The sequence below is a fragment of the Vipera berus genome (genome assembly GCF_964194415.1).
Source record: "Vipera berus genome assembly, chromosome: 2".
In the NCBI taxonomy this organism is placed as follows: Eukaryota; Metazoa; Chordata; class Lepidosauria; order Squamata; family Viperidae; genus Vipera; species Vipera berus.
The window spans coordinates 54,576,300-54,817,610 of NC_138203.1; the positions used below are offsets into that span (position 1 = coordinate 54,576,300).

Here is a 241,311-nt window from a genome sequence, read left to right on the forward strand (position 1 = left end):
GCACTTCAACTATTTTTTTTCTTACATTTGACTCTGTTTCTTTACTGTCTCAAATCTCTTCTCTCTATACCCTACATCATTTTGATATTTTTTTTTTGCAGTGTTTCTTCTTGCACTCTCCTCTAACCCTCCTAAGACGGACTCCAACCATACTTTTGGAACTTCAGCATTTGGAACAACCACACAGTAAACTAGAAAATAATAGAGAATAAAATATATTAATGAGCAGTGGGGGAGGCGCTTTCAGAGAATTCAGAATCAGAATGTTAACCATTTCAATTAGTCACTTATAGGCTGTGTCCTTATGTTACAGCTGTTACTTTGGCATGTCTCATAGGGTTTATTGATGCCAGTTTTGTAGCTGTTATTTTTATGGGTAGGCTGTCTGCTGTGATGCTTTTTGTTTAGTAATCCTAAGCACAAAATACCTGGCAATTATGAATTGCATCTAAGCTTCTGTGATCCTCGGCTGCTCTCAGTAGGTAGAACCCTATTAAAAGAAACCTATTAACTAAACTAGGCCACATCCAGCTGGCAGTTTCCAGGCTACTAATTCACCCCTGCATCATCATGGGAAGTTTAAACTTTCCAAATGTACAATTTTTCAGCAGCAGCTTTTGAATATTCCTACTGAGCCCGTCCAAAAGTAGACAAGCATGTCACATCTTCCAAAGCAGTAGTGCTTGCTCAGCAACGTGAGAGCCAAGGAAATGTGGTCCAGAAATCTCCCTTAAACTCTCCCTGGAAACTGGGAGAAATTCTCAGGGAATTTAGATTTGAGATATAAGGCTGTGAGAGATAATGCACATAAGTGCAAGGTCTGTTTTCCAAATTAATCTCTCTACTTCTGCTTCAGATTCCAATCATAACACCTCTTGTCTCCTGTTTCAAGGCTTGACTATAGGATCTGGTTGCTCAGTTATCAGGCAACCATTTAAGAAAGATAGAAAGGGGTGATGTCTCTTTGTTACTCCCCTATACATCATCAGAATGATCCTGAGATATGTTTTTCTGCTCCAGTCTCAGATTAAATGTGGAGTCCTTGGTGTTCTCAGAGCTTGCTTGGTTGCTTGCTTTTAGATGTTTCATTATCCTATTAGCTAACATCATCAGTGATAGTGAGTGTGGGGTTTGCTCCCTGGTTATATATAGTAGCTTCCCTGCTACTGTTGGTAGAGGTGAAATTTTCTTTTCTTTCAAGGAACTACCTTGAAGGTACCTGTTTCAAGATAGCTACTTCAAGGTACACCTTCAAGAAGGTACCCAGGAGAAAATCACAGTCCCACCAGCATTGGTAGGGCAGCTACTAGATAAGACAAGATGAGATGAGATGAGATGAGATGAGCTTTATTGTCATTTTTTACTGTGGGCACAACAACACACATCAAAAATGAAATTTTGTTGCCTGATCTCAAAGTGAACACATATCTCTGTGAAGATGTTACCTGGAAAGTCAATACAACCCAGGTGGCCAGAAAGGCCCAACAGAGACTCCACTTCCTCAGGGTCTTGCGGAAGAACAGGGTAGAACAACAGCTAATGATCTTCTTTTACCGGTCTACTATAGACAGCGTCCTCTCGCACTGTATTGTGGTTTGGTATGCTGGTCTAACAGCCGCGGATAGGAAGATATTACAGAGGGTGGTGAACACAGCACAAAATATTGTGGGCTGTCCCCTGACACCACTGGATGACATTGCCAGGGCTCGTTGCCTTGGAAAAGTGAGGAAAATTCTCAGGGACGACTCACACCCTGGTCAGTACCTCTTTACTCTCCTACCATCGGGTAAGAGATACAGAAGTATAGCCAGCCATACCAACAGGCTGAAGAACAGCTTCTATCCATGGGCTGTCAGGCTCTTGAACGGGAAATAACTTTATGTATGATTGACTTGTGAGGCCGGTGTGTTGTGCAATTAGCTCACATGGTGTAACAAGATGTCACTGTGAGTTGTGGGGGGGGGGCATGAAGGGAGGCTCAGCCAATCTCAATGTATACATGTTGTACTTTGATAATAAAGGTTCATTCATTAATTCATTCATTCATACATTACACACACCTATACAACATATGTATAGACCTACACCTCTACATATACATAACATATGAATATTAAGCACTGTCCATCTTGAATATATAATGGAAGAAGAAAGCTTATGCTATATATAAACAGAGAGCAAACCCCACCACTCACGGTTCACCAGCACTAATAATGTTACCTAGTCGGGTAATGAAACGTTTGCAAGCAAAGATCCAAATTCAGAGAGCACCACAGACTCGATAATTCAAGTACCATCCTGAGCTACATATATTATTTTCTATTGGAACCAAATTACCTATTTAGATGGTACTTGTGCCTTAAGTGTCCCTGCCCATTTTAGATAGCGCCCTTTGTTGCAGGATTCTTCCAGTGGATTAGCTGCTTTGCAAAGAAAAAAATGCCTTTTTAAATAAGCCACTGCTTACCTTGTTCTCTAATAACTTTTAAAGCTTTATTTTACCATTAACCATATAAAAGCACTGGTTTAAACCCTTACCTTGCAAATGCTAGGTTGGTACAGTAGTTTAAAACTGGACTGACTTTTAAATTACTATCTATATTTTATTGACTTTTTCTTTTACTTTTCCCTGTGCTTTTTTCTTTCTTAAACAAACTACAGTGCTGCCCTATTTCAGCATTTGTCCTGTCATCTGACATTCCACCCCCAGCTCTCAAATTGGGAAAACTGTGTCACCTCAGGGGAAAGTAGAAAATGCAAGTAAGGATTGTCCCTATGCTGAAGGGCTTCTGAAAACCAAACAAAGAACTTTGCCATTCTGAAAGACTTATGAGGATTGACTTGAATCATCAATGCTAAGTTTAGTTTTAATGATTAATGTAATTTACATATATATTATTCTTGTTTTATATATACTATTATCCATAACTGCCCTTACTCTATGAAAGTTGGATTCAGGATAAATCTCATAAAAATAAAATAAAAATCAATCATACCCATTTCTTGTGTTACTACTTTTTGGTCCTTTTTATTTCTGAAAATGCAATAAAGGTTTTAGCAAACAAAACTGCAAAAAAAAAAAAAGAAAATTAGGCCATTCTAAGACCATTAAATTGTAATTATGGTTTTCTACCACATAATAGGATGCTATTATCATCACAGAACAGTCATTCTTATGGCTGAAATGATGGATTAGGAGATCAGGGAAGCGAGGCTTAAATCCACTGTGAGCCTTGGAAGCTTACTGCATGACTTTTGGCCAATCACTGGAGAAAAACATTGGGACACAACATGTTACATTGCTTTGAGTTCTTGACGAAATATCAAGATATGAAGGTTCAAAGGTTTAAACCTTTCATTGCCAGCAGGAAAATAGGGAATGCAGTAACGTTCCTGCTAAAATGGTATCTATTTATCTACTCACATTTGCATGTTTTCATACTGCTAGGTTGGCAGGAGCCGGGGCTAGTAATGGGAGCTCAACCCACTGTGCAGTGCTTGGGTCTGGAAACCAGGCTGTCAGCTTTCCAGCTGATAAACTTAGCATCTTAACTGCTGAGCATTATACCACTCTTTATCAGGATATGAAATGTAGTTATTTAATAAATGGGAATAATTTTAGTATGTGGATTATATAAATATAATTATTGTCAATCAATAGGTTGAATCAATGAATTAACCATCTTTCCCCAGAAGCAACTATAAATCTTGACCGTGTAGAAAAATTTTCTTCAAAGTGGTATTTACTTCCAAATCAACTCTTTCTGCATAAACTAAGAGTTGGCCATGCAAAAATGCATAGAAATCAGACCTGGAAATCAATAGGAAATAAAGTTCCACTAAAATTAATGAGTCTTAGTTCTGGATAAAAACATATACAACTTTACTGTATAATCATGATTTTATTGAACACATGTACAAACAACAAATATTGACGTAAACAGAATGCAACGTCTTAAAGGATGGAGAATAAAATTTGTTACAAACAGAATGCAGGCTGAATGAATGTCCCTCCTCTTTCCTAATCTATGAACAAAGACGGGAAGGAAAACATCCTGAGGAATAGTTGGAAAATATCCTTCAAAGGAGGAATAGTTTGGCATCAATCTCTGCCAAATATTTGGATGCCCCCTGGCTATTCCGACAAACTAAGTTGTGCTGAATTATAGGCACAACAGAGTGAATAACAACTAAAATTGTTTCTAATTTCATCCAGACCCTCAACATTATTTTAATGTGTTTTTCCTTCCTTACAATGCACACACACACACACACACACACACACACACACAATGTTATTGACATTGTACCATTTCCAAAAATCAAGTAGATGAGATGGGTTCTTTGAAAATGCAATTGTGTTTTAGAGATTGCTTGTTGTTAGGAGTACCAGATCTGACAGGCTAATATTGTAGACCAATCTAACATACTCACAAAAATTTCTCTGATATTCAGACTCTTTCAATCAAGTATTAGTGAATATGATACTCTCTGTAACATTTTACTGATATTATTTTTCAATTTTAAGTGCATTTCAACATGTCACCAGAATTACTGTACAGTGATGGTACAAACATTATGTTTTTCATTTAAAAGAAAGAAGAGCCAACCCACATGAAGAAGATGGAAACATACTTCACATTTCTCTCGTTGTTGCCAATAGTAATTTCATGTATGCACTAGGCTACAGTACGCTATTTAAGTGCTGCTGGAATGTGTGGTTTATTAGGAATAAGCCCCTAATTATAACAGCGCTACTGGGCATAGCACTAGGAATTTATTTTGTAAGCTCTAGAAGTGCTGACTGCTTCATTCCTTTGGAAGAACTGAAGCTTTTCAAGCAGAAAAAAACTTCTTCTCCTTTACAAAGTGGTGTTCTTGTTTTTATGTCATTTTGCATTATTGTATTCTGCTCCCCCCTCCTCCAACTTTCCTCATTTATATTTTCCTAAATCAGAAACCCAATGTTTAGGTCAAAGAACAGTCTTTTCCAAAATGAATTTTGGAAAATTATTTTCCAGATGACCAGTGCTGTAGAAATCCAGCCCTACTCTTATTTTTTCCAAAGGAGCTCCCCAATGGATTTCTTGTGTGATGGACTGCTTCATCTCCAGCTCTACCTCTTGCTCTACCCCTGGGATGTCTTGCTTCATGTTTGAGAAAGACATTCAACAAGCAATAGCAATAGCACTTAGACTTATATATACAACTTCATAGTGCTTTGCAGCTCTCTCTAAATGGTTTACACAGTCAGCCTGTTGCCCCCAACAATCTGGGTCTTCATTTTGCTGACCTCGGAAGGATGAAAGGCTGAGTCAACTGTGAGCTGGTGAGAATTGAACTGCTGGCAATCAGTGGAATTAGCTTGCAATATTGCATCCTAACCACTGTACCACCACAGCCTTTTTAGGCTAATATTAGGCTGAGAGTTCTCTGCAGTTGGTTTCTCAAGTTATTAAGTTACATCTGTTACTGAAGAATTTCATGTACATTGCTCATTAGCATGCTTGATTATAGATATATTCACAAGAAAACAAGTAAAACACAACATAAATTTTACTTGAAAGATTATCACAAACAATAGAGAAGCCAATGAACACTAGAGCAGTTCCTGCAAACAAATAAAACAAGTGTCTGAAACATAGCAAACATTTCTCTCTAAGCACATGAGGGTAACGAATAATATGTATTTTACCAAAATGATGAAAGAAATTCAAGAGGATAAATGCATTCTAAATTTACTTGGCAAATTTTCTGGGCAGTCTTAAGGAATTTAGTTAAGAAGATTATGGATATGTTAAATGTATAAAAATAGATATATAAGAAAAAGTTCCTTCATGAATATTCCTTACCTATTTTTAAAGTTGTCTTAAATTGTCATATTAGTTTTGTGCTGTTTTGCTTTTTATATACATACGTAATATGATAGGTTTTGTCATGGAGAAAATCTACAGTATATGGTCGCTAGGAGTCAAAAATGACGATGGCACATAATCAATCAATATGGCAGGTTATTGGACAGTGTGACAGTATAGCAAACAAATAGTACAAAGTATATCAAACATCATATTTCAACAATTTAGTTTGATATACTTTTTAAAAATAAAAAGTAAGCTGAATAAAAAAAATCACCTAGGTTTTCAAGTCAAGTCATTTTTTATTTAATATAAAACAGTTGAGATTTTCAGTGTCAAATTGTACCTTGTTTCATTGTTGTAAGTAAATTAGTGACCAAGTCCAAATTCTCTTCTACCACATGATTTTTCTGTTATCTCCAAAGCTGGTTTCAAGCACTTAACAAGTGTCATATTCCATAACTTTTCCGTAACCCATTCAGAGTCTATTGGAGTGTTCAGCCATAATTAATTAAATAAATAAAATTACTTCCATCACATTCTATGATTATTTTTAATAGAATGTGATGGAAGTAATTTTAAACCTAGTTCAGTAGTCTGACACAATCACAAATTTCTTTCCTGAACCTTTGTAGAGATTGGATGTAGGCAAAGGAATGGCAGAATCTGGGGGTGGAGTGAAAACAGGTATCAGACTAGAATCCCTACATAGCCACAAGTAAACTAAGTTCAACCATCCTTCAGTCATGTTGATCCTCATTTGATTCTATCCAGGTGCTGACTGTTAGATGAGAAGATTTCTATTCATAGACCTTTAGTAATAAAATAGCTCAACTGAACCCTCACATGTGGATCTGGTCTTTTGTGTCTGACATTGTAAAAAGACATGTCTGTTTCAGATGACTTACTCCCAATCTTGTTGACTTGGAATTGGAGATGTATGAGATGCTTAGCATCTTCACTTGGGCAAGAAATGTTATATATGCAGACATTAAACTCCAATTATTCAAAATAATGCTTCTCCTATCCCACTGTTGATTTTGGAGAGCAATCAATTTCATCAATGACATCATGGAAGTAAAGAAATTATTTTACAGTTTGTGACTGCACTCTAAATGATGTCATAGCACTATCAATCTATGCACATGCTAAATGACACTTTGGAAAACCTATTTGTTACTTGCATGTACAGTACATTGTAGAAAAAGTTAGTTGTCTCAGTGAAAAACGTTTAGAAAGATTTTCGGCCAGGCATTTACAAATAAACTAGGAAATGTATCTGAATGCATTTTTTACATTTTACATTTAATTTACTATGTTAAGGTTATTTTTTGGCAAAAGTCAGGATAGTATGCCCCATCAAAAAATACAAGATGACAATAGGAACCTAATCCTTCCTGTGCAATCACTGTCCTCCAGAAAATAAACAACTGAGAAAAACTAGTTTAAAACTCCCTTCCTCATTCATAGCAGTCCAGAATTGGATTGGAAAGCCCTGTGCTTATTTCTGAGTAAATACAAGCATTCAAACCTTATATGGATGTCATATGTCAAAAAGTAGTTTTCCTTTCAAGATACAACAAATTGAGCTCTAGGAAAGTCAAACTAAAGAAGAAACTGCACATCAGGAAGAAAACCTACAATGGATTCTCCCAAGTTTTCTCATACAACAATGTTTCTCAACCTCAACAACTTTAAGGCATGTGAACTTCAACTCCCAGAATTCCACAGCCAGCATTGCTGGCTGTGGAATTCTGGGAGTTGAAGTCCACATGCCTTAAAGTTGTCAAGGTTGAGAAACACTGTCATAAAACACAAGAATTGGAAGTGCATCTCCTTTAGTTGCGCCTGCTTTGAAATGCGATGCCTATCTCCTCCCCACCATTCCACTCTGTCCTGTGTATGACCCTTACCTAGCAATGAAACACCCACAATAATTTCATATTCATTAAAGGAGTCCAGGGTCTTTTTTTGGCAAGAAGTCAAAAAGCTGAGTCCAAAGTCAGGGATTGGAGGCCAAGAAAGTAGTTAGATTCAGTCTTCAGACCAAGGGATTATAAGAGTTATAGGCAGAACAAAACAAACCAATCTAGTCAGAAAATTCTAAAAAAAAATAGGAAATAGGAGAGAGAAGCTGAATAAAAGAACTGGTCATTTTGAATACTTGAAAGCTACAGATTGATTGCTTAAATGCCAAGATTCACATGGCTCTCTGATTGGTCCAGAAATCTTTAATCCTGACTAGCCTGTCCCAAATGGCTATTTTCTTGTACAGCCTGCCTACTAGTCAAGAGCTAGGGAAGCTCAACCAGTTTTTCTGACTTTTTGATTGAATTTTCTATGGCACAATTTGGCCTGGTTTCCTTGCTGTTTGAAAATTGAGACCCTTGATTTCCTCCCCACAGAATCATCCATTGGCACGCATGTCACTTCCTGTTGGGCAAGCCATTCCCTCTCCCTTTTCACAAAGGAAAATTTTCTCTAACCTTGGGGAAATGGTAGAGAGTAATAGGCAGAAAAATATTGGCCAAAGCCTGCATTTTCTGCCATGGTTAATGGGTTTTTTTACTAGCAATCCCATATCCCAATAGGACATTATGCCTGGAGCATGAGATTTACAGCCAAGGAAATGCCCTGCAGGCACTTTCTCAAGCTGAATTTGGCAGCCTGTTTGATGTGATTTTCCAGTAGTTGGCTCCTTAATCCAGGAAACTGCATATATTCTTCCTATGTGCCAGCAAAAAAGAAAGAGATTATAGAAGTGTATTTCATATGTTGGAGAATCAATTTGTATTTCATATGTTGGAGAATCAATTTGTATATCTAGAGGGAAGAGTGTGGCATATCACTCTGCCCCTTATCTATATGTGCTTGCATTTCAGGATCAGAAATGCCTTTAGTTTACTCACACAATCCAGCTGAATGAGATGGGTAATATTTAACCTCTGTCTGCTGAATGACAGTAGAACAACATAGGGCCAGTGTAGATCACTATAAAATTGCAGACTCCACTCTTGGAAATCTGCTCACCTGGATTTCAAGTGTGGCACCAGCAATGATTCCAGAGCAAAGGTGATGGAGTAACTATAGTTATTTATTTGAGAGATTTTGATGGCCTTCAGAGCCACTGCTTTGCAGATAACTTTGCGTGTTAACCTTATGAAACTCTCCTGGTAAGTATAGGGTCCCTTGAAAATAACTAGGTTATTGTCTAGCTCTGTGATGGCAAACCTATGGCACGCTTGCCACAGGTGGCACACAGAGCCCTCTCTGTGGGCACGTGTGCCATCGCCCCAGTCCTAGGCCTTCAGCTGGCTTTTATAAAACCTTTTCACTTTAGGCTTCTGCCGCCGTGTGCAAAAAAAAAAAAAGGTTCAATCAATCAATTTCAACTTCTCAGGGAAAAAAATGATCTCACAAAATTGGAATTGATTGATTGAACTTTTTAGTCCCACCCAGTCTGCCGTTACCATCACAACCACGGCCACCCAATGGGCCACACCCACCCAATGGGCCATGCCCACCCAGCACCCAATGATACATAAGTGGGGTTTGGGTTGCAGTTTGGGCACTCAGTCTCTAAAAGGTCCACCATCACTGGTCTAGCTCAATTATCTAGGAACAGTTTGAACCTGTTGTTCCTGCAGAATTAGTTTCTAATTCTCTGACTTCGACTACCTATGTATTAAATCCTTGTCCTTCCTGGTCAGCCAAGGCCCTGGAAAACATATTTGGATCCATAGTAAATGCTTCCTTGTGGAAAGGAATTGCACCTTCACCTCTTAAAGAGATATGGTAGTAGTTCATTTCCTCTTCAGGGAGCCTTCCTTGGATCCATTGATAGTAGATAATTTTTTGTCCAGTCCCCAACTTTCCAAGAGGAAATAGATTATCTAAATCTCTTTCAGTTGGGTTTCACATCAAGATATAGTATTGAGATGGCACTGATCACATTTGATGCTCAATGGCAGGAGTATAACCATCTAGCCTTCCTTAATCTCCAGATCATTTTCAATACCTTCAGTCATGGTATCTCTGTAGACAAGCTTTGAAGTTATAAGAGTAGGAAATATAGTATAACAATAGTTCTCCTTCCTTCCAGGGCCAGTTCCAGTTCAATTTGGCATTGGTGAGTGTTCCTCAGTATTCTACTCTCTCTTTCTTATCGGTTTAACACTTACATGAAACTACTGGGTCATCCATTTGTAGGCTGTCAGGTATTATTGATATACTGATGACTCCTAGATATATATCTCCATATTAGGTTGACCAAATATTAGGTTCTTTCCCAGTGTCTGAAGGCTGTGGATTTCTGTATAGGAAAGAATAGGTTTCAGCCCAACCCATATGGATAGTTTTGTTATGATTTTCTTTAATCCCCTGATTCTGGGAACTTTCTAACTTTTGTTCTATATGGGGCTATTGTCCTCCAGACAGAACTACTTGGACACTTGAACTATTAGCTGCTGTTGGAAGAGCAAGTAGTAGTCATGGCTAGGAGATTGTTTGAAAAAAACCCTACCATATACCAGTTGCACCCAGTCTTGGATTGAGAAACCCTTTTCAGAGTTATTCATGGCTTACTCATTTTCTCTTTGGAATATTGCAATGAACTTTACTATGAGATGCCCTTGAAAACCAACAGGACTTGGTTCAGCTGGTGTAAAAAGATGCCGTAATAGGTCCAGGTAATGACACCATTTCTTGAGCTGATTTGCTCCTCATAAATTTCTGAGTGCAATTCTCTTATCCTATATAAGCTAGAGAGTAATGGATTTTAGATTTTATAGTGGGTAGTATATGGTTGTTTATGATTGCCTTTTTATAGATATATACCTTGTATTTAGCTCTGGGAAGTCGGGGGGGAGGGGGGGATGGAGGGAGGGGAGGAGGGAGGGAGGTTGGGGGGAGGTAGGGGGGGGAGCAGGGAGGGGGAAGGGGGGTTTTTTAAAGGAAAACTGTATTTTAAAACTTTTCAATAAAAAAAAAAAATTTCTGAGTGCAATTCAAGGTCCTAGTTATCATTTGTAAAGCCTTCCATAGCACAGACTCAGTGGGTTAGCACGCTGAGCTTGTCGATCAGAAGGTCGGCAGTTTGGCGGGTCGAATCCCGAGTGCCGCGTAGCAGAGTGAGCACCTGTTACTCGTCCCAGCTTCTGCCAACCTAGCAGTTCGAAAGCACGTCAAAATGCAAGTAGAAAAATAGGGACCACTACGGTGGGAAGGTAACAGCGTTCCGTGCGCCTTTGGCGTCTAGTCATGCCGGCCACATGACCACGGAGATGTCCTCGGACAAGCGCTGGCTCTTCGGCTTTGAAACGGAGATGAGCACCGGCCCCTAGAGTCGGAAACGACTAGCACGCACATGCGGGGGAACCTTCACCTTCACCTTCACCTTCACCTTCAACTATTTCTGTTTGTTTCTTGACACCTGGCTACCTAGACATGGTTTGAGTCCCTTCTACAAAACAATGTCATTGTAACATTGGACTCAGGAGGTATTCCTTCTTTGTAAGAGATAAAGGGGGGGAGGAGAGAAAGGGGTTGAGATAACCAAGTAATGTTGGCTTTTAAACAACGTCCTTTATATATTTACCAAGACTTCCTTATCTGACATGCTTCAGAATTAGGGAAGTGTGGATCAGTATAATGTGTTTCATTAACTACTTTATGGGCCAGAGATTCAGTTCAGCAGTTTTGCCTCTGAACATTTAATTAAAAATCCAGACATAGATTTACCAGTCCAAAGGGGGATAATGTTCAGGGCTGAAAATTTACAATAGGGTTGTTGGATTTTTCTTTCCATTTAATAAAAAAATGTTCTATATGCTGGCAGCAGCACAGGGGTCTCTGCAAAAATGTCTTTTTTCAGTGCTTTCTATAATGACCAGACAAATATGAGATATCACTTACATATTCTACCTTGTAAATATTTTAGGAATTAAAAACCAAAAAGCTCCTTGAAAACCCAATGGCAAATTAATTATACATCCCTAATTTATACTTCAGGATCAACAGAAGCCCTATCACAAATTGTATCTGACCTAGATTTGGTAGAACATATTTTTTTATCTATTTACCCTCTTTTTCAAATAAAAGTTGTTTTACAGATGAGATAATTTGATGTGATAATAATGGATTATTATGATGGTTTCAATATTCTGCACAGAGAATGATCAAAATTCAAGTGTATCCACAGTTTTTGACCCTTACATCTATAATTAGCTTGAACTGGATTTAGCATATAACATATTTTTGTAATTCAAACCATAATTGAACATGTTCATTTAGAGAGCTAGTACATATCTGTAGTTCTCTAAATATAAGTGCAAAGAAATTGTTTCTCTTCCTTATCCAAAGCATTTACAAATTAGCAGGTGTATTTTGGAAGTCCAGTCTAAAATCCATTTATAGCCTTAAACATCTTAGCTCTCAAAATAGATTTAAGTACAGTGAAAAGGTTACTGCAGGCTTCCTTTTCTCTCAATTAATTCTACTTACCAAGTAAAAACCAAGGGCTACTCTGTTACAGAACAAAAATTGTTAGGATTTAGAACTCAATTAACATTTCAGCATTGAATTATATTCAACAGATCATAATCAATCTGTTATCAACAGAAAATGCCTAATTTAAATAACAAGTAATTTAATTTAATTTAAAATTAAACTAATGTATCAGTTCAATAAAAGTTATATTGTATGTTTCCTGACATGTCCCTTATTATTTATTTATTTATTTATTTTATTGCATTTATATACCGCCCTTTCCCTGAGGACTCAGGGCGGTTTACAGGGAGTTAAAAATCAACCATACAAAAGTTAAAACCCAATTTAAAAAAAATATTAAATCAACCCTGTACTATTAAAAACCCCAATTAAAATGAATGTCTCCTCAGCCTGGGCCCGAGAGCTCAAAGAGCCAGGTCTTCAGGCCCCGGCGGAATGATCGGAGGTCGGGAGCAGTCCTCAGCTCCACCGGCAGCTGGTTCCAGAGGGCAGGCGCCCCCACTGAGAAGGCCCTATCCCTGGGTGTCACCCGCCGGCAATCTCTTACCGTCGGGACCCTGAGCAGACCCTCCCTGTGGGAGCGCACTGGGCGAAGGGCGTTTGATGCCGGCAGCAGGTGTTCCCTCAAATACCCCGGACCCAGGCCATGTAGGGCTTTATAGGTGATAACCAGCACCTTGAATTTCACCCGGAGGGCAACCAGAAGCCAATGCAGCTCGCGGAGTAGAGGTGTTACATGGGAGTATCGGGAAACCCCCATTACAACTCGCGCGGCTGCATTCTGCACCAGTTGAAGCCTCCGAGTGGTCTTCAAGGGCAGCCCCATGTAGAGAGCGTTGCAGTAGTCCAAACGGGAGGTCACAAGCGCATGAGTAACTGTGCGTAGGGCGTCTCGGTATTATATCATGCAATTGATGTACGTTCCCCATCTTCTCAATACTAGCAGTGTTTGGACTCATTTTGATTCACAAAATATAAAATTAAACACATTATACATAATTTGTGTCAAGTCAAAAAACAACTACTGTATTCATCAAAATTCTGGTATAGATCCCTGATAAAGAATAGGCAAATCTGTTGCATTGATTTCTTCATGTTTCCACTTTTAGGTTTGTTGCATTTTCTGTAAATTGGCATTTTTAAAAAAACAACATTACACTGTTTTCATATTTTGGGGAGGTGCATTTCCCTGTAATGGTGCATTTTCAGGGCCTTGTATATTTTTGTAACTAATTTACCCAATATTCGTGGGCACATATTTCTCTAAAATGCCAGTACTGTATATTATTTTCTAAATAATAAACTATATTGTAAAATTCAGAAATTAAATGTTCAAGCTGTGAATGAGTTAAGAATGAGTAAAATATGAATGAATACCATAGGCTTCTTATGTAAACACAATGATATTGCATGTATCATGATAGTCTGAAAGTTACATAATTTACATCATTGGCAGGATAATGTCAAGATGCACATTATTGTGTAGTGGGTTCTGGGACACATGGATGATGCCAGGCGCAGGAGTACAGCATAACCGTCTTTATTAGGAGGTAGATTGTACTGGGGAAATGGGGGTTACCAGTGCCCTATTTGTACCTGTCCAGGTACACTTCCAGCCAATAGATTTAAACCTGGTTTTCCCTCCGAGAGTCCAGGTACAGTTCCAGCCAATAGATTTAAACCTGGCTTTCCTGCCGAAACGCTGCTCCCCGGCTGCAGCAGTTTTGGCCCAGCGCCACCTGGTGGTATCAGTAGAGCCATTACTTGCAGTGTTATTAAACCCCATACATAACACACATGATGTCATCTGCCTACACATACACACACACCCCAGACACCCATTTGAAGATATAACAGACTCGGCAGGGAAGGGGGTCAAAACAGACAACATGACTGTCACAGTAATACAATTGAATCCCTGTCCCTAGTGTTGCTGCTTTGATATCCCATTTTGTACAAAGGACAGGTGTTTCATTGCCCAGCTGTGACTATAAATATTTTTTTACCACTACTATTCACAGCTCCTAGTGACCCAACTGGGGAATTTTACAATTGCAAATTCATCTGTTATGAAAGTTAATTGGTGTAGATAATATAGATCTTCCAGGTGAAGCTAGAAGTGTTTGTACATTTGACCAGAAAATGGGAAATCCCAAACTTTAGATCAGATGGAATAGTTCCCTTTGGGAAATGGATATTAGTATGAGTTTCTACTACCTTTGCCTACATCTGCTACATCCATTTTGTCATTAGCAGAAGCTGGATCTGTAAAAATAAAAAAGATAGAATTTTCCATGATATGGTAATAAGCTTTTTTACCTACTAATGCCTCCAGTTATGGTACTGTCAAAATATTAGGAGTAGTCAACAATAGATGATGTAGATATTCAATCTGAGGAGGAATACAGCTGCTTTGGCAACAGCATAGCCCACATCTATGTCTGTTTGCTTCCTACCACCTATCCTGGTTGTTGTTGTTGTTTGAGCAAACAGATGGATACTCTCTCAAATATTATTTGGCTTCTTTGTAAAGCTAGCTGGAATTTCTAACTGCTTGGGAAATCAAACTATACAATCACATATGAAATTACTTCAGGGAAATATCTTCTTTTGGCTACAAAACTTAATAGTTAAGAGGATCAAAGATTAAACACATACTGTAAATCAGACAGAAGTTATAGGCTGCTTTAAAAAGTTTTCATGCAAGGACTAAGAAGCAAAACTCAAATCATCAGAAAGTTGTCTCTGCTGTACAATGCCAGGATTAAGAGATCTTACTATAGGTGCACATTATGCTTGGCTGTTGAATATAGTTGATGCCCCTGCTTTAGCAGACTGGGATGAATATTTGTTATTGTGAGTTTGGGCACAAATACACTGACTACTGTTAATATGATGGGATACAGAGTATCACTCTGAAATATTAGATAATACTTAGATAATTATTCCTGAGGGAATGTTTATACAGCACACCTATCCATGGTTTAAGCTAACAATTATTTCCTTTTGGGTTCTCAGCAGATAACCAGGTAAATTGTTGACAGGATCTCAACCATCTACAGTATGTGATAGATTCCAACACAACTTCTCATTTTTTAAAAAAACAACAACAAGAAGAAATAGATGTGAGCCTGATTGGGACCAGAGCTAGGGCAAATGGGATGGAGGAAGGTTAATACCATTTGTAGCCCCGTTTATATGTTAACTTCTCACATGTCTGCAGAGATATAACCAAGCTGGAAGCCACAGACACACTGTGCTAGGTTTAGTTCTGATTGTGGCATTTCCTGCCATTTTGTTCGGAAAGACGTGACTTTTGATCATGTATTTTGCATGTACAGAAATCACTCTGCTGGCTGCAATACCACAGTCATTCTTGTCTGTGGATTAGAAATGCAATGCTTTCTAAAGGTGCTTGAACGGATATTGTTGTGAACCTTCAATTCTTTAAAATTTGAACAAATGTAGTTCTGCCCTTGCTGATATTCATGCAGGACTGCTCTGAACAGTCCTGATGTGAATAGATGGTGGCCATATCAAGGACAAAGTGTGGGGAGGAGGCGGCAGAGACTGCACAAAAGTGCTATTTTTTAAAAAAAATGCCATTAACAGGAAAACAGACAATATTATTTAGGAGATCAGAGACATGAAAGATCTGCCTAAAGCAATCCTTATTTAAAACAGAACAGCAAGCAAATTTATAAACAACTTGCATAACAAACAAAGTTAGCCAGTTGTTTTGGTATTACAGACAAAATAAGTATTCTTTCAACCTTGGCTACAAAATTGCAATGAGAATAAATTAAACTGTATTTTCACTAAAACCAGCTACCTGAAGTGACTATGCCATTCTGTATACTGTAACGTCCCCTTCATGGATTACTGCCTTGTCGTGGCGAAGGGGCTTGCGTAATTCAATGAAGCTATGAGCTATGCCGTGCAGGGCCACCCAAGATGGAAAGGTCATAGCAGAGAGTTCTGACAAAACGTGATCCACTGGAGAAGGAAACGGCAACCCACTCCAGTATCTTTGCCATGAAAACCCTATGGACAGTAACAAAAGGCAAAACGATATGATGCTGGAAGATGAGCCCCTCAGGTCGGAAGGCATCCAATATGCTACTGGGGAAGAGCAGAGGGCTAGTACTAGTAGCGCCAGAAAGAATGAAGCGACTGGGCCAAAGCCGAAAGGACGCTCAGCTGTGGATGTGCATGGTGGTGAAAGGAAAGTCTGATGCTGTAAAGATTTTTTCTCCATAGAAACCTGGAATGTAAGATCCATGAATCAAGGCAAGCTGGACGTGGTCAAACAAGAGATGACAAGACTGAACATCGACATCGTAGGAATCAGCGAACTAAAATGGACAGGAATGGGTGAATTTAATTCAGATGACCATCAGGTATACTACTGCGGGCAAGAATCCCTCAGAAGAAATGGAGTAGCCTTCATAGTCAATAAAAGAGTAGGAAAAGCAATACTGGGGTACAATCGTCAAAATGACAGAATGATCTCAGTTCGAATCCAAGGCAAACCATTCAATATCACAGTAGTCCAAGTCTATGCCCCAACCACCAGTGCTGAAGAGGATGAAATTGACCGGTTCTATGAAGCCCTACAGCAACTTATAGAACTAACACCAAAAAATGATGTTCTTATTATCATGGGGGATTGGAATGCTAAAGTAGGAAGCCAAAAGATAAGTGGAATAACAGGCAAGTTTGGCCTTGGAGTACAAACTGAAGCAATGCACAGGCTGATAGAATTTTGTCAAGAGAATACAATGGTGATAGCAAACACTCTTTTCCAACAACCCAAGAGACGGCTCTACACATGGACATCACCAGACAGTCAACACAGAAATCATTAACTATGCTAAAGCCTTTGATTGTGTGGATCATAACAAACTGTGGCAAGTTCTTAAAGAGATGGGCGTACCAGACCATCTTATTTGTCTCTTGAGAAACCTATATGCGGGCCAAGAAGCAACAGTGAGAACTGGACACGGAACCACTGATTGGTTCAAAATTGGGAAAGGAGTCCGGCAAGGCTGTATACTGTCGCCCTGCCTGTTTAACTTATATGCAGAGCACATCATGAGAAAGGCAGGGCTAGATGAATCAAAAATTGGAATTAAGATTGCCAGAAGAAATATCAACAACCTAAGATATGCAGATGATACCACTCTAATGGCAGAAAGTGAAGAAGAACTAAAGAGCCTCTTCTTGCGAGTGAAGAAGGAGAGTGCAAAACATGGGTTGAAACTTAACATTAAGAAAACCAAGATCATGGCATCTGACCCTCTCAATTCCTGGCAAATAGATGGGAAAGAAATGGAGGTAGTGACAGATTTTATTTTCCTGGGCTCCAAGATCACTGCAGATGGGGACTGTAGCCAAGAAATTAAAAGACGCTTGCTCCTTGGCAAATCTAGACAGCACACTAAAAAGCAGAGACATCACCCTGTCAACAAAAGTGCATATAGTCAAGGCTATGGTCTTCCCAGTTGCAATGTATGGCAGTGAAAGTTGGACCATAAAAAAGGCTGAGCTCCAAAGAATTTAAGCCTTTGAACTATGGTGCTGGAGAAGACTCCTGCAAGTCCCTTGGACTGCAAGGCGATCAAACCGGTCAGTCCTAGAGGAGATCAACCCTGACTGCTCTTTAGAAGGCCAGATCCTGAAGCTAAAACTCAAATACTTTGGCCACCTAATGAGAAGGAAGGACTCACTGGAGAAGAGCCTAATGCTGGGAAAGATTGAGGGCAATAGAAGAAGGGGATGACAGAGAATGAGGTGGCTGGATGGAGTGACTGAAGCAGTAGGCGTGAGCTTAAATGGACTTCAGAAGATGGTAGAGGACAGGAAGGCCTGGAGGAACGTTGTCCAAAGGGTCGCAATGGGTCGGACACGACTTTGCAGCTAACAACAACAACAAATACTGTAACGTAGTTATCACTGTAACAGGATTGATTCACTGTCCAGATGCTTGATTCCTTTTTACTTTAATCATGTGTGATGTTTTAATTTTATAACACATCCACCAAAACACTTTCCTAAAACCCTTTTCAGCACTAAGACCAGTTTGTTTCCAAATATTGAAAATGTGTGTTTTAGGAACTAATATGCATCACCATGTATTGAAAATATTATATCACAGAAGTTAAGTTGTAATTTGTGATGAGAAAAAAATTATATTTACATTAGTCACAAATACTGGATGGATTAGTTTCTTTTCTAAATTTCATGATCACAGTGAATATGAGCACAACCCAAGAACATATTGAATGAACTCCTTTGGTTCACCTTTTGGTTATGGAAAACGGAAATAGTTTGAATGAAGAATTATTTAAGTACATATTGCAGTAACTACTATGATTGCTATTAAAATGCATCTGTAATTTAATTAATTATGATGAATTTTTAAATGCACAGTTTGCAATTCAAACAACTACAAATAAACATTTTTCTTTGAACATTTTATTAATGTCTGGAGAAAGGAAGATGAGAAATGATGTACTCCAGATTTCCAGATGTTTTTTAAAAAATTTGATATTTGATTCACATTGGAAAGCAGGATTTGTAGAATGTGATTGTTTGCAGTTATTTGGGAATCTAGGGATTAAATAAATTGTCTTTGGCATCATATAGCCAGAGTTTATTCCTACTACATAAAGCAGATTTACAGAGCAATCCTATTATTCATGCAGTCAGAGTGTTTTGACATTACTAACCCTGCCCAGAAAAGAATACAAAAGGAGAGACAGAAACATTTACACTTCTTCCCTTCTCTTCCCTTCCCCTGCTTTCAGATAATTAGAAATCCCACCATCAAGAAAAAACAAAGGAAAAAAATAGGGAGAAAAATAGGAACTCAGCCCTGGTTTTCTCTGTCTAAACTGGTTCCTGATTTCAAACATCAGTAAGGAAAACAGAAAAGCCAAAGTCCTTGAAATATCTTTAACTGAGTACTTAAAAGATTTCTCTGATTTATTAATTCCTGATTTCCTTTTTTCTCCTTTTCTTGAAAAGTCAATCAAATAATATAATCAAATAATAGCTTTATATGTTCTGCCTATGTGCATTGAAAGGTTGATTGATGTACATACTTGATCTTACTCAGTTCCAGTTTTGATTTCATTCCTTTGTTCTTTTAGCTTCAAGTGTTTTCCATATTGTGGAGACAGAATTTATGTCAGCCCTAGAGCATCAATAGTTTGTCCTAGGTATGTCTTTCTGAGGATGTGGTAAGCTGGGAGAAACAGAGGAGGTATAACAAAACTAGCAGAAGCAGATGTCAGGTCATAGATTATCTTGCTTATCCTTTCCCTTAGTGGCTTTTTTCTCTTGATAGCCACTATATGTTTTCACTCCAAACCCAATTGAGTTGCCATTAATGTATTATCCTAAAGCCTGGAAGCTGTTAAGGTCTAGACAGGACAAAACAAGCTACAGTTAAACCAAGAAAGATAATTTGTTCATGACAGCTTTCTGCTGGCTATAAGGAGTTTAGGGAACTTCCTGAACTCATAGTTACATGGACAAGTGGACGTTGTGGCCAGAGTGGCCTTTATCCCACCTTGGCCAATGCATCAGCTGTAGATCTTCCTGGCACCAGAGAACCTGGCTTTAATGACTTGTATACTTACCAATCCTTGTTGATTTTCTACAATGAGCTCTACCTACATCTGCTTTCTAAGACTGCTTGGAACCTGATGTTGATTCAAAATGCAGCCATCTACTTGCAGTTTGTGCTCATTACTATTATCATATTCAGTAGGATTATAGGTACGGTTCAAAATGCTTGTTTTGACTTCTTCTACAGTATGTCTTGGCAACAACGTACCTGCATTACCACTGCTGTAACCTTAATTAACGCATACAATGGGATCTTCCTGGGAGAAACTGCTATTAGTGTCTCAACTTTGCAAGATAGAAGAATGAAGGTCAGAAAGTGCTGATTTTCCATCGCAGGACCAATTCTCTGGGATCGCTTGGAAGCAAGATTGGCCCTCTTGATGACAGCCTTTCAAAAAAGAACAACCCTTGGAGAAGCTTTCACTGATTGATTGCTCACCACTTATATTTTTGGACCTTATGTAATTTGAGATTGGGGTCTGTTTTTTTGTTTTTGTTTGCTTTTATTTTGTTTCTGTTAATATTGCAAGTTTGGAGAGGCATTATTCTTATTGTCACAGAGTGTATATTTTTGCACTGTTCCCATTGGGAGTACAAAAGATTCGGCAACAGGCAAATGCATGTTTATTGCATAGGCCTACCATATCTGGACTGCAAGAATCTAAATAGTCAATAGAGGCAAAGCAGGATCACCTTCTGCCGGCGTCAACTTCCCTCCGCCCTGTGCGCTCCCACAGAGAGGGCCTCCTCAGGGTGCCTCCGGTCAGAGAATGTCGGCTGGTGGCCCCCAGGGGGAGAGCCTTCTCTGTGGGTGCTCCGGCTTTATGGAATCAGTTGCCGGTCGAGCTCCGGATGGCACCTGACCTTCCCTCCTTCTGACGCGGTCTGAAGACCCATTTATTTGAACAAGCTGGCCTGGCCTGATGGGGGATGTGTTGGGGTTTTAATGGGGATTTTTATATTATTATTGATTGTTTTAGCTGGGCTACTATTTAATTCTTTTTAATTTTTGTATTTTGTATTTTTATATATGCCCTGTTCACCACCCTGAGTCCTTCGGGAGAAGGGCGGTATACAAAAATAATAATAATAATAATAATAATAATAATAATAATAATAATAATAATAATAGTTTTGTCTGTCTCTCTATCTGTCTGTGCATCATTCCATCAATCTATCAACCCATCCCTCTCTCACTCTATCTATCTATCTATCTATCTATCTATCTATCTATCTATCTATCTATCTATCTATCTATCTATCTATCTATCCATCATCCATCCATGATCTATCATCATACTGATTAGTACAACTGCCTAGTTTTTAATTGGATTTTTGCAGCTTAAATATGTTAGGCTTAATATTGCAGAAAAATATAATAGGACATAAGCATGCATCCTTTTTATGTCGTACCATTGGAAATGAACACTTGCCCTGTTTTTCTTAATTGCAAATTTCAAACCATACCATCATAAAATTTTCATGGATTGTGCTTCAAGGATTAAAAGGAAAAGGAAACAGAAAATAACAAGAAACCAAATATATTGTGAAGGTATATTTCATGCATTAGGAGAAAAGTTTATCCAGCCTGATCCTAGTAAAGACTCTATTATCCCAATGTCTAGTATTGCTCAGGCTGTTCAGCCTAATACTCTTGCAGTTAAAAATGTCATCACTGTTTTTTTTTAAGTTTAAAAAGAATAAATTAATTTAAAAGTAGCATGAAAGTATACCCTAATGGAGTGAACCCTAAAGTTCAAACTAATACTGTTACAGTTAAAAATATGTCATCACTGGCCTTTTATTAAGGTATAAAAACAATATATTAATTTAAATGCAAGAAAGGATATGCATATTTTCTCTGAACAATACCTTAAGGCTAAAGAAAGCACAAATTATAAATGCTACTATATACAGTATGTTTGGAAGCTGCAATTTTTGCCCTGAAAAAAGCAGCACAATCAAAAATATACACTGTGGGGAGGAGGTAAAATGTCCATAAATCTATGTCTATGTTTGTGCCAAGGGCACAATGAGAGCATTTATTTGGCCCATATTTATTTCTGCCTTGCCACCTTATATTTTAGAAGGGGGCTTCTCAAACGTGGCAATTTTAAGGCATGTGGACTTTTAACTCTCAGAATTTCGCAGTCAGTATCTGTATATGCTGGTAGGGGAGTTGTGGGAATTGAAGTCCACAAGTCTTAAAGTTGAGAAACCCTGTTCTATAAGCATTACAGAATGTAAATGGGTGTGAATAGGAGCCTCTAAAGGAAAACTGTTCTTGAAATGCAATTTATTCAGGATGAAGAATTGCACACTAAATAAGGGGAAAAATGAATAGTTGTCAGCCCTTCAAGGTAGCCGAGACCAGAAAACCAAGTCATGAGTACTTATATTACCTATTTTGTAAGGTTACAGTAACATAATCTGAAGTCTGAAAGTGCCTTGCCTTTGCACACACACACACACACACACACACACACACACACACAATAGCTTTGGATTCAGATTTCGGCCATCAAACCATTGTCCAGGCTGCAGTTCTTCTTCCTGAAGGATATTCTGACAGCCCATTACAGTAATACACCAAAGTCTATAGACATCTTCACTATGCCTACCTTCATTTGCAGGGAAGGGGAGCATCAAAGAAGTCAAGCAAGAGGTCATAACTGTGCAGTCAAAGCCCCAGTACTTTATGAGTGTGTCACTCACTAAAAAGCATGGAGCATCAATTACATATCTTGATGGCAGTCATGTAGTCTTTTTAAAAATCTCCTCCCCCAAAACACATCCCCATCTTGACATTTTTTAATATCTTCCCCCCACATGCCTTTATCATCATTGTTGCCCTTCTTTTTCTTAAACTGCATAAAGATACACAACTATTAAAGACATCAAATCCAACTTATGATTTGTATATAATTATCTGAATGCACATTTTTGACAGCTGCAATATAACTGAGATTCGTTATAATACCACCAAGACAAAATAATATACACACTAAAATTCCTGTCTATTTAGACATAGATTTCAACCAAATAAATTTGTCAAGTATTTGTTTTATTTTGCTATTCACATTAGAAGAGTAGTATTTTAAAATTGCATATATATTTTTTTCAAGACTGACAAAGTATTGCCGAAGCTTCACAGGTGAGAAGTGGGTGTTGTTTTTTTTTTTGGTTAAAAAAAAATCTAGGACTGCTGTGAATGCACAAGGCTTTTTAAAGGTTAAAGAAAGTTTGAAAAGACCCCTGGGCTATGTTGTAGATTTTAAACAGTAAGCATAATCTCCCAGTGGATTGTTTTAAAAGAGAAAGATGAATGCTATCTAAACTTTACTCCTGCTAGTGTGTTCCTGCCACAATGCATTAGCAAGGGAGTGAAAGGCCAACATTTGCTCCCAGAAGAGAGAGAGAAAAAAGACTTTTTCATCCCAGATTCAGCTATGTTAAATTGAGCTGGGTCATAGAGCAATGTTTAATGATGCAAATAAAATCAACACTATTCAGCTTTAAATTTACAAGGCATACCTGTAACTGAGATTCAGGTCACTGTTTCACCTATTCATAGAATAGATTTACAAAAAACTTATTCTCATGAGTTTTAAAACCCAAAACAAATGACTAGAAGAAAGCAGATTCTTACACCCTGAAACTTAATGACTTTACTGCTGCTAGTGAGAATGTACACATTTTGTAAATTAATATTTGCAATGCAAAGTTTCATTTTATTTGTAAAGCAGGATGTTTGAAAGTGCCACCATGTCTGATCTTGGGTGACTTGAATATACACTCACCTAGTACAGAAGGACAGCTACTGTTAAAATCACAAAATTGGTACCAATCAAAAACAGCATTTTAATTGAAGGCCATATTTAGATTTTAGCAATAGAAGTTCCTGTGGAAATAAGATGACAATATGTAAAAAAAAGAGAGAGAGAAATGAAATGTCTTGTTTCCAGTTCTAAAAGAAAAGAATCCACAAGCTCAAACCCATGACACAATTTAAATCTTTACCTGCAAGCATTTATCAAGAGATATGAAACAAAGATCCAAAACAGCTTTTACTGATGACAGTAGTGCTATTACTAAATGCAGGCTAGCTAACATGTGAGATCTGAACATATACTGTAGATTGTTAAAATAGTCCCAATCTATTTTCCCAAATGTGAAAAGATATGAAACTTCAGATGTAATACAAAAAGCCTTCTTGCATCTGAGAAAAGGCAATGGAAATTTACTTTACTTTCTGAATTAGATAGCAAAATCCTGGAGAATTGTACATTGCATGTGCTTTTATGTGGAAATTACAAAATAAACTCAGAAAAAGGGATACTTTTTTTCAACAGAGAAGGAATGAATGTTCAGAGAGGGCTGAAGAAAGTAGAATTCTAACCACAGACTCCATAAGAGAATGCATCAATAGATGAATCATAACTCAGAACGTGGGACGTTAAATAGCAGGGCATATGACTCCACTTTTGTGGTTTATATGTTGTATATCCTTATCCACTATCTTACTTTCTTTTTTAAATTGTGACTTTAATGTGCTTTAAGCTGTTATGGGAAAGCAGTTTTTAAGGGTGGCCTATTATTTTGTCAAATAAATGGATATTTGTATAAGTAATTGAATGAAATGGACTAAATACAGGCAAATTCAACCTTCCCCAACCAACTTGCTTTCCTGATGGGTTAAGCAGAATCACCCAGCCATTTGCAAAATAATATGTTTTACCAACTAATATGTTCTAAAGAACTAATTGAAGAAGCTAGACTTAAATAAAGCTTTCATTTGATAGAAGCGTCATTAGCAATGCAACATGGATTTGTTAAAAAAAAACAAGGTCATTTTTTAAAAATTGGGCTAGCCTAGCTAGGAATGTGTGATTCATAAACATGATAAACAAATAGCTCTCTTAATGAATGTTGGGAATGCTGAGGACATAATATACTGTATTTGGCTTTCAATAAAGGCTTTGACAAGAGCCCTCGTGATATTCTGATTAGGAAATGTGTTAGATAGTTTATCTATTCATGTTTATTTACATCTGGCCTTTGAACCATAGTCAGTGGTTCTTCATTAAACTGGATTGAGTAATTGGCCATGTACTTTTCAACACTGTTACTAATGTTTTAGATAAAGAGGTAAAAGGAATGGTCTTCAAATTTGCAGATGACTGGCCAGGATAATTAATGTTCTAGAAGACAGAATTAATATTCACAATGGTCTGGATTTTAAATAATAATGCAATTTAATAGAGATAAATGCAAAATTATTGAATTAGTAATAAAGAAATCAGATGCATAGTATTGTCTAGGATATGGAAAACCTAGTTTGGTGATGAGAGCCAGTTTGGTGTAGTGATTAAGGCCTCAGACTAGAAACTGGTGAACTGTGAATTCTAGTCCTTTTTAGGTGTTGAACCAGCTAGGTGAACTTGGACCAGTCACTCTCTCTCACCCCTAGGAAGGAACTAAGGGCAAACCACTTCTGAAATATTTCCAAGAAAACTGTGGGAAATTGTCCAACACTGACTTGAAAGCTTTAAAAAATGTTGCACTATAAGAGCTGAAGGAGTGAAACACATCAAGGTCAGCTTTTTATTTCATATCTTTTTTCATCAAACATCCTAATCCAGGACAGTTCTTTTTCTGAGATCTGCCTCTTAATTCAGTCATAGCAGGAGTAGATCCAAAAATTATTTTGTTAAGTAGAGTCCTTCCCTTCTGTTTTACAGACAACAAATGAACACAACTCTCTGTAGTTCTCTCTGTATTCCGCATCTGGTAAGGGTCTCTCTTTGTTTCTACATCTTCTACATGTCACTCAGTTGTGTTAGCACTGAAAATGTTCTGTAATTAAGTAGCCATTTTCCACAAAATAATTGATTACTTTTCCTAGTAGAACCAAACAAAGGAAGTCAGAAATATGTGGAAATCTCCATTCAAGAGTTCTGCCAGATGTATCTAGAAAACTTGAGTATCACATTCTATTTTCCTCATTCACATGCTTACCCATTCCAGAGAAACTTGTTTATTTTCTCCCACTGTATTCTTCGGAAGAATTCTTCAGAAATCCAAGAAAATCTTTCTAAACCGATATAATATTGGGTCCCAGAAAAGAAATTGGCAGAGTTAATTATTGCTGCTCAACACCACCATTGAGTTGGCCACCAGTGACATAGTTACTGCAAAGTCGCGTGGTCGCACAGAGAGACGGACACTTGAGCTGGGTAGTATTTCTTTTATTCGGATCAGGAATGAATCTGAGGCAAAGGGGTTTACCTGGTGTTTCTTATACCTGCCCAGGTGAATGATGGCCAATAGAATTGAACCTGGGCTTCCCGCCAGTGCATGTGGCCAATAGGTTTAAACCCTGGCTTCCCGCCAGAGCTGACCATGCCGGGGGCTGTCAAACTTGCTCCGTCCGGCTTTTCCCGCCTCAGCGGTTATCGCCTGGAGCTGACCAGCCCCCTGCTGCGCTGGCATTTCCTGTGTATGCTAGCAGCATACACTACACCCCTTCCCCCATAGTGAGGATTTTCCTCTGTCATACCATCTCCAACTATATACACATATTTACAAAACACGGTTACAATGGATACACTTGTTGATCTGTTGCCCCCTTATGAACATACATAGTCATCGAGGTAGCTTGGCGCTTTGTGTGACCTACTTGACCTTCTTGGTACATGTTCTTCCGGAGGTATGGTGGCGTGGCTATTCATTCCTTCCTGCAGCTCCTGTTGAGGAAGGTTGCTGTGTGTCTGTGTGTGTGATTTGCTGATTCCTGGTGACTGCCTGGTTTCTCTATCAGACTCCTGCCTGTACAGGGGTTGCCATTGCTCCCCCCCAACCATCCTCCTTGGTGAATGTGTTTGTATTGGCTTTTGTGTTGGATCTTCCTCCTCACCCCCCAGTGTGTCCTCTGCCCCCCTTTCAGGAGTCCTTTTCCTCAGTTGATCCAGATGCCTTTTCCACAGGAGTCCCCCCCTCCACCCTTACTCTGTAGGAAAGGGGCCCTGTTTGCTCTATGATTTCCCCTGGCACCCATGGATAACCCGTACTGTAGTTCCTGGCCCAAATGAGGTCCCCTGAGGTAAAATGTGTCTTGATGTTGGGGTTCCCCGTGTCTGCGGCTACTCTGTCTGGATGGAGCCTGTCTAAAGTTGTAATGAGGCGTCTCCCCCATCTGAGTTCCGCTGGGCTTTTGCCTGTGGCAGTGCAAGGTGTTGCGTGTTGGTGAAGAAGGGATGTGGCTTGACTTTGCTTCCAATCTCCCTGTACTATGCGCTTGAGTGCATCTTTTGTTGTTCTCACGAATCGTTCTGCCAATCCATTACTGGCAGGGTGGAAGGGGGCCGAGGTGACGTGTCTAATCCCCAAGGTCCTCAGGAACACCTGGAAATCCGAGGAAGTAAATTGCGTTCCATTATCTGACACGATTACATCAGGCAACCCATGTGTAGCGAATATCCCCCTCAATGCTTGGATGGTCCCTGCTGATGTCATGCTGCTTACAGGTACAACCTCAAGCCATTTTGAATGACTATCCACAACTACCAGAAATGTGTGACCTTGGAATGGGCCAGTGTAGTCTATGTGCACCCTGGACCAGGGTGAGTGTGTTTCCTCCCACTTATGGACTGGTGCGTGTGGTTGTTCTGGCCGTGTCCTCTGGCATGTGTAACACCCCGCTACCTGTGCTTCTATCTCCTTGTCCAACCCTGGCCACCACAGGTAACTCCTTGCTAAAGCCTTCATTCTTACTATCCCTGGGTGTCCTTCATGTAGTGATTGGAGAACTCTTTCCCTGAGCCTTGTGGGAATGATGACTCTGTTTCCCCACAAAAGGCACCCTTTGTGTGTGGACAGTTCAAACCTTCTTGAGAAGTAAGCAGTGAACTCTTGCCCAGGTGATTTGTCTTGCCACCCACTACTCACCCACGAATGAACCCTGCTCAGAACCTTGTCTTTTGGTGTCTCTGTGGCTATGTCCTTCGCGTTGAGGGGGCATTCTGGCAGGTCTTGGATTGCCAGGATTTGGGCAGCCGGTGCTGGGTCCGGCTCCCTGTCCATTAGGGGCAGTCTGCTGAGACCATCAGCATGCCCCATCTCCTTCCCTGGTCTGTGTATCAATTTACAAGAATATGCAGAGAGAAATATTGACCATCTTAGCATTCTAGGTGACAAAATCTGTGGTGTTTGTTTCTCAGTTGTGAATAGTCCTAATAAAGGTTTATGGTCTGTGAAGATTATGAAATCTCTGCCATACAGGTAATCATGAAATTTCTTTACTCCAGCAACCACTGCCAGTGCCTCCTTGTCTATCTGGGTGTAGTTCCGCTCTGCAGCTGACAGGGTTCTGGAGTAGTAGGCGATGGGAGCCTGAGTTCCATCCTCCTTGAGATGGCTGAGCACTGCCCCAATCCCATAAGGGGATGCATCGCACGCAAGACAGATTGGCTGATCCTCCCTGAAATGGGTGACAGTGGCATCGCTTGCTAACATGTTTTTTAGTGTTTGGAATGCTTTTGCATGTTTGTCAGTCCATTCCCAAGGCGCTTGCTTGTCAAGTAGCCTATGTAGGGGTTCTGCAATTGAGGCTTTGTGAGGCAGGAATGTGTGGTAGAAATTGAGGAGCCCCAAGAACGCCTGCAATTCAGGCTTGTTTTTGGGAGCAGGGGCTTCTTTGATTGCCCTCACCTTTGATGCAGATGGGTGGATGCCTTGAGCATCTATCCTGAACCCCAGGAATTCTGTCTCTGGGACCCCAATCCTGCACTTCTCCCTCTTGAGTTTGAGACCTGCCCCCCTGAACCTCTCAAGGACCGTCCTTAAATGGGTCGCCAGCACGTCCGGGGAGCTGGCTGCGATCAGGACGTCATCAAAATAAGGGCAAACCCCTGGTATTCCCTTAAGCGTCCTTTCCATCACCTCCTGAAATATCCCCGGCGCTACGCTAACCCCAAACTGCAACCGGTCTACCCGGAACGCTCCCTTGTGAGTGATGATCGTTTGTGCTCTAGCAGCCCCTGGGTCTACTGGCAATTGCTGATAAGCTTGGGCGAGGTCCAATTTAGCGAACACCGACCCGCCTTGTAGGGACGCTAAGATGCTGCTGACTGCAGGGACCGGATAGGAATGGGCACTTAAAGCTCGGTTTATAGTCCCTTTATAATCAGCGCAGATACGAATTTCCCCATTTGCTTTAATTGGCGTTACGATGGGAGTTTCCCAATCTGCTCTATCCACTGGTGTTAACACCCCCTGGTCTACCAGCTTATCCAATTCCCGCTCTATCTTTTGCTTTAACGCGAATGGAACACGCCTCGCCTTCATCCTTATGGGTTGTACCTGGGGATCTAGTCTAAATGAGATTGGGGGATCCGTGTACTTTCCCAACTGCCCATCGAACACGTCCGCGAATTCCTCGCAGACTGCTTCTAGGGACACATGGCTCCGTGTTTGATTAATCCCTGTGATTTTGATGCCCAAGGCGTTAAACCACCCTAACCCCACAAGGCTAGTCCGCTGGCCCTTGACGACCAACACACTTAATTTACCCTTGAATCCCTTGTACTGCACCCACAACGCCTCCCCCCGGATTTTGATCGGTGAATTTTGAAAGTCAGAGAGGGTCAGTCTGGATGTTCTCAAGGGAACCCGTTGGCCGCTCCGCTTGCAAATGTCTAAAAACGTTCTGGCGGAGATGATGGATACGGCTGACCCTGAGTCCAGCTCCATCAAGCAGGGGACCCCTTGCAGCTTCACCCTCAGTTTTATTTTTCGGGCTAGCGCCGCAGGAGCCCCTGTTTTAAAAACGCCCGGCCGTCCCGACGTGTGACTCACAGTCAGACCCAACGACCGCTTCCCAGTACCTGTGGCATACTGGAACTCAGCTTCCACCTCGTGTAGGCTGTCCCGCTGCTTGCCTCTGCAGACCGCCGCGATGTGCCCCGTTTTTCCGCACGACCGACACTTCGCCGACTTGAAACGGCAGGTAGACCGGGGATGCTGTCCTCCGCAGCTTGCACAGCGGGTAGACCGGGAGTTGCAGCTGCAATGCTGGGTAGACCGGGGGCGATTCGCGCTGTGACCGTGAGGCTGGGTAGACCGGGGTCCGCTTGCTCCGCATCTGCACTCCTGGTCTCTCTCGCCTGCCGTGGTTGGTCTCGATTCTTTTCTGTTGTCTCGGTCGGGGTTGAAGGATCGCTGAGGTCGGTTGATGGCATCCACCTCCAGCTCTGCCCCGTCTGCGTCGGTGCTTCTTCTCACCTGGTGGATGGATCCGCCTTCCCTCGTCTCGGGCTCCTCGGCTGCATCCCAGGCTAAGAGTTCGTCTTGGACATCCCTCAGGGTCAGTTTCTGCTTAGCAAAAAGTTTCTGGCGCAGCTTCCTGTCCCTCACCCCACAAACGAGCCAATCCCGCAGCCTAATTTCTAGATTTTCGAAATTGCAGAGGTGAGCTGCCAGCCTCAGAGCTGCCATATACTGTTTGGCAGACTCACCTGGTCGCTGATCCCGTTTTTCAAAACGATACCGCCAGGCGATCTCGGACGTCTCAGGCTTGAAGTGTTCAGACAGCTTCGCCAGCAATTCGTTGTAGCCGACGGAGTGGATGTCATCGGGTGCGCAGAGACCAACCGCCAGCTGGTAGGTTTCTGTGCCGCAGCTGCAGAGCAGTACCGCCGCTCTCTGCCGGTCCTCCTTCACCCCGTTCGCCCTCAGGTAGCATTCTATCTGCCCCACGAAGGCTTCCCACTCCTCGGGGCGGCCGCTATTGAAAAGGGGATACTGACCCAGTTGTGTCATCTTGTCGTCTCGGCTGTCCTGCGTCTGGATCCGGGGCTGCCGATTGGATTCCGTCCGCGGCTAGCGTTGTCCGATGTAGGATCCCATCCTCGTCGCCAGTGCAAAGTCGCGTGGTCGCACAGAGAGACGGACACTTGAGCTGGGTAGTATTTCTTTTATTCGGATCAGGAATGAATCTGAGGCAAAGGGGTTTACCTGGTGTTTCTTATACCTGCCCAGGTGAATGATGGCCAATAGAATTGAACCTGGGCTTCCCGCCAGTGCATGTGGCCAATAGGTTTAAACCCTGGCTTCCCGCCAGAGCTGACCATGCCGGGGGCTGTCAAACTTGCTCCGTCCGGCTTTTCCCGCCTCAGCGGTTATCGCCTGGAGCTGACCAGCCCCCTGCTGCGCTGGCATTTCCTGTGTATGCTAGCAGCATACACTACAGTTACTTTCCTGGATTTTCGATTTTTAGTGCAAAGCACTTTTTAAGCTATTGTTCGATGATAAAAGGAAAGACCATATTCTAATCTTTGAGAGTTTGAAATGTGGCATTAATTCTCTTATGTTAATGATGCAAGCAGATACATGCTTTCCCCAAAGGAGAGATATGTGAAAATTATTCCATTGTTGTTTCCCTAATTGAGTTGGAACCTCCAAATAGCATAAAGCAGGCAAGCACACACTGTAGACTGAATGGCAATGTACAATAGATCCTTCCGACTGACCAGCTGCTGCCTCAGCAGCTGCTGTATTGAACCCTAGTAGCAGAAAACTAACAAGAGGTTGCTTACATCTCCCTCAAGGCATTGCCCACTCATAAACCATGACATGAGCAATCATGGCTGTGTTAAGATTATTTTTTGATGCTCCATTTGCTATAGTTTCTAGTATCTGAAGGATATGCTTCCTGGAAGATATTATCTAGTTGGTACTTGCCGGATATTGCCTGAGTATTCTGACACTGTAGCTTACCTCATCTAAATGCAGAGACAATTGGCTAAACTTATAGACTTTCGAACTAGGAAACCAGTGTCACGAATGCTAATACTACTTTTATTATAAGGTTACAGACACAGAATCTTGCAAGTCTGAATGTACTCCCCCTCCCCCTTTATCTTTGTGAGAACTAGAGGGTTAGGGTTAGGGTTAGGGTTAGAGACAGCTGGAGATAGTTTGGTGCCTTATTTGGGTACCCTCTGTGGTTTGCCTCATTCTCCATTTTGTTAAGAATTTTCAAAAGACCCCTTCTTTCTTTCTTTCTTTCTTTCTTTCTTTCTTTCTTTCTTTCTTTCTTTCTTTCTTTCTTTCTTTCTTTCTTTCTTCTTTGAGTTTTTGAGCTTTACATGTATGATTTTCAGCCCCCCTTTTCTCAGACATTTTCACTGTATTTACACAGTAAGTAATTTTAATGACATCAACACCCTTTGTTGTCATATGGCAATAATTCTTCAAAATTATACTTAACCCCCAAAACGGGCATGCTGGCTCACAGAATGCCGTGTTACTGCTTTTTGCTTTTTATTGTGTGTTTCAGAAGTATTTTCAATTTGCTGTCCCTAAAATCGGGCACTCTTAAGCTGGTGCCTACTTGTCCTCAACCTAAAACCAGCCCTTGAAATTGTCTGGTACACCTTCTCAGATTACAGTACATTTCTGCCCAGAGTCAGATTTCTTTTATTTGACCATTGTCTTGATTGTGGCGCTTCTTCCTGGCTCTCAAGTTTATTCCTACTGCCCATTACACCAGTTTACATAAAGTATGCCAAGAAATCAACAACTGCCACAAAGCATCACATTAGAGGCATGACATGTGAATATTATTGAAAAGATAGACATTATGGCACCACTGGAAACATCCTTTGCAGCGACAGGGAAGCCAATTTTTGTGGAAGGTTATTTCATTGCTGTGCACTATAGCAAATTCTCCTGGGAGTATTTCCTGTGAAAACATATTCTAAAGTCAGATGCTAAAACACATTTCATGTAACATGCAATTTGTCCTTTGGTCTCTGCAAAATAATAAATGAGGAGGTATGCTAGGAGAGAAGTAAATATTCCATTGAGTGACACAAATTCATTGACTGAGTTCTTGGAAAGTAAGTCAATACCTGACGAAAGGAAGGAAAGAGATCCAAAGTGCCTCAAACTAAAAATAAAGTTTGGTCTTTATAGATTGCTGGGTAATAACTCTATGTTTTTACGACTATTTTAGTGTAAAGCAGCACTGAGGAAAGGCTTCGAGAAAAAATATCTAATTGTAAATTATTGGTAGTGAGACAAAAGCATGTAGCAATGCATACAAATGACCAAGCTATGACCATGGATGATTGTCTGCAAAAGCTAACATATCTATTAACTATATTGTGTAAAATACATCCTGACTGAAAATTACTATAAAATTGGGAGGTTTACTTTATAAATGTAACAATGTAACATTCTTTTCTGCAATTCCATTGAAAGCAAAGACCATACAATAAAATTTGATGGTATTTCTGTCTTTTTCCTCCCTCAGGTCTAATAGACTTTGGCAATTGGAGAAGGCGAAATCCCTTAACAAAGGATCATAAAAATGAAGCTTCTGCATGTTTGATTTCTGTAAACAATTTTTTTTAACAAAATCATGTGTCCAGCAAATGTATTGATAACATGCTGTTGAGATTCATGGGTGAAGACCAAGCTTTATTTTTAGGTTGATGCAAGTGCCTACCCAGCTGCTAGAAGCAATCTCAATATGATGAAAGTTAACAACCCGGAAATACCATGTCTTCTAATATGAGAGGTATATGTAGTTTATTTAAGAAAGATTGAGAAGTAGCATGATATCTTATATTACTTTGGAATAGATGTAAGGAATGGTTGGCTGCTTTGGATATAATCTTCAGCCAGTGTAAAGTTAAATGAAATAAAGATTCATACTTATACTTTTGTGCTCCTCAATGCAAACATTTCTGAGTCTCTCTTTAAAATGTACCAGAAGTAAACTTGGATTTATGCACATAATCCTAATCCCAATAAATGTGTTTTCCTGAGCCATAATGAATAAACTGCACATAATCTTTTCAGCTTCTAGAGTTTCCATTACCTATTTCCTCTTGCTTAGGAGTAACTATGCTATAGGCCCACACTAAGAAATCTTCCTCAGAGCTGAATATTAATAATTTATGTTGCTAGCACTCACCCATCCCAATGAATAATAAAGGTGTAGCAGAAAAATAAATCAAAGATACTTTATTGCAATCATTGAGAAATGTTGAAGTAGTAAGATAAAATATAACACATTGATATGTACACGGAGACAGCTTACAGTAAGATGAATTGCCAAAGACATTATACTGAAGTTACTACTGTCTTATATTAGATCAGCAACATAAGATCTTCTACCATCTCACACATTGTTATTAATAAGGGGTGGATCCTGTAGGCTTCTGATGTGGATTTTGCCTCAACAACCATCGTTCTAGAAACTTTGTCTCCTACTTCTGTCTGACAACAGGGAATTCAGTCTGACCAGGGAATTCTTTAAAAGCAGGTGCAAGGAGAGTTTTGTGCTAGTCTACACAGAAGGACGCAGTGGCTCAGTGGGTTAGGACGCTGAGCTTGTCGATCAGAAGGTCGGCAGTTTGGTGGGTCGAATCCTGAGTGCCATGTAACAGAGTGAGTGCCTGTTACTCATCCCAGCTTCTGCCAACCTAGCAGCTCGAAAGCACGTAAAAATGCAAGTAGAAAAATAGGGACCACTACGGTGGGAAGGTAACAGCATTCTGTGCGCCTTTGGCGTCTAGTCATGCCAGCCACATGACCACGGAGACGTCCTCGGACAAGCGCTGGCTCTTTGGCTTTGAAATGGAGATGAGCACTGGCCCCTAGAGTCAAAAACGACTAGCACGCATGTGCAGGGGAACCTTTACCTTTACACAGAAGTCATCATAGGAAAGAACTTTATCCAATGACTCAGTACATCCAGACAGCAAAAGTTGGTTCATTCTTAATCTTCCCTTGTGGTTTGTTAATGGTTAGATGTCAAACCATCCCAATGTGAAAAACCTACAATATTTGTAAACCATAAATTGGTCAGAGTATCTTCCTGGTTTCCAAAGTCAACCCTAATAGAAATTCTATTAGGTTCAGTTTGGGATTCATTGTCCAGAATCCTTTGTTTGAGCTTTACCATGATCTGCTAATAACCAAGACTACTAACATTTTAACAAAATATCCACACCATTGCAGTTACCTATAATGCTACATTTCCAAGAGGGTCAGTAGCTATTAACCAAACGTTGTGGCAGACAATTTAAGTCTAGTCAGTAATTGAAAATATACATCTTTGTTCAGACTGCACCATAATCCATCCTGCTTCTATGTGTAGGGTAAATATGTGCCGAGTTTGAAACAACACATTTCTAAAAACATGAATGTAAACAGCCTTAACTTTGACTAGAGTGATACACAGGCTTAGTGGTGCCCTGTAGATTTATGGTAATATTGCCTTATTTTCAAATAATTTTAATACTGCTTGAAGGTATCCTGCTGAGTTCTCTTACATGTTTTAGAAAGTATGAGCAATATGGGGATTTACTTTTCATGGGATCAAAATCCAAATCCCTCAATTTTCCAGGCCAGTGTTGCGGCTGTTGTTATTTTTTTTTCTGTTCCAGCTTTTCACATAATTGTGATTTTCTCAATGTTGCTTAGAATAGAACAGGGGTAGGCAACCTTGGCTCTTTTATGACTCATGGACTTCAACTCCCAGAATTCCTGAGTCAGCTATGCTGACTCAGGAATTCTGGGAGTTAAAGTCCATGAGTCATAAAAGAGCCGAGGTTGCCTACCTGTGGTATAGAATAATCACTATGTAAACTGAAGCTTTCATTGGTCTCCTTAAACCAAGGAGGGACCAGATGAGAGCATCATCAAGTACAGATTTGGTGCTATACTTTAGATTTGTTGATTGACTCCAAGAGAAGGAGTTCCTGTTCAGTTAGATTCTCTCTAACTGCGTTGATTACAGGGTGCATCCTTGTTTGAGTCTTGTTTAACTCTTGATGCAACTGCTTCTGAAACATGTCCTACTACATTACACCTTCCCCGAGACTAGTGTTACATGTAATGTGCATTTGAAGGAAAGAGGCAATGGACCATCTGAGGCAGAGTTTCTGCCAGAGTATTTCTCTAGATTTTAAATTAAAAGCCTGCTTAAAGTCTACAAAGACAGCACAGAAAGCGGCTTTAGGTAATTGAGTTTATTTTTCAATCAGATGGTAAAGCACTAAGCCTCCATCCAGAGTGGATTGGCCTGCTCGAAAGCTTTCTGTCTCGACTGCCAAGATATTCTTCCCCCTCCAGGCAGTCTAGCAGCTTCCAGCACAAGCGTCTGGCATACAGCTTGCTAATAATACTTAGCGGGATGACAAGATGGTACTCGACTGGCTCATCTTTCTTGCACTTCATGAAAATTGTGGTGATTATGATTAAATCTTTCTTTTTTGGGTATACAAGCTGGTTTATAAATACAAGTGAAGAGTGAGACTAGGACTGGTGCCCACTGGTCAGAAGGAGTATTTGTAAATTTGGGTGGGACTAAACTTCCTACATTTTCTGGTTTTCACTTGCTTACTTAGCCTGTATATTTCTGAAACTATGAGCGGGGACTAATCAAACAGCTGTTTATCAGTTAATACCAGCCCCAAGGAAAAGGCAATCTAAATTAAAACTGAAATTTAACACTGCTTTTCTTAGTAAGTGTTTCTCATTCAGAAGTCTCATTTTAAAAAAGCAAAAACAGCAGCAGTCACACAGCAGTAGCAACATAAACATGGGAGATATCTGGATCTCTTTAGGTTTTTTCTCTGATGTCAAAGTGGTCATGTAATGATTTCACCATATACACTACTTGTAATTTTATCAACATCTACTATGGCACTGTATGCATTTTATTGGCATGCTGGTTAAGGGCTGCAGAATAGAATGAGCCACCAAGAATGGAAATCAGGTTGCTCATTTCTTAAAGGTCTCCTTCAAGCCAATTATGAGTTGTCAATACAGAAAAAAGAGCAAAGTTCATCTGGATCAGAGACTGCTGAAGATCTTGTTTTCTGTAACTGTTCTTCGCTTAATAAACTGGGCTTGGTTGACAAAAGGAGATTTCATCTACTTTACATTAAGAAGACTTACTTATTTGTCAGAATTTATAACTTGCTCCAATCCCAAAGAACTTTAGGCAACAAACAACAAAGAAGGCCATCACAAATAACGCCTGTCATCTGGCAATTCTATATGCACATCTTTGTGTGTGGGGAAAGGGATTCTCAATAGATCTTCCCTGAAAGACTAGCTTGCACATTCTGGCAAGATGGTGCCTGACGTATCCCAGTGCCTTCTGCACTGGCTCGGTCCAGAAAGAGGGGTGGATGGGTAGCCATTTTAGAGATATGCCCAGTTGAGTTTCAGATGTGCCATCAGCCAAGGCTCCACCAAGGGGTAGAGGGGTGATTATTGTCATCTGGGAATCTCTTATTGCTTTCAGGGACACTGCACCATAGGTCATTGGACCCTATTCATTAAGTTGGGCTCTAGGGACCAGTTGGGATTGTTGCTGTTGTACCATCCTCCCCTGCTGCAAAGCATCCTCCCTACCTGAGCTCCTTGACTTCAGTTCTGGGTTGCAGTAGAGTTTTCCTGACTTGTGGTCTTGGGGGCTTCAATATGCCTTCTCTAAAAATGGGGCCTGAGACAGCTCAGGAATTTATGGCTACCATGACAGTCATAGATAGACCTGTCCCAATTTATCCAGAGCCTAATATAGGACAATGGTTATATCTGATCTGGTGTTCCTGTTAGAGCAGTGGCTGTAACCTGAGATTGGATGAACTGTTCATATCTCCCATGTCATGGTCAGATCCCATTCTGATTATCATGGGATTCTATAGCATCATTAGATTGGTCCAGCCTTGGCAACTGATGGACCTGGATAGTTTCAGAGGGAGCTGGGGGTTTCTTCCTTCTGGTCTGTTGCAAAGTCCATCCAAAGCCTGTTTTGGGTGATGTGGGCCCTCCTGGATGGGGGGGCACTCAGGGAGCCTTTTGCAGGGGCATGTGGAGGAATTTGTTTAGTGTCTTGGATGCCATCCTTGTTGCAGGTCCAAGGGAGATGCATGGGGAAGATTCTTGCCTAGTTAAGAGGGAAGAGATTGGACCTGTTGGATCTGAGGGAGTGGACAGGGTGCTTAGGACTATGAGCTCAGCCACCTGCTCTTTAGATCCATGCCAATCCTGACTTGTTAAAGCAGATGAGGGGGTATCACATAGGTAGGTACTAGCAGTGATCAATTCTTATCTGAGTTAGAGGGCTGTTCCTTTACCTATTAAAGAGACTTTGATTTGCCTCCTCCTCGAGAAGCCATTGCCAAACCTCACTATACTGGACAATTTTCATCAGTATCCAAACCTCTCTTCTGGGGAAACATGTTTAAGATAGTGGTTGTGTGGCAGCTTCACAGGACCTTGTTTGAAGCTGATTGTCTGGATCATTTTCAGTTGGGATTCTGGACTGGGTATGGGACAGAAACAGCATTTGTCACACTTTTGGATGACCTTTGGCAAGGATGGGATGGGAACTGTACATTCATCCTTGTCCTACTTGATCTCTCTTCAGTTTTCAATACCATCAAACAAAATATCATTCTGAATTAGCACAGAGAATTAGAGGTGGGTGGCACAGTTTTATGGCTGCAATTCAGCTTGGAAATCTCTCTTGAAGCTTCAGAAAAAAAGCTTCCTGCCTTCCTTTAAATGTTTTCTATGTTTATTCTTAATTGAGTTTTTACTCTACTACAATTCCTGGTGACTTCATGTGGTTGACATTATGACAAAAGGCAGGGGTATAAAAGAAATTAAAAACAAATACAACAACAACCTCAATAACAACACCAAACATAACAGTGACCACAACATTCCCCAAATAACCTCTTGAATAACCCAGCCTTAAATCATTTACAGAAGGCTCTCAGTGATATTGCTCACCAAACCTCAAAAGAAGGCTATTCCAGAGAGCAAGGGCCACAGCTAAAAAACAACCCATAGCCATCCTGGTTCAGAGTGAGTGGTCTGGTTTCACAAAAACAGACAGATTAATTTCTGTGGGTCAAAGGTGCCTAATAAATATTGGTATCAGCCCAAATCACTATTTCTCAATCTATGTAACTTTAACATGTGTAGGCTTCTGGGGAATTCTGGGAATTGAAGTCCACACATCTCAAAGTGACCAAAGTCTAGATTCTTTCACCCATGTTCCATATCAATGAAAGCCTATGAGATTTAGTGATGTGCTTGCATCCAGTGGTATCATTAAAAGAAGCTTATCATAGATAGCTTATAATAACTTGTCTCGTTTTACCTTGTCCACATAACATCTTTCTTTTCCTGACCACTCTCTTAAACCATGTCATTTCATTCTTCCTTTTTGGATCTATATCTGTCTGCCTCAAAGGTGAACACAAGTTCACTTCAACCACAGCATCTATCCCTGGCCCTTTTGTCTTTGGTCTCCTTATGGTCGAACTGGATTTGTAATTGGAGCTCTCAACTGCTTCATATCATAGTTCGTGATACTAGGCTATCTATTTATTTGTTTACAAGGCTTATAGGTCATTGCAATATGCAGATTCTGCTCATATGTAATTCCCCAATACATACTTACAATTAAAATAATATAGTCAGTTGATTGAGGACTGGGACCATTTGTTCTGTAAATTTACACCCATTCTTGGCAGCAAGGGTGCTTTTGGTGATACTGCTTTTCGTAGCAGCTTTCATGCTGAAAATTGTTGGCTAAAAAGATTTCTGTTCAGCATTGACCTATACAATGAATTCATCACCTGTGACTAACACATGAAGAAGTGGAATTCTGGCCAGGCACTCATTTCTATTTTCATGAAGCGTGTAAAAAGTGCCCTCTAGATCAATTAAATTCCCATCTTGCTTGGTACTAAATTTTCTTTTCAACAGGAGCCTGACAATCATAAAAGCAATATTTATCCCCTATTTTGTTCCCAGTAGGGAGGTTCGGGTATTCGGAAGCAGGGAAGGTGCTTCAAATTTGACCAGAGAAGTTGCAGACAGTGAATGTGCCCACCTCAAATCCAAAGCACCTTTCTCACTACAGATTCAAACAATACATGCCACTTGTTTCTGGCACACAGCTTACAGAGTTATGCCACCTTTAAACAAGCAAGTTTCATTTAACATTCATATTGATTAGATTTCTTAATATCTGTACTTATGGCATATCAATTAAATCTCTTAATACCTATATTGATGACAGGGAATTATGAAAGCTGAAGTCTAATACCAATGGATTAATATTGGTCTAAGCCATGTTAAACTACTTAAGCTTTTACTGAAGCTGTCTGAAGATGGCCTTAATGAAAAGCAAGCACTTGAAGATCTGTTTAAAGGTTGTTAAGCTACTCTGACTTCATGACATACAAGCATACATGAAAACAGTCAGTAGATCTATGCTGCCCACAAGCTCATGTCAATAAACACTTTTCTCTTGCTCCAGACATTAGGCACCGGTTTTTGATCAGGTGGGTAATAACAGAACTCACATTAATTATCCTTGTTTTACTAATCTCATCTTCCATACTCCTGAGCCTCACCTTGGCAGTTTGAATGAGACAACTCCCCCATCCCCGGAGTTGTCAATGATTAGTGATTGCTTAAATGATGAATGCATTCAAATTCCTTGTTTATCACACCAATTGAAAATTCTGCAACACTGAAATCTGTGTGGCCAAGGCAAACCATGGTATGGCATATAATTCATTTTTATTGCAGTCCCAGGAGTTTAATCTCCTAGCTCTCTTCAGATGCAGCAGTTTCATTACTCTAGAATGGTAGATTTATTTTTTTCAGCGCTTTCTACTGTTTGCTGTAATGTAAAGGAAAAAAGAATGACTCCTTGCTGAAACATCCAGTGGTTTTACAGTAACAGTCTTTTTCAAACAAAAGTGTCATCTTGGTTCTCTTAATCTAATGGCAAAGACAACAGGGAATCTGTAAATATACTCTCCCTCTAGATCTGCATGCAATTTTCAAAATGATGTTACCATTTTGAAATGGGCAAAACCTGCATTTGTTCCAATAAGCTTTGATGCTCTTCTCTAAACCAGGCAACATATTTCACTTACAGGGCAAAAAATGCTGAGCAAAGTAAAAGATGGAGGAGACTGTGGAAAATCTCGATTAATGTGAAGTACAATATTTTACTTTTCAGCATAAAACACAAGTGCACAAAGGTGTGTGTTTTTAGTGTCAGAATAGAAAATCTGCATAGAATTTATAAGAATATAGATGCCACATCTGCTGCCACTTAAGTTCATTGACCAGTCATGCAAATGGCAGGGAGATATTGACATCCAAGCAATTACCAGTTTTTCTCTGGCAGATAGAAACAGGCAATGTAAAATCAGTAAAATCAATCCTGCTTTCCAAGGCTTGTCTTTTTCCTTCCCAAATAGAGATGCAGAATCTGAAACTCTGGAATTCATTGTAGATTTCACCTCCCAACTTTATAATTTTTAATGAATTGCAAAAATTGTTACTAAATTATAATGTTTAAAACAATAAGGGGAAAGTGATTAAATATGTGAGCAGCTATTATGTAAAATCGCATTTAATCCAATTTGATTTTAGTCAAATGGAATTAGGCCTTGGTGCTGTCCATTCTTTTGTCTTGGACCCAACTCCTCATTTAAATCAAGTATGTTGTGGACTTTAGGCCAGTCACTCTCTCCCAGCCAAACCTGCAACACAGGATTGTTGTTGTGGAAAATAGGAAGAAGGAGTAATAGGTATATTTACGGTCATGAGTTATTTATAAAAATCCTAAAGGTAGGATATAAATAAAAATAAATGGCCGAGTGTGCTCCTGAACTATAACAAAATTGAACATTCCTTCCCTTGAATATTGTGTGACATGCCACAACTTGGAAAGAATATGTCTAGGGGGTAAATAATGTATATTCTTCTCTTCAAGGTCATTCTTCCTTAAAAGAAAAAAAATCAGAATGCTCTTTTTTCCATAATTCAGTATGTCAAATCTGTTTCAAGTTACAAATGGAAGAAAAGAGAAAAAAATATTGCAGCATCCTCAAAAATGCCACTGTAAAACAATAAATAATGCTACAGAAATTAAATAAAGCTTTGGATTCATTGCATATAAATTTTATTGGAGCCAAAAAATAATGTGCAATATAAACATTAAGGGAAAATACAACAATGAAGATTCCTGAAATTATAAAACTTCACAAGATTTATTATAGCATAACTTTTTATAGACTATTGCAATGAGATGCAATATTAATTGATTTGTCATACAAATCACTTTTAAGTGCCAAATCTATATAGGATTGTATCCAACATTTCTCAGATTACAGCTTTTCTTATTTTATAGATTAAAAATGTAATTCATATGCTTAATTTCATTTATTGTTTTCTCTCTGTTATTGTCTAAACTGTTGACTTAACAATTTATAAAGTGTGCACACTGGAAGACTAATTTCTAGGGTGGATCTATATTTGCTTTCTCAGTGTAATGGTTTGTTCTGACTTTAGTGTTGGGTCAGTAAAATAAAGTTACACCGTCCTCAAAATGTCTGTAGTACACAATCTTGCAAGGATTCTCTTTTCAGGCTAATATAATGAAGACTGGACATGCAGTCATAAACTGTTACTCTTAACATTAGCCAACCTTCTAATTTTCCTCTCTTCATTGAATCTGCAGCATCACCATTGAAACTGAAATACCATTTGTTTGTGTCTGTATTTGGCTGTTTGATCTTGCCAAACAGCTCTTGTATCCAAATGACTTGAGTGATATCCAAAATATTTAAGTAATCAGATGTTTGGATAAGGAGGAATTATAGTTAATGAGGTTAGTATAACATGGAAAGCAGATAATATATTCAAATAGATAAAAATTCTGAATAATGGATATATAATGGATGGCAAAGTTCAGTAAATTAGGGGAAAAGAAATTTTGTCTTAAATTGTGCATGTCAAAAAAAAGACATATCTGACTATATGTGATATGAGATGTTACTCATATTCCAATAAGCAGGTTTAAGCAGGTCAGAAATTTGCAGCATGTCTTGCACAATACAGTTGCTTCTACAATTCAGATGAAAATTTGACAGCAATAAATTGCTATTGACCATATGAGTAGTAGTATCATCTTCTGAAGCAAGCCTGGCTGAAGCCATCTTTGTCATCCTAAGTTGCTGCATAGATGGTAGGGGGAAGGGGAAGGGGGAAGGAAAATGAAAGTACTGTATTGCTAGATAAAACACAGAGCGGCCCCATGGGAACCAAGTTCATTCCTGCAGGTGCTGGAAGGAGGAGTGAAGACGAATTGAGGAGCCCGCCAATTAATTTCATTGGGTTGTATGATCTATAACATAATTGAGGAGAGAGAAATGTTACTTTTAGTTACATTGAATCTCTAGGGAAATTTCAGAGTTGGTTTCACTTTTGACTATGCCAATATTATGTATCCAATAAACACATGCTTTAAGGAAACTTCAAGCCTCGGAGTTCTGATTTATTTGGTTTCATTAGTCGGAACCTTGACAAATAGTTCTGCAACTGTCACTGAAAGATGAAACCATGACTACTAGATCCTACTGAAATTTAGCAAGGTAGCATAGGCTTTAAAATAGTTAGCATGTGCTCTGGGACTTGAAGTCTACACACTTTAAAACTGCCAAGTTTTAAAAACATGGTTTTATTGTTTTATTTTTTTATAAAACCTCAGTGCAAATTTGCATAAATGGCACCATTTAAACTCTAATTGCATTTATAGTTCTACACTTCTTTTCAACCTCCCTGGATTCTTAGAGCAGGCCTCCCTATTTGTAACATGGTGTTTTGTAGTTGACCTGCATTCCTTTCAAAACCAGTTAATCACATACAGCTGACCAGCATTCCTCCCCCTCCCCCCCAAAAAAATCCTTTCCAACCCACCTAATCAAATGCATTTAAAATACCCCAAACAGTTATTTAGACTTTATATATGTACAAGTGTGAAAGTGTGTTGTCCAGTTATTCCTGTCAAGGAGTGCAGCATTAGTTGGACGTTTCCAAAAGAAACCTTGCAGAATGTTTCTGTACTCTCCACATATAATATTTTCATGAATTTTAGCTAACCATTTTTTTTCTTTCTCCCTGAAAATGCAGCTTTAGCTAATTCCCAGCACTTGGGTTTTTGAAAATGTAGGCAAATGTATAATAGTATGATTGTACATTAAATGCAATGGGTAGTTAAAAGACAGTTGCTTTTACTTCTCATGTTACTAATACAGAACATATTTCTATGATCAAACGTGGTTGAAGGTTCAGTTTAGTGATGTTCAAAAAACAGTGTGAAATGAATTAGCTGCCAGGCTCACTTATGCAGCATGATTTACCATTGCCTTTATGGTCTTAATTGTATTCTTCAATAGGAAGGCCAAGAAATGAATTGCTAAGGCATTAAATATGGAGAACAAATGAAGCAAAAAGATTATTCCTAGTTATGCTATATGCAATCTATGTATGGGGGTCACCTCATCTACACGTATTGCCAGATCAAAATTATACATGATATTAACTTTTGCTCATCTCTCTTTGTGTAGAATTTCAGCAGCATTTGCTGGTCAGAATAGCTGATTTTTGTTTTAAAATTAAAACAAACAATAACAAAGAACAAGAAAATTTAAGAAAGGATTGAAAAAAGCACAAGGCTTACAGGAAAAAAAAATCTGGCCTCTACATAGGAAAACATGTTAAATCAGAGTGTAATTAAAGTATAAATCATGAGAGCATAGTTTAATACATTTTAAAAATCCATTCAAGCCAGCCAAAATGCTTATTAACACAGTATTTTCCCTTTTCCATATGATTTTAGTTTGAAATGATATCAGTTACTAAGTTAACTCCACTATGAATTCTTTTGTTACTACAAACCAAAGAGTGCAAGATGTAAGCACAAAAGCTACTTGGCTTACATTTGACAGTGCACAATGTGTGTGTGTGTGTGTGTGTGTGTGTGTGTGTGTGTAAAAATTTGGGATATAAAGTAATGGTTTCTAATTGTTGGTAATCCTGGAAATACTGTTCTCTAACGAAAGAGAGTTAAAGATAGGTGAATGGAAGCTATATTTGAATGGTGCCCCCAATTCCATTTGTATCTTCTGGAAGGAAGCAAGATGTACACTTTCCAAGGTTTTAACAAAGCCAAGAAACATGATTTTATTTTAAACAGATGTGCATGAATTCTGTTGGGCATTTTAGGTATTTTTAGTCTAATGCTTATTGCAGAGTAGTTCATGTTTTATAATTTTCATTACAATACAAGAATATTCTTATAATATAAAATTTGCCTTGCTGAATTAGACCACATGCCTTCTTTTTAGCATTTGTTTCTGAGACTCTGCCAGCCTGATGCCTGTGAGAAAGTCATCTGAGGCATCACAAAACTTCACTGTTGGTTCCCATTTTATTTTTTCTATAAAAATCACTCACACTTAATAGCTTCTATTGCACTTGCATGTTACCTCTTCTCCAACCAATTATTGGAGATTATAGATTACCATAGTCAAGTATTTGTGCTGTAAAACACTGGATTTTGTTCCAAACCTCCTGTAGAAGTAATGGTGACCTATTAATTGCTGAGAACCACACTTAACATTTTTCGGTGTGGAGGCTGTAGTGGTGGTGGTTATATAAAGTAACTGAGACCAGGATATTTTGGAAGGGAGTTCTTGGATCAGAGGAAAGCTGGGGTTTCTTTCTATTTTAATTGTAGCAGCCTATTTTACCACTGACAAAAACAAGTACTTACCATCTCAGGAAGTACCAGGAAAGAATCACTGATTTTCACTAACTAGGATCAGAAGCAGCTTCACAGGTTGCAAAAAAGAGAAATTCATGGGCCAAATGAAGCCTTCAAGGCCCATTGCCCATACTTGTCTTAGGGCTTGATCAAAATTTGTTATTGTTTTTCCTGAGCTGAGTAATCTCATTTAAAAGATCGTTGGTTCCATTTAACTTGATTTTAAAGCATGTTTTTTTTAGTTTCTGAATATCTCATAAGATTTTAATGGTATGGCAGTTTTTTAAAGAAAATAAATAAATAAAAATCAATGTCACTCTTGATCAGTGCAATGTGATCTAATAGTGGAGGACATTAACATCAGTCCATTGTCATGGACAGACTACTCTCTGATTGCCTTCTGGCTCAGAAGTGTCACTGTCTTTCATGCAGAGATAGGACCCCTTCAATCAGCTCATCCTAAATAACTGATGGATCCAGTAGACTTTCAGAGGCAGCCTGGAGTTTCTCCCAAAAATCTGGTGGGTCTTTTGGCTAAGGCCCTAATATCTTCCTGGATATGGGTAGATAGCCAGTCTGCATTATCCCATGTGGCCTTTCTGTGTCGTGGGACATACTATGGTTTACTGAGAAGTTCTGAGAGATGAAGTATGAGAAGAGATGCCTGGAGTGATTTTGGATCGAGTCTGACTGAACACAGGTAAAGGCCTCTACTAGGAATTTCTTCACTGCAATAAGGACAGTAAAATGTCAATATTTCATCACCCTTATTGCATGTATTGATAGCCATTCATTCTTCCTGTTTCAGGTGACCCAATGCCTACTAGGCAGGAATGGGCCACAGAATCATTGCAGAGCCATCATGAGGAATATTCTGGCCTCTTAACAGAAAAAAAAAATCACTCAGATTCACTCCAAGATGGACTTCAATTGGGTAGGTCCAGCCAATGTATTCATTTGGAGTGAATTCCAACAATAACTCCTCTGAGGAAATAGACAGTATTCTCTGCACTGTGAGTTTGATCATCTATTTACCCGACACAGGCCCTTACTGGGACATGAAGGCAACCCATGCTGTGGTGGCAGCCTTTTTGAGGGAGGCATGGTAATTCTGTCCTTGAAAAAAGTGGTGATAGGTCCCCTTCTCAAGAGACCAGTTTTGGACTGTCCTGTCCTGATTAATTCTCATCCCATCTCCATCCTCCCTTTGCTTGTTGATGACTTCTGGGAAATCAGGGTTGGAGGTGTGCATTCTTCTTGATTTCTTAATGGTTTCAGTATTGTTAACCATAATATCCTTCTGGATAGGCTGTAGGGGATTTCTGCTGTCATTCTTCCTTCCCTCCTTTGGGGCCAGTTTCATTAGTGTTGGTAGGCGGAGGAGAGGCCCCTCCCTAGGCCCCTCTTTGTACTTAGTGATCTCTCCCCTCCTATTCAACATCAAACTACTGGGTGCAGTCATCTGCTGGTTTAAGATTTGGTATTATTGATATGCTGATGGTATCCAATTATATATTTTGATTCTAGACTGAATTTATGTATTTAAAATATTTATATAGCCACCCATCTTATACAAAACTCTGGATGGCTCACAATTGAATGAATGAATTGAATGAATTAAGCTGCCAGTGCCTTGTCCCATTGCCTACAGGCTGTTTAGGCCTGGATTGGGAGAACTGTATTCAGCATAATCCCACCAAAACTAAGTAATTGTGATTTTTAGGACTCCTTAGATCCTGGGAGATTCTAACTTTGATTTTAGGTGGAGTTACACTTCCCCTCCTTAAGGGTGGTATGCTGTCTGAGGTATTCCTCCTGAGCAGGAGACACCTGTGGCCAAGAAGGCTTTGGCACAGTTTCATTTGGTGCACCAGTTGTGCCCTTTTCTGGATTAGGTTGCTCTTCAGACACTCATTCATGCTTTAGTCACCCAAGGGCTTGACTATGTGACTATTGTAATGTGCTCTGTGTGGGGCTGTCCTTTAAAAGGTTCAGAAACTTCAATTGGTCCAGAATATAGTGGTGCAAGCTGTAACGGAATGCCTTGGTTTGCACATGTGATATCTATGCTTTGCAAGGACAGATTAGCTGCCAGTTTCCTTCCAGGTGTGATTCTAGATGCTGGTCATGACTTATAATAAAGCTCTCCACTGCAGAGGGCTTGTTATTTGAGTGACCATCTATCTCCTTTGGTGTCCTCCAGATTGGTATGGACTAACAAAATGGGTGTATTTCAGGCTCCTTCAATTAAATAGTGTCATCTTTTGTGATGCAGGGAATGTACCTTCTCTGTCAAGATGCCTGCCTTCTAGTAGGAAGTTCTCCTTGTAACTCAAATGGCTCCCAACCTAATAGCATTTCAGAAGAATTGGAGATCTGGCTTTTTTCCCAGGCCTTTGGCTAAGATAGCTGGATACTCTTGTGAGTTCCATTTTTGGCCAGATTTGCCAACTTGTTTTTTAACTACTTTTACTTATTTGTGTATGGAGATGTATGGGGGTATGTTTTTAAAACTGTATTAAATTTTATTTTCTTTGTAATACTTACAGTAGATGTCCTCAGGGTTGTTTGGACTCAAGCACCACTTTAATGAATTGAACTGAACTGAATTGATTGTTATTGTCAATATTTGCATGCAGTAGATATCCTTTATATTTTAGTGCTTCTTTTGTAAGGGTTTCAGATATCATGTTCTGCACCAAAGCTGAGTAAAAAGGCAGAGAATGATCGTATGTTTTTCATATCTACTTTCCCCTTTTTCATTTATTTGCAATACTTATTTATTTATTTTATTAGATTTATATACCGCCCCTCTCCAAGGACTCGGGGCGGTGTAAAGGGCAATTAAAACGCTAACAACACACAAGGTATAAAAATTAAAATAAGATTAAATCAATAGCCCTAAGTAATAAATACATTCTAAAATTTAAATTTTTTTAAAATTTAAACTCTAAAATCCAATCCCTCAGTCCAGGCCGGCCTGTTCAAATAACCAAGTCTTCAGGTCGCGGCGAAATGAGCGAAGGTCGGGAGCCATCCGGAGCTCAACTGGAAGCTGATTCCAGAGGGCAGGCGCACCCACAGAGAATGTTCTCCCCCTGGGAGCCGCCAGTCGACATTCCCTGACTGACGGCACCCTGAGGAGGCCCTCTCTGTGGGAGCGCACAGGGCGATGGGAAGTTAACGCCGGCAAGAGGTGCTCCCGTAAATAGCCCGGACCCATGCCATTTAGGGCTTTATAGGTCATCACCAGCACCTTGAATCTCACTCGGAAGACAACTGGAAGCCAATGCAGCTCGCGGAGCAGAGGTGTTACATGGGAGTATCGGGAGACCCCCATCACAACTCGCGCGGCTGCATTCTGCACCAGCTGGAGCCTCCAAGTGGTATTCAAGGGCAGCCCCATGTAGAGAGCGTTGCAGTAGTCTATCCGAGAAGTCACGAGCGCATGAGTGACTGTGCGTAGGGCGTCCCGGTGCAAATAGGGCCGCAACTGGTGCACCAGGCGAACCTCGGCAAAAGCCCCCCTAGTCACAGCTCCTATATGATCTTCAAAATTGAGCTGTGAATCAAGGACACACAAGTTGCGAGCCCTATCTACAGGGGGTAACACCTCACCCCCTATAGATAGACAACCCAAGATGCTGATACGCACAGCCACTCGGACTTGTCGGGATTTAGACGAAGCCTTATATTATTATACAGGTTCTATAAAGATTTTCTACAGATTCTTGTTTATCATTTTATTGGATACAGTGGACAAAAACAATAGATGCAGTGAAAAGATGGGTTTTTTTAATATTCAGTAGGGGCAGGGGAGACAAACAATGATTATTATGGCCAGTGGTGGGATTCAAATATGTGAACAACCAGTTCTCTGTGTGGATGCTGCTTCCGGAAGTCCATTCTGGGCCTGGACAACAAAAAATTACCTACCGGTTCTGCCGAAGTGGTGCGAACCTGCTGAATCCCACCCTGATTATGGCTATTAGAAATACTCTGGCCATACATGATCAGCTGATGCAAAATCATTAGAGATAGAAAGTAATAATTATTTTTACTAATTACATCATATTTACCTAATAATAGTCAATATGTTTGTAGTTGCATATTTAGTGCAAAGGAAAGGTACAAATCTACATGGTACGACTTACAGTTATCTATCTTAAAATAGTGTAATATAACATCAAAATAGGCATTGCTGATTTCCCATAATCATTTATTGCATGCACATCTGAAAATAGTTTAAAAAGTCAAATTTTTAATTTCTATACTAAGAAACGTTTAGGCTTAGGCATGCCCCCAAAATAAGCTCTGTATATGAGCTTACTTGTGGTTTTTGAAATAAAAAACACTTGGCATGCAACAAAAGTAATCATGTTATTATCAATTCACATGTTATAGGACTAGGTTATGCCCTTGCATTTTTGGAATTGGTTCCTCAAATTGAGCTTTGCAAGATCCTTATCTGCACAGTTTTTGTCAACAAGTATTGTCCATATACAGTATGTTAGATTTTATCTGTGATAATGCCCAGAAGAAAGTTGTTTAAACATATCCATATGTTCTAATACTAATACTATTGGACAAATATATCTACCAGCTGTTTTTTAATGAATTTCAAAATATTTTGTAAGATTATACTACATTAGTCTATTCTTTGCACCTTTTCCTATCTTATTCCCAAACTGTAGAAAAAGTCATTTCAGAATCTTATTCTCTGTGTGTTTTTAAAAGAATTATTTTGGTATGTAATTCCAGTTGAGCATTTTGAATAGTTCCATTTTTAAAATTCTTGTTCTTTAATTAGATGTCAAAGAAGGTTTAATTTGGTTTTGTATTTTACTTTCTTATTACTTTTTTTTATTGGAGAGGTATAGGTTATAAATCCAACAAATAAATAAAACTGGCTAGAATAGCTCAGGAAAATATTATAAAATAATGATGGTGAAATTTAGATAAAATTAAACTTAGGGTCTATTGAAATCCCGTGGTTTTCAACGTCTACTCTAAATGGGGTTACATTAAGGCCACCTTCTCCAAAATGATTATGCCCATAGCACTTAGCAATAGCACTTACTACTATATACTGCTCCATAGTGCTTTACAGCACTCTCTGAGCAGTTTACAATGTCAGCATATTACCCCCCCCCAACAATCTGGGTGGAAGGCTGAGTCAACCTTGAGTCAGTCAGAATCGAACTCTAGGCTGTGAGCACTGTTAGCCTGTAATACTGCATTCTAACCGCCGCACCACCACAGTTCTTTATATCAGCTGTCATAACTTTTGTGGTTTGGTGGCCCAGCTGGGGGAGGGGGAAGAGGGAAACCAAGCTGCACGAGCAGTGGGCTGATGTGCATGCAGCCCAACTCATGAGAGCAGCGGGTCGGCATGCACGCACATGCACATGCAACTTGACTGCAAGTTGTATGTGCATGCGTGTACATGCCAGCCTGCCACTCATGTGAGTCGAGCTGCACTTGCATATGTGCACTGCCCTGTGGCCCGGTTGCAAATAGGCCATGGCCCGGTCTCGGGCCACAGCTTGGGGGTCAGGGACCAACCCCTGGCTTATATTGATCCATCCTATCAGATCTTCTCAAGAGAGGGTGGTCACATTCCATCCTTCAAAAGAGAGACCTCTATGATGGCCCCAATATATTTGGACACCTGTGCCTTTTGTTACTGGCAGTTGGCAAGCCTGGAAAATCTTTATTTGGGTAGGTTTTTGAAGGGTAATGGTCCCTGAGCTGTTGCTGTTTCTTCTTTTTTATTTATTTATTAAACCAATTTATATAGCCACCCATCTCATAAACAAGCAACTCTGGGCAGCATACAAGAGAGCTAAGAGTTAATAAATAGTAAATAAAGCATGAAAACCAAACTAAAACATTGAATAATAGATGAAGGGATGTTAAATAAAGTGGAGCCACCTCACTAGTTCACACATCCCCTGGGGTTCCTGCAGGCTTAACCAAGTATTGAGGGACCTCCAAAAGCTCAACAGCAACAAAGCCAACTACACCTTGGGGAGGAGAAGATTCCACAGGATAGGCATCACAGCAAAGGCCCACCGATGAGGGCCTGCCAAATGGAGCTTTATATTTTTTTAAATTGGAGAGGGATTGTTTTACACTGTGGTGAGAGAGATGATATTTTACTATATGGATTGTTTTCATGCTTCATCCTTTTCCAAAATTCATTATTTTTCTAAAGTGCCATGTAATTTATTAATCCAAAGTAAACTTGTAAGAATTCTCTTTTTCCTATCACTGTTTTTCTTGTTTTGTGAAGTGGATGGATTATTTTCTTTGAGAACCAAATGGAGCCAAGAAGAAGAAAATTACTTACATTTCCTATTGTCTCACTAATAGACGGAACAATACAATGTACATGTACAGTATATACTTTATACCAGAGGGAACTGACAAATTACAATCTTTAGACCGGTTTAGATTCCCTAATACCTAGCATGCATAGCATACGTAGCATGCATAGCGCTCAGAGACTTTACTCATTTTTTATTCTGCATCTAATGTCAACAGAACTGGAGTTCTAACCCTCTCTGGGAATTTAAGTGCCCCTTATAATTGAACTGCCTGTTTCTCTTGCCTGCTGATTCCTTCTATCCCTGCATAGGAAAAGACTGTTAAAGCTAAGGAACACAGGAACTAATGCATAGAATAACATACTCTTCTTGCTTTTTTTGTTGCTATTTTCATCTGTGAGTCCCATTGGTATCTTTCTTTCTTTCTTTCTTTCTTTCTTTCTTTCTTTCTTTCTTTCTTTCTTTCTTTCTTTCTTTCTTTCTTTCTCTTTCTTTCTCTCTCTCTTTTCTTGAAGACTATCAAATGATCTGTTTGCACTGACTCCCTATATTTTGCAAAAATGCAACACTATTTAGAAACACCAGACAAAAGCAAAATAAGTCAACAGATGACCTCAATCTGAGATGAAAAACTAGCCCCATCAGATACACCTGAATCACAGCCTCCTTCACTATTGATCATTCTGGCTGAGGCTGCTGGATACAGTTGCTCAGCAATATTAAGGTGACACCACTGCCATTCCCATGATCTACGTTTTATTTTCACCCCATTAACTGGGCTCTGCTGAGAACTGAACTCATGCAGATTAGAGTTAAAGAAAAAAAGGTTGTTCTTGCAGTTAGTTGAAACAGATATGGCACCAGCTAATTTCTGGTGACTAAATGCCTTTGGCAAAAATTTGTAGCTTTTCCAAGGACAATCCTACAATCTCTTCAATCCATTTTATCATCTATTCCATTGTCTTTCCTTCTTTTACTATTCCTGCTTTCTTCTGGGACTTTATTTTTTCTGGTCCATCATCTGTTCAGATCACATGGGCCTTAACAGCAAGCATTTTCATAATAAAGTACAGCACACTTACCAGGATCATTTCCCTGCTATCCCTCTGAAGAGGGACCCCAAAGTTAGTTTATCATTAACTATAATGAGGAGGAGAGATGATTTATCTGCATATATTTATGCTGTCCACCCTCACCTTAAATGACTGCATTAAAGCAACAAGAGATGTTCCAGAGAAATCGTATTAATAAACAAAAAAGTCAATATATTTATTTAGAAACAAACAACACAGTATCATTTTCATCTACTCTTGAGCCTGAAAATAAACTCCTTTTATCATCTGAACTGGCACAGAAAACACATTTTGTTCTGCATAAAAGTTTATTAACCCTCTAGGTTCTCAGAGATGGCAAAGGCGCCGAGGCTACCATTGTTCAGGATAGGTGGAGGCAGGAGCAGCTCTGGAAAAAACAGGAGAATATTTCGAAAAACGTCTACGGAAAGTAATACACGCACACCCACATACACAAACACGCAGGACTAAAGCCGGAGAGGATGAGGAAGAGAAGCCACCGAGAAAGGAGGAGGAGGAGGAGGAGGAGGTGAGATGCCAGATGGGAGGACGGGCAAAATGTGGCAGGAAGAATTGGGACTGGGCGAGAAACGAAGCCGGGAGGCGGCAGCGAGGAAGGCGGGAGAGCCAAGGAACGCTCGCCAAAGGAAAGGCGAGGAAGAGGCAAGGGGAGAGCAGAGGCACCACAGGACCTGTGGCGAGGAAGGGAAAAAAAAAAGAGCGGCAGGGTGGCGAAGGGGGAGAAGAGCGAAAAGAAGTGAGAGTGAGGCGAACGAGTAGAGTAGGGGAGACGGGAACGCGGGGTCGGTGAGGAGCGGCCGGAGAGGAGGGGTGGGTGGGTGGGCTTGAAGGGGGCTATTTCAGCATCAGGAGCTAGGTGGGTGGGGAAGCTCCAGCCGTTCAGCCACAGCTCGGGAGAGGAGCAGGAGCGAGCCGCCTCTGCTTGACCACCGCCGTCCCCTCGCCGCCTGCTCTTCTTCCTTTTCCCTCAGGGCCTCCCTTTGAAGTCACGTGGCAGCCAGCCCCCCCCCTCCCTTCTCGGCAGCCCCCCGAATTCCCGGCGTGGGGAATGGCCTCGGCTTTATTGTGACGCAAGCAGCCGAGAAGCCGGCGCTCGCGTCCCCAAGCCCTCCCGTGCTGCGTTCTGCTGGAGCCAGACGGCAGCAGCCGCGGCGGCAGCGGCAGCAGCAGCAGGAAGCCCGGAGCTTGTAGAGCCGCGGCGAGGAATCCCCCCCCCCCCCGAAGGTGGCGGAGGAGCAGAGAGCCTTGGCGGGGTGAGTGCGACCAAGTTCCACCTGAGGGAAGACGAGGAGGCGCGGGGAAAGGCTGCCACAAGTTTGCTGCGAGGACTCTCCTCTCGTTTCGGCTGCCTGGATTTTTTTTTGCGGGGGGGGGGACGGGCGAGGGGGAGGCGGAGAAGGCGCCGAGCTCGTCTGGGACTCCCCACTGCCCGGTCTCGAGGGCTGCCCTAGCGGGAAAAAAGGCTTGGCGGTGGTGTCTCTATAGTAACGCCGCAGCTGCGGGGCTCTTTGAACGGGAAAGCTCACGCCGGCAGCAACAGCTCTCAGCAGCCGCTGGTCCCTCTTGTTGCTCGCGACTCGGCGCGCTTTGGCTTCCTCTTTTGTAGCCTACCTTTTTTTTTTTCCCCTTTTCCCTCAAGCTTTCTGTTCAAGGGGCAGTTTCTTGCCAAGCGGGCGGCTCTGGATAACAAAAATGGGACAAACGCTGCCTGTAGTAGCGGGGAAACCTCTTAAACGTATCTCTCTCTCTCTCTCTCTCTCTGTGTGTGTGTGTGTGTTTGTGTGTGCGCGCGAGAGAGAGACGGAGTGAGAGAGAGTGAGAGGTGTTCCTATAGCCAACTACGGAAAGACCACAGCTTATCCACGGGAAAAGAAAAAGAAAAAGGTTCTTAGACAAGCACTACGGCAGCGTTTCCCAACCTTAGGAACTTGAAGATGCGTGGACTTCAACTCCCAGAATTCCCCAGCCAGCTATGCTGGCTGGGGAATTCTGGGAGTTGAAGTCCACGCATCTTCAAGTTCCTAAGGTTGGGAAACGCTGCACTACGGTACTTTGCATGGGTGGCTATCAAACAACGTCCAGAAACCAGCAACGTATGTAGTAGTAGTGCTGTACTGAGGGTGAGAAATGGAGAGAGAGGAAAGCATGCGAGCCAGCGAAGGAGATCAGTGAGGATTTAAAAAAAAATAAAAAAAAGGCAACGGACTTGAAAGTCCCATTTGTAATTTGATTCGGAGATTTGCAAGCCACTTTTATGGACGGTGAAGAGGCTAACTCGCTTCTGACTTGCCTCTGCTGATCTTGTAAACCCCCCCCCCTTTTTTTTTGTTTCCTTGACTCCTGATGCTTTTCTGAAACAAATCAGCAAGGTGGTGAATTCTGCAAACATTTCGTTGCGGTTACTGTCAGAATGCCACGGTGTATCTATTTTGTGTTGTTAAAGACGTAAAAAAAAAAAGCAAAATTGGTGGGATGTTACTGGCCCCAAAAAAGTTTCCACAGGAAATGCTAGCATTCTTTGCTGAAGTCCGTGTAATGAAGAAATAGTCCTCAGAAATGATCATTGTTGACAATTCTCAGTGTTACTTTGAGCAAACCCCTCAGATGTAATTAGTTTTTCCTGTTGCATGTTATGCTTGCGTAGAATAACTGGTGAGCAGGATGCCATTGTCCTGCTGTTAGTTTATGCTTCCTGATCTTCCTTCTAAAGTGAACAAGAAGGATCTAATCAACTTGCAGTTGACAGGTATCCATCAAAGAACAAGAGGGTTCAGGCCTCTAAATAATAATAATAATAAGAAGAACACCAGAACTAGTCTGCTAGAAATCAATGGATTTATTACTATTTTAACCATATACATATCAGATCTCTGAAAGGTCACCATTATCTTAATTTCAGCGATTCTTCTAAATAAATTATGATGTCAGTGCAAATTGTTCACTTCTGAGCCAGGTACCTGTTATGCTGAAAATATTTTTAAAGGACACAAATATTCAAATTACACATAACAACATTTTAAAGCAGGGGTGTCAAATTCTCAACATCACGTGGCGTGGCGTGACATATTGTGACTTTTTTCCCCATTGCCACCAATGGGGTGGGCGCGGTTTTGGCATGACACATCTGGTCCTTGGGCTAGCAGTTTGACACCCTTGTTTTAAAGGAATTGGAAATAAATTGGGTTGTGTCTTCTGTTTTTTAAAAGATTTTGGAGGAAAACTTTTAACTGAACTTTGTTGTCCAGCAAAATGCTCTACAAACTCTTTGTCTTTTGCATATCTGGTGTAAGTGCTTTTTTGAGATTTCTGTTAAATACATGATAAGGAATCTAAGGAATAAGACTTAGAGATTAATACTGCAGTTTGCTCATAAAACTATTCTGGTAAAAAAAAATCTGATACTTTAAACATTCAGTTGCATTTGGTTGATTCAAGAACCAGGATGATACCTTTATGCCATATTTCATGTGGAGGAGAAATTGGGTGTGAAAAGCACTTTACTTTGGAGATGGGCTCAAGGCCAATTACAGTAGATTAGTTGCCATTCAGTACATTTTTCATCATTATGTTCAACTTGGAACATAAGGCCAGTGGCCTGCAATTCAGCATTTAACTTCCATAGTTAGCAAGCAGAAGTCTGCAAACAGGTCATGAAGGCCACAGTATCCTTCCAGTAGTATTCAAGAACAAATGATTTTCAGAGGATAGGCATACTGTCTTGGATATTGGAAGTAATGTATACTGTAATAAAGTTGAGCTGCTTGTTTTGCTTTGCTTTTCTGAGAATATTTGCAAAAAAAAAGATATCTACCCTTTCTCTTGCACAAGCATTAAATGCATATTACATAAAAAAATGAGAATGACAAGACAGTTTATTTTTGGAGGTTAAATGTAATCCAGTTGGAGAAGAATACAGAGACTCTGTCCTGTTGATGTTTCCTTTAAGAGAATAATCATCTCACCACGCAATGGTGTATGGTGATTGAATGGCTTGCCTTCAGAAGTTGGGGGTGCTCCATCACTGGAGATTTTTAATAAGAGATTGGACAACCTTTGTCTGAAATGATATAAGGAGTTCCTGCTTGAGTAGGGGGTTGGACTAGAAGACCTCCAAGATCCCTTCCAACTTTGTTATTCTGTACAGTCAGGGATTAATTCCTTCAAAAGAAATAAAGGAGAGCTCTCATAGGAATGTTTTAAAAGAGAAAGAAGAAATAAACTTTCAAACATTTAAATTTTGAAGGATTTTTCATCCAGATAGATTCCAGAAGGAATTCACATCCCCTTTATTCTCTTTTCTCCCAACCTCCAAGAATAGGATTAATTAAAGGGATTGAACAATCTGAAAGTGCACTAATTTATAATCACTAATTAGTAGTAGCTTTATATTTCATGAATTTGCCTATCCTTTTAAAGTTTGCAAAGTGGCTGCCATCATTGCATCTTTGGTATCATTCAGATTGGAGCTTCAGCTGACTGAAATGCTGTCTTTTTTTTCCCAAAGGAACAACTGAAAACCTAACTATTCTCTCATATACTAGTCCAAGACTTGTCACTGTTTGATTTCCTGTGATAAATATATATTTTTTTAAAATTTAAGGATGACTGATTCATATATATTTGTTTTTATTTTGCTCTAGGCTCTTTTGAGCGGAAGATATCTTCAGAAATAAATTAGGATTCTCCTAATCTTGCAATAGCAAATTTCAGTTTACCTGAACACTGTGTGAGAAAGGATTTCCATTTGTTTGTCTTGTATTTCTCATTATTTAGCATAATTTAATAACCTCTCATTCTAGTATTATAAGAGGGAAATAATCCTATCATTATTTTTCAGTTCCATTCAGTTTTGTGCAATGGTCATAACTGCACACAGCATTCCAAGTAGGATCATAGCACAGATTTTATAAAAGCAACTTTATTTTTTTTTGCCCCAATCAACCTCAGCATAGTTCTTACCTTTTTATTGTAGCTCTGCACTAAATCAAGGATTTTAAAAAATAACCACAACTGATATTAGAATTTTTATTTTGCTCCAATATAAATAATTTTATTTGTTCCCTTGTTGAACTGCATTTGCCATTTTCATTTCAGTCCCCCTGTTTTGACAGATCCTCTTAGCATTCTTTGGTGTTCTATTTTGTGTTAGGTTTTCTAAATATTTTAAGTGTCATCAGCAAGCATGACCTGTTCAGTAGTCACCCTTGATTCCAAATAATTTATAAACAAGTTTAAAGTACTGGTCCCAATTTAGGATGAGCAGAAAGCATTTGTTCTGACAGATTTCCAGTCTAATGGGAAAAGGTTGTCACATTGATTAGAGGGTAAAGGATGTTCTTTGCAAATAAACTTCTCCTGCAGTATTTTTGGGGATAAACACTGGTGTCACTGGGCAGTCTAAGAATCATGGGAGAACCAGCCTTTCTGCAAAGAGCCTTGTGATGCAGGGAGAAAAAAAAAGAAAAATCTCCCTGGACCTTAATTGGAAAAAAAAGTGTAGTCTCTTGTCCTGATTCTCCTTCATGCATTTTTATATGTGAAATCCAATGACAACCAAAGTTCACTTGTAGCTAATGTTTGTGCTATAATGGATTTAAAGTGCACTGGCAGAAATCATTTGCATTCCCAACCTCAGTACAAATTACTGGAAAAATACCACATTTTTACTAACCCCCTTCCCATTTTATAAACTGTTGTCTGTCTACCTACCTACCTATCTAATTTCTAGGCCATCAAACTCCAAAATGCTTCTGAATGTCTTCACAGGGTTTATTAGATTCATAGGCCTGTTGATGTGTACTTAACTCTGCAAAATTAGAAACCATTCTGATTTTCTGGCAAGATTTCTCATTCTACAGTATTAGTCATTTTATCTTTAATGCTTTGTCCTGGCAAGGGTATGGATGAGTAGTAACCTGGTCTGAGATATCATAGTCAGCAACAAAGTTGGCAACCAGTCCAAGGTTCAAGCAAGAAGCAAATAGCAAGCAGTTCCAAAAAACAAAATCCAATGTCAATCCGAGAGTTAAGTGACAGTAAATCAACATCAAGGATAAATGTAGGCATACTAACAGAACCTAATAGAACATTATTTCCAGCATAATGGAAACAATGAGGCTTAGAATCAAGGTCTTATCAAACTACAATCATTGTATATATCCAGTATTCAATTATGACATTGTATCCTTCTGAAAAATTCTCACTTATGAGGTAGAATTCTGTTCCCAAGTAAACATGCTTTATCCTTGGCTCTGAACCAACAAAATCTAAGCTTTCTATATGCTTGGTGGGTTTCATCGTATCCAACTTTGAATCCTCACTATGAGGCTGAACCAGTTGTGACCTTGACGTTCTTTCCTGCCTCTGGATTTAAGGAAAGCAAAAAATGGAATTGTTCAATGGCTCCTCTGTGGTATTTTACAAATAACACACGACTATTTCCCATGAATCTATCCAGAACTGATGTTCACCTAATCAAGAATAATATCTGTCAATATCCTGAATCTTTCTTGATGTTTTAGTGTAAAAGGATAAAGTGGGGGGGCAATATTGCCTAAGAACACTGGCTTTAGAAAATGTTACATATTTCTGAGCATTTTCACAGTTGAGTTCCTTAAGAACTTTGAATGGTTTCCATTTGATCTCAATAATTTGTTTCATAATATAGCAAAAAAGGCGAGTACTCTAAGCTGTTTAAGATAGTCAGTTTGAGCCAGAGAAACAAAATTATTCTCAAGTAATCAAGATGATATATTCCTGCAGATTATTCTTTTGAATTATAACTTAAATCATGCAATCCTAACCTATATCACTTCTCTTGTAACAATCCCCTGATTTGATTTGTGGTGTAATAATTTGGTTTGAATAGTGGAGTTCATGATACAAAGGCCTGCTCAGTTTTGCAGCTTGGTTAGTAATTTAAGTCTGTCCAGGGTGCAAAAATTCAGATGGCCACAGCAGCAAAGTACCTGAGAAAAGCTCTCTTTGCTGATATCTAGTCACTATGGTATTTTTCTAGCCCTACCTAACTGACATGATTACAGTGGATATAGAAAAGCTATACATCCCTGTTAAAATGCCAGGTTTTTCAGATGTAAAAAAAAATCTGACCAAGACAAATCACTTCAGAATTTCATCTAGATGTTGCCCAAATTGTGGCTAGACCAGGGTTGGGGCAAATACAGTCATTCAGTGTGCCTTACCGCCCAGTGAGACTTCAGTTTGCTGAATAAGAGCATTAGGTTTATATCTTAATTTTATCTCTTACAGATGGCACTGGGTTTTTTGGAAGAAAGCTGAGAACCAAAATAATTGTACAATAAATATTGAACAAATTTTCCTTACACATTTCTTCTGTTTTCCACCAGCCAAATGGCGATGGGGAAAACAGACATAGGACAACTTTTACAGCCCATATTTTTGCAACCAAGGGCTACAGGTCTGCTATTCTTGCCTAACAGCTCTTCTATATAGTTACTTATAACTTTCATATGACATTTTTGCCCACCATACCAATGGCATAAACCATTGTTTACCAAGTGCAGTGGCTGGTTTCACATAGTGTACTAAACCACGTGTAAACTAATATCCATAATCTCAGTCTCTCACAGAACATTTGTTATAATAGGTCATATTGTACAGGGTACTTTTTCTTTTGTCCCATTATTTAGGTAGTAGTATCTCCATGGAGCCTTGGTGGTGCGGTGGTTAGAATGCAGTATTGCAGGCTAATTCTGCTGACTGCTGATTGCCAGCAGTTTGGCAGTTCGAGTTTCACCAGCTGAAGGTTGACTCAGCCTTTTATTCTTCTGAGGTCATTAAAATGAGGACCCAGATTGTTGGGGCCATAGGCTGACTGTGAACCACTTAGAAAGGGCTGTAAAGCACTGTGAAGTGGTATATAAGTCTAAGTGCTATTGCTACGATGCATTACATCTCCATATTTATATTGCTTCCTTGATTAATGTATATTTCTTCAAGTATTAGACATAGTGTATTGTTTATCCAGAATATACAATAATACATAGCAAGATCAACCAAAACATTATTATCAGATTATCACAACTGTTTGCCAGTTCATGTGAGTATGTCTTTTATTTACTCAAATATCCCTATTTTTCCCCACACTTTTAGTAATATTCAAGTTGCATTGTTAGTTTTTAAAGCTTGCTTTTCAGCACAATGGAATCGGCTCACGTGCAAGAGTATGATTTGTAGTTGTTTTGCCTTCCATCTTTTTCTTTTTCAGGAGGAAAAAATTTGGTAGGAACTTTTATATAGCTACAAGGGCCCACTAACATTATTGTGCCCTTCAATAGCATGTAAATGTGCCAACTACGTACAATATTTTATTTTAAGTTTTGATATCATCCAACATTTTCCAACATTGGAAAATCCCTTGAAATCATAGTAGGGTAAATTTTCCTGGAGAAATACTGAGGTTTTCTATCTTATTGAGTAGCTACTTGTTGATTAGTTAGTTAAGCACTCACATTTAGCTGAAATCAGATTTTCCCTTTTATATTCTTACTGAAGTTAGGCAATGTAGCCAGTTGTCCATTAATCTGAATTCAGTTGTTAATGACTGAGCCTCATCAAAGTTTTGGGAAGATTGAATAACAAACAGCTTATCTTTTAGTAGTTTGCTTTTATGCTTATTAAACAATGGTCTCATATTTCTTATACCTTTCATGTCACCTAACTTGTGCATATATTGTAACATTAAATATGAAAATACAAAACTCAGAAGCAGTAATTTGAGGATAGAAAGGCATATTAGGATTTCTCTCATCAAGAAAATGACTGCGGCTAAATTGTTAACAAACGTGACCTTAATTATTAGCTTGATAGTATCAGAAAAAAATGTTTGACCAAGAAGAGAAAAAAAGATGTAGGTGACTGTAATGGATGATTCCATCCATAATTGGAAACAACATTAACCTAAATAAGAGTAGAGGGTCTGGAATATACACCTAAGAAATATTTGAATTTCCTTGTACTGGCTTATTCAGCTCAGTATCATCATATTTAATTTAAATTCATTGTTGACTTTCATTTTATATATAACTTTTTTCTCTCCAGAGTTGTAAGCTTTGGCCTTCTTCCAGCAAATCCTATAATTGTACGTACAGTCTCCAAATGCAAAAAAATTAAATTAGATCCATTTTGTTAAAAAGAAAGTCAAAAAGGAGGATGGGAAGACCTTGAGAATCCAAGTAGTTAAGCATTGGTATAATATAATAATTTTATGAGACATGTCTGTGTGTATAAATGAAGAACAGCCAGAAGGAGAAAAGTGTTAATGCTTTTGAAAACTGCTGTGTTTAATGACATACAGATTTTTTACATTAAAAAACATCAGGAAATGGATTCAAAGAGCTGCATATATTATTTGTACAACTTCTTTACAAATACTTGTAGCAGGTTGCATGAAAGGAGGCTTGTCTAGGTATACCCTTAAGCTTGAATACATTTATATCCTTTCATAAGATATGGCATTTGTTCTCTCCTCTTGCACAGAACTCTTCTTCTGTTTCATTAAGAAGGATAGTTATCCAGTCATCCATGACTGTGCTTGCAGTTTATCTTCCGTGACCAATTGTTCCCAGAAGGAAATTAATGCCCATCAAATAACAGACCAAAAAAAAAGCTGCTTGGAAAGTTATTGGGGATATTATTTTATAAGGGTTATACGTATATGTTTTGGTAGGGTTTTTAAAATTTTTTGTCTTGTTTTAATCATGCTTAGACAGTAGCTTTTTGAAGTCATATTAGTTTTAAAAGTTTATTAGTCATTTTAATAATGTTTTAAAAGAGTTACTCCTGCAACTTTTGCAATTATATTTTATATGAAATAATAATATGAGGTACATGTGTTTCAATTATTTTTTCATAAAAATGCAAGACAATAGTATTGTTAAGCTTATTACAATCCCATTGACCCTAGTGAGAAAAAGGTAAGTAACTGTATTGTAGTATATTCTGCTATAGAAATTACTGTTCAATTCAGATGCTTTAAGTTCTTCCACATAAAACAGCCTGTGAAAGGATATACACAACTAATGATGCATGTTTATAATAACTGGCATTGTTTATTGGCGGAAATAATGTAAATATGATTGCTATAAAATATTTTGCTTTACTGGCACAAATAATAAATTGAAGGAATGTCAATGTTACAAAGTGAAAATAGGCAAATTTGTAAAGTTCCCTATTTATTCCAAACATGATATTGTTGTTCTTTGGAAATCAATTAGCAATTTTTAAATTATATATTTTGTAACAAAACCTTATTTAATCCTAAAAAAGGAAATTGTATAGTACAAACTTACAGAAGATAGAAAACAAATCTATTTTTAATACTTATCAATATTCACTGGTTTATCAATGAATTCATTACTGTATCCTGCCTTTATTATTTTTACAAATAACTCAAGGTGGTGAACATATCCAGCACACCTTCTTCCTCCTATTTCCCCACAACAACCCTGTGAAGTGAGTTGGGCTGAGAGAAAGTGACTGGCCCAAGGACACCCAGCTGGCCTTCATGGCCAAGGCAGGACTAGAATTCATGGTCTCCTACTTTCTAGCCTGGCGACTTAACCACTAGACCAAACTGGCTCTATATATGAACAATATAAAGTATTTTGTGATATCACAGAATCTCTGCCATAGTAACACATATTGCTGCATTCTTTGATTAGTAGAAAATATTTACTTTTCTAAACAGTTAGATCACATATTTTCAAAAATCATTCCTTGACATCTTGAATAATATCACTTTTTAAATTTCTTAATATAATTCTTTTTGCCACTCCCCACCATCTGCTATATACAACCACAATTACTGATAAATTGTCACATTACAAAACTTTGTTATATAACTCCACATTATAGTAACTTCTTTAACATTTAAAATTTCCCCATAAATCTATTAGTATATGTTAATATGATATCCGCAAAATACTAAATGATCATATTATACCATGCCACATGGGTATGAATCCTCATATTTCTTACATCTCCAGCATTAAAAATCTGATGTCCATCTTTCTAATATGGATTTTGGGGAGTCCAAAATATCCTAAATACAATTTTTGATGAATCAAAATGTTAAAATGGTATCTCAAATCTGTAGATACCATTTTAACATTTTTAAGGACCTAAAGACATTACTATGGCTTTCTCAGAAATTCTACTCTTAAAAATATTCTTGAGCTTTTGATAGAAATAGGTGATAGGTTTTATTTATGTAATGGTTCCATCAGGCAACAAAGTAACAGTTTCCTATGAGAAAGTCAAAGCACATGATGTGTATTGCATCACGTTTAGCTGAAGACAACACCACTGTTGTGAATTGAGAAGACCAAATTCCATTTGAAATTGGGAAAAATCCTTGAAAGTCATTACATAGTAGTTGGATTAAAGTGATAGCCCCAGCTTCTGCTCAAGCATTCCAATGAAATGATTTACCACTAATTTTCAATTTAATTTTTTTCCAAAATATTAGATATTCAAGAGTCTTATTATCAAAATTCCATTTATGTCCCATTATGGTCCAAAGATTTCTTATTGCTCAAATTCCTCGAAATGAGATACCTTTTCTGCTATGTTGTCCCATGCCATGGTCACGAAGGAAATAGATAATAACTTTCCAACTTAGGCCATAAAGGACAATATTCCATTATATTTTTATTCCACCAACAGGTGGCTGGTAAAATATTAGTCCAACAATATCTTTGCAGATAAAGACCACCTTCCTCAAATGGGTCTTGGTCCAGTTTCCCAATTAAATCTGAATATAATCAGTCCAAATGAAATATTTATTAGATATTGACATAGGAATGCCTCTAAGAACATAAATCAAATAAGGGACAATGTTCATTTTAATAACATTAAGTTTGCCCCACAGACATAAAGACATTTTAAACCCTCTGTTAACATCTATTTTAACCTTTCTAGAAGTTTCAACATCTGCAATGCATGTACTTAGAAATATCTTTGGGTAGCACCAGATATTTAATATAATCAGTAGAAATCACAAATCCCATCTCTTTGCAAAACTTTACTTTCCTTACTAGCTTTTCCAGCAAGTGAAGGGTCTGCTTCTCTCCCCTCCCCAACAGGAATTGACTGACCTGCTTGTCACCCAAAGCTTATATGAGCTGAAAGAAGGTGACGAGCCCAAAGTCACCAAGCTGACTTTCATGCCTAAGGCAAGACTAAAGCCCTTAGTCTCCTGGTTTCTAGCTCAGCGCCTTAACTACTAGACCAGGGGTAGGCAACCTCAGCTCTTTTATGAGTCATGGACTTCAACTTCCAGAATTCCTGAGTCAGCTATGCTGGGAGTTGAAGTCCATGAGTCATAAAAGAGCCGAGGTTGCCTACTCTGTACTAGACCATACTGGCTCACTATCTCTTTACATAATTGTATTCAGGGCTTTTTTTTGTCATAGAACGCTCAGAACAGAGTTCTCACACCTTTTTTGGATGGAACCTTGTAGGGTAGGCAAGGCGGGTTATATGACGTGTGAGTTCCAGCACCTTTTTCTTTTACAAAAAAAGCACTGATTGTATTGATATATTAGAAACCAGGAGAAGCAAACTAGATTTGTCCCAACTTTCTGGTAGTGCAAATACATTCCAAAATACTGCACAATCTTTATAAAATTAGGAAAGGAGAACATTGATCCAAAATTCCCAAAGTATCATCAGCATACAGAAATAACAGACTCTGCTAATATATCTAAAGGGTGCCTTATTGTGATGGCCAGAACCTTAAGAAACAAATTAAATAGCAAGGATGAAAGTGAACAGCCCTGCCATGTACTACATTGTAATGGAAAGGACTCTAAAATAATTCAATTTATTATAACTCTGGCACAAGGCTGCACACATTGTTTTTCTCTCAGTGTAAAAAATTGTGGAAGAGATGACTGGAAATTTTCAAAAGATCAAAACAGTGATATTTAAAAGAAGGGGAGAGGGTAAGAGCGGTAGACAAGCCGTACAGAGGTACCTCTTTACTCAGCTGCTTCAAAACTCATCGAATTTGGTACTCAAAGCATATTGATGCAAAAATGTTGTCCCAGGACTCATGGTTTGTTTGGTACTTGATGCGCTGAGATGGGAAAAGGGGAATGGCCAGGGGGAATGGAAAGAAGTCAGCCTTGCCGGGAAGGTTGCTGCAAAAGGAAAAGGGAAACGGCCACAGAAGGCAGAGAGGAAGTCCACCATGCTAGGAAGGTCATTGAAATAGGAAAAGGGACAGACAGAAAGTCCTTTCCAGCCAAAATAAAGGGTCACCTGGTAAGTCATTTAGTTTGTTTGGCATTTGTGGTTTTTAGTACTTGTGCCTCCCGGAATCAATTAACGACAAGTACTGAGGTAACACTGTACTACAAAAGCTACAGTAGTTCATCCTGGGGCCATCGAGGGAGTAAAATCTCCAATCCTTTCGCCGTGGCCTCAAAACACTCCTATTCCACCAGGCTGACCTGGACTGACAGGCATTTTAATTAATCATATTTACAATTTTTAATTTATTTTTAGTTTTTAATTTTAATTTATTGCACAGATGATTTTAATTTTATTTTTATCTTAATTTCTGTACTTATTATATGTTTTGTTGTTAGCCGCCCTGAGTCCTTCGGGAGATAGGGCGGGATATAAATCCCATTAATAAATAAATAAATAAATAAATATTTCTGGAATGAGATCCAGTGTTTCTTTCTTTTTACTACACTTGATTTTAGCCAAATAGTGATAAGTGAGTCAATTTTTGGCACAAATCTGATTATTTCATGATATTGATGCAGAGTCATTTTGAGAAAATAAAACAGCTTTGGACAAGATCACTTCAAATGTGTCCCTATTGAAAACCAGTCAGGCAACAACAAAGCCAGCAACAGAAATTTTCCATTGTAATGAGCATCACACTTGCCTAATGGAAGATGTCTTGAAGGGTGTGATATAGGAGAATATTTCCAGATCATTCTTATCTTGCTTACTTTTCCATTCAAATAAGAAAGAGATGTGGCTTCTAAATGCTCTTAAACACAAGCTATTTTACTGATTTCTGATTTTTAAAAAGTCTTATTTAATAGAGAATACAAATAGTAAAACATTTGCTAGTAAATCATTCATCTCAACTACAGTATTACAATTTGATTTGCATACAGTGCTACATTTCTGAAAGCACACGGCTAAAATTACTAAAAGCCAATCAATTTGCCCTTATGATAGCTATCTTGGATTTACTTCAGATATTCTTGTGGTCCACAGAAATACAGTTTTGGCGATAATATTAGCACATTGTTTGGAATACTCCTTTGTGTATAGTGTGAGGTCTATGATGACAAGTTTTTATATTGCTCTTGACAGTTTTTAATTTCAAACTATGAAAAAATAAATGTAAGCTTACTAATTGTATCCTCTATTACATGCATCCAAGTGTGATATTTCTGATTGCATTCAGGGCTGCTGGAATTTCTTAAACAATACAGGCTATACTATTTTATAAATGAAACATGAGTGAATTACTATGGCATCTCAATGTCATTAAACACAGGTCTACTATTTCAAAAAATCATGAAAGATTTTTGAAGTCTATTGTAATATATTTGTATTGTTGCTATTTGGGAATCATATATTGCTTTTGACATTAAAATGGAATCTGACTTTTGGGGTGATGCCTATTTTAGCTACTGACTTAGGTTCTTGTTCACTCTGAGGAGAATCTGAATCCTTTTGAAACCTGAAATATTTGATAAAGTAGGATTTGTAAACTTTAGGAACAAACCATCATTACCAAAGGTTATTAACCTCAATTCTACTGCTCATTCAGGATGGTACAATTTTGCATATGGGATAAATTTGTTAAAATAGCTATTATTCTGCATGTTTTTTTCTTAATATATTATTCTCCCACTGTGTACATACCATTGTATCTATTTCTCTCAACAATTCTGTGAGGTAGGTTGGACTGAGAGATAATAACTGGGCCAGTCACCAAGTGAACTTTTATTTCTAAAAATGAATCTGTACATGGGTGTCTTTAGTCCTGGTCCAATATCTTAAATGCTATGCCAGCCATGGTCTCTGTCCAGCAATCCAATTTAGTGGTAAATTAATGGCTTTTTGATTGTTTTGTAGTTAATTTTTCTTTGTCACTATTATTTCAGTTGTATGTCCTATAAACAGCTTTCACCCTTAGTGGTATGAAATTCATTCAAAGATTCATTCAGAGAGATACTTAATAGTATTCTTCTGTAACATGTATTAAATGAAAATTATTTGGAAGAACCCCTTCAGACTGCGTGAGTAGATTAGCTCTATAGTGATCATCAAAGCAGACATACCCTTTTTGTGGCTTCTGTGTAATCTTGAAAATTGATAATGGTGCTTTAAGGAGTTGAATTTACAGAGCACTTTTTTCAAATTATTTTCAAAGTGTCTGTAACTCTTTTCCAGTTCAACCTCTGTATTTTTATTTCAGAGATTTTATAGTACTCCAGAATGGATTACATAACCCATCCTGATGTTAAGTTCAAATACTGTGTGTATTCCAAAATGATGCAGAAAGATTTTGTTTTATCTCCCCTGCATGTCATCACATACTTATACTTGATTCTGCAACATTGTGTTATTTTGCAAAACAGTACATGCTTTGATGTTGGCAGGGTTTTTTGGACAGTGCAGCCCAGCACTAATTTACTTAATTGTTTTTATTCCTGGTTTTAAAGCTTTGCTGGTAGAAAGATAATGGAATTGGCATGAATGTCATATTGTATTCAAATGGTGTTATGTTCTTCATTAGCTGAGGGATTCAATTGTTCCTGAATATGTTCTTTTTGTTCCTACAGAATGTTCCATGTATTATATAAATTTTATTCTCCTATTTTCAGAAAAGATATGGATGGGTAGTAGTTATCCAATTGTAAATATGGTTTGTATGTTGATTATCCCATTACATTTTGGCTTCTGGCTGCAATATGATACCAAGAACACTTAAATGGATAATCTATCCCAGAAAAAAGGATCGGCAGAATATGATCCTATTTTTTCTGATTATTCATATAATTTTGATAAAATTAATCATGACATCATTCTGTCATTTGAACTGCAAATTGATCAATTGTTTTGATCATTTAAATGTCAATGGGTTGAATTGTCCACTCCATGGAGTGAGTTTATTCTTGTTGCCAGAGTGAAGATGAGAGTAAGGATTTGTTGGGCTCATATCCTACTTAAATGTGCTTCCCATGTGGATCTACTATAGTTGACCATTGTTTGGAAGGAATGCTGGGATAGGTAGGCCTTTGATCTCAGCCAGAAGATCTTTTCTCTCTATATAATACTGGTACTTTTCTATATGAAGGAAGAGAATAATTACAAGTATTAAACAAATGGGAAATATAGGACTGGGAGATGGCTGTTTTGCATTTTCTGTTGATTAAGAAAAGGACACTGGACTCAGCATTTACATTGCTTGCTTTATTGAAACTCCCAGAAAAACTAACTCCAGTCAATCTGAAAGAACTATAGTACAGTATATACCAGCAACCCAAGGTAACAAGTAATTGCATAAGGTCACTGGCATGTTTAAACAGCCAATGAAGCTGATATACTACAGTGATAACATGTGTCTCAGTAAAGGCAAAGGTGCTTCTGGACAGGGAAATTTGTTCTAAAGGTAGTTGAATTTGCAGTTCACCTTTAATCTGGATAGTGTTGTGGAAAACATAGAAAACCATATACATAGCTCTACCTCAGGACTGCTATTCCTGATACTACAAGAAGTACAAAACATTTGTAGTTGGTTGTTCCTCATTTGTATGAGATTCCATGGAGTTTTGGGTTCTGCGTAACTGTGTAACTATTACAATAGGAGATACGTAAAGTAAGGAATATTTTTAATATTATCTTGGTAAAGTAAAATCCTAATAAAATACTTCTGAAGTGTGTCAAGATGATATCAGAGTAATGAAAATGTTAATGGGATGTTTAAAAAAACTTTTGGCTGAGTCATTTGTAAAACCTTTAAATTTTTCAGAAAATAAACCTAATAGTGCGGTCAAAATTAGGGGAGAAAGTTAAAGGTAGATTAAAAAAAATTGTATGAATTCATAAGCATATTTAGGTCACACAGTTAAAACTGAAGAATAACTTCAATTTCAGTAGAAAAAGTAGACATACATGCCTTAAAATCACCACTGAATTAGTTTCTGAGAATGTAAAACAAACAAAAGTGTCTGAGGTGATAGCACCTCAGGATTACCTGTATTGCCAATCCACCACTATCTTTTCTGCTGAAAATTCATTTCTCAAAGGTCTTATCCTTTGGAACAAAACATGTTGATTTTATGAGAGAGGCTGGTAGCACCTTTACTGACAAACAGATTCTGTTAAAAGGCATGCTTTTTAATGCCATTCTACTTAACTCTCCTTAACTAATGTCTGTTTTTAAGATAAAATGGTGTCTGGGAGTTTCAAATCTAGTGCCTTAATTACATTTTTAATTAATGTAGAAAGCTGTATATGGGACTTATCTTTAAAGAGTGCTTATCATAGTATGTTTTATATGTATATTATTTCATGGAAGCTTATCAATTTAAAAGGTAAGAGAGAAGGAGGATCTTCAGGTTCTGTAGTTCCATGTTCCATTCCATTTTCTTTCTATTGAACTACTTCTGGTTCTGGAAGACTAGTATAATAGTCTTATCTAAACTGGTGCCTTGTCTAAGGATGTAATTCCCCAATGCATGTTCAGTTCCTCTTTGTGCCTGGAGTATGGCTAATCTCCATAGATGTATTTATAAGATTTTTCTAACTAAGTTTTGACTAAAATTGATTTTATATGAGAAATAGGAGTTCAGTCTTGGATGGTAGAGCAGAAGGGGGAATGACTGTGCCCTCCAGTCCCTTAAGGAGCTTCCTACCATCTTCAGGTTAGATTATCTTGCTATTGGTCATCTGGGCATCCTTATGAACAAAATGAGCTGCAACCACCTTTTTTTAACTTTAGGAAGACTTATGAGGCTTATATGGGGACAAGAAAGATGATACCAATTGCTTTGCACAGTGCCCAGCTCCCTCTGTTGTTCTCAGAAAAGTATAATGAAAACACTTTTGAGGCAGTCTGCATGCCAGAATGCACAGCTAATCCCTAGCCTGATTGTAGAAGGCACGGTGGGAAAATTATATTCTTAACTCAAAGCCATAGTGCAGAATATGAAGCTGCATACTAGTAAAGTAGACAGTCAGCTCTCAATATAATTGTTGTCAGTGACTTGGCAGTTGCCTTTGGTATTGTATGGTAGGCATGTGCTTTTCTCCTTTCTTGTTGTGTTATTTGGGAATTCTTTGTTGAAGACAGCATGAAAATTAGCATGCTTTTATCACTGCAGGCTTTTCATTCTTTTTTAGTGTTCACTCCAGAGAAATAGCTTTAGATTACATATTTTATCTACAGTTTTTAAAAGGCATCTTGGTCCAATATTCATATCCTTTTTTATTTCCAAGATATATATTTTTTCCTGGATATTCAAGAAGCCTTCTTGACAATGTAAAAATCTCTGCCTTATCTGTGGGTAGTCCTTTTTATTGCTGTGTTGGCTGATTTCAGACTAACATTTCCCATTAGAGTAGACATGTCAAACACAAGGCCCAGGGGCCGGATCCGGCCCGCAAAGTGGTTTTATGTGGCCCATGAACCCATCCTGGAAACAGTGAGGGAATGGCCCCTGCTGCCTTGGCCCCAGCCCAGGCCAGCCGGGGGCCAATGTACAATTTTGTGGTGGTCATCTATGCTGAAATACATTCAGTCTTAGCTCCACAAGGCCGTCTGGAAACAGTGAGGGACCAGCCCCTGCCGCATTGGCACTGCCCCTGGGTGACGCTGGGAAGGTATCACCCTTTGTGAGGAATGAAGAAATGCACCATTGCCTGGAAGTGGCCAGCATATGGCCCTTCCTACTTTGGGCAGGCTAGGACCTGGACAGCATTACATTTCTCTTCAGATCCATGCCACCTGGCTCAGCCTCTCGGCACTGTGTGGAGAGCGCCCCGCTGCCTGCCAAACTCGGGCAGGCTGGGGGCTGGGCAGCATTGAGCAGGTAACATCGACTCTCATGCTGTTCATGGCATCCCCTCCCAAAGAGCCCACCAAGCCGGATATGTGAAGTAGGCGAGGGCCATGTGCTGGCCGCTTCCAGGCGATGGTGCATTTCTTCATTCCTCACTAAGGATGACACTTCCCCAGCTGTGTTTCTTGCCTGTTGTTCTCCCTCCCTCATCTCAAATATTTTCCCACCACTCTAGGAAGGAAGGAAGGAAGGAAGGAAGGAAGGAAGGAAGGAAGGAAGGAAGGAAGGAAGGAAGGAAGGAAGGAAGGAAGGAAGGAAGGAGAGGGAGGGTCTGAGAGAAGTCCTGCCTTAGACCTTCCCTGCTGCCCTTTCACCATCCCCTTGCCCCCTCCTCCTGGCCTATCTTGGGGGGTCTCCCATCCTATTGCTAAGGAAGCTTTGGATACAAAGCCAGGTCTCCTCACATGGAGAGGGAGTGGGCTTCCCTCTTGACTTTGCCCTTGTACCCATCATGAGCAACCTGGCTAAGGAGAGCAAGCACAGCAACAGCAGCCTTGAGGAGGTAAATGCAGGTGAGCACCCCCTTGGGAAAGTGGTGCTGGGCTTAGTGACGCGGGTGCTTGAGGGCTGGGCTGGGCATTTGACCTCCGTGCCACCATCCAGCCCCCCTCACCATGGCCTGAGAGGAACAGTGAGGCTCCTCCAGTGGACCATGCCTTGGCACTTGTCCCGGTCCCATCTCCTTCTGCCAGAGACCCTCAGATCTGTCCCACTCCTGCCCAGGCCCCCACAGGCACCCTTGACATGAACGATGTAGAGCTGGCCATGTCCACCCAGTAGGCCACACCCACTCAAGTCACACCCACCCAGTAGGCCATGCCCACCTTCGCCACACCCACCCGGCCCCCCAAGGGCAACCGCAATGCTGATGTGGCCCTCAATGAAATTGAGTTTGACACCCCTGCATTAGAGAGAACATGATTGCATAATAATCCAACCTATGCACTAACAGAGACACACACAGAAGAGTATGTGTCAGAGATTTAGAGGATTTTCTAACTAGTGTAATTTTTATTCAGAATCAATATATATAGATGTAATATTTCCATAAATAAATTTTGAACAGAATTCAAGATAGAGATTTGAAAATAAGTAACAATTTTTAGTCAGTAACTGCACCGCATACTATAGCTGTGGATTTTTGTTTTTAAAGATAGCAAATAAAATGTGTGTGTGTGTGTGTGTCTGTGTGTGTGTGTGGAGAGAGAGAGGAAGAGGATGCACTTGTACAACAGTATCCAATAAGCAATACAATTTATAAACATCTATAATTCTGATAATACTCTTTGTGCATTATGGCATTTGTTCTAGAAGCATTTTGGTTTGAGCATTTAATTTTTAAATTGTTTTATTTTGTGTATTTAATTTTTAAGGTAGTTTTTGCCTCAAGAGGAGGCACAACCAGTTTCTTGTTTATAATGATAGATTCAGAATATTGATAGTAATTTGTGGCAACAAAGACATCAGGAATTCTTTAAAGGCAAAGGCATAAGAATCTGACAAATAGTAACTTGTTCTATTACAGGATGAAGTAACAGGATGTAGGAAGTAACAAATTAGCTAAGAACAAAAGGAGTTAAACAGGTGTTATCTCACAATGAAATTATCTTTTTGGCTTTCAGCCATATTCCATATTTGATTTCTGTTGTTAGCCTATTATGTCAACATGGAATTATTAACACCAAATTAATAGGTTACATAGTTTTCCTATGATTTGAATTTCAGCTTTATAATAAAATCGTTAATATCTAAGGAGATTTTCAGTCATCTTGGTCATAGTTGTCCCAAAGATGCTTTTTTATGAGGCAACTGGACTTTCTTGTTTTTCTTTGAAGACGTTTGGGCTTCTCATCCAAGAAGCTTCTTCAGCTGAAGCAAAACATCATCAAAGAAAAACAAGAAAGTCCAGTTGCCTTGTGAAAAAGCATCTTTGGGACAACAACATTAATATGTTTTTGGTACAGAGTTGGGTCTAAATTTTTACTAAAGATGATTGAACAATATAAGTACTTGTGTATGAGTGATGCTATGTTCACTACATTGGGTATTTCTTCACCATAAAATGATTTGGTATTATTAAAAACAGATGAATATGCATAGTAAAAGCATTACTGTATGTGAGTATAAGAGAGGGATATATATAGAATATCATGTGATCATTATCAAGCCTGTCAAAGGGGGATAATTATCAAGCCTACCTATTTTTCAAGTTTGTTATTTAATATTTTTACTTTAGCATTTATAATACCCTCCTTCTTCTTGCTATTTTTCAACCTAACAGATTTGCAAAGATTTTCAGTTCATCACAGGAAATTTCTAAAGAGGAACAGCTGGTAAAATCTGGAAGTTTATTGCTTGCACGCATAGACATCACATCATTGGACTGTGGCCATATCATTCGTGTGTGTGTGTGTGTGTGTGTGTGTGTGTGTGTGTGTAATCAGACTGTTAAGTCTCACTCTGAGTTTCTTTTAACACTTAGAATTTTTCTTCCAAGGCAACAATTACAAATACAGTGGAAAATGGTGTGCAGCCAGCCAAAAATATATATTCATAATGTATATTCTTTTTTCACATGTGCAACATTAATTTTCATACACTGTTGCTTTTAGACTTCAACATATTTTTTTATAATTTCTTTTTTTCTATTGTCTGTATGGAAAATGAATTAACTAGAAGCTTTGTAAGACATTAGAAAATTAAATTATGTGGCAAGATCTACTACTTTCCTTGACTTTGCCCTTGTCTACATATCCTGCAATAGCTAGCCAGTAATCTAGTACCTCTTACACACATACCTGATGTATCTCTTCAGGCCCCTGCTTGCAAATTTCCTGTACTGACTAGTAGATTAGTTGGGAATGCAGGAGAGAGAAAAAAAGTGATCCTGTTAGTCTTATCTCAGCCAATCTTGAAACTATATTCAACTACTGTGAGTAGCTTAGCAATAACGATAGCATTTAGGCTTATATACGGCTCCTTAGCAATTTACAGCACTCTCTGGGCAGTTTACAATTTAAAAGCATTATTTGCATATTGCCCCACAATCTGGGTCCTCATTTTACTCACCTGGAAGGATGGAAGCCTGAATCAACCTGGACCCCTATCAGGATCGAACTCCAGGCTGTGGGCAGAGTTTGCCTATAATACTGCACTTTAACCATTGTGCCACCAGGGCTCTTGATGTTCAGAATTGTTTCAGAATAAAATATGATAAACTCAATATTTTCAATGAGCTCCTCTTTACAATTTTCATAATAAGTGTAGCAACAAAGTTTGGCTACTTTGTATTATATTATCCATTGATCCTACACTAGCAGTTATATCATAGTAAGCTAGTTAACCACCATCCTGCTACATATTTGGCATCCATGTACTAATTAACTGATGACAGATCTGTGGTAACTCATCTTACTATATATTCTTTGCCAGGCAGGAAATTGGACATACAGATAGTTGCCATGCATAGAATAGACCAGGCGTGTCAAACTCAATTTCATTGAGGGCCGCATCAGCATTGCGGTTACCCTCAGGGAGCCGGGTGGGCGTGGCCTACTGGGTGGGCGTGGCTAGAGTGCATATGGCCTACTGGGTGGGCGTGGCCAGCTCTACATCATTCGTCTCAAGGGTGCCTATGGGGGCCCGGGTAGGAGTGGGACAGATCTGAGGGTCTCTGGCAGAAGGAGGGTCTCTGGGCCAGGGCGAAGACAGTGGGGGCCGTTCCCTCACTGTTTCCAGGATGGCTTCGCGGGCCGCATGAAACCACTGCGCGGGCCAGATCTGGCCCCCGGGCCTTGTGTTTGACATGTCTGGAATAGACTGTTAAAACAATTTATTAGAGGGGATGTAGCTGCTCACACCAGTTTAATACTTGATAATAGCTCTAATTAGGCATTTTGGAACAGGATTTATTCCATATTGGAAATGCTCTTCTTTTCCCACCAAATGATAATTGGGAAACCTATATGTGGGCCAAGAAGCAACAGTGAGAACTGGACACGGAACCACTGATTGGTTCAAAATTGGGAAAGGAGTCCAACAAGGCTGTATACTGTCACCCTGCCTATTTAACTTATATGCAGAGCACTTCATGAGAAAGGCAGGGTTAGAGGAATCAAAAGTTGGAGTTAAGATTGCTGGAAGAAATATCAACAACCTAAGATATGCAGATGATACCACTCTAATGGCAGAAAGTGAAGAAGAACTAAAGAGCCTCTTGTTGCGGGTGAAGAAGGAGAGTGCAAAACTTGGGTTGAAACTTAACATTAAGAAAACCAAGATCATGGCATCCGGCCCTCTCAATTCCTGGCAAATAGATGGGGAAGAAATGGAGGTAGTGACAGATTTTATTTTCCTGGGATCCAAAATCACTCCAGATGGGGACTGTAGCCAAGAAATTAAAAGACGCTTGCTCCTGGGGAGGAAAGCCATGGCAAATCTAGACAGCACACTAAAAAGCAGAGACATCACCCTGTCAACAAAAGTGCGTATAGTCAAGGCGATGGTCTTCCCAGTTGCAATGTAGGGCAGTGAAAGTTGGACCATAAAAAAGGCTGAGCACCAAAGAATTGAGGCCTTTGAACTATGGTGCTGGAGAAGACTCCTGTGAGTCTCTTGGACTGCAAGGCGATCAAACCGGTCAGTCCTAGAGGAGATCAACCCTGACTGCTCTTTAGAAGGCCAGATTCTGAAGCTAAAACTCAAATACTTTGGCCACCTAATGAGAAGGAAAGACTCACTGGAGAAGAGCCTAATGCTGGGAAAGGTTGAGGGCAATAGAAGAAGGGGACGACAGAAAATGAGGTGGCTGGATGGAGTCACTGAAGCAGTAAGTGTGAGCTTAAATGGACTCCAGAAGATGGTAGAGGACAGGAAGGCCCGGAGGAACGTTGTCCATGGGGTCGTGATGGGTCGGACATGGCTTCGCAGCTAACAACAACAACTATATCAGAATAGTGATATTTTTTGTTTCTCTTTCTGGACAAGAGTCCATGTGGGTACAATTTAATTCATATGCATTGTATTAAACTTATTTTTATACATCCTACAGCACAATGCTTAATTATACCATTTGAGTGTTCAGGCCTGTTTCCTAGCCAATATATTTAGGATTATTGCTGTAAATAGACCAATTTAAAATGACTTATTTAAAGTACATTTTTTTCCAAATTCATGGTTGTTGTTTTTTTGCATTTTTCAATATGACTTCGGTAAGGATTTGTGGTGTGGAATTGTTATTAAATTTATCAGTGTGTTATATTCAGAACTGTTTTTCAATATGTTTAAGAAAGTGTTTTCCTAATCAGAAAAATATTATGAATTAAGAGCCTTGGTGGAGCAGTGGGCTAATGCCTCCTTAAGTAACACCAGCTGCCTGCAATTAGTGCAGGTTCGCATCCCACCAGGCTCAAGGTTGACTCAGCCTTCCATCCTTCCGAGGTAGGTAAAATGAGGACCCAGATTGTTGGGGGCAATTAAGCTGACTTTGTAATAATGCCGCTTGGGGGATGTGTGAAAGCCCTAATAAGCAGGCATATACATAGAATGAAGGCTACTGCTAAGCTTGTAAGCCGCCCTGAGTCTTCGGAGAAGGGCGGGATATAAATGGGATTAAAATAAAAAAATAAAAAAATTGTTCTGCAATAGCTTTAATAAATTTTTATCAATATTCACATGAAAGTATTAACTATATCTTAGATTATAATGATTAATGTTTTTGAATCTGATACCAATAAATGAATTTTGAGGTTCCTTTCATGTAAGATAAAACTAAATCTTCTAACCAAAGTGATTCCTATTATCAGTTATATTGTGGTCAGGAGACTCAAATTTGGTAAGGAAACATAAAAATATAACAAAGAGCTTTCAGCAAGGATCGCTTATTATAGATTCAGGTAGTGTGAAAGTGTACAAGAGGTGTCCTTGTGTATATCTCTACTTGAAATAGAGTCTTGCCTACATCCTTGAGCCCATGAATTGTTTCACTAATCAAACTCAGACTTATTGTAACACTAGAAAGTTATGAGTATAGCAAGATCATACATAACATCACCTTCCTGACAGTACAGGAACTGTATTTTAATCAAAATAGCCATTATGAGTACAACATATTTCAAGATCTCTTTCAAATTCAGCTGACTGCAATTGACTTTGAAAATGTACCTCTCCATGTGTACAGATCTAAGCATAAACTGAAGCCTTCTGCTAGTCTGAGATTCCAAGAGGAAAGAAAATGAGCTATAAAATCAGTACACACGTCCATATTTGAAAGAATAATCTCACTCATTTTAATTATTTTACATATGTAAGGTTATTAAGAAAATAATTTTGAAGTCATCTGTATGAAATAGTTTTATAAATTTATTAAAAAGTGTATCAGCTTTAGTCTCAATAGTTTTCATAGAATTATATGCTGCTCAATAAGATAGATGTCAGCTAAGTCAAATTTTGAGCAAATATCATTTTAAGTAAAGAAGGGCACAAAGCTTGTCAACACAGTCTTCAATATGAAGCTCAGCAAATATCCAAATAAACTAACAAATCAAGTCACTTAATTCAGGGCTTTTCAACCAGTGGTATGGGTACCTCCTGTGGTACATTGGCACCTGGCAAGTGGTATGAGACCATCGTAGAAAAGTGGTAGCAGGGGAAGGGAATGAGCTGAACCGGCGAGAGACAGCTGGAGCTGCAGGGCTGTCAGGGCTCAGTGGAAGCACCAAGATCAGCGCTTTGGGGCTCTCAGGGCTCAGTGGAAGCTCCAGGATCAGCGCCAGGCTCCAGCTCCAGCTCCAGCCTTGTGATTTACATTCAGATGCTTGGCAACTGATTCATATTTATGACGGTCACAGTGTCCCAGGGTCATGTGAAGTGACCAAAACCTGCTGCAACCACCCAGCAGAGGGGGGAAAATAAAACCCAGACACACACCCCCTCCGCCTCACCCCTGCTGCCAATCCTCAACAGAAATGCTCACAATGAAAACCTCAGACAGGAGGAAGAGCACCGCCGGGCAAGCAGGCAGGTGTCTTGCTCGGCTGTGGTTTGGGGGGCACTTTTTTCAGTGCCATTGTAACTTCGAACAGTCACTAAGCGAACTGCTGTAAGTCAAGGACTACCTGTACTTCAACACTTTTTTCCTTTTTTTTATCATCACGTTTTTGACACCTTGCTAGGCAACTGGTGGTACTCAGATGTTGCCATATCGTAAAAGTGGTACAATGGGTGAAAAAGTTGAAAAGCCCTGACTTAATTCATATAATGAGAAGGCAGGAAAACAAATGTTGTGTTGGCTTTTCACTTAACCCTAAGTTAGAAAGGAACAAACCAATTCATTTGTGTTTTTTTCTATTGTAATGTGACTAATAGCTGTAATATTTCCTTTTAATTGCATTTTTCATTCATATTCCATAGTGTTCAGATTTGAGTGAACAGAGAGTAATTTGAAGCCAGGGGAGTGAATGCCAGAACTACTAGTTCATTCTCTGGCTAAAGTGCAGAGACACTCAGCACCTTGTCTCTTTTAAAGTCAGAGCTAGCTTTGAATTTAGATGCACATAGATCTAATGACTTGTGTTGTCTGAGTTCTCTGATGTTTCTGTTTGAATTGGCAGCAGCGTACTACAAGTCTGTTAAGTAAATTTCAACAGCATTAGCAGCCAGCCTTTTGTAACTGCAGTCACTGTACATCTGAAGTTCAGACTTCATATATATACTCTGTGTGAGTGTACATATATATACACATTCGCCTGCACACATACACATACACATACTGATTTGGTGCAGTAAGTTTTCCTTTAAAAATGCAGACAATCTGTTTTCCAGACAACTTGACCAATTAGTTGTTGCTCAGAGAACAAAAGAACATCATATGAACATGTAAACTCAGTCTGGTGAAAATAAGCATTCTACTACCAATGAATGGCTGAAACAAATAAAAAAGTTTGAGAAGAGGGGAGTATTTTCTTTATGTTCTCCTTCTCTTTTTACTTCACTATGTGGGGAAAAGTTACAAGACGTTGGATACAAAAGCAAAAAAAAAATGTTTTAATATAATTGCTTTTTATGCAGATATAAAAGCGGCAGAATTGTTCATCCAACCCATCTGCGTCAGATATGCAATGGGCTTACGCAGACTACAGTACAGCTTCCAGCTAAATCTAACTTGACACTCTGAGCTTTTTGTCTATGTGCTCCCCTTTGTTTCTGCCCATTTAAAATTACATCTTTTTAACTGAGGTTTTTAGTTAAGGGATAATTTAATCTTTTTTAATTGTTTTTTAACTTTTGTATTTTGTACTGTTTGATTTTAAATACCCTGTAAACCGCCCTGAGTCCTTCGGGAAAGGGTGGTATATAAATTTAATAAAAAAAATAATAAATTCTGGGAAGTGTTCCTTTCAGCTTCCACACCTGTACGTAGTTGTCCACTTTAGCTTTTGTTATTGCTTTATTCCATATGTTTTGCACTACAACTAGTATAATTCTACTGACTGTGATGGTGTATGATAGATCATGTAATATCACACATCCAGAAGGTATCAGGCCACAGAATCCTATATAGTACACGGGTGTCAAACTCCCCACGTCATGTGACATGATGTATCACAACGTTTTTCACATTGCTGGAGCTGGGGTGGGCGCGGCCTCCACATAATGCAACCGGCCTGCGGGCTGGCAGCTTGACACCCCTGCTATAGTACATCCATGAGAAACACACAAAGATACCTGCACATTTTGAATTAGCACATGCGCTTGCTGCTAAAAGAACAGGAACAAGTCCAGTAAATAGTATGTAAGCATGTCAGATTGACGCACGGTATAATTGAAAAATCTAAAGTAAGTAATGTCTCAACGATTATTGGACAGTTCCTATATATTCTGTGATTGCTGGTTCAAATCTGTGTGCCATCTTTGCATGACCAGAGGCAATGATGATCTTTAGTTTTTATGACTTCCTGATGTATTTGTGTGAAACGTCCCTATAAAAGCCACCCCAGTTGTAACTTCTACCAAACAGCAAAGGAAGAGGAATTGGAATTCTATTCAACAGATAATGAATTCAAAATGAAAACCACTACAACTTGAATAGGGAGATACTGTATTGTTTATCCATGAGGTGTCAATTAGCCAGTGAACCAACTTCTTATTACAGGGATCTTCAGACTTGGCCCTTTTATGACTTGTGGACTTCAACTACAAGAATTTCTTAGCCAGCGTGCCTGGCTGAGGAATTCTGGAAGTTGAAGTCCACAAGTCATAAAAGGGCCAAGTTTGAAGACCCCTGTCTTATTAAGACCACTTGGACTTAACTGTGCCCTGTGAAGGGAGGGGGGTGAGAGATCTTAACTTATTATAAGGAACATACCATTACTTTCTGTAACATGTGTAGATTAAACTTTTGGTAAATGCTAACTTCCTCACAATTTGTTGTTGTTGTTGTTAGCTGCGAAGTCGTGTCCGACCCATCGCGACCCTATGGACAACATTCCTCCAGGCCTTTCTGTCCTCTACCATCTTCTGGAGTCCATTTAAGCTCACGCCTACTGCTTCAGTGACTCCATCCAGCCACCTCATTCTCTGTCGTCCCCTTCTTCTATTGCCCTCGATCTTTCCCAGCATTAGGCTTTTCTCTAGTGAGTCATTCCTTCTCATTAGGTGGCCAAAGTATTTGAGTTTTAGCTTCAGGATCTGGCCTTCTAAAGAGCAGTCAGGATTGATCTCCTCTAGGACTGACCGGTTTGATCGCCTTGCAGTCCAAGGGACTCGCAGGAGTCTTCTCCAGCACCATAGTTCAAAGGCCTCAATTCTTTGGCGCTCAGCCTTTCTTATGGTCCAACTTTCACTGCCATACATTGCAACTGGGAAGACCATAGCCTTGACTATACGCACTTTTGTTGACAGGGTGATGTCTCTGCTTTTTAGTGTGCTGTCTAGATTTGTCATGGCTTTCCTCCCCAGGAGCAAGCGTCTTTTAATTTCTTGGCTACAGTCCCCATCTGCAGTGATCTTGGAGCCCAGGAAAATAAAATCTGTCACTACCTCCATTTCTTCCCCATCTATTTGCCAGGAATTGAGAGGGCCAGATGCCATGATCTTGGTTTTCTTAATGTTAAGTTTCAACCCAAGTTTTGCACTCTCCTTCTTCACCCGCAACAAGAGGCTCTTTAGTTCTTCTTCACTTTCTGCCATTAGAGTGGTATCATCTGCGTATCTTAGGTTGTTGATATTTCTTCCGGCAATCTTAATTCCAACTTTTGATTCATCTAGCCCTGCCTTTCTCATGATGTGCTCTGCATATAAGTTAAATAGGCAGGGCGACAGTATACAGCCTTGCCGGACTCCTTTCCCAATTTTGAACCAATCAGTGGTTCCATGTCCAGTTCTCACTGTTGCTTCTTGACCCGCATATAAGTTTCTCAAGAGACAAATAAGATGGTCTGGTACTCCCATCTCTTTAAGAACTTGCCACAGTTTGTTATGATCCACACAATCAAAGGCTTTAGCATAGTCAATGAAGCAGAAGTAGATGTTTTTCTGGAACTCCCTAGCTTTCTCCATGATCCAGCGTATGTTGGCAATTTGATCTCTAGTTCCTCTGCCTCTTCGAAATCCTGCCTGTACTTCTGGTAGTTCTCGATCCACATACTGCTGAAGTCTAGCTTGTAGGATTTTAAGCATGACTTTACTAGCATGAGAAATGAGTGCAATGGTGCGATAGTTTGAACATTCTTTGGCACTGCCTTTCTTTGGAATTGGAATGTAAACTGATCTTTTCCAATCCTGTGGCCACTGTTGAGTTTTCCAAATTTGCTGGCAAATTGAGTGTAGCACTTTTACTGCACTGTCTTTTAAGATTTTGAATAGCTCAGCTGGAATACTGTCACCTCCACTAGCTTTGTTGTTGCTCAGCTTTTCTAAGGCCCACTTCACTTCACATTCTAGGATGTCTGGCTCGAGGTCAGTGACCACCTCATTGTGATTATCAGGGACATTAAGCTCATTCTTGTATAGTTCTTCTGTGTAATTTTGCCACCTCTTAATCTCTTCTGCCTCTGTTAGGTCCCTGCCATTTTGGTCCTTTATCATGCCCATTTTTGCATTAAACGTTCCCTTCATCTCTCCAATTTTCTTGAAAAGATCTCTGGTCCTCCCTATTCTATTGTTTTCTTCTATTTCTTTGCACTGTTCATTTAAGAAGGCATTCTTATCTCTTCTAGCTATTCTCTGGAATTCTGCATTCAATTGGGCATATCTATGTTTTTCTCCCTTGCCTTTCGCTTCCCTCCTTTCCTTAGCTATTTGCAAAGCTTCCTCAGACAGCCATTTTGCTTTTTTGCATTTCTTTTTCTTTTGGATGGTTTTGGTTGCTACCTGTTGTACAATGTCGCGAACCTCTGTCCATAGTTCTTCAGGCACTCTGTCTATCAGATCTAATTCCTTAAATCTATTTGTCACCTCTACTGTATATTCAACAGGGATATGATTTAATTCATACCTGAGTGGCCTAGTGCTTTTCCCTACTTTCTTCAGTTTAAGCTTAAACTTTGCAAGGAGAAGCTCATGGTCTGAGCCACAGTCAGCTCCTGGTCTTGTTTTTAGTGACTGTATAGAGCTTCTCCATCTTTGGCTGCAGAGCATATAGTCAATCTGATTTCTGTGTTGACCGTCTGGTGATGTCCATGTGTAGAGCCGTCTCTTGGGTTGTTGGAAAAGAGTGTTTGCTATGACCATCGTATTCTCTTGACAAAATTCTATCAGCCTGTGCCCTGCTTCATTTTGTACTCCAAGGCCAAACTTGCCTGTTATTCCGGTTATCTTTTGGCTTCCTACTTTAGCATTCCAATCCCCCATGATGATAAGGACATCATTTTTTGGTGTTAGTTCTATAAGGTGCTGTAGGGCTTCATAGAACCGGTCAATTTCATCCTCTTCAGCACCGGTGGTTGGGGCATAGACTTGGACTACTGTGATATTGAATGGTTTGCCTTGGATTCGAACTGAGATCATTCTGTCATTTTGAGGATTGTATCCCAGTATTGCTTTTCCTACTCTTTTATTGACTATGAAGGCTACTCCATTTCTTCTGAGGGATTCTTGCCCGCAGTAATATACCTGATGGTCATCTGAATTAAATTCACCCATTCCTGTCCATTTTAGTTCGCTGATACCTAAGATGTCGATGTTCAGTCTTGTCATCTCTTGTTTGACCACGTCCAGCTTTCCTTGATTCATGGATCTTACATTCCAGGTTCCTATGGAGAAAAAATCTTTACAGCATCGGACTTTCCTTTCACCACCAGACACATCCACAGCTGAGCGTCCTTTCGGCTTTGGCCCAGTCGCTTCATTCTTTCTGGCGCTACTAGTACTAGCCCTCTGCTCTTCCCCAGTAGCATATTGGACGCCTTCCGACCTGAGGGGCTCATCTTCCAGCGTCATATCGTTTTGCCTTTTGGTACTGTGCATAGGGTTTTCATGGCGAAGATACTTGAGTGGGTTGCCATTTCCTTCTCCAGTGGATCACGTTTTGTCAGAACTCTCTGCTATGACCTGTCCGTCTTGGGTGGCCCTGCACGGCATAGCTCATAGCTTCATTGAATTACGCAAGCCCCTTCGCCACGACAAGGCAGTAATCCATGAAGGGGTCCTCACAATTATATCCTGGGAAAAGAATCTGTGCCACCTGGAGGTATAATTACGTTAAATGAACAGTTGTAAAAAAACCCTAAAACCTTCTTTTTCTCATAAAAGATAGATGCACATGCATTTTATGATCTTTAATCTATATAACTTTATTGTCAAGTAGTATAATCTCAAATTTTCAATACTGCATATTGAAAGCTATTCTGCTTTAATGGTTAGCACATTGGACAGGATCAGAGTTTACTCTTCTATGTTAAACAGAGAGCTGGTGTGGAGCTCCCTGGCAGTCTTGCTCCCAGCCTTGCTTATCTCAAGCTTGTTGTGAAAGTAAAATAGAGAGATGGAGAGCTGCATATGCTCCTTGACTACCTAGAAGAAAATAGAATGTAAAAGGAAGGAGAAGGAGAAAGAGGAGGAGAAGCCCAGTTGCCTTACTTATTTTAGTATTTATGTGGCTGCTTGCTTTTTAACGCCTTCATTATAACTGAAATGCAGGTGTCATACTCCGTGGAAAGGAGAAATTTTGTTCATAAATTTACTTTATCCTAAGATACATTAGCACAAAACTAGTTTGTAGATGTAGTGCAGATTATATTGACAAAATGCTGCCTTTAAATGAAGCCTCTATATTGCATTCATTGTTTATTACCAGACACGGGTTACAGGTAATTACTATCACCATCCATTGGGAGCTTCTTGGAAACTTCTTGTTGTCCACTGCTGCAGAAAAAATGCAGGCCATATATTCTTAAGCTGTTGTGCCAGTCCCCTCTTTGTTATAGTAGGATTGCATCACTGAAGGGATTCAGAGATTTGAAATTGCATATATTAGTCTTATCAGTCTTAGTTTTCTTCAGCGGTGATAAATTTATAATGTTAAATATCTAAGGGTATTTTTTGCCTAATGTATTCCTATATTTGAACATATACACAAAGATACACAATGGCTTGGGCTTCAAGATTTCCTTAGTTTATATATATCATGGACAAGTTCATCTTATTTTCAGTTACATGAAATTAAGAAATGTTTTGTATTCACTCCAAGATTTTGCTTTCACTTGTGGGAAGATAAGTGGTTCACTTGTTTGAATCATTGCGAGCTCTCACACTCTGTTTCTTTGGGTTGTGTTTTCATGAAACTACCAAAGTTTGGGATTTTTTTCTTTGGATTTAACTAAATTGGATTAGGTTTATCTCCTGTTTCTTCTATCGTATCGTTCTACATTTTGTTTACTTTTCTTTGTTCTTATAATTTTCAGGAAATCAACTAAAAATAAAATGATTCTCAACAAGCTTATTTTGTCACAAAAAACAAGAATTGTATAACATGCTCTTATAAGTTTATAATGTATTCTTTCTGTAATGATGAAGTATTCTTAAATATATTGCAGGAGTACATAGACTCTATTATAACTTTTCTCTACCCTTGAATTTATCCTATTCTCATTGTTTTACCTCTATGGGGAGATTCCATCCATATCAAACTTATAACACCTATCATCATCTGGACTGTCTCATGATATTTTATAGCAATATCCTGATTCAATACAGAATATTATGATTTGATATTTTCAGATAGATTATTTCTTTGAAGGAAGAGAATGAGCATGTGTGTCAGGGGGTCCATTTAAGAAAACCCTATAAAGATGTACTGTAGAAGAGTCATATAAAGAAAGAGATGGATCTGTGCCAACAAATTAGATTTTAGAATGCAGATAAAATTGCTTGATATGTCTCATTGTACACATCCTTCATGTGGTTATTTCTGTGCATCCAGCCAAAAATAAAGTATGTATTCTGCCATCTGCTGAACGGATGCATCTTTGTTCTTTTTAAGCGTAGCTGTTGGCATAAGATATTGAAAATGACATGAACAAAGCCTGGTATGTCAGGGAACCTGAATCACAGACGATGCCATTAGCAACCAAGAGTGTGTAGTTATTTCCAGCTGAGATGGATTTACACTTGAACTCAGGCGCTTATGCCGAGTTTCAAAGATACAGAAAATTACAGTGATAAAAGTTCAAACTATTGAACTACTTATATACAAAATCAAGCTTTTCTGTGATGTTCTTGTTTATTTGGAAGCTAAACAGGATTGTGTTGAAACTATGCAGTGTATTGAGCCTTTGAATTAAGAGCCAAAGTAGAAGTCATATAAAATGTTTCTTTGCATTTAACATACAGCATTTGTAGCAATGTAAATACAATCATGTTGGGGAGTTGGGGACAGGCAACAATAATTATCAGGAGGTCAGAAGGAATAAGGGAAAAACTTCACTTTTCTTTTTCTTCAGAGGCTTGAATCCTCTTCTGAAGCATTTATTTGTGCTGGAAAAAAATCCTGTATCTGATGAGGATACAGGTAGTCCATGACTTATAACCATTCATTTAGTCACCAGTCAAAGTTACAACCAGCACCGAAAAATATTACTTCTGACTATTTTTCACATCTAGGATGTTGCAACATCCCAAATGGTCATGTGATCAAAATTTGGATGCTTGGCAACTGGCCTGTATTTATGATGATTACGGTGTCCTGGGGGGGTCATGTGATCACCTTTTGCAACTTTCTGACAAGCAAAGTCACTTAACTGTGTTAATAATTTAACAACTGCAATGATTCACTTAACAACTGTGGCAATAAAGTCATAAAATGGGGCAAAACTCACTTAACAACTGTCTCACTTAGCAACAGATATTTTGGTGTCAGTTGTAGTGATAAATCAAGGCAAGCAATGGCTTTAAATTTATCACTGAGTGAAATGAGTTATAGGCATTCAGTCAGAGCAGACTAATTTTTTGCTCAGAGGTAGGCAATATTTTAGGGGTCATGGGAGCCACAGTTGTGCCTTTTTGTGCCTTTTGGGGTAAGGAGATGTATGGCTAATAATATTATCAGGAGGACAGAGGACTGAAATATTCCCAAGTGATTTACCCCATGGGGAGGAGGGACAAGTGAGTAGATTTAAAGCACAACATTGAAAGGCTGTCATTCAAAACATTGCAAAAAAAAATTCTCCCAGGGCATACTAATTCTTTATCGCCTTGCTTTCTTTGCCTCTTTCCTGTAAACTACTGTAAACTACAAGTCTGAAGTATATTTTCTTGTTTATTCTTAAGATCTCTCTTTGCTTGAATACATTTCCATTTATTGGCCTCCATTTTTCTAGCACTTTTAAATATATTTGTGTTTAGCTCTTACTAACTCTACTCTTTCCTTGGCAGTCCTAGGCTTTCTCATAGAAGGCCTACATGGTTCATTCCTCCTAGAGATAAACCAGAGCATTTATTTATCTGTCATTGATTTTAACAAAACAGTTGAGTTTCACAACATTTTATTATTTGTTTGTACAAATGCCTAGCCTGCTTTCCAATAAAAGTACCTTCAAACTGGGAATAATGGGGTGTGCAGTAGATGGCACAAGTAGGGAGAAGAAATCTAAATGGATTGTGCACATTTGGAAGAGAAAGAAATTACATACCATCCTCAGTTCCAATGTTAGCAAGAATGCTCCCTATCTGGTTTAGCCATCCTGCTAAAACAGCAAGAGTGTTTATCCTGGATCTGAAGAACTTTTGCCTGCTTTGGATCTGAACAGGAAGAATTTTTAACACATAGGATTAATCTGATCAGAATAACTTTCCTTTGCTTGTTGCTCATAGTGGAAGAAAGTAGCAGGCTTGGAGAGACAAACTTTCAGCTTGGATTGTAGAAGTTAGAAAAGCTGAAAAATGTGCATCTCAGGTACATGGTAATAAAGTTGCACATGGAAAAATTAGAGATGCTGGGCTACAGACTAATAGATAATCTATTCAGATGCTATTATCGACAAAACCTTGATTTTCTTGATCTTTCCAAGGCTTTCTTTTAATCTATGAAGGGTAAAGAGATATATTTCAGATTTGTAATCTCAGACTATTAAAAAGTGCCAGATATATGGATTTTATGTTAATGTTGTGCAATTCTAATTCAAGCATAGGCATATAATAAAGAGTTAGAAATAGTGCTTCTTGATATTCAATCTCTTCTAAAATTTTAGGAAATAACAGTGTAACCATAAATATGGAAGAGAAAATAAATGCCATTATAGCTATTTGTTTTAATAATTTATGGTGTGGAGTTTTTACTCCCTGCAGTATGATGAATTTAACAGCTGGACATCTGTGATCTGCCTTCATTTGTACTAGGAAAACATGGTTCTTGGCAAAAATACAAAGCCTGACATAATGCTACAACGTTTATTCATTATTTTATGGAAGGAATAAGAAATGGAAATCAGTCTGCACATAGAGAAAGTAAAAGCATATTTCTATAATTGTATGTACATACTAGGCCTATTTTATACTATTCTATCCTGAATGTGATTTTCACTCTTTTGTATAATGACCAAAGCAAAAATGTTTGAATGCTGAGATTCAGAGGATGATATCTATTGTCAAGAAAATGTTACAAGCTCTAGCCCAAGGGGTGTCAAACTCACAATGTCACGTGATGTGTCACGATATATCTTGACTTTTTTTCCATTGCCGGCAATGGGGTGGGCGCGGTTTTGCTATGATGCATCTGGCTCACAGATGCATCATAAGAGGTTGTCCAGAGCATCAAGTTAAGTAAGATGCCAAATGTCAAAGATATAAAAATAAAAGTAAATTTTATGAGGGTGAATGTGCTGATTGCATGGTTCTCTAAGGGTTTCTGGCAGCTAGAATTAGATCCTCAACTGGCAGTGCAGCAAGAGCACTATTAAACAAGTTATTTTAGTAATACTGAATTAGCTTATGACATTGTTACATGATATGATATGATGAATCCATTTCAGAAACACACCTATAAAATAGAAAATACCCTTTTCAAATACATCAGAAATGGCTGATAGATATTCAGTATATCACTGGGTCCTGGTCATGAGAAAACACATGCTGAGGTTATGCATTATAAGATTGCTAAATCAGCTAGACTAGTTCTTTGGTAACAATGCAATGAACCTGTAATTTATAATGTATGGGTTAATTGCAGTGCTTCATAGATGATCTCTTATCAATACTAGGGAAATGTAATTTTTTTCAACCTCAGTGTTACCATTTCATATATTCAAAGCATAAAACAAAAGGCATGTTTTAAAAGCTTTGTTTTGAAATTGAAAAAAAACTATTTTGAATAGTTTTGCTTTGAAAATTCCAGCTGTTCTAAGCACTGTGCTTGGGCTATTGCTTTGTGATTTGTGATTGGGCTAGGGTTTTTGTTTTTTTTTTCTTTTTTTAATACTTTTTTAGCCTAACCAATATACTGGCAAGAACCAATCATGGGGTATTAAGTGCATAGTCAGACAAAATAAGATGGTAGTTTATAATTGCATATTTGTCAGGTAAGTAATATGCTTCATGTCAACAACCTGCTAGGTAAGTTATTTCTATTTTTAGCAAGCTTTCCTATTAGAAAATTACAGGTGAGCTGCAAAATCATTGGGCTGTGTTGCATTTGCAGTCAGAGACCGCAGAATTCAGTCTCCCATCTGAAGTATGATGACTCTTCTCTAGACTCTGGCACTGTGAGAGCAGTTGAATGATTTCTGGAAATAAATTCTCTAAACTGAATATGCTTTGAAGAACCCCAGATAGAGTATTCTGGCCAGATGACTCTTGAAACCACTTCTACATTGGATCATTTAGTTCTTGAAACCCACTGAATCATTTCAATAGAAGAGAATTTGTGCAGTTCAATCAGCACCAACGACCCATTGAATTATTTCAGACACCATGGTTTAGAAGGAGGATACATGGCCTGGAGGGGGAACATAATGTTTTAGACTTGTGCCAGCTGATGCAAAACAGAAAACAAACCAATATTAGTGTAAAAAGCTTTATTACCATGTAGTAAACTTACTGAGAGCAACTGGGGTTAATTAGCTGGAAAACACGAGACTTGCCTTGAAACTTAAAACATCAGTGATCACTTAGCAGGAGAAAGGCAGACATGGACACACAAACTTTATTCTTAACCATCCTGGGTTTTAGCACCAAAGAATTTCCTGAGTTGATCTCAGTATCAAGCCCAGGGCCTGAGTGCGGGGCAAAGAGCAAGAATAACAGGATATGCAGGTGCAGAGTTGTTTTCACTAGAAAGAAAAGAGCCTGGAGGCTGCAACTCTCTCCTATCATGGAGCTGTGCTGATTGCCTTTTATATAGCTACAGTATGTTCTCAGGCCAGGTGCTATGCTAGAATATGGCCTCTCATTATCTTAATGATGCCCCAACTGATACCTAGTGAGGCTGCTAAGTCTTTCTGGTCTGCCTGTTCAGTCAGAAAATTCAGAACAAACCATAACAGGAGTTCTTGAATCAGTGATAAGCCAGAGCAATCACAACATACAAGCAAAAAAAATAATAATAGCACTTTTCAAGAAATACTTGCAGATAAATAAACATGCAATTCTCTCTCTCTCTCTCATATACTTCTTGTTGAATATATTCCCTGAATTAATGCAGCAGATATAAAACCTGTAGGTTGGTTTGGTTTTATCAATTCCTCATTCATAGTTAGCTCACACAATATTTTTTTTTCTATACACTGAGTACTTCTGTTTGCCCTCAGGAATATATTCACAAAATTGATATCACAGATTCTGATTTCCTTAGCAAATCAAAATCTGTGATTTAATGTAATCTACCAAAGCATTTTTATTATTGCTCTGCAGGCAATATCAGATTAGTCATTCCTTTTGCATATAAACTTATTCTTTGTTTCAATAGCTTTACTTTATCCTGCCAAGATGTCTAATAATACCTGTCATAGTCCATGTTCCCTTTGGGGATCATTAATAGATTTTACTTATATTCTCTGAACCACCATCATTATCAACAAAGAGTAGTTTTTAAAGGCTGACCTTTTGCCAGAGGACAAATTTCAATTGGTTTCCTAACCACTCTTTCAGAAGTTCCTGACTCCTGTTTTTTGCATTGACTCATGACTCTTTCATTCATGATTTGTCTCTGACCAGTGTCTGGAATTTGGCTTGTACTCTTTTGATTCTGTTGCTCTTAAATATCTCCTTCCACTGAAGAACTGTAGGGATTGAGGAACTTAAAGATCTGCCCAGCCCTCTTCCTTGGCTGATTTTATAGAGTCTAAAGCAGGGTTCTTCAAACGTGGCCCTTTTATCACTTGTGGACTTCATGCTGGCTGAGGAATTCTGGGAGTTGAAGTCCACAAGTCATAAAAGGGGCGCGTTTGAAGACACCTGGTCTAAAGGTACACTTGCTTTACTTAGCCCTTTGTGGGATAGCTTTTATTCTGCCAAGTTGTTTTTCTACTGCAGCTTTTAATATTGATTTGTTTGCTTTCATATACTCTGTATGTGTGTATTTCCTTATGAGGATTTGGTCATGTGAAACCCAAAAAGAAAGTCTAGTACAAGTGGAGGAGATAAGCTTATTTCTCTCCAACTTTAGTTTTCATGGAACGTGATCTAGCAGTGCTTTTCCAACCCTGTTTGTGGGCTATTACAGTGAATATTTTGAAATTTACAAACTCTGAAATCTATGATGATACATTTGAAATACACTTGATGTGCATTGTTTACATCCATTTATTAAAAAATACATTTAATGTTCTGATTTTTCCCATAATGTCTTTTTAATGAAATTGGCTGGATTCAATTTGGTTATTGCAGTATGATGATGCAACTATTTTAAAAAATAGAACCTTGTGGGCTTTAGCTTGCACAGTCATGTAAATCTGTAGAGAGAAGCTGATCTGCTTAGTCCATAAAGGGAAAGTCCCTTGTGTATAAAAAAACTACACAGGAAGAAGTTATCCTTATATTCTGGACAGCCAGCAAACTGTAGGGCCCCCATATAACTTCTCTCTGGATGAATGTTAAAATGTGGTGCTCAAAGAGCAGACATTACCGGAAGTCTCTGATTATCTGTGTCATTCTCAGTGACCTCCAGACTATAAAGGAGAGTGATCAGTTATGATTTGTGCAATACATTTTGATAGCTGTTGTATGCCAGTCTTAAACAATACCTTTATTCTGGCTTGCTTCAAACGTACCAGGTCTCTCTATAGGCAGCTGTGAACTTTTGAACTTAGGGAGACTTCTGAATAAACATGATAAGTGATAAGGTAATCTCAGTCCCAGAATTCACCCCTCCACTGAAATCAATCACATTGTTTTACTCAGTGGCCCAGCTGCTAGTCTTTTGTTTTTCTTAGAAAAAAGTGTTGCTTCTAATTCATGTATGGGCGTTGAAAATGCATTTAACTCTCCCATTTAAATTTTATGTAAGATGACTGAGCACATAATTTATCCTGTAACATTTGTTTTTCTTGGCACACTGTGTTAACAAGAAGAGGAAAAATGAAAGGGAAAAAGAAAAGCTGGTGCTACAAGGATGCTCAGTCAAGGAGAGAAAAGCCAGACTATGTAGATGACATCTAATAGAAACAATGTTATTTTACTTCATTTAGACGGAGGAAAAATGTGCAACAGAAGTTCTAGCAGGTAGAAATAATCAATGCTCCCGAGACTATATTACAATCCCTTATCTAGCTTATTACTGTCAAAGCAGTGTCTTGATATGTCAGATTGTCACTTTGTTTGGATATGTGAATTTATACCATAATACTGTTAATAGACCATCTTTCTAGTAAAGGGCTGTACAACCCCCCCCTACCTTTCTCAGTTTTGTTTTTGAAATGTTTTCTATAAAGCATGAATAAAAGGAATGCAAATTTAAAATTGAAACAAGTAGACTTTTAAGACAATGTAGTTTTCTAATTTGTTCAAGGATTTTGACACAAAAAGAGCATAGCAGATTCTTAAAAAAAATGCAGCTTAACCTTATTGTCCAGATCAAAATTTTCTTCAATGATGGTTGGAAAGATTTGGCTTTTTAAATGTACCATTTTCATTTAATTTGTTGCCAAATAGTAGCTTTATACTGAAAAGCACTTGAAGTTAGAGAAAAGTAGGAAAAAAAATAGATACTTCACTAATTGCCCAAATTTGGTGAAAACAAATACATTTCTTGAAAAGTGGGCACATGGATAAATTTGAACGGTCTAAGCCTGAGAAATATGAATATGTTTAAATAAAGCAACACTTTTGAAATAAATTCTACTAGCAGATTTATATGTTATAAGCTTCAGTAGAAAAAATAGCATAGAAAACAGAATATAAAAACATAGCCACAAGCCATCAGAACAAGGCCAGCATTTTGGTTTTCACAGTGGCCCACCATATATCTCTGGTGTGCTTTCAAAAGCACCCCATTGCAGCTCATATTTGGAGGCTTGGTATCTCCAATTCAGAGGTAACATGTACACAACCTTTTTTTTCAAACTCAGGAGGATAGCAGTTATTAACACACTTTGCAGTAAGTTATTCCACAGCTAATTATGCACTCCATAAGGAAATGCTAGGGAAAAAACCTGCATATTTTAAATAAATGCAAGGATAATCAATTTATTTCAATAAAATCAACTTTCTCCAAAGGCAAAATAACATTTAAATAACAAAAATCTAAATGTTACACCAATATATATAAAGGTAAAGGTTCCCTGCACATGCCTGCTAGTGGTTTCCAACTCTAGGGGCCGGTGCTCATCTCCGTTTCAAAGCTGAAGAGCCAGCGCTTGTCCAAGGACGTTTCTGTGGTCATGTGGCCGGCATGACTAGATGCCAAAGGCGCATGGAATGCTGTTACCTTCCCACCATAGTGGTCCCTATTTTTCTACTTGCATTTTTACGTGCTTTCAAACTGCTAGGTTGGCAGAAGCTGGGACGAGTAACAGGCGCTCACTCTGTTATGCGGCACTTGGGATTCGACCCGCCAAACTGCCGATCTTCTGATCGACAAGCTCAGCGTCCTAACCCACTGAGCCACCACGTATACATATATATACTGTACATACACATACACATATACATATACATACATATACATATACATATACATATACATATACATATACATATACATATACATATACATATACATATACATATACATATACATATACATATACATATACATATACATATACATGTGTCTGTGTCTGTGTGTGTCTGTGTGTGTGTCTATGTGTGTCTATGTGTGTCTGTGTGTGTGTGTGTGTGTGTGTAGGGACGCGGTGGCTCAGTGGGTTAGGACACTGAGCTTGTCGATCAGATGGTCAGCAGTTTGGCGGGTCAAATCCCGAGTGCCATGTAACAGAGTGAGCGCCTGTTACTCATCCCAGCTTCTGCCAACCTAGCAGTTCGAAAGCACGTAAAAATGCAAGTAGAAAAATAGGGACCACTACGGTGGGAAGGTAACAGCGTTCCGTGCACCTCTGGCGTCTAGTCATGCCGGCCACATGACCACGGAGATGTCCTCAGACAAGTGCTGGCTCTTCGGCTTTGAAACAGAGATGAGCACCGCCCCCTAGAGTCGGAAACGACTAGCACGCATTTGTGGGGGAAACTTTACCTGTATATATGTGTGTAACATTTAGATTTTTGTTATTTAAATGTTACTTTGCCTTTGGAGAAAGTTGATTACATGTTACCTCTGAATTGGAGATAGCAAGCGTCCAAATGTATATATGTATACACACACACACAGACACACACACACACACACACAGACACACACACAGACACACAGACACACACACACACACACACACACACACACACACACACATATATATATATATATATATATATATATATATATATATATATATATATATATATATATATATATATATATATATATATATATATATATATATATATATATATATATATATATATATATATATATATATATATATATATATATATATATATATATATATTCAAGATCATTTCCTTGAAAATATTGACAAATGCCATGCAACGTTATATGGACCAAAAAATTATTTTTCTTCCTGATAAAAGGAAAATAGCATTAAATTAAATAGACCAACCTGGTATGAAATAATAAAGGAAAAATTTGGTTTCTTCAGCTTTCATTATAAAAGGAAAAATATGATAATATATGAAGGGTGGATTCAACTGCAGTAAAGCTGCAGGGGCAGATTTAGCAGGTTTTACTGTAGGAACTTTATTAATCCCCTGCACAGGGTAGGATGTCAAACTTGGCCCCAGAGAATAATCTTTGTTGGAAGTAAGTGACATAACCCAACTAACCGGTTGCCATATTGGGCTTCCTGTTGAATCTCTAGTGTGCTTTGAGATCAAACTGTCATGCTTAAAAGCCTTTCTCTGATGATTTTACTGGCCTAGATAAATTCTAAAAATTGCAGAACATCTAAATGAAGGCACATAATGAGACTTTTATAAACATTTCTTGAAAATGCTGTATGAGAACTGAAATTGGTCCAACAGGATACAGTAAAAGGAAGTAACCCTATCGGGGAATAATGGCATTTTAACTAGTAATTAAATATTAAAAATCATGCTCTTGAAAGGACCAGTTTCTAGTCTCAGGGCTGATACTCATTTAGGTGCTTGAAATGCTGCTCTTATAAATTTAATTTGTCCTGTTTGTCCATGATTTATAACTTATAACCCAACTGAGAAACATAAAGAAACTGAGCTAAAAGGCCTAGCAACAAATAGTTTTAGAGCTTAAAAATGTATTTTTATGCCGTTGAATGGAAGGATTTTGGAAACAATCAAGAGCTTTTTAAGCATCTTGACCTGGAATCAGCAACCTTCTTCTGCATAGGGACCAGAGACCATGTTACCACAATTTCCTTCTCTACCTCACAACATACACCAGCGTTGGGTAGGGATTTGTTGCTCCACCTTCACTGAGACAGCTGCTAAAGCCATCATTATAATGGCTGCCCAAGGAGGCACTGCTCATAACAGCCTAATGAATGGTTGTTCTCTCCTCTTGCAGGTTAGATGTATTTTGGGGATTGTGGGCTGGATGACTTCAGACGATGGGCCACATCCAACTCATAGGTCATAGAATGCCAGCCTCTGCCACGGACATGCATCTAGGTGTGACGTCAGTGATCTTGATCTCTAAAACAGTACAGCAAGATATTTAAAACTCACTTGCTCATTCTCCCTTCTCCATCCATTCTTGTAATATCTATTTTAGTTGTTCAAGCATAAAGCTTCCTAATTCTATTCAGTGAACTAATTGATTGATACTTAGCAGAATCATACTTCCCTGCTTTAAAAAATTGTGGTATGTATAGCCACACCCAACATTAAGGTCTCACCAGTTAACATTAGATTTCAGCATTTCAGATTATCACTGTCAACCATCTTGCCTGACTTCACATGAGACTGAAACTGGTAGCCAGTTAGGACAGCCTGCCTACCTGGCTGTACATCCACAGGTTCTTCCATCTGGGACTCCTAAAGAGATCCAAAATGAACTTCCCATGGAACTATATGGATCTGGTTTAATAGGAGTAACAAACAAGCTGTCTTGATATGATATGCCAAAACAAAGGGCTATTTTTTTTGAATGCTGAAGAAAAAAATTGTCACTGCTTCACAGAGGCCTTTTTTAAATCTTCAGAAGGAATATTTATTCCCGTCCCCCACCCCAAGTAACCTGAAAGTAGATATTTGTGCAAGGTCTTTATATCTCAATTTAGCAACTTAATGCCATAATAGTCGAACCATCTAGATCTTATTGTTGAATTCAGTACAACAAACCATTCCTCAAGGCTTTGAATATATTTAATATTCAAGTATCTGGGAACCTGTGTCAATTGTTACTGAATTTGCATAATTGTGCATAATTTCAGGTGAGTTTTAAATTTTGAAATGAAAATCTTTCCATTTTTCATGCTACTTAACGCATATAATTTATTCCTCATCCTCTTCTGGTGGGAGTATCTACCTGCAGATTACACTGAATTATATATTATGTCCTTTTTAAAATGTGCACAATATTCCAGAGGGCTTTACAGTACAGAAGCAAGCTCTTTATTTTCAGTCCCTTTCCAAGTCAATAAATAAATATATAAGAGGGGGACAAATTATATTTCCTTCTATATAGCTTTTATAATTTTTCCTGCTTCAAATTAAGATTTGTTCAAAAAGCTGATGACATTAAAGGTCAAAATAAAATATTAAGCTATACCAAACTTCCCCAAGTAGTACCTTTAAATACACTGAGATTATTATTCTGAGAATTCCCAACGTAGCTATTTTTCCAGTGCAACTAGAGAGTATCAAGGTGGGAAAAGTTGAATTATATGTTTAGGTACTCTAACTGGAATAAGTTTATTTATTGCCTTTTCATATTGGTGTTGATTGGATAAGAGCAATTTATTTACAGTATATGAGGGCTGTGCAGCAATCAGAATTCCAGAAGGTGATTTGGAATATGTAAAGGCACCTCACGTTGCATCATCAGCAATTATTAAAGAAGTGGCTTTTTCCTATGCTTTGATTTAAGGAGATACCAACAGAGGGAACATGTATGCACGGTGTCTGCTCCAAATCACCTTTTCCTTTTCAAATCTAGATTGCTGCTCAGCTGTACTTTACCTAATTGAAGGTCTTTTCCCAGTTTTGAGCCTTTTTTAGAACAATTTTATTTATATATAAAAGAGGAGAAAGAATGCTTCACCTGTAATATATAATTATATGAAGGCCTCTCTAATTAAAAAGCAGACAATATGTTCTTACTGGAAACAGCAAGACTTCATCCAAAACTGCAATATATATTTCCTATTGGCTTTAATGGATCCAATATTTTAAGACATATTCAGGGAATATACGCATTTGTCTCTGTCATTGACAAATGCAGGCACCATGTGAAGCAAAGGACAATAGGCATGGGACAATAATTCTGTATTGTCAATCTGGCAAAGACAATAATTCATTATAGATTAATTGATTGAGTTCACAAACATATATAGGCACAAAATTACTTCATTTGAAAATTTAATCCTAAAATCATATTATATCTGCCTTTTTCCATCTTAAGAAACTTTGTATCCTCAGAGTACTTCATAGGGTACAGAGGGAAAAATCACCACCCTCTGTTCACAAGGTCCACAGTCATGGAGCCTTAAATATTTTGTCCCTCGAAGAATCATCTACAATATGTTTTTGTGCTTTAACTAAGAAGCAGGCGAGACAGCTAGTTAACAGTTTAACTTTTTATTCTGAACCAGGCAAAGAACAAGGGAACATGACATCTATTTATACTGACAGCTGCCGGCGGATCGACCAATCCGGGGTGAGTCTGCTCCCGCGCCGTGGTCGCCGCCAATCGGGTTCGTTTGGTTTTGACAGCTCGGAGCTGTCATCTGTAGCGCGTGTTGAGCTGTCAATGGTTGGCGCTTGCGCGGTTTCGCCCGGCAGCTTTTGACAGCTGTCAAAAGCTGCCGCGGTTTTACCTCAGCTCTGTAACTTCTGTTTAACTTAATGTAATAACAATTAGTAAATACACAACACCCCTTCCCCCTCCCTCTGATTGAGTTGATTTTACCCCAACTGTTTCTTTTTTGGTTTTCCCCATTCATAGTCTTTCAGGTATGTGGGAGGTTTCCTTAATCTCTCGGAGCGCCGGGGGGTAGCCTCGGTAGTATGTTCTGGTTCTCTTGGCGCTTCTTGGGTTGGCTCCGGGGGTGGGGGGTTTGGCTCTGCTGGATCTGCGTTGATTGGAGTGGGGTGTTGAAATGGTATGTTCCGATCAGGGGAGTCTTGTCGTGCCAGTCTTTGCGCCGGTGCTTCTGTTGGTATTTCGTCGTCACCCCTTCCCCCTATATTTTGAGGACTGCGTTGGCGTAATTGGTCTATGTGTCTGCGGATATGTATATTTTGTCCAATGTCAATGATGTATGACAAGGGGCCTGTTTGTTCGATGACCACCCCTTGTGTCCATTTGTTCCCTCCCCCATAGTTTCTAGCCCAGACAGCTTGCCCAGTGTTGAGAGTTCTATGATGGAGGGGCAGTTCTGGGTCTGGAGGGGATCTGTCTGGGTGGAGACGGTCCAGTCTGGTGGTCAATCTTTTGCCCCAGCGAAGCTCTGCTGGGGACTTTCCGGTAGTTGTGCAAGGCGTGGTGTGTTGGGAGAGAAGAAATTGTGCCAGTCTTTGGTGCCAGTTGCCGGAGATGATCTTGCGTAGTGCCTCCTTGGTTGATTTTACCATCACCTCTGCCAAGCCGTTCGACGATGGGTGAAAGGGAGCCGAGGTGGTGTGCCTAATAGAGTTCGCCGTTGTGAAACTCTGGAATTCGTAGGAGGTAAATTGGGGCCCGTTATCGGAAACTATAACATCAGGGAGGCCATGTGTGGCGAATAATCCCCTTAAAACTTGTATAGTGGCCGAGGAAGTTGTATTGGCTACTGGCGCCACTTCTAGCCATTTTGAAAAGCTGTCTACGACAATTAGGAATGATTGTCCCTGGAACGGACCTGCATAATCTATATGAATGCGAGACCAAGGTGACTTTGTCGTTTCCCATCTATGTATGGACGCCTGTGGCTGGGCTGCTCTAACTAGCTGGCAGGAATAGCAGCCAGCTACGTGTGCCTCAATGTGTTTGTCTATACCCGGCCACCAAACATAGCTCCTGGCCAGAGCCTTCATTTTGACGGTGCCCGGGTGCCCTTCGTGGAGGCTCTCTAGTACTTTAAGTCTGTGTTTGTCAGGGATGATTACTCTGCTGCCCCATAAGAGACATCCCTGATGGGTGGATAATTCTTTTTGTTTTAAGAAGTAAGGTTGGAATTGTGGTTCCCGGGGTGAATATTGCCAGCCCGTTGTGACATAGCCTAGGACTCTGCCTAGGATTTTGTCTGCCGTGGTAGCTGCGGAGATATCTTTGACAGATAAGGGGCATTCTGGCAGCTCTGAGATAGCCAGTATTCTTCCAGCTGGTGCTGGGTCTGGGTCCACAATTGGTTGCGGCAGTCTGCTCAGGCCGTCTGCATGGCCCATGGTTTTCCCTGGTCTGTATTCTAGTTTGTATGAATAGGCTGATAGAAATGTAGACCATCTTAGGATGCGGGGAGACAATATTTGTGGTGTTAGCCTGTTTACTGTAAAGAGTCCTAACAGGGGCTTATGATCAGTATAAATAGTAAATGGTCGGCCATACAGGTAATCATGAAATTTTTTTACGCTGGCTACTATAGCTAGAGCCTCTTTATCGATTTGAGCGTAATTCCGCTCAGGTTTTGACAGCGTTCTCGAATAGAACGCTACAGGGGTCTGTATTCCTTCTTTAGTTAAATGGCTTAGGACCGCTCCGATGCCGTACGGGGAGGCATCGCAGGCGAGACATACGGGCAGCTGATCGTTAAACAGGGCTATCGTTGCGTTGCTGGAGAGTAAGTTTTTTAGGAGGTTAAAACTTTTATCATGCTCAGGGGTCCACGTCCAGGGTTTGCCCTTGTCTAATAATCTATGTAAGGGTTCTGCAATGGAGGCTTTATGCGGTAGGAAGGTGTGGTAAAAGTTGACTAACCCTAAGAAAGCCTGAAGTTCTTGTTTGTTTTTGGGGGTCGGTGCTGCTTTGATAGCTTTAATTTTTGTGTCCGTGGGGTGAATTCCCTTAGCGTCTATTTTAAACCCTAAGAACTCTGTTGAGGGCACCCCGATGGAGCATTTGTCTCTTTTTAATTTGAGACCGGCCTTCCTGAACCTTAGGAGTACCTTGGTTAGTTTGCCAGCCAGGTCATTTTCTGATTCCCCTGCAATTAGGACGTCGTCAAAATATGGGCAGACCCCGGGAATTCCCTTAAGTGTTTTCTCCATGATTTCCTGGAAGATTCCCGGGGCTGCAGAGATGCCAAATTGAAGGCGGTTAATTTTGAATGCTCCCTTGTGGGTGACTATTGTTTGAGCCAAAGCGGTGTCAGGGGTGACAGGCAACTGTAAATACGCCTGCGCCAAGTCTAACTTGGCAAATATGGCGCCTGACTTAATGGCCGCGAGGATGTCTTTGACAGCCGGGACCGGGTAGGCATGTGCGTTTAAAGCGAGGTTGAGGGTCGCTTTATAATCGGCACATAATCTAATTTGGCCGTTTGGTTTAACTGGGGTCACTATGGGAGTCTCCCACTCGGCCCCTTCTACCGGTTCGAGGACCCCTAAGTTTGTTAATCTGTCAAGCTCCGCTTCTATTTTTTCCCTCAAGGCGAAGGGAACCCTTCTGGCCTTGATTCTGACAGGCACCACATTTGGGTTCAGTTTAAGTGATACGGGCGGTCCCGTGTATTTCCCTAGTGAGCTGTCAAAAACGTCCGCGAATTGTCGGCAGACGGATTCCAATTTTGACAGCTGAATGGCGTTGACACCTGTCAACGCTATTCCTAGTGCCTCGAACCAGTCTAATCCTAGCAGGCTTATTCTGTTTTCTTGGGTCACCAAAATAGGAAGGGATCCTTTAAATTTTTTGAACTCTACGGGGACGGAAGCTTTTCCCCGGAGTTTAATGGGCGTTTTCTGGAAGTCGGCTAGGCGGAGTTTGGTGGGTCTAAGGGCGGGCCCTTTCCTACTTCGGTTACAAATGTCCCTGTACGTTTGCCATGAAATTAGTGAGACGGAGGACCCAGAGTCCACCTCCATCTCACAGGGAATTCCCTGAATCCGTACGTCCACCTTGATTTTGGGCTTAAGAATGCTGTGGACTGTATGTTTCTCCGCCCTCCCCCTTACATTGGACACTGGGGTTCTGGGGCTGTGCCTAGCTCTGAGTGTATATGGGGCCATACCTTCGGCTGTCACCTCCAGGTCGTGCAGGTTTTCCCGGCTCCGGCTGCGGCACACTGCTTTGAGGTGGCCTGTCTTCCCGCACCCGTGGCATTTGGCACTGCGGAACCGGCACGTTGCCCTAGGGTGGCTTCCCCCGCAGCTGGCACACTTCGCCCTGTTAGTCGGGAAGTTGGCCCCCCTCTGATTGTTGGCAGGGCCCCCCCTGTAGTTGCGTTGCATCCTCAGTTTCTCGAACCGCCGTTGCACCGCGTCTATATCTGTGGGGCCGTCGTCGTCCTCAGAACCGCTGAACCTGCCGTCTTCCTGGTGCACGGACCCCCGTGGTCCGCTGTCCGGTACCCGTCGGTCGTCTCCGTGGCAGTCTTCGTATGCGATGACTTCTCTAGCCACATCGGTCATTGTCATTTCAGGCTTGGCGATCAGCTTCTTCCTCAGCCGTTCGTCCTTGAGCCCTATGACAATCTGGTCCCGGATTCGGTCTTCCAAATCCGGGAACCGGCACCGACGTGCGGCATGCCTGACCCTGGTTATGAAGTCATTTGCTGGCTCGTCAGGAAGCTGGAGTTTCCGAGCGAAGTTCACTCTCCAGTAGAGTTCTGACTTGAGGGGCATGAAGTATTTACTCAGCCCCTCAGTGAGGTCTGCATAGGAGATGGTGGCGACCGGCTCCGGGGTGAAGATCCCCACAGCGGCATCATAAACAGCAGGGCCGCTGAGCCAGAGGAGGGCGGCCGCCTTGGCCCGGTCATCTGTGATCTTCTTAACTACCAGGTACCCTTCTACCTGGCCCAGATGCGATTCCCAGCCTTCTGGGTGGCGGGTATCGAATTCTCGAATGTGGCCGTGGTTCGTCATGCTGTCTGTAATTGAGGTGCCGCTGCTTGCGTTGAATGGAAGTTTGACTTCCAGTGACTTCAGCAAGTGACCAGCTCAGCTAAGGGAAAAAATCTCTTCTCCCCTTAGGTAGTGACTTCAGCTAAGCAAGCAGCATCCCACCCTCGTCGCCAGTGCTTTAACTAAGAAGCAGGCGAGACAGCTAGTTAACAGTTTAACTTTTTATTCTGAACCAGGCAAAGAACAAGGGAACATGACATCTATTTATACTGACAGCTGCCGGCGGATCGACCAATCCGGGGTGAGTCTGCTCCCGCGCCGTGGTCGCCGCCAATCGGGTTCGTTTGGTTTTGACAGCTCGGAGCTGTCATCTGTAGCGCGTGTTGAGCTGTCAATGGTTGGCGCTTGCGCGGTTTCGCCCGGCAGCTTTTGACAGCTGTCAAAAGCTGCCGCGGTTTTACCTCAGCTCTGTAACTTCTGTTTAACTTAATGTAATAACAATTAGTAAATACACAACATTTTGCACATAAAAAAGCAATCTGCGGGGAATAATAAAAAGGCTTGGGGTGATTGCTTCAAGCTTTTATTTTTATAGAGAAAGGGAGTTGTTTCTAGTCTTCTCTCCTAAAAATCCATCCCAGACACAACTTGGAATATTGGGAAAGTTGAGAAGAATGCGGTCTATTTTTTAATGCCCCTTGCCTTTACCTGCTACAAAGAACACAATTTTTAGAGCTATATATTAACTCTGAGTACATCTAATTCACTTCAGCTAGTCGAATGCATAGATAAATATACCTAGTTCTCTATATAAAACAAACAATATTATTAAAGTTATCAATTAACTGTCATCACATTGTTATCTTTTGATAAAGATTTATTACTGCTTTTAAACTGAATCGAAGATTTTAAAATAGTGCACAGATAATCATTGTCAAAACTCACAGTTGACCTTTTAAGATTCTTACTATATTGAACAAAACTTTCCTCAATATTGAAAATTCCTCTGAGAAAATATTGTGCAAATATTTAGCTTTATTATTTAATATTAGAGTATCAAATAATTTGCCAAGAGGAGTCTGTAATTATTAGACTGGTTTAAATGTTGTAATCATGGGTTATCAAATAACAGTCCCAATATATTTGGAAGGCAACAATTTGGAAAAGGGTAACGTTGACATTCCATTGGAATCGATACTATGATCATTACACTGTGATTTTCAGAAAAATATAAGATAATGTATATTTTGACTTTGATTAAATCTGAAGTCCATAATTAAGTGCTATGTATTTTATTTTATGCATTTAAGCTGTAGGTACCATCTCAGAAAAAGTATTTAAATGCATAAAATAAAATACATACATATAGCTTATATTTCAGAGGAAAGCAATTATGCTCAAATACAATTAAAAAATATAGATATATGAGTTTCTTTAGTAATCCATTAAAACAAGGCAACACCCCTTTTTTAAGGATACAATAATTAAAGATAGTGAAATTTATTGAAGTGAAACATTTTTAGTTTAGAGGCCATAAATTATTTTGCTACTTCTATTACCCAGTGGGGGGGGGAAATAGAGGTTTATGGACCTCTAATTAAAACCCTTTGATCAACATTATGCCTGTCCCTACTCTAGAGCAATATAGATGAACCTGCAAGGAAATGTGAATCGCAGTCTGCAAGAAAGAAAACTTCATTGATAACATCCACGGGAAAAGAATAAATATTACGTCTACCTCTTTGCTCCCTAGTCTGTACATCTTCTAGAAGTCCCAGGCCTTCGTATTTTATCACTACAAGTGGAAGAAGGATGGAAGTGAAAGAAAATATAGAATAGTGTACTACTGTTTAATATTCCAGGCAGCCAGCAAACCACATCCTTTTGTGTTCCCTTGACCCCAATCTTTCCATTTATTTTCTTTCTTCTCAGTTATAGGGTGTGTTGTTCAGTAAAGACTTGTGTGGCTGAAGTATTTTTAGACAAGCAGGCTTCCAAGTTGTTTCTTATATTCCTGTAACCTTTCATTAAAGGATACCCTTGTGAGCGTACATAATGATAGTACCACACATGTGACGATGATGAAAGGTCACTTAAGTACATTCACTTAAAAAACATTGGCTTGGTTTTGTTTTTCATTTTTGCATTCTGCGAAGAGACTGACTATTGTAGATGAAGTTCCTTGGCACTGTATGCATTTTGAAAATTCACCAAAGAGGGGGGAAAAATGAATTTGATAAGAAATTTTACCAGGCTTTTTAAAGCTCAAAAGTGATAAAGATCAGAAAAATTCTGGACAGACTTACTAAATGGAAAACATGGACTCCTGCATTAGCACACTGGAGATTGTTGTCTGCGCTATTTTAATTGCATGTAGCGTGATTGGAAATCCATTGCTGGTTTATTTCACAAAGAGATGCATCAATGATAAATCACGAATCCCATTAATACTTATAGTCAACCTTGCACTTATCCATCTTCTCTATAATTTGGTGGTGAATGTCTTGAAGATTGTTTATGCATCTGGCATCGCACTGGATTCAGATAGGTGCAAACTTCTTGCTTTCTTCACGAATTTTACTACTTCTCTTGCCATATGGTTCACATTATACCTTATTGTGTTCTACACTTTTAAATTGTGTCGAGTGGTGCATCCTCCAACTGAAGCTACAACGACAGAGTGTTGGAAGTGTCACTTGTTCATAGTTGGTATACTTTGGGTTGCCGGTTTTGCTTTTTGTTGCCCATTTTCACTTTACACAGGAAAAAAAGATGAAGGGTATACAAAAAATGAATCAACGGGCAGTTTCATCTATACTAAATGTAAGACTGAATACAAAAATTATCAAGTGGAGTTTTTCTATGGAAGATTATTTCTAGTGGCTATCGATCTTCTTCCTCTTCTAACCATGCTGCTTGTGGGATTCCGAATAATGCACCTTCTTTGCGGATATAAGAAAGCAACAGATGGATGCATATGGGTTGGGCGTGATGCTAGTGAAACTGAGGTTCTCAGAGCATGTAAATTTCTTCTGTTGTTAATACCAGTTATTATTTCACTTTGGATTTCTAATTTTATCCTAATTAGGTGCCTGAAGAATTTTAAATTTAAATACTTTGCGCCACCTGTCCTGACGGTTCTATCTTCAGGATATTCAGCTGTCAGCCCTTATTTCCTCATGTTGATTAACTACAAAGTAATAGTAAAAGTGAAGTGTTTCTGTTGTAAGGCTGAGAAGAAAACAGTTTCTTTATCAACAATGTCTTCTTCGATAGATGTTTCTCCATATGCCTAACAACCACAGTTTGTTTGTTTGTTTTAAAAAAAGTATCTTTAAGTGTACAGGAAAGATTATGTGAGAAGGGGGAACAAGGATTTGTTTGTACGTACTGATTATCACCTTCCCCTGTTCTCCTATGGCTTCTGAAAACTATACTGAGAAAAATCTTTATATGGGCAAGTTATTGGCTCTAGCAGCAATGTTTATTTTTATATATTTAAAATATTTATTGTTTTTCTCTTTTTAAAAAAGTACAAAACTGCTCATGACATTTATTACAAAGCAGTAATTATATTTTTAAAAAACAGTGGAGAAGAGCAAAAGACAAAGCACCCATAACCCTACTGCTCTAAAATCATTCATGAATATGGGTATTTTAATATGTCAGAAGATTGAAAGTCTGGGAAGAGACCACAGATTTCCAGAATCTGAGCTCTGTTTTTTTTTTTGAAACTGTTCAATTTAATACCAGAACTTTGAACTGAACCCAGAAACAGACTGGGAGATGAAGCTGATTTATGGCATTTGGATGGCAGCTGCAATTAACCAAAGACTGTGCTTTGTGTAAGCTATTGTTTTAGAATGATTTTTTTTGCAACCCCTCAAAACATTGAATTACCGTAGTGTTAAGTTATGAGGAGGAAATGGCTAGATGTAGGTGCAGGCTCATTTGAAAAACTGACGCTGTGTCAGAAGCAATTCATACATCGAGCCACACATGCATAGCTGTTTGCACAGCAGAAAGGAAGAGTTGGGCAATCATTGGCCCTCTCATTCAAGAATACCTATATTCTTGAATAGTTATGACTTTACAGGGGGGCTTCTTTCAGAAAAAGAAGGAAAAAGAAATATGTGGACCCCTTCAACTAATGGTTAAATGACGAAGGGGAAATAAAGAAATGTAAAATAGGTACTGTCTGCTCAGTGGTGGTTAATAATTAGCGTAGCTCAACATCATCATTTTGGGTATGTGCGAATTGATGGAAATTGCAAATTCCATTTTGTAACACTTTTGTAACTAAAATAACACCTGATATCTGGCATTTAATTCAGACTCAGAGATGAACTTTCTTGTTTTCCATGGTATTTACATTTGTCAGAAAGCTTGATGCTACTGAGTAATCTGCATATTTTGATTGTTCCAAAAATGAACAGGATCATGTCCGTTACTTTTTCTTATCTGAAACAAGGCACACTCCTTGTATAAAATCATGATTTCTGGATAAAGTAATTTCATTTATCTTTAAAAACTAGTATGACTTTTTTTGAAATTCTAAATGAATTCCTGTCTGTCAGCCTGCCTGCCTGTCTACTTACATACCTACCAACCATTAGACAATGCCTTTATTAGAACCAAACAAAAGGTCACAAGTTATCAAGTTATCAGTTATCAAAAAATTATCAACTCTTATAGTATTTTGATTAATTCTCATAACTTGCATAACATAATAAGATTATTTGTTATGAGCTGGTACTAATTTCTTCTAGGCTTTTTTTCTAGGGTAAGAGAGAATCTATTATTTTAGTAATCTTTTATATTATAAAGCACATTAGGATTGATCACATTAGGATTGATCAAGGTAAATATTGTAGACAGTGGTGTTGTTTGTACGAGGGCAATTTGGAAATAAACCTTCGTTTGGTTATTTATGACAGACCCTCGCAGATACTGAACTTTTTTTATACACGTTAGAGAACTACAATATTACATTACTTTTTGACATAATTGCCATTCAAATGGAGGCACTTGTCATAATGTCTTACAAGGTTTGAACTTCCTTAGTAGTATTCACTTAACACCAAATCTGGGCTATGGGGAGGGGTGTAATCAAAAACACCCAAATGGAACTGCTTCAAGAGTTCTTGGGTGTGTCTAGCAGTGTGTAGGCAAGCATTATTGTGAACCAACACCACACCAGAAGTGGTGCCATAGAAAATCCCGCCAAATGTGAAGATGACAAAGGAGTACTGCTAGTGAAGTTCATGGAGCGTGGTTCCACCATCAATTCAGAAATCTACTGTGAAACATTATGAAAACTCAGATGAGCCATTCATAACAAGCGTCTGGGCATGCTGACTTCCAGTGTGGTGTTGGTTCACGATAATGCTCACCCGCACACTGCTAAATGGACCTAAGAAATTTTGAAGCAGTTGGGATGTTTTTGATCACCCGCCCTATAGCCCAGATTTGGCACCGAGCAACTACTGCTAAGGAATTTCAAACCTTGTAAGACAATATGACAAGTGCCTCAATTTGAATGGTGATTATGTCAAAAAGTAATTTATTTATTATTTATTTATTAATTTAATTTGTATACCACCCTTCTCCCGAAGGACTCAGGGCAGTGAACAGGGCAATACATAATAAAAAACAAGATACAAAAATTAAAAAGTAATTAAACAGCAATGCCCGTAATAAATTAGTACAGATTAAAAAGTTAAGACCGATTTATAAAACCCAACCCCATCCCATCAGGCCAATGTAATGTTGTAGTTTTCTAATGTTTATAATAAAAGGTTGGTATCTGTGAGTGTCTGTCATTGATAACCAAATGGAGGTTTATTTCCAAATTGCCCTCGTATAAAACAATTAAATATTTAATATTTCATTTTTTAATTTTCAAATTCAAAGTATATTTTTAAATTACAAATGTAGACAAAAATTTAAAAATAATTAAAATAATAATGGACTGCAGTTTGCTTTATACACTTTATACATTATAGCACCATCTTTCTTATTTTCTGTCTCTTCATCATACATATTTGAGGCCAACCCTAGGTATTCAATGCCTCTTTATAACAATCTTGCATGGGAATAACTATTGCGTTTGTCATAAGGAACACAGGTTTTCACAAAAAAATGCAACTAGTTTGGAGACTGTTTTGAACAAATGGATGGACTGTGTTCAGAATGTATATGAGTACTATATATTGCAGGGCTTTTCAACCTTTTCACCCATTGTACCACTTTTAGGATATGGCAACATCCGAGTATCACCAGTCGCCTAGCAAGGTGTCAAAAACTTGATGACCAAAAAAATAAAAAGGAAAAAAGTGAGGAAGTACAGGTAGTCCTTGACATACAACAGTTCGCTTAGTGACTGTTTGAAGTTACAATGGCACTGAAAAAAGTGCCCCCCAAGTCACAGCCGAACAAGACACCTGCCTGCCCACCCGCCCAGTGGCGCTCTTCCTCCTGTCTGAGGTTTGCATTGTTGTGAGCATTTTTGTTGAGGATTGGAAGCAGGGATGGGGGGTGGGGTGTTTGGTTTTTATTTCCCCCCCCATCTGCTGGGTGGTTGCAGCAGGTTTTGGTCACCTCACATGATCCTGGGACACTGTGACCATCATAAATATGATTCAGTTGCCAAGCATCTGAATGTAAATCACAAGACCCTGGGGATGCTGCAACAGTCCAGCTGATTGGCACTTCTTCTGGGCTCAGCAGAAGTGCCAGGATCAGCACCAAGCTCCAGTTGGAGCCTGGCGCTGATCCTGGTGCTTCCACTAAGCCCTGACAGCCCCGAAGAAGCGCCGATCAGCTGGAAAGTGGCACTGATCCTGGCGCTTCTGCTGAGCCCTGACAGCCCTGCAGCTCCAGCCATCTCTCGCTCAGGCTTGTGCGGTGCTGCCACCAGTTCAGCTCATTCCCCTCCCCCACTACGGCTTTTCTAGGATGGTCGCATACCACCTGCCAGGTGCCAATGTACCACAGCTGGTACCTGTACCACTGGTTGAAAAGCCCTGATATATTGTATTAAAGTACACACCACAATAATGAACTATGCATTACTTTGTAAATTAATTTTGCATGTATAAAAAGAAATTGCAGAGGTTCATACTCTCTCTGCCACATCTTCTGTGAGCTTGGCTCCCAGAGAGCTGCTTTTCTCATCTCATCCTCTTTCTGCAGCCTGGAGAATGGTTTCCCAAAGGCTGCCCATTCCCTGGGGATATGACCAGTTTAAACTACATTAATCAGTCTTAGATGTTGCTGGTTTTAATTCTTGTTTTTCATTGACTGTTTTTAGTCCATTTTATATTTGATAAGGTTGGTTTGGGGTTATTACTTTCATCATGCTTTGCATTTGCATCCAAATGAAAGTTTTCCTTACTGTCAAAATTTCAATACTGTACTTTTTTGTTCATTATAAAATTCCCTGAAAAGTTTTTTTTATATGTGTCCTATAAATAAAAAATGCACAGATAAGAAATAAACATTTTTTTTAAAAAAAAAACTTCATTTGCTTAAGTTTATGAGTTTGTGGGAGAAGGTTTCTGAGGATTCAAGTACACTTTGGATTTTACCTGAAAGTGCCCTCAATTTGGGATTAGTTTTCTGAACACAAAACATGTACTGTTATTACTGAAATACAGCTTTGCTTATTCAGTTGATTCTTCTTCACCTGATAGGGTTCATGATACTAATGCTATGAGATTAAAATTGCCTACATCTTTACTTATTTTCCTTGCATTATAATTGAGCAAAAATAAATGGAAATTAAAAACTTGATTGAGATTTACATTGGTTCTTCTCTATGTGTACCCATGATTGTTTAACTCTTTGAACATACTGCCTGTTGCCTAGCAGTTGGAACATGATGTCTAAACCAAAACCAGCATTAACTTTGTTTGTGAGTGTCCAAAAACACTTTCTACATTACAGTGATTTAAAATTAATAGTATAATGTCCCAAATTTCTTTATGGAACTCTAAGCTGTTGAAAAATTATTTATGTAATTGATTCCTATCACATCTCTGGATGGAAATCTTGTACATATAGACATATAACAGAAATGTTGTAACATAATGTGAAGAGAATGCTCATTTGTCTAATCCCTGCAATTGTTTCTTCTTTTGAAAAAAGGAACATTACAGAGATTATATACACATTTTTTTTATTTTGATTCAGTTCATCTGCAATCCTAAACTAGGGTTTAGTGTCAAATGTACCACCCTCACCCTTCTCTTTCCAACAAGCCCACAAGGAAAAGATTAGAAGCTTAATGATGCTTTAATGTTATGTCTGAATTCAGTCATCTGGGTTGCATTCATATGTCTATATCAGTCTCTTTTTTGTCAATTTACTTCTGCCTTTACAGGCTCAGAAAAGTTGGTTTTATAGCTAGCTTAACTGATCCAATTAAATCTTAATTGTACTGCCTGAAACAAAGGGCTTGCCAGCAAATTGAGTTCAAACCTATAGAGCCTAAGCAGACTTGCCAATACTGAAAAGCTGCAAATGCTGAAATTCCATTTTCACTCATTTGATTTAAAACCAGAGAAATACAGCAGCATCTGGGAAGACTATATAATAATCATGGTTTCTGCTCCTTCTGTTTCCAGACTGGAAAGGAGCTTAGATGAAAATGGGATAGCAATATGCATATTAAGAGAAAAATGTCTTAGTTTCTAAGGTTGGTAAGGACAAAAAAAAATCCATCATGCTGGGATTTTAAGAGAAAATATAACAATTAGGTAAAATCTTCTAAAGAAGATTGTTCTGTCTTTTTTTTTTTAAAAAAAATGGAAGACTGTTCAAACTAAGAAAGGAGAATATTTGTAGCTCAGAGTTGAACAATCCTTGGTGCTCTCTGAGCTTGATTGTCTTCTTGCAGATGTTTTATTACCCAAACTAGGTAACACTAGTGCTAGATTACCTATTTTGGTTAATGAAACATCTGCAAGAAAACAATCAAGCTCAGAGAGCACCAAGGACCCCTCACTGTTCTAACTACATATTCACCAAGTCACATGTCAGGCTTTTGCATATATGAATCTTGTAGATGTATATTCTTTAAAACAAAGTCTTACATAATGCAGATAGTATATGTAAGGTTAGATGTGAATGCGTCATTCAGTAACAAAGAGAGGTGACAAATCTTCACTTAGAACATAGGAAAAGCCATGCTGGATCAGGCTAAATACCCTTCTAATCCAGCCTTCTCTTTCATATGGAAACCATATAGAAGCTTTCAGGAAGTTCACAAACAATACCTCCTCCATTATTTCTCCCTAAGAAGTGGCATTCAAAATTAGCAAACAGTCACTGAGACCAGTTGCAATTGGTAGCCCAGTCTTCGCTGAATTTGGTCATTTCTAAATTCTAAAGTAGGAGTCGTTATTGTTGTGTAGCCAGTTCTTTGCAAGCAATAAGCGAGATGGAAGGTTGCAAACAGGAACATGCTTTATTTAGGCAAACAGGAATAGAAGTGAAACAGTGGCTGCTGCGCAGCTACTTATATGGTTGGCCACTAGGCGGCGGCCAATAGGTTTAAAGGAACCCATTCCCACCCCAAATCAACCAATGATCTTCTTGGAGACAACAAGTCTGGTTTAGTCATTGACCGTTACACAGACACACCATTGAGCAACCTTTAAGCAGCATTCAAACAGACACGTGAATCAGTACAAGTAAAAATCCCAATACATTACAATTATCATAATTCCACAATGTAAATGTTTATTCATAAGGAAATACTTCTTTGTACTAGTCCTAAATCTCCCCACTATAATTGAATAGTAGGACCCAAGTTCTCACATGTGAGAGACAGATAAAAACATATACCTGTCCACACTTTCTGTACCTACATGATTTTATACTTCTATGGTGTTTTCCCCAAAATAAGACCTGGTCTTATACAGTATTTGCCTCCAAAAGAGGCATCTTATTTTCACCTTATTTTCAGGTTATGTCCTACCTTAGGACCACCACAGCCAGGCCTCCCACACCCCGACACCTGTCGCACTGCTGCCCAAGTTCTTCTGTATCCACTTGCAGCAGGAGGTTGTGAGGGTCATCATGCTGCTCGCACTGCTGCTGCTCACACCTGGAGGTCACGCGATGCATCATGCTGGTGTCGCCGCTTACAGCAGTTGCACGATTGGCGCAATGAGCCTCACTGCCTCCTGCCATGAGCAGTGTCAGCAGCGCAATCAGCACAAGTCACGCGGCCTCCTGCTGCAAGTGGCAGCAGCAGTGTGATAGGCGTAATGAGCCATGCAGTCTCAGAAGAACTCAGTGGTGTGACAGGTGTCAGGGCGTGGGAGGACTGCCTGCAGCAGACCTTAGGTAAGCTGGTGGGGCAGCTCTACCCTCCACCCCCACCCTAGCTTGATTTTTACACGTAAGCCTCACCCCTGGGGCTTATTTTGGGGATAGCACTTATATTGGGCGCATGTGTTAAAATCAAGCTAGGGCTTATTTTCAGGATAGGTATTATTTTTGGGAAAACACGGTTCCAAGATAAGCCCCAAATGCTCTGTATTTTTTCCACTGGGGAATAGCTTTAGCGTCTGAATCACTCCTTAACCTGTTCTGCAAATTTTTCAGCTCTTCCATCTCCTTTTCCAGATGATGTGATTAGTACCTGCACAGTATATATTTTTGCAACAATTTTAGGAGATTGCTATTTTGCACATTTCACTTCTTAAATAAAGAATTCACCTAGTTAATGATTTTTTAATTTAAAATGTTTACATACTTTCCCTTAAAACACTTTGAATTGCTTTACAATTTATCTTTTTTAAAATATAGCAATATTTAAATTGCTATATAACAATTGACAATATAGAACTAAATAGAAATACAAATTAAATTAACAAACAAATTCTCTACCATTGACCCAAGAGCCACACTTTCATTGAACTAACTGCCATGTTTCCATTGTTCCTGACCAGTTACTGCCATTTGAGATTCAATTACTAAATATGTAAAGTTTCATTGTGCCTACAAACTTTTTGACCAGGAAATTGTTAAAGCAAAGTTTTCAAGGTGACAGAATTCTTTCTCTTAAGCTTAAAGTGGACCTCTTGGTGTTGTAGATGATAAGGTTCCCACCTCCTTCCCTAATAATGTTTTATGTCCTCATTAGGTAAAGGCAGTGCTTTTTTTGTAAAAGAAAAAGGTGCCGGAACTCACACATGTTATACAACCCGCCTTGCCTACCCTACAAGGTTCCATCCAAAAAAGGTGCCGAGAAAAAAAGCCCTGGGTAAAAGTAAAGGTTCCCCCGCACATGCGTGCTAGTTGTTTCCAACTCTAGGGGCCGGTGCTCATATCCGTTTCAAAGCCGAAGAGCCAGCGCTTGTCCAAGGACATCTCCGTGGTCATGTGGGCAGCATGACTAGACGCCAAAGGCGCACGGTCCTCATTAGCCACATAGTATTGCTTAGAAGCCTTAACCTCAGAATTCTTTCTAACTAAGCAGCAACTATATAGAACACATGAGGGGCTTGTTTGTTTCATATTTATTTTATGTTCTATTTTATTATATAGTATTATTTTGTGAGCCGCTAGGAGTCTTAATAGAATAACAGAACAGAAAACAGAGTTGGAAGGGACTTGGAAGTCTTCTTGTCCAACTCCCTTTCAGGCCATAGACCTTATACCATTCTGGACAAATGGCTATCCAATCTCTTCTTGAAAACCTCCAGTGATTGGGCACCCATAACTTCTGAAGGCAATAAACCAATACTGGTTTATTGTTCTCATTGTCAGGAAATTTCTCCTTAGTTCTAGGTTGCTTCTCTCTTGGGTTAATTTCCATCCATTGCTTCTTGTCTTGCCTTCAGGTGCTTTGGAAAATAGGTGACCCCCTTCTTCCTTGTAGTAGCCTCTTAGATTTTGGAATGCTGCTATCATGTCACTCCAGTCTTTCTTTTCATTAAATTGGACATGTCCCATTCCTGCAACCGTTTTCCATATGTTTTAGCCTCTAGTCCCCTAATCATCTTTGTTGCTCTTCTCTGTACTCTTTATAGAGTCTCAACATCTTTTTTTTTTTACTTCATGGCAACCAAAACTGGATTGAGTATTCCAAGTGTGGTCTTACCAAGGCATTATAAAGTGGTACTAACATTTCACACGATCTTGAGTCTACCCCTCTCTAAATTCAGCCTAAGACTGTGTTGGCTTTTTTGGCAGCTGCAGCATACTGATGGCTCATATTTAAGTGATTGCCCACTAGGAATCCAAGATATTTGTATTAGGACTCTTATATTAGTATTGTGATATGTTTTTTTATAAATAAATACATAAAAGTGAGAATCTTGCATGGTATATTTTAAATAGAACTATTATGAATACATAGAGCCATGGAGATTAGAAAAAAATACCCAGGGCATGACCTGTTCAGCAAAATTAACCATTTTTCAACTCCACTAACTTCATTGGAAAAGATCTATGCTTAGTGGGAATTAAAATAAATAGAAATTAAAAGTGCTTAACTTTTGTTGAACTGTGGCCGTTGTAATCAAGAAAAGCATGTTAGAAAAGATTACAAGCTATTATTATTTAAGACTTTAAGCTTGAAGAACATCCACATTATATTCTACTTGGTATGCAAATACTGATCCTTCAATATATTGTTAACATATAAAAATGACATCTAAGTTGCACTGGCTGCATTTCCCCTATGAAATTAATATTTATTTTCTCTCTGGGATCTGATTATGTTCTTTGTGTTACTTGGTTTACTTTAAACTATGCATTTGTTTGGTCTGTAAAGTTCTTCAGTATTTATAAATCAAATATCATTTTCCCCAGACATTTTTCTCTGGGTTGGAATATAAAATGATATTGTGCATTCTGAATAGCCAGATTAATTTGTTGTCACAGCCTGTGAGTTACTTTAACATTAATTCCTTACATCTGATAATAAACAACATGGCTTTCAAAGACTACCAGCCTAGCAACCTAATTTTATCTATTCATGTAATCTTGGACAGAACTCACAGTTGAGAAAGAACTATAAAAGCCTTCAAGAATAATTCATGGTCTGCAAGCTAGTCAGCAAGAGGCAGCTCACAATATTAAATTGGGAGCTGAGAATAAAATTTCTGAATGCTTCCCACATTTAACACAGAGCAACTTTCAGATAGCACCATTTATTGAATGAACAAATGAATACATACACTCATGCACGTTCTTGGTGGTTTTGTTTATAAAATCTTAGCACCCCCTGCAGCTAGTAAAAGTCCTACTTTAGCCATGACTCCCCAGCCAGTATAGTGTTTCTGCTGGAAATAAGGCATATAAAATAAATAGCATAACCTGCTTAATCCTAGCTGATTCATTTCTCTAAGCTTTCCTAGAATGCTCAAAGGTGTTTTTTTTTCTTTCAAAAGGCAAACCTGGATTGTTTGTTTCTTGAGGAAGAAGAAAAAAATGTGTTGCTTCTCATCCAAGAAGCCTCATCAGTTCTAAACTGATGAAGCTTCTTGGACGAACACTTGAACATGAACACGAACAGTTCATGAACCAATGAAGCTTCTTGGTTGAGAAGCAAAATGTTTTCTTCTTCTTCTTCTTCTTCTTCTTCTTCTTCTTCTTCTTCTTCTTCTTCTTCTTCTTCTTCTTCTTCTTCTTCTTCTTCTTCTTCTTCTTCTTCTTCTTCTTCTTCTTCTTCTTCTTCTTCTTCTTCTTCTTCTTCTTCTTCTTCTTCTTCCTCCTCAAGGAAAAAAACAATCCAGTTGCCTTTTGAAGAAAAAAAATAACTTGGAGACAACTATGACCTGGATGATTGAGAATCTCCACAGACTTTCGCTCAATACTCCTGTTCCTAAAATTTTAAAGGATCTTCCTAAATCTACACTGAAACTCAGCTGTTTCAAATAATAAAATCCCTTACTGATATTAAATAATAAAATTTAGAGATCTCACTAAAAGTGGAAGTTACAAAACTAAAACCACTATTTCCACTTAGTCTTGAGATGGTTTCATTTTTCTAATAATTAATAAATATAATTAAGTTCATATCTCCAATTCTAATTTATCTGAGATATGTTTTCTTTTAAAAAGGGAGATGGCTGAAACTCTAAGGAGCTCTTCTACAGCTGGTGCTGGTAACTACAGTTCCCCAGGGATACTCGTGCACGTAGACTATCTTTATGAGCCTAGCAGAAATTTCAAAATATAGATAAGCCTCTACTGAAAATGTATTGAGAATATTTACCAAGCGTCATGATAAGTGTACAGTTTTTTGCAAACTGAGCAGTGACGATATCAACTATCATGTCTACTTTTAAGTGCATTGTTTTAATTTTATCTTTTTCTCTTTTGAAACAGAACTTCAGTATTCAGCTAATCCAATGAAAATGTTCATAGCAGAATAATGGAAGCTCCTGAGTACCTAGATTTGGATGAAATAGACTTTAGTGATGATATTTCTGTAAGTATGAGATTTTTCTGTTTATTTCTGTGCAATTGTTGTTCCTTTAAATGCAGGCCTAAATGATGCAACTATTTCATCAAATAATAACAAATATAGTGTTGGAAAAGGTGCAGTATTTTTAACAGCTTGATCTTTCAGTTAAAAAATAAGCTGTTACGCTACCTAGCGTTCACTTAAACCTTTATGTCCAATGCATCTTTCAGTGCAGAAATCCAAACTGAAGTGTCAATAAACAACGGTCAGGTTGCTGTTTGAAGTCTTCATTGAAAGAAGTCCACACCCCTTATGGAAATATGGCGGCATGGATATATATGTATATTTCATGTTTTTTTTTAATCAAAAACATTTTAATTCTTTAACTCCACATTTTCAGGACATGAGACTTGCATCAAGCCAGCTGTCCATGTAATGAGTAATTTCTCTCATTGTTCCAATGTAAGAAGAGTAACTCACAACCCTCCCTATGTTAGTAGACAATAATTCTTAGTGATCATGTGCTACTGATGGAATTGAGGTTGAGCAATTTCTATAAACTCACAGGTTAATGTCATTAAATTTAGATGGTTTAATATGTGCTATGATACTTATTCTTTGGCTCTTCAAAATCAGCCAGAACTTTGCTGGAAGAGCTAACACTACAACTACTAAGAACTGTGCTGCAGTTCAACAAGTATTACTCATGAACCATATAATCAAGAAGACATTTAGCAGAAGAAAGAAACAATTTGAACTACCTACTGCTTCTTAATTGTTAATTCATAGATCAGATGGAGTTATTATGTGCAGAAGCCCGTTTAGCCTGCCAACTGGCTCTGAGGCAACTGACTAATGTATGATCAGCTCTTTGCTTCTCCTAATCCATCAAAATTACTCTTCATCATTCTGTGCTGATTCATTATATCAGTACAGAATATAAATGACAAGTCACAACTGAAGCCATGATCTATGACATGCCAAGATTCTGTAACTCTCTTGCCTATGCTATAGTTTAGTTAAGGCAAAAGGAGATTCAGCTGTAGTATCAATGTGCTGGACCATACATGTTCCAAAACACATAATCCAATACTTAATTCTTTACTTCAAATATGATTAAAACTTTCAATGGGCCTAGATAGTGCTTTATTGATTCACTTGAGTAAAGTTTAGAGTTATTATCTTAGTTTAGAGTACAGTCAAATTCTGAGAAGGCACCAGGCAATAAACAGATTAAAATATGAAGGAATCCAAGCACTCTTCAAAAACTGCCAATTCCAAGAAAACTTTTATTAGCCATAATTATAGGTGGCATATTATGCCCTGGTGGTGAAACTGCTTAAGTTACTATATCTGGCTAATCACTGTCGGGAAAGAGAATAAACTGGATAGGGCAGTTACGTGACAATCCTGTTGGAGGGTTTTTTATAACTGTAATTTCAAGATGTGGAAATATAGAGCTGTATCTTGAATAAACAACATATATATTCTGTGGTTTCATTTCCTTATTCCAAACATCACCACCCCCGGAACATCGAAAGTTTGTAATTTTGAGAGCTCAGTGTTTCACTTTAATAGGAATTAAGAATCCATTTAGCCTGTAGTACATTTAGCAAATCTAAATTCAGTAATCAATTTCTTATTCCATTATTAAAATGCTATCATTCTAAGGCACACACTTTGCAAAATCTTACAGAACTAATGAAGCATCTTATTTCAATGTCCATAAAGAGATTGTGACTACAGATTATTTTATGTTATGAATATCAGTAACAATTTTAAATCAAATAAATGTTAAATGCTCAGTAAGTAAGGGTATTAGACATATTTGTGCAGAATTTCTATTTTTATTCTGGCTTTTATGTGCCATTGTTCTTTTGTTTAATTTTCATTTGCTTGAACAAATGAACAAATTCTGAGCAATTTTTCTTTCTTTATGTCGATGTTTAATTAAGGCAGGGACTGCAATTTGTTACACAGTGCTCCTAGTATAATGTATTCAGAATAATTGTCAGTTTATCACTGTAGAATAAAGGAACATATCCCAGAACCTATGGAAGCATAAAACAAAGGAACCTTTTCTTCCTATAGTATCTCACTAATGAATGTTACTGTCAGTTCTAGAAATACAAATTCTCCAGTCTCATAATGAGTACTGCAAAACACCATTGACTACATGCAATTAAATAAGGCAGTCTTATGCCTTCCCCAGAATGCCAGTGGGGGTGGGGTTATGGCTTTCTCCTTGATAGTTCATTAATTAGAGTATTTCAGGGTAATACCCTGATCAAGGAACTACCAAGGAGAAAACCACATCCCCACCAACACTGTCAGGGCAAACTACTTTATTTAAACAGGATGCAAACACCAAACTCACCAGAACTAATTACGTACCTACCATAGCAGTAGAGGTTCTTGGGCAAACACCCCCCTAATGTTTCACCTGTTTACTTCAAATATGAGAGTGACATGAAGCAGAAGAATCATACTGGCTCGGACATGGCCCAGAGTAATAAGGTCTATGTCAGATATTAGGGAACTAGCAGTTTATTCCACTGGAATAAAACATACATGGATGAGCAAGGGAACCTGGAATTGATTGAACTCTACTACAACAGTAGTCCTAATAAGGTATATATGATACGTATGAAATAACTATGGATGGATAGAAGATTTGCATCCACACTAATTGAGAAACAGCTAGTTACCCAATGTTTCAAAATTGTGAAGAAGATGCTTGAGAAACACCATCTACACATTAAATCCCAGACTCAAGAATACCTTGAAAGAGACCTGAATATGCAGCCAACACCTGAAGCTGGAACATCACTGTCACACCCCTCCATTACAGAGCACAACAGCTCATGTGAGGCTTAAGATGATGGACAAACTACCTACAGTCAACCCTCAAGACCAGTTGCCAAGACTTGTGGAGAAGTACCATCAGATAATATACCAAAAAGATGCCAAGAGAACCCTCACAGCTATCCCTACTACCACCATAACTGAAACCATTGCACTGCTGTAATCCTGGAGATGTTTGGCTGCACAATCAAGAGTATCAAAGACTCAGCACTGGCTACCAGGCTAAGATACACTAAAGAAACAGATGCCAAGAAATAAATGTCCTGTTCTCCAAAGAATCATCCAACAGCAGAGCAACAACATAATAACAGCAGAGCCACCATAATTGGAACTGAATAGTACTGAAAGAATATATAGGAGAAAGAGAAGACACATAACACCAGTGCAAAGTGGCTGCAGGATGTGAGAGCACGCCACAACAATCTCCCAGAACAGGAACCAGTTACCATCACAGTAACAAACATCCAATAGTGACTAAGTACAGGTAGTCTTCAACTTATGACCACAATGGAACCCCAAGTTTCTGTTGCCATTTGTTAAGTGAGCTTTGCCCCATTTTATGATCTTTCTTGCCACCATTTTTAAGTGAATCATTCCAGTCATTAAATTAATAATATGGTAGTTAAGTGAATCTGGCTTCCCCATTGACTTTGCTTGTTAGAAAGTTGCAAAAGGGGATCACATGCAACTGTCAAAAATATGAGTCAGTAGTCAAGCATCTGAATTTTTAATCACATGACCATGAGAATGCTGCAATGGTCATAAGTGTAAAAAACGGTTGTAAGTCACTTTTTTTCAGGGCTATTGTAACTTTGAATGGTCACTAAATGAACTATTGGAAGTCAAGGACTACCTGTAAATGAAGAGCTGGCCCAGGTATGATGCATACCCACTAGCTAAAGAAACTAACAACATTGCATTAATGTTTAGCAGTACAGATGAATCAGTTGCTAGCAACTAGCTACTAGCCAGACTGGCTACCACAAGGAAGAACAGTTTTAATCATGAAAGACTCCCACAAGGGAACAGCTCCAGCCAACTACCAGCCAATAACCTGCCTTCCCATAACATGGAAAGTTTTCTGTCAGCTAGATAATCAGAAGGACGATGTGGATATAGGTTCAAGAGTAGAATTACCTTCTCTACATGAATGATATCAATCCAAATGCTAAGAGCAAATGAGACATTGAATTTCTGATCCAGTTAACAGAGATCTTCAGTGAGATGTTATGTGGATTGGAGACGTGTGGCCAGATGTTAGTAGAGAGAGTAGGCAATCGTTCACTCCCTAGAGACTAAAATGGACAATGTGAAATTTGAGCGGCCCCGAACAAGGAGTATATATCAGAGGTGGTGACCCTTTGAGAGCTGTATGCAACGAAATTTCATTTTGATGTATGCCAATTGGTGTACATTCAAAGTGACAATAAAGTTATCATCATCAGAGAGCTGCGTCACTCTCACCATTTGGATTCTACTTTTATGTCCTGGGAGCAGCTTGCCTTTCAAACCTCCGATATGTAACATAAGGGGAAACCCACTGCAAAGGCGTGTCTCGCAGAGTCTTTCCCAAGCAACGCCTGCACTCCACCACTGCAGAAAAAGAAGCGCCACGTTTCCTACCAGTGCAGGCAGCCCTTGTCCTGTGAGAAGCCGAGTGGGAATGAAGCAGCCCTCGGGTCTGTGCTGCGGAAAAGCCGCAAGTGCTGGTGTCACCTGGGCTCCTGCCCGGCTCACTTGCTTGCAGAAATGAGCTGGGCTGCTTGCTAAATGAGCTGGGCAGCAGCCCAGTATCAGCGTTTCTGAGTGCGATTTCTGAGTGCGACTCAGCTGATCCCAGGCTCCTGCCTGGCTCACTTGCTTGCGGCAAAGAGGCTGCTTGCTAAATGAGCTGGGCAGCAGCCCAGGATCAGCATTTCTGAGCGTGATTTCTGAGCACGACTCAGCTGATCCCGGGCTCCTGCCCGGTTCGCTTGCAGAAAAGAGGCTGCTTGCTAAATGAGCTGGGCAGCAGCCCGGGATCATCTGGGAAGAAGCGGAGCATGGGGGGGAGGAAAAGGTGGGGGGAGGGGGGAGGAAGATGACACCGTGTACCACCAGCCAGGTGCTCGCGTACCACTAGTGGTACACATACCACCGGTTGAAAATCCCTGACTTAATAGATTTTCTAATCTGAAATTCTGTTTATTCTATTTATAGAAATGGCTGATATTTTAAATGTTCATATGAAGTAGAGGGTGGGGAGGAGAGATACAGGACCTGAACAGAAGAAAATCTCTTAATGCAATCAACCACACACCATTAAAATTGCAATCAAATTTTATAACATGTTTAATAGATTTTTTTACAGAGAATTGTATATATTTTAACGCAGTTAAAATGAAATGGATTTCCATTCCATGAGAAGGAAAACAATGTACAGAAAAAAGGTTTGGTCTAACAAATTGCATTACAGTGGAATACTGTATATAATTCTATTTCAATGTGTAACATTAGCTGCATTCAGCAAATCAAAAGTTTCTATAAAGACATGTTCTTTTCCCTTCTAGCTTTTCACTGGTAAACTAGTGCTTCACCTATTTGTCCATTATTAAAGTCTACAAATGGAAACCTCTTTGTTATTATTAGCTGCGAAGTTGTGTCCGACCCATTGCGACCCCATGGCCAATGTTCCTCCAGGACTTTCTGTCCTCTACCATCTTCTGGAGTCCATTTAAGCTCACGCCTACTGCTTCAGTCACTCCATCCAGCCACCTCATTCTCTGTCATCCCTTTCTTCTGTTGCTCTCAATCTTTTCCAGCATTAGGCTCTTCTCCAGTGAGTCCTTCCTTCTCATTAGGTGGCCAAAGTATTTGAGTTTCAACTTCAGGATCTGGCCTTCTAAAGAGCAGTCAGGGTTGATCTCCTCTAGGACTGACCGGTTTGATTGCCTTGCAGTCCAAGGGACTCGCAGGAGTCTTCTCCAGCACCATAGTTCAAAGACCTCAATTCTTTGGCACTCAGCCTTTTTTATGGTCCAGCTTTCACTGCCATACATTGTAACTGGGAAGACCATAGCCTTGACTATACGCATTTTTGTTGACAGGGTGATGTCTCTGCTTTTTAGTGTGCTGTCTACATTTGCCATTGCTTTCCTCCCAAGGAGCAAGCGTCTTTTAATTTCTTAGCTACAGTCCCCATCTGCAGTGATCTTGGAGCCCAGGAAAATAAAATCTGTCACTACCTCCATTTCCTCCCTATTTATTTGCCAGGAATTGAGAGGGCTGGATGCCATGATCTTGGTTTTCTTAATGTTAAGTTTCAAGCCAACATTTGCACTCTCCTTCTTCACCCGCAACAAGAGGCTCTTTAGTTCTTCACTTTCTGCCATTAGAGTGGTATCATCTGCATATCTTAGGTTGTTGATATTTCTTCCGGCAATCTTAATTCCAACTTTTGATTCCTCTAACCCTGCCTTTCTCATGAAGTGCTCTGCATATAAGTTAAATAGGCAGGGCGAACAGTATACAGCCTTGCCAGACTCTTTTCCCAATTTTGAACCAATTGGTGGTTCCGTGTCCAGTTCTCACTGTTGCTTCTTAACCCGCATATAGGTTTCTCAAGAGACAAATAAGATGGTCTGGTACTCCCATCTCTTTAAGAACTTGCCACAGTTTGTTGTGATCCACACAATCAAAGGTTTTAGGATAGTCAATGAAGCAGAAGTAGATGTTTTTCTGGAACTGCCTAGCTTTCTCCATGATCCAGCATATGTTGGCAATTTGATCTCTAGTTCCTCTCCCTCTGCAAAATCCTGCCTGTACTTCTGGTAGTTCTCGATCCACATACTGCTGGAGTCTAGCTTGTAGGATTTTAAGCATAACTTTACTAGCATGAGAAATGAGTGCAATGGTGCGATAGTTTGAACATTCTTTGGCACTGCCTTTCTTTGGAATTGGAATGGAAACTGATCTTTTCCAATCCTGTGGCCACTGTTGAGTTTTCCAAATTTGCTGGCAAATTGAGTGTAGCACTTTTACTGCATCGTCTTTTAAGATTTTGAATAGCTCAGCTGGAATACTGTCACCTCCACTAGCTTTGTTGTTGCTTAGTTTTTCTAAGGCCCACTTCACTTCACATTCTAGGATGTCTGGCTCGAGGTCAGTGATCACCTCGTCGTGGTTATCAGGGACGTTAAGCTCATTCTTGTATAGATCTTCTGTGTAATTTTTCCACCTCTTCTTAATCTCTTCTGCCTCTGTTAGGTCCCTGCCATTTTTGTCCTTTATCATGCCCATTTTTGCATGAAACAATCTCTCCAATTTTCTTGAAAAGTTCTCTGGTCCTGCCTATTCTATTGTTTTCTTCTATTTCTTTGCACTGTACATTTAAGAAGGCATTCTTATCTCTTCTAGCTATTCTCTGGAATTCTGCATTCAATTGGGCATATCTTTCTTTTTCTCCCTTGCCTTTCGCTTCCCTCCTTTCCTCAGCTATTTGCAAAGCTTTCTCAGACAGCCATTTTGCTTTCTTGCTTTTTTTTCCTTTGGGACGGTTTTAGTTGCTACCTCTTGTACAATGTTGCAAACCTCTGTTTATCAGATCTAATTCCTTAAATCTATTTGTCACCTCTACTGTGTATTCATCAGGGATATGATTTAATTCATACCTGAGTAGCCTAGTGCTTTTCCCTACTTTCTTCAGTTTAAGCCTAAACTTTGCAACGAGAAGCTCATGGTCTGAGCCACAGTCAGCTCCTGGTCTTGTTTTTACTGACTGTATAGAGCTTCTCCTTCTTTGGCTGCAGAGCACATAGTCAATGTGATTTCTGTGCTGACCGTCTGGTGATGTCCATGTGTAGAGCCATCTCTTGGTTTGTTGGAAAAGAGTGTTTGCTATGACCACTGTATTCTCTTGACAAAATTCTATCAGCCTGTGCCCTGCTTCATTTTGTACTCCAAGGCCAAACTTGCTTGTTATTCCAGTTATCTTTTTGGCTTCCTACTTTAGCATTCCAATCCCCCATGATGATAAGGACATCATTTTTTGATGTTAGTTCTATAAGGTGCTGTAGGGCTTCATAGAACCGGTCAATTTCATCCTCTTTAGCACCGGTGGTTGGGGCATAGACTTGGACTACTGTGATATTGAATGGTTTGCCTTGGATTTGAACTGAGATTATTCTGTCATTTTGGGGATTGTATCCCAGTATTGCTTTTCCTACTCTTTTATTGACTATGAAGGCTACTCCATTTCTTTTGAGGGATTCTTGCCCGCAGTAGTATACCTGATGGTCATCTGAATTAAATTCACCCATTCCTGTCCATTTTAGTTCACTGATAGCTAAGATGTCGATGTTCAGTCTTGTCATCTCTTGTTTGACCATGTCCAGCTTTCCTTGATTCATGGATCTTACATTCCAGGTTCCTATGGAGAAGAAATCTTTACAGCATCGGACTTTCCTTTCACCACCAGATACATCCACAGCTGAGCATCCTTTCGGCTTTGGCCCAGTCGCTTCATTCTTTCTAGCACTACTAATAATAGCCCTCTGGTCTTACCCAGTAGCATATTGGACGCCTTCCGACCTGAGGGGCTAATCTTCCAGCATCATATCTTTTTTCCTTTTGGTACTTTCCATGGGGTTTTCATGGCAAAGATACTGGAGTGGGTTGCCATTTCCTTCTCCAGTGGATCACATTTTGTCAGAACTCTCTGCTATGACCTGTCCGTCTTGGGTGGCCCTGCACGGCATAGCTCATAGCTTCATTGAATTCTGCAAGCCCCTTCGCCACGACAAGGGAGTAATCCATGAAGGGGAAAAGCCTCTTTAATCCATTTCAAAAGGTTGTGATATTTTGAGGATACACTTTAATGCAGCAGTCTCAAATTCTGGTTTCTAATCACTTCATGAATGAAAGAGGGGAGATGCATTTTGCACCATTTAACGGTGCCAGAGGGCTTTCTCCTCTGAACAGGAAAAATAACTTTCTATAGAAAGCTTCATTTAATATAATGTTTTAATTCTATGTGAACTCTGTTATGATTGTATAAATGTTTTACATAAATTAACATAAATTAACAAAAGAAACATTTAACAATATCTCTGAAGTCTTTTGTTATTGCTTTATTTCAGTCAAGACATTTAAAGTACAATTAATGTTGGGACTTACAATTTTTTAATGTTGAAAAGGGTCCTTCATACTTGAAAAGTTTGGGAAGCAGTGATCTGATTAAAAAAAAACCCTTATTGTTTAGCAACATGCAGTTAGAAGTTTGCTTCATAATATTGATAGAATATCTGTGCTTATATCTGAGGTTTGTTTGTGCATGTGCAGTGACCCTCCAAACTTTGTGGGCTGATGGAAACACTTGGATGTTGAGAAAGCATTGTGGGCATTTTTTGCAAAACGCTTCCTCAGTCAAACCGATCCATTCATAAAAGGATTGTCATGATGAGAAACAGTTGCAAAGCACTGTTCTCCAAACAGATGCCAACTTTTTAGGTTATAAGGACAGAGTGGGATAGAACTAATATTTACAAAAGGACATTGCTATGTGTTTATCTGTTGGCATGTAGATGTCTGAGAAAGAGAGGAACCTAGAATTAACAGAGGAGTTAGACTAAGTGAACATAATGATGCAAAAGACACTTAATAGAATTAATGGACTTCTTTCTTTATTGCCAACATCTGCTTCGAACAACATAAATATAGACACTTCATGTGGAAAGCACCAGATGAACATCTTGTGAATCAAATAGAAATTGCAAATCAAATACATACTGCAAAACAGCAGATTGAGAAGTGCAATCCGGGACATTTCCAGAACCAATTATAAAACCAACTATGGGTTATGAAGGTTCAAATACAGTATAGGGATTTCAGCCCTTCAAACTAGGCCAGATCAGAAAAAGGACTCTACCTGAAATATTGAAATTGAGATCTATTGATATAGGCTATAATAACAGAATCTTGAGAATTAAACAATGTTTCTTCTTCCCTCCGTCTTATACGAAGAGAGTTAATATAGGGTAACTTTACATTTCTTTCTTGACTATTTTGTTTAATCAGCTTCAGTTCATGTATTGCTAGGGATTTTTCTTTCATACTTTCTCCAAGGTTATCCCAGCAGCTCTCTAATAAGGAGTTAAACATGAAAAATTAAAATGTTGAGATGTCAGCAAGTTTATGACCCATGGAATACAGAATTTAAGGTAGATGTTAAAAATAAATTTAATTCACCTAAATTGTCCAGATTAGTATAGAGTCCCCTGCTTAAGCAAGGGGTTACACTAGAAGACCTCCAAGGTCTCTTCCAACTCTGTTATTCTTTATTCTGTGAGTGCTATTGGACAGGATAAAAGACACAGTAAAAAAGAAAAAAGAAAAAAAATCCAACATTTCAAAAAGTAAACCATCCAGCTTTCGTACACAACTAGCATGTTCACCAGGAAACCTGGAGGGTGGAAGTTTAGGGCAGCAAGAAGTGCGTAGAAAAGTGAAAACAGAGTCCCAGTATTAACTGAGCAAGGAAAATGAAAGGTATTTCAAGCAAAACATTAAAAAAAGGAGAATACAAGAAGAAAAAAATAAAAGGAGAGATATTTTCAAAAAGCTCAGAAAAATCACAGGAAAATGTAGGGTTTAGATGGTAATATCCAAGAATAATTATGGAAGAAAGGAGGGAAAATAATTAAAGGAATATAGAAAAATGTGCTTAAACTTTTAACTTTGGGTGATAAAATGACAGTACTTGTAGACAGAGAATATATTCAGACATCACCTCTATTACAAAATGAGGTACAATTAATCCAAGTGTGACATAATAAACGAAAGATAATAGATGAAATTCTAGTATACTGTTAATATAGCAGTATAATAAGCTGTTAAAGTACTTGTGGTTCTGAGTTAACCAATAGAAAACATCCCTGCATGACCTAGAGATCAGTCAAATTCAGTGTATATCCATCCCACAAGTGAAGAAAAAAGGTGCAGGAGAATGTGCAAATTGCCCAAATTACTCCAAAATTTGCTTAAAGTCTTGCAAAGATGTCAGCCCTATATAAAGAGAGAAATATGAAATAAATAGGCAAATTCAGTAAAGTAGGGATAGCTCACGTGAGATATCTAATGAGAACAAAAGAATGAAAAAGAGTTAGAATAAATGAAATATGGAGTTTTTTCTTTGATTCATTGACCACAGCAAAACCTTAGATCGAGGTTTTCAAACTATTTTGTGGAATTCTAGGGTTCCTCAAGAACTCGATGAGGTTCCATGAGCACCTAAGAGCAAACAAATAAATTACATGAACATAACCAATTTTTTTTTCACAAGAAAAGCCTTATCTTTTCATCAGAGTTTCTGGGATTATTATACCAACAATTTCCATGGGCTGAAAATATTTAAAGACCCCTGATCTAGATCATGAGAGAATATGGAATATGTTAAGGTGAATTATCAAAACACCTGATAATTCTTTTGGAACTCTTTATAGTAAATAAAGCTTAGCACAATATGTGAACAGCCTATGTTTGATCTATGGCTTACTTTTGATCATTTACCTATATAGGCTTTTTTTTTTAACCAAAGTCAGCATTAACTGTTGTCCCCAGATTAATGTTTGTGGCATTTACACCACAACTATGTGAGTGCTATATTGTATATTTTTTTATTTCTTTGTATGTTATTCTTTAAAAAGTTAGGATTATATACTGTAAGAATTCAAACTTTTTTTCAGGAATATGTGGGGTCTGGCAATAATTGGATTGTCACTGCTATGCCATTAGAGTTAATAAATAGAAACATTATTTTTCATGTTATAATTCAAGTATCTGTGTTGTGGTCATATTCCCCTGACACACACACATACAAATTATTTGATCAGAACAATAAAAATGTTGGACAACAAAATTACATTTCAGTAATATAGGATATAACCACCAATTTAATGTTACATCAACTTCTAATGACATAACATGCAATGTTATTTATCCTGGACATAATATTTATTCCTTGTTACAGCAGATCTAATTCTGCAGTAATTTGTTAGGACACTAACAAATTACTATACATGTAGAACAGCTGCCACAAAAATTTTAGCTGCATTGTATGTGATGTTAGGTTTGTTGTCTGATAAAAGAATAAAATGTATTGTATTGTATTGTATTGTATTGTATTGTATTGTATTGTATTGTATTGTATTGTATTATACTATACTATATTATCTATCATTTATATCATATATCATATTATACTATACTATACTATACTATACTATACTATACTATACTATACTATACTATACTATACTATACTATACTATACTATACTATACTATAGATGGGCTTATACATGATTATCTATGGGAAATACAGGTACTTTTAAAAATTACTATAGTATATACTTGTGGATCAGCCCTTCTGCAGATAAGCAGAATCCAGTTTTGGGGAGGTATTTTGGCACCTAAAGATTTCAGCTTATCCAAGAGTTTGTTATGTAATATTGACTCTTTTTCTACTCCTGCAATTCCAATCTAGATGTTGTGTATGCAGTTTATGTGCATAATGATGCTTAAAAAGGAAGGGTATCACACATTGCTCTAGAACTTAATACCTCTATTTCTCCTCATATGCATTATATAAAAGGCATTCAGATGTACTGTGTTTCCCAACTATTCATAAGAATATGGTTATTTAAAAAGGATTGGGCCTGAATCTTATGTTCTGAAGGTAATAGCCCCCCCCCCTCCAAAAAAAAAAGACTTATTAGTATTAACTGACTGGACCAGCCAACACCAAGTCCTAGATCTCACGAGAGCTTAAACTGCTTGATTGGTTGGTTTACACTACATTAAGATATTGTATTAAGATATTAAGATATTGCTGATATAGATGGAATTGTTCCTTCCCTCCTTCCTTCCTTCCTTCCTTCCTTCCTTCCTTCCTTCCTTCCTTCCTTCCTTCTGTACTAAACTAGAATAGCAGCAATTTTGCCCATTCTGTAATACGAGTAGTATAAGTACAGATACTATAATATTTGTAGAAAGATTAGCCTAACAATGCTAGATTACATGGGTGACATCCCAAAAGGAATTATTGAATTTACCAGACATTTGACACTGTTTAAAAGTGAATCCAATGATAACTTCATGAACATCAGATTGTATCAGAAAAGAAAGAAACCTTATTTTGATGCTTAATCCATGAGAATTTGGTTTATTTTCCTTTATAAGATAATAGCATACCAGAGAGCATTTCTGTATTTTGGCTATTTTTAAGACATACCACTTTAAAAATATAAACTATGTAAACAGCAAAAATCAAAATCCATAATCAATGAAACAGTGATCTAAGAGTTCTGCAATTTATCCATTACTCATATTCAGTCAGCCACAATGCTTGCTTGGATGTTTAATATAATATTCCTAGAAGCACTAGAAAATTACACTGCAATTTAGATGGATTCACTTTTTATGTTTTTATCAAGCAAACAAGCCAGAAAGCATTTTGCCATTTGGATGTTCTTCTCATTTATCTCTTTGATCACATTGGGCTTATCTAGGAAATGTGAGCACCTCCTTTGGCTTTGTTTGATTTCGAAATCTGCTGTGGGAAATTTACATTGCAATGGATTAGTCTTTGTAGATTATAGTCAGTTGACTTAGTGTGGTTGAATTTCATGCAGACTTGCTTTCTTTCTGAAAGATGAATCCTTATGTCTAAAAGCAAAACTTTGAGCTGTATCCAACTGTGTTTGCCCATCAGCAAAATGGACACATACACTGTATAATAAAGCAATGGATCATATATTATTCCATTAAAATGAGGCAGTTTCTTTACTTGTAGCATGACTGGATTTTAGTTAGATGTAATTCTTAATTCTTATTTTTCAGTACTCAGTAACCTCCTTCAAGACTATCCCAGAATTACGTAGGAAGTGTGATTCGCAGAATGAAGACAGAACAGGTATGCTACTTTTTGGAAACTTCACTTTTACAGTTGTTAGAGAGCAGGGTGGTTTCCTCCCCTTCCCCTCACCCTAACAGTCTCCTTACAGCTCATTTTGTGTGACAACTTTCCATAACAATGGGTTCGTTCGTTGCTACCATCCAACCCCAATCCTAACCTCAGTTTTTCCCTCGATATTTTTTTAAGATGTTAGATCATTAGCAACGGCACCAACAAAAAGTTCCATAAAAGGATTTGGTGCTAGACAGCAAAACACAGAATTTAATCTCAGCAACTCCAAACCACAGTATATGCAACAATTTACAGAAAAACCCGAGAAACCATTAGTGACAAGACATAATGATGCAGGCGCCAATGAAAAAATGTTGGATACATTTACTGCACAGATGGTCATGACCAGTTTGAAGCATAATGTTTTGCCAAATTCTGAAACTCTATCAAGAATGCTACAAGATAGAATCTACTCTGAAGCATGCTGTAACAGTTAAGATGAAAGCAAAGTTTTTGAGTTTAATAGTGTAAACTAAATGAAGAGTCATGGACTAAGATGAGAAACAGCTGGAGACCTCCCCCCCCCCAACAAAAAGTACATTCAGTGTTGTTTTTCAGTTTGTAAATCGGATTAAGCTCTTTTGTTTCTTTCTTCAACGAGAAGCAAATTCTATGGATGAGAGCAGCATATCTGCACGGCGCTTTGAAAACCTAATTATGCATAAATCAAATGGTGGTTTCATTAATATTTTAGAATGTGAAGTGCCCATAGTAGTGATTTGAAACTTCAGTTTGTGTTAGGCTTTTGAGAGTATTTTATTTCTGTATCAACTTTCATATAACAGAAAATTGCCAACAATTGTAACTACAGCATTCTTCTATTGAATTCTTTTGTTACAGCCATTAATGACTAAATTGCCCATCTCTTTATAGTCTCACACAAGGGAATAACAAAAACCAATACCTTCCTCTTTCCTTATGTTGTTGTTAAATCTCCCTACCCTTATATAACTATAGTGATGAAATCAGTTTAAACTGCTTTTCTTTTAAAAAAAAGTGTAAATGCTTGTTGTATGGATGTGTCTGTATGAGTTTGGTGTGTGTGTGTGTGTGTGTGTGTGTGTGTGTGTGTGTGTGTGTGTGTGTGTGTGTGAAAACCAGTGTGGTATAGCGGTTAAATTTTTGGACTAGGAGCAGGGGCGGGGGGGGGGGAATCCCTTAGGGAAGGAAACTGGGTGACTTTGGGCTAGTCAATTTATTTTAGTCCCAGTCTGGAAAGTCCAAAAAGATTGATTTAGCAACCTGATCAGAGTGGTAGTTTACTGTCCATAACTTGCAATAGCAATAGCAATAGCACTTAGGCTTATATGCTGCTTCATAGTACTATACAGCCCTCTCTAAGCAGTTTACAGAGTCAGCCTATTGCCCCCAACAATCTGGGTCCTCATTTCACCAACGTCGGAAGGATGGAACTCTGGGTCAGCCTTGAGGCAGTGAGACTTGAACTGCCAAACTGCTGACAGCCAGGAGTCAGCAGAAGTAGCCTGCAGTACTGGATTCTAACCACTGCTCCACCCTGGCTCATGAATGAATAGGTCTTAATCCACTTCAGCCAGTGGATTTACTTGGGGTGTTGATGATCATAATTAGGATATAAACATGTGAGTATGAATGTTCACAGCTTTTCCATACCTAAAATTAACCCTTTTAATCAAAAGCATATATTATGCAGCATGGAATTGCTAAAAACTTACAATTTCCATTCAGAAGGTAATTTCTTTTACACTGTTTGCTTCTTTATAAGGAATCATGAAACATTTCCATCTCAAATTGCTTCTCAGCCCAAGGGCCAATAAAAGAGAGGGGGATTGATTCTTACTAAACAAAATTCTGATTTTCAGGTCAGTATTGATATAAATATATAAATAATACACATAAACCACCTTTACTTTTTTTATTTATATCTTGTCTTTCATTCAGTATCTTAACCCATCATTTCCTCTTCACATTTTCCCCCCAAAAGCCACCCTTTGAGGTAGGTTGGACTGAGATAAAAACCAGACCCACATCATTTAGTGAGCTTCCTTGGACTTGAACCCAGGTCTTCCCAGCACTGTTCCAGAATTTGAAACACCATACGACCCTGACTTCAATACCTAGCAGTCGACAAACCTTGTTTCTATTGGTCTTGTCTTTTTTCTTGCATCCTCCAGATGTATCAAACCTGCCTCTATATATTCCTGAGAAGTCCTCCCAACTACAACCTCTTCTTTTTATGGAATCTATGTTTAGAAGCCTTTCACAGTCCAGGCACTGCTTCATTGTGGGTTATTAAGAATGTTGGGACGCGGTGGCTCAGTGGGTTAGGACGCCGAACTTGTCGATCAGAAGGTCGGCAGTTTGGTGGGTTGAATCCTGAGTGCCGCATAACAGAGTGAGCGCCTGTTACTTGTCCCAGCTTCTGCCAACCTAGCAGTTCGAAAGCACGTAAAAATGCAAGTAGAAAAATAGGGACCGCTACGGTGGGAAGGTAACAGCGTTCCGTGCGCCTTTGGTGTCGAGTCATGCCAGCCACATGACCACGGAGACGTCCTCGGACAAGCGCTGACTCTTCGGCTTTGAAACGGAGATGAGCACCAGCCCCTAGAGTTGGAAACGACTAGCAGGCATGTGTGGGGGAACTTTTACCTTTACCTTACCTTTAAGAATGTTGGTCTGTCAGAAGTAGAATCACAAGTTGCCTTCTCTTATCCAGTTGAGAAAGAATAATTGAAGAAAGTATACAGTATATAGTAATGAAAAGGGAAAAAAGAGAAAGAGAAAATAACACATTATAAGTATACAGATATTTTGAGTTCTGTAAAGACAGAATCAGCCAATGGCTTCTTCTGCATGTCAAATCCAGAACAACCCAGTGTCAACGCTGCTAACATCGCTAACATCGAATGTTCTTGCTTGACAAGAGATGCAGAAGCAGCTATTTCATATGTTAAACTTGTGTATTGCTTTAAGAGATAGGGTTAAGGCTGGGAGGAGGGAGGAGGAAGATTGTACCTCAAGGCCATATGAAATTAAAGAAGATAAGAACTTGGTGGGTTGTCTAACAGAAGGGAAACTGATTCTTTAAATTAATTGGAGAATATGATTAATGACAAAATTAGAAAGGTGGAGAATTGTGTTTTAATATATTGTGCAAGGGGCGGAGATTTCAGATTCCAGCTTCCTTTGAGCAAGCATTTGCTGGTGTATTAGGCTAATAAAGGACTTTTAAGGTAAACAATGCCTCAGGGTCACTTGAAAAGCCCATACCTCGGAAACCTGACATCCAGCTTCTCTCCAGCCTCAGCAGCAACTCCTTGCTTTCTTTGGTATGGAAAGACAGTTGAAAGGGTTTTCTTTTCTATTTTTTAATCAGTCATGTCATGGTTTGTCACGACTTAAAAGAACTGTTATTCATACAAACTATATGTTAAATAAGCCAATTTCAAAACATGATTTATAAGATGATTAGCCATGCTAAATTGCAATTAAGCTAGTGTATAAGCAAAAATTTCCAGTCTTTTCATATCAGTCCAAGAGGGGATGTTTCAAAAGTATGGGAGGCAGTTGCTCCTCACCAGCATCTGAGACATTTTTGCCAATTAAGACAGAAACTGAAACAGTTTCAGTGATACTTCCAATAATTGAAGTATATATATATGATCAGTCTCTGTTTATTAGGAGCAAGGCTAACCATTAACCATTCTGATAACTTGATAAACCATTTAACCATTCTGATAACTTGATAAAACATTTTGCATTTTTTGTTCCAATTATGCACAAAGACATTTGGTAGGTTATGTTACTTTGGATATATCTGCGTGTGCAAAGGTATTAGTTTCCATTCTGTCTAGCCTGTAATTGTGCGTATCTCACTGTGAGTAGTAAGTTTAACCAGCTTTATTATCACTGCAAGTGCAGGCTGATTGCCCTCCAGGAAAAAAAGATGAAGAAGCTAGAGGCAGTATTGTATACACCTAGTCTGGTTCCCATGCAGCCAGTGGCGTAGCGTGGGTTGTCAGCACCCGGGGCAAGGCAAGTAATTTGCGCCCCCTAACCCGTGGATTTTAGCACTCGAGTCTCTTCCACTAGATTAGTTAAAGAAACCCTTACCCCCTAAGCACATGTATTGATAGTCCCTCGCTCTCTCTCCGCACCGCACCGCACCGCATGCCTGGCACCCCCCCCTCCACAGTGGGCGGCGACCCGGCGGCTCGGATCGGATTTGCACAGCCAGCACTGCAGTGAGAGTGAGTGAGTGAGCCAGGCAGGGGCAGAGAGCTGCGAGTGCGAGCGCCCCCCCAGATGTTGCACCCGGTGCGGCCGGCCCCCCCTGCACCCCCCCACGCTACACCACTGCATGCAGCCACAGTACCTTTCAATTAGATTATATCTGAACATGTTAAGGCATCACCAGAGGGGATACTGAGGCTCTCAGCCCATGGAAAGTCAGATATTGAGCCTTCTCAGGGACACTCATAGAATAATCCCCCCTTCCAGAGTTATTCTTATTATAGATCAGGGTCATGTTTTATATTTCTAGTTCATAATTTATATATTCAAAGTTCAAAAGATGCTTATTTTCCATTTCTTCAAGATTTTATACATACACACGCACACACACACACACACACACACACACACTTACACATAGATACATAAATGCTAGTGTTTTTTTTTTCAAAATAATAATTTGCTTTGCAGGAGTTCAGCAGGAAATTGCAGATTAAGAATTCCAAAAGACTAGTTGTTTCCTTCTAGATTTTGCTTCTTGAAAGGCTAACAACTGTACTTGCAAAATTTTCATAGACAATATGGCCAAATTTATGGCTGAGGAAGAATCAGCTTTATGTTAGCAGTCCCAGCAAATAGAGATACAAAATCGTTTTTTTTTTATTTTGAAAAGCCATGTGTGTCTTTTAAGAAGTGTACAATAAATAGACATTCATAAAGTGAAGCTTTCTTTGTTATAGAGTCAGCAGGCAGAAAGAAAAAGGAGAGAATACACATTTATTTACTGTGATTTCAAATCAGTTACTGACTTCTGATGGCTGCCTGCACTACCCCCTGAACTTTTCTTGATGAGGTTTTTCAGAAGTGATTTACCATTGCCTCCTTCCTGGAGCTGAGATTGACTGGCCCAAGGACACTCAGCTGGTGGAATGGAACAACTGGCAACTACCACCTCACCACAGTCACCTTGCCGCAGTCACCTTGGTCACGGCCACTTTGCTGCAGGACACCCTGCCCCAGCTAACTTGCCATAGGGAAAACTCACCCTGACCTTGGGCTTTCTGCTCTGGTTTCCAAAGCCAGCCTGGCTTAAGGGAGGTGAAAGTTCCTGCCAGCCTGCATCCCTTCTCTAAAGCAGGGCTTTTCAACCGGTGGTACGCGTACCGCTGGTGGTACGCGAGCATGTGGCTGGTGGTACATGGCGTCACCTTCCCCCGCCTCCCCCCCTCCGCCTGCCCCTCCTCCGCTCCTTCCCAGCACTTGCTGCTGGAAAACAAGCTGCTTGGCGGCGGCCTGCCCTGCAGGAACCCTACTGAGGGTGTGTGAAGAGCGCAGGCGCAGAGCGAGGCCTCGCCCTCCCCAGGGACTCATTGTGCAGCAACCGGATTGAACTCTTCTCGTGCGGGATCCATGTCATCCTTCCCCGCCTCTTCTTACTTCAGAAGCAAGGGGACAGAGCCATCCACTCCCTCGGCAGGTAAGCCCCCTCCTTCTTTTCCCCCTTCTCTCTCTCTCTCTCTCTGTTGCAGCCTCTTCCATCTTTTTTTCCTCTCCCCCCCCACGAGCATGCGATACCCCTCACGGCCCCATAATAATTTATGTCTGTGTGTGTGTGTGTGTGTGTGTGTGTGAGAGAGAGAGAGAGAGAGAGAGAGAGAGATCCCCAGCTACAATTCCTGTGCAAGATTCCTGTGCTTTTTGGGGTGGGGAGAGACGATTCCCAAGGCACCCGAAGTTAGAACAGAGCTCAATTGAAGCCCGTTTTGCAAAGGGGAAAAGCGAGAACTCTGTGTGTGTGTGTGTGTGTGTGTGAGAGAGAGAGAGAGAGAGGAGAGAAAGAGAGAGAGAGAATCTCTGTGTATGTGTGTGTGTGTGTAAGAGAGAGAGAGAGAGAGAGAGAGAGAGAGAGAGAGAGAGAGAGAGAGAGAGAGAGAGAGAAATCCCCAGCTGCAATTCCTGTGCAAGATTTCCTGTTTGCAAAAGGAAGGGACAAAGAGGGAGGGAAGAAAGGAAGGAAGAAAGGGACAATGGGAGACAAGGAGGGAAGGACTGCACCCACCCCAGTCCCATCCCCCTCCACCAGAGACCCATGGATTTCACCCCCCCCACAAGCACCCTGCAACCTGAGGGAGGGAAAGAGGGACAATGGAAGGGAGGGAGGGAAGGAGGAAGGGACAAAGAAGGAGGGAAGAAAGGAAGAAAGGAAGGGACAATGGGAGAGAAGGAGGGCACCCACCCCCCTCCACCAGAGTTCCATGGATTCCCCCCTCACAGGCACCCTGCAACCTGAGTGATGAGCTCCCCCCCCCCAGCCATTGACTTCCTTTATCAAAAAGTTGCAAAAGGTGATCACATGACCCTGGGACACTGTGACTGTCATAAGTATGAATCAGTTGCCAAACATCCGAATGTAAATCACATGACCCCGGGGATGCTGCAACAGTCATCAGTGTGAAAAATGGTCATAAATCACTTTTTTCAGTGCCGTCGTAACTTTGAACAGTCACTAAGCGAATTGTTGTAAGTCGAGGACTACCTGTACTTTATCATATTTTTTTTAGTCAAGTTCTTGACACCTTTCTGGGCGACTGGTGTTACTCGGATGTTGCCATATCCTAAAAGTGGTACAATGGGTGAAAAGGTTGAAAAGCCCTGCTCTAAAGGCTTCCTCACTTCACTTTCTAGCATCCCCCAGCCATGAAAGGTGGACTAAGTGGTTGTCATTGTTGTGCACGTATGCACATATACACACACATACATCATTCCGAGCTTGAGGACTTTCATCTGCATCCAAACCGGCAAACTTGGGGAGAAAGACCTCTCCTTCAGCATGCTGGTGGCTCCTGGGCGGGGAAAGGAGCAAGCAGGGTCAGTGACACGGTGACTCATTCCCAACAACAAAAGGTGGGCTAAGCAGGAGTCATTGTTCCGGGCTGGATTCTTAAGTGGGAAGAGCCTTTGCGGCATTGTTGGGAGAGAGTCCTGTCACCATTCCTGCTTGCCCCTCTCCCCACCTTTCGTGTGGGGTGCTGGAAAGTGAGCTGAGGAAGCCTTTGGAAGAGTACGGGCTGGTGGGAACTTTTACCTCCCTTAAGCTAGGCCAGCTTTGGAAACCAGAGTGGAAAGACCAGGGTTGCAAGTTTGTCAGGACGAGACATCTCACAGTAAGGTGGGCGTGGTGAAGTGGCCGCAACTAGGTGATGGCAGCAAGGTGGCTGCAGCAAGTTGTCCTAGACCCCCTCAGCTGGCTTTGTGCCTTAAAGCAAGACTACAGCTCATAGTCTCCCAGTTTCTTGCCTGATGCCTTAACCCATGGGTCTTCAAACTCGGCCCTTTTATGACTCATGGACTTCAACTCCCAGAATTCCTCAGTCAGGCACACTGGCTGAGGAATTCTGGGAGTTGAAGTCCATGAGTCATAAAAGGGCCGAGTTTGAAGACCCATGCCTTAACCACTATACCAAACTGGCTCTCAGATGATACATACGACCTATGAAAGTAGACAGTACTTTAGGCAAAAAAAGTTAAAGTAATGTCTGCGAGTAGTTATTTAGAATCTTAAATCAATGCTAACCAATGTCTTATTTTATAGACAAATTTTTGAAAGGAAGTAAAGAGTTTTTGAATGAATGAATAAAATACTACGCTCTTCATTCTAAGCTATAATACATTTGGGTTTGAATCTAGTCACAGTGGTTTATAAACCATAGTTTATGGCTAGGTATATTGGGGGGAAAAACAGGCAATGTAACGAACCCTAGCTTGGGTCTGTGAAGCTCTTAGTATGAAAGAGAGCAGTAATAACTCAAAAAGTAAAGTCTCCTTCTCTGAAATGCTTCTCTTCCCAAAGGCTTTTTAACTGGCTTTTTTGTCAATTCAGCATTCTTTCTTATATTACATAATCATAAAATTTGCTGGATTAATTATCAATTGTCATTGATTGTTGCTGACAGGACTTGTCATTGTGTTATTTCACATAGATTTTAGCTTTAGCATAAATTATTTCTCCATATTTTAATTATATTTCTACTCAAACTCAGTTATTGTTTTTTCTCTATAAACCTGCACAAAATTTACCTGCTGACTGAGAATAATATTTCATCTATCTGATAAATAAGACCCTAGTCTACATAACCATAACTTATGATTTATCAAATGTGGCAGTATGTAAGAAGTATAAATTTGCTTTTTAAGGCAAGTTACCATCATTCTCAATAGCCAGATTCAGAAAATAAGACAAGATAATTATGTATAATGAATTCAACACCCTTTCTATAGTGAAAGAAAAGAAACCTAAATACAGAAAATAATATAATTGAATATATTGTATAGACTTTAGAATTAGCCTAAAATCAATGAAACTAGATAATCATGATAAAAGTCCCATTCCATATTTGCAAATTTAAGTCCCTTTTCAATGGTCTAAATCAAAGTTCACGATCTGGAATTAATAGACAAATACATTCTGCAGAATTCATCTCCAAGTTAGTATAAATTTTGTCCAGGAAAAATAAAAGGATGAATTTTTTTCTTTAATTTCATGGTTGTGGGAGGTTCTTTTTTTACAATTTCCTAAGAGTATAGTCATTCTCGGTATAAATTCCACAGGCTATCTAACCCTAGAACTTTTTTTGATTAGATATTTTAAAAAATGAAATATTAATTTTATCTTTAAAGGTGATGAAGAATTAATTTCAAACTAACAAATATTGATGCCTTGTCATGTCTATTTGCATAGATCCGTATGTCAAAAAAAGTGTTTTCAACAGTGTTGAATAGAATTCATTTTTGCAAAGCTTAAGAGGTTTTTGTCAGAAAAGAACAGCTGGGAAACATGTGGTATCCATTGCCTCTATCACTTGGAAAAAATTTCACATGTAAATAAAGCCTTCATAAAAGTGTTGCCTTTTGAACCCAAGATTGTACACAATATACAAATAATGTCTAAAATGAATGGGATTTAGTAAAACTCTTAAGTCGCATCTTGTTGATAGAGTAATAAATACTATCAAGTGATATCATTGTAAAGGCTTTTGGAGCCATAATAATAAGTCTAATCAGTTTCTGGTTTTAAGTATGTAGTTTTTTTTACTGTTTGCTCTGCAATTCCAATTGCTTCTTCAAAAATTATGTTTCTCAGAGATTCTGCACATGAGTGTAAAAAAATTGCAAATGGAGCATTACTGTGCTAGTCCTGCATGTTAAATATGACTTATAAAATGAAGTACACAATTTTCTCAATTTTCATTTCTAACTACACCACTTTCAGCGTTAATATAAATGTTGCTATGATAGAATCTACTGATTTAAACATTTTATCCTAAGGCTGTTAAAAAAACTGTAATGTCTTCTACTATCACATGCCCCCATATAAATTGGTATCTGAATCCCTTCCTTTCTTTTCAAACTATCACAATTATGTTCCAGGAAAAAAGGAAGAAAATTAGGAGTAGTTCAAGTTCCAATGTATATTTTTTGTTTTCTATTTTATTCAAGATTATCTGGACCCGTACCAATCGGGCTTCAGGCCCGGACACAGCACGGAGACGGCATTGGTCGCGCTGGTGAATGATCTCTGGAGGGCTAGGGACAGGGGTTGCTCCTCTGTCCTGGTCCTATTAGATCTCTCAGCGGCTTTCGATACCATCGACCATGGTATCCTGCTGCGGCGTCTCAGGGGGTTGGGAGTGGGAGGCACCGTTCTACGGTGGTTCTCCTCCTACCTCCAGGGCCGCTCGCAGTCGGTGTTGACAGGAGGGCAGAGATCCGCCCCGAGGTCTCTCATTTGTGGAGTCCCTCAGGGGTCGGTTCTCTCGCCCCTCCTGTTCAACATCTACATGAAGCCGCTGGGCGAGATCATTCGTGGTTTTGGGGTGGGGTATCACCAGTACGCTGATGATACCCAACTTTTTCTTTCCACCCCGAACCAACCCAGTGATGCCCTCTCCGTGATGTCCCGGTGCCTGGAGGCGGTCCAGGTCTGGATGGGGAGAAACAGGCTTCGTCTCAATCCCGCCAAGACTGAGTGGCTGTGCATATCGGCGTCTCGGGTTAACCAAGTTATTCCACCTCTTATGATGGGGGGTGAGGTGTTACCCCCCGTTGATAGGGCTCGCAACTTGGGCGTCCTCCTGGATTCACGGCTCAATTTTGAAGATCACATAGGAGCCGTGACCAGGGGGGCTTTTGCACAGGTTCGCCTGGTGCGCCAGTTGCGTCCCTATCTGGACCGAGACGCCCTACGCACAGTCACTCATGCGCTTGTGACCTCCCGTTTGGACTACTGTAACGCTCTCTACATGGGGCTGCCCTTGAAGACCACTCGGAGGCTTCAACTGGTGCAGAATGCGGCCGCGCGAGTTGTAATGGGGGTTTCCCGATACTCCCATGTAACACCTCTACTCCGCGAGCTGCATTGGCTTCCGGTTGCCCTCCGGGTGAAATTCAAGGTGCTGGTTATCACCTATAAAGCCCTACATGGCCTGGGTCCGGGTTATTTGAGGGAACACCTGCTGCCGGCATCAAACGCCCTTCGCCCAGTGCGCTCCCACAGGGAGGGTCTGCTCAGGGTTCCGCCGGTGAGAGATTGCCGGCGGGTGACACCCAGGGATAGGGCCTTCTCAGTGGGAGCGCCTGCCCTCTGGAACCAGCTGCCAGTAGAGCTGAGGACTGCTCCCGACCTCCGATCATTCCGCCGGGGCCTGAAGACCTGGCTCTTTGAGCTCTCGGGCCCAGGCTGAGGGGAAAATTTTAACTGGGGTTTTAATGTACAGGGTGAATTTAATGCTTTTTAAATTGGTTTTAACTTTTGTATGTTTTGATTTTAATTCCCTGTAAACCGCCCTGAGTCCTCAGGGAAAGGGCGGTATACAAATGCAAATATTAAATTAAATTAAATTAAATTAAATTAAGTCTAAATGCTCTTCTTTTGTCAGAGAAATTAAAGTATTAACGTTAATACTTCCTTTGCAATTTAGCCCTAATTCTTGCTTACAAACATATATGTATAAAGATATGTAGATAAAGATAGTTAAGAAAACCTTTCCACAGTATTTTGCTTAAGGATAACTCTTATTTTCTGGAGTTTTTGTTCAAGGTTTGCAGGATAATAAAGCATGAGCAACAACATGATGGAAGAGGATTCATTCTAAATTGTCTTTGTATCTTCTAGTGTCTACCACAAACTGGAGCTCAGGAGTTTCAACGCTCCTTGGAAATACCCAAAAGCCAACAGGCATTGCAGACATGTATAGCAAATTCAGACCAGTAAAGAGGGTTTCACCACTTAAGCACCAACCAGAAAGCTCTGAAAACAATGAAAGTGATGACCAAAAGAATCAGAAGGTGGACTGCAAGAAAAGCAATGATCCTCCATCCATGACTCAGAATGGTGATCAAACTCCAGGTAATGGCGAAAGCCTAAAATCTAAATGTGTTGAACCTGGAGTTTTGCTTGGTGAGCTGGAGCACTATGACTTGGACATGGATGAAATTTTGGATGTGCCTTATATTAAGTCGAACCAGCAGCTTGCTGCTTTTACAAAGGCAGCTCCTGAGAAACGGATTTTGAATGTGTATTCCACACTGAATGGTCTTAGCAGCAAGTCCAGTCCTGTAGGGAACCCTGAAAAGGCCCCCACAGGAACAACACAGTTCTGTGTTCTCTCCCCTGTGAAAGGCTCTCAGTTGAAAAAAGCACAGTCCATTGTCGCTGATCAGCATAAGCAATTAGTGGAAGAACGTGAATTTCCACAGCCACTCGTTAAAAGTGGCTCAGTCCATGAACCTGAAGCCCAGAGCAGGGGCTTCCTCAGTAGGACTTCTGCTGATAAAATGGAGAAGTCTGTGTCCCACTGCCAGTTAAGGACTTTTCATCTGCAAAGTACCGAAAGCAAGCATGACAAACTGAGCAGTAATGTGAACTGGAACAATTCCGGAAATTCGGAAGAAAATAATGAGGATGTGAAAAAAACTAAGAGCATCTTAAATATTGTGAAAGAGGGACAAATTTCACTTCTGGTAAGTTTTTAAAATAATTCATAAGGCACTCAAGACAAAATTCAAAAATATACATTTTCCCTCCTTGCATACAAATGATTTGTAATCCACGAAATATACATGGATTGTAGCCTGCAGTGAAAATATCTTTTGAAAGGTTTATTGACCAAAAATATATATACTACCTTTGTAATTTACATAACTCTGTTTTTCAGATTGGTACAGTTGCAGTTGTTTAGTTACTAACAGAATGAGTTCAATTTCTATTTAGAAGCCAGTGATAGCAACAGAGAGTCTCCTGTTTTGTTCTAATTATTATTCAGGAGTGCTTATCCCAGCTTAGTGTAACAGCTTTCATGAACAGGAGTTCACACAGAAACCCCCATTGTCCTCTAACCCATACAGAGAGTTCCTGCTTTATGATCAGACATGAAAAAAGGCATTTCCAAAATAACAGTACTCAAGTGAATAAGGCTGATATAAGGAAAACAAGTTTTATGTGCACTGTTCACTTTATACACGGTTTTAATTTGACTTCCCTAGACAATGTTTTCAAAAACAGTACAGTGGTTAATTAGATTCAGCATAAAAAAATACATACTATCTTATTTATGAGACTGCAATTGTAAAAGCTGTGTGTTATTTTCTTCTCTGTATTGTTTGATTCAGCTTGTCTGAATACCTAAAAATATTGAGTGTCACTATGGGCTGATCCTAACCATATCTTTTCAATTGAACCCCTGGAATTCAGTGGAGCTGAGTCCAAAATCAGTATATTTTACATCCGAAAGTTGTCAGTTATTTGAATGTTCTTAATTACTGTCACTTTTGGCTTTTCTCTTTCCATTTATTTAGTCAGCCATTTAGTGTTTTTTGCAGGGGGGCGATTCTCTTTATAATAATATCAGTTGTGATACCTTAATTCACTGCTGTGCTTACCCTGTTGGGGTAAGCTGAAGTTTTTGTGTCATATTATTACTGAAAAACTGAAGATGATGTTAATCCTAAAACAGTAATGGTGTCACTAAATTCTAATGAAACTGGCAAAAATGCAGGATAGATGTTACAATCACAGAGTGGAATAAGCTTGTGCATTTATTTTTGCTTGATCTCATGAAATATAGACGCAAAATAAATTCACAGAATGTAGTGTTGTGTTGTTCTAAATGAATCCCTTCGGAACAAGGGACTATTGTATTACAGTAGATCAATATTTATCCTTGCCTAGACCAGCTCTGCCTTCAAAAAATGACTGGCATTACACAATTAATTTTCAGTCTTATGCCTCACCAGCCAGGAAGGAAACACTGTTTTTTTAATCCTCTAGGGCATTCCAATTATTTTCTGTCATTTATTTGAAGAGTTATAGATGGTTATATGTGGACACATGATATTGGACATTGAGTCCCAAGCTCTAATTCACTATTTCCAATCTTTTGATGATGCGTTTTTTAACAATGTTCATATAAAGCTAGTTCCATTGATTCTTTAGATACTTAGACATTACTATTACCTAAACAGTTAATTATTCCGATATACATGAGACTGCCTTATAAAAGCTGTAACACTGTAGCAATTTATGCTGAACTAAATATTTCTAATATTGTCTGCTACAAAGGGAAAAATCAATACAGAGAGCCTTTAATTATTTTTGAAGCCAGGGTTAAAAGAACCTATGTATAAGAAAAAATTAAATAAACAGTTTTAGCCATATTGATCTATGTGGAAAAAAATATACCCTGTTGGATTAACTTTCTTTATTAGAATCACTCAAAATAATACATAAATGTGTGAAAGCTTTCTGGTTTCTCAGAATGCTTTATTAGGTCGGGTGTTTTAAAAAGCTAAAGGTGGGAAGGAAGCCAGTTAGGAAGTTTGAACTTCAGATTCAGTTTCAATATGATGGTTGTTGATTAAATGCATTTGTTAACAGTAGTTGCAATAAATGTTAGGCTTCATATAATATTAGAAATAATATCTTACATCATGAAGAGTTATGGAGAATTCAAAAATGTTCTGCCTGCTTTGTTGTCATTTTGTTGCTCCTAAAAAGGATATTGTGCAGATGGGGTTTGGATTTTGTTCCTGAAGGACAAGTAATGCTTAAATGTATATAAGATAAACAGTAAGATTAGGGTGGAGAAGAGAAAATGCTATAAATGGAGAATATACCATTTGGTCTTTTCCAAGCTTGGCAGCTCACATTAAGTCTTTTGGAAGATTTAAATCTGGAAAATTAGGGCATCTTTTGTTTCATTTACTAAACTTATAACCCACTGTAGTCAAATGACTATCAGCAGCTCCCAAATTATATAATAAGTAGCAATTACTTGAACGTCAGTGATGAGAAAAAGTACAAAAAGAATTAAAAATGGTTTAATACAATAGATCAAGAATATACCCTCAGAAATTATTTGGTTTTCAATAATGTCATAAAATTCAGCAAGAAGGGGAGAAGTCTAAGGCAGGGGTCTTCAAACTTGGCCCTTTTATGATTTGTGGTCTTCAACTCCCAGAATTCCTCAGCCAGCGTGCCTGGCTGAGCAATTCTGGGAGTTGAAGTCCACAAGTCATAAAAGGGCCAAGTTTGAAGACCTCTGGTCTAAGGGAAGACCATTCAAGAACATGGAAAAAGCAGCTCAAGCCTCCCCCACATCCTGGGACATATGGTGTATATAAATAAAATGACAATTATACAGATAATTATAATTATACAGATAATTAATTATAATTATAATTATACTGTATAATTATAATTATACAGATAATACAAATCAGTTTTCTAATCCATGCACAGGTAGTCCTCGACTTACAACCAAGTTGACCCCAGGATTTATGTGGCTAAGTGGGTTAAGTCAGTTTTGCCTCATTTTATGGCTTTTCTTGCAGATGTTAAGTGAATCAGTGCAGTTGTTAAATTAGTAACACAGTTGTGAAGTGAATCTGGCTTCCCCATTGACTTTGCTTGTCAGAAGGTCACAAAAGATGATCACATGACCCTGGGACATTGCAACCGTCATAAATATGAGCCAGTTGTCAAGCATCCAAATGTAAATCACGTGACCATGGGGATTCTGCAAGGGTCATAAGTGTGAAAATGGTCATAAGTCACTTTTTTCAATGCTGTTGTAATTTTGAACGGTCACTAAATGAACTGCTGTATGTCAAGGACTAGCCGTATAGTGTATTGTCCTTAAAATCCTTACTGGACCATGCAGCCAAAACTCATCAAAGCCATGATGAATTTCCTACTGATTTTTTGTGGAAAGAAAACATGATATATTAAACCTTAGATGGGTTTAGACCTAGATAATTTTTTCTTTAAAAAAAGACAGCTTTCAAAGTGAAAAGAGCCGAAGGGTCCTACTCCTTCTTCATGTATAATATGATATAATATTATATCACAACCCTGCAGCTTTTGAACACCAATGGGAAAAAAGGTAGAAATTTTCCAAAGTATGGTTTTGGTCATTTAAAATTGTCCGTTCCTGGTCTGGCTCTCAAGAATAACTTCTAGAAATTAAAAAATGATGTATTTAAATTTCACAAATGACTTATTGTTCAATTACATAGAGATAGTTCTTGACTTACACTGCTCACTTAGCAACTGTTTGCACATCCAGCAGACCTAGCTGGGGGCACTTATAGCTCAGATGTAAAGTTACAGGGGTGACTGTAATCCAAGGGTTTAGCAACTGGGCCACATTTACAGCTATTTGCAAGGTCCCAAAATTACATGACTGCAGTTTGTAATGGTTTTGCCAAAAAGACAGCATTTACGTCCAGTTTTTGGCAAAACCATACCCATAGCAAAGAGTCAGCTCACATAACAACCATAGTGTTCCCCTAATGACCCTGGTGATTTGCTTAACAACAGCTGCACAAAAGGTCATAAAATTGGGTCATTTGTATGACCAACCCATTTTATGACTGTCATAAGTTCTGACCATGGTGGACAAGCTCATGTATCTACCTGTATAAAAACATCCAAAAAACATAATCTGTATTTTCTAACATAACAAATTTAGGAGCAACTAAGAAAGCTAACCTTGAATTAACACTTCCAGTTTTTATCTTTTTGCACAGCCCCACCTTGCAGCAGACAATCTGGACAAAATCCACGATGAAAGTGGCAACAATCTTTTACATGTTGCAGCATCGAGAGGGCATGCTGAGTGCTTACAGCATCTTACTTCTCTAATGGGTGAAGACTGCCTGAATGAGCGGAACATTGAGCAGCTAACTCCAGCAGGCTTAGCAATAAAGGTAATATAAAGTTCTATGATATTTAAGGGACAGGCTGCCCATTTGTCAATAGACATTTGCTCAAACATAATCATGTGGGCCACATTATTGAATGAACCATAAGAATGAAATGAAAAACTAGTGTGAACATAAAGATCTTCACTTATAATACACCAGATATAATTGTGCTTTAAAAAAAGGGAAGTGTGGAAAATTGGAAAATATCACACAATATCAAGATCTGAAAACAGAAATTGAAAGATTATGGCATAAACTGGCCATAGTGCTCCCAGTAATGATTGACACTTAGTAAAATCTTGGATGGCACTTAGAAAATCTGTACATTGACAAAATTCCCATCTCTCAATTTCAAAAGATCACATTGCTTAGATTCCCATATATACTACATCAATACATTATGTCATCCTAGGTTGTTGGGAAGAATGAGTATAAAGGCCAATGTTTGCTAAAGAACTGGCAACTGTGATTTCACACTGTTGTGAAGAGATAGTAATAATAAGTTAAGTAGAAGATCTGGCTTACATTCATACCTTTCTTGATTAGGAATTCATTTATCCCAGGCCAGTTCCTGGGTGAAAATTTAAATTTTTAAAGTCTTTCTAAATGCCAATTGAAAATTTATTGAAAAATCATTCCAAAGGACAGGCATATCTAGAGAAAAGGCATACCTTTTGAATAGCCCTATTTCAAAGAAGGGATTCGAAATCTGCCTGCCTTTTAGAATGGGTGGGACCAATAGATATCCTTGGATAGAAGTGGTCCCACAAAAAAATCTAGTTGTATACCGTATCGGACTATTTTAGATGATTATCAGTACCTTGAACGGCACACAGAAATTAGTGGAGAATCAGTCAAGTCTCTTCCACTCTTCAGTAACATGCAAGATGCATGTAACATGAACTAGACATCATTTTGCCAATTGCCTCAAAGTGGCAATCAGTGGGAAGGAAGCACTGCAGCATTGCAGGAAGGTGTTACAAATGGCATATAGTCATGCTGGTTGCATGATTACAGAAGCAGCTTTGGACAATGCTGACTTCCTCAGCCAGGAGACAGAGATGAGCACCATCCCTTAGAGTCAGACACAAGATGACAGGGAAAACCTTTTCCTTTACCTTTTTACAGAAAACAAGAACAAGATGAGCAGTACTATAAAGGCACATATACTGTCAAATGGCCAGCAGTTAAGCCAATGACTTGTGCACACTGAAAAAGACCCATCCTTCTGCTAACATTGCTGCTCTGTGGCCTTTATTACCTTTAAGTATTTCTCTTCTCTGGCTGTTCTTTAGCAACCATGCACATCGGACCGAGCACAAAAAAATAATACAAAATTAATTTGAAAACCACAATATTTGGTTCCTCAAAGAAATAATTCATCTTATGTTCAAAGAATTTTACACCTACATAAGCTTGCATAAGAATGCAATCTAAACCAATGCACACTTACTAATTTTTTGAACATGGATAAACCTATGCAGAAATATTAGTGTGTATAATACACACTTAATTTGGAGAGAGGTCTGTATACCTAGTAGAGTATTATTTTCAAGTACTGTAACTGCATTATAGGAGCATCAAAATAAAAAGCTGTGATTACTTTATTAGCAAGTAAGGCTAATAAACCAGCTTCTGCTTCAAAATGACAAAGTAAAATATCTAGAAAGACATGGGTATCCTGTTTTTGAATCGCTTCTAAAACAGTTGCAATTTATGACTATGAAAATGAAGACTAGCTATGTTATAGGTGCAGTTACATACAGAGTACAATTGGGAGATCCATCAAAAAGATTTCAGTTTAATGTTTCCATTAAATTGCCAGTAAATGGGCTTTATAGTTTCTTGACCTTATATTTGCATAAGAGTTGCCAGTGGTGGGGAGATATTAACATATACTATGGAGTTTGTGCCGCTCGGCTGCATTATGATTCAGCCCTTATCTAGTAATCAATCTCTAAAATTACTTTTTGCAATACATATAGTTCTTGGGAGGGGGAGGGCATCTTTAATGTTTTTATTGGACCTTAATGTTCTTTAAATATATTATATCTTGTTTAATTGCTGTATTGTCTGTCTTCATTACAGTACTTTACAAAACAGATATACTAGTCTTCTTCAGCTACATAGTTCTTCTGTGTATGCTGTTATATTTTACAAGTAGTCAGCAATACTATAAAATGTGATTTTTTTCTTGTATTTCATAGCTGTCAGCTGACATTTTTCCAGAAGAAATTTGTTATTTTTCATTGTATTAATATGCATGTCTACTAAGAAATAAATCCTATGGACTTCAGTGAGACTTGCTGCCAGATAAGCATGCAAAGGAATATACCTTTTTTTGTTGTTGTTCTTATATGCCTGCTAGGTTTTAAATGAGCATGTTTATTTTCATAAGACAATGTGAAAAGGCTTTAATATCCAAGCTGTCTTAGTTTTCAATGTTGCACATTGAAATAAAGAAGCATTTATTTCATCCTGTTTATCCTTATTTATACACTCACACTGAATAAAGCTTTAAATTTTATCCAAAAAGTAACCTATTTTCATAAACCTGCTGGAGGACATCCTTGCACCATAGAGTCATAGTAGTGTCACCTAACATGGGACTGTTATTAAAAATATGTGGGAAAATACTACAAATATATAATGAGCATGCTCTAACCCTGGTTGTGGGTATTATTTTTGCTAGAATATCAAGATTAAAAACACAGTTGCCTAACCCTTTGATTTCTCTAACAACAGATCCCATAATCAAAATCAGAAAAACTGGAAAAATGTCAAGCTGTAGAGAAATGCAGCAGATATTTTGGGTCTGAAATATACCCTTACCAGATATAACTATTGTTTCTTTTATATTAACAATTAACATCCTATGATCAATATATTATCTTCTTTCCCCCTCAAAATCTGCACTTTATTAAACAATGTTAATTCCATGTTTAAATTATTTTTAATATTAACATTATGAATTGGGATACTATGGTGCTTCCAGAGTGTTAGAGCTGTAGCAGCCATCCTGTCTGGGAAATGTGGGAACTGTAGTCCTAAACATCTGGGAAGCAGCAGTGATCACTAAGAGTTTGCGTGAAATAAATATATATTTACAAAAGAATTCTTACAAACATGCCATCAAGGAAACACTGATGCATTCAAGACTATTTTAATTCTGAGGCCACTTAGAAGCAAATGATGTTTGCACGGCAGAAATGACTCATAAATTGTAAATAAGTCTGCAATCAGTGCCATTATGATAATAAGCACATAAGAAAACAGCCGGGTGTGTGAACTCTCAGGACAGATATTTATTTGTATGTGCTTGCGGTTGTGACGATGGCATGCTCACAAATAAGCAGACCTGGAAAAAACAAAGTCTTCCTTTTCTTTCTTTTACTTAGAATGGTCAGCTGGAATGTGTGCGATGGATGGTGAGTGAAACAGAAGCTATTGCAGAATTGAGTTGTTCTAAGGATCACCCGAGCCTTATCCACTACGCCGGATGCTATGGGCAGGTACAGAAAGACAGATATCACCCACATATGTATATAAAATAATTGATTCAGGCTACCCTCATTACATTATGTATTCTCCTTATCCATAAAAATGGGAACTTTAGAGTAATATCTGTACCAAAGATGGATATTTTTTTTTCCTGAGTACAGCTAGTCCTTGATTTACAGCAGTTCATGTAGTGATCATTCAAAGTTAAAACAGCACGGAGAAAAGTGATTTATGACCATTTTTCACACTTACGACCGTTGCAGCATCCCCATGGTCACGTGATTTACATTTGGATGCTTGACAACTGGTTCATATTTATGACAGTTGCAATGTCCCGGAGTCATGTGATCATCTTTTGCGACTTCCTGACAAGTAAAGTCAATGGGAAATCCAGATTCACTTAACAACTATGTTACCAATTTAACAACTGCACCTATTCACTTAACAAATGTAGCAAGAAAAGTCGTAAACTGGGGCAAAACTCACTTAACAAATTTCTCACTTAGCAATATAAATTCTTCTCTCAGTTGTGGTCATAAGTCAAGGACTAACTGTAAATTGTTTAATTGCATTTTATCCAAAGTGTGAAGATTGAGACTGGCACGAGAGGAAACAGGGGTTTCCAGGTTTAAGAGAACCATTATATTAACATTTATCAGTTGTGTCCCACAGTCATCAAAAGGAGAGTCAAGTATAGACTTCATAGACTCTAACATCTTTGCACTGCTGTGGGCAAATCAGCTGCTCTCCTAAAGCTTTGTTCATGTTTGCAATGAAGTTTCTAATCTGGCCGAGTTCTGAGAATCCTTAGCCAAATCAAGCCAAGAGCTGAATAAGGCAAATATCTGGAATACTGAAATGTACTTTCAACTCTGATGTGAAGCCTAAACACAAATTCCCTTCAAGTGTTAAGAACCTCAGAAATAAATGTAAAACAATTCTAACGTATAAGAATTGCAAGATACTTTTTAACATACTCAAAAGTTATTCACGCAAAAGATAACCCATATAAACTTCAGAATTGGCTACAGGTCAAGGAAAATATTTTTATAAGAAACTAGTGTTTTTGAATGGATTCAATACACAATTATTTCCTCTAGCACTTGGCACACATGATATCTGTTTTTTGAGTAAATGCTTCCTATGATAGGAAAGGTTTTTTAAAAGGGTGGGAGTAGTGCTAAAAAATAGACCCCTTTAAGTCAATGTTGCCCTGCAAAGCTTGTACAGGATGTTTTGTTTTGGGGGAAAAAAAACACATCTTGCCTTGCCTTAGTTCAAGGTCTGAATGCAGGAATATCCTTGAACCCAAATATTTTCAGAAATAGTAAAGGAGCCAGCTGGATCCTTGCCAGATGGTGACATCAGAAAGAGATGTAGATTGAGCACTTCTCCAATAATGTGGATCTTTAGACTGTGAATTATGTTAATAGCAAAAATGAGCCTTATTTATTTTCCAACTGTATATGCCAAACAAATTGGCTCAACAAACATATCTCTGGTCTAAATAGTTGGGAAGAAATTCTGTGTTTTATTTTAATATACAAATGAGACCTGTTTGGTGGGTGGAGAGTTCATCTTTAGCATTTTAAAATATTTTTATATTTCTGCAAATTTTGGAATTCCTCTGAAGTTGCTCAAATCTATTTTTTTCCCCCAGTGATCTCATTTTGGCACCTTTTTCATTGGCACTGTCTTCTTCAATTTGTTAGGAGTGATTAATTCAAAAAGCTCAGTGCATGTAGGTTATATATGATTGTAGAAAACTTACAAATGGTCATTAACTAAAAACTAGGTTTTACAACCATAAAAGAATAGTTCTGAAGAAAAACTAATTTTTTTGGCATTAGTTTACATAAGCCTTTTCTTCAACATATAAATCTGTAAGAAGCATTCCATCTTAGTCATATGGAGAAAATGAACGATGTTAAGTACTTGTTCCAATGAATATTTTTTTAAAATCTGTTGTCTGACTGATTACAGATTTTTGGTGTAACAGTTTTTAAATATATTGATTAACTCATACTGCTGTTCTCATAATCCAAACCAAATCAGCTTTCAACTTGCAGATTTTTTCAGGGCTTTGTGTGCTGCACTACATTTTGTTTCTTTGTATGTAATTCTATCTCTTTATTATATGTCAGCAATATGTTTTGTTTTAATAGCATTTATAAAGAATTTTATTACAATTTTACTAATCTCATTCTTCCATTGCTTTACATTGCTTTATCTTGGAGAAAATTATAGATTTATTACAGTTCATTGCCTTTATTTTGTCTGCTTCAGTGGTGGTTTCTAGCAATCTTGGTTACTAGTTTATAATTAATTGTAGCATTTAGAAGAAAAATTGTCAGTTTGATCAATGCATGAATAGATTTCTATGATTTTATTTATTTACTATAATTCTGTACTGCTGAATCTGTTGACGACTCAGGGAAAATTCTAAATCTAAACATAGTTGCAGTATATGAAGTAGAAAATATTAAGGTTACTAAGAGAACTGAATATATCTTAATGAAAGATGAATGAAGAAACAAGTATTTCACAAATACTTGAAGGAATGTCTACCCTTCAGAAGCTCACTGGTTGACTTTCGGTCAAACAATCTCTGTCAACCCAACCCATCTCATAGGATACTGTGGGGAAAATGGGAGAAGAGATCATTATGCCTTTCTCCTTGAGTGTCTGAACACAGGGCATGAGATAGATGGATGGATGGATGGATAGATAGATAGATAGATAGATAGATAGATAGATAGATAGGGTAGATATTTTTTTATTTTAATTCCATTTATATCCCGCCCTTCTCCGAAGACTCAGGGCAGCTTACAAGCTTAGCAGTAGCCTTCATTCTATGTATATGCCTGCTTATTAGGGCTTTCACACACCCCCCAAGCGGCATTATTACAAAGTCAGCTTAATTGCCCCCAACAATCTGGGTCCTCATTTTACCTACCTCGGAAGGATGGAAGGCTGAGTCAACCTTGAGCCTTGAGATAGATAGATAGATAGATAGATAGATAGATAGATAGATAGATAGATAGATAGATAGATATAGATATAGATGATATAGATATAGATATAGATTAGATATAGATATCCAAAAAATAAATAAGTCCCCAACAAGAAGAGGAGATTGACAGTAGATTAATTACCAAGCAAACAATAGACTTTTTTTGCTGGATGTGTTCAAGCAGAGGCACTTGACAGAGGATTTTTAATTGGATTCCTTCAATGAGAAAGTGGTTGGCCTAAAAGGTCCCTTGCAATTCCATAATTTGAAGATATAGAATAATCATAATAACTGTCTTTATTTAATTTAATTTTAATTACATCAATTTTATTTTTGCTGTGTCCCTGGCCATGTCTTTTTAGGAATGTGGAGCTTCAGCATACTATTTAGATATGAGGTAGGGTTTAAATATTTAAAACATAAATATTATGAGAATTTGTGCATTTATCAATTTATTTATTTATTAAATGTGTATCCCACCCATCTCACTTAGAAGCAACTCTAGGTGGCTTCTTACAACAGAGTAAAAACAGCAAGGTAAAACATTAAATATTAAAATAAAAAATACTAACATTAAAGTTACCTAAGGAAGGGAGCAAAATATTCTCAGAGTGCAGTAGAAACTTTTCCTCAGTCCAATAACCACCTTCAGTATGATACACCCCCATTGGGGGCCCAGGCCAATTGCCAGAACCAGATTTTAAGGGTCCTACTGAAGGCCAAGAGGGTGGGTGTGGATCTCACCTCAAAGGGCAGGAGGTTCTGGAGGGCAGGAGCCACAGCAGAAAAGGCTTTTCTCCTGGACCCCTTCCAGCAGAATTCCTTGACTGATGGAGCCTGCAGCATGCCCCTTCTGCCAGCTCTGCTAGGTTAGGCCAATCCTACTGGGGTGAGACAGTTTCTCAGGTAGCCTGGGCCCATCCCTTAAAGGGCTTTAAAGGTAATAATCAACACCTTGAATTGGATCCGGCAGGAAACTGCCTACCAGTACAGCTCACACAACAGCGGTGTTACATGGATCACCCTAGGGGCCCCAAGAACTACTGTGCAGATGCATTCTGTAGCATCTGTAGCTTCTGAATCCTCTTCAAGGGTAGCCTGTAGAGCACATTGCAGTATCAAGCTGTGAGATGACAGGGCCTAAGAGCCTAAGCAAGGGGACTGATGAGCCAGGAATATTTAGTCAATTAAGAAAATGTCTGCTTGTAATGGTAGTTTTCCAAATTGAACAAGATATAGGAAGTGTCTATGTAAACATCAACCTTATTCATTGTCAGTTAAAGGATCCAAATGCTCACTACATCATAGGAAGGCTATTAGAAAAAAGCTAAAGATGCCTCTGATGTTGGCAAATAAATAGGTTGTAAGTGGGGAAATAGTTCAGATTCTAAAATTCTTGTAACACCATCTTTTTCTGTCATGACAATGATTAATTTCAGCTTGGGGCACCAAAGAGCTTGATACTGCTGCCCCATGATATATTAATGTTGATTCTATTACTCCCAACATTTAATTACTCTTTTCATTTTAAAAAGAAAAAAAATCACACAAAAATGCTGAAAAGATATCACAATAATCCAAATAGCTAAATATAAATAGATTAATTAAGTTAACATATTGTTATAGAACATGGTTGCAGAACAAATAGACAAATCATTATTTATTATAACTGGGGGAAAAATCTGTGCCATCAATGTACAGGTACTAATAGCAATTTTGCCTGAACTTGAATGCTATAGTTATGAGACCATAACTAATAGATAACACATGTTCACAATGCTATCTTGCATTTTTGTACATTAAAACTTTATTGATAAATAGCCAACAGTTTAACTATTTAGTTCAAATATTTAATGCCAAGAAAAGCAAGAATGGATATTTTAACTATTGAACTTTTGATTGCACATATATTTTAAAATCAATCACCATAGACCAGGCATGTCAAACTTGCAACATCACGTGACATCGCGTGACGTAACACAGCTTTTTATCCATTGCTGGCAGTGGGGTGGGTCTGGTTTTAGTATGATGCATCTGGCCTGCAGGCTGGCAGTTTGACATGCCTGCCATAGACGTATCACAAAACCATATGCATATTTAGTCAAACATAGTTCAACAATGCTTACTACTCCTATGGAAACGTTATCAACTGTAGTATTTAAAATTTGTTGATACTCGATGGAATTTTAATAGCATCTAACATGGGTTTTCTATGAATTAAAGAAGCAATTGGTGTTAAATTCTGTTGTGCAGGTACTAGCTAAACATATTGTGGTGTTTTATACATTTATATATCACATCATTTTAATTATCAATATTCACTGTGCCTATTTTGTTCTTTACATAGTTTATAAAATGTCTCTTTTTCCCTGTAGGAAAAAATCCTTCTGTGGCTTCTTCAGTTTATGCAAGAGCAAGGGATTTCTTTGGATGAAGTTGATCAGGATGGTAATAGTGCAGTTCACGTGGCTGCTCAGCATGGATACTTAGGATGTATTCAGGTAAATCATCAAAACAGGAATGGGCCTGCCAGACTTGTGGCCCTCCAGATGTTGCTGAGCTACAAATCCCTAAAGCCCCAATCAATATGGTCCATGGTGAGGGATGCTGGCAATTGTCAGCAACATCTGGAAAGGCACAAATAACAGCTTTGCGAAATACTGTTAACTTGAAACATAAGCTCTATTACATTGAATGACAGTTGATATATGCTATGTTCTAGAACAGTGTTCCTCAACCTCAGCAAGGTATATTGACTTTAAGGTGTGTAGACTTCAACTCCTAGGATTTGCAGTCTACATATCTTAAAGTTGTCGTGATTGAGGAACACTGATCTAATATACTCAGAACAGAATGAGGCAATATGTTTGGCCTGCAAGAGAAATGGGATTTTGCATAAAATATGGGAAAAGGGGAGGTATTATTTTTACTTCAGACCATTTGGATTGTTATGTTGGAACTTTTGAGTTTCTGTTGTTATCATGAAACAAAATTTCAACTGCCCCATGCTGAGGTACACTACAAACAAAAACAAACAATTGTTGGTCATTAATTCAGGAAAGAAAATATTATACAGTGTTCATATCAGTGACCTGTACATAATTTTAAATGATTTTTCTGGAATGGATATTTTTCATAAAAAGTATTATATGGAACTAGGCCCCTATCCTACTGCATGTCTCTCTCACCTCTAGTATCTTTTAAATGGAATGCTTCTGTCTGATGATCTAATTTCCTATGGATGCTGTGTTTATGTAAATTCTAAACCATACTATGACTCTGGAGCTTCTGAAATCCTCAATAAGATAGAGGATATATAACAGCTGTTATTTATTAATAACAGTTCAATCAAAGAATTCAGCTTTAATTCTATGGATCAGCTATTGCACTTGCAACAAATAGTATCAGGTTTGGCAAGTGCTCTGCTTAGTATATTGTTCAGCTAACAATATAATGACAATATAATAACTCAGCAGAATGTGTTTATTAAATAAAATATAACAGCTGAAAAATGAAATTGGAACTTTTGTATCTATGGTGAGCTATTTAACATTCAAAGCTTAAGACTATCATTGGCATGACATTCTTTGAAGTATTACAAAGTATTACATGACATTCCTTGAAATCTTTTAAAGTTAAGAGTATAGGAAAGACCTTGAAGGAACAGATCATTAATTCTCCTAGGACCTAGCTCATTCAGCTTCTAAAAATCATCTAAAAATTACTGTTACCTTCTCAGCACAAATACTATATATCATCCTTTTTTTCACCAAATAACTAAAGTATGCTGCTTATACCGGTTCCTTTTTATGCTCCTCCCCCCCAAAAAAAGCTTATCCTATCCTCCACTAATTTAAATTATTCTGGCCTCTTGCAGCATTCATCATGTCTGGCTTCACCCAATCAAGCAGGAGCGAAACCACTTAGAACCTCACAAGAAAATCTTAAGAATTTAGAAAAAAAATAATATTTATTGAATAAAGTTAGGAGACCATAACCAAAAGAATTTCAGCAACTTCACTTAACTATATTCAAAAACTAACTTTACTTGCAAAAAAAAAACACCCAGTTCAAATGCTCTTGTGCTTTGTTTTTGTTCCTTTCCTATGTAATAGTCTTTTTGGTCCCCTCTTTGAAGGGAGCTGGCCATGTTTCCTTCAGTGCTTTGTTTTTGAAATGGTGAAATGTGTTCTTATTTTGTTTTCTTTTTTAGTAGCAGTGTGAAAACTCACTCTCCCATATCTCTTCTTACAGTAATAGTTTGCATAAGCTAGACATTCCCAAACTGGTTTCATTAACTTTTATAGGGAATTACAATTCCCATGATTCCCAGACAGAATGTCTATTGGTTTTATTAGCTAATTCTTGAAGTTGTATATGTATTATATCTGGTGGGAATAAAACTGGGAAGGCTGCCACATACTGAACCCGGTGCACTCAACATAATAGCTGCTCTTAATATTTATATATTTTTAGACTCTGGTGGAATATGGAGCAAATGTGACTATGCAAAACCATGCTGGTGAAAAACCTTCCCAGAGTGCTGAACGTCAAGGATACACAATGTGTTCACGTTACTTAGTAGTGGTGGAGACCTGTATGTCATTGGCATCCCAGGTTGTGAAGTTAACAAAACAGCTAAAAGAGTAAGTTTTAATTGCTTGGGGTATCCCAATTGTTCTCAAAACAGGGCTTTATTAATGTATATAATTTAGGCTGCTTTATGGTTCATGCATATCTGCATGATAGATCATATAATACTTTGAGTTGAAGGTCTACCACCAGTCAACAGATAGTGAGATCCTTGGCTAGCTGCATATCTTATTATTTGTGTTTATGTCATCTTGGGACATATGATGGATATACTGAAAACACTTTCCATGGATAAGCATAAACTGAAAAGGTTCTCCAGGATTGCCTTCTAAGCAAGGCATGTTGAAATAAACCTGAATTCTCTAGACTGAGACTGTGGACTAATGACACATTCAATAAAATGTCACTCGTATCATAGAATTCTTACTTCTAATTCTATTTTTTTCATAAACAATTGTATCCACTGTCAGTCTCTTTGATTACGCCATTGCACTCTCACTATATAGAAATGTGGATATAAATCATTTACATGCTTATTAAATTATTCATAATTTCTCCTTAGGAATCTGCAATTTACTCAAAACTTTCCTATTCAACACTAGCTCAGGAATAACAATTGGAAAGCAGATTCACCCCAGTGCTTGATTAAACAAGGACAATGCCTTTCCAAATCTAGCTCTGCTGCTTTATTGACAAGTAGTTCTCTAAGACTGTTGAACATGCTGAAGAAACTGCTACAACTCACAACCAAGGGTGGGACAGATAGAGCACAAAGGTTTTGCTGGAAAAGAAGAAAGCACTGTTGGTTCCAGACAAGAGGCCAATCTAGTTCCTTAGATTGCTTTTTTGTTTAATTTAAATGCTGCCCATCTCACTATCGAAAGTGACTCAGTTAGTTGGATCTGATTTTGTATAATCTAGTTGAAGCCAGCTGCTTGCTAACAAATTACAGTGATGCCAGAATGATGACACAGTGCAATGATGTCATGGTTATGTACTTCACATGACATTGATGCAAACATATAAATATGCCATCAGGCCTTATCATTTGCCCCTTTTTGTCCACCTCCTGCAGACATCCATGGTTGAAGCCTATTGTTTTACAAATTCTTACAAAGGATGATACCTACAATTCAGGTGTTGTGAGTGTTAAACACTTATCTTTTCAGAGTGACTTATCATCTCCACTTAATAGATACATACAGTCATGGCCGAAATTGTTGGCACCCCAGAAATTTTTCCAGAAAATCAAGTATTTCTCACAGAAAAGTATTGCAGGAACACATGTTTTGCTATATACAGGTTTATTCCCTTTGTGTGTATTGGAACACAACAAAAAAGGGAGGAAAAAAAGCAAATTGGACATAATGTCAAACAAAACTCCAAAAATGGGCCGGACAAAATTATTGGCACCCTTAACTTAATATTTGGTTGCACACCCTTTGGAAAAAATAACTGAAATCAGTTGCTTCCTATAACCATCAATAAGCTTCTTACACCTCTCACCCGGAATTTTGGACCACTCTTCCTTTGCAAACTGCTCCAGGTCTCTCTTATTGGAAGGGCGCCTTTTCCCAACAGCAATTTTAAGATCTCTCCACAGATGTTCAATGGGATTCAGATCTGGACTCATTGCTGGCCACTTCAGAACTCTCCAGCGCTTTCTTCCCATCCATTTCTGGGTGCTTTTTGACGTATGTTTGGGGTCATTGTCCTGCTGGAAGACCCAAGATCTCGGACGCAAACCCAGCTTTCTGGCACTGGGCTCTACAGTGCGACCCAAAATCCTTTGGTAATCCTCAGATTTCATGATGCCTTGCACACATTCAAGGCACCCAGTGCCAGAGGCAGCAAAACAACCCCAAAACATCATTGAACCTCCAACATATTTCACTGTAGGTACTGTGTTCTTTTCTTTGTACACCTCATTTCATTTTCGGTAAACAGTAGAATGATGTGCTTTACCAAAAAGCTCTATCTTGGTCTCATCTGTCCACAAGACATTTTCCCAGAAGGATTTTGGCTTACTCGAGTACATTTTGGCAAACTGTAATCTTGCTTTTTTATGTCTCTGTGTCAGCAGTGGGGTCCTCCTGGGTCTCCTGCCATAGCGTTTCATTTCATTTAAATGTCGACGGATAGTTCACTCTGACACTGATGCTCCCTGAGCCTGCAGGACAGCTTGCATTCCTTTGGAACTTGTTTAGGGCCGCTTATCCACCATCCGGACTATCCTGCGTTGCAAACTTTCATCAATTTTTCTCTTCCATCCACAACCAGGGAGATTCGCTACAGTGCAATGGGTTGCAAACTTCTTGATAATGTTGAGCACTGTGGACAAAGGCAAATCTAGATCTCTGGAGATGGACTTGTAACCTTGAGATTGGTGATATTTGTCCACAGTTTTGGTTCTCAAGTCCTCAGACAGTTCTCTTCTCCTCGGTCTGTTGTCCATGCTTAGTGTGGCACACACAGACACACAATGCAAAGTCTAAGTGAACTTCTCTCCTTTTTTTCTGCTTTCAGGTGTGATTTTTATATTGCCCACACCTGTTACTTGCCCCAGGTGAGTTTCAAGGAGCATTACATGCTTGAAACAATCTTGTTTACCCACAATTTTGAAAGGGTGCCAATAATTTTGTCCGGCCCATTTTTGGAGTTTTGTTTGACATTATGTCCAATTTGCTTTTTTCCCTCCCTTTTTTGTTGTGTTCCAATACACACAAAGGGAATAAACCTATGTATAGCAAAACATGTGTTCCTGCAATACTTTTCTGTGAGAAATACTTGATTTTCTGGAAAAATTTCTGGGGTGCCAACAATTTTGGCCATGACTGTATATTTCAAGGTAATATCTCTACGATAGTTAATAGTAGTAGTTTACATTTATAGAATAATCCCAAATACTTAAACTCTACATTGTTTTGCAAATGGTAATCTCCTTATATAAATATACCTAATGTAGTAATTACAATTACAGTTTTGCAAATTGTAATTGCCTTATATAAATAAACCTAATGTAATCCTTTGCATTGGAGACAAATTTAAGAAATATTTTAATTCAAGAAATATTAACATTGAAAAATGTACTTGGAAAACAAAAACAGGTAGAGCAGGAGTGTCAAACTCGCAACATCACATGACGTGTCGCAACATGTTGTGACTTTTTTTCCCTTGCTGGCAATGGGGTGGGCACGGTTTTATCATGACACATCCGGCCTGTGGGCCAGCACTTTGATACCCCTGAAGTAGAGCAAAAATAGTCAGAAATAACAAATGGAAATAATTCAGAAACTTGCTAAAGAGATGATCTTACTACTTTGTGTTACAAACCAGTGCTGACAGATGGTAGAGGCAAATAGCACAAAAAAAGGAAATTTATAGGCAAGAGAAAAAAAGGAAAAAATCTTCTGTGTGTCTAGTTCTACAAACTGGGCTAGTAGTGAGCCATTTAAAATACGTTTTGCCACTTCCAGATCCTTTGCTATGCTATATGAGCATTTCCATTTGTAAGTACCGCAGATTCAGCCTCCATATGGTTGAAATCATGTGGATGCTTTCTAGCTTTAAATTCGTCCTTTCAAAAGCTCTACAACTGAGAAGCCAGTTAATAATCTATGTCCTTTGAGCCAGGAAATTATCCACTTAAATATACCACAGCTGGACTTGTGCTGTCAGTTTTGTTCCACATTTTAAGCAAATCATTCTGAAAGTGAAAGCAGTAATGAGGAGGTGGCTGCATTTTTATGCACACTCTGGCAGTATCATATGGCTTTAAGCTGAGAGAAGGAAAAATATAGCTGTTCTGGAAATTTTCTATTTCAAAGGTAAACATTAGCCAAGATTTTATAGGAGAGGGAAAAAGAAGATACCATATTATAGAATGGACCAGCCCAGTGGCCAAATTTTGTGGTGAGCAAAAGCTGTCAATTTCCAAACTGTTTACAGGCAGCACAATAAATGTAAGATACTTGGTATATGTCTCTGTGTATTCTACTAGAGATATTTCCTACAGAAAAAAACAAGACCTGTTACATCAAGCAAAGGGTCAAACTTGTTGCAAGCTCTTTGCTAAATCTCACCCCTGTAGTAGAAGTGAGATTCTGACACAAGTAGGTATACCTCCTCATAAATTACACATCATTCTTTCCTTACAAATGAATAACATATTTGCATCTTTCTCATCACCAATTAACACTTATAACTGAATAAATTATGTCAGATTGTAGCCCCTCACAGGATATCATTCAACATTAAGCAATTTATCTTGCAAAAACTGGCAAAAAACTGCTGGGGGGGAGAGTAAATGAATTAAATTAAAAGATTAACAATTAAATAAAACTTAATTTCTTGACAGTAATTTTAATACTTTTTGGTCTAACTAGGAACCGGAGGTCTCTAAGTAGATTGCAAATTTGTTTAAATTTTAAAAATGAGGTCTCATGGCACCTACCTTTAGGCTCCCCCAAATGGTTTTACAAGTCTGGAAAAAAGCTTTTCTCTTCTTACTATAACAATTATTTATCCTGCTTGTTACTCACCCTATATGAAGAAATAAGAGAATGGAGAATGGAGAATCCAAAATCTGATACCACACTTCCTCAAAATGCAAAGCAATTTTTGGAAGTGGATGAAAAGACTAAACAAAAAGACTTGAGCTAAATGAATGGAATTAAAAACAAAATGGTGAAATTATTTGGGATGAAACCAAGCTGAGGGATCATTGGAAAGAGTGTTTTAGAGATTTGTATGGGAATGAGAGTTATGTGGTGAAGAGTATAATTCTAAAGAAATGTTATAAATGTCAACAAAAGGTTAATGAGAAGTCATAATGTGAGAATGTGGACAGATGTAAAGCTGCAGGTGGAGATAGTGTAACTGTAGAAATGTTGAAATATGGATGTGGTTTGCAACTTACTTAACATGTGTGCAAAGGCTACATCTGTGTCTGATGACTGGAAGAATGCTTTTATTGTTCCCCTGTAGCAAAAGTGACTGTAATAACTACAAAGGGATGAGTTTGTTAAGTATGCCTGGGAGGATGTTAGGCAGGATTTTGACTGAAAGAGTAAAAGAGGTGATAATGAGAAAATCTGAAAAATACACTGTAGTTTTATGTCAGGCAGATTTTCGCTCTTATAGAAAGTTGTTGAAAATGTAGAGTGAATGGGTCAAAAGAAAAGGAAAGATTGAGCAAGATATGTTGCGGGTTTATGAGGTTCTGAAAAAGAAAAAGAATTTGAAAGAACATAAAAAGAGAGAGAGGTGAGAGCTTTGCTTTTTAAAGGAGTTGCTGAAGGGTGTGCTTATCATAACTAGTCATTTGAATCCTATTTTATTTGTTTATGTAGCAATGGAATCTGTGAGTTATTTTAAAGTTCCATTTTGTAGAGTTTATTATTGCTACTATCCCTTTCTATACTCCTGGAAACATGGCATCAAAAGACAATAACTATAGCTAAATAAATAATGTCAATAAAATAAATAAAATGCTAGTGTTTTTATTTTACTTAAAGGTAAAGGTAAAGGTTCCCCCGCACATGCGTGCTAGTCGTTTCCGACTCTAGGGGCCGGTGCTCATCTCTGTTTCAAACCCGAACAGCCAGCGCTTGTCCAAGGACGTCTCCGTGGTCATGTGGCCGGCATGACTAGATGCCAGAGGCGCACGGAACGCTGTTACCTTATCTTTTTTATCTTATCTTTACATAAATAACTAAATTCTATCTAAAAGTATTTACTTAAAAATATCCCGTTAGAATGGGTTTTCCAGAAATGTCTAAAACTTAAAATCATGTTTATGAGAAAAATCCACATATACTGTAGCTTACTAAAGAAAAAGGAAATAAAAGACTAATTCACACATACACACACACACACACACACACACACACACAAATAATGTTTTGCAATTAAATTATTAAATATTTGAAAAGTCTTTTTTAACAATAGGAAAAGGGGGAAATTAAATTAAATTCCTGGCAGTAAAATATTTGTTTAAATATAGAAAAAGAGATCACTTCTCCAGAGAATTGTATAGCTTACAGTGAAAGAAAGTCTTTCTAGGATTATAGTACCAGTTTTAATGCTTGGAACAGTTGCCATTTACTGGAAAAGGGATTTTTAAACAAGTATTTATGTAAAAGGTTTGCAGTTTTATTAAACATAAAACTTATCAGAAAGAACCAATAGCCTGTTTCTTTTTTTATTAAAAAGTTTTATAAAGATTACAATATTATCCCCTCCCCAACCCACCCTTAAAAACCCCTCCCCTTCCCCACTTCCCTGGGCTGAATACAGGGTTACAAATATAATAATCATAATCTAACTAACATTAACCAACTATATAAATAACCAAATTCATAATGTGCTTCAACTCCCCTATAACATAAATACAAGTAAGATAAAAGTATCCAAATTATTAAACAATACTAATACTAATAATAATAATACCATATAATTAATGCTAATAAAAAAAGAAAAATTTCCACTATCATAAACTATAACAATCCTTCAAATAAGCAGAAATCTTAGCCATTTCTGCTAAATTTGACACTTTAAGCGTCCATTCCTCTATAGTAGGCAAGCAATCCTTCTTCCAATATTGCCCTACCAATAACCTTGCAGCTGTTATCAAGTTCAACATCAAATTGATTTCTTTAGTATCACAATCTGTGATAATACCCAATAAGAATAATTGTGGAGTGAACTTTATCTTTCTCTTGAAAATCTTTTGAATGTTCCACCAAATTTTAATCCAAAAAGCTTTTATATTTCTACAAGTCCACCAAATATGAAAATAAGTAGCATCCAAACTACCACATCTCCAACATTTGGGCTGTAAATTAGGATACATACAAGACAACTTTTTAGGATGCAGATGCTATCTATAAAACATCTTATAAAATTTTTCTCTTAAATTTTGGGCCTGAGTAAATTTTACGTTTCTAACCCAAATTACCTCCCATATATCCAATGGAATCGGTTCTTGAATATTTTGAGCCCACTTTACCATACAATCCTTAACTAATTCCATTTCCAAATCCAATTCTATTAAATAGCCTGTTTCTTTTAGTAAATTCCAAGACATATCAAGATACTGATCTGATAGTTAAGCAGGGTGCTTTTTGATAGTATGAAAAGTGGAAGTAACAAGGTGGTTTTTTTTCAAATTTGTAAAAATATGGGAGGAGAATGCAGATAGTGTCTTGATGTCATATGGCATGGACTAGCCAGTCAGTGATGTACAGAACTGGTTTTTGATACAAACTTCTCAGTACTTTATTTTATGAAAAATGTTATGCCTGATTAGAAAGATTTGGGCACACTGCCATAACATTTCATCAAGCAAATGAGCAGTGAACAGGTTTTATTTAAATGTCATGCTAACTGCAAAATAGTTATACAGTTAATTAGAACTGGGTACCTTGCTTGGCCTCCTCATATGAGATCCTATCTTCACTAAATGTGAACCTTTATTATCCTTACAGTCAAAATTAAATTATGTGTTCATAATTATTCTTGAAGTTCTGAATAACTCTTTTAAATATTGTTAATGAAAGCTAAGATAAGGGTCATGTTTTAAAATAAAATATATAATCTAGTACATGGTACTTGATCACTTAATTTTAAATATGGAAGTGGCCATAATCTATGAAGCAGAAATTTCTAGATATTGCTTCTGTGTTGCTAGCAACTCTATAAACTTATTTGGTATAAAGTATACTGCTTTGTCTCTTTAGTTTTGACTTATAAGCATTGGACTCAGTTCACCCTCATTTTGTGTTTGGTGAGTCACATCATTCCAGATGAATGCTGAATAAGTGTACTTGCTCTCTACTAAATGACTATCTACCATGAGGGAAATGGAAGAATAAACTTCACAATTTTAAAAAAAATAATTGCAAGTTTTTTCATTATTATATGTTGCTGCCATGATGAGCTAATTTCACATTTCTTTAATATTATATTAAAATTTTCTGAACTTTTTACATTCCAAATTGGAATGGGCCAACTCACCACAGCCAACTTGCTCCAGCCAACTCATTCCAGTCCACTTGCCCTGGCCAACTCACCATGGGACCACTCGCCATTCAATGCAGGTAACTCAAGAGAGGCACAAGTAGAATTACAGTTCACCCCAGCCTCTAGGACAGGGGTGGGGAACCTTGGCTCTTTTATGACTTGTGGACTTCAACTCCCAGAATTCCTGAGCCAGCCATGCTAACTCAGGAATTCTGGGAGTTGAAGTCCACAAGTCATAAAAGAGCCAAGGTTCCCCACCCCTGCTCTAGGCGATTCATTTGTTCCTCTCTTGAGTTATCCTGCAGGGACAAAACTCACTTAGCAAGTATCTCATTTAGCAATAAAAATGTTGGGCTCAGTTCTGGTTGTAAGTTGAGGACTGCCTGTCCATCCATTTGAAGGCTACATTAAGTAGACAAGTAAAAGATTTACTGCCTAAGTAATATTTTAAAAAAACAAAATTTAAACTAACTTTTCTCTCAAGTCATTGGTAAAAGAGTTAAAGGAAAGTACTGCCAAATTTCAGGGACTCTGATTTAATCAGACCTCTGTAGATTCCTAGTTGTGAATTCCAAAGCGATCTGTTCCTTCTAATTCTAATCTGTTCTTTCTAATTCTAATCTCACAGCAGACACCAACATCATTGCTAGTAATAAATAATATATATAATGCAGGCAACTTTCAGAAGGTTCAATAAAATGATCAAAGTGTTGTCACAAGGATTAGAAGCAATTTGCAGAACAGAGTTCTCCTTTGTGTATGTTGGCATTTGTACACGTTGTCTGAGTGCACCCCTTAAATTATAAATAAGAAAGGCCTTTTTTAAAGGGATGTTTACTGAAAACAATTGTGCCTCTTTTAGTACTTTGATGGGCAGCTTTTTTAAGGAACAAAAATAGGATAACAATTTAACATTTTTTTCCAGACAGACAGTAGAGCGTGTGGGTTTACAGAACCAACTCCAGCGGCTTCTAGACACTCAGAGGACAGATGACAAATCACAGTCAACATCCTCAAGGTAACTAGGTTTATAAAAGTGGGATTCAGTTTCTGAACAGATATTTCTCATAATTACTGCACAGAGAACTCATGCTTCAACTAAAATTTTAGTAATCTGAGTTATAAAGTATGTATCAGAAATGTCATAGGATAGAAATTCATATTGAATGCAAAATAGAAAAGAGGTTCTGATGTGTCAAATGCAAAACGGTGATTACTTTGCCTCTACAGGAATGCATAATATAAACAGGAAAACTTGAGAAGAAGGCAGTAATTTCTCCAATATTGTGTATTTGTAGCATACATAAATTTTTGAAAAGATCCAAGCTTCTAAACTATATCTAAATCCAGATTATTTGGTTCTGTAGTGAGTGTAGTTAGTCTGCTGAGATCAGGTGCCAGGAATAAGAACAACACTAAGAATTGAGCATAGCAGTATGTCTATTGCTATTCACTTATTTACAAGAATCTCACCAGACTAACTGCAATCACTATAGAACAACCAGATAAGCATTACGGGATTAGGAGAGTAGGCTCACCATCACTTCTTCCCCCTCAGGGATTCCAGATTAGCCAGTCTCTTAACTCTTCCCACCCTACCCCACTTCAGCTGCAGATTCCACCACACCAATGGAGTTGCTGTCCAAGTGTAAATGTTAATATTCTAGCAAAATTCTGGTCATTGCTAAGAATTCTGACCTGATACTTGATCTGCCCATCTGGAGACACCCCATGCCGAGAAAGAGAAGGTTGTTTCAGATCACTTGTTTAACCTCTTCTTCTAAACTTCCTCAGAGTGCTCAGAAGCATTCTGATATGTAAAAATGGAGTGGAAATCAGCTATACGCTCTACTCATATTAAATCTGAATATAAGGGAGAGAAGAATATTTATAGATAGTCTGCTCATCTTCCCCTTTCCAGTGTTAACATAAGGACTATCAATTGAATTATAAATTCTGAGGCATAATGTTTTTGCCAGTAATGATATTAATATTGTCATTGACTATTGATAATATTATTACTATTCCAATGTAGTCAAAACTCTGATGATTAAAATAAAATCTATTAGATTTTAACTCACAAGCTTACTCTATCAACATCTAATATAAATGTTTACTATAAAATTCTTCTGTGGGAGGTTAGCAAAAACTATAATAGATCCTAGCTTACAAATAGACTTACATTCTTAAATGTAGCATAAATGTGCAGGTCCATAATATACTCCAAGTGGATGGGCTCAAGAATAGAAGGCAATAGAACACATAGGAAAGGGGGAGAAAATGTAATGGAAACATCCATGTTGTGTCTGTATAATTTTGATTGTGGTCTGCTGTACTAATTTTTTTTTCTTTCACCATTGAAGTTCACCATCATCACCCACTTCTGGCAAACCTCAGTGGAAGCAATCTGATACAGATGATGTGACTCCACCAAAAAGTAAACTTAACACTCATGATGGGATTCAGATTCTTGGCAATGCAGGAACTCACCACCCTAAGCAACCCAAAATGAAAGAGGAAGATTCTGACAAAATCCTGCGCCAGCTGCTGGGGAAAGAAATCTCTGAAAATGTCTGCATGCAGGAAAAGCTGTCCTTAGAGTTTCAGGATGTTCAGACTTCCAGGAATACAAAGAAGGTGCCATTGGAGAAAAAGGAACTGAAATTAGCAAGACTGAAGCAGCTAATGCAGAGGTCCCTCAGTGAATCTGACACAGATTCAAATAATTCGGAAGACCAAAAGAACACACCTGTGAAAAGAATTGATAAGCCCAGGCCACGGCCTATAGTGGAAAATACTGAAAGCAGTGAGAATTTGCATCTCATGATCAAGAAACATGCTTTGGCATCTGGACGCCGGTTTCCTTTTGGAATTAAAACCTCAAAATCAGCGGATGGTCACAGTCCTTCTCCCACTTCGGAAAGTAGTGACCCTGATAATGAATCCCACTATCAGGTTGGAACTGTGTCTCAAAGCCAGGTTGGGGGAGACCCCTGTCAAGCCAATCCTGACACCATGATGGCTCCCAAAGTAGCCACGAGTCCCAAGAGTGCCCTCAAGTCTCCCTCTTCAAAACGCAGGACTGCTCAGAATTCAAAACTCAGAGTGACATTCGAGGAGCCTGTGGTACAGTTAGAGCAAACCGAGATTGGTTTAAATGGGGAGAAGGACAAAGAGCAAAATAAGTCTCTTTCGCGGCCAACACCCAATGCTGACACTGGGGACCAGCAGAAACGTCCATTTGGAACATTTCGATCCATAATGGAGACCCTGAGTGGCAATCAGAACAATAATAATAATTATCAGTCTTCAAGTTTAATCAAGACCTCATCACCCTTTACCTCATTAGGAAGAAAAGCCACAGATAGCAAGGGAAATTCAGCAACTTCTACAAAAGGAAAAAATAAACCAGTGAGTTATTATAAAGGGTTGAGGGAATCACTGTGCTTTCATCAATAATTTCTGCCAAAAATGAATGCCCAAAATAATGATATATGCATTGCAGCATTAAATTAATATCAGCTCATCATCACTGGGGGAACTTAGGAGAGGTAAATGATGATGTGGGAACATCTGGAAGGAAGCAAGAAAAAATTAGAAAGGGTTTAACGCAAAGATTTCTGATTCAGCTTTTTCAAAAATGTGGATCATAATGCAAACTTTTGCATTTGCTTGGATGAAGTGATGACAGTAAAAGCCAGTTTGCATTCTCCAATGCACAGAAGAAACACCAAGAGTGTTTTGTCTTATATATAGGTCAAAGATGAAAGGAATATCTCATCATTTTGCTTTGGTATGAATTCAGACTAGGAATAGTTTTTATGTAGATGGTTCTTAAAATCCAAACCTCTCAGCAAAAGATAAAATAGTCTATATTCTATGTATGCACAGGGAGAGAGAATGATTGGATAAGAGTAATAAATATTTTATTTGGAATACATTATAGAAATATTATTAGGGAGGCATATCCAGGCAATGCTGTTAAACCAGAAATAGGAATACAGCCATATGAAGAAATTCTAAACTATAAATACATGAAGCACCAGGGGACCCAAGCATGGTGTTACATTCTGTTTCCCTTACCTAAATGCTGTGCTTGGCAGTTATTATAATGTGTTAAAACATTCATATGGACTGACATGTTCCAGCTTTGAATGATTTTCTTTTCTATACAAGTGCAAACCTTTCTGTTTCAGCATTTATGCTAGGAAGAGGAAACCCCCCCCCCCAAAAAAAAAACCATCCATGAAACACAGTGGCTTACTTGGAGAAGTTACCACTTATTATATAGAATTATTTAAAATAGTTTACTTATATTGACTATAATGTATGAGCAATAAAGCAGTTGAAACTGCATGTCGGAGATTATTCCATTGTAAACAAATGTGATTGACTTACAAAGAAGTAGATGATGTGCAAGAATAGAGTAGTTATAAAGCATTGGGTAAGGCTCCAACCAGAAGTGAGGCAAAAGGATCAGAATTAGGAAGGTAAAGTTCAACCTTTATTTATAGGAATGATGACTACCGGGGAAAACACTCAAATTATGGAACTTGTGGGTGTATAATTTGCTTCTAGCGATCCAAAGAAAGGAGAAAGACTTCCAAATAGAACTCTGCCACAGAGATGAAGAAAGAAAACAGGGATAAAGCAAGTTTTGTCTAGAACAGAGGTGCCAGTAGTATAGGATAGATTCAATTTTCCAGCACTCCTTCCTGGTTCCCAAATCCCCTATCCCAGGGGTAGGCAACCTTGGCTCTTTTATGACTCATGGACTTCAACTCCCAGAATTCTGGGAGTTGAAGTCCATGAGTCATAAAAGAGCCGAGGTTGCCTACCCATTGCCCTATCCAATAGAAATGGTAGAGAGAGAAAAAACAGTTCAATCTGTTTTTATCAGGGAGGAGGTGGGTGGGTGGATAGCAGGAGAGAAGGTTGATTTTAAGCAGCAAAATGGGCTGCCTCAGATGCCCTTTTCTCCATTTAAAAAGGCAGTGTCCCCAAATCTCATGTCCATTTGAGGTCTTAGCCCCATCCATTGGTATGCAGCTCAAATCCCAACAATCTTGGAGTTAACAGAAGTTGCATATTCCTGATCAGGAGATTTGGAACCAGCTTTGATAAAATAACTGAGTGGATCATATTTTACAGTCCCATTCTAAGAAAATGCAAGGATTATATTTATATTAAGAAAGTTTTTAAATAAAGAGTAAGCTTTCAGAGAAAGTCAGTTTTTTGTTTTACAAAATTATGCCTTAAGATGAGTTTCTAAAATATTGAACTAAACTAACATTTATATGAATAAAGTATATCTTACCTCCATGTTGGTTCTGATAATGAAGATGTGTGTTAAAGGAGACTAAGAAGCCAAAGTGTACTGAAAGTCAGGGCAAATGATACATTTGACTACAGATCAGGATTTGTTGAAATCATATATAAGTGATCGACAGAAGTCTTTGAACCTAAGACTGAATCAGGCATCCAAACACCTTTTGTTTTATGTGGTACCCCAATACTTCTTCCAACTCTGATTGCTGAAAACTGATGATATGGTTTTCTGCAATTTCAAGATAAGAAACAATCTCAAACTATAGCATAAGTCCTAAACCAGCATTATTTAATTTTTACAAACCCAATCTTCTCCCAAAAATCAAGAGAAGAGGAAAATCTCAGTTTGTCTGGATGTGGTGTGCCCACACCTATTTTGCATCACTGACTCCATGCCCTCAGTCATTAAAAAGTTGCCCATCCTGTTATTATAAAAAGATTTAGTGACAGTTAAATGAAAGAAATGACAATTTGTGGTCAGGAGAATGTGTATATTTTCAAAAATGCCAAGAGAAGACCTATAATTTTTGTTCTTTATTTTTTGCAGAGGGGGGAGGGTCTGTTTTATGGCATTCTGTTTATTTTGACTAATTATCACTATGGAATGTATGGGTGAAACACTCTTTTTTAAAAAAATATTTGCAACATTCATTCCTTCTAAAAGCATTATTTCAAAGCTATCTGGTTTCAACTTTATTGATGGATGTGAGCAGTGCTCTTTTTGTAAAAGAAAAAGGTGCCGGAACTCACACATGTCATACAACCTGACTTGCCTAACCTACAAGGTTCCATCCAAAAAAGGTGCCGGTACTCCGTTCTGAGCGTTCTATGAGAAAAAAAGCCCTGGATGTGAGCCAGTGCCAGATCAGCAATATTTTTTTTTTACCCGATAAAGTTACAGACACTGTCCAGTGGAATTCAACCTTGTATCCTTTTGTCACTAAGGTAGAAAATTATTATTGTGTGCCAAAAGGACATCCTGTTCTCTAGGGTGCAATAGAAATAGCTCTCCCTTCCATCCAGGATTCTACTTAGACACTGAAGATACTGCATGCCTTTTTTCTTTCTTCCATTCAGTCATGTCCAATTCTTGGGGAATAGCCTGGACAAGTACCTGCTGGTTTTTTTAGCAAGGTTTTTCAGAAGCAGTTCACCATTCCCTCCTTCCTAGAGCTGAGAGAAGTTGACTGGTCCAAAGTCACCCAGCTAGATTTGTAGCCAAGATGGGATTAGAACTCACCATCTCCTGGTTCCTAGGCTGATGCCTTAACCATAACACCAGACTAGCTCTCTATCTGCATGCCTATTTGAATGCTAAACTGTAATGTAGATGTTCAGGCCATTTGTTGATTGGCTTATCTTTTTAATACCTGTCTGTACATTGTGCATGTGAAAAGCTTGCTGCATGGCCCTTCAACTGACTTAGGCATTGTCCTTCCTTAGGCTCTTTGTTCCAGCTACACCAGTTTTTCCACTCGCATGCTGACTGAAGACCACCTTGATAACAATGCATGGTATGTCCTGGTGTAGAATGAAAACATTTTTATTACTTTTTATTACTTTCTCATTGCATCTACAATTTAATGAAACAATTGATGATAATTGTAAAAGAAAACAAAATTTTGATCAACTAAAAAGATATCATAAATTCTTAAAAATCATTGCTAGTATTCATAGTTGAACTAGCTTAATGGTTCCATGGCACAGTGTGAATAAAAAACACTAGTACTCATGAGTTCAGAAATGCCCTTTAGTTCAGTTTGGCGTTGTGTAGCCTCTTGAATGGAAGTCAAACAGCAGATGAGGATGGAAATTAAATTTCCTCTTATGCATAAGCCAAGTCATTCCACTTATATTCAGAGAAAGTCTGCCTCATGCTCTGTTGGCTCATGTCTTTCTAACTTGTCTTTGAACTCTGATTTTCTAATGCAAAAATAATGTTAAATAGGCCAGAATTAAAGTGTTTTTCTCTTTTCATAAATGTAAATATCTTGTTTGGAACCAGACTTGCATTTCTGTGAATGAAATACTACTTCTATTTGGAGAGACAACCAATGTCCAAGAAATGTTTTCTGCTGGTAAACAATTTTTGCCAAATGTCTTTTCTCCTTGCAGCCATCAGCCTTACCTCTCGCATGGTTTTGGAAAGTTTCTCAATTCTCCAGAGTAGTAATTATATAAATTGGTTTATTGTTGTAATTGCAAGTCATAACAATGTAGCATAGCATACAAGAAGACAAAATAAGAAAAATGATAAAAAGAATGCTAGATATAAGAAAATCAGATCAAAATAGAACCAGGACTACAATTAAGAACTTTAAAAATGCCTTCATATGTTTAAATGCCAACAAAGCAAAACTAGCAACTTAAGTACTATCAGTTAAAAATATCTGCAAGAATTTGGATGTTCAAAGCTCTTGAGTTCCTCTACCACCATTAATTTGACCCTGATTTTATCATCAGTGGGACAGGGGAGGACATGATGACTAATTATTTCTGCTTGACTGGTACCCCAAGGGTAGGGAAAGGCATATATGTTTTTTGTAGGAATTGTCCTGGAATGGAAATTTAGATGACTGTACTGTAGTAGTATATTTATTGGCATCCTTTTCAACATGTCTACCTCTCTTCCAAGAGTTAAGTTCCCCCAGAGATCCTTCAGAATAGTTTTTTAAGGCTGTCATAAAATCATCAAAAAGGCCCCCACAACCCCCTTCCTCTTATATTCTAAAATTCCACTGACTACAAGTCTGGGTCTAACTCAAAATTTCAGGTTTTACTGAACACTTGTTTGGAAAAGAGGTGAACTATAAAGTTGCCCATAAGGTTCAATGCAATCACCAGTTTTATAGTTGTTCAGATTCTTGGAACATAGTTATTTTAGCAGTTTATCACCCAATATAACAAAGAAGTTGGCAATGATAAAACAAGAATGGTAATAACATTAAAAGTTAAATAATTTCAGCAACAGATTTTGGGGGAAATGTCTTCATTTAAGTTATGAAATTTATTGTAGATTTTAAAATTCCATAGAGTTATATTTGTTTTTATTTAGAGGAAAATTCCATATGCAACTTCAGGGTAGGATAGATAGATTAGATAGATAGATAGATAGATAGATAGATAGATAGATAGATAGATAGATAGATAGATAGATAGATAGATAGATAGATAGATAGATAGATAGATAGATGATAGATAGATAGATAGATAGATAGATAGATAGATAGATAGATAGATAGATAGATAGATAGATAGATAGATAGATGATAGATAGATAGATACTGATGGACTGACTGACGGACTGACGGACTGACTGACTGACTGACTGATAGATGATAGAAAGCTAGATAAATCCCGTTTCTCAGGGTTTAATACAGCACACTACATGATTAAACCCTGAAAAACAAATCCATCTATATCTATCTGTCTGTCTTTCTGTCTGTCTGTCAGTCATCTATTTTTCATCTAACTATCTGTCTTTCTAATGTATCTATATATTGAGGATGTTTTATCTGTGATAAGTATTTAAATCGCATCTCTCATATGTTTCTCATGAAAGAAATTATATTACTTTTATTACCTTTGTACTTACTGCATAATGAACCCTTGGGGATCAGTATTTGTTATCCTCAAAGTTAGTCTGTCCATTTTTAGAAATGAATAGACTCCTTTTTTTCATTAGACATATGTCTTCAGATTACCAATATCCATTTATTATCAGCAGGCAAACTTGGTATGAATTACTTGTAGGAAAGAAGGAACACTACACATGACTTCAATTTGTAGTGGGCACAATATGAACTTTGTGCTTCAATAAATGCCACTATAGCATCTTTACTGAAGCTGCTATTTTTACATTACTTCTCCCCCACTACTATTGAAGACAGGAGCAATTTTTTTTAATATAGACCTTTAAAGGTGTAATTAAACAGATTATACAAGTATAGAGAGTAGAGGTTAAGGCTGCCCCTGCTTTTCCCAATATGTGAAACAACTTTTTCATTTTTTTCAGCTTCATCTGAGAGCATCTTGTTCCCATCTCTTTAGAATTTAACATGAGCCATAAGAACGGAGTCTACTGAGTTAGGTTAGAATTTTCACAAACGATTACTTATAGTTTGATGGGAAACACTGACTATATATTGGCTTAAATCCGGAACATGCTATTCTATAAATGAAAGGTAGCTTCTGTTTGCGGAAAGGACTTGGACCCAGTGAAAGTTCTTCCAGGAGAAAGAAAGGAAAATAGTTTCTCTAAAGTACAGTATGGGAAATTTCAAAAGCTGCTCTAAAGAACGTGATACTTTCCAGAACCTCATGGAAGTTGGCAGCTGTGGAGGGTTGGTAAAAATAGTATCACCACTGCTTTTGCGGTAGAACATTCTGTGAACAAAATATAATTCATAGGTAGCGTTAATTCAACTTTCAATTTCATAACTAATTGTTTTTTTCTAAAAATAGGGTAAATCTTAAATGGGAAAAAGTATAAAAAAATATTTTTGGCCTTTTGTCTGCAATCAATAGAAACCATGACTGCAAAAGGGGTTTTTTGTTGTTGTTGTTATTATCCCAAAAGTGCTTGCAAGTATTATCCCAAAATATAATATGTGTGTCTGTGGTGTGGCTTGGAATTAGAGCAAACAAAATATTTGCCAGATAGAAAACATTCGAGCAGGGATGCCTTCTCAACTGGACAAGTTTAGATCATTGTGAAAATCAGCTTAGAAAGGCCACAATTTGTTTTAAATATAGAATAGGCAATCATAGTGAGTATGAAGTATTTTTCTTGCTCAGTTACTTGAAATAGAGCAAAGTACTGTTTGAAAATATATTATGAAACCTGGCAAAACATAGCAGATTTACTATATCCAACTCAAACATTTCTGGATTTATTTAGCTACAATTTTGAATTTTGATTTCTTGAATTCCCAACTTGGTGCCTACGTACAAAACATTTTATATATAATCAGCACATAAAAAACCATAGTTTATCTAAGAAGCTTTTAAGCAATATGGTTCATTGTTAAAACACATACTTTGCTTGATGAAGTTCCAAAAAGGACTGTAAAAATCTTGGAATTAGTCCTGACATTATGAAATAGAAAGAACAAGATGACCTACTCTAAAATGGAGTGGACTGGGCTGAAGGTGTGAGTCTTCAAAGTGGTCAGTTAAAACGATTGTATTGGGTTTCATATTACAATTATATTACATATCATATTTGCAAGGAGGGGTTATTCATGTCTATGTATACATCCAAAATTTACAATAGCTGTAAGGTTTTAAGCAGATAACTCCCAACTCCTTCTTTTAAAAAGACATCAAAATCACAGAAAATGGAATAAAAAGATTATAGCATGGTTTTTGTGTGATGATTCTGACAAAAAAACCCCACAGCTTTTATTTATCCCAAGAACTGATGTGTTACCATGCTGGATTTCTTGCATAAAATAGCAGCAGAGCCATCAGGGATTGTCCATATTACATGTCATCCTAAGAATTTTTATATAGAAATGTAGGGATATTTCATTTATTAAAACTTTTTTTCCATTTGGAAATTGTCTTCAAACTAGAAAACGTGAAGCTACATGGGGCCTTTAGTACCTGGTTATCTATGAATTTGATGCAGTTGTATGGAGGCTAAAAATGCAGTAGATGAACAGAAAGACTTTGTGAACTTCAGTTGAACAGTAGTGAATACAATATTTACAAAATTGCAGTGAATCAGATTGTCCATGCAGGAATCAATTGTCCATGCAGGAATCTTTGCTCAGAGATGCAAGATTTCTGCCGTTATCTGAGGCTCCAGGCCCTGATGGTGATACAATTCCTGTTAATATTGCTTCTATGCAAGTCCCTCTACCTGACAGAGCACAGCCATATTTAGCCCACACGCAATTGCCACTGGGTTCTCATATGCGAAGGCCAGTGTCATCTGCAGGTTATGCTACTGCACCAGCCCCAGTGCCAGCGCCTCCTGCTGGCCAGGGTGGAATAGCAGCTCAAAGACAGTCACAGCCAGCACCAATACTACCGGCAGCTTCAATGCAACTGCCACATGTCCAGGCACAGGCACAGACGCCACTTAAATAGCATTATGTTTTTTTTCTTTTGTTTTACATGGTTGCTATACATATATGTGTATACGTGCTAAACTCATGATTTTGATTTATTTGTGGAGTTTTAAATTTTATTTATTTTATTTATATCTTGCCTTCTTTTTGTACAACTCAAGTATGGTATACATAATGTTTCTTCCTATTTTCTGCACAACAGAAACCTTGAAAAGTGACTTGGGCTAAGAGGAAATGATTGCTCAATGGTTTCTGTGCATAAGAGAGGAGCAGAATACACATGCTCCCAATTTCTAATCTAGCACCTTAATCACTGCATCAAACTATAGACCAGGAGTGTCCAGCCTTGGCAACTTTAGCAGCTTTAGCAACTCTAGCAGGGGTGTGGACCCCTGCTATAGAGAATGGTAACTGAGCACAATTCTAGAAGCTAAAGTTCACAAGGCTTAAAGTTGCCAAGGTTGGACACTCCTGCTATAGACAATAGTAACTGACCACATATTCAAGCAATCAGTTAAAATGAAAAGTGTTCCATAGTTGAAATAAATGACAAGCATTGTTTAGATTGGTTTTGAGAACAAAAGAAATGATATGTGCAAGTTTCAGAGGCAAAATTCAGCTGTCTGTCCTATTCATGCAGTTTGTTGTTGTTAGTTGCGAAGTCGTGTCCGACCCATCGCGACCCTATGGACAATGTTCCTCCAGGCCTTCCTGTCCTCTACCATCTTCTGGAATCCATTTAAGCTCATGCCTACTGCTTCAGTGACTCCATCCAGCCACCTCATTCTCTGTCGTCCCCTTCTTCTATTGCCCTCAATCTTTCCCAGCATTAGGCTCTTCTCCAGTGAGTCCTTCCTTCTCATTAGGTGGCCAAAGTATTTGAGTTTTAGCTTCAGGATCTGGCCTTCTAAAGAGCAGTCAGGGTTGATCTCCTCTAGGACTGACCGGTTTGATTGCCTTGCAGTCCAAGGAACTCGCAGGAGTCTTCTCCAGCACCATAGTTCAAAGGCTTCAATTCTTTGGCGCTCAGCCTTTCTTATGGTCCAGCTTTCACTGACATACATTGCAACTGGGAAGACCATAGCCTTGACTATACGCACATTTGTTGACAGGGTGATGTCTCTGCTTTTTAGTGTGCTGTCTAGATTTGCCATGGCTTTCCTCCCAAGGAGCAAGCGTCTTTTAATTTCTTGGCTACAGTCCCCATCTGCAGTGATCTTGGAGCCCAGGAAAATAAAATCTGTCACTACCTCCATTTCTTCCCCATCTATTTGCCAGGAATTCATGCAGTTAGCAGTGCTATTACAGTATTTAAAAAAAACAACCAGCAAGCTGCTTGTGGCAACTTTTTGTCACACCAATGTATTCATATTTAATTAGAGAATATGGAGAGTGAAATGGAAAGTGACAGGTTTAGAGTTTTTACGGTATTGCTACTCTTTCTACTATCAATGAGGAAATGAGCATGTGTTGAAAGTTGCCTACTGTGAAAGAAGTGACCTAGCCAGTTTCCTGTCCAAATTGCAAACCATAGGATTACAGAGCGCTGTGTAAAGTTAGTGAATATTTTCAAACTATATCATGGAACAGGTTTTAATTTTATTTATTTACATATTCCCCCTAGTTTCTCTATAAATGCAAATTTAATTTGTAATTAACAGCTATTTATACAGTGCAACGCCAGTTTTGCAAATATATGTATAGTATACAGTTTTTAATACTATGATTGTATTTGAATAATATAATCTTAATGATCTACGCACTGGGGAGATAAACAGCATATTTTTACAATTAGTGTCTACTTAGGCAGAATAAAATTATTATGAAAATGTCTACTTATTATTTGCATACTTTTTAATATCCACATGCATAATAGAAGAACCTCTCGTATTCAAATTTAGTTCGGCATTGAAAGATCTGTTAATGCCACATAGTTTATCATTCTGCATTACTATGATGTAGGAAAAGGAATTTAACTGGAATTTAAAGTCATCTCTCATTTCCCAATTGTAGATATTTATTCCAGGCTGCTTTGGTGGAAATAAATCAATTTTTATAAAAGTTGGATTTTCCCACAAGGTAATTGCCATAGTCCAAATGAGTACACATACAGTATGCTGTAATTGTCTCTGACAGCAGGATGGATGGAAATTGGAATACAAATAATCTCTGTGGTATTTACTAGCTATAAGATTAAAAATTATCTACATACTTGATGGTCTACCAAATGTCTGTGTCAATTTAAGACTAATACTACTTTTGGATTATGATTAACTACAGGTTATTTGATCATAAATGTTTCTCTTTTTTTCTTGCTAGGCATAACAACTACAGTGAAAAACCTCAGAGTGTTTACAGCAAAAACTGTTTTGAAGAACCAGAGCTGCAAGAATTGTTCCTTTGACTTAACATTTCATTGGATATCATAGTCTTCCTCCCAACATGGCCTGAAATCTTCCCTCTTGGAACTCACCCATACGAGATACACATTTCACCAGCAAAATAACAAACTCTTAGGATGCCTTAAATTTGTAGCCATTAGACAATATACAAAAATTAAACATGTATGTGTCTATGTCACTTTTTATAAAGTGCTCTGTTTAAGGCAGGGATGAAAAAAGCCATGGATTGGAAACCCAGTGATGCAAGGATCCTTCCAAATAATCACCTGACCTCCATTTTTTACATTCTCTGTTGCATGGGTGTAATGTAACGTGTCCTGTATCTCTCTTTTTCAAAACCTATATGTGTCTGTTAAGAAATAAGGCAAAAGAAAGGCCCTGTAAGTACAGATCGTCGCTGAGTCCAGGGCAATGGCTCCCTCCCTCCCTTTGCCCCTATATTTTGTCACTCTTTCTGAATGTTTGTATAAAAGAAAATAAACCAGTATTAACCAAAACAGAGTGCATACATGATCAAATGTATATTCTGCTTCATTTATTTTAATTATCTTTGTGGCCCAATTCATTTGAAAAATTTTGTGTCATTTTTTTAAAATAATCATAAGTAGAATATGGTTAGGATGTTTTGATATTAAATCATTTTGTAGGGATGCTGAAGTTTTGACCACTGATAATCATCATCTTCACCATCGTCAAAAAATTATATAAACTAGAATAAGGATTTGCTTGTGTTCAGACAGCTCATTTAGAAATGGGTATAGAGTCCATAAAGTATGATAACAGCTCAAAGTACAACAACATAGGATCTACATACACCCTCTGTCCCAAAGTCAAGTGAACCTGTGCTCCATTGTTCAGGCAGCACCTACTTAAGAACATTAAGACGGAAAGGCAGGCAGAGTTGAGCTTGAAGTTGCATTATAATCTCTAAATACAATTTTGGGTTGATTTCATAAGCAAGTAATTCAGGCTAAAACAAATAATCTATACAGAAAGTCTTTTGTGTATTCTGTTAATCCAGTCTTATCTCCTACCAAATGCCATGCAGACAAGACACTGCATTTTTCTTGGCAAGGTTTTTCAGAAGTGATTTGCCATTGCTTCCTTCCTAGAGCTGAGATAGAATGACTGGCTCAAGGCTGCCCACTTGGGTTTATACCTAAGGCAGGACTAGAATTCATAGTCTCCCAATTTTTAGCCTGGTGCCATAACTACATCCTGAACTGGTCGTCTTAACACTGACTTAAAAGCATTTGCATTATTTTACTACCCAAAGATGAAGTGATATCATAGTCCGTTCTAGTTCTTCCAGTTACTCTGCCATATTCAATGTCTGAGAATTCTGCATAAAGACTAGGAAAAATGATAGTGTCATTCAACATAAACAGTGAGTTAGATTAAAGAATTAGCTCAGGTCACATTCTAAGCCATGGTTATATCAAACTGTGGTTTAGTCTCTAAATGACCACTGGCTAAATTACTACTTAGACTAAGCCATAAATTGTTATATTCAGTGTTGTTTCTATAACTACAATGAGTCATTCACATACTGTAATATATTCAACCAAAACAAAAACTAGACAATGCATAACTCAATGATTGGTTGCATTCAGGCAGTGCATTAAATTGTGATTTTTCTAACTGGTTATACTGTTGGGCTCCCTCACTGATAAATTATACCATCTAATCACAAAAAGTAGTGATTCTAATTACACTACACTAAGTGGATTCAATCATTAGGAAGATCACAGGCTTACTTTAAGTGGCGTGAAGAGTAGTTGATCTGGCACTCATCCTCATGTACTATGAGTTTGTTTTGACTTTTCCAAAAATGTTTTGAAAAATCTTTTTAATCATTTATGTATGTAAAAGTATTGTTTTCCTTTCTCTTTGTTTTTCCATATTTTTTCAAAAGAATTATTAAAATGTTGGGAAAATACCAAAAACTTCAATAGAACTAAGATTACATCTTTTTCAACAACAAATAATATTTCATATTTATTGGACTTTATTGCATAGTATGTTGTTGGAACTGCAAAGAAATTAATGCTTTATTTAAACAAGTGTTTCTACAGAGTCCAACAATTGTTCCATTTGGGAAAAAGCTCAGTTTTGAGATATTTGAGATATTTTCAGAAGTCTACATTCTTTTGAAGTTTATTCCTATCCCATCACAAGTTGAAATCTGAACAAAGAAAGTCTGTTTGGGAACCCTATTTAACAGCTAAAAGGATTGTTCAGCATTGGGAATATAAATTTAGGACTTCCAATAGACTGTAGAGCTAATGTTACCAGCAACTTATGAATCAATATCTTATCAATATAGATTAGCTATGGAAAATTATAATGAATTATGGTTTTCATTGAAATGTTTTGTATAACGTTTATGCAAATATGTGTTTCCTGTGAGTACATGTCCTGTGTGTTTTTGTTTCTTTTTATTTGTTTCTTTATGTTTACATTATTATTTTTTTTGGGGGGGTTGTATTCAGTTAATAACAAAGATTTCTTGGGGGGGGAAGAAAAAGAAGGGGGTCAGCTATTCATGAGCTAACTCTGAGGAATTGATCTGTAGACTGAAATAGGCTCCATGGGTAAAGGAACCATGTCATGCTGAGATTTAAAATAACTGGGGCAGGAAAAGTTTGGAATATATACTGAATTTCAGGAAGGTTTAATACATTCAGATGAAAGGCCAGCACTATACCAATGGTCAAAATCCTGAAGGATAAACAAGAAGGCTGGATGAGCATGAAAAACAAATTGCCGAAAGCCTTCACGTAAATAATCCTAACAAGAAGAAAAATTGGAAAAGCTTTTAGAAGGCTATAAACAGTGAGCTCACTGTCAAGCCGAAAAGCAAAAGGGAGGTACAGTATATAAAAATGCATTCATAACAAAGGAATACAAAGGAATACAAACTGGTAGCTCAGGTTTGTATAAACACACTTTAGGCTGAACCTCAGAGAGAGGAGGCTGGAAAGTATCCCAAATATAGCAAGAGACTTAGGCGAAACATTGGCAGTAAAAGAAGAGTTTAAAAGGTTATCTGTTTATGGGTAGAGAAGTAATCAGGGGTAAGAGGACAAAGACAACTTCTTAACCCATTACTTGTGTCTTTCATCTCTGCATAGTCTCATACAGGATTGGAAAAAGAGGGAGCTTGTTTCAAGATTGATAAAAGTATATAAGTCCTACACTATTAGTTCAAATGAATTTCCTGGGCCAGATGACTTACCAACCAGAATGTTAACCATGGCAGAAATATTCAGAGTCGCTCACCATAACCATTGAAAACTCCCAGAGAAATGCTGAGCACCCAGAAGACTGGAAACAAAGAAATCATGTCAGACTAAACGTGTCTCTATTTATGACCAGTCTGATACATGAAGAGAATGTTGTGGCTGTAGGGTGCCTTGATCTCAGTCTAGCATTTGCCAGAGTTTCTTATGATGTTATTGTGTGCAAGGTGGACCAATGTGTATTAGAGAATAGTGCAATACAGTGAATTTGCAACTGGTTAAGCAGCCACACAGAAAGGATGCTTATTACAGTCATCCATCTTTGCAGAGTACAGTGGTGTGAGTGAGTGTAACACCTTTCTGCAACTACTTAAGCTACAGAGCTCCTTCTGCAGAATTGTGCGGCTAAGCTCAGTATATTTATTTATTTATTTATTTATTTATTTTTATTACATTTATATCCCGCCCTTCTCCGAAGACTCAGGGCGGCTTACAAGCTTAGCAGTAGCCTTCATTCTATGTATATGCCTGCTTGTTAGGGCTTTCCACACACCCCAAGCGGCATTATTACAAAGTCAGCTTATTGCCCCCAACAATCTGGGTCCTCATTTTACCTACCTCGGAAGGATGGAAGGCTGAGTCAACCTTGAGCCTGGTGGGACTCTAACCTGCACTAATTGCAGGCAGCTGGTCTTACTTAAGGAGGCATTAGCCCTCTGCTCCACCAAGGCTCCTTTATATGCTGCACAATCCTGGGTAAAGATGGCTTTAGTCTAAGGAGCTGCTATATTCTTATCCCTGCCTGTTTCAAAGCATATTTAACTAGGGATCCACTGATGTGGTGCTCGTGTTATTTACTATTTGGATGACATAGCATCAGTTTGAAATGCCCATTAGGGGAACTATGGAAAGTATTACATTATTCAGTAGTGTCTTGTGGTATTGCAAGGGTGTATTTTCATGTAGTTTTGTGCCTGATAGTCAGCGCAGACAATGAAATGAACTGCAGCTCAGAAATGCCAGTGTCAGAACTGTAACCTCTAGGTAGTTTCTGAAATGCTGAAAAGTACTTGGTTCTTTAACAAGGAACATATTAAAATGGCTTCTTCTCTGTAAATATCAGTGCTTATAACATTAATACATTAATAACACTAATTTTAAATGTATATATATATATATATAAAATGTATATATATATATATATGTATATATATATATATGTTATATATATGTATATATATATGTTATATATATGTATATGTATATATATATATATATATATATATATATATATATATATATATATATATATATATATATATATATATATATATATATATATATATATATATATATATATATATATATATATATATATATATATATATATTTGTGTAAATTACTAACAAAGAATTAAAGGGAAACTGAGATGCATTTCTGACTCCTTAGTCGTCATCAGTCAGCTATACCCTTCTGAGATTCGAACCTGGGCTGATTGCATATTAGGCAGTGTTATTTGCCTCTAAGCCACAAGGTCCCTCTCGCTCTGTTAGCTTTTTTTCTGCAAGGGAAGATATGTTTCAAATGTTAACTATTTAGATTACCTTGCTAGGCCCCAAACATGGGGCAAATCTTTATTTCCTGTTTTCAGCCTATCTTGAAGGCTATCAAACAGGCAGTAGTCACACCGGACAATTGCAGAATATATTATTGAATTATAGAGTAAAATACAAAAATACAAAAGCAAATAGTAGGACACAATGGGGAGGAAAAAGGGAAAGGAAAGTGAGGAAGAGAAGGAAAAAAGAAAAGACAGTAGAATGAAGCATTATCATCAAAACTCAACCTTTTACTTTTCCATAATAGTATAAACTTGCCATTTCTGTAACAACAAATCAATCTAATCAGTAAAACTCAAAATCAAAGTTTCATTTTTTTCATCCTTGTTGGAATAACCATGATCTCTGTTCCTATACATGTAGCTGGCTAGTACTTTTCTGGCTAATACTTTTCTACCATGGAAAGTCTTCAGTGAACCATGTGTAAGGAAGTAAGCCATAAACCCAGAAAACAAAGAAACCTAGGAGAGGCCATTTGGCTACAGCCAGATAAGGGCATAATCACAGTATTCCTCCACACCATTGGCTATTCCATTTAAGGCAAATTCTGATGCCTCCTGCAAATGATTGGTCATTACTGTATTTGAATCTACCTCTAACACCTATGTCCTTTTAGGATAGTTTAGAAGAACACATGTGCAACCATGATTGGTCTATTTGAATAACAATAAAATGTGATTGGTTGCTTTTGCTATAAATAAACAAGGTCCACTGCTCCTGGGGGTTCAGTGTTCAAGGTTCAGTGTTCAGAGTGTGGTCCAGTGTTCAGTGTGCATCCCAGGAGCAGCGGGGCCCTTCCCCCGAGAGATCTCTGTGTCCTTTTTAGCAGCCTCATCCCAGCAACAGCAGCTTCCCAGCTTCCCTGCACATCCTCAAGCACAAAGTCCCAGTTTCCTCTTGTTATTTTATTTTTTATCTTTCTTCTTCTTCTTCCTTTATTTTTGGTTCTCTAGATTGTTTAATATAAGGACTTTTTTTCTTTTTCTTTTTTTTTCTTTCTCTCTCTACTTATTGCTTTCCCCTAATATCACCAGCTAGGTTTGTATTTATTTTATTTTGTTGTTGTTGCAATGTTTTGAGGTTCAACTAAATAAAGAGCAGTAGCTATAGGAAGGATCTGTATTTCCTTTTGTGTAGTGAAATAACTGGTTGCATTTTACAGGGCGTGTACGGTTGGGAAGCACGGGGTGAACCGCATACACTTTGTCCTGGGACAGGTGACCGGGAGGAAGAGTGCTTAGAATGAAACAGTCAGCATAATTATTTAAATAATAAGTAAGAACTTACAAACATATAAATAAGAACATGTAAAAATAAAGATATAAATATTTAAATAAAAAATAATAGAATAGAGAGTAAACGAAGAGAAATAAACAGAGAAAACCCTACATTCACTCACACTGATGGTGTTACCTAGTGGGTAATGAAATAGCTGCAAGAAAACTAAGCTCAGAAAGCATCAAGGACACAGTTGTACTCTGTTCGACCCTGAGCTACATGCTGTATATTCTCTTCTATTAGAATAAAAATAGTTATTTGCTGTTATAACTGTACTTTGTCTAATAGTATAATCTGCAATGCTAAAGATTCTGAATCATTATATGGACATTAATAGGGTACTATCCTGGACTGTGAAATCAATGCAAAGTCGTTTTTCTTCCGGATAGCGTTTTTAAAACATGGCAACTTTAAAATGTATGGACTTCAAGTCTCAGAATTCCCCAGACTGCACTTTAATTGAAAAATATAGAGGCATACATAGCCATGTGTACTAAAATTGAGATCTAAAAACAGGTAGCAGACTTCTTCTCTCCACCACCTATAAAGCAAGCCTTTATGCAGTTTCCATCTAACTTCGGCAACAAAACTCAAAACTTAAGACAAAGATTCTTTAAAATTAACTCCGATTCCTGATGGAGTCATTGTCACTGCAACTGGCAGCTTCAAAATTGACCTTGTCTGATTTTGAAAAAGCTAAACAGGGTCGTACCAGGTTCATTGACATATTTTTCATTTTCCTATTGGTCAGCTGGAGGAAGCATTGATTGGCTCATGGTGTTCTCAGTCATTTGCACTAGGCAGAAATAAAGATGACTGTTGGTTGGCATCAACTAAAGTTAAACTAGTTTCAGAATTGGCAAACTCCAATACCACAAGAAGATGAGAGAGCAGGGTGAAATAAAGTCTTAGTCCACATGAGTCTATTCCTCTCTCCAAGAAAGCTGGAAATGGGTATTTTTACAAAGAATCTGGCATTCATTGGGCTTCTCCCCTGATATAACAGAAAAAAACAGATATAACTTGAAACGATATCTAGTAATTGCCCCCAGCCATGATGGGAAAGATAAGACACAAATACGTGTACATACATATATATACTATAACAGAATATATCCTTATAAAGAATCACCAATGATTTTTTTGCTCCAGTTCCAGCTCTTTCCAGTAATGAGAGGTTGAGAAAAGCCTCTATTCTAGCAGAATATTTATAGGCCTCAAACTGGATATGCTTAACATATGTGGAATCTGTTCTGAGCAGTTTTCCAGATTAGAACCAGGCTACAGCTGACATGAGCAAAGCAGATGGTGGGAGGGGGTTCTGCTGATCAATCCCCTACTGTTGGGAAGCCTCAGTGCTGTCTGCTGAGCTTGTCCAATTATTATTTTATTGGGCAACAAATGTGAATTTGTTATGTTGTGTGGAATCCAAATGTCTTTCAAACAGTTCATCTTATCTGTTGCAAAGAAATCACATTTTCTAAACAAATATATTACTATTGGAAAATTTTGATAAAGCCATTTACAGCAAATTGTGGCTGGATTATAAGAAAATAGTGACTGTTCAAAAGTTACAACAGCACTGAAAAAGGTGAGTTATGACTGGTTTTCGTGCTTACAGCCACTGCAGCAGCCCCATGGTCACATGATCAAAATTCAGATTTTGGGCAATTAGTTCATATTTATGACTGTTGCATCGTCCCAGGCTCATGTGATCACCACCTTTTGTGACTTTCTGACAAGCAAAGTCAATGGGGAAGCCAGATTCACTTAATTATCATGTTACTAACTTAACAGCTGTGCCAAAAAAGGTCATAAAACTCACTTAACAACTGTCTCACTCAGCCACAAAAATATTGGTCTCAACTGTGGCTATAAGTCGAGGACTACCTGTATAAGCAGACTACATTTATCCAATTACCTCACACACTGTTCATCCATATCCTTATTGTGCCCACAATTTCCAGTCAGGAAGCTAATTGCATTTTAGGAGAAAAATTTCAAAGCAGTGATCACCAATTCTATTTCTATATTACATTCTCAGATACAGGATTGCCTTCAGGGAGGAAGTGGGAGATCAAGGAAATATAGCAGTAATGACCAAACCAAAAAAGGGGCTGGGCCTTTGATTAGGCAGTCATAACTGCCAACTTAACATTCTTGATATCCCTTTCTGCCACCCCCACCCCCCCGCCACTCCAGCAGACACCCCTGTTCAGCTAAACCATCTCTGTACAAGGTAGCTCGCTAAGTCCAGCCAACCTACAAATCTCATTCAATTCAGTATGTGAATTCAAACAGGTACTCTCTAGATTACTGATAGGTATCACATCTCAGTAGATGGGTAAGGTAAAGGTAAAGATTCCCCTGCACATGCATGCTAGTCGTTTCCAACTCTAGGGGCCGGTGCTCATTTCCGTTTCAAAGCCGAAGAGCCAGCACTTGTCCGAGGACATCTCCGTGGTCGTGTGGCCAGCATGACTAGAAGCCAAAGGCACACAGAACACTGTTACCTTCTCACCATAGTGGTCCCTGTTTCTACTTGCATTTTTATGTGCTTTCGAACTGCTAGGTTGGCAGAAGCTGGGACAAGTAACAGGCGTTCACTCTGTTATGTGGCACTCAGGATTCGACCCGCCAAACTGCTGACCTTCTGATCGACAAGCTCAGTATCCTAACCCACTGAGTCACCACATCCCTATGCAGTAGATGGGTAGATATCCCATAGTAAAAAAAGAAACATTAAGACTATTTGATTATTTTTTGATATTAGCCATCAATGTGTTAAACAAAAAAAACTGGATTAATCATGTCATGCTAAATCAAAAATGTATTTCATTTGCTTGGGCTTAGTGACACTGTGTGCACATAGCCAATGTGACTATTTCAACCCGCACCCCAAAATTAAAGTAACCAAATCTTATCGCAAAAGTGAACCTAGAGTATGAAGGATTAGATCTGGAAGTACCAAAATACCGTATATACTTGAGTATAAGCCGAATTTTTCAGCCCACTTTTTGGGCTGAAAAATTCCACTTCGGCTTATACTCCAGTCAACAAAAAAAACTTACCGAGGACTTGTGCGCGGCCGAGGCTTTGGTGCTTCCGGGATCGCGCGCACCTCTCCCAAGCCACCGCCGTCCGGAGACCTGACGAACTTTAGGGAGGTTTGGGGAGGTGCGCGCGCAAACCTCCCCAAACGTCGGCAGGTCTCCGGACCTCCGCGCCCTGCCAGCCTGCTTCTTTCCGCAGCGGAAAGAAGCAGCCTGCCTGCTTCTTTCCGCTGCGGAACGAAGCAGCCTGCCTGCTTCTTTCCGCTGCGGAACGAAGCAGCCTGCCTGCTTCTTTCCGCTGCGGAACGAAGCAGCCTGCCTGCTTCTTTCCGCTGCGGAACGAAGCAGCCTGCCTGCTTCTTTCCGCAGCGGAAAGAAGCAGGCAGGCTGCTTCTTTCCGCAGCGGAAAGAAGCAGGCAGGCAGGGCGCGGAGGTCCGGAGACCTGCCGACGTTTGGGGAGGTTTGGGGAGGTGCGCGCGCACCTCCCCAAACCTCCCCAAACTTCGGCAGGTCTCCGGACGGCGACGGCTTGGGAGAGGTGCGCGCGATCCTGGAAGCACCGAAGCCTCGGCCGCGCGCAAGTCCTCGGTAAGCTCCGGGCGGTCACTTGCTTCGCGTCTCCTGAGGGAAGGGGGGGCGACTGGAGCGGGCGTGTTTCCTCGCCTGCTGGGCGCCGCGATTTGCCCGGGGAACGCGCGGGCCCCGAATGGCAGCGTGGAGCGAGGAAGCGGACAGCCAGGGCTTCCCCGAGAGCCGCGGCCACACAGGGTATTCCTGTGTATTCAGGCTTGCAAAATGGCGGATCGAGCCTCTGCTGGCGGCAGAGGCTTGCAGAGCGCGGATCCAGCCTCCACCGGCGGCGGAGGCTTGCAGAGCGCGGATCCAGCCTCCGCCGGTGGCGGAGGCTTGCAGAACGGCGGATCGGCTTATACTCAAGTCAACAACTTTTCCCAGTTTTTGGGGGTGAAATTGGGGGTCTCGGCTTATACTCAAGTCGGCTTATACTCAAGTATATACGGTATGTATAAAATGGGTCCAAGCTGTCTTTCTTGTGAAATGATACCATAGCTGATTGATGAAGAGAGTATGCAAAGTTTCTTGACAATATTTAGCAGTGCAAGTAGTAAAATCAAAGAGCTTGATAAGAAGAAATTGTGTCTGGCCTGGAGCATCTTTGTGTAATAGCTTTTCATCAGGAATTGGGAAAAAGCACTCTACCATTAAACGGCTATAACTCCAGGACCCAAATTAGGCCCTGGTTCTGTTTTATGGCATCAACCGTAAAAAAGAAGATCACTCACTGCTCCATACAGCAAAGTCATTTGTTTTATACCCCTCTTTATGAATTATTTTATTCTATGATAATGTATATTTGCTTGATACATCAAAGATTTTTTCTTCTTCTGTTCTTTTCCTAAGCAAAGTCCCTGAGAGTTCAAAAATCAGGTGCATCCTTAAAAAAATAAATGTTTCTTGTCACTTTTAGAGATTTTGTAGAGGTCATGCTTTTTAAATGGACAGATTGGGGGGGAAAACTAGCAAACATGAACAGCTATTTCACTGGCTTCTAAATAGTTATGGATGCAGCCACAGAGGAATAATAAGAGAATGCTTTTCTTCTTTCCTCTGCTATGTTATACTAAACAGCAGGGAAGACTTCATTGAGCAAGTGGAAATAGGAGGAAATTAAAGGAAAAAGGACTATGTGAAAGAATCTCAAAGTAGCATTTTGCAAAGCAAGTAGTGTAGAAAGCATTTTTCCTCCAAAAGTTGTTCTTCCAGAAGACTCTACCCGTCTGACCTGAAGACTGCCCCTGATTAGTGGGCGAATGTGTGCCCATGCACAGCTGACAATCTCGGTGGAAGAGCAGGTGTCTATGTCTGTGTGGGCACAGGCCAAATACAGCCAAGGAAAACCTTTGGAGCAACCTCACCAAGCCTTTCTCAAGCATGTGACACCTTAGCAGTTTGAGCAAGGGTGTTTTCGTTTGTGTCAAAGTGCTTTATGAGGTGCCCCTTTCAAATATGTTGTCCATGCTTGCATTGCAGTGCTGGATGTCTTGGTTTAAGTAAAAATGAGACTGAGCATGGGAGAATACATTCCTTTGACTTCAGAAAAATGAGTGTTACAGGAGGCTCCAAATGGAAAAGATGCTCAAGATTAGCACCTTTAGGGTCTTCCTAAAATAGGAGATAATAAAGGAACTATCACAAACAATTCCAAAAAATAAAAAGAAACCTCCTGGAGTAGAGTAGAAGAAGCCTGCCAGCTTGCACAAAAGGAACTGAGAAGGTTTTAGAATGGGAAAAAAAACATATAGGAAAAAGACCAGCCAGGTCACAATGGAAGGATAGATAAGTAGCTCAGAAATGAGGGTTCAGTACTGAAAAAGGTGATACTACAACAGAAAACAAAGAATTGCTGCCAGCCAGTTGAGTGAAGGGGCAAAAGAGAGGTGGGAAAGGAAGAAGGGAAACAATCCTCCTATCTTCCCTTGTGCCATGAAACCTAGGGCTCTCTGGGAAGTGTAGTCAGAAGGCTCTGTGGAGTTGAAGCAGACACTACTTCCCCAAATTTCATTCCCTTGGAAGTCATGGATTCTGACATTCTGTAAGTTAGCCCATGTGAGTTTCCTTGGTTCAATAATTTTTTGCCCTACATCTTTCAAATGTGCTCAACTGGTGCACAACATGAAACCGTGCAAAGGTCTCTGTAGTCACAACCTGCTCCTTGAATCGGAGTCACCAAATCCTCCAAGCTCCCTTTACCTAAGAAGGCGCGTGACATCTGGGGAAACAGGGCTGGAGACACAGAGCAGTTTGCGCACACAATAATTACTTACCATTGTTTACAGTAATCAACACCTTCAGGAATAATAACAGGAGAGTGATTCCTGGCTGGAAATTAGGAGAATAGGGAAAGGTTTATTTATTTATTTTATTTATTTAATTAAATTTCTATACCGCCCTATTCCTGAAGGACTCAGGGCGGTTTACAGGGCAGCATAAAATACAATATAAAAATAATATAGGATTAAAATACATTAAATTAATTAAGCCCAATTAAAACAATATTTAAAAAGCTAAAACCCCTTCAGTCCAGGCCTGATAGATCGAAAAACCAGGTTTTCAGGGCCCGGCGAAATGAACGCAGATCGAGGGCGGTCCTAAGTTCCATGGGTAAATCATTCCAGAGGGCAGGCGCGCCCACAGAGAACGCTCTTCCCCTAGGAATAACCCACCCAATCCATGTTCTTTACCTCAGACCAGGTAGTATAAGGTCTATTTTACCTCTAATTGTGATTCCAATACTAGATTATTATTTTAGGACATCCATAAAAAATAACAGCAATCGTTCTGGAAGAAATACAAGTGCTAACTAACTGATAGCTTCTCTAACCAGGAAGGGAAAGAAGACACCAGGAAACATGCATCCATTTTCTCTTATCTTAAGTTTGTTTCTGAGGAGACACTCAGAGGGTGCATTCTCTCCTCACTGAGTTCCTTGGGTTTGGCTATTTGCCTGCAGACCCAAAGCACAAGCGTATTTTGAAAGTATGCAATTTTTGTGAACTCCTGGACTTTGAGGAAGACATGATATCACCCTCTAACTCGCATATCCATAGAATCCTGATGGATTTGATCTATTTTACTCATATCTCTTTAAGGTTCCTATAATGATTACCAAAAGGTAACTCTTTAAAAAGATCTCCATATAGAATCAACCATATGGTATATTTATTGGCAAATGTAAAGCCCCCTCAGGAGCATGCTCTGTCACAACAAATGATGAATTATGTGGCTTCATAAGCACACATGTCATCAAATGCACCATTGACCTTTTTACATTTTATGGGGGATTTTCTGCTTTCTGCAGTTTCTCCAGCTTGGAAGTGAAGCAGTTTAACAATGCCGCCCTAGAGGAAACAGCTAATCAATAATTTCAGTTTTTGTTTCTATAAAAGGTAAATGAGCCCCTTATATTTCTTGAGCAAGAAAGCAAGTGGGTGTTTAGTGAAGCTTTAATAGGAACTGGATAAAGCACACAAACATTTCCTCAATGCTGTGGAAAAGAAGAAATAAGATAGTACACTGTCAAATAAGAATTAAAATGCCTACAGGCTTTGCAAGTAACAACTGCCAAGAAAATGCTAGCTTATCTTGTGCCAGCTCTCATATGTTGCACTGAAAGGCATGCTTATGATTTTTCCATGAAATTTGCATATCCAACCTTTCAAAAGGGCAGGAAAGGGGAAATAATTCTAAATTTCCCACCAGATTGAAAAGGGCCAAACATTCAATTAGAACTGCACTGAACTATTTTCCATCTGATGTTCACCTTGCTTTTTGAAAGGATCTATTAGATGGTTAGAAAACTTCATCTGTACAATAAATCTTTTAATTTTCTGAACAAAAATCAGGGAGTGTCCCAGGGCAGACACAAGGGCCCAGGTGTCCACTGTTCCTTCTCAGTTTTCAGAACAAAACGTTATTAACTGGGCCATTGGCATGAAGCAAAACTGTGACTATTCATTATTTATTAGGAAGCGATCAAAAAATATGACACTGTTTGAAATAGAGGTAAAGCTTTATATTTCGCCCATTTGATGTAGCCTCTCAGGAGATAGTCATTTAATGTTATCCTAACTGCTGTTTATAACTTACAAAATATCAGTGATTAACACAAATAGGTTGTGCCGCTTAATGCCTTATCTGCACAGTCCTTCTCTTGCTTTTGATTCCTTGACTGTTATCACCTTTTGGTGTACGTCAGACAAGAAACATGACCAATGAATCAAATTCCACCTTACTGCTAGGTTATATTAACAGAAACTTGCAACTCTGAAAGTACATTTCTTCCCTACTCCAATCCCCTCTACAGCTCAAGTTACTATGGAGAATCCCTTCCAAGCCCCTTTCCTGCCCACATTCCTGCTGAGGACTAAGTTGTCTTTTATCTGACTGTTCCCTTGACTGAGTTTCTTCTCCCAGTCTTCCAAGAGCATCCCTACGTACAATTACAATTAGTCTGCAGATAGCCCAGTGATGGGAAAAGCAACACTAACTGTTCTTGGTGTTACTGAATCATGAAAGAAAATCTGCTCAGATTTGTAAAGAAATAAGAGACGTATAAATAATGGTGTTAACCTAATCCTCTTGCTGTAAAAGCTGTACAAATACTTGAGCAACATTAAGTGTATGCTATTGCCCTACTGTGAAGAACCTCGTTATCAAGTCCTTGATTTTGATCTTGAGAAAATTCCTCTATCATTATATGATAGAAGGTAATTTTCTCAGATATAGCTCGTTTCACTGAAATACCACAAAAGATGATGTGCACTATTTTCCTGGGTGCGTTCAAAGAATGCAGGGGATGTGTGGGCTCAGAGCCATGTGAATACCTGCTCTTCTGCTGCCATTGCTAACCAGAAAGAGAGAAGGAGTGGATATGGGTAGTTTCCATCACAATTTATGGGGTAAAGAATTCACAGGATATTCTGCTCCATTATTAGATAACTTACCAGGCAAAACAGAAGGGTCCCGGTTGATGCTAGTTTTTCCCCTTGCGTGAAAGAACTCAATACATACAGATTACTCTTGTCCATGTTGTGCTGGGAAGCGTTTCTGCTAAAATATGGTAGTACTAATCCATGGCAAGGAAAAAGGCTGGGTTATGCTTCCACCTCTGACCCAAACCCATTCTAGGGAGAAGAAAACAATTATTTACCCTCAAGACAAGAGTGAATACATGCATGTAGCAGAATATTGCCTTCTATGCTGCTGTTACAGATCTAAGGAATATCTTTCTTGTATATTATAATTAAAATGTTATTATGGCATGTGATTTCCTGGGCCCCCATTGTCTGAAAGGCTGCGGTTACCATGAATATTTTAATTTCAAGAGGCCACAGAGATCTTCATTCATTTTGCCACATAAGACTAAGATGTGTCCACATTTCTAGAAGTACTTGCAGAATTTGTAGTGTTGGGAGGGGCTCTACAACTAACCCTTAATATTACCAGTGCTAGGGCTGTCATGATCAATTCTAGTTTCATAAATCAGCCAATGGAACATTTTTACTTTGTGTGTGTGTGTGTGTGTGTGTGTGTGTCCTAGTTCATGTATCACAAGCATGCACATAGCTTAAGACATGAAATCTCTATATTTCCACAGCCCTTCAAAGGAAAAAGACAGATGAGTAGTCAATGCCCTGCAACATCTATTAAAAGCCTTTCTTTACACCTGCAATGTCTCAATTATTTCTCAGTTAGCAACTACTCTAAATTACAACAGGGATGGTCAATATACTCAATCCCCTAACACAAAATATTATGCTTAACACGAGAGAAGGTCATCGTTTCCCTGTAAGTGAGTGTTTCTTTCTACATTGCTGTCATGTCTTTTGCCAGCCGTCCACAAAATTACTTGCACCCTAGGAAGGCAACAGAAGACCCCATTTGGCTTTCCCACAGTAAAATCTCTCTCTTCCTCTCTCTCTGTCTCTCTGTCTCTCTGTCTCTCTGTCTCTCTGTCTCTGTCTCTCTGTCTCTGTCTCTGTCTCTGTCTCTGTCTCTGTCTCTGTCTCTGTCTCTGTCTCTCTCTCTCTCTCTCTCTCTCTCACTCACTCACTCTCACTCTCACTCTCACTCTCTGCCTTTCCAGTTCATTGCACAGAGCTAGGTTAAGTCAGTGCAACCATAGGAGAAGGGGCCCTGACCCAGACATCTTCCAATGATGACAGTAAATTTGACTGATGAACTGAAAAGCTGCAACTGCTATTTAAAAGGTGTTGCCTTCATGCTTTGTCTGTTCGGATGTATCCATCAAACATGCTAATGACATCCATACATGCTTGACATTTATTTATCACTCTTTATTGTAATTATTTATATTCTATTTTTCAGGATGCCTATTCTCCCAAACTGTCTTGTATGTGAAATGAAAAGATTCAATGTTACTTAAAAACCAATAAGCGTACTAAGGCAGGGCAGATGGTTAGGTGGTCCTGAGGGGAGGCAGATAATTCAACTAAGCAGGCTTCTGTGGACTGAGTTTTCAGACTAGCAGAAGATTTTCTCACTACAGTAATCTCACTTGGAAGACCTTTTGAGGCAGGCAGCCCATTCTTTTGATAGAGAAAGATGAAAAACACCAAAAACAAAGGATTTGTTCCATAAACGACATTGTTTCCCTTCTCCTTTCAGATACAATCAAAGCTGTTGGCACTGGAACGTGTTATTTCACGCTTGGCTACTTTAGTCCCTGGTTACTTGTTCTCTAACCTTTGACTACAATTGGCTAATTGGCTGGAGCATTTCAATCCATTCACACAATATTACAGTAACAAGCAGCTAAAATGTTTGCTTAATAATATTAGGAGTTGTCACATCCTGTTTTCACAGGCAAAGGAAATTCAGGAATAATAGCTCTGGCTGGCATTCAGCCATTAAATTAGAGCAGGAAGATGCAAGCAATCTTGCAATAAATTATTGTTATTTACATCAAGTAGTTTTATGGTGTTTCATAATGTCCTATGTAAAAAAATATTTAATCGTAATAGGCATTTATAGAAATTACCTGCTATTTCATAAAAGCTAGACTGTCATTAATAGATATTCTATTTGATTCTAAATAATTAAAAGACAATGTTATAACAGCAGTAAATAATGGGTTATTTTCATCCAGTCAGTTACAATTTCTTATCTCATATATGTTGGGCAAGAGCTTTCTCTCCCGGAGTTACCAAAAATGAGCTACATAATGATCACAAAGTATTTTCCATATTAAAAAGAAATAAGTGCATATAGACTAATAAGTAGTGAAAGTGTAATTCAGCCACAACTATTCGGCAATAAAAGGAAATAGGGACTGATCTGATTTGCAAAAGTAAAACAAGGCACAATTTAATCCTTACATTTAAGAGGCTCCTACCTTGTCAATATGCCACTTTGGTTGTGAACTGTTTTAAGAAAATCCTATTCTGGGACACTGTAACAACAATTTGCAGGATATTCAGTCTAGATTGCAGGTTACCACTTTCTCCCGCTGCTGTGACCTTTTCACCTTTTCGTTCCAGGAAAACAATTGTGAATCATTTTCCTTCCTATGTTTGGACATATATATATTTGCATGTATCCATATATATATAATAAACATTATATATATATAAGCAGTTGTTTTAACCCCTAGGCCACAGGCTCTCTCTCTCTCTTTGTTAGCTGAGAAGCAAGGGAGATATGTGTTAAATGTTTGTTAAGTATTTAGAATGCACTTGCATTGTAAACTGCTTAAGATGCAGTTGGCCCAGGTTCGAATCTCAGAAGGGTATGGCTGACTGATGAGAACAAATAAGTTTGAAATGATCATATCTGTCTCCCTTTATTCTTTGTTAGCAAGCCAAAAAAATTTACACAGATATGAGCTGCCACTGCTGTGGCTACTGCCTGTAGATGGCCTTGGGTTAGGCTGAAACAGGAAATAAGATTTGTCCCGTGTTTGGGACTTAAGCAACTTAAGATATAGACGTGTATAACAACTACATTTCTTTTTTTCTTACAAATTTTATTGATTTTTTGATATTACATTCAGATATTTGAAAAGCAACGTGGTGGCTGGGTAGTAGTAATTCAATTTTTTTTTTTTGCCACGCCTCCTGGAAGATGGCCGCTCGCAGCTGATCGCGGAGATCAAAGGATGCGAGTTTGGCATGGAACCCTGCAGGGGGCTGCTGTTCCCTAGCCCGGATGGGCGACAGGACCCTCCGAGGCTTTGGTGGAGCCCGTAATGAGCGCCAGTAGTAACAACGGGGCGGTATTGGAAAGGGATGGCGAAGCGGCAAGGAGGCAAGGCTCCCGGACTCGAAGGGGCCAAGCGGAACGGCTCGATCAGGCTGACGGTCGAATTACAACGGCCGAAAGCAACCGGCGGCACCCTACGGCAACCTGTAAAGCGGCCGAGGATGGTCGGGCTGCAACGTGCAGTTTGCAGCCTTTTCTGGCTCGCTCAAACCAGCAAAGAGCATATACCAGCCGGCAGCTGCCGATGGGATCTTGCGGCGGTCCCCAAATCAGCTGTTAAGCGGCCAGCTTGGATGCGAGTAACCGGCGGCACCCCGCGGCAGCCTGTAAAGCGGCCGGTGATGGGCGGGCTGCAACGCGCAGTTTCCAGCCTTTTCTGGCTCGTTCAGACCGGCAGAGAGCATATACTAGCCGGCAGCTGCCGGTGGGATCTTGCGGCGGCCTCCAAATCAGCTGTTAAGCGGCCTGCTTGGATGCGCGGCATGCGGAAGCCTGCAACGGACATACAATGACCTGATCGATCTCCCTTCGATAGACAAACGGTCCGGCCCTGCAGCCACCTGCGGAGGAGCTGTAACGACCTGGGGCTGCCTACAAAGGTAGCCTGGACGGCGAGGCTCCAGAATTGGTGGCTACTGCCCCCCATCTGCCCATCTATAAGATCTTCGCGCTCCCCCCCACGACAGAGATCTGTGGGATGATAGCCACCGTCTGTAGGCTAGAGCGCCATTTAAAACCCTCCTATATCTGGTCTGGAGGGCGGAATTCACCAGGGACCACCTGAAGCTTTATTTGGAGGCGGGATGTGCCGAAAGGCCCCCGAGATAGCAGTTATCCTCTCGGGATCATAACTTTAAGTCCAGATAATCCCTCCTTCATTTTTTCACCGGAGACTGACTACAGCCCCTCGGTCGCGATGACATCTTAGGCATGGAGATAGATGAACTACCACCGCTCATCACCGGAGCTACGAAGTTATCCACCAACAGACTATGCTAGCATTCACCGGACTCTCTCTCCTCCTGCGACCTACCCGGAGCTGGATGGTGACCCCCTGAGATCCTGATCACTGTGAGAGGGTGACCATGTTCTCAGGAGCCACTACTTCAGCTCTGTGGTCTTGATATGCAGTTGTTCCTACCAGCTCGTCCTTTACTCCTATTTCCACCTCTGATGGCTTACACCAGAAGTGAGCTACTTGCCCTGAGAGCTTCCCCACTCTCTCAGAGATGGCCATCAGACCTACGCCGCCGTTTCCTTAATGACGGGTCCTGGGACCCCGAGAGGTGGCATGGCGCCAAGAAGAGGCTCTTGGGTTTTCTTTTAAAATTTTTTGAAGGGTTAGGGAGGGGGGAGGGTCAGGCCCAGCAAATCGAGGGGAAGATCCCACCGGACCTGTCTCAGCCTAAGTTGGCCAATGGTCGCGGCAATATGAGGGCCTTGGAGAGTCTTGTAAACCAGGGGGATGGGACAGGGATACCGATCCCCACAGTAATTGGGAATGGCAGCAGATGGAGGAGCAGAGGGTCATATCGTATTCTGAGATCACGCCCACGCTATCTTCTTGCTGTGGCGCGCTCTGACCCTCTGGCTCCCGCTTGCTGCCCTGGGGAAGAGGGAGGTCTGACTCCTGAGCTCAGGCTGATCTATTTTAATGCCAGGTCTGTTGTGAATAAAGCTCCCCTCATCCATGACTTGATCGAGGAGGAAGGCGCAGACCTGGCATGCATCACGGAAACCTGGCTGGGCCCAGAGGGAGGGGTCCCTCTGACTGATTTATCCCCCCCAGGTTTCCGTGTGCTACATCAACCTCGAGCTCAGGGTAGGGGAGGTGGCGTGGCGATCGTTATCAGAGAGACCCTCCATCCGCGGGAGGCCACTGCCCCTCAGATAGACGGATGTGAATCCCTCCTCTTAAGGTGGGGTCCTGGTGGTCAGTTGGGCCTACTTCTGGTATACCTCTCTCCAAGCTGCACAGCAACGGTTCTACCCAAGCTACCTGACGCCATCTCAGGATTGGCGGTCGAATTTCCAAAGCTTATGGTACTGGGAGATTTTAATCTACCTTCCCTGGGCAGTGCATCAGAAGTGGCCCGAGAGTTCATGGCCTCCATGACGGCCATGGACCTTACTCAAATTACTCAGGACCCAACTCACGAGGGAGGAAACATGCCGGATCTAATTTTTGTCTCTGGGCAGTGGCTAAATGGGATGGGTGGGGTTACTCCAACATCACAACCCCTTTCATGGACAGACCACTACCTCCTGCGGTTGGGCCTCCGTCACGTCACCCCCCGATGTCAGGAAGCGGAACCGACCAGGTGGTTCCGCCCCAGGCGCCTGATGGACCCAGATAAATTCCAGATGGCGCTTGGACCGATTCCCACCTCCCTCTCCCACAACCCGGTCGAGTCCTTAGTTAATGCCTGGCAACAGGCTGCTTCGGAGGCGCTCGACCGCGTTGTCCCTTTGCGGCCTCTGACCCGGCGCAAGTCCCGACTCGCTCCTTGGTTCTCCAAGGACCTGCGGGAGATGAAGCGCCAGAGAAGGGGCCTAGAGAGCATTTGGAGAGCCAGTCGGTCCGAGTCTGACCGAACACAGTTAAGATCCTTTTCTAGATCCTATCTTGTGGCAATGAGGGTGGCAAAGCACGCCTACTTCACCACCCTCATTGCGTCCGCAGATAATCGCCCGGCCGCCCTATTTAGAGTGGTCCGCTCCCTTTTAAGTCAAGAGACGGGAGAGGACCCCCTACATGGACGGGCTGAGGAATTTAGTAAATATCTGGTGGACAAAATTGCTCAGATTCGGGCTGGTCTGGACTCTGACTGGGCAGTATCTAACGAGAGGAAAACGATGAAGTTGGCCAAGTACATTTGGGAAGAGTTCGATCCTGTGACTCCGGATGAAGTGGACAAGATCATGGGGAAACTAAGTGCCGCCACATGTTTGTTGGACCCGTGTCCCTCCTGGCTAGTCTATGCTTCTCGGGAGGTTACACGAGGCTGGCTCCTAGCAGTTATCAATGCCTCACTGAGTGAAGGGTACTTCCCTGCTGCCTTGAAAGAGGCGGTGGTAAGGCCCCTCCTCAAGAAACCGGCACTGGACCCAGCTGTTTTAAACAACTTCCGTCCTGTCTCCAACCTTCGCTTCCTTGCGAAGGTCGTTGAGAGCGTGGTGGCACGACAGCTCCCTTTGAACCTGGAGGAAGCTGAATATCTAGATCCGTACCAATCGGGTTTCAGACCGGGGCACAGCACGGAGACGGCATTGGTCGCGCTGGTGAATGATCTCTGGCGGGCCCGAGATAGAGGTTATTCTTCTGTCCTGGTCCTATTAGATCTATCAGCGGCTTTTGATACCATCGACCATGGTATCTTACTGCGTCGTCTTGAGGGGCTGGGAGTGGGAGGCACCGTTCTGCGTTGGTTCTCCTCCTACCTCTCGGACCGTTCGCAGACGGTGTTGGCAGGAGGGCAGAGGTCAAGCCCTAGGCCTCTTAATTGTGGAGTGCCTCAGGGTTCGGTGCTCTCGCCCCTCCTGTTCAACATCTATATGAAGCCGCTGGGAGAGATCATCCGTAGCTTCGGGGTGAAATATCATCAATATGCTGATGATACCCAGCTATTCATCTCCACCCCGAACCAACCCAGTGATGCCCTCGATGTGATGTCCCGTTGTCTGGAAGCGGTACAGATTTGGATGGGAGAAAACAGGCTTCGACTCAACCCGGCCAAGACTGAGTGGCTGTACATACCGTCATCTCGTTTAGTCCAAGAGGTTCCATCTCTGACTATAGGAGGAGAGATGTTACCTCCCATTGATAAAGCACGCAATCTGGGCGTCCTCCTAGATTCACGACTCAGTTTTGAAGATCACATTGGAACCGTGGCTAGGGGGGCATTTGCCCAGATTCGTCTTATATACCAATTACGCCCCTTTTTGGACCGAGATGCCCTATGTACAGTCACCCACGCACTCGTTACCTCCCGTATTGATTACTGTAATGCTCTCTACATGGGGCTGCCCTTAAAGACCACCCGGAGGCTTCAGCTGGTGCAGAATGCAGCTGCGCGGGTTGTGATGGGAGCTTCCCGATACTCCCATATTACACCCCTCCTGCGGGAGCTGCATTGGCTACCAGTTGCCCTCCGGGTGAGATTTAAGGTGCTGGTACTTACCTTTAAAGCCCTACATGGCTTAGGTCCGGGATACTTGCAGGACCATCTGCTGCCGGGAACAAATTCCCATCGTCCAGTACGCTCACACAGAGAAGGCCTCCTCAGGGTACCGTCAGCTAGGCAATGTCGGCTGGCGACCCCCAGGGGGAGGGCCTTCTCTGTGGGAGCACCAACCCTATGGAATCAGCTCCCCCCTGAGCTTCGGATAGCCCAAAACCTCCAATCCTTTCGCCGCGGCCTCAAAACACACCTGTTCCACCAAGCTGACCTAGACTGACAGGCATCTTAATTAATTTATATTTAGTATTTTTAATTCATTTTTAAATTCTCTAATTTTTTATTGCACTGATGTTCTCAATTTCATTTATCTTGATTTATGCACTTATTATATGTTTTATTGTGAGCCGCCCTGAGTCCTTCAGGAGATAGGGCGGGATATAAATCCCATCAATAAATAAATAAATAAATAAATTACATACAAATATCGTTAGTACAGATTTCAGATTGCTACCATAAACATTTCCTCTCTTTTTCCCTTCATATGTACTGTCTACTGTATTTGTGAATTTAAAGACAAGTTTTATCCTATCAATCACATAAAAAAACCTTCTTACTTATATCCATAGTTTTTAGTTTACACATATTCTAGTTATTTTAACATACTATCTTTTAGACAATCAATGACCTAATAAATTTTTCAATTTTAATTTCCACTAACATTTAGATTTAACATTTGATATTTATCATTCCCAACATTTTTAATATACTCCCAATTCATCTATCACCATTCCTCACAAAATCTAATATTCAAAATACACATCCCGTTTACTTAACTTCTCACCCTCTATGTCAACAAATTGAGGATACAATATGATATCCTTCCTTTTTGCTAATTTTCAGTTTTGTTTTTTAAGTAGTAATCAAAATTTCTTTTTTATTTCAGTATTTAATATTTGCTCTCTCTTTGTATCTGTTATTTCTTGCTTAAACTGATAATTTTCATTTTTAACGGTCCATATAGACCTATTTATTACTTTCAACAATACGTTTTGGCTTATCTACATTATTCACCTTTACATGATCTTTATGCACAAATCAATGTTCAAATTAGCTATTAGTATTTATACTGCTAAATTTTAATGACCAAGACATTTTCTTTATCTCAGTTCACAACAATGTCTTGTGTTCAATATGCACATCTTATCTATTTAAGTACATTCTGTTTTAGATTTCAGTAAGATGGTCGAAACTCCATTCTTCTTGAGTCTTATTCTGGCTTTTTTCCTTTGCCAAATCATCTTCCATGTCCTTGTTTTTGGGTCATTGAACCAATCTCCTTGTAATATCATGTATATTAATTGATATTGGCAAAACCATCCGGTCACAATTTTTTTGAGAGGGCTTGTAGGTCTAATGGGTCATCTCTTTATTCTTCCATATCGACGTGGTTGTTCTGAGTTGTTTGTCTTCTCATCCAACTGTTCTTTTTCTAGATCCTCTAGTTCCTTCTGTGTTGTATAAGAAACCTTTTCCTTTTTCCAAGTTGTCGATATCTTTTCTGGATTTTCAAATATCAATATTTGTTGAATTGTAGATTCTTCTGTCATAGTATTTGAAAGTTTCATTTTTTTCTATTGTATTTTATATAGATGGTTCTTTAGTTGTGGTCAAAGTTTGGGCTTTTATATCTGGGCTGTCTTCTTGTTCCTTCATATACCCTCTTAGTATTTTATTGGTAGTGGTAAGAATTTGGATTAGTGTTTTCAACATAGCGAGAGTTTGTTGATCTTCATCTATAAAGATTTTTTTTTTCCTGGCCTTCTACCATATTGGTATTTTAAGCTAAAGGCTTTACGCTTAGAAAATCCAAAAGAGAGATTTTTTTTTCTCTAGGTAGGGAACACAAAGCCTTTTACAGCTGTTGTTTCAAAGTTCTCAAGGTTATGTATCTTATCTATTTTCCTGGGTAATCAGTCAGACCCTTTTTAAAGTTTCCCTTTGAGTCCCAAAGTTGCCTTAGTCTTTTCAGTTTTTCTTTTCTTTTCTTTTATAAGAAAGAATCCAGATTTCCAGCAGAAGTAGACAATGAAAAATAGGGAATAAAAAATCTTTCAGTTCACATGCTTTGAGAAATAAAGTTCCAATTGGGATTCAGTTATTTTTTCAATGTTTAAAACGCTCCTGGGTATTTAGTCGCCGCTCTTTCTGGAGGGAAGGCAAAAGTCCCCCTTCCCTCACCGCAGTGGGGAGAATGCTTAGCAGCTTAAGGAGGTATAGAAAGTAATTAGGGTGTAAAAGAGGTAGATCTCACCCAGACTCTTCCACACTGCTTTAAGAGTTGCATGGTGGAAAATGTGACTTTGGCTGTTCACAGCCTAGGGATGAACCATAATGGCCGGTCTTTTTGTCCACCGGTTTGGAGAGATTGCCAGATCTAACAGGAGAGTTGCGGCTCTCCCGCGATCCAGTGAGCGCCCCTCCTTGCTGGTTGCCTCTTTGGGGCAACTTTCGGCCCTTTTCAGGGGCCCTGGCTGCGTGACAAACCGGAAGTCAACAACTACATTTTTTCCACCTTGTTGCTTAATAGGCTCTAAATCTCTTAATAACAATTCTGAAATCAGAAGGGACTAGGATAATTGAATATTATATAGAGGATTGCTTGTTCAAAACCCAGTGGTTATTATTATTCTTCACGCTACATGGTTGCAGGATTTGCTAGGTTTTACATTGTATTTTCTTAGATCTTACAGCAAATCAGCCAAAGTATGATTTGGCAAGGGCTTACCACTTTTTTTTTAAAAAAATATATATCCCCCCCCCCCTCAAGAGAACAATTTGCACTCTGGACTGTTTGGGATTTGGGAGTGAACTCTTCATATCTCAAATTTTTGGAAAATTAGTTAAAAAAATCAAGGCATGGACTTTTTTTTACAAAATGGGAGAAACTAGCTAGCTCAGGAAAATGAAAAATAAAAAAAATTCTGGTCTAAACTCAACTTTGCATCCTAGTATTTCTTTTAACCAAGTCCAAATCTTTTGCCAATACCTTTGCGTCTTACTACAAGACCACCATACATGAAAATATGTGCCTATTTCTTCAGAGCATTTCCAACAACTAGGAGATATTGTCTTATACATTTTAGCTAAACGTGCTGGGGGGAGATGCCATCGATAAAACATTTTAAATAAATTTTCTTTATAGGCTGAGGCCAGTGTTATCCTTTTATTCCTATCCCAGAGCATTAGCCATATGTCAAGATCGATGCCATGTCTCAAATTTTTGGCCCAAGACAACATAGGTTCCTTCACTTGTTCCTCAAACATTTTATATGCCAAAAGCAAACTATACAATTTTCTTATTTGTTTGTGCTTATTTGTTTGTTATTTGTTTGTTTGCACTTCGGCTGTCCCTACAGGACCTCTTATGGCTCCAAAAAGCCCCCGCAAACACTGGGTGAGAGGTTGTGTGAAATGAAGAAGCCCATTCACACAGCCGCCCACTCTGACAGCTGGCTCTGCCCCTCATTTTAAAGCATTTTTTGAAGTGTTTTGAAACTACCCATCTTCTCCATACTAGGCCATGGATTGGCAACCCGTAGCTCTGGAGCTGCATGCGACTCTTTCAGCCTTCTCCTGCAGCTCCCAGTTTGCAGAGAGAGAGAGACAGAGACAGAGAGAGGCGCTTGTGCTTCCCTTCCTTTTCCTTTCTCTCTGTTGCTCTGTGTGTGTGTGTGTGTGTGTGTGCGTGCGTGCATGCGCATTTGTAAGTAACTCACGCTGTCCTCCAAGATTGGGTGGGGCTCCTGCCTTTGCTGCGTCTCCACAGGAAGCAGGAAGCAAGAGAGCCAATAAGAATGTGTGTCAACTTCTCCGAGAACAGCATGAAGCCAGCTTGCCAGGTGAGCAGAAGATCAGAGAGAGGGAGAGGGGGAGAGGAGAAAGAGAGAGGGAGGGAGAGAAAGAGAGGGAGAGAGGGAGGGAGGGAGAGAGAGAGAGAACTCATGCACAGCAGCCTCTATCTCTTTTTAATTAAACTCTTCAATCAAGTTCCCTCCCCTCGTGTGTATTTGTGTGTGTGTGTGTGTGTGCGTGCGCACACACACCCATTTTGCGACTCCCAGTGGTTTGTTTTTTTCTGGGAAACAGGTCCAAGTGGCTCTTTAAGTGTTTAAGGTTGCCAACCCCTGTATTAGGCAAAGATTATAACCCCTTACCCTTTCAACATTGTTAGTAAAAGGAGTTATAAAGCTGTGCTTGATAAACATAGACTCTCTTGCTTTTTCTTCCTTTGAAAATTAGCCACTGAACTACTGAGATTAGCCTGAAATAAACTGAAATTTGCTGTCCTAAACAGTCAGAAATACAGAAAGGTAATTTAAATGTGGAAAAGGACTCTTTGGAAGTGAATCAGATTAATGCACCCTGAGGTTCCTTGATAGTAAAGGGAGGATTAACAGAAAGTTGAGTCCATTTCTGCCATCCATAAATGGTTGATCCATATTCTGGCAATTGGGACCCTGGGCACTGTGAATAAAATTGAATGCTGGTATTGCCTTCACTTGTAGATTAAAAACTTTAAATTCTTGCTTTGCAGAAAACATGTGGGGGTAATTCAAAATGTATCTGGTTTGTTGGTTGACATATATTTGTTGGGTGCAGCTTCACTTGATCTTCTACTGTGCCCTGTTCACAAACCAGTAAAATAGAAAGTCACAATATTTGAAGGTGCAGCAATATTTGGGTTGTGAATAGTGTCTAGGAACAGAAAAACTCATTTGAAGAAGAGAGAGAAGCCAGAATTGAGTAGGGGCTAAAGCCAGGGCCACAATTAATTCTGGTTTAATATAATTTAAATTAAAATATATTAAAATCAAGTTAATTTAAATACAAATTTAAATTAATGAAATACAGGTAACAACTATTCACTATACATTTAGTAATTTCCCCCTCTGCCTTAAAAACTACAGTTATAAGCTAACTTTGGGAAGTGCCATATTGTAGTTTTCAATGGACCAGCTGTATTCTTATAATCTCAGTTTATGAACTCTGCCGTAAAATTTCTATTTTTGTTATTACTTGTTTTCTGACTTCATTCCAAATCTATTTATTACTTTCTACAGTAAGAAAAGGGTGGAGTCTAGGTTTTAAGATGTGTGTGTATGGGAGGGTCTTTTTTATGCTGTTTCTACAGTATTTGCTAAGGACAAAAAAGGTTCATGTGGGAATCATGCTTTGGAGAGTAGGAGTGCCTTTGCCTTTTTCTGTCAGTCCTTCAAGATAGACCAGACTAATATGCAGGCTAATATTATGAATAGAATAGAATAGAATAGAATAGAATAGAATAGAATAGAATAGAATAGAATAGAATAGAATAGAATAGAATAGAATAGAATAGAATAGAATAGAATAGAATAGAATAGAATAGAATAGAATAGAATAGGACAGGACAGAACAGAACAGAACAGAACAGAATAGAATCTTTATTGGCCAAGTGTGATTTGTCTCTGTTGCATATGCTTACTGTGCACATATAAACAGCAAGTAATATGGGTTAGGACGCTGAGCTTGTCGATCAGATGGTCGGCAGTTTGGCGGGTCGAATCCCGAGTGCCGCGTAACAGAGTGAGCGCCTGTTACTCGTCCCAGCTTCTGCCCACCTAGCAGTTCGAAAGCACGTAAAAATGCTAGTAGAAAAATAGGGACCACTCCGGTGGGAAGGTAACAGCGTTCCGTGCGCCTTTGGTGTCTAGTCATGCTGGCCACATGACCACGGAGACGTCCTCGGACAAGCGCTGGCTCTTCGGCTTTGAAACGGAGATGAGCACCGGCCCCTAGAGTCGGAAACGACTAGCACGCATGTGCGGGGGAACCTTTACCTTTACCTTTAATAGGTCATAGATCATAAGTCATAGTCACAATTGTTAATCATAAGTTACAACAATTGATAAATGATGAGATACCAATAGGAGGAGAATAAGGTTATAATAATAGAATCTTCCAAGTCTGAATGAATCCTTCCCACCGCCCACTTTCCTTTATTTTTGTGAGAACTAAGGAGAGTCCTGTCTGAGATGCTTACTCAGTGAGCTAGGTTTCTTTATTTGACTGTGTTTTAGTGGTGGCTGTTTCTCTTATTCCTCAAGGTCATTCCTTCTACCCATTACACGATCTGATCCACAGCCTGAAAGCTGCAGCTACATTTTTTAGTTTCAGAAGTCCTCCTCAGAAAGTTTGATGCTGAAAATTAACTATAAGTTACTGACTGGTGGTAGTATCATTTTTTGCATGATGGTGGTGGTGGTGGTGATGACAGCAATACATTTGTTTAGACTCCTTGGTCCCCTAAAGAAAAACAAAAAAAATCCCCTCACTAAGTTCAGTTCTTTTGATGATAACATCATATCAAGTGCCATTTTCTGTTTTCTTTAAAGGACAATCAATCAATAAATAGAATCTGAGTGATTTTTCTTCTGCCACAGTGCTAAAACAGATCTGCTAAAATAGTGCCTCCATTTTATTCAGGGAATATAGTGGCCACAGGCAAGCAGTGACCATTTAGTGCAGGGAGATTTATCAGTCCAAAGTGTTTAGTCTCTCAAAAAATGACAACTCTTTGGGACCAACGTTTAGACTTGAGGCTTAAAACTGGCCAATCTTGTCCAGCTGGGACTTTGGGAAAGGGCTGTACAGACCTGTGTCTCCTGATATCTTTAGTGAAATTCTGAAAGCTGAGTTCACTGGTAATAATAATGGGAACTGTTTATTACAGGCATTATTCACCCAGCCTATTCCTAAATAACCATACCACTGAGGAATACATGCCTGGTCAATTCCTTCAAACATTTTAGAAAACCAGAATAATGTAATTGAATGAAAAAGACTTGCAGCTCAGTCTGCCAAGAGATATTTCTGGCCCCACTGCGTAAATGCATAAAATCCACACTTTTTACTCTCTGCAGTCATTTCATAAAGTATTTCTAATTGTTTGGAACTGCCAAAGACCAGTTGCCAAAGAGACCGTATAATTTATTCCTAAAACCTGCTCATATTTTTATGCTGGCAAAAACCAAATATATTCTCTGAGAAGGTGGGAAAAAAGAGTTAAAATATCTTGAAAAGCAGAATTCAGCAAATAAGAATTGAGTATTACATATTATTTCAGCTTTCTCTAAACAAATATTAAGCACCTAAGTGATAAATTATCAAAAAGTGTAATGGGTTGAAACAATAACCTATTATAATAAAAAGGAAGAACCAAGACAATGATCAGATATAAGAAACCCGAGTCCAGGTCAGAACTATAACCTGCGTAAATGCCTCAGGTGAGACTCTCCTTAGTTCTCATTAAGATAAAGGGAGAGGCTCTTACTTTTTTATAAAATTTAGCACAATATTCACACCTTAGTATTATGCAGCCGAAGGAGATGAACCTACAGTTATCAGATTTTTTTTTATTTTTTATCCATCGATTTCACTGTAATATAGGGAGTTTTTCTAAAGACTTTATCCTACAAAAATCAGATGCAGTAGTGATTTGGATTGTGTCATTTAGGTTTTAAAGTTCCCCCAGTGGGAAGTTTAAACTTCCCTCCATTATTGGTAGGGAAAAATAGAAATGGGCAACTCAAGCATACCTTGGATTAAAAAAACAAATAGCCATCACAGGATTTACTTGTGTAAGCTGAGTACAGGTAGTCAGTCCTATGGGCATTTTTTTTTGCTGGAAACCAACAAAATAGGCCAAAGTTGGCAATCATGGTCACATGACTGTGGAAAGCTGCATTTAGCCATAACAGTAAGCCAGTTGCCAAGCACCTGAAATGCAGTCATGTGACCACAGGGGTGTGTGCAGTTGTCAGAACTCCAGAACCAGGTTAATGTAGCTTTTAGTGAGGGAGGTTGTCATAATTTTGATCAGTTGCAAAGCAACTAGTAGTTGCTCACAATTACTACCTGTAATTCTAACCAGCTTCCCCCAGTCCTTCAGCTGTCTTTTTTGCAGCTGGAATATCTTCTGTTTTATAACACTGGAGTGGATAAAAGAATCCTCCAGCAAAAAGGTCAAAGGAAGAAACTCAGTAATGCAGAAAACTTTCTTTTTCCTAACTCAGCCTCTCTCAGCTAGGGTATTCCAGATGTATTCAAACTGTAGCTTCTCGAGTCCCTGGCCAAAATTTTAGGAGCTGGCAATGTTGAGAATCCAGTCATAGCAAACTTGGAAGATGCCAGGTAAGGATTATGAAAATGTCATCCTGGCCCTTAAGAGGACAAACTGGATGAAATGACATTTAGATGTGTAATTGAAGCTGTTCAAGTTTTAGACAGATGGTTCCAAAACAAAGGGGTCCTTCAAATGCTTTATGTGTGGGGGGGAAAATTCCTCTTATAAATTTCTACAAAGAAAAACAGTAGAGGGAGCTGTTGTTATGTGATTAAAATCAGCACTGGTTTTCCTTAGTCCCTACCCCAAGCTAAATTACTGTAATTATCATCAAAATATGCTGAACTTTATATTTCTGTTTTGTCAATGCCATTAGAATGAGATAGGGAAGATCATCATTAAGATCAACTGTCACTGAAAATGATGTACCATTCATTTAATTCAAAATATTTCTTAAATTAGTATGAAGGATATAAAGAAATTTATATACTTAAAATAGATTTTCTGGACCCATTTTTAATGTGAACACAATATTATAAAATATTTTAGGTCCTACTTTTTAAACTGTTCTACTTTTCAAAAATCTGTTGATCAGAAACACTTTTAAAAATAACTGTGATTAAGTTTGCAATATTAAATTTTGGGGATAAGTTAGAAAGGCCTATAATTACAAACATAGGATTTAAACTGATTTTTTTTTTTACCTGTACTTGAGATGACAAAAGTGTAGGAACTTTTGATACGTGCAACGTGATCAGCTTTGTGGAATGCTTTTGGCTGCCAGTCTTTAAAGTAAACTAAGATTCCAACTTGGAGTAGAATCAATAGGTCTGGCATCTTATCTTTGTAAAGAATTTAAATGTTGGTGCAGTGATATGAAAGTAAATGTAAACCAATGGCTTTATCTTTTCATAATCCTCATTTACTGTTCTTCTGAAACAAAAAAATAAATGCTTTAATTCAAAATATCTCCTTTATTTAGAAGGAGAAAAACATGCTAAATGATACAATTATGTGTTTTGCATTTCATCATCATTTTTCAAGCAGTATCAGTCCTAATAACAACATAAATTTTCCACTGTGTTTAATTAATTTTGGGCATTTATGCTTGCTTTTAAAACTTCCTTTGTTTCATTGATCATACCAATAAAAACTTATAGGATTAGTTTTCAAGTGGACAAATTGCCTAGGCCAGAGGTAGGCAACCTCGGCTCTTTTATGACTCATGGACTTCCTCAGTAATTCTGGGAATTGAAGTCCACGAGTCATAAAAGAGCCAAGGTTGCCTACCCCTGGCTGAGACTCAGAGCAAGAAAAAAATGGACACTATACATTTTTATCATGTCCAACATCGTGCAGGTGATTTATTCTCATAAAATTATTAACAGATTAGAAGATATGACCATGGACAAGAATGCAGCTAGCTTTATAAAAATATATGTGCAGGTGGTACTGTTAGTTTGAAAATATTATACATGGTATCCATTGCAATAAGCTTCCCTCTTAGACCTAACAGAAGATTTATTAGATATTATTTTATCAGATAAAAGCTAAACAATACTTTCCCTTATCAACTACAATGTAGCATTTTAAAATGACATTTTAATCTAGCATTGTGATGAATGATGGAAAGCTGTGCTTGACGTAGCTTAGAATATAAAATATATAGATTGTGTGGCTTGCATACTAGCGAAGAGGTGGGCTCCACATAGACAGGAGATGATGTCACTCTGACTATTTGGATGTGGAAGCTTTATGCTCCACAAAGCACCTCCTTTTAAATTGTTTCCTCTACAATACAACTCAAAATTATTTTCCAAATTTGGCAGTGCAATATTATTCAATACCTGGATGAGCATCATATCAGGCATATTGGTTGTTTTTCCGTGTTTCTAGTTTTTATATAGCATTGTAATTGGTAATTTTAATTGACTCTATGTTTATATTTTTACAGTCTGTAAGCTACCCAGAGTCACCTGTCGATAAATTTAATAAATAATATTTAATAAATAATATTTAAAATTTATTAAAATTTAATAAATAATATTTGAATAGCCTCCTTTCATTTCTAGCTTACCAAGAAATAGTTTGTAGTCTACTTTGTTGAATGCCTTGCTGAAGTCTAAGTATACCATGTCCACAGCAATTCACTGGTCTACTAATTTAGTTATTGTCAAAAAATGAAATAATTGGTTTGGCATGAACTGTTTTTAACAAACCCATGCTGGCTTTTAGCTATAACTTTATTTGTTTCTAGATGTTTGTATATCTGTTTTTTTATTGTCTTTTCCAATATCTTCCCAGATATTGATGTTAGGCTGATTGGTCTGTAGTTTCTTGGGTCACTCAACAGACTTTAAGATTACAGTCAAATACATGTATTTATCTCAGACCATTCAAAACCGAATAGTTAAGAAAAATACCATGGCCTATGGGCTTCTATTTGAGATAAGCTTTCTCTATTTCTAAATCCACAGAGGTCTATTAAAATGAAGCTAGGAAAACAAATTTCTTGTGCTACTGTTAAACAAACAAGCCACCACTGTTCTCCCAACAGCAATTCCTTTTTTCTGCTTGGATCATTAAAAAAAAAAAACCAGAACCTGAAAATTCAAATAAAATAATTGCCCCAACACTTTTACCCCTGCCTGTCTGCAGAAAGATGAGTGGTTTTTTCCTGGGGTCTAATTCAGTAGATTTATCGACTACAATTATGGGGCTTTGATCGCACCAGAATGGGTGGTGTTCTGCATGGGGTATAGCTGTCCTTTTCCAATTCACTCTTCTTATCAGGATACATGTCTGTTGATTTGTGGGAAGCTGGCTGTTTTTCGTTCCTGACAAACTCCAGTGATTAAAATGTAGTGGCTTGCTCTAGTTTCCCTGATAAAGGTGACAGCTGCCGAGTTTCCAGTGTTAGTGGATATGGTCCATGCAGATTGCTTTTTAATGAAAGCAATACATTATCTTACCCATAGACCTTGCCGCCTTACCACCTTAATGTATTCTAGCTTGGCATCACATTAATCTATAAATTAGGTATATTAAAGATACTTCTCAGTATTTATCCTAACTTTAAACAGGTTTTTAACACTGACCTTTAACTTTTTTCCTGTTAGCAATTCCACAATGAATGCCCTGTAATCAAACTTGGATTTTTTTCCCCTCTTTATGTTATGTAATCTTTTAACAGGTACTGCTGCTTAGAGCATGACAGTTTTGGTCACCACATTACAAAAAAGATGTTGAGACTTTGGAAAAAGTGCAAAGAAGAGCAACTAAAATGATTAAAGGCCTGGAGACGAAAACATATGAAGAACGGTTGCAGGGTTTGGGTTTGGCTAGTCTAGAGAAAAGAAGGACTGGGGGGACATGATAGCAGTATTCCAATATTTGAGAGGCTGCCACAAAGAAGAAGGGGTCAACTTATTTTCCAAAGCACCAGAGGGCAGGGCAAGAAACAATGGATGGAAACTAATCAAGGACACAAGCAACCTGGAATTAAGGAGATACTTCCTGACAGTGTGGATAGTTAACCAGTGGAACAGCTTGCCACCAGAAGTTGTGGATGCTTCATCACTGGAAGTTTTTAAGAAGAGATTTAACCTTGTTAAGGAAAATTGTTTCTCAACCTTGGCAAGTTTAAGATGTGTGGACTTCAACTCCCAGAATTCCCCAGCCAGCATGGTTGGCTAAGGAATTCTGGGAGTTGAAATTTCTCAACTTTAAGAAGTTGAGAAACTCTGCCTTAACCAATACTAGGAAATATGTCCCTCTAGGTTGTTATGTAAGATTCTTCTGGTATTGCTGTCATCACCAAATATTTTCCAGGTTTGGAACTGTTGTATTTCTTTTCCAAATGAAATGTGGAGATAGTATAAATAGATCCAATTTAAACAGGAATTAAAATGCCCTTTGTGGTTCAGCTTTAAAAGTTTGCTTGAAAATTACATTTCTCTATATTGAATAAGATAGGCTTGGTGTTAACAAGACAATGCATCTATGTCAATGTACCTCTTTGCTTTTTTAATTGAAATGATAGCTATTTAAAGAAGTCACTCTCTCTATTGGAAAATAAAGTTCTCTCTGACATGTCCTTCTACCCAAAACTCAACTCCTTCTCTTCTACATGGCAGTTGGGAGATGTTTGCACGGCTCTCCATTCTTCATCTCCTCCCTGTGGAAATTAGCTGAAGGTGCTCCGTTGTAAAATTCATTAAGTGACAGATTTCATTTACCCAGTTATCTGTGTTTGTGTGTGTGTGTGTGTGTGTGTGTGTGTGTGTGTGTGTGTGTGTTTCTCTCTCTGTCTCGCTTATAGAGAGAAATAGAGAATTATTTGTTAATATGTCTGTCCATCTTTAGCTTGGGGATAATTTTATTTGGTATATTATCGAAAATGGCAAGAAGATCAGTTAATACAATCTTTGGATGAAGCTTCACATTTTGTTTGTGGGGGGAAAAAAATCACAGGAACAACTTATGGTAATAGAAGTATGCCCTGACTGTGGCCAAGTTCAGTGAATCAGAGACTGCAGTTTGGAGTCTAACAAGTCTGAAATGAGATGTGGATCTCCCTTTGATTAATGTCGGAAAACCATACATGACTGTGTTTCCCCCCTTTTTGTTTTACAAATATTTGCAAGCACAGTAGAGGTTTCTGTGATGTAGAGCAATAACTGCTTAGTCTAGTATTTTCATTCTTTTCCTACCAACTTTAACCATAAAATCCAGACTGAAACTCCACTATTATTAACTAGTTGCTTTTAAATTTTTCTGGATTGTCCTCTCATCTTTTTTTAAAGTTTGATTTCTAGGGTTTGTTTTTTTCCTCCTTTTCTTCACTTGAAGCACAGTACAACATCAACTTGTGCAATGTTCTACAGAACTTTTTCAGGCCTGCTATGCTTTTAATTAGAAACTTCTTTTTGTCTTGAGTATTTAATTGCTTCATTTTCAGTGAAGATGCAAGACTACTGAATTGGTCCTTAATTAGCAGTTCCTGTTCTCTGCTGGTATGTATTTAATTTCTTCTTTGGTTTCCATAATTCACTCTCCCTCTTGCTGTCTCTCCTAAAAATTATACTGCTTCACAGCAAAGCTTCCAGAAAACAGAAACTAATTACAGAACAATTAAATGGTAATTCATCCCCAATGCTGCTCTGTGTTGACTGATCAAAAGTTGAAACTATGAGAATGAAAATTCTATTTAATTTTCAAGGCTTTTACTGAGAATGAAAGATCTTGACTATTGCATTGAGCATTATTAGAAAGCATAGCACTATATAATATTTGGAAACAAAATGTTAATTTCCTTTAACAGCTGACAATGGAAAATCTTCCTCAATAATAGTACCAAAAGCTACTATTATGTAAATAAGCTCTGTGATGTAGGTGTAAAAACTGCGGCCCAACTGCCCTTCTGGTCTTCCTCTGAGAACTAATAGAACTGGTGGGACCAAAAACATATTTATTTATTTATTTATTTATTTTATTCGGTTTATATACCACCCTATTCCCAAAGGACTCAGGGCGGTTTACAAGGCAAAATTTAAAAACAATCCAATATAAAATTAAAATAAATTAAAATAAATTAAATTAAGTCTAGCCACAAAAATCAAATCACAATTTAAAAACATTAAACCCCTCAGTCCAGACCAGATAGCTCAAAAAGCCAGGTTTTTAGGTCCCGGCGAAATGAACGAAGGTTGGGGGCAGTCCAGAGTTTCGTTGGCAGTTGATTCCATAGGGCAGGCACGCCCACAGAGAACGCCCTCCCCCTGGGGATCACCCGTCGGCAATCCTTGACCGGCGGTACCCTGAGGAGGCCCTCCCTGTGGGAGCGCACAGGACGATGGGTAATTGACGCTGGAAGCAGGTGCTCCCTTAGATAATCCGGGCCCATGCCATAATATAACCACCCTGATGCATTGGAGAAAGGGGCATTTTAAGGAGCAAAATTGTGGTTTTGGCCTTGAAGATTTTTAGGGCTCCACTTCACCCCTTAGAACTCCTGACAGCCCCTCTCCAAAGCGGGGGGCACATATGATATACTTGTGATAGTGGCAAATATCTGTAGCTCGGGTATTAGATGAGGGTGGAGGTTTGTTCTCCAAGCTTGTGGGTTGGTTTCCAAATGTTTTGTTACCAGGCTAGAGAATATTTTCAGTGGAACTTAGGGGATGTCAGTGTCGGTGTTCTATTAGCCCACAGATAAAAGGCCAGAAGGGGACTTGGGCTATCAGAAAACTGACACTGACATCCCTTAAATTCTACTGAAGATGTTACCTAGCCTGGTAACGAAACGTTTGGAAACCAACTCATAAGCTCGGAGAACAAACCGCCACCCACATGACACACTGCATAAAACCTAGGATGGTCCTCAAGCTGATAGAAATTGCTAGTCTACGACAGCAAGAAAAAGCAAGCCACTTTAGTTCTTTTCCTCACCGTGCTTGGAAATACTGTATAATTCAAATTATTAAATTAGATATTTTTTTCAATTGTTTCAATATTTTTTTCAATTCTTAATTAATCTCATTAGAAAAAGCTTCAGAATTAGAACTGGTAGAAAAAGATTGGATGCAAGTGACTGGGGATTCTGAGGGCGACAGAATGTGAAACTGTCTAGAGCTGTTACACTGAACTTTGTGGGCAAAGAGCTCCCCAGAGGGATAGAACAGATGGGATGGGGCCCCAGCACTGAACTCTGGTAAGAGAGGACTTGGACCGGGTAAGGGGTTGCATGGAATAAATGGTGGACTTGGGGGGGGGAGAAATCATTTGTTGGTACCTGGGAGGTAGTTGTGGGGACTGGTGTTAGGTTGGGACCGTGATAGGGATTGCTGTGGCTAGTGGTATGTTAGAATCTAGGCCAGATTTGAAGAAATCTGGTGCAGCTGGTGGATACATGGTAAGTGTTGAAGTAGAATCTTATGCAGGGTGAGTCTGGACAAAGTGGAACATTAAGAAATTGCCTTTTTAAAAAAAAATAGGGACTGGAATGCAGATGTATGAAAGAGCACAAGGGAGACCATTACATGGGAAGAGGGATCCACACACTGACCCAGTTCCCTTCTTTTAATACAGGGACTCCTAAACTGGGCCAGAGTGGCTGAAGGTTCAGGCATCTTGGACTCAGTCTGCTGCTGGTAAATGTCAGATGTAAGTACATAAATAAGGTATATATTTGCAAAACTGGCATTGCTAGCGAGCCAGAGCCAGAGATATACAGGCAAAATAATGATATTATTCTCAACTCAGCCATTTTGTTTTGAACCCAAAACTAACATTAATCATTCAATTAATTTTCTCAGAATTGATGTTCTGTTTCTAATTTCTGCATGTTTAAAAGCTTATTAAAGACAAAATACCACAGGCCTCTTTTTAAAATAAATATCGTGAACCAATATTTGAGCAGAAAAATAACAAATTAATCTGTTATTATGTGTTTCCGAAACAATTATATTCATGTCTGCATTGGAACAACTATGTAAAGAACATTGCAATGCTTTATATGGAAAGCACATGGAACATTTCCCCTTGGCTATCATTCTCTCTTGGACTAAAAATTCTTGTAATCCATCTTCTAGAAAATTGCTTAAAGAAAATCATCCCTACTTTGTCAACCGAGCTAAAGGAGGCACATTGGCGTTTGGTTTTCTTCTGTTTTTCAAGAAAAGATCTGAGTATTTCATGTTGATTGCTTGATTGGCTGCAGTGGGACTCTTTAAAAATACTAAAAAAAATCAGGAATCCAGTAAAAATCAAACATACGCTATCATCAATCATGTGCCCGGGATATTAGCTGGGGTTTTTACTCAGGAAGATGCCATTAAAAGTTGAAGAAATTAATTGGTGCCATTGAACATAATGGTCTTTTCTGACACAGTTCCTCAAATAGACAGAAAAATTATGGATAAAGCAAATTCCTTATGGGATTTTTATAGAAGTCAGCTTTGTTCTGTTATTGTTTATTGTAAATGTTATTACTGTGATCTGTTGCCCCATGATGCTTTGTCTATACTGGTATGCCATTCAGCTTCTTGTAACAACTGAGAGCCTGAGTCATCAGCCAAAATAACATTTATTTTTAATTTCTATATTTCCAATGCACTCTCTAGGCATGTGTTTAAAATTCCATATTCAAAAACATTATGCTTTTTATAGATCACAAGGATTTTATGCAGTTTCAAAAAATTCTTTGTTTTGAAAGCCCCGTATGTAATGCAGCTAAGTATGAACACAGAGCTACCCCAGTATAAAAAGTAAATAAGGACTCTCCCAAACTGAGTTCAATTCCTGGTGATTTCAGAGTCAGTGTGACCTAATGAGCAATGATATGCAAACAGTATGTCGTTTCTTTTGTAAGGGGGAATCTGGTGAAATAGCAACCAGGGTTTCCCAATTGGAGAGCCCTATTTTGTAAACATATCTCAGCTACTCAAGTCCACAAAGTAAACCACTGTGTATTCATTAATTCAAATAAGTAAGATTAAAAGGAAGCCAGTATGGTGCAGTGGATAGGGCATCAGGCTAGAAACTAGGAGATCATGGGATCTAGTTCCACCTTAGGCATAAATCCACCTGGGGTGACCTTGGGCAAAGTCATTCCCTCTGCCTCCTAGGAAGGAGGCAAATAGCAAACAACTTCTTAAAAACCTTGTCAAGAAAACTGCAGGGACCTGTCCTGGCAGTCTTTGAAAATTGGACATGAAGGAAGTAAAAAAAAAATGAGAAAAAAAGCTAATTTTGAAACGCACAGAGACTTTGACGTACTTGTGTGTGGCTTCAATCCTGCCTACAATAAAGAACTTCTGTCTTATGTCATTTCATGAATGTCTTCTGCCATATAACTTAGTTCCTGAATAAGAAGTTACGTGTCTTCAAAACAGGGATTTATTACTGGGATCTGGTATGAAGCTTTCTTCTTAGGGGGTTTAATCCCCAGTCTGGTATCCAGTCCTGGGATTTCCTTGTCATCCCTATTCAAATACTAAATAGTTGCTTAGCTTTCTTAAAAGGTAAAGGTAAAGTTTCCCCAGCACATGCGTGCTAGTCGTTTCCAACTCTAGGGGCCGGTGCTCATCTCCGTTTCAAAGCCGAAGAGCCAGCGCTTGTCCGAGGACATCTCAGTGGTCATGTGGCCAGCATGACTAGACGCCAAAGGCACATGGAACGCTGTTACCTTCCCACCGTAGTGGTCCCTATTTTTCTACTTGCATTTTTACGTGCTTTCGAACTGCTAGGTTGGCAGAAGCTGGGACGAGTAACAGGCGCTCACTCTGCTATGCGGCACTTGGGATTCGACCCGCCAAACTGCCGACCTTCTGATCGACAAGCTCAGCATCCTAACCCACTGAGCCACCGCGTCCCTTTTAGCTTTCTTAGGCTCAGCTAAAATCAACAATGCAGCTATGTCTGTGACTGTGTGGACTAACAGTATGTTTGCAGCATTTATTTAGTTTCAGTTTGATCCTGTGCTTACTATTTCAAAGATTCCTTCCTTTCAGGAAATATATTTCTACCAATAATCTAGTCGCTAGCAGAATAGGCCTCATTTTAAACAGATAAGATGTTTCTCATCTTCTGTTGTGCAATCACTGTTTTATTTTCAGCATTATACTGAGAGGTGGGAAAGCCCAAATAATGTCCTTAGCTTGTAATTCTGCCGCTAACCTTCTCTTCCCTCTAACACTATTTCCATCTCCAGCAAAGAAGAACTAAAGGAATAAATGCACAATGATCAAAACTCCTTGTCCTTGTTGTGATGTCAGAACAATGATGATGTTGGCTTGCCTTTCTTCACTATCCTGGTTTTGTCTGTCAGGTATCTTGGTTTGGGAAAGGGCAGGATAAATACTATATGAATTATGGTCTGGAAATGAGACAGAGTCAACATCATGGAAGTAGGCTTTGGGTGATAGTGTAAATAATTCATAAAAAACAGCCTCGTTTATCCTCAAAGTACAGAAAACTGCCAGCATATTTGCACTCCCTTGGCTGATTTCTAACCTGCCTTTATTGCCTCTGGGTGGCATGGTGGCTCAGTGATTAAGACACTGGTCTTGTTGGCTGGAAAGCCAGCAGCCCAGATATGAGACCTGTACACCATGTGACCGGGTGAGCTCCGGTCCTTGCCCCAGCTCCTTCCAGCTTAGCAGTTCAAAAACATGCAAATGTGAGTAGGTAAATAGACACCACTCCAGTGGAAATGTAACAGCGTTCCATGATGTCATACTGGCCACATGACTGCAGAAATGTCTTTAGATAGCGCTGGCTCAATGGCTTTGAAGTGGAGATGAGCTCCTCCCTTATAGTCAGCAACATCTAGCAGCGTACAATCCACAAGGACTCCTTTACCTTTTTTTAAAAATTGCCTCTTCTCTGACTCACTGCCACATGATGCTGTCCTGATTTTATGGGTGAAGACATGATGAGCAAATGGTTGATTCCTTTCTCCATGCAACTCCTGAAAGAACGACTGGGTACAAATGTAACAATGAATAATACAGATTAAGAGGCACTGGTAGGAAAAATTATATTGCTAGGGCAGGTTTGTGCTGAGGAGGGTGCAAGATGGAAAAGACACGGCTTCTTTCTCTTGCCAATGCTTGCTGCTGTCCATCTGGCAACAAGTTTTTAAAGGACTCAACTGTTTTGAATTTGGGACAGAACAATATGTAGTAGAGAAGTAATGTGGACGAAACACCTAACCCAGGGATAGGCAACCTTGGCTCTTTTATGACTCATGGACTTCAACTCCCAGAATTCCTGAGTCAGCTGACTCAGGAATTCTGGGAGTTGAAGTCCATGAGTCATAAAAGAGCCGAGGTTGCCTACCCCTGACCTAACCTTTTCTCTACCTTCTCTTTTTCTTTTTCCAAAGCAGAAAAAGATCATGGGGAAGAAGGCTATGAAAGAAGCAAATGATAGATAGGAGAAAGAATAAATGTACCCTTTGCCAGCCACTTTCACCTGACACTACTCTTCTATAACAATCTCTTGGTGATGATTTTCTTAATGGTAGCCCCATACAGCACTACTTTCTCCCAGCTATGTAGCTGTTGCTCATCAGTCTCTTCTGCCACTTCAAAGTTATGGAGGTGATTACTTTAAATATGCAGTGAATTTAATGATCATCTACAAAGTTAAGTTATTGTAATAAGCACAAATGAAATGTTTTGAATCAAGCTTCCAGAGGTCTTGGTAATTCTTATTTTATTTTACTCCAATTGAAATTACTCCAATTTCAATTATGAATGTCAGGGCTATACTACAAAAATGTAAATCTATAGCAAAAATATTGTTTTATTAATAAAGGTTCATATTTATATTAATACTAATTAATACTTTGTTTTTTCAAAGTATTCTAAAATAAGTATCCTGCAATAAAGGTAATTCTCATTTAATAGCATATTTTCCTTTCCTAAACTTGTGTCTAGATTTATTAGAAAGACAAAATATTAGTTCCAGACTTTTTAATTCATTCTTAATATTAGAATTTAATTCTGACTCAACTTGATCATGTATGTATTTAGTTTGCATTACAGCATACCAGTACAAGAATAGAAGTGAAGAATTAACATTTATCAAAAGGAGAAAGAACTTTCTTACCTTTAATAACTTTAGAGAAATAAATGAAAACTCTGACAAGGCTACAAGAAAGAAATCTCATTCTTCCCATTTTTGGTGCTGCCTTTAATATATGTAATTTTAACCATAGCAGAGTAATAATAAGAACTTGATTTCTTGCTGAATTGTTTTGAAAGATTAGGCACATGGTAATTCCTTCAGAGAAGCTTTCTGACATTTTGTGCCTTTTGATGTTTGCACTATTATAAAGACCTGATAAGTAGATGAATGATCACGATAGATGCGCCTAATGAGAAAATGATAAGAATTCAGGCAACTGGCATGAGTTATGTGTCTCTCATCCAGAAGGTCCAATGCCCTCACTTTTATCTTAATTATTAATTTCTTAATTACAAATAAAATATATTTTCTGCTCTCTTTGGCAAAGATGTCTACTTGTATTCATTCAATAACTGATCCTGCATTATTGTAATATTTACTGGATATCTCTTTTAGAAAAGTTTCCCTTTCTTGTCATCTCATATTAAAAATGTGCAACTATTACTTAGAAAAAGTTTCAAGAAAAGGAAAAGGGTATTTTATTATCTTATCTCATAGACAATATCTGGAAATACCTAAGTGGATGTAATAGTACATGGGAATAATCTTGAGATTTAAAAAAGGTAAAAGAGTTCCTGCGGATTTTACTCCACTAGTCATTGCTGACTACAGGAGGCAGTGCTCCTCTCTATTTCAAGGCCATTAAACCAACCCTGTCCAAAGACATTTCTGCAGTCATGTGGCTAGCATGATGTCATGGAGCACTGTTACCTTCTAACCAAAGTGGTACCTATTTATCTACTTGCATTTGCATTCTTTTGAACTGGTAGGTTGGCAGGAGCTGGGGCAAGGACTGGAGCTCACCCCATCATGTGTGCTCAGGTCTCAAACCTGGGCTGCCAGCTTTCCAGCACACAAGCCTAGCATCTTAACTGCTTAACTGCTAAATCACCATCAATAACCTTGAGAGACAGGAGGAAAAGCCACAGACTGGACATCAAGCATATCTTGGTCCATAGAAGAAGAGAGGGTATGAGTAGCATTTCAAGAGAGACCTTCCAAAATGTTCCAGAGACTAAAAGAAAAGAGGGGAGAAATGATTTGAGTCTTGAGTCAGTCAAGAAGCACAACAATGAATACTAACTTTATCTTTATTGTAAGGTTACCCTAAGAAATAAAAAGATTATTGATTCTTTTGAACTTTGTTTTTGGTCAGTCTCCTGAGAATACCACAAACAGCTAAGAAAACAAACAACTGGATCATTGAACAAATCAAGCCACAGTTCTCCCTCGAGGCACAAATGACTAGGCTCAAATTATCCCAGTTCAGACACATTATGTAAACTCCTAGCTCTGTGGTGAAATCTACAATGATGAAAAAGTGGAACGAAAGAGAAAAGGACTACCAAAGAAAAATGGACTTAATTATATCAGCCATAGGAGCATTGCTGGAAGATCTGAAAGACCATGTTGGGGCAGATTGTCATGGAGAAAAATCTATCTATGTGGTTGCTGACACCAACTTGATGGCACAAAATCAATCACATTAAGAATCTAATTAGCTGGTTTAATTAAAAATGATCTACTCTCTTCATTGTCTTTTACTCCATTGCCCTATGCATCTATCTAAGTTTAACAGAATGTAAGTTGAAGGAATCCTCCATATCAGAGTTAGTGGGCCCATTATTAACTGTGCAATGAGTTTTTTAAAGGTTAATAATGTAGACAAAAGCTGTTAAGTTGGTGAATAAAACTATATGATTTTAGGTTTCTTAAGTTAAACTTATAGTAAATAATCTATTTTAGGTTTAAAAACTCAATGTAATATATGTCCCACTAAAATCAATATATTTTTAGTTAAGCCATAATTTATGCACACCTTGTTGGGAAAAATTCTGTAATGCATTACTATGGATGTCCTAAAATTGGGTGAGGAAACTGCTAATAAAACCTTGGCAATGTAGGATATCTTCTGGGTAGGTTATATTCCAGAAGAAAAAGGATTTGAGAGATGCAGGTACAGTATAAGGACAGGTCTTAAGGAGGCTCAGAATTTGGAAATATATCCCTTTGTTACAGAGATAGGGTTAAAAATAACCCTCCTTTTTAATTATTTAATAAAAGTTCATTTCTTTGTCATGTTTTGTTAATCAAGAGTCTGTGTTATTCTGTATCTTCCCAACATTTCAGCCATTTATGTCATCTTAGAAAAAATTGTCTCAAAGGTGAGAGCAGTACAGCAGGAAATAATTCCCATAACAAGGAGGATATGCTGTTGGGTTGGGGCCAAATAGCAAGGAGCATTTGTTGACAATGCAATGACTCTAACCCCACCTTCCAGCTCAAATATATTCTTCTCCTACATCTACAACATGTGGACTTAGGGTGGCGAGTTGGAAAGATGATAGCTCAATAATATCAAACAATTTCTAAGGTAATCAGGGATTTCTAGCAGCTGTGGGATTTTTTATGGAATGCACATTTTTAAAAAGGCAAAGCTTCAATCATGTCTTTATGGCTGCCATCTTGATTTTTTTGTTCACATTAGCAGACACTCCTGAAGGTTAATGTTGTCAGAAAATGAATCAATTGGCAATTATCAATAGAAAAAAAAGAATTTTAATACAGGTTCACCTACTTCTTTAAATTATAAATATCCAGTTAATATTAACCTACCATAGCCCTAAAATTACTTCTGATTCCATTTCCCTGATGAGGGAAGCAGTCCAAGCTTTCCTCAAATCTGTCCTTCCATTTGCCTCCTCCCAAGGCCATCTCTCTATTTCTACCCTCCTATTAGAACATAACTTAATATTAAGCACTATAATTGCCATCTCTTGCTTTGCCATTGTACTCCTAGTCCACAGTTTCACAGCTTCCTGCAATTTTCATTTTTCACATTTTTGAAAAATATGAAAAAAGTGCTATAAAGTGATGTGATGCCATTTTCATTGCTCCCTCTTTGTTTCTTTATAAAAATATTTAGAGGCTTAAACCACCCTTTTAAATTAATTCTCCACTAAAAATGGCCAGTGAATTGTTCTATTTCTTGATGGGTGGCTGCAAAATTGGGAGTTCTTTTGATTGCAAAAATAGCATTTAGGAATATGCATCCCAGAAGACTATGTTTCCCACCCCAATTTAGGAACATACAGGAGGGATTAAGCCCACCAAAAGTATTCAAGTCACTGCATTCTTTTCTCTAGAATGCTCACCACATTTCTATATATTTCATAGTCCTTTGTCCTACATCTAGTAATGAGGCAATTTGCTAACCATGTACACTATGCAGCCCATATAAAGTGAGTTTCATTAAAACTGCTCATGTACAGAGCATACAGACTGAATCGCAAAAGTGGATACCATAAACTATAATATTATAAATTTAATCTCTTCTATTTGGTTCCCTTAATCAGAATGAATGTAGCATATATATGTGTGTTTCAAGTGAATATGGAAATGCATTTATTTAGCCAGAAGGCTTTAAAACACTGAAATCTACATTCTTTATGAGACAGGCTGTACTCTCTACTGTAATATAAAATTGTTTTATCATTTCACTGGGGCAAGGTAATGAAAAATTCATTAAAATAACATTGTGTACCTCTACAGAAGGGAAAATATTTTGTACCTTGTTCTTCCATTTAGCTTAGCTTGATCCATTTCAAGTTACGATTTGTTTACTAGAGGCATTACAATTTAGTGAGACAAATTAGGCTAAACTTTTTATCTCTGGTGGTTTGCACATGCCCTGATTGAAGTGGTATTTCTTCTAAAGATTGCCTAGGAAGATAAATGAACAGGGTGAGCAATTAGAGTAAGGAAAAACTAAAGATTGGCTGACATGATTTAAGTTTACTGCAAAGGCAGTTTGTCATTTTGTCTCTATAATCTCTATCAGAATTGACTAAAACCGTAAACATAAATCATTATACTAATTTATTTCTCCACACGATGGGCTGGGAGACAAAGATTTCATTTTTTCCCCTACAGCCTTAGGAGATTAAAGCCCTCTCTCTGAACATTTTTATAAAACATGAAAACACAAACCCCAATGAACCATTGATTTCTATTTAAGCTACTTCAGAGCAGATTTTGATAATAAGTCAACAAACATTCCTAGCTCTCTTTCAAACTAGTTATTTTATAAAAAAATGTTTTCATGTTTTATAAAAAGAAGAGTAATATTTTTATAAGAATCTATATAGCGCAACTACAATAACTAAATTAACAACCTATACGGTGATTTCTCAGGCTCAACCATTTAACCAAGAAAGCTCTGGAATTGCTGATCTTTTCTGGTCAAAAACCCAACAAAATGTGCTGACTTCCAGGGAAGAAATGATGAACTGAAGACAGCTCTGTGAAAACTGGAGTTGACAACCCCAGTGGAAAGAAGAGAGGGCAATTAAACTGGCCCTTTGTAGTTCCTCCCTGTGCAAGGAGAGAACTTGAGATCACGTATAGGTGCTCCAGACACTCTTCATCAGGGGACCAGATGGAGCATGGTGGTTCAAGTGGTTAGAATGCTGGCTTGACAATCAACAAGCCCGTATTCAAGACCTGAGTGCTTCAATGTGATAGTCTGAACTGCCATCTTTCATTCCAGCTCCTGCTCACCTAGCAATTCGAAAGCATGAAAATGCAAGCAGATAAATAGGTAACAGTTTGGTGGACATATTAACGAGAACATGAAAGGAGCCCCCAGTCAGGCATCCCACGGGCAATGGTAATGTCACTAGCTAAACCTTCAACCTAGAAGCGCTTTGGTGCTTCTGACACAAATGGGATGAAGAGACCATAAAAAAGTGGTCTCTGGTGGGCTTAGACCTCTTGGAAGGGAATAGAAGGGAATAGCAAGGGAATAACCATCTTGACCAAAGTTGGTGCCCTTAAAAGGACACTGAGCTAACATACTTCCTTTTCTAATTGATTTGAGAAATTGCTTGATAATTGCTTTTCAGTTAGGAGAATCTTCACCAGTTTTTTAACACTGAGTTTTCTTCAATCACTAGCAAAAGGAGTTTTAAATAGAAGTTCAAAACATATAAAAATGAAAAAATGAGAATAAACAGCAAAAAGGTGATTTAAAACCACCATCAAGGGGTCCAGATAAATTTGAAATAAGATTTTGGAATTAATTATAAAGAATCCTTGTATTGGAAAATGCTTTTGTTTTGATTCTTTTTTTAAAAAAAAACATAAGACTTTAAAAATTGGATATTAGGGAGAACCAGAAGGAACTAAAGATTACAATTAAAGGAGAAGAACTCTCAAACCTAGTAAAGAATGAAGTTAAATATTACTATTGGACATAATTGATATTTTTGAACCATGCACCCAGAAGTTAATTTTAAGAATGTCTGTCTCTGTGTTTAAAAGATGCTATGGAAGAAAAATAAGCATTATCTGACATGACTTAAATTGATTTGAAAATAGTTTTTAAAATGACAGGCTCTAAGCCTGACAGGAAAAAAGATGTTACACTGGACATACAAAAGAAATCAGCTGATATATTAATAATTAAAATAGGTATATAAATAATTATTTATATTGAGACAGAATGACCTGGATAATTTCTTTATATTGTATTTACAAAAAAGGCTTGGTTTTTTTTTTGTGAGACCAAATTAAAAATGAAAACAAATCAAGTTCTAGGACATTATTTAAAGAGCCTAAATATCAAGATTGTTAGAAATAAAAGGAAGGAATATAAAGTTGGTTTATTTGAAATCTCTCATAACCCTTAATGGACAATTACTGAGATCAGGATTGAAATGATGAGATTTTATGGGTCTGTTTATAGATAAGAGGTGGAATATGGGAAAAACAGATCATTTGTTATATTTTAAGAGAAGGTGATAAGTTACTAAAAAGTTTATAATTTTTGTGATGCTGGGGGAAGTCAGTTCTTTATATATATTTCTTCACTTTTTCTTCAATATGTTCTTATTTTTTATTTTTCTATTCTATTCCTTCTACTTTTTTATTTTTTAAATTTCTATTAATTGTCATTGTTGTAAATTGTTGTAGAGCAACATAAAACAGATACTCTAGTTTTTAAAGAACCACCAAAACAAAACAAAAAATAGGCAAATGACAAGAGAATCTGAGCATTCCATCAAACATTTATTGTTGCTATAGTGAACCAATACGAAATCTGACAGCATAAAAATATCACAGGATACTTATGACATGGTATGTCAACATGACAAAAATATGAGGGGAAAATAATCAAACATCTGGTGCTTCCCTAATTGGTAAAAATCACAATCCAGCAACAATAATCCCTCAAGTGCTGGTGGCAAAGTCTAATCAAACCACAAATTGATTCAGATGTTGCAATGTAGACTATAGGGACAAATGGCTATAAAACATCTAGAAATGAACAATTTATGGTTTATTGAGGATTTAAACATCTGCAGACAAGTACCTTTAAATGCTCAGTACAAAGAAAAGCCTGTGTTATTTCTGACTGTGTAAACTGTTCATCAATGTCTAGATTTAAACTGAAAATATGCAGAAAAGGTCATTATTTTCTTGCAGATAAAAGTCTGATTTAGGCTTATTGTTCTTGGGTTTCAAATGACTAAATGATAGTTCTTTATTTCAGGTGAAACAAAAAACAAGAGAGGATTTGTGAGGCAAAAGGAGCGAGATGAAAAGGGGAAAGAGTATGAAAAAAAGTTCCTAGACAATTTAATAATAAATTTTTGGGAAAGTGTTTCTAGCAGAGACAAAGAACGCCTCTTGACTAGATGTTTAAGCAGGTTTTCAGAAAACAGCTAAGAGCCTATAACACTAAGATAGGACTCACATAATTATGGCTTACTGAGTAAAGCATGTTGTGGTTAGCTGCGAAGTCGTGTCCGACCCATCGCGACCCTATGGACAACGTTCCTCCAGGCCTTACTGTCCTCTACCATCTTCTGAAGTCCATTTAAGCTCACGCCTACTGCTTCAGTGACTCCATCCAGCCACCTCATTCTCTGTCATCCCCTTCTTCTATTGCCCTCAATCTTTCCCAGCATTAGGCTCTTCTCCAGTGAGTCCTTCCTTGTCATTAGGTGGCTTAAGCATAGTTGGCTTAAAAAGTGTCTTACAGACCATAATTGGCTTCACACAGCACTTCAGGCAAAGGACTCACCTGACTATTTGCACTGGGCTGCTAGCTGTTATATATAGACAGTTATTATACTTGCTCATTATCTTTCTTAGAAAACAGTTGTTAACTTTATTTATTAAAAAAAAATTATTAAATTTAGAGACTGCCCATCTCACCTGGGTGCAGTGCAGAAGGTGGTCCTAGCAGCATGCAGTACTTCAGAGCTTTGGATGCAGCTCTCTTCAGATACCTAAAATCCCCTTGTGACTACTTGCTTATCTGCCCACCTGATTGAAGAATGTTGTAATTTTGCTGATTTTTTTAAAAAAATCATATTTCTTCAATGTACAGTGACTGATAGAAGTCATCTCTGACATATGTTGTGTTCTAACTTGCCTTCATAAGCAATTTTGCTGCATCGAGAGCAGAGTTCTCCAACTTTTCCAGGCTTGTGGACCAGAGGGGAGAGAAGCTTCCAAATTACTATGTGTGTGTGCATGTGCATGCACGCAAATGGGCCACACACATATGTGCACTAGCATTCCCATTCATGCCCGTGCGCATGCACAAACAGAGCCATAGGTGCTAGAGTGAATGGGGGGGAATGTGTGCCCATATGTGCGCACCCTGGCCAGCCATTTCTGCAGCCCACTGGTCAAGAGCCCGCAACCCACTATCGGGCCGTGGCCCATAGGTTGGGGACCCCTGATCTAGAGTATGAAATAGAAATTTAAAAAAAGCTCTGCATGCATGTTTAACATATGACTATGCTATACATAGTCTAGTACATAGTCTCATACATAGACCATGTACATGTACAAAAAAGAACAACAAATATAGCAACGTTGTCATTCCATACATTGCAGGAATATCTGAAAAGCTCAGGAGAATTTTCAGTCAACACAACATACAGTACACGTACACTTTAAACCCAAGAATACACTAAGGCAGAAGTTTGTCCACCCCAAGGATAGAACACCCAGACAAAAATTGAGGATTGTGATATATGCAATACAACACAGTGAGACATGTGCAGATCTGTACATTGGGGAAACAAAACAACCACTTCAGAAGTGCATGGCACAACATAGGAGATGAAACCCATCAAGATAAGATTCAGCAGTCCATCCACATTTGAAAGACAAAGGTCACTCTTTTGAAGACAGCAAAGTTCACATTTTGGATGGAGAGGATTATTGGTTTGAAAGAGGTGTAAGAGAGGCCATTTAAGTTACCACTGAGCAGCTCTTCCTAAACAGAGTGGGAGGGATAAGACACCATTTATCTCCAGACTACAATGCAGCACTTGCAGCAATGCTAAGAAGACTCCACAACCAATTGCACTGGAGGCAAAGACAAATCTCCCAAGTCACCTCAAGAGCTCTCGCAGAGAGTGCTAATGTACCAGATGACTGCAAATAAATATAATCCTTCCATTCCCCCCTCCCACCATCCAGTCAGAACCTATCCTTCCATCCCCCTCCCACCTGCCACGCCCACCACCATCATAACTAATGAAGTTTCTTGAATGAGAAATGGAACATTTTGTTCTTCTTCTTCAAAGAAAAAGAAGCCCAGTTGCCTTTTGAAAAAGAACTTTTGAGATGACTATGATAGGTGCAGCCCAGGGCTGAAAAGATTGCCCATCCCTGATTGATTATGTTGGTGTAGATTCTTAGCAAATACATAAATAGATTTGTCCAGGATGATCTGTTTTCTGCCTGATCCTTCAGGTCTTTCAATAGTGCATCCATCACCATCGTAATTCAGTCTATCTACCTTGCTCCTTCTTCTCTTTCCTCCCCTTTCCCCATATTTATACATGTTTCCAGAGAGCTAAGCCTTTGCATGTATGTAAAGTCCGATAATCTGAGCTTGGCCATTTGTGCTTGGATTGATTTGTTCAATGATGCATTGATTTTGGTTTTTTTTAATCCACAGCATTCTCAAGAGCCTTCTCCAACACTGAAGTTCAAAACCATCAATGCTATTTCATTTTTTTCCAAAGTTTTTCTGAATTTTGAAAATGTCTTTGAATTCAAATTAATCCTTATCAGATACTGTAAATTACTTTGTTTGTTTCAAAATGTTGTTAGCCAGCCTTGTTCCTTTGATTGTTTGGTCTCTTGGACTTTTCTCCATGGCTCTACTTTGCTGAAGTAGTTGAGCATATCCCATTTGGGAAATATTTTGTCACAAAAATTATGGTTACCTGTGGCATTCCTAAGTAATAAAAGGCAGGTATTTTGATGAATGGGTTATGTAGTTTCTTATGTAATGTATAATATATTATTATGTAATATAAGGCAGTTATATTATCCTTAGCCAAATTAAATATTGGCAGTTTGTTTTGAATTGTGTTTTTGTTGCATCTTTACTTGCTCGTTTTCCCTTTATATTTTTATTTCGTCTTTGTCTGTTGTAAAGTTTAATTTTATGCTAAAATGTTTAGTAAATTTAGTAATCTACTCCTCTCTTATTAAAAAAAATGAGGCAGAAATATCTTGTACCTGCAATTCCTCACTTGATTTACAAAAAAAAATTACTAGAAGAATGTGAGAATGAGAAGTCACTGGTATCCATAAGTGCTAATGACTTCTTAGAGTATTTGAAATAGTCCTAAGGTCAAGATAAGCATTAGCAGTTTAATGGACTGAGATTAGCTTGGTTTCTGGCTCAATACCAAAGCAGAAATTAGTGCTTGAGATTCAAAGTACTCCAGCGTTTGTTATATAGAGTACTATATGGAAGGCCAAAACAAAAAGCACAAAACTGCTCTTGTACAGGACAAAAGCAAGTGGAGAAAGGGTTGGAAGATAGCCAAGTTTTCCGGTGCTTTCCTTAAGCAAAGAAAGCCTTTATCTCTCTCCTTCCTCCAGCACACCTAAAATATAAACTGGTGGAAAAAAGGGAGCTTCTTTTGAACTCGCAAGCATGTCTCAAGGCTCTAGAGGGCAGTAGCCCCCAAAGGACAAGAGGCCAAGGAGAAGATGATGAAAAAATGTGGGCTGATATTTCCAAAGGTACACTCAACCATAATTGATAAAGTTAAATGTTTAACTCAGGCATGGATGTTAAATGGAGATTTAGGAATCCTATTGAGAGTTCCTCTGAGACCTATTTGGATTAGGAAAGGTTTTCTGCAGATATATAAAATAAGAATTAACAATTTCAGAACTACATCCATATGAAACCTCTCCTGCATTAGGTGAATTAGTTCAGCTATTAAAAGGAGTTGTTAACTCTCAGGGTCATTGTTTAACGAGAAGGGTCATAAATGAAGGAAGAGGGCACCTGGTCAAGTATTTAAACCCTAAAAGTTAGGAAAGGCAAATTTTAACAGTAGCTTCTTCAGCCTTCCTCAAGAAAGAGAAGGTGGAGGAAAACGAGAAAAGGCCAAGTAGAGGTTTGAAGGACAAGGAAGATGTATTAATAAATTAGAGAGCAGAAATGAAACTGGGAGAACAATCCAGAAAGTTGACCAGAGGTGAGATTTGCCAGAGCCTTGGCTCCATTCTGAATACCAGCTAAATACAATTAGATGGGATCCGTATAGGAAAAATATTTTCCTGTCAAAAGATTTTGGAAATATTTCACCTCTTATTGATTATAATGAGAGAGATGCTAGATTGATTTGGTTGATATATCCAAATTAGGCCACCCTCAGGATATCACCCCTTCATGGATTACTGCCTTGTCTTGGTGAAGGGGCTTGCATAATTCAATGAAGCTACGAGCTATGCCATGCAGGGCCACCTAAGACAGACGGGAATAAGCAGAGAGTTCTGACAAAACATGATCCACTGGAGAAGAAAATGGCAACCCACTCCAGTATCTTTGCCATGAAAACCCTATGGACAGTTCCAAAAAGCAAAACAATATGACGCTGGAAGATGAACCCCTCAGGTCAGAAGGTGTCCAATCTGCTACTGGGGAAGAGCAGAGGGCTAGTACTAGTAGTGCCAGAAAGAATGAAGCGACTGGGCCAAAGCCTAAAGGACACTCAGCTGTGGAAGTATCTGGTGGTGAAAGAAAAGTCCGATGCTGTAAAGATTTTTTCTCCATAGGAACCTGGAATGTAACGTCCATGAATCAAGGAAAGCTGGACGTCATCAAACAAGAGACGACAAGACTGAACATCGACATCTTAGGAATCAGCGAACTAAAATGAAGAGGAATCGGTGAATTTAATTCAGATGAACATCAGGTATACTACTGCGGACAAGAATCCCTCAGAAGACATGAAGTAGCCTTCATAGTCAATAAAAGAGTAGGAAAAGTAATACTGGGGTACAATACCCCAAATGACAGAATGATCTCAGTTCGAATCCAAGGCAAACCATTCAGTATCACAGTAGTCCAAGTCTATGCCCCAACCACCAATGCTGAACAGGATGAAATTGACTGGTTCTACAGTATGAAGCCCTACAGCACCTTATAGAACTAACACCAAAAAATGATGCCCTTATCATCATGGGGGATTGGAATGCTAAAGTAGGAAGCCAAAAGATAACTGGAATAACAGACAAGTTTGGCAGGACACAGGCTGATAGAATTTTGTCAAAAGAATACAATGGTCATAGCAAACACTCTTTTCCAACAACCCAAGAGACGGCTCTACACATGGACATCACCAGATGGTCAACACAGAAATCAGACTGACCATGTGCTCTATACAGACAGTAAAAACAAGACCAGGAGCTGACTGTGGCTCAGACCATGAGCTTCTCATTGCAAAGTTTACGCTTAAACTGAAGAAAGTAGGGAAAAGCACTAGGCCACTCAGGTATGAATTAAATCATATCCCTGATGAATATACAGTAGAGGTGACAAATAGATTTAAGGAATTAGATCTGATAGACAGAATGCCTGAAGAACTATGGACAGAGGTTCACAACATTGTACAAGAGGTAGTAACTAAAACCATCCCAAAGAAAAAGAAATGCAAGAAAGCAAAATGGCTGTCTGAGGAAGCTTTGCAAATAGCTGAGGAAAGGAGAGAAGCGAAAGGCAAGGGAGAAAAAGAAAGATACGCCCAATTGAATGCAGAATTCCAGAGAATAGCTAGAAGAGATAAGAATGCCTTCTTAAATGAACAGTGTAAAGAAACAGAAGAAAACAATAGAATAGGGAGGACCAGAGATCTCTTCAAGAAAATTGGAGAGATGAAGGGAACGTTTCATGCAAAAATGGGCATGATAAAGGACCAAAATGGCAGGGACCTAACAGAGGCAGAAGAGATTAAGAAGAGGTGGCAAAATTACACAGAAGAACTATACAATAATGAGCTTAACATCCCTGATAACCATGATGAGGTGGTCACTGACCTCAAGCCAGACATCCTAGAATGTGAAGTGAAGTGGGCCTTAGGAAAGCTGAGCAACAACAAAGCTAGTGGAGGTGACAGTATTCCAGCTGAGCTATTCAAAATCTTGAAAGACGATACAGTAAAAGTGCTACACTCAATTTGCCAGCAAATTTGGAAAACTCAACAGTGGCCACAGGATTAGAAAAGATCAGTTTACATTCCAATTCCAAAGAAAGGCAGTGCCAAAGAATGTTCAAACTATTGCACCATTGCACTCATTTCACATGCTAGTAAAGTTATGTTTAAAATCCTACAAGCTAGACTCCAGCAATATGTGGATCGAGAACTACCAGAAGTACAGGCAGGATTTCAAAGAGGCAGAGGAACTAGAGATCAAATTGCCAACATACGCTGGATCATGGAGAAAGCTAGGGAGTTCCAGAAAAACATCTACTTCTGCTTCATTGACTATGCTAAAGCCTTTGATTGTGTGGATCATAACAAACTGTGGCAAGTTCTTAAAGAGATGGGAGTACCAGACCATCTTATTTGTCTCTTGAGAAACCTATATGCGGGTCAAGAAGCAACAGTGAGAACTGGACACAGAACCACTGTTTGGTTCAAAATTGGGAAAGGAGTCCGGCAAGGCTGTATACTGTCACCCTGCCTATTTAACTTATATGCAGAGTACATCATGAGAAAGGCAGGGCTAGATGAATCAAAAGTTGGAATTAAGATTGCTGGGAGAAATATTAACAACCTAAGATATGCAGATGATACCACTCTAGTGGCAAAAAGTGAAGAAGAACTAAAGAGCCTCTTGTTGCGGGTGAAGAAGGGGAGTGCAAAAGTTGGGTTGAAACCTAACATTAAGAAAACCAAGATCATGGCATCTGACCCTCTCAATTACTGGCAAATAGATGGGGAAGAAATGGAGGTAGTGACAGATTTTATTTTCCTGGGCTCCAAGATCACTGCAGATGGGGACTGTAGCCAAGAAATTAAAAGACGCTTTTTCCTGGGGAGGAAAGCCATGGAAAATCTAGACAGCACACTAAAAAGCAGAGACATCACCCTGCCAACAAAAGTGCATATAGTCAAGGCTATGGTCTTCCCAGTTGCAATGTATGGCAGTGAAAGTTGGACCATAAGAAAGGCTGAGTGCCAAAGAATTGAAGCCTTTGAACTATGGTGCTGGAGAAGACTTTTGCAAGTCCCTTGGACTGCAAGGCGATCAAACTGGTCAGTCCTAGAGGAGATCAACCCTGACTGCTCTTTAGAAGGCCAGATCTTGAAGCTAAAACTCAAATACTTTGGCCACCTAATGAGAAGGAAAGACTCACTGGAAAAGAGCCTAATGCTGGGAAAGATTGAGGGCAATAGAAGAAGGGGACGACAGAGAATGAGGTGGCTAGATGGAGTCACTGAAGCAGTAGGCGTGAGCTTAAATGGACTCCAGAAGATGGTAGAGGACAGAAAGGCCTGGGGGAACATTGTCCATGGGGTCACAATGGGTCAGACAGAACTTAGCAGCTAACAACAACAACAGGATGTCAATTTTTGTTGGGTAGAAGTTCTTAGAGAACAGATTCTCTCCTAATTAAGGTTTTGGAATAGAGCAGGAGTGTCCAACCTTGGGAACTTTAAGACCTGTGGACTTCAATTCCCAGATTTCCACAGCCAGCACAGAACCTTCTGAGACTTTAAGTCCACCAGTCTTAAAGTTGTCAGGGTTGGACAATCCCTGGGACAGAGGAAAGGAGAGCCTTATAGCCCCTTCGCATCCTCTAGTCAGGAGAACTGATAATTCAGGTTGCATTAGAAGGGGGAAATGGCAATATAAGAAATGTGATAGTATTCTACAATGGCAATCAGTTTTCAGTCCTGCTAAGGAACCTCTGCTGTACAGAGGCTCAGAAATATTTTTCTGTCTTATGCCAGGACCCATCTTTGCTACAGGAAATAGATTCCAGATTGTTGTTAATGAGCTCCAGAGATTCTGCACGACTGTTTTTATATCATTCTGTAGCAAATAGAAATTTGTTAAAATATTGCAAACAATAGATAAGGCAGCAAGAAGAATAAAACTTTGGAAACGCTTGCTACCATACACTCAAATTTACATTCATTCTGGGGGTATTGACAAGTTTATACATAAGACGTCCTGAAAGTGGGTTTGTTATATTGTCTTTGAATTCACCTGCAACCTTAGTCACCTAAATAGCTAAGGAATTTATTTTGTGCTACAAAGCTTGAAAATCTTGACCGAAGCCATTGACCTATAGACATTGTTCATCCTGACGTTTGTGCCCTGCTCACTTCAGATATTTCTTCATCTGAAGAAGCAAGATCTGGAGAAAGTGTCTTTCAAACCTGTTACTAAGAAAACAGGACCTTACCTCTAAGCCTTCAGCAAAATTCTGCAAAATTCTGCAAAATTCTGCGGAACTGAATCCTGATCCCAGCATGGCCTCTAAGTCTGGAATAATGCTATCCCCTTGTATGTGAGAGCCAAAAGCCAGAATATTAAAGAAATCTCTGAAGAGATAATGGACTACTCTAGAGAAGGCTAATATTCTTCAATGGCCCAGCTTCTATAACCAGCTGTGCTATAATGGAAAGCAGGACTTTTGTCTCAGGTAGAGGTCACCATTGCTAGGATGGAAGCTGTTATTAGGTTCTTTGACATATTCACCTAGATTTGTTCTTTATGAAATTCAACCATTGTTGCACCAGAGCATATCACAAAGTATATACCTGGAACACAATATCCACCTTCTTATCACACCATAAATATATGTACCAACCAAAAAAATTATAGATGAAAGTTAACTTGTAATATTTTTATGGGTAATAATGAAATAGGTAATAGAAAATATAAGAATGATGTGATTATATAAAAATTTTTAAGTTTGGAAAGTAATGTATGGTATTTTAAGTTGTATAATATATTAGGAGAAGGAAAGGTTGTATAAACTTGGTTTTAGTATGGAAATTTAAAGCCTAGTTGGAAAGAAGAATAGTTTTTAATAATTGATATAAAATTGTTTTATCTGTGATTGTTTTTATTGGGTATTATTGATATTATTGTGGTGGATATTAAATGGATGTTGAATTTAACTATGGTAGTAAGATTTCTAGTAAAAAGGTAAAATTACCGACTACAGAAGAATGGACTGTAAAGTTTTTTGTTGTTTTTTTGAGGATATGGTAAAGATCTTAGTGCACCTGAAAGACTATTTGCAACAAAGAGGTACTACGGAGCAAATATGGGACTAAAAAGTATTATTTTGCATTTGAATAATTATTGATATGATAGATATACGTTTGGAGTTTATCTATATGAGTTAAAGTGCGATAGTTTAAATAGTGTAGGATTGTTTGCATAAGTTAGATTATGATTGTTTGTATTTTTATACCCTATACTCAGCTCTGGGAAGTCGGGGGGGGGGAAGGGAAAGGGAGGGAGGGGTTGGGGAGGGTTGGGAAGTGGGAAGAGGGTGGGAGGGGAGGGGGTTGGGAGGGGTTTTGTTTTGCTAAAGATAAAATGTATTGTAAAACTTTTCAATAAAAAAAATTCAACCATTATCTCGTGCCATTATACACCAAGATAGCTCTAGACCACGGGTGTCAAACTCGCCGTGTCATGTGACGTGGTGCAAATTATCGCAACTTTTTTCTCATTCCTGGAGCTGGGGTCTGCATGATGCAACTGGCCCACAAGCCAGCAGTTTGACACCCCTGCTCTAGACTTATATTCTACTTCATAGTGCTTTACAAACATCTCTAAAAGGTTTACAGAGTCAGCATATTGCCTCCAACAATCTGGGTCCTTATTTTACTGATCTCGGAAGGATGGAAGGCTAAGTCCACCTTGAGCAATGAAAATCAAACTGCTGGCAGTTGGCAGAATTAGCCTACAATACAGCATTCTAACCACTGTGCCACCACATAGTGGTTTATATTTAACAAAACATTTGACAAAATTTAAATATTTAAATACAAGACAGTCCTACTTGGAATTGGGAAAACTCCCTTCCTTTACCCCTTTGTATGCCACCCCCTTGCCTTTAGAATAATCTGTTCCAAAGACAGCCCAAGTCTGCAGCAATTCACATTTGTTTTTTATTTGTCCGCTTCCTACCTGAAGGCTTCAGTAAGATCCAATGATGTATAACTATGAGCTGCATGAGTATATTTTATTCAGATACATCTTTCAGCAAGAGGCAAAAGGCATGACAGGAAGGGGGGGAGGGAAAGCGAGGGCTGCTAACAAGAGCCTCCTCCAACTTTCAAAGCACACGCTGGCAGGCCTCTCTTCACCTTCTTGGCAAATGGCACATGGAACCTTGAGACATTAGGTTTTTAAAACTGAAGTTAAACTGATAAATTAGACCTCATTTATTGAACAGCAGTTACAGCCAATTGCCCAGGGAGTCGTTTGACACCTTTGAAGACCCTGCTAACTTAATTGGTGATAGTTTGGGGGCTGAAAGAAACATTTAAGCCCGTAGCAGCAGGACACCGTGCAGCATGAAAATGGAGCAGGCGAGCGTTCTCCCTGACAAGGGGAGTCATGTATAGATTTTTGTGTCCATTGTTTTCGCTTATTTGTGTGTGTGCTTTACTCAGTCAATCAAATATAATTGACACCACTGGGTTCTGTTGTTTTGTGGATGACAGGAGCTAATGCAAGGAGAAAAAGCGGGAACTAAACTTCCTCTTGAAAGGCTGTGAAAACGTTTTTTCCACCAGGCCTGTGACATTTTTTACTCAATTTTATTAATTGAAGTTGTGACAAGGCAGTTGGAAAGATGATGGATACTGATCGCTGGACCTCACCCCACCCACCAAGGATACAGACACTCTCTTTTTTTAATTAAGTCTAGCAAATTATAGCTTAGTATTAACACAATCTCTATTTTTGTTAAGGATTTGAATGTAACAGAAATGCAAAAGCAAAATTAAGGCAACAACTACCAGTATTTTTATTCAGAAATAAATCCTATTAAATTCATTGCTAGAAAAGTTTTTTTAAGGACCTGACCACTTTTCTATGAACATTTAAAAAAATATATATGAAGCCAGGTAAAATATGCCTTTCAACTGAATCACTAGCTAGGTGGCAGAACCTAGCCTAGGGCTGGCTGATCTTGTAAAGTTAAGCAGCATAGGGCATCATTAGTGTTTATTAGAGAAGAGATTACCAGGGCACTAGGTTATGTTGGGGGGTGGGATTAGAAGGCATAGCCTTTTGCATTGCTGCTGGGAAAGCTCTATATGGATATGTTCATAAAATCATTAGGCATCAAACTTAAATGTAAAGATGTTTGCTTCCATTACATTAATTTCATTTCTGAAAGCCTTTGAAATATACTAGTGATTACATTAATGGTGTTTTTTTTCATATATTCACAACGATTCAGCAATTCTCTAGGCTTATTTACATAGAAGTAACTCACATGTTCCAGAATTTCTCAGATTTTGAGTTATTGTGGATTGTGAGCAACTGGGGAGGAGGGAAATCATAATTTGGCAAGGGGTTTGCAAATGTAAAGTTGGATCACTGTCAGAATTTTTTCCTGCTCTGCCTAGACATGCCAGCAGCTCAATTCACTAAGTTCTCACTCAGAGAACTACATGTATGCAGTCCCAACAAAATTTGCAATTCCCCTTAAATTTCAAACCAGGAGAGTACCTGGCCAGAAGTAAACCCAGAGCAAACTCTGACAACAGTCCAGGGTTGGGTCGCTGTTAAAATCACTTCCAATATGTCTCGACAATCCAGTAGCGAGTTTGGGTTTTTTTATT

At 38.8% G+C, this 241,311-nt stretch overlaps 2 protein-coding genes and 1 long non-coding RNA gene across 5 annotated transcripts; all 3 read left to right on the forward strand.

The window, feature by feature from the left end:
• Positions 1-54,151: 54,151 nt before the first annotated feature.
• SNCAIP (synuclein alpha interacting protein) lies at positions 54,152-181,554 on the forward strand. Its single transcript, XM_081321119.1, has 12 exons — positions 54,152-54,345; positions 117,766-117,868; positions 131,584-131,656; positions 143,094-143,941; positions 148,007-148,186; positions 151,582-151,695; positions 157,073-157,198; positions 159,174-159,343; positions 168,238-168,330; positions 169,676-170,723; positions 174,084-174,154; positions 181,037-181,554. Exons 2-12 carry the CDS (start codon positions 117,812-117,814, stop codon positions 181,119-181,121), a joined length of 2,865 nt encoding a protein of 954 aa, XP_081177245.1. The 5' UTR covers positions 54,152-54,345; positions 117,766-117,811; the 3' UTR covers positions 181,122-181,554.
• On the forward strand, positions 105,735-106,712 carry LOC308662723 (uncharacterized protein; the record flags this gene model as incomplete). The annotated part of the gene is made up of 1 exon (XM_081318865.1): positions 105,735-106,712. One exon carries the CDS (start codon positions 105,735-105,737, stop codon positions 106,710-106,712), a length of 978 nt encoding a protein of 325 aa, XP_081174991.1.
• A 25,540-nt stretch (positions 181,555-207,094) lies between the features above and the next one.
• Positions 207,095-225,215, forward strand: LOC308661075. 3 transcript variants are annotated; one of them, XR_014024883.1, is made up of 7 exons: positions 207,095-207,191; positions 216,414-216,468; positions 217,998-218,165; positions 218,543-218,617; positions 221,166-221,282; positions 222,345-222,558; positions 224,304-225,215. It is a non-coding gene; the product is annotated as an uncharacterized lncRNA (long non-coding RNA). The 3 variants fall into 3 exon arrangements; XR_014024884.1 differs by lacking the exon at positions 217,998-218,165; XR_014024885.1 differs by lacking the exons at positions 217,998-218,165; positions 222,345-222,558.
• The last annotated feature ends 16,096 nt before the right edge of the window (positions 225,216-241,311 follow it).

What these genes read in the sequence shown, in the direction of transcription:
- SNCAIP (XM_081321119.1), top strand. Translation starts at nt 117,812, where the DNA reads ATGGAAGCTCCTGAGTACCTAGATTTGGATGAAATAGACTTTAGTGAT. An exon ending in ACTTTAGTGATGATATTTCT is followed by an intron (nt 117,869 to 131,583) that starts GTAAGTATGAGA and finishes CTTATTTTTCAG; the next exon opens with TACTCAGTAACCTCCTTCAA. An exon ending in CAAAAGGAAAAAATAAACCA is followed by an intron (nt 170,724 to 174,083) that starts GTGAGTTATTAT and finishes GTCCTTCCTTAG; the next exon opens with GCTCTTTGTTCCAGCTACAC.